We start from the raw sequence: 288,358 nt of genomic DNA on the forward strand, positions 1-288,358 counted from the left end.
GATGTACTGAATATCCCAGTCACTCAGTGGACCATGCCAGGACATTTCACGCTTTATTTTCTTCAGTCCAGCTTAATAAATTCCCTTTCCCTTCCCATGAGTCTTTTCTCTCACCTTCCATCTACAGTGCACTCTCTGTATAAATAGTCACTGTTACTTATACCCAGTCACTCACACTTCACCAATCACCTTGAGCAGGCTGCTCTGCCCCTGAGCAGAATCTGGGGAAAACCCTGGACAACATATTTCAAAGCACTTGGACATGCTTCTTGTCAGCCAGCCCAGAAGTTTCTTCATACAGCACTTTGTTTACTTATGTAAGTCTTGTGTGGAGAGTTCATATATCCAGACTACGCTCCTTCTGGAACAGGACTCCCTCCTGTCCAAACTCTTCTGCTTTGGATAAAGTAATTAAATATTAATTTACATTTTCTTAAACCTGTATCATCAGGCAATGTTCCCAGCCTGTGAGTACATAGCTGTTATCTATGCAGGGAGAGGATTTATCTGTCCACATGTTTTTGTCTACTGACCATCTCAAACGGAGCTCTGCTTTCTGCTGTATTGATGCAGATGCCTAAGAATACATAAAACTAGGATATTCCTACACCAATTGAACTTTTCAAAAATAGCAATTTGTTATCACCTTTTTATTAAAACAGAGACACAAAAAAATCTGCTGAGGGAGTCCTGCCTTAAAGAAGTTTCTTACAGGCTTCAAAATTTGGTGAAACCAAGGGAGGGTCTGGAAAGCTCCATTTATATCCCTAAATAAATATAAGACATCTATAACCACATTGGTAAATTACAGCTGACAGAGCGTGTGTCCCTCAGCCTCATTTGAGCCACAGGTGCTGTGGGTGCGGGGGGAACTCCTCTACTCCCAAATGCCGATGCAATTCATCTGCCATTTACTATTACAGCAGAAATTAAGAAGTCATCAGCCTTCACATACAGATGTGCCCATCAAGCAGACCACCCTGCCGGGAAATGTGGATGTGAGTGTTGCAAGCAAAGAGAGAAGCCTGAGCCAACCGGCAACACCCCCATAGTGCTGCAGAAACACTCCCATGGCCTTTTGGGGGCTTTGGCAGGAAACTGTAGCTCTCTTTACCCTGCAGATGGAGCCCCGTGATCCTCAGGGCTGCAAAATACTAGGGCGGTACTGGTAGGGAGAACATGGAATTCCCTTTGCATATGGCAGATAGCAGATATTTGACTGCTGAATGCAGGAGGAATAAACACAGGTCCTTAGGGCTCACCTCTTCCTTGCCAATACCTAATAAATACTCTCTGATGCCAAGCTATCTATTCCATAGATAATCATTCCTGCCACGTGGTTACTCCCTGACAAACCTACAGGACATAATTACTCATCAACTAATGCGATAGTGTAGAGCAGAGGACAAATATTTGTCATCTGAGTCAGCATAACAGCTCAGTCTCAGGCAGCATAAGGCAGAACTTGCTGACCCCAGGCAGCAACAGGTACAGCTCTCAGAGCTTTATTTAGAAGCTGTAATCCTGTAGCCTTTCACACCAGATATTGTCTTGCTCAAAAAGTCCTGGCACAGAGCAAACCTCTCTGTCCTTCACTGCGCCCACCAAGACCAGTGAGATTGCCAGCTTTTCCCCACTGGTCCTATGCTTCTCTTTTGGGGCTGTTGCTGGCTTTGACAACCAACCTGTGCTCCAATGGCAGCAAAACAGCAATTTGTCACTATAGACACCATGTGGTTTATGATGGTTTATCTGAATGTACTGGGGCATCAAAGTTTAAATGTTTTAAGCATTTCATTGTATTTCACAACCAGTCCCCCTAGGGATCTTGGCCCATAATATACATATTTCAACAGTTCAGTTGCCTGAACTGTTGTTTCTTACCTCTCATCAGTCATCCTCTACTTTAAATCTGCTAACAACTCAAAACCTGAGCAGTCCTCAATGTTCTCAGCACATCCTGTCCTCAGAGCAGTAGTGCCAGGCAGGTAAAATGTCAAACCCAGCAGAAATATGTAAAATAAATTTATATTGCTACAAAGCATCAGAGTTGCCAGGCTCCTCTATATCTCCATTTGTCCATCAAATAACCTCTGAGAGGAAGCAATGGGAAGCACCAAACACCCTTCCCCAAATGTTAGACTGGCTCAGCACAGCCTCTCCCAACTCATACATGATGAGTTTTATGGGGGCACGTGTTTAATTGAAATGAGCAAGTCAGGGAGCAACGGTAGCTCCTCTTTTCCAAATAAAATTAGTCACTAAAGAGTTTCTGGTCCCACAAAGGGTTTGGGGAGCAGATGGGGTTCTCAAGCTGTTCTCTCCTTGCTCCACCAAATTGAGGAGTCTTTGGTTAGGAGAGCAAAGGAAAGTAAGTGTTACATGCCTGCATTTCCACGGTGTAAGTCAGCACTCCATAGTGGTTCAATGGGGAATTCCACTGGGCATCTCTTCCGCCCAGGAGGGTGACCATGAATAACCATCAACACCCCCTCCCCTGTTTACCCTACAAAGGATCCTGACATGGCTCTGACTGCTCTTCAAGATGAATTATGAAAGCTTCCTCCACACCTGGCATAAGGGTCAAAGACACTTTACCATGGGCTTAAATTTAGTGCTGATGTCAGTTTATTCACTTCTTGAATAGTGACACTTTAGACCAGCTAAGAGAGGGTCATCAGTTGCCAAGTTTCTAAATATACTAAACATGCTGCTGTTTGAGTAGGTTAATGTTACCTCCTCTTCCTCCTGGCTGATTTATTGTTCCATTAACTCAGATTCCTGCTCTGTCGAACCTCTGTGTTTGTGTTTTCACAGACCAGCCAGGCAGGCTCCCACCTGCACCTGCAAAACAGCTCAGGGAGTGCTTTGTCCTTTCCTGTGTCCTGCAGGAGATGCCACCAGTAGCATTAGCCCTGGGGACAGCACTGCAGACAGCTTTTCCTGAAGAACATGAGATGCTCTGGTGCACATGTGGCAGCATGAGGCCCTTCCCACCCCAGCCACACTGCCCAGAGTGGCTCCTGCTCCATGCAATGCCCTGCTGCGTCCTTTGGCTTTGCTATCAGTGGCTTTGAGGGGTTCAGCTCCATCATTCACCTTCCTACTCCTTTCCAAGGAAAATCCTGAGCAGCAGTCCATGTGGGAGGGCTATTTGCTCAGTAGCATCTGGGAAGGCTGCAGCAAAATATATCTGTTTAAACCCTCTTCTCTTTCACTGGAGATTATGCCTCCAAACTGGACCCTCCCTCAGATGCTCAGGGAAACTGTCAGAGTGAATTAAAAGCTGTAAAAGGCCAGGGCTATAACTCAGTGCCTTTTAAGTGCCAAGATTTTGTCTGGGACAGAGGGAGGGAAGTAGCCACTAATGTAATTTCCATTAGGAGAACACTCCTCTAATATAATTTGGCCTGGCCGTCCTTTCAAATGCAGCCTTCCCTGGCTGGGCTGGTTCAAGGCCATCCTCCTAAATGCCCTGGTAATTACTGATGCAATGAAAGCATATGTCCAGGCTTTGCTCTGGCCTCTCCAGCAGTGATACCAGCTTTCTGCATAGAGCACATAGCTGTGCATGTAACTGGACATATTCATTTTGTGGGGGTCTGTCACTGACTATGTTCACTGAAGACACAAATGGCTCGTTTGCTCAGGCTTTGTTCCTTTTCTCTCTTTGGTTAAGGCTTGGCAGTGCTCTAATGGTATACAAGGTGTATGGTCTGTTACCAGATTAATAAGAAACAATTACTCTGATCCAAATTCCTGATCCAAATTTTGCATTCACCAGTTGTCTGTCCTTTTGCCAGCTCTTTATGCTGCCTGTAGCAAAGTTCAACAGCCCATTATTCTGTGCTTTCCTTGCAAGGGAATGGTTTCGAGGGAAGGGACCCTTACTTTGCCATATCCATCTCCTTAGACAAAAAACTATCAGAGCAGGAACTTCAAGGTGTTTTAGAAAGTGCTCTCACTGCCTCACCCTTTGTGAATTAAAATGTCATTCTCCCAACCACTCTTTAAACATTTCCTTGCAGCACTGTGTGTGATTGACTTAAATTTCATCAAAGAACCACAGCACAGCACCGATTTCCTTCTCTTGGGCTTATTTTGGTCACCTGTTTAAAATACATCTCCTGATTGTGTGTGGCAGCCAAGTGTATTGAATTGTCCCCAGATGCAGCTAACTGGGGACTTATTACTGTTACTTCTCAGAAACAGCAGGTGATCAAGGACAGTTCTTAGGGACTCACAGTTTAAGGATAACCACCAATCCCTTCTCTTCTTGTACAAATGAGTGGGGCTGAAGTGGAAACACATCCTACAACTTTTAGAAGATAAGGACCATGATCAAGGGGCTTTGCTGTGACATATGGCAGGGCTGTCACAAGCAGAAGATGTTAGAAAAGGGATGGTGTGAGAGAGCTGATGAAACCCAGCAGAGCAGCCAGGGCATTGCAGAGTTTTCAGGAGGCTAGAAAGAATATGAACTTTGGTGTCTTTAGAAGAAATAAGAAGAAAGAAGGAGATGAGGTGCACTGCTAGATTTATGGGCGAAGACAGCCTTGACAGCTATGATTTTGAACAATTTGAAGGAAAGGGCGTAGGCATTTGGGTGCTAGAGCAGTGAGTGTCACAAAAGCTGAGTTCTCAGAAAGGACAGGCTCACTTATTCTCTGTCTGTCAATACACTTCCCTTAGGGGCAAGCAGGACTGCCCCTCTCTGGAACCCCCTGCTATACAGGAAAGCCTCGGGACAACAGACTTGCAGGTTGCTACTGCAAGGCAGGACCCTCTTCTCGAAGCCGGGGTGCCAGTTTCCAGGAGTGTCCAAATCCCTGGTGCCAACATCACCATTCCCATTGTCTATCAGCACCCGAGGCCATTGCTTTCTGTTTCACAGCCTTCAGCTCAGCCTCTTATACAGAGTTACAAAACAGCCAGTAAATACACTGTCCAGTAGCAGGAGGAGATAATCCTCCAAACCACAGCCTTACTAAAAACAAGTACACTTACAGATTCCAATCAGAAATCGATGGAAGTGGAGCTGTTCTGCCCGTGGCGTGTTGCAGGGGTCAGTTGGGGGATGAGGCAGCAGCAAGCCCGGGAGCAGGGATGCGCAGTCACTCTCCCAGGCTGTGCACTCATCACTGTGCCCACACAGAACCAGGTCCCACGGCAGGCAGGGAGAGGCAGCAGGCATGGGAAAAGAAGTGGGTTTTTTTCCCTCCCCAGCATCTTAAACTAGGTAATTATATTTTAAAACTCTGCTGTTAAACCCAAAGTTCAGTAAGTGAAAGTAAGGACGTAGGGGAACTAAGGTAGCATTATTTATTGACATGAGCTGTTCATATATGCAGTAGGTAATTACATGTATTTCATCATATATTAAGTGCAAGCTCGATTTTTTGTGTACATTAATACAGTGCATGGCATAATGCTTTGTACTTGCCTAGAGTTGCATACTAATCATTAGAAAAGTCTCCTGCAAGCATATGCTGCTACAAAAGTCCAATGAACTGAAATATTCCAATTAATTTTTGAACCAGTCTTGGCACAATGTGCTGACTTCCCAAACTCAGAGAAGGAGGGAAGACAATTTGCAGGAGAGCAGGCATCACTCAGCTGAAAACGACCCAGCTAATGATAAATCAGGTATGTCAGAAATGAGGGCAAAAGATTTCTTTTTCAGCATTTTAAATCACATATACTTTAGATCTTCCCAAGTGTCTTTCTCATGTCCTATCGTCTGAGGTGTACAAGACAGTAATGGTAGTACGAAACTTTTTTTGTTTGTTTCCTTATATTTTACATTGCTTTTTCCATTTAAAATCCATGCTTTGCCAGTGTTCCCAGACCGACCAGACTGATAGGCCCCTTTCTGAACATGTGCAGCACAGTGGTTTTACCTGGGTGATCACATCTCCTGTTTATGTATTCTATGATCCATGCACGTACCTTTGTTACACCAACACCCTTTGGAGGTAGGAGCTTTTAATGAAAAACGATCCAACTGAAAACCGAAGTTGAAAAACTACTGGAATTACCAAGCTTCTCGGAGATTCCAGCATTTTGAGGGGTTGAGATGAACTCTTTGGAGAAGGTGAGTAGTTCAGATGAAGTGTCTCCAAGCCCAGGATGGTAACACCAGCAGATGCTGCCAGAGGTTCAGCTGGAGGGATGGCCAGCAGGATGTGCTGCTGGGAGAGTATCTGTCCTCAAGAGCCTCCTGACAACCCGAAACCTGCTCCTTGTGGTGTGATGCTGTTGGAACCTGCTGCTTGCACAAGCACAGGAAATTAAAAAGGCAGCTGTGCTAGTGCCCAGATTTCCAGAGTTTGTGGCAATTTTCTTGTCCCAGTGATTCCTGGACCTTTTATTAAGACCTCAGTTAAGAAAAAAAAAATTTAAACTATTGAACTGGGCTACAAATGCTGGTGACTTGGCTTAATAGCAACATAAATAGCCCAGGTAAGTGACAGTCATGAAGAGTACATTAATTTTCTTTCTTTTTTTTGTTGCTAATTGCTAATTTCCAATATCACTTTTTACATGTGTAGTTAAAGTCTTCTAGATAGGTGGTAAAAGTTGCATGTGTTTCTTGATTGCTTTAATGCATTACTATTATAACACATCATCCACCTTTATTTAACCTCTACAGAAGTACCAATGTCAGTGCAGCTCTTGCAGTGCTGTTACTGGCACAGACAACTCACACATTTCACACAGTCCTGTGCAGCATTTACCACAAAGCAGGAAAGAGGTGCTGTATGAAAATAATGCCTAGTTTTAAGGCCTTTAGTCCTGAATTCTGCACATTCTTGGTTTCATTTTTCTGTCATAGACTCTTTGTCACGTAACATTTAATATGCTTTCCGTGTGAAATTTGCTCTTTACTACTTGCTAATAAATAAGTACATAATTAACCTGACTCCAATCAGGGCTGATAAAGTTGAGAGACCTTCCCAAAAAACCAAAACCCGCATGTACATTACACGGCATGATGAGCATCCATGAACTCCACGGTCTGATTTAGGGCAATACAAAAGTGAGCACACACGCTGGGGTACACCAAGGTGGAAACAGCCCGTGGCAGACGGGGAGGGAGCACAGGAGATAACTGGGAATTGAATGATGATGGTCGGGTGGACAAGGGGTTGCAAATGCAAAGACCTTCCAGTGTGGACACCAGAGAGAAGACAGTCTGTACATGGCCATGGTTTCAGGCAGGAAAATGATGCTGTCCCAGCCCCTTGGGATCAGGCAGAGCACAGCCAGCTCAGCACAGAGGTGAAAAGTACAGAAATATGTTCCTTTTTTATCTTCCCTCCTTGTCTGATTTTCTCCTGGGAGAGAACTTCTTGGCTATTTCACAGTTTATTTGTCCAGTTTGTCCTTTGTGATGTGTTTTGCAGGTCTCCCGTGACTGCTTGTAGTTCACAGACACACACAGAACAAGCCTTCACCTGAAGGTGATGTTAACCAGCTTATTTGGCTGATTTGCTGATTCTGAAAGAGCTTTAACTCCTTTGGCCAATGAAGGAGCATTGGTAACTTTACTGTTGCTGAAGTCATCTCTTGTGGATACAACACTTATTAAGTTCACATTGTAATGAAAGAGAAAGTCCCTCTAAACACTGCATCCAATATATGCTTTGTGTTTATGCAGAAAAGGGTTAAAGACAAAACCCCTGAACAGATTATATTTGCATTTAACAGTGCTAAGTCGAGGTGACATTCCTGGTTAATGAAACTCAGCTTCCAGTAGTTTTATGTTGCTTTTGTGATGGAGAGCAAGTTGCCATCCACATCCACAGCATGGAAGTCTCACTGGCACACACTGATTGACATTTATTTCTCTATTAAGACAGGATGCAGTGGTCCTATTTGTCCCTATCTGACAAATTTATCTAAAAAAAAAAATCTCAAAATGGCCATCAGCAGCTTGATGTGTCTTTGTTTGTTTTCCCAGAGGTGGGTGGGGTGTTTTATTGTCCCAGTCTTTCTAGGATAGGTGATAGTGTAGCACCTAGCACCTGCTACATGTGGGATGCTACCCACCTCCGCTCTCCTCATGTGAAGTACCGACACTGTGTGGAGTCAATGTAACAGTAAGAAGTGCATCGCAATTTTCCGTAAGACCTAGAATAAAGGAGAGTATCTCAGTTTCAAAGCACGGGATAGTTCACTTACATGGTTCCTGGATGTAACTCTCTGTAGGAGTGAAGAACCTCAGAATATGCATATGCAGCAACATATGGGAAACAAAATAGTAGGGCAATTTTCATCAGCGCTCAACACTGTTCTCCTCTGTCAGCAAAACAGAAGTCCAGGACAAACTATGACTGCAGACTTAACTCTCAGTAATGTCAATTAAAAGAAAATAAAATCCCTATTGGCATCAGGACTAGAGCATTTCATGGGGGTGGATGTAAAAGGTCCTGGCGCTCACCCACGGGAGCTGTGGAATGAAATATCTGAGGCTCTAAGTTAGGTGTTTTTCCAGTAACTCCCAATAGCTTCAGCAGGCATGACTGTGCCTGTCCTTTAACTTATTTTTCATGTACTTGAAATAATGAGAGTGACACATTCCCACATTTGAAATAATCTTTGAAAAAAGTAAATTGAAGAGTCCTTACAAAACAAGAAAAAACCAGATTTTTATCTTTTTACTGATATAAAGCAAAACAAGAAAAAACAGAGATTTTGTCTTTCTGCTGACTTAAACTGAGTAATGACTCTACCTACTGAAGACCTGACCAGAGCTGTTAATAAGAATTTAAATTAGTTTTTATTGCTATGGATGTCTAAGTGAATAACCCTTCCACCACATCAATCTGTGGACTAAGCAGCTTTAAAACTACGTCCTGGAATAACCCACATTCTCAGACTAACATAAAATCTGAGGAGAAGGTGTGTGAAACAGGAGGAGGGATCTGTAGGCTGGAAAGAGTAAAAAAATGGAAAAATCAGCTGCAGCAGAGTTCTTGGAGGAAAGGTTACTTCGGGATAAAACTCCCATGGGAGTGTCATACTCACATACTTGGCCCACTTGCTCATGATTCACAGCTTTTTCTTTAGTTTGGCAGATAAATTGCAGACTGTACACAAAAAATAAAAGACCTCACTTGGTCTTCACAACTTGAATATACTTGTAAAGTGGAATTTATAAAATTTTCCTCAAGTTTTTGTAGTGCTATCTTGGGCACCAAATTTCAGACTCTTAGAAGGGAAGAGTTTTCACAGTAGAAAACAACTCCACACTGTCTGAAGATGAGGTCTCTCTAAAATGTTTCAGTTCTGTCTGCATTTTAGTAATCTCTTATAGCAGAAGTGCTCCAACTATTACAGTGGAAGGATTAGCACAACACTAGATTTACAAAGACATCCTGTGGTTTCTTATTCCTGTCAATTAGCACATGATTGTTCCCTGAATGATGAGGGCTCTGCATATAATTTAATTTGTAAATTAAATGTTTCCTGTTAGCCCGTAACAATACCTGACAGCTAAATAGAGGTGCTGCTGCTGGAGGCAAAACGCTGACCAGAGGAACCTGCCTAAACCAAGGCAGAGAAGGCAAGTCAACAGTAAGCAGATGTTTTAAATTAAGGACTTTGCAATGCAGATGCATGACTTTGCATCTGCTGGTGAATTAGTTCCCTGCGCCTTGGAAAAGGTGATAGATGACTGCTTGATTCAGAAGCAAATACACCCATTAATGTACCCATTAATGGGAAGGGCAGCAGGGGGTCAGTACGAGCTTGTGCTTTGGATGTTGTGGATTTTTCCTGCAGCGTGATCATCTTTTCATGGTCTTTCCTACTCTTCTTATGTTATGGCTGGACGTTTATGTGACCAGATGAGGAAATCTTGGCAAGAAATGAGCAAACGTAGGTCTGTGTGACCTTTAATTCATTTTGTACAGTAAGAGGCATGTACTTCATACTGTGAAATGAGATTTAGCCCTGAAGTCAATGATATACAGAAATAATTTCATAGACTTTCTTCCCTGCTACTTGCCAGAGGTCCCAGTGGAACAAGGTTTAAGTGGGTGAGATTCCTCCGTTTTAAAGCTGGCAAAGAGAAAAAAGAAAGGAAAAACACACACACACAAAAACCACAACCCCTCCACAAAAACATAAACCAAAAAAAACCCCACCAAACCAAAGTGAAGACCTCCTCTTACATACCCAGGAAGGTATGTTCGACATGTCAAATATCCAAAATCCATCCCATCGCAGTCTTCAACCCCCTCATGTTTGTAGCCATCTCCACAGTAAGCACGGCGGCACCCTAGTGAAAAATAAAGAGAGAAATGCCTTCCAGGTACCTCATATGTAAAAGAAACAGGTAAAGTAAGTGAACTAGATTTTTAAGGGTTAAGTATAAAGCAAGATATTTTGGGGAAGGCATTCTGTAAGGACTGTCTTAGGAGGAGCAGTGCTCTTCACTACAAAGAATGTGCTTTTTTTAGCCTAATTTCAGTGACCAAGGGAAAGAATGGATAAATACTAAAAATAATTACCAGAGAATCACTAAATCAGAACTTATTCAAAACTTATTATTGTCATAGATAATTACCATCAAAACAAGTTAAGGGAAATATAAAATACAGTTGACATTAATGACTTGGGGAAGTCACAATCTCAAAAAAAAATTAATCTTAGGTCATTAACTGGTTTGAAATTCCCAACCTAGACCTTTACTTAATTCTGTGCAATATCTGTGTTTGCCTCCTGTGAGTTTCCACATATGAACAGAATTATGCAGTCTGTCTATAAAAAAAATAAGGCATATAAAGTTTGCCAAAACCACGTTTTTCCCACTGATGACTCTTACTGACTTGAGCATGAGTGGGACTTGTCACATTTTTTTCATGGTGACTGACATGTAGGCTGCAGTAATTTGTGGGATTGTTTGTCATTTTAGCAACTGGACTTTGATTTTGATTTTGATATCTTCAGCATATTGAGAAGGACTTTCTAAAGTGAACAAATTCATTTAGTTAAAATCTCTTTGACATATTCCAGGAGAATGCATTGGTGTTAAGCAAAGGATTAAACAGATACTCAGGGACAGGGAGTTTATAAGAGGCTAAAGTGGCTTATTTGCAAATAGAAATTATTAATTAATTGCACCAAGGATGTGTTTGTCAGAAATTGATGCTTCTAAGACCAGCAAGCCATTTTTACAATAAAATCCATTTAACATTTTGTTAGCCCTTTCCAGGGGAAGAATGATGATGATGTGCTCATTTCCAAATTTCTCAATGATGGGTCACATCAGTGTCAGAAATCTGTGTATTGCAAGGCTTCCATTGAGGCTTTGCCCTATGCATAGCACAGAGAGCACAATGTGCCCTCAGACACAGTGCACAATTTTGCAGGCACTAGAACTAATGAACATTATCTTCCCTCATGGCTGTTCCCCATGGTTGATTGCAAATTCAAATTTAATTGTTTTCTCATGTCTGGAAACAGGAGAGATCCTACTGTCTCTCTGGAGTACTCTGCAGTCAGGCAAGCTTAGAGGGACTTTTATTCATATGTCTCCCTAGACCTGTTGAGACTGATTGCCTTTGAAATCTCCTTCCTGTTGTCATTGAGAAGTTGGCTGGGATTCCTAAGTTGTAAGGGGAAGGGTGGTGATGGACAGGTGGAAGGAGAAACTTGCATAGGGCATAGCTGTATACACCCTATTTTCAAAGCCAGGCTGAAAAACGGAGGGGTATATGACCAAAAAATTGCATCTTTCAGTGTTGGGTGATACCATTCTGAAATGTGAAGAAGCATCCCCTTGTTGGGAACAAGAGAGCAGCAAACCTACTATGTGGAGATGGTGTAGGACTGTGCTCTGGGGAAGGATTCAAGCTGTAAAAGTAACTCAGAGGGAGAAGTGAAGGTTGCCACAGCTGCTTGAATGCATATATGCTCTTTGCTATCCACAATCAGCAAAATGAAGGAAGATGGAGGAGACATTAATTAAATGTTATATAAACCTAATAGTGAATAGTGGACACCTTCCCCATGCAAGTGAATAACAAAATCCAAAGTGGTGTTTCTGGACTCAGGATCTATTTTACCCTAAAAACCAGCCAGTGTTTATCCCAAGGGCTGTGCTGCAGCTTGTAGACAGAGAGCTGGCAGCCCCCAGGAAAGGTGTGTGTGTAAACCAGCTGCTGGATATAGCTCCTAAATGCAGTGGCTCTGACTCAGCAAGGGTGCATGAGCAGTACTGTTGTCACCTCTGTCCTGTGCTGGTGTGTACCATCCACATGGACGAAAGCCTCAGTTTTCACCCTGTGGCCATTGCACCTCCCTTTCCCTGTGCACTTGACCCACAGACCACACAAGCTCTCCTTGTGTGATCCAGAGAGCAGTGTACCCTGTGGTACAGCTAATGCAATGAGAAGAAGCCACTCCTGCTGCTCTGTCACTTACTTATACAGTCATCAGTCACAACTGCATTGCCGTCGTCGCACTCCTCCCCATCCTGCACGATCCCATCTCCACAGGTACCCCCATCCTCGAAGCGGTAATCCACGGGATACAAAGGGGTGAGCTGACCAGGCAAACACACAGTGGTTACTGAACCAGACCAGCAGCAGCCTGGATAGCAAGCAGAGGTGAAGGGTTCTGGGGGGCAGATCCCACAGCCAGGGTTTGTTGTCTTTGTTATTTGTAGGTCAGAGGGTTTTTACAGCGTCTGATCCAAAATCCAGTAGACACAATAAGGATCCTGCTGTTAATTTCAGTGGGACTCATCTTAGCTCCTTGAAGCAATAAGGAAATATATGAGTTAAGTTTGCAGGGTTTTAGTTCTGCAACTTTGTACCCTGGTGAGTTTTGCCTTATTTTGTATTAAATGAAAACTCACTTTTCATTTTTGACCGTAATTCCCTGAACTCTGCTCCAGTTTGTTCACCAGTGGAACCTGGTTCACAGGGAGGTTAGCAAAACCTGCAACACTGCTGAGTTAATTCCTCAGTAATTAAGACTGCTGTGAACAAAATCCACAGAAGTTGTGTCAGTGCCCAAAAATGAACACTTCCCCCATTTGCTTAATTGATTCTGTATGACACCTGAAGTGTGTTTTGTATTTCCAAATGAAACATACACTCACAAATTTTCTGAGACCACAGTCATATTTTCACCTGGACTGGGAGCCATCCAAAGGTATCCTTGAAATACAAAGATCTCTGATCTCTTCTAAAAGCTAACGCATTTTCAGTGTTTAACCGGTCCAATTCTTCTTGATTATTCACCACAAAAATCTGAGGCACAGAAAAAGAGATGATTTGCAACCTTCTCGAGAAGTTTTTTTGGATTGTCACAGAACATGGTTTGACATATGTATCTTCAAATAGGTAAATAATATACAGAAAAATGGTACCATTGTTTTCAGAAAGAGAGGAAGTGAGAACCTACACTTATGGAAAGACTGGTGTTTCCTGGGCCCCTACTTTGAAATGCACATCCTCAGCTACAAATCATACAAATACTGGTGCACAATCACTGCTAAGAAGAACTTTCTGATGCTCAAATGGTTTGGTGCTGAAACAACTGCAAAATCTAAATGGGCATAAGGGCTTTTTAGGCATGTTTGTGGCTACAAAATAAATAATGCATGGCTCCATACAACCTTCACTTAACTTTTACCACTTTGTGCTTTTTCTTGTTTAATTGGCACTAAAATTCATGTTTCTTTTTATGCATATACTATGGTCTAAAGCCAAGTCTTCAGTTACTCTGAAAAAAAATTAGTTCAAAATGGAAAAGTTAGGACAAGCTGCTTTCTTACCCATTTTTTAATGCCTTGGTCACTGAAATTGGATGTAAGAGGCATTAGGAAATAATCTCTTCCTTCAGCAGCTTAATCAATTTATTTTTTGCAAGATTCAAGTAATATTTAAATTAAGAAAAAGCAAATGGAGTGCTTCTAAGCAAAATGGATTTAGGGATGAGTCTGATTCTCACCAGCATATACAGAATTGGCTCTTTTAAAAACAAGTTACCCTGAAGTTTTTACATAGCAGAATATCCCCATAACCCTGGACAAAAGCCAATTTCCTTAAAGAAGCATTGAATAAAAATGCTTTCAGTTTGAATGAAAGAAAGCCAAGAAACAGGAAGCCAGCACAGAACTGATTCTGTAATTGTGTTCAGGAGCTCAGGGCCCAGCTCCAGAGCTACAATTTCTCTTGAAATCAATAACAGAACTGTGCTGTCTCAAACCATTACATATATGAGCCTATAAAATTGCACAAGATTTAAAAAATAGAATGAATCTAAGCCAGAGACAGAAAACCAGCACTTTTTTTTCCCAGCCTCTGCCCTCCTCTGGAGGAGCAGCTGGGTGCATGGGTGATGGCACTGAGGATGTGCTGCTTTGGCAAACCACAGAGCCAGGGCACAGAGCAGCACCTCTGGATCTTTTCCATGTGCAGCTGCAGAACTCTGACAGGACCTTTCAAGTGGCCCAAGACAGGCTTCAAAGCTACTACATGGGCATCTGAACAGAATAAACAATAGTGATGTTTAAGCTCCTGCTCTTTAGACTCGAGGGAGTAAAACAAATGGGGCAGGCAGGAATACACGGACTGCTGCTCTGGAAGTGCCTCATTTCCACAGCTAAGCCTTTCCTTTCCTCCATCCCACATTCCTGGCAACAAAATGACACTTGGGGGGCTCATAATGATAGCTTATGCTATTTTAGATATTTACACTCTCACTACTGTCTTTTAAGATCTGGTATGAAACTGTGCCTGATGGAGAAGGAAGGTAATAAGGACCTGTACATTATGCAGTGAGCCTTAAAGCTTCTCCTGTGAGTTCTCCAGGCTGCAAAGTACACGATGTTTTTTTTGCATGCAGTGTAGTGTGATATGCACCTTTATTTCTGCACATTCATCTCCCACCATTATGTTTTCAAAACAGCAGGAGGGTTTTTTCTAATGCAACACAGCCAGGGATGAGCAAGCAGCTGACAAGACCTGAAATGCACTCGTGCAGAAGGCTGAGCTCAGTAACCCAGCTGAATGGTGTTGTGAGTGTGTCCCTTCCACACACTGTGACAGCTTTCTGACAGTGTGGCAGGTGGGGCTTTAACAAAGCTGAGTGCTGCTCATTGACTTTCAGAGACAGCCAGACACCATTTCCACTTGCACAGGTAGAACGACTGAGCTATGGTGCCACGCAGCAGCAGGGGAACATCTTCATTACTAAGTGCTAAACTGCACAGAATAATAAGGAAAGCAGAAGGAAAAGTACATAAACTGTAGTCACAAAACCCTAAGAAATCAGTGATGAAAAATTGCTGACTTACAAGTCACCAATGCAATGTCTTGCCCTTTAAAGTATTTTTTCCAGCTTGCTCAGAAAAATGCTTTCAAGGCTAGAGATGGAAATTAGTTATATAAGGTGTATGTCTGCAGACTGGAGCCCAGACACTTGGTTCTCATGGTTTGTGGGAACTGCTGTTGTTGAGGGTCTGTGCTTTGGGAGAAAGCTGTATTGCGTATGTGAAATGCTTGATCCCGATACTCAGTTCTAGAATTACTGTCTTAATAAAGCCCCAAACAAACAAGAAAGAGATGCTTACTTTACTGACCAATCTGAAATGTATTTTGATTTAATGAAAAAAAAGGATAGATTACATATGTACAGGAGTAGATGAAAGAGAGCATCCTTACGTTTGAAAAACATTTCCAAACATGTGCTACCTTACTGATGTTTTGGAACAGATCACACAACAAGTTATGAGACTAAAGTCTTTTGCACTAGCTGGATCTCAGAGGTTTTGGCTTCTAGAAATCACACATTGCACATATATTTTCCTATTAAATAAAAAGTATTAGTGAATACAACAGTTTTTGTAATAGAAGCCCTTATGAACTGCTCACAACCCCTCCCAGGAAACCTGCTTACCGCGGGAACTTTTGGGTAGCTGTGTCCAAACACAGATTCCTCATATGATGGGTTACTCATATGCTGTGGGGTCCTGCAGAGACATCTCCCTGGAGGCCCTGGAAGTCCTCTTTCTCCCTTTGGTCCTATTGCAAATTGCCCTAGGAATCAGAGTACCAGCGTGCCTTGTTATGAAGCTACTACACAACACAGAAACACAGCGTTAGTGGGAAAAGTACAGGTCTGGTGGATATATGCATTTACCCAAGTTTTCAGACAGGCACATCACCCACCAAATCCACTGGGAAATGAAGGGAGGCTTCCAGTACTTCAGGAGAAAGATGCCAGTTTTTTACCACAGTCATATTATTTCAGATTGCCTTTTGAATTTTTCTACCAGTTTCACAGAGGAAGAGAGAGAGATAATTTGCACAGAAAAAAAACGTCAGCCTGTTTGAAGCTACAAAAATTCAGGACAGGATGAACACACAGATCACTCTACAGCACCTATGCAGCAACTTTTGTAGAGTCAGTCTTTGTATATATCCATAACACATTGGACTCATGCCTCTGCACTTGAGCAATGCTGTTTCACAGGTTTCTGTACAGAAAAAAACCCAAATGAAAATACAGGAGCTTTTTAATGTTTTAATTAAACATAAAACCCCCCCTGCTTTTTGACTTTCAAATTTTGGCAAGGATGCACTGCTCTGCAGACTTAGATTATGAGCCACTATGGTCATACTGCAAGCAGCTGCATCATTACAAAAATGTCTTTTAGGACCAGAATTTATATTCTAGAGGAAAAAGATTAATAACCCTGACATATAAACTTTCTGTGTATGGAATAAAGCTTTGAAAAAATAATCTCAAAATCCTGGCTGCCTTCCCATTGGCATGGTGACAATTCTGTTTTCCAGAAGCTTCAATTGAATTTACTCAAGCAAAGGTACTTCTTAATGGGAGACATAAGATATATGAAGAGTCCAAAGCTGTGCTCAGCTTCACAGATGTTCCATTTTCACTCCACTACAAGAAGAGACCTCCTATCCACTAATGCAAGCAAGGGAAGTAAAAGGGAAAGGGACATTGTGTATTGTGGGTCATGTACTGTTCTTCATGTCCATGTCCATGTCCAAGCTGACCAGGGTTCATGTCTATGCACAGCTCTGAGGATGTACAATTATGTTATTAAAAGGTTTTTCTCATGATTTCTACAGCACACACAGTTACAGTGAGCATATATCTCAAACACTTAATTATACAGAGAGTTTTTCTCCACTGCTCTTTTTTCCCCCCCGACTCCTATCCCTTTCCATTCTCTTCCCTTCTTTCCTTAATGACACCATAACTTAAACCTCATCTGTTTTAATCTTGCAGAAGTTCACAGAGTGAACATGTCCTGGCTGATTAGAAATCACAATATTTCACTGTAAGCCAGGGTATCTGGAGAAGCAGACCTTTGATGATGGAGATTACCTAGTCTCTCTAAGGTTGCCAGATGGTTTTTCATTGTCCTCATCTACAAAAATCCTTCAGGGACCACACAGGCTTTAGTTTTGGTTTTAGCTGAAACATCAGAAGCCATAAAGCAGGCTTTAAAGTAAGATGTAGAGTTCTTATAATGGATGAGGACAGCATGACCTGCCTCCAGGAGGAATCCTCTCCTTGTCATAGATGGAGAAGCAAACAAAGCCCTGCAGCACTTTGTGCAGAGGGGCCTTAGTGTGCCTGCTGAGCCAGGAGGGGCTGGGGAGCAGGCACATTTTTGGGGAGGTCACCTCATTTTTGGCTTACCTAATCCTGAGGGTCCAGGGGGGCCAGGCTGGCCAACAGGACCAGGCCTGCCAGGTGGGCCCATGACACCTGCTGGTCCAATGTCTCCCTTGAGTCCCTAGAAGAGAAGAATCCATTCCTTGGCTAAGGTTTTAGTAACAAAAAAACCTCTTCCAGCCAGCACTGGCTTCCCATTTAAGAAAGCCAAGACATTTGCCAGAAGAAGCATGAGCTTCATGGACACCACCCCAGGGAAGAGCAGCTCTCCTCTCCTCTCCTCTCCTCTCCTCTCCTCTCCTCTCCTCTCCTCTCCTCTCCTCTCCTCTCCTCTCCTCTCCTCTCCTCTCCTCTCCTCTCCTCTCCTCTCCTCTCCTCTCCTCTCCTCTCCTCTCCTCTCCTCTCCTCTCCTCTCCTCTCCTCTCCTCTCCTCTCCTCTCCTCTCCTCTCCTCTCCTCAGCAGGACTTCTGATCCCAAATGGGAATGGTCACAAGCATCTGCCTTGTGAGGAGTCAGGAATCGAAGTCAGAAACCTGCTGTGACATCAATCATTTGATAGCCTTTTTTAAGGATGCCTTTTTAACCCCTGTAACTCTCTAGGATTGAGTGCTGCTGAGAAAGAAAGAGGGAAATCACGGAGGAGTTGCCAAGGACTTCCACAGTGACATTTCCCATTCTTAGGTGCAGCCTTTCAGAAGCTCACTAATGACTTTGACACTCACACTATTTTCAGAATGTTTGAGGTGCCTGGATTTCTGCATCTCCTTGGCTTTCACCACGGGAACAGCTATGATAACAACGGGTATATTGTGATAACAAATCATCACAAGCCAGGCAAGGGCTTGGCCTTACAAGTGCAGGTTAATGTTTAGCAACACCATGCTGAGAAATGGTGTCCCTCTGGCAGCCAAAAAAGTAGTAAAGACTGCAAAATTACCTGTGGGAGAGGGGCTTACAAGCAGTCAACATACAATAGCTAATATTCTCTAAAATCAGCCCTAATTTGCCTCATGGGAGCTTGTTTTTGCAACCATATCCTTAGGCATTTGGAAGTTTCAACCTAGAACTGCTTGGCACCTTCTCATTTTTTGCTCCTGAATTTAATATGGTGACACTTATTAAAAATAACTATATTTACCTTCCTGCTCATATACTCTCCAAGGCTTGGATTTCTCAGCTTTATATTTCAGAAGTGTATTACATAGTTTCAATTTTAAATATCCGACTTGATTTTTATGTAACAACAAACATTATTTAGCATAATAAAAATTATGTATACGATGTAAGCTTTCTTTTAATGACAAAGGAGGTTATTTCCTTGAAGATGGTGAATTCCAGGTTAATGTGCATTCAGAATCATACAATGAATGGTTGCATGTCTAATTTAAGAGTAGCAAAGCATATATAGTAATATATGCTGAAATAACTGTTGTTATATAATATGCAACATCCCATAGATATGTTTAAATGTCATTTGTACCATTTCAGCAGAGGAAGGCTGATTTTGCCACGGCCTATAAAGAACTAATTGAATATTTGCTTTGTTTAATCCTATTAGGTAAGCTCTGAGCCATAAAAATATTTCAAGATTTATGTGAATGTCAGTGATACTGATCTCTAATTACTTCTTACATTATGCAACACAGAACTAGCAGACTTTTTGTAGACAGGATTTTGTAGCCCCAAAGAAGATTGTGGGAAATCTCTTTCCCCCACAAAAAAGCAATTTGATAGAGGCAAGGCAGTGCCAGTCGGACATGCACTGGCTGAAAACAAACTATTTTCTGTGTCTCCTGCTTTGGAGGGATGGCTGCTTAATGCTCTCCTGCTTAGCACTGATGGATTAAATAATAATGGCAAGGGTTGATGTTCAATGTTTTTGCCTTGTTTACCTTTCACATGTGTCCATGACATTTGGAGAAGCTTTTCCTATTGACAATATTTGTATTCCTGTCCTTTCTTTCAAAGCAGCATTACCTAAAGCCCTAAGTCATTCCTCCTTCTCAAGACTGAAACTCTATACTTGGGTTTGCCTGGGGCCAGTTCCCAAATTATAAAGCTTTGGGTCAGCAGCCTAAGGCTGTGACTTGTGACTCCCAACTCCTGGCCACCTTTCAGGAAGAGCCTATCCCAGAGCAGGGAGAGTTGAAGATGTCAGCGAGCTAATCAAGACATATCTTGAAATGGAAGTGGAAGTGACACCTGCTTAATTTAGCTGCTTTTATCTAGGCATGTCAGCTGGATCAAGAGGCAGGAAATGGCCCCATGCTGGTGGAAACTATCCTCTCAGCTGAACAGACAGCCAGACAGCTACAGCACTTCAGGGTGGCAGCCAGACCCACAGAGCCTTAAAATGCCACTCCCAATTTTTTCAAAGGATTAGAAAAGAATAAAGGAAATAGCAAGTTCACAAGTTACAGAGAAGGAAACCTTTTTCATGCTGAATTAATGCTAAGATTCCCTTCAGGGCGCCAGAAAGGAATTTGGGTACTGATCCTTGGGACTGGAAACACCAGTCTAGGGCCAGACTATAGTTCTTTTAGTTGCTTTGTTGCTTTAAATTATGACATGATTATGTCACCACATTTTTATTAAGATGCTGTGTAAGGTGACAAAATGTCTAAGGTCAAATAAGGACAGTGATCAAGTTGATCTGCAGGCACTGCATCTTTTCATGCCATATGCTATGGAAAGGTATTCCACAGTACATAGGCAGGACAGATGAATTGAGCTTACAAAAAAAAAAAAACCAACCAAAAAAACACAACAAAACGGTTCAAAACCAACAAGGAGCACTTACCAGCTTTTCAAACCTGGCAAATGTAGGACAGAAAAATATTTCTTGTGGGTCATCTAGCAGAATTGCATTGCCCATAGCTTCCTTACTTGGGGACCTATTATTTCCTCCCTAACACACAACTCTTCTTTTTACCCCACACTGGCTATTTTATCACCTTAGATATTACCTGCTCTCATCAGAACAGGAGTGAAGCAGAGATGTGCTTCTCCTTGCTGTGCTGGCATAATAAGACTGCAAATGAACTACTTCCAGCTAAGCCCTACACTGAAATGATGCATTGGTGGAGTCAGTATCTGATTTACACACAATTTCAAGCCTTTACAATTCACCTGAAACTCTAAAAATACAGCTCTGCAAGCATAATTTTGAGCTCTCTAGCTGTCAGGTGGGGCTGGGACCGTAGCTCTGTGTTGCTTAGGATTCAAAGGAAGCCTTCAAGATCTGCTCAAATTGTATTAAATGAGTTCATTACCCATCCAGGATAAAACCAAATTTTCCCATGTTGCATGGGCAAAGAACTCAATGCTGCAGATAAGACCCCAGCCTTAAAGCTGAGGCTTTAACTCCTGTGTAGCCTGTGCATGCCTGTGAGGTGTTCCAGGGCTTCTGTCCACTCCCTGTGCAACACAGTGCATGGTACAAGAGCTTAAACCACACAATCACACAGATGTCATGAGTCACAGGAAGAGGAAACAACATGGTCCTACTTGTTTGCCTCGTTTTCCAGGTCTTCCTATCGGTCCTCTGTGTCCTGGTACTCCAGACTGTCCCTTGGGGCCCATCTCTCCCTTGGTGGTTGCAGAGGGAAGGAAGCAGGAGGTAAGTACATGGTTATAACTGCCTCGTACAAGACAGATGCAGATTGCAGCAGATGCACATTGCTTTCATTCACATGATTCCTCTGGATAATGCTGGCACCGTTTCTTTTGTAGAAATCCAATATGGTAATAAAATATCTTAAAACAAATGTAAAGTTAAAAAAAAAAAACAAACAACAACACTCATACAATTTACCCACATACCCCTGAAAAATCCTTTCCTAAGGAAGAGGCCAAATGAGTTCAGAAACACACTTAGAGATTTGGACAGGTCAAGGCTGGGAAAGCTCTCTGAACCTTTGCAATACCTTGATTTGCTGTTAAAATGAACATGTGATGAAAATGTTTAGGGAAAGGAAGGTGAATTCACTCATCTTCTATTCTCTCTAGAAGCAACTATTAATTTCTTTTCTAATTTCAGAGATTTGATTTGATTATGTCATAAAATTATCCACCTTTAGGTTTTCTATAAACCAGCACCCGAATTTTGATTGTTTTTCAAGTACAGAATAATGATGACAAAAACTGGCCAGGGTTATCATTGCTATATACAGTAGTGCCATTTTGTTTCAGAGTATTAAGAATGAAATATTTATTAGTTTCAAGTGAATGAAACCCTAGCAATTAGGACAGTTAAACAGGAGGAAGATTATGACTAAACAAACAATCTGAGGAAAAAAGAAACAACACCAAAGAGCTACATCTGAGTTTCTCTTCACCTAAAAAGCCTAAAGAATTTGATCAAGTCCAGGCAGTGCTGGTCACTGAGTCAAGCAAGACCTTCAATATCTTACATCATCCAGGAAGTCCCTGAATGCACTCATTGACCCCATCTCAGCATTTAACACAACTCCCCAACGTATCACACCCACTTACTTTTTGTCCAAGCATTCCAGGGAAGCCTATTTCTCCCTACAGAGTCAAAGGAAAAAAAATAATCAGGAAGTATGTAGTGATCTTTGGCAAAGCAGCACCTTCCTTGGAAGGAAAAAAACAGGTGCCACGTGTGGCTTTGGGTTAAAAGACCCTGCAGTGACTCAGCACTGCAGGTAATGAAGTAGGTGGAGATCTATAAGCAAAATTTTACTATGAAGCTCCTTGTATGGTGCCACTACTCCTCTTACTGATCCTCTGCTACCAGTTTCTGTTTCTCTGGCAAAATCATCCCAATTGTTCTCCTGTCTACAGGCAGCTCTGCTACCTGGACAACTCCCACAGCCTACCTCTGGGAGTGACATTTCTCCATCTGCACCTAAAGCAGTTTATTTTAGTTTTCTTAGTTGAAAGAGCCCCCAAGCCACAAATCTCTTCCCCTCCCAGTATTATCATATTACCGGCTGAAAGCTTTTTGGGAAGCTGCCGTGGTTCTGGGCTGCACAGCCCAGGAGGGGCTGGGGTGACCTCCAGGGAAATCCTCCTGTGATTCACCATTCCCCCTGCACTGGACTGGGGGCACACGGGCATGGAGCTGCTCCAACACCCTCACAGCAGGTGGGACCACTGCTCTCCCTCACCACTCCTGTCCTCCCTGGAAGATGTTTTCAGGCTCCTTTCCTCCATGTCCCTCCTGTTTTTCCCTGTCAGAAGCACATTGATCCTCAGATGCGCATTCAGACATCTGGAAAAGAAAATTACCGGGTCTCCTTTGACTCCTTTGTCACCTCTGTCACCTCTGGATCCCTGAAGAGAGATAAAAGGGGAACAACAGTTTAATTACTATCATTTCATGAAGAAGCAAAATATATTTTTCTTATACAATGAGTTATTGAAGTCAATGGAATACAGCAATATCTTCAGAGTGAGGGATATGCTTCATTACCAATATCGTAACAGAACTGATGCTAAGGACTGTAGGGACCCATTCTCCCCAGATAATTACATTAAATACATGCTTTCCTGGACATAATGCTTGTTTCCAAATGTTAAATTATATATTCTGATATCACACTGACCTTTTCTCCTCTAGTTCCAGGAAAACCCTAAAGGGAATGATAGATATTTTAATGCTTCTCGCTTTCAAGATCACCCAAGAAGCCGGAATTTCAAACTTTGAAGTGAAGAAAAAGAACGAAGCACAAACAATTAATTGCATCAACATGTAAAGGCAAATGAATATTTACAGCTCCTAAAATTGCACTGAAACAGGACTTTGAAATATGAATTAAAGGCAAGACAACTCAGCCCAAAAGCCATTATGAAAAAGCCAGGTAAAGCCAGCAGCTTTGATTATGCTTTGAAATTGAAACAAGTGAAATAAAATGTAACCAATAGTAAATGAAGCATTAGATACCACAATTATTAATCTAAAATAATTATAACAATAATCTTCCTCTTCAGTTTTGTTTGTTTGGTTGTTGATTTTTCCTCCACGGAACACACTTAACTTATACTTAAGAAATTTAGTCTGATCATTTATGCAAAACAGTTTCTCATAAAGAAATGCAGAATAAACAAAGGTGTTCTGGTCTTCTTTCCAATCTTTTATTTAAACAAACTGATTACATAACTTATTTCAACTGTCAGTACGTATATCTGGTTCTAGTAGGGGACCAAAATTATCTCCACAGTCTTATGAGGCAGGTGGAAAATGTTGCAGACATGATTTAATGCTGCAGATATGCTTAAGAACTACATTTCTCTAGTGGGATGCAGTTATATCTGAGCTTGCTTTTAAAATAAATCACAAAAATTTGTACCAAAGCATTTTTATGAAAAGCCAGAAACACAGCCAAGCCCAAACAGACAACATAACCTTGCTTGATGTAGAACATATTTTTTATCTCTATTAGAAACATATATCTTGACAAATGCTTTCCAGAAAATTTGTGAGGGAAGCAGCTGTCAGCAGAGCATTAGAAACCAATGTCTGAAAATGCAGTGTTTGGTTAACAAACCTTGGAGCCCATTGGTCCTCTTGTACCTGGCAATCCCATCACACCCAACTCTCCCTTTTCACCCTAAAGGGGTCAATAAAGAGAGTTATTGAATGTGGCTCTCTGATGAGGTAATACTTGAATGTCTGACAGTTCAGTGGTTCAGGTTTTATGCCAAATAGTTAAGCCTGACCTTGGTGTAGCATTGTGGACAGGGGTCTATATTGCAATTGTATTCTCCCTTAGCCCTCACATGTTATCTTACTCTCCTCTTTGCATTTTCTTGTATGGGTAACTTTTGTTTCAGCTTTCCCAGATGTTATTAAAGGACATGCAAGGAAGCCACCATCAACAGTGCATCCTTTTCTGCATGAAGGTGCATTGTCTCTACCCAGCATCACTTCCACTGAGCAGAAGAAAAGAAAGGCATTTTGCTGCATGCCTCACAGCCTGTGGAGAAACAGTGACTGCTTTTATTGTGGTTCTGAGGCACCCAGTGCTGAACAGCCATTTGGAGCCAGTAAACCATGAAAAGGTTTTACAACCACTTCTCTGGCTGCCATCAGCTAATTATATCTGGTGTGAAATACAGAGTGGACCCCCAGACATGCAGCAGTGCTACCAGCTGAATACATTTGGCTCTTACTCTCCTTTGGCTTTCACTGTCTGAGAAATGGAGAGGATCTTCCTATTGGCTGCTGTCCCTGCAGAAGTTCAGACAAGACTTGAGGGAATGAAGTAGGAGAAATAGGGACTGAAGTACGGCTGTGTCAAAGTGAGAGAAGACAAGAAGACCCAGCTGAAGAAATGGAAAATACCCACAGAGGTAGATATGAGTTAAAAAACCTGGAACAGCAGCTTACTGGAGATTTGCAGCAAGCTAGGGGTGCAGCAAATATCTGTGGTGAAGAAGAATACTGGAAGTTGGTGAAGATCAGAGATAAGGAGAAAGGAAAGAGAGACACAACCCATTGAAGTGACCACAGAGATCTGCACTGTATTCAACTGGAGCCTTCATTGACAGGCAGGAAAATTACATTTATAAGGACCAGAAGAAATGAAACTGTGAACCTACCTAAAGAACAGAGGAGACCAGTATCAGAAGAGACAATAAAAGCAGAAGAATCATAATCAAACAGCAAGTAGGACTTGCAGCTAAAGTACAGGAAAAAGTATTACTACTGAATATGAGGGATGCTTCTAAGAGTGGGATGAAAAAGCATAGCAGTAGACTAATCTAGACTAATTAGACAAAGGAGATTAATCAAAATTAGGAAGACTACATGAATAAAACTAACACCTCTACAAGGATAAGACTGAGTGTATGAGTTTTCTGTCTCCTTTGCTCTCTTCCTTCACTAGGACTATGAAGGAAGGGGTTGAGTGAACCTTTCCTCTGCCCTCACTGCTCCTGCTCTGGGAAATCATAACACACAATGTGTTTGTGGGGGGATCCTTTTCCCATCTCATAGTTCAAAGTGAACATTGATTTCTTTTAAGTACATACTCTTTTGCTGCTTGCCTACATTCCCACACACAATAATACAACATTGTTCATCTAACATGGCTGTGAAGATCTTGGAAGTCTGCTTCCCAGGTGTAGCTTGAATTCACAAGTCACCTCCTAGTATTTTTGCAGTATCAAGAGCTAATGCATCATATCCTCTGGGGTAGGGGCATTAGCCTTCATAGAGCAAATGAAGAGTCAAAGATTTACAGGAAAAAATGAGCTTTAAACTAGGCATTATGTGCAGTCCTTTAGCATCATGCATCATGGATTGGAGAAAAGCAAGTTGTCTCAAAAGTCCCAGTAAGAAGCTCCATAAACCACAGCTCCTATAAAGAGCTGTTTCACCTTTTACATAAGCCAGTACTCACTAAAGAACTATCCTGAAGCTTTTTTAATAACAAATGCAGGTGAAGCAGCCACTTTGCAGTAGCAAAATGTGTCATGTCATTTCTTCTGCTGTCGGTTAATAAAAATAATAAGAATTAGTGTTTGTTTGTATGGGAATGAACTTCAAAGGTGTGATCAGCCATTCTCATGGTTTGTCATCTCCTTCCCTTGATATCAGCCTGGTATTTTCCCTCTGGTCACACAAACTCTCAGTACATCTCCAGGCAGAGGGATCCTCATAAGGAATAATCATAACAATGGCAATCAGTTTAGAAACACTGGTTCATGTGATTGTGAGATACCAGTGAGACATCAGCATATCTTCTCTGTATTAGTTTTCAATTTCCCTTTGACATGTTTAATCCACATAAGAAGTGCTACAGGGTCTGGACTGAAGGTGGACTAACCTAACCCTAGTCTGCAGAGCAGTGTAAGAAAGGGACAAGCACAGAGTGTCCTTGCACTGTACAGCTTCCCAGCCTCCTGCAATTAACTGTTTAGAGATTTCCCAAGGCAACTCTTCTGTTCAGATTGTGATGTTGAACAATTTGTTCCAGGTGCATTTCAGTCTTACCTTTGGTCCCACAGGTCCAGGCCATCCTATTGGTCCTGGCATCCCAGGGACACCCGGGGGACCTGGTCTGCCCTTGAATGGAAAAGATTGATTACAACGATTCATAAAACACTTTTCCTACACAGTAGTGACAGTTCACTACTGCAGACAGGGGATAAAAAGATCTACATGTACTTGTATCCATACAAATCCAATTTATGTTGAGAACAGAACCAAACCTTAAACTATTCCTGTTGCTATGGCCCTTATTCTGAACATTTCCACATTGCTAGCTATAATTGTTCTTTATTAAGGACTATATGACTGGCAATAACTCCATATGTATATACAGTTATTTATTTACTTTAATTGCTGCCTGTAAATCACTCTTTCAATATCTCCTAAAATGCTGCAGATAAATTCTATTCCACTGCATTACAGTGCTTGACAATATGATCTCAGAAATGTCATCATGACATTAAGGGACAAGAGTGAGCTCTCAGGGGCCAGACAGCTTTTAACAAGTGTTGTACAGTTTTATTTCCAACCTAAGTGACTTCTCTTTCAGAACCTACTTGTTTTTGTCAGAAGAGTAAGTGTTCATGTAGTGTGTTTAAAGTTTAGCAGTTTTTGTAGGTTGGTGTGTTACTGTCTCAAAGACATTCTGTTTTGAACCCTGGAATTTATATTAATAATATTTTTGTTTACTGTAGGGCATTTGAAAATAGATTTTAAAAAATTACCTCTTCTGTTTATGTGCTTTATATTTATTTGAATTACTGATCGGTAGTTGGTGTCAAAATCCTTGGTGTATTATTAGAAAGGTGTCAAAATCCTTGGTATATTATTAGAAGGGTACTTCTTTTCCTAGTTAGTGACCACCCCCTGCATATCTCTGATTTCATCCTGCATTTCTGTCTTCTTTAAAGTTAATTACGTTAAATGGATGTACTTAGTGACTGAGATAACATATTCTGTTTCATCACATGTAGGGGCACATATTTTTGACAGTATATCACGTCTCATATGTCACCAAGCATAGGCTTGTAGTCAGCATATTGCATTTGTGCCAAGAGGTCTGGAAGGGTAATTATTAATGGTTGTTCCTCCTTCAGGGGTAGCTGCTGAGCCTTGTTTAGACTTTGAAGGAATAAAAAGTTTGATTTTGCTTTGGGGTTTTTTTTGGTGCACCTTTTGTAATAGCTCCCATAGTCTGCTTCCCCTGTCCACACAGACACTTCAGGTAATGTCCCGCTCTTTGGCTTATCTCTGTGCTTTTACTCAGGCAATTTGTCAAATTCAAGCCAGCTGGGGCAGCTCTCCAGCCCTGCACCTGGAAATCCCTGGCATCCATTCTGGGTGCCAGTGACAGAAGCACAAGAAGGCTAAACTTCCACATTAGCTAAATTTTCTTGAACTCTTGTCTGCATCCCTGTCTGGCAACTGCGATTAAATGTTAGATTAATTTCTGAGACAGCACCTTTGTTCATACCTTTCTTCCAGGCCTGCCAATCTCCCCCTGCCAGAGAAAGGAATATGTCAGTCTTGTAGGCACCACATGAAGCACAGTGGCTCTTAAGGCAATGCATCAAATTAAAAAAAACAAAAAAGCAAGCCCACAACCTCCTCCCCAAATAAGCAAATAAACAAATACCACCAAACAAAGCACTGTGACTATAAGGCTCTTTAGGCATCATTATGGAAAAAAAATCTTTGCACATCTGAAAACATAACATATAGGCTAGCTTCAACACCTGAGCTGCCCCATACAATCCCCACTGCATGGGAGAGCTCTGCTCCTCATATCCTCCCAGAGGGACAGGGAGCTCAAAGGCCTCCAGGTCAGTAAGACTTTTGCACCTGAGATACTTTCTCAAAGCATGCCCTAAAAAGTGGTCACAGCCACAAGAAGTCATAAAATATATTTCAAGACTGAAAATCAAAGCAGAAAGATCAGGTTTTAAATTATAGCTTCAAGCCAATTCATAGCTTTGCATTCAAATTAAAGCTAAACCATCCATTCATAAGGACCACCATTCACTAAACAGACAAAGAAAAGACTGAACACCCTCCCCTGCTTCTTTGCTCCTCAAAACCACAACAAATTCCATAACAACACACACTTACTTTCTCCCCTTTTGGTCCCATTATACCAGGAATTCCTTGTGGACCCTAGGGAGGAACATGAACACAATTATCAAATTGCATTAGTGAGGTGCTTGTCTTGCATCAGCCCTTGAGCACCCTCTATGTGTCTCCTGGGACCTGAGGTGTTGGGTGTTGTGTTTTAATGTGGCCTCTGAACACCAGGTCTGTGGCACTGCTGAAAGGCAGGATGGAGAGTTGGACTGATGTGGGAAGGGCAGGGGCATCTCAAAAAGGAGGAGAACCTGCAAGAAAACCAAGCCTTGGGCAAATAAAAGATGAGACATTATCCTGAAAAATTAGCAACCAGGACATGGAGACACAGTATCAGCTGGTAAAAGAGGTCAGCCCGGGGGGTGGGAAGGGAAGTAACATAAAACATGTGGGATGGGATGGGATGGGATGGGATGGGATGGGATGGGATGGGATGGGATGGGATGGGATGGGATGGGCTCTGCTCTGCAGGATGAGATGGATGTGGAAGATTGCCACCATTTCCGAATTCTCTGTCAAGCAAGGCTGATTCTCCTTTCAGGAGACTTCTTGATCCTGGAAGACCTTGAACTTCTTTCTCAGAAAAAAAATGCCAAAAAATCCAGTTTTATTTCTAGAAGGCTTTGGTTCACAGATCACCTTTACTTTTAAATGACTAAGGAAAAGAATTGCATGGGCCTGCCTCAGAGAAGCATTGGATTCACTGTAAAAATCACTCACTCCAGGTTTGGATCCTGCCTGTCTTATACTGTCCAAAATGTGATCAAATTGTACATGAACAGGAACAAAATATACTCTCAGACACATATTACTCCAACTATTTTAGTCAGTAGAGTTATTTTAGGTTTTCAGTAGTGAAAATCAATGCAGCCTATTAGAGGCAGAACCAAATTTTATCTTATTTATTTCTTTTTACCTTAGGATACACATGGGAGGAATTACACTCAAAATTATACCATTATAAATCTAATTCTCCTTCTTACTGAATTTTATTAAAATTCAGCTATGAGTCAACAGTATGAGCTTTTGCAACTCCTGTGAAAGCCATGCAAGCTACAGAAGAATTCAGAAGTAATTACTAGATGTCTCTTTGTAAAGATAATATTTTGCTGCAGGTGGCCATTGTCACAAAAGCATTTTCCAAAAGACTGCTGGTTCTAACATTGTCCCTGTACAAGGCACAGCCCTGTAATTTGTAATTAAAAATTCCAAAGCCATGTTATACCCATCCTACTGTCTGCTATTATGATAAAACCTGCCAGCCTGCTCTATTTAAAAATATTCTTGGAGTCATCATAGGTCATTTGGTTGCAAGATTAATATTATTTATAGCAATGGACTTTGTAGAACAATAGAATTAAAACTACTTTCTTGCAATTTAAGTCAGAGAGACAATCAAGAGGATTTTTTTTTTTAAAAGACAGTCTAGCAAAGACTGAAATAACAAGTGTTTTATTTCATATGAACAGAAACTATGGATCATGGCCAATCACACTGCAAGGCTGTTTCATAATGCAAAGACTTTTCTCAAGACAGAACCAGGCAAACACCGCACATCACTTCTGACCACGCTTTTCCACTCTCATGAACTAAATGAATTTTCCTTATCTTGCATCTCAGCAAAGACAAAATGGCAAAACAATAAAGACAAAGTTCACGGGGAGTTGGAACTAGATGATCTCTAAGATCTCTTCCAACCCAAACCATCCTATGATTCTACAAAAAGAAGCCTTTGTGGTTTTCACCTTGAAACTTCCAGACTCTCCAACTGTCTTCTGAAGTACTGACTTATAAATAATTAAAGCTAAGCTTTTTGCCACATAACCGAGCCTTTACTTTGATGTGTTGTCCATACATTTTACATAACGTTTGGGTGCTTGTTACCTTCTCAGGCTGTCAAAGCCTCAGTCAGAGCTTTGCTGATCACACATCCCTGAGCCACGTCTGACATTGGCTGTATGGCAATAAACTGGCACCCAGGGGCTGGAGGAAGATCATTGTCCCAAGGCACCAGGCACAGCACATAGATTAGGACTGCCTGTGCCCCAGCAGGAACTGGAAGTGCCTCTCCACAAAAACTCTCCATTTTCTTTGGAGGGAACTGGAATGGAAAGGCAAATGGATGATCCTCTTGACAATACAGAGATGTTCATAAAAAACTTTCCTCTAGAGGTGGTTCATTTCCTCAGAAGAAGAAGGCCAGGTTGGATGGAGCAACCTGGTCTAGTTGTATTGTCTCTGTTCATTGTAGGAAGGTTGTACTTGTTGACATTTAAAGGTCCCTTCCAACTCAAACTGTTATGTGATTCTAAGATTTATGGCCTTCCTCTTAAGATTTCTGAAAAAATAAATTGTAGAAAATGAAGTGTGAGGTCAAAAAGACTGGCCTGTGCTATCCAGCAAGTCAGAGGCAGAGATGTTGCAGGTCAAGCTAGGAGACCCTGCACTTCCTGAATCCCACCCCACTGCCCTGCTGAGCCCCTCCTTGTCTCTGATTTTACTGTAGACATTTGCCTTCTCAGGGGTGTACTCCACTAACATCTCAGTCCATTTCATCCCTTGTGCAGCCACTCTACAGGCTCTTGTCCTCACAAAAAAAGGAGAACGGAGTCTAAAGCAAAGAAAAATCTGACAGGGAGCCTCTGAAGGAAAGGATGACACATCTGTGGTTTTTGATGGGTGCTACCCACTGCAAAACTCCACAAAAATGAAGTGTGAACTTGAAACAGAATGAAGTGTTTAAGGCAGGGATGGGAACATAGGGTAAGAAGCCTACATGATTTATGTAAAGTCATATCAAAATGAAATTAAGCCAGAGATTGGCATGCTTATTGAGTGGCAAAAAGCATTTTCACATGTTTCTCAGCTTTGTAAGGACTTTGGAGCAAGTGAGAGAACTATGTGGTTTCATCACGCATGCATCACTCACCTGGGGGCCAGGAGGCCCTGCAGAACAGTGTGATTCAGGCAGAGAGGAAGCCTGTATTATCTGGAGCTCATGACACAACTCTTCCATATCCAGCTTCTATGAAACATCAAACATATGAGTGAACATGCAGCCACACGTAGCCTGTTGGAGAAACACATAAAAATCCAGCCACCATATACTACACTCAAAAGAGTTTATTTGTTCCCTTTGGGAGAAGTCTGGGTCTTGTCACAATGTTATCTCCATGGATGCTTGAACATCAGCACTTCAACATAGCCTCCTGCCCCATGCTTCCTTCCCCTCCTCCTCTTCCTCCTCCTCTCACAGTGGCACATTGAAGCCAGGCTGCCCCTCTGAGCCAGCGTGGGACCCTGGGCTATTCTTAGACCTGACCCTGCCCTCTCTTCCCACTTTGCCAGCAGCAGCTCCTCTCCAAGAATAGCATCCTTGTTCCAATAATAGAGACTTCACTCAGGGAGGGCACAGGCAGCCTGAACTTCACTCCAGAAGATACTAACCCAGGGGCATTCATTCACTGCAGAGCAGAGCCACTGCCTTAAATGATCAATGAATGTCTGATCTTTTGGCTTCAATATTAAGCTTTCATGAGTGAAATACCTTATTTATGTCCTGTGACAAAAGTGATCTCCCATGGAAACAGATGAACACTGAGCCAGAAACACTGGATTAAAACAACTGATCTTCAACTTCCAAGAGAAAGGCCACTTTCCAGTAAAGCTTTGGCTACAGGCTCCAAAGAGCAAACTGCTCATAGTTTAATTCACATGGCTCCACCCTGCTCATAACTGCTTATTTTCATACCATGTTTTTATGGGGCAATGGTGTGAAGGGTGATTTTAGGCTCAGATTGCTCTCTAAGATGCTTGCAGTAACATCAGGGACCCTGGTCCTGGTCTCATTCTTATTGAAGGAGTACACAACATTCCTAAAGAGATCTTGTTATTGGATTCCCTTTCTGTGGAAATCAAGGCACAGGCAGGGGAAGTGATAAGGAAGGCAAAGGCAAATATATTTAGGTCTGGAGAGAACAGCACCCTGAGCTCAATCCTGATCAATCAGAAGGCAATGGAGGATTTCACACTGTACTTTTTCTTGGGTTACTTCTTGCCTGACATCTTACTAATCATTATTTACAGAACAATAGCAATAATTGCAGTGTTTGTATATGGTGAATAAATATTAAAATTAAGGAATAGGAATTATTGAGCAGGTAGAAAAATTCTTTATGCTGGGATGGAGAATATGTCTTAGTTAGCAGAACCTGAAGTAAGAGTACTTGGGCAAATTGCTGTGTCGTATTCCCATTTTATACTGCACATGCATATGTCAGCATATGTGTATGGACATAAATCACACATGGCAGCTTTGTGCATAGATGGGTGAGTGAAAACTCACATGCATACCAGCATCACAAATACATATGTGTTTCTGCAAAATGAAATGGTGGGGAATCAATGCCACTGGAGGATTTCAGGACCTTCATTTCACCTACTAGGTAATGCCAATGTGATGCAGAACCAGGCACAAACATATACTCTGAAATCACTGTGCAGGATGGAAAATTGTCTTTCTGTCCTTACTGGTTTACTGAATCCTCTGGCTCAGGATTGCCTTACTCTAAGAAGATTTCAAAACAGAATAAGGAAAATACTTTAAGCTAATTGAATTAACTGCAGGAACAAATCTAGCCTCATTTCATTCCTTGATCTATTTGATATTTACTTCAATCCCCAGTCTGGAATGCTGATTGTCCTCACAGAGCCATATCAGCACAGCCAGGCTGGTTTTCTGAGTGACATCATGAAGCACTGCCTGAGAGGATGCTTCATTCTTTGTCATTAAAGCTCATGTAAAAGAAGAAAAAGCCACACTTACAGTGCTCCAGCTGTGCATGAAGTACGGTGGTGGGAACAGGGGTGGTGGAGGAGGGCCAAGAAAGCAGCATGCTCTGCAGTTTAGCTGCTTCTTCTGTTCCAGGCAAGGGAGATCTGTTCAATACAAACACTCATCTGTTGTCTTGAGCAAAACAATCACTTCTTATAGACTAAGAGAAGTTGCCATTTCACAGTAATGTCCTATGTCCTGTATGTATTGATTACAATGCTGTAATCCAAGCAGGGATTTAAGAAACCTCGTGGACCCTTAAGTCTCTAAGTTCCTTCTTGTGCCAAAGGCTATGCAGAATTTAAAGTTCTAAATGTAGCTCTGACACAGGAAGAATCTAGAAAATTCCAGGTAGGTGACATTAGAAAATGAATCAAACATTTATTGTTTTCTCTGCCCTCTGTTCCAAAAGTCTGTTACAAATAGCATCTTCTGGTCCCTGTTGCAGCCGACTTGCCACCAGGAAAGCACTCAGCGCTGTTGGCCACCCCCTCCCCCATGAACTGAATCACTTCAGGCACTTCTGTGATAAGTGAGAAGTGAAAAGCTGTTCCACAACACATTTACTTGTATTTCCTCTGGAACTGCAACCAGGTTGCCATGTTTCTGATTTGTGCATCATCCCTAATAATGAATACCCCACAACCCAAACGTAGTTGATAGCTTTGTCACCAACTGATTCAGGACCTCAGCTGTGTTTTGGTAGTGTATTTAACGATTTCTAAGAGGTAAACTTCCATCAGAATATAAGAAGCTGTGACCAAGGCTCACAGAGTAAGATATTAAGATGGTTCATTTATACACTGTATTTTTTTCTCTTATTAAGCTTATTAACTTCTTGGGAAATACACCTCCGAACAGAGTAAAAGCCTTCTTCAAAGGCTTTGCCAAGGATAACAAATATTTATTTATGCCTGTTGGTTTCTTTCTCTGGATGGTAGCAGCTGGAATGGGTGCCTGTGAACTGAAGGGTGGCAGGGAGCCAGGAAGAAAAGACTATGGTGAAGTATCTGGTATTAATAGAAGAAAATCACTAAATTAAGTTTCTGGGAAGACAAACCTGATGAAATTGCTAGATTTGTGTGCAAATCAATTGCAGGCTGGATATAAGTCACATCTCAAGGTAAGGGAAGAACAGAGTTACTGCTCTTTTTTCCAGTGTCTCAGAAAATCTATTACCTCAGCTCTACCATCCCACATTAATGGAGATGGCAATGCTCTCAGTCCTGATGCCCAGAAAAGAGCTGCCCAGAGGAGTGGGATTCAGCAGCATGCAGGGGTAGTTCATGTCATCCAGATTTTTTTCCCTCTATTATAACACTATTTGTGATGATACCTTTGAGACCTGAGTCAACAGAATTCCAGAAGGGTCCATAATGAAGGCACTTTCTCAGCTTTTCCTGGCAAGTTTGAAACTCAGTCAAAAACTTCAGTTGAAGAGAAAAGCAGATTTATTTTAAAATAGGTGTATTGTTTAATTTAAATCTTTATATATGTACTGAAAATGCCAATGTCCTTTAAAAAGTAACAGAGGTGTGAGTCACCTGTCTCCAGCACTTACAAGTAATAAAATACAAAGATACAAAGTGTTAAGTTTTATACTGACTTAGCCTGAATTCAGTCACTCTTCTGCAGCTGTAAACAAGTTTTCAATTTTTCACACACAGAGTCTGTTGTTGTCTGAGTTTCAGGATTATATTTGAATGTATTGCATTGGAACAAAACAGTGCAGTATTAAGGTAATGGACAGCTTGTAATTTAACGGGGTATAAAGTGTGATCATTATTTTAGGCCACATTCCATTATAATCTTTCTTAGTGTCACCTCATTTCACAGTCTAGACAAAATTTCAGCAGGGTTATTATCATTCAACAAGAATAAGAATATTCTAGCCTGATGTAGCTTAGTTGCTAAGAGATCACTACCAGCAACGCTTTTATCTGCAGAAAAGGGTTTACATTACTGCAGTTGAACTGCTACTTAAAAAAAGTGTTTTCTTTAAATATTTTGCAAATATAAGATTAAATATAGATGTACAGCTATAGTTCTAATAGGTTGCTTATCACATCCTCATGAGTAAATTCCAGTCCTGGGTTATAAAAAAATTTGGATTCTCCTTTTTAGAAGAAAAGCCTGAAAATCTGTGGAACAGCTTTATTGTGAAAAACATTATACCTAACAGAGAGGGTAAAAAAATAGCCCCTGATTTCAGTCTTTATGATCTTGTGCTACTGCAACACAAGTTAGGTTGAAGCCTACTCTGGGTTTGCTGGTATGAACAGTAACAGCATGTACTAATCTCAATGTGGAGACAGGCAAAATCTAACAAGCAGTAACAGTAATAGATACTATTACTACAGATATTATTAGATACTATTACTAATAGATGCTATTACTATAGATAGATACTAAATTCTGATAGACACTATTAGACACTATTATTATATACCAAGTAATTATATACCATTAATAGTAAATGCTATATAGGACAAGTGTCAATTATGTAATGACTTGGGTAGTTAATATTTCAGGAGCTCCATCAGTAACCCTGGCTATACTTTGAAAGGTACATTTATCAAGCAAATATTTAAGAAAAGACTGACTCTAGACCCAAGAACTTTCCCCACTCAGGCATGACAGGTGATATGACAGCAGAGGGAGCAAAAAAATGAGTGATTAATAAAGGGACTGCAGGTAGGACTGCTATAATCTGATTTTACAGAAAGCAGCACATTTCTTTGGTACAGATTTTGTCAGTAACTGCCATAGGTCCAAGATGCACAACATTACAGTATTGCCTTGATTTATATCACAAAATGTTTACCTTGGCAGGCTTACAGGCTTTCTGCAAATGTAATGCATATTTTTAGGCTCCTCCAAGTTAGCTTTGTTTGCTAAACAGAGCTTCAGAATACTCCAGTCTCCATCAGTGGAAAAAATCTCAGCCCAAGAATAGGCTGTCATAGTTTTCTGTGAAATATGAAGACCCTGCCTACACAGAGCATGCGTTTACATATCTCTTATTGAAGCTGCTCTTTCAACAACTTCAGTGCCAAAGAATATATTCAATAAGGGGGGGAAAAAAAATAAAAAAAATAATCCTTTTAGGACTTGTCCAAAAGGCAGTTGTTTTCAAAGAAAATAAAAATTAAAATAGTCCCCTTTGGAATAGAACGTATTTACATTCTCAGGTTATTTTTCTGGTCAAGGCTAAAAGTTAACCCAGTTCAAGAAAGTGACTTTATAAACCTATGGGTATACTGCCAACAGTTGCTTCAGAAAACAGAATACTTTAGATAAAGTGTGATGTTTCCTTTTGCTTCTGCAGGTTTCTTGTGACCATAGCTGGAATTTGGGAACTCTTATTCAAGACAGTACCATGCAGAGTACCATCCTAGAGAAATCTTCAACCCCACAGCTGCAACATAAATACCAGAGATATTCTGCCCTGGATTCAAGTCAGATTAACAGGATTTCATTGAAAAAAAAAATAAATATACCATGAAAGTGACTTTAATCCTAAAATCACAGAGCTGTAGGCTGAACGCCGGGAGGAAAGGACAAGAAAGGAAACATATATTTAGCATGTGTTTCCCTTCCTATTTATGACCACATTGATCCAGCAAGCCCTGATGGAGCTATTATCCAAAGTCTTCTCACCCTGACAGCAGGGCTGGTGGCTCGCCCAGTTTGTGACAGGCAGGGCTCTGCTGGATGGAGCCCTCTGATGGCTGACACCCATCACAGATGCCTCTCCCACTCTGATGGCACTCAGAATTAATAACAAATGAGCTGGGCAGACCAGCCAGTTAATGAATGTGGGCTTGTCCAGCTGAAACTGAGACTTTCATCTGCTTTGTTGCCATTCATTCAGGCTCCTCTCAGCCTCCTTCCAAGGACATCAGAGCACCACAGGCCACAGCCACCAGTCTGTACATCCACTGCAAGAAACTAGGGCACATTTTCCTCTTAAGTTAGGAAAATTTAAGAGCTTGTTAAAGGTGCCTTTATTTAAGAGCAGATGCAGGTATTAAGCTCTCCTTCAAAATGCCAAATAGAGTGCCATCATTACCAATATATGCTTCTTTAAAGTGTGTTTTATGAAACTTTGTGACCCATGTGTGCTTTAAGGATGTATAAACAGAGATGAGAATACAGCTTTTATTTGGAACTGGGTTGAAGAGTCAAATTAGCTAATTGTCTGCATTTCTAAGTACAGTTTTGAACTTGGACCTTATAGTTGATGGCCTAAATATATCCTTTCCTATAAACCAGATTAAATATGCCAAAGAAATATATCAAGCTTAGGTAATCGTGCCTGTGTGGAGGAGGTGATGACCCATGAAATTCCCATGGGAGTTACAAGATGAGACACACAGCTTCAGCTCTCCCCTGCTACTAGTTTCCTTTTGCTTAAGATGGGCTTCAGACTCTTTAAGTCACAGAACAAAGCAGATCAGAAATTATTTCAATTAATTTTAGAAAATAAAGAAATCCAGATGAAACTTCACCAGTTTCTTTTAATAGAATCAAAGCATTCTTTAGGCTGAAAAAGACCAAAAAGTTCTAAAGGTTAACCTAGCACAGACAAGAAAATCTCATAAAAATTTAAAAGTGCTCCATATTTTTATCTCTGAAGAACCACAGGCTGTGGCAGCAGTACTTTACCAGCTGATGCACACCCAGAAACTTTAATCAATGAATGAATGAATAAATAAAAAATAAATAAATTTAAAAATCAGTCAGTGTTTCCAAAGCTTGACAGCAGCATGATCCTTGGCACGCTGCCTGGACGATGGGTCTGGATATTCACCTGGCCACAGGAGCAAGGACACTCTGTCCTCCATCCCCACCTGACATTTAGCCCACATCCCTCAGCAGCTCTGGCAGCCTGGCTGCATCTCTGCGGTCAGCCCTGGAAAACACTGCAGACATGGCAAGGTGTAGGAAAGCAAAGGGGCCTGTGGCATTTTTAAGCAAAGGAAAAGCCTTTTACTCCCTGTATGTAAACATTTTGGACATTTTACCTATTGTATGTGCATGTATGAGGACAACACGTATGCCAAAAGATTATATACTGTTCTCTCAGACTGATTGCAGAAGGAATATTCTGAGATCAGTGCAGGGAGAGAGAGAGGATGATCTGCTTGTGTTGGCTCTGCATTATGTTTCACAAAACAGTGAAAAATCCCAGAAAAATCTGATGGGTATAGTAGGTTATAAAATGGGTTTGTAAAACAAACCTATGTCTTATAAATCCCAATAAACATGACAGGGCTATTCTGTGCAATTTTCCTTCTATTGCCTTTCACTGGCACAGCTCCAGAGCTCCAGACACTGCTAAAAATATTGACTATTCTAAGCACTCCCCATCAGTGGATGAGAAACTGAGGCACAGAGAAGTTAAGCAAGTCCCCCAAGTCCAGGGATAACTCAATTACAGTACCAGAAACAGACTTCCAATCTGCTGAACTACAGTATCTCATCTCAATCATGTTGTGATCCAGATCGTAAAACTCAACTGCTCATCACACCAGAGCAATAGTATAAATACTCTGAATATTAAAGCCTAAGAATTTACCATTATCTGTAGAAGAGCCTGAAGCCCTAAAGATTAAAGTGGGCTGGCTGCTGCATCAGCCCTCAAAGAGTTCTGCGTGTCATTCAGTGCCACACAGGCCTCTCCCACTTTGTGTAAGATCAGTAGCAGAAAAGCTGAGACACCAGTTACACCCTTCTGCAACTGCAAGATCATAATCTGTCAGTGCTGGCATAGATCAAACATGTACTTGACTTTGATGTTGCCCCACCATATGCTCAGACAGCCCCAGACAATCCCTATGAGACTGTGGTGTTGCTGCCTGCTCAAAAAGACTTCAGAGAAAAGCCTCTCAATTCTTCTTTGAAAGTTTGTTGCCATCAACTAGATTAATTCCTCCTGTCTCCCTTGATGAAACAAATTCCCAGGACAGCAGACTTTATTCTTCTGCCTTTGACCAAAAAACCCCGATTTATAACAACTTTGTATTGTAAAGAAATGTTAGTTTCGTAGTTTCAAGAAGCTGGTAAAAATACTCCATAATCACTTCCCTGGGTAGAAGAAAACCGAAATTGTAGCTCTGCCTTTACCTGTGTGCTTTCCCCAGAAGCCTACATCTATCCATACCCTCTTGCTAGCTCCTGAGGAAGATGGTTAAACTCTTTTCCCCACAATGTATCAATTCTTCTCTGTGGTTTTCCAACACCCATCTTATCTTCCCAAACTCCCTTTCACTATCACAGCTCTGTCCCTACAGAAAAAGTCCCCACAATTTCCCTTCCATTCAAGGGGTGATTCCTTGGAGAGGAGAATAAATACAACACCTAACTTGGGGTCTGTAAAAAACAAACAAGCAAAAAAACTGTAGAGTTTTTCCTCTCTTGTTTATTTCTGATCTTCCTCAGACAATTGCCCTGGATTTGAAGGTCTTGCCCTGTTCTTGTCTACCTTCCAAGCTGCAGCACAGGACAGATCTCCCAGCTGTGTCCTGGCTGAGAGCTGTGCTGCACCACAGCTGATTCTGCAGCCACACACCATCCTAGCACCAGGAGTTAAAGACTGCAGGGTCTATTGTGACAACAAATGTCCTCCTGTCTAAACACAACTGATACTTTTCTATAGTTTTAACTAAGATTAGCAGTTTCTTTTGCTGCAGTCACACTGCTGGTGCTTCTGCGCCAATAGCCCACCCAATGGGAAGCCTCAGTGTCTGACAAGAAACAGATTGTCAAATGAAGGAGGCTAAAATGTGAATTCACAGACTGTTTCCCTCCTGTGCAGGGGTTTAGAAATATTGACATACCCACAAATGAACTGTCTGTACTAAAAGCAGAGGCTTAGAAGCACCAAATGTCTGCAGCTACATAGGGACTAAGCTGATTTTGCAGCACTTTGGATAGCTTGTTGGTGGAGCTTCTATCCTTTCAGTAAAAACACCTGATTTTGAAACAGCTTGTTTTGCTGTGCTGGAATTTAAGCCTCGACCTTTCAGTCTGCTCATGACAAAAATCTAGTATTCACCAGCATGTCTAATACCCACGGACTACAGGCAGTGCTGTCCTCATTCATGGCAATGGTACAGCATGGACAAGCTTGGATCAGCTGGATTTCCACGTCAGCTCCAGATCACTTTCAGACGAGGTTCCCATTTGGGAAATGCTGCCTGTCGAAAGCATTCATAGGTTATAGAAAAACCTCCAGATCAGTTCCTGCTTCCTTGGCTGGAAAGCCAAGCAAGCACGGTTTCAGCTCCTGTACTGACCTCTGTCCCTGGCAGCTGGAGGACTTATATAAGCAAGTGCATGTCATTATATTCAACTTCAATAGCATTTCACTGAACCCTTTCCCTTCACCTTCATTATCACTGAACCTCTTTTGACAAGACAAGTACCTTGTCAACCAGTAATGCCATAAACACATCAGAAACCTCTTTCTTCTCCTGCGTGCAAGACCAGGGCCATACCCAAGAAGCTTTGCTGCAGACAAGTTCCATCTTTCTCACTAGAGGCTATGTTCTCTTCTGATTTTTATTTACTGCTGCAAGTCAAATGTCCAGCCTCCTGAACTGCCTCTGATGTCCTTTCCTTGTCCCTTGTCCTTTGTCCCTTACCTGCAGGATCAAGTGGGCTCCCACTCGCAGGTTTACCATGAATTTCAGACCATCTATGGGGGACCTTGGCTACTGTGGATGACATCAGTGCTCCCTTTGCCCTTGCTGTTGAGAAGGTGGATGCAAGCACAGAGTCACGGACAGGCTGTGCACCAGTGTGGCTGCTCTGCTCTCATCTTACACAGCATACACCACCAGAGAGGTCTGTGAGTCCTGTCTTTCTTTTCTGAGTACCATCTACACTGACCTGAGCAGGACACCCGGTTTGGGATTTTCACAGGTCATATCTACCAGGGGAGAATATGCAGATAAAGTCAAATCAGGTAGTTTTTCAAACTCTGCTTATTTAAAGACTCATTTACTTGAAGCAACAGTAACCACATCATACCAAGCTGTTAATTTGCTACCAGTCCAAGCCTTTCCCCAGAGGCTGCCCAGGAGCTGTCTTCTTTATTAGCTGAGAAGGATAGCCACCATGCCTTCCTTCTTTTGGCTTATCTTTCCAGCTACCCACTTGGGATATCAAGTTAAAACAGCCAATCCCAAGGTTATTTTCTTCTCTGAAGTTGAACAGAGAATCTACTGAAAGATTATTTTGAGTCCCTTTCAGGCTCATATGAGTCACAAACAAGACAGAAAACTCTCAAACGTCCTTCCCCAAGACCTTTGGCTACTCAGCTCCAAGCTGGGGGCTTGCTCTCTGATGGCCAAAGATACATTGCTTTCCTTCTTCTAATGAAGCTGTAGCCTTTGCCAGTGGCTCATTTCCATCAAGAATTTTAATCTAACCACAGCTTTCCTGCTTATTTCCTGTTTGTTCCATCAGAAACCCAATAACCAATGGTATCAGGATGGTCAGCACCTCCTGGGCCCATGCTGACTTTACAGAGCAGAGCCAGGCTTCCTTGCCTGGTCTGATATATTTGCTTGCTAGTCACCCTTTGGGCTATTTTACCAGCAGGGTCTGGCTGCTGCCTTTTGAGAATCTTCAAGTTTTTACTTTTCATCTTGTTTTAAATTCATTCTGCAACTTACTTTCTCCTGGGAACACACTGATAAGTCATTTTCTTGTGATTTTACATAAATATTTACAATTACTCCCTTTAGAAACAAAATACATCCACCTGACATCTTTGCTGTCCATTATGACAACAGTTAGGGTTCCTACAGGGAAAAGAAAACCAAACCCTGACGAGGTCAGATATTCCTTTTATAGAAAGACAGTCTTGATCCTAAGTCCCTCAGTGTCAGGAATCATTCCTTGTTGCTGCATCCTTTCTCTCCTGCTGTTTCTCTCACAAATGCACAATGCCCTCTCCCCACAGCACAGCACAGCAGTGGCTCCCAAGGTCTCTTCTCTGTGCTGCCCAGCCACCCACTGCTGTCACCCCCCACAGCTCCTTTTCCCAGCCCACTTTGCCCATCATCACAGCTCCAACAATGTCAGTCCACAAGAAAACCAAATTAGTTTCTGCAGCTGTGCCACATGAAGTCTGGTTGCAAATACTGCACCTTCCTGACTCAAAGAGGATAAACTTATGCCCAGTGAGATATAATTTTCCTTTTCTTCAGGAAAATAATAAGACAAAGGCAAAGAAAGTGTGAGGAATACTGCCAATAGAGCTCTGATATCCCATAGAGTTCTTTCAAACTGATCCACCATAATATTTCCAAAGGATTACGGATCAGTATTGACTGTAGGAGCCAACTGAATCAAGGGATGCATTTGTGGCATGCACAAAAGGCCAGAAGAAGCATGAAGATGCAGTTCTTTTTCTTGGGACGCTTCTGGTAATTTAAATACTGTCCCATCTCTCTGTGAAATGTCGGGCCCAGATGAGCAGTAAAAGGGAGGAGAAGGAATGAGGAGGAGAGGAAGAGAGTCTTTCTACTACCAGAGTTTGGAAGGTGGCTTCCTTCAGGCTGGCTCTTACAAGGTGCAGACTGGTTCATGTAGCCCTACTAAACATGACTACAGAACTCATGCCTTGATCATGTGAGCACAGCAGTTCAGGAACCTCAGTAGGGCAGAGCTCTGAAAAATAGATGTGAATGACACCACAAAGACAAGTGGTGTAAGGGTGGGATGTGACAGGTACCCTGAAAATAACCTGCTGTCTCCAGGGGCTGAGTTATCCATCCCGGGGGTCTTCACTGCCACGTGGAACCACAGCCACATGCTGTTATGTTGTATTATTCCCTGGAACATTTTCTCCAGAAATGACGATTCAGCACCATGAGACTCAACTCTTTGGAGCTGACATGACACTCAAAATACTCCTAGAAACAAAGATGCACTTTTGCTTGAGGCTGATGGGAGTCTAAGGTGGGGTTGGCAGAAAACAAAGATCCAGATTATTCTTCTTTCCCCACTTACTGTACAAACACTTTTCCACCCTGAAGGCTGTTGTTTCCCCTTTGCTTTCTAGTTACTGCTTTGTGACCTGTAAGCGTTTTTAATTGTGACCTGTTGCTATGCAAAGATGTGTGAAGACAGAAATAAAATTACTTGTAGGCCAGAAGTTTTCAGACATACCTAGAAGATACTCGAGTGGCTTTTTCCCAACTACAGGAAAGATAAGTGATCACTTAAGAACATCCTGTCTGCTAAATGGGATTAGTTTCAGAATTTGGAAGTGCATTGCTGAAATTCATTCTTTAAATGTGGAATTTCATCCTGGTGCCAAATACAAATGATTGACTTAGCTGACAGTCAGAGAACATTTGAGAAACCACTAAAATGACTGGAAATGTAAGTGGAATTAATTCACCTTCAGTGTAAATGGAATTAATTCATTTTCTGGGCCCGCTGTCAGATTTCTACCAGAAAAATCAGAATTTACTATTTTTTCCTTAGAAATTTCTTGAAATGCAGATGCAACCAGAGCAGTAAAGTAATCCCTTGTTATATAATTTTTAATAACAAATAGCCCTGATTAACAAGTAATAATGACACACAGGTATGTCTCAATCCAGCCCTGCTGCTGTGGGATTATGACAGAATCTTTGGCCCACTGCTATTTTTTTTCCCATGTATTATCAAGCAAACATTGATAATACATACATGATAGGGGCCTCACTAAGAGCTTTCTGTGCAGCAAGAAGAGCAGAACTTTGGGACTTTGGGACTTTGCCACGGAGCAGATCATGGGGTGGGGATCTGCCCAAGGCAGTCTTTGCAGACAAGACCCCAGGACTGCCCTGTGGGAAATGCTCCACGACAAAGAGCAGGCTCTGGCATTCTCCTTCATGTTTACCTCTTCTACTATGGTTTCAGCAGAGATGACAAGTCTTCCCTCTTCTTAGGGACAGGTTATTTGTTGAACTGTCATTTCTCAACAGGACAGCTCAAATGTCTTCTGTGGACACACAAGTGGGTGCCACAGGAGAAGGCAGTGGAAACATCATATTCTTGTTTGTCTGTGTGGCATCTACAAGCATCAAAGAATCATAAAGTTCTTCAAAACAAATTGTGAGGTCTGATGTTATTGCAAAGCAATTTGGAGTGTATCAGGGAAAATAAATCCTGGTGATTCCTGTACCTCACCATTAACTAACCTCAACAAAATGGAAAAAAACACATACCAATAAAAAATAAATGGCAACAAATTTAAAGGCTCTTTAGCATCTGAGAGAGCTTGAATGTAAACCACCTGGCTCCATGGGTACAGCAGAGGGATTTGAGACCAAAAGGCCGTGTGCCTACAATTCCATGTCTAGGGTTGATTTTATGTACAGACTTAAAATACGCACCCCTTTGATCACTGTGAAAGCTATGGGGAGGATCTATAGGTATAGCAGGCCCTGGGCTGCCAACCTGATTTGAACTATCTCAAATCTGACACTGAAGGAACACAGGACATTAGTTAGAAGCATCTGTATTGATACAGAATAACAGACAGAAGGTGAGAGACAGCAATTTGCCATAAATTGGTGAAAGTTCCTCAAAGAAGATGGAGTCAGAGCTCTCACTGGCTTTCCCCTTCCTTCACACAGAACGTGACTGAAGGAAAGTCTTGCTGCTGAAACTGTAAAATGAATTAAGAGGGATTTCCAGTGCCCCGGCTCAGCTGGCAACTAATTTGTTTTGTCTTTGCCTAGCAGGGATTTTCCATGCAGTGGACTCTTGTTTGCTATGTAAGTCATCCGAGTATTTGTTAGTGTCATAGCCAGAGCCAGATGATGTTTATTCTGCTAACATCCAGTCGGGCTCCAGCAGCACTCATTGAGGTCAGGGCTTTATTTATAGAAGCAGATATACATTGAGATTCATTTTCTTTCCCTTGCTGTATTCTACCTAAACTCATCCAAAGTAGAAAGAATCATGCAGACATGCAAGTAATAAACTAATTGGGCCAGATCCATGCATTAGCACAGCACCACAGAGGCCAATGGAAAAAAAGCATTTTTGAACAGCTGAGGATCTTGCCCATTATTTCTCATGGGGAAGGGAAGGGAGGGGTTTAAAACCAGAAATTATAAAGCAAATAGCAAAACTGACCAAGCAACAAAATGTCCTGGCGTGTGGCAGAACAAGTCCGCAATGCAAAATCCTTCAGCTGAGATCTGCAATTTGAAGGTTTTATTTCCTGCTGTGCTCCCAATCACCAGAAAGTGCAAGAATCGGAGTGCAGAGTGCTCCAAGCAAGGAAAAGTAACGACTTAAAGCAAATTACCTGCTGAAAGTGAGAAGACATTGTCAGCGTACGTGGTCTGAGACAAAGCAAAGCAGGAGAAAAGCAGCAGGTAAGATCCCTGGACAAGAGGGCTGAGGACCAGCATGCTGGCTCTGCCCTGGCAGATCCCAGCTCAGAGGCGCAGGGCTGCTTTGGGGTTCTCTCTCTCTCCCCTCTCTCCCTCTCTGCTTGCCTGCTCTCTGCCTCTGCCCTCACTATGGGATGCGTGTGTGTGTCTGTGTGTGTATGTCTCCCTCTCTCTCTCTCTCTCTCTTCCCCCTCCCTCTCCGTGCCTTTAGGAAGAAAGAATGCCAACCATTTCCCATTAAATCTTCTCCTTACACTAGACACAGTTATATTTAACTCCTGTGCTGGATCAGTTGCCCCTATTGTGGACATTAGCTGCTAAAACTGAGGCATGGGGGATTCTGGTTTTGCTAACAGAAGCAAAAAGGCACTTTGGATAATAATAATGATGAGCAGGGAGAAATTAAGAACTGAACTGTAAACAGAATCCTTCAGTACAGGCAACCAGACGCTGGTGTCGAGATGGATAAAATCCCTGATTGATCATCTTCTACAGGTCACTAACTGCCTTAATGAGAGAGATGAGCAGTGACCTAACATCTGCTTATCCCTGGCAGCTATGAGTGTTGCATTCGTGTAGAGTGCAGCTCAAGGTGAGGGATGCCACAAAGGCTTCAGGAACCGACAAGCACATTATTATTATTTTGGATTTAAGTGAAAATGGCAGTATCACGGACAGTGACAGACACTGCAGGACAGCAGAGTTCACTGATGGAGTGCAACGGGGAAGAAACAATACACAGGCCACGATGGGGTGAATGAAATGCTATCAGCTCTGGGGGTGGAGATGGTCAACACACTACACAGTGCTATGTGAAGAAAACAAACCTCCCACTCCCTGAAAAGCAGCAGGTGCCCTCACTACCTGTACACAAGTTTGGGGTTTCTGTGCCTTACTGCAACATGCAGGGCTTTGCAGATTAATTTGTGCCCTCTGAATAAGTAGCAGAGAGATCTTCCTCTCTGCCTGGAATCCAACAGTGGATTCTTTGAAAATCAGAGGTACATTCTTTGCTGTGGAAAGCATTACTCTCTCCTAGATGGAGATGGTTTTCTTGGCCCACTGTTTATAGTTTATAGAATTACATCTGCCTTATACATTTCTGTCCCTAAAGGACATGCTTAATATAACCATAATGCTTTCTAAAATCTCTTTCCAGTACTGCAATATTTTTGATAACATATTTTCTACTTTAATTTAATCTTATCTACTTTATTCCACTGTCCGTTACTTTTCACTATTTGGCTTTTCTTAGTGAAGATAGTAATTTGGTTTCTTTCTTCTTTGACCAAGATAACCGTGGATTAAGTGAGTGCCATTAGTTCTCCTGGCATGCATCCTTTCTCAGAGGGAAAGGAATAGCTCTTGGGAAGTTTATCATGACAAGCCCTAAGCACGCAAGATAAATGCCCAGCTGCAATCTCCACTTTAGAAGCCTTCATGAAGGCCGGAAAAAATTGCTCAAAAGTTAAAATGTCAAGATTGTATTAAAAGATTCACCTCTGAAAATATTTGACCAACAGAATAGTTAGTCAAAGGAACAAGTGAGTAATTTCAAATCCTGTTGAAATCCTCCTGCAGCCTTTTAGCAATTGAAAATTTGGTAGAAATTTCTAGTACAAAACAAGTTCAATTTGATAAGGAAATAATTCATCCAATAATACTAGAAAGAATTAAGATCATGCAGTAGGACAAATATCTTTCCCCTCCTTCTATGATACTATATCAGAGGTAGCCAGAAGTGGTACAGAAAGCCAGGGCTGGTTCAGAGTTATGAAAAACAGATAAAGTTAGCTTTGCAGTCAATTCTTAAATAGATACTTTTTAATCCACTTATTGCAGTGGAGAACCCTGATTAAAATGGAGGTTTTGTCAATGTTCTCCTTTCTTTCAGCATAGCATCTCCATCACTCTGAGCCTGTTTGACCTGAAATGGCTCTCAGCCAATGTGAGAAGAAAGCTCTGTGGGCACATCCTCTTCTGTGGAAAACACACCATCTTCCACAAAAACTCAAAAGGAGACATTTGAACTTACGTTCATTTTGAAGAAAGCTCTTACATCTTCACAATGTAGTTCTATTCCCTCTTTAGATTTTAGTGGAAAGCTCTCATTGCAGGGAAGCAAGCCAGGCCATGTCAGAGTGCAAGTCCTGTGCTCTGTTTCCTCTAATTTTGAGGTGTTGGCCTTACCAGCTGAGGCTGCTGGCAAGGTTGGTAATGGTTTCACGAGAGAAGAACAAAGTCCATTGGAAATCAAATGGACAGTAGCTGTGGCCTTACTGATTTGACTTAGGCAGGTGACAGCCCATCAGACTGACATTCCATGCTCCAGGCTGGATGACAAGGTTGTACACCTGGTCACACAGCTTCTTTCTGACCTCCGTGGCATCAGTGCCTATGGCAGAGAGAATCTTGAGGAGGGAAAGTGCCATGTAGTAGGGGGAGTCTGGCATGAGAGACTTTACAAACGTGTGCTTTCCAGGCCCTGAGCCCCATGAACTTGCTCAGCCAAACAATGCATTTCTCTACCTATTCCCTTTATATATTTTTTTTTTTTTTGTGGTAGATGCCACAGCAACTAAAAATGCCAAAAGTCAACCACCACATAATGAAAAAAAATAGCCTGAAAAGTTTGTCTGCTCAAGGAGCTGTTGCTTGACCTTTTCAGTCCAAACCTGAGCTCTCAGAAGCACATGGAGGAATCTGCTGATGTACCATGTAAACAGAATTTACGAGTCTTTTTCTATGAGAGAATTATTGAACACTTGTTAAAAAGAAGGCTTCTTCCCAGCCCTGTTCACTTTTTGTTGGCAGGTACTGCATCAATGAGACAAGGTAAAATGAATATAATTAAAATACCATCAATCTCAAAATTATTTCATGAACACAATTCTACTTAGAAGGACAAGGATAATAATGGAATATTTTCGGTCAGATAGGTCATCTAGTCCAATCCCCTGCAAGAAGCAAAGACATTTCAACTAGATCAGGTTGCTCAGAGCCCCATCCAACCTGAACTTGAATGTTTATAGGGAAGGGGCATCCACCATTTCATGGGGCAAACTGTTCCACTGTCTCACCATCCTCACCACAAAGAATTTTTTCCTTTTATCTAGCCTAGATCTGCCCTCTTTTAGTTTAAAACCATTCCCCCTTGTTCTGTTGAGATACTCAATATATAATTGAGAATTTCTAGTTAAAAGTCTGAAAGCTCTTTTACTGAGTGGGGCAAAGGTAAAACAGCCACCCCAAGTTAATGCAGTAATTCAATAACAGCTTGTGTCTGCAAAGTAGCACAGAAGAAACCTGTTCATTCAATTAGAGCAGGAGCTGGAAAATAATCTTTATAATTACATTTTCCTCGTGAGATAGTTATTTAGCAACAATTGTTTTTCACAATGAAAATACATGTTCAGTTTTGCACACTTGAATCAGTTATGTCCAACACTTAGATTTAGTGCTATGACAACATAGCTAATGTCACCTTGGAAGATGATGGTACCTAAAGGCAGTTGCTGAAGCAAAATTATAATAAGTGCAGAAAGCCAGTGAGTGGCTTCACCACTTCCTTGCTGGTGTATTTAAATTTAATTCAGAAGCCCATATAGGAACAGACCCACTAACCGTGCGATGAAGCAAATCCAAGCACTTTCACACTTGAAGCTCTGGCTTACCCCACAGCTCCAGCCGTGCCAGTCACCCAGCTGGACATCAGGACAGGAGCAGGTGGTTGGATAAAGGTAAGCCAGCAGTAGTCAGTCTTCAGATTACCACCCATGGCATGAACAGGGTGGAGGATGGCATTCATGGCGGGACATTCATGACTAGCAGTTTCCAAAAGCATCTCCTTTTTGCAAATTAGCCACTTAATGGATGTTATACATTTCACGACAAGCAGCAGCCTTCTGGCCTCCTCTTTTCTCTGTACTCTATGGTTCACAGATATACAAAACTGACTATGGGAGACAGTTTATCTTTACACTCTTCAGAGCATATTTGTTTACAGAGCCCAGCTCTCATCCCATGTTTAGAAAGCTCACCTAATGTTGCACTTTTAAACTTAATTCAAAGGCTTAGTCCTTCACTTTTTTCACTCCTATGAGTAATCCTCATGCATACATTTCTTTTTCTACTGAAGACTATAGAACAAAAGAGTTAAGGACATGATTAAAATTTATGAGATAATTCAAAGCGACTTCCATCAAAACTACCAAAACCATCCCACTTTTGGCCTTGTATTGTTGGAGGGTACAATTAAGCAGAAGAACTTAAAAACAATCATTCAGGTGCTGACCTTTATAAAAGCACTCTTCCTCTTTTTCACTTCATTTTTCTTGTAAACCTTGTCTTTCAAACTGCAGAACATGCAATGCTTCTTGTATGAGATGCACTCACCATACATGCTCACACATACACTGAGAAAAAAACATATATGCCCAGGATTGCCAGGTTTTTGAAGTCTGGGCAAACATGGAAAACCTCAGAATGATTCACAGAAAAATGTCCTACAGGAAAAAGAAGATGGCCTTGACTGTTGTAGTCCCAGCCAACTGAGGTCTCTTGTCACCAGTATCTAAATATATAAAATGTATTCAACATCCTCGGACAGTGAACCACAAACAAGTCACAGCTATAAGCCCAGTCTGGTCTTGGTATTTGCAACTAGAGGAGATGGAAATAATGTGCAGGGTAATTTTATTCATCTTATTTTCATTTGGATTGTCTACTGCTATTTACTTCTATTAGTAAATGTCTGCAGAATGCTCTGCCTGTACCAGCACTGCTGCCGTGCTGCTGGAGGAACAGAACACAGGAATATCTGGCAGTAATTGGCTCCCACAACTCCTAATTTAAGTGATTTATCATCTAGCTTGCCAAAGAGCCCAATGAATTAAACAACACAAAGGACAATCTTCTTTTTCTCTGTCAACAGGGAAAATCAGTAATTTTTTTCAGAAAAAAATAGTAATGTCATTATTTTAATGCTCACACTAGACTCAGGAATTTTAATTCCAGAGAGCTTCACAGATGCCTGGCAATGTAGCATCCTGCAGTACAGCACATTATACCACTGAGATGCAAACAAACATGGATCCAAACACCAGTGCCTAGGAGAATATATGCCTAGGAAAATGCCCCAAACACAGGGATCCTCTACAGAAGATTTTAGTGCCCTTCAGATGAATGGCCAAAGCACCACTAATTCAGGAAAACACTTAATCATGAGTGTAACCACAGGCCAGCAAGTGAAAGCAATGAAGGTGCTCCTGAAATGAAGCATATGCATAGGTAACTTTGCCAAATCAGGGCCTGAAAAAGCTGCAGATGCCTTGTCTTTTAAATAACATGAAGCCTCCTTTTCCCATGGCTCACTTTTCTCTGTCCTGGAGACCTCTGGGCACTAAATGTTTTGGGATCATGTGACTTACAGAATGCAAAACCAGGAGAAGAGCTGCTAAACCCACTTGGGGAGCAGTGTTAGAAGACAACATCCAAGGGCTTACCCAAAGGCTTGACAGAAGAACCAACATTATAGAGCTGGGGAAATGTAAAGAAATAGGTCACAGTAGAACAGCAAGAAGAAATAGCAGAACGTTTTTGATTTTTAGGATGTTTTAAGCAAATGAATAGTTACAAGTGGTGACCATGACACTACAGCAAGCAGGACTCAATGAGAATCTTCTAGCACCATAGCTGCTGGGCAAGCCACATCCATGGTGGAAAACTGCCCTGTTTTTGTGAGCTGATAATGAATTTCAGGCTGATTTTAAAAGATGCCAGTTCAGGTTAAAGGTGGAGAGGATTTCTCTTTATACAGTGGTTCAAATTTTGAAGTCCAGCTACACTGCTACCATGGCAGCCATAGAAAATGCCTGGGCATTACCTGTTGCCCTGTCATTCTGGGATGCCAAGGTTGTCATCTTCCAAACACAGGGTAACCGAACCTAATCAAATTAAACAAGTGCATTTTCCTAGCACCCTTTGCAGACTCGGGGAACTGTAATTAATGCTGTGTTAGGATTTCCATTATAAAGTCCTACTTTTGAAGCTTCACTAATTTGTATTTAAGACATCCTTACCAAATAGCAATTTGGCACACACAGATGAAAACTTAGAGAAAGAACAGTTTCTGCACCAAAATCATTAATAAGGTCTCACTGATTTCAACTACATAAAATGATACCCAGCATTAGCTGCTTAGGTGGGGTAGATTTAAATTCCTGGCAGGGCTGAAATATTAATTTTACCTAACATACTTTTTACTTATTTTCTGGGCACTTGAATGATACCCCTGTTTTTGCAGAGCAAGCAGGTGTTTTATAGACTGGTTAAGGAAGCTTTCATACCCCAATCCCAGAGCCATGTCTCCTTGCTCTAAGAAGGATGCACTGCTTTGGCTGGAACCTGACGTACGCCTGCACATCCACCAGTTGTGGTATCAGCACATCCTAGCACCAAAGCTTATAAAATGCCATACATGCACATTGTCTTAATGACAATGCCAAGGAGACATAAGACAAATCCTTCAGACACTTAGGAAAGAGCATATTAAAAAAAGTTTTTAATGTGAAGATTTCATCAAAGAGGCACCTACATTGTGGAGCTCTAGCTTGGATCCCTGGGTGTGTGTTGACATCACATCACTTCTAGAGATGCAAGGTGATGCAGAGGTAGGCAAACCCACACAGGAGAACTGGATGGCTTCTCTGTCCAACTGTTTTCTTCTCAGGTAGGCCTGCAGGTTACGACAAGTTTCATGCTGCAACAGCTGCAGGTAGTAACTGCACAAAATTCTTGCCCAAGAACAGCAATTGCTTTCTGGAATGAAGAGCCACAAAAACTTAAGATTGCTGTATAGGCTGGAGATGTAAAAAGGCTTATGTGAGTCTTCCACTGTCTTCCTCATGTGGTAATATTACCAGCACTAAGTACTAGAGGAAATCTCCCATCACTTATGTGCAAAGATGTTCTAAGCTGCTTACATTTATGTGATCTTGGCCATTTATACAATCCTAGATAAGATTCTAATCCATTTCCTCAGCTCTCAAGTACAGCAATTCATATCCCGTCTTCAAAAGCATCCCTTCTCGCTATCCAGTCTAGAATTTGATCATGGTATTATACAAATAATTGCTAGTTAGATTGCTCAGACATTCTATAGCTGACAAAAAGAAAAATAATTCTAGATTAAAATATGCAACATTTTCAGTAGCACACTTTCTTGCTTTTTCTATCACCCACTAGAAAAGACTGATGAAACTTAAAATTTCTTAAGCATATTGATTTTAGCAATAAAAAAAAGTTCATTAACTTTACTTATTTCATCACTACTTCAGGCATGTTACAGGTTCCTGGAAAGAACAGACACTGAAATAACTCATTTATATTAGCACGTGCCATAATTTTCTGGAGGGGTCTGCTTTACTGAGGGCCTTTTTATAGCTTGTCCATCTGGTTTCAATAACCTGATCAAAAGAAACAACAAATGTCTCCTTCAGAATAGCTGTTTCTGACTCATTTCAATATTCAGTTATAAGTAAATCAATCGACAGAAGTCACATTGCCAGTCTGCCATACAGAAGAGCAGCTCTGTCACCTGCTCTGACCTCAGAACATTACTCTCTCCTCTAGGCACAGCCATCAAGCTCTTTAAACAGCCTAAAAAGAGCTGCAGGGGGGATTTTGATTACAACATATAAAATAACAGGTAGTCAGTGCAGAAGACATATTCTTGATAAGATTTTACCACGCTTCCAGCCAGTGTGTGCTTGGTGCCTGTGGATCCGGAGTGGCTGACCTGGAGATGCATTGCTGCTTGTTTTATGTGCACTTTGGCTTTTGAAGGAGTGCTTAAAACCAAATCTGGCCAGACCAAACCTACACCTGACTCCTCATTAAAATGGATATGTGCCATGTGGCCACAACAACTGAAGGCAAGCAGACATGCTGCAAACCCAAACGCTCACAAGGCAGAGCCTATGGAATTCACTGCAGACTGAAGGTGGAACACAATTACTGAGCAGTTTGGAATTATTGCAAAGTAAACCTGTCTGCAAGCTGAGCACACAAGGGGCTGCAAGAACACATACTCAACACTTTATGCTATTTTGTGAGGTGCTGAGACAGTAACAAACCTGACCTCTTACCTCAGGTGGTTGGAGCATGGTGCTAATAATGCCAGGGTTGGGGATTTGATCCCTGTGGACTACCCACTTAAGAGTTGGATTGGATGATCCTTCTGGGTCCTTTCCAACTCAGAATGTTCTGTGATTCCACAGTTCTTATTTCTCATACCTCATTTTCTCATTCAAATTCTCATTCTCATTTTTTTGTGGCTCCTCTTTGTTTCACCTCTGGTCCCACAGTAAAATTACCAGCTGGGTTTTGGACATCTCTGTACTACTTTTCCTGTACCATTTGTTGGACCCATGTTTCAGCCCCTTTCACATCTTTGAAAAAGACCAGTGCTGCTGGACTGAATTTTGGGCTTCCTAATCCCAAGAACTGAGCAGGCCCCTGCTAGAAAAGTTTTCACAGGCACTGGACTAATGATTAATGGAGGGCACCCAGAACATGTACAGCAAGTATTTCAAGTATTCTTGATTGACCTGAAAACCATAAGAGACTCAGAACTGCATCTTATTTAAACACAAACTTCTCCTGACATGCCCCAGTAAATTACACTTGGTATCTCTTTCACTGCATCTTCCCTCAGCTGAGGCCCAGATATTTTCTTCTTGAGTCTGTTCATATCTTTAGTTTCAAGTTCTGACATTGAAGGAAAACTTCCAGTTGGGTAAAGCCACGTGTGTCACAGCATTCTTCAAGCTTACATCATCTGTAATTTTTGAATCCTTTTAATAAAATTAGGACATTTCAGAGACAGCTTGTTTCTGTCTCATCTTTGAAACTGTTCTCTTTCATGCCATTTCATTTGCCTAACCCTCCCCTTAGATTAACTCCATTATATAAAACAATACTAAGCAAGTAAGCTCTATAAACAAAAGCAGCAGACATTTCACTCTCCTAGGTTTTACAATGAAATCGTGCCCTCTCATGTCAAAATCCAAAATCATTACAGCCTAAGAAATTCTGTTATATCATGGTATTATGTGTATTTTAAAGCAATAAGAAATGCAGTGTTAATTCTTTCTTAAGTTTCTTTAAAGCTTAATGAAATCCAAACTGATGTTATCAATTAGGTTACCACTTCCCCACAGTTTCAAATTCTTTGCTTTCCATTTTTCCACATCTTGACTTATTCAAATAAATTGTGCACGTTATTGTAGTTATTCAACAACATTTTGGGAAATCAAATGTAAGCCTATTTACAAGAGATGACACCAAATGCTGACATAATTCAAATACTCTCATTAAAGGAGAAACAGCATGGAAATCACTTTTTATTAATTTTCAAGTATAAAACAGTAATTTCTACATTTGCTTATCCAATGCAAATTATCTCCCCTGTGGTCAGTTCCAGCATTAACTCTTACAGATATTTTACACCATCATAACAGATTGTACTTAATCACCGAAACATATAAAATTAATCTGTGAGACAAGAAGAAGAATGAAACAAAATATCAAGATTCAACACTGTTTCATCTTGCAGAGAGAAAACACAGCAATCCAGCAGCCTTAAATTTTTTTGTGAGCTGTATCCATTCTAGGATTTTATCCTTTTGCACTTCAGATTATTTCAAATATTATTTCTTTCACGTATTATCTCCCTGTACTAGTGTGCAGAGACATTCCTACATTCCTCTGCCTAGCAGTAACCCATTCCCTTGGGTCAGACCCAAACTAAAGTGCCAGACCCAATAAGTCAACCCTTTTGCAACAAACCTGACTGTAGTCCATGATCCCCTGCCAGCCCAGTCCTTCCTCTCCTTAGATCAAGTGCATTCTACTAGATAACTAACACTTACTGACAGTGGAATAATAGAAAATAAAGTAAGCAAAACCCAAATCAGAAACAGAATATTCCTTTTTGTGCATGTAACAAAGAACCTGTGCATTTAAGAACAGATATAAATATAAAGTAATCTGTTTATAGAGTACACTGCATAGTAGCTGCTGTAGGTCATGACAGAAGCATAGACAAAGAGCTACTTAATTTTTAAAGTCTGAATTCTAAGCCAGATTGTCAGGTGCAGCAACAAATTAAAATACAGTAGACAGAATGCCAGGCAAGCCAAATATCTGCTTTAAATGTTACCTCCGCATCACATTGCAGGTGGGACTCCAGGTTTCTATACAGTTACATGAAGAACATTTTTTTCTACAATTAACCAGCCACAGCACAGACACTGCTGGTTGCTTTGTGATGCCAGCCATAATGAGCATTATGCTTCAGTCTGTTTTTACTGTTGTTGTTCTGGTGAGGGATTTTTTAAAATTTTGCTTTCATTTCGGGTTTTTTTTTTTTGGTGGTCTTTGTTGGTGTCACTGAAGATATTTCAGTGGTGGTAATGTTTTGTTTAAGATGCTTCTGATTTACAATCTATTCATACTGGAAATCTCACTAATAAATATGGCCACATTTTCAGTCTACAGACATGGTGGTGTCTGTGAAGAGCTAAGCTTCAAACAAAAATCCAGGATTTTCTTTTCCTACAATCATCATAATTTCCAGTTAGTAAAAACAAATTCAGTAGACAGAAGCTTAGCCCTTGCGTAAGTCTTGCATTTTTAGCACACTACTTCTACATTCAGAAAAAGCTGAAAAATCAATCTGTAAAATTAGGAAGCTACTACCAATGCAATGGGCTTTGATGCATAATTAGGCCAATCAGGAATTATTCACAAGATGCTTTGGTTTGATCCTTAGAGGACAAAGTTTTTAACAAATAGAATGGTGGTGTGGTTGGTTAAAAATCAAGCTACTATAACTGTAGACTGTCAGATGCTTCTATGTTTCAGACAGCATAAAACCCTCACTTTATTCTGTTCAAACTGAACATTCAAGATTTTAATTCACAAATAATGGGTATTACTCTGAGTAAAAGAAAAAGTATATAATTTTATCATCAGTGTTGTGTACAATCTGCTAGAAGGCCTGGTATTGTCACGTGTGCCTTTCTCATTTTACAATTACATAATTTCAGCATTTAAAGATTCCTCTAAAAGCAGTTCTAAAACCCCGCTTTGTTCCAATGGCTTTGCAAAATACAGTTGTATCAGTTCCACTTCCAGAAAACAATTCAGTTTTGTTTAACACGCTGCTGTGCGCCACCATCATCTTCCTCTTCTACTACAGGTTAGAACGAGTCAGCCAGGGAAATTCCTGGAAGCAAAAAAACAAAAAAAACCAACACAAAATAAAAACCACATCAGAATGGGCAAACAGTAAGAGGAACAGTTAACTACCAGAGGGAATCCACAGGATATAAAGACTGCTCAAAAACGTCTCATCTCCTTTGGTCTAGAATGAAAAGGAATAACCTTAAATTCTGGAAACTGTCATTAAGGACACTATACATTAATAACAGCCAGTGGGGAAAAATCCCAAACAAGCAGATAGCAAGGAAAGCAGATGGCATGGTGTGAAAGGACCTATTTTCTCCATCTCCCAAACATAAGAACAATCTTTCTGCCTTGCAAACATCTGTCTCCTCTGTGGTTTAGGTGATAGTCCCTAAGGTTTTCAGAAGCTCACCACCATGAAACTTGCAGAAAAAGAAAGGAAAACACATACGTACCTGTTTCTTTCTCTCAGACTGTGGATCAATCATTACATTTATAAGAGAAGGTGTTTGCTTGTCAGTCACACTTGCTTTCAGAGCATTCTGCAACTCTTCCGGTGTTTTAACAAAATATCCTTTACCTCCAAAGGCAGACATAATTTTCTCATAGTGGGCATTTGGCAGGAGAGAAACAGGAGGTACACTGTAACAGAATGGAAAACATGATTAATGGCATGGGAAAACTGCCAGGCTGACTAATTCAATTACTTTAGCACCAATTTTAAAGTGCAAGATGATTATTGTGCTGGTCTGATGAATTCTTCTGGGCTGAAAGAACTATGGTTCCTGCATCACCTAAGATGTGTTTATAGGGTACCATACTAATTTTTATCTTGTGGGGACATTCCTCAGCAAAGCTTTAGCCTAGTTCTCTTTGTACAGAGATTGCAGCTCAGAAGCAGAAGTCCTGTGTAAACTCAGAACTCAAGTCTCAGGTAATTTTGAAGATTATCAGGATTTTGAACGTTAGTCCACTGTGAACTCTGTCCTGTGTGGGCTGAACTGCTGCAGGAACCTGAGAAAACTAATAGAGAATCATCTCTCTGCTGCACTGTTGTGCAAACAGTAGGCTGGAATAGGCTGTTTGGCTGCTTGCTTTTGGTAACTGGTTCTTACTTACATGAAACTTAACCCAGGGCTAAATTGATTTTATAAAAGTAGTTTTAATCTGGATCACAAAGCATTAAAAATTAAGAGAATTACCATTTTGGTCACTTTTTCCATAGTTAACAGGACATACTTTGAAGATGCTTACCATGTAGCAGGGTCACCAAACTTTAACATCTCCTCCCAGGAATTTGCATCCAAACCAGTGTAAATCCCATTGTTGTTTACTACGATAATCAGGATTGGCAAATTGTATCTAAAAAAAGACACATTTGGAAGAATTCTGAAATACTTGTCTCCTTCTGTAAGTTGTTAAGAGTGCAATTTTCTTTGCAAGCAAAAAGAAAAAGAAACATGTCCATCTGAAATATGATTTAATCATCACTGGTAAAGCAGTAGATCACAACAACATAAAAAATGAGCATGTATGTTTTTTGGCTTGTTTTCATGTGTTTTATGCATACTCCACCTACCAGCAGTTAAAAGTCTTCTAGTTAGAGTGACCCTGAAGAGCATCTTCTCGAGCCAAAAAAAACAAAAAACCACTTACCTGCAGATAGTCTCCACCTCCATCCCAGAAAATCCAAAAGCACTATCCCCTTCTATGCAGACAACTCGCCTTCCAGGTGTGTGGTCTCTGGCTACCATTGCAGCTGCTATGGCAAAACCCAGCCCCACTCCCATGGTTCCAAAAGTGCCTGCATCAAGCCTAAAGAGAGAATACAGAATTACTATCCCTTTATTTCTACTCAATCTTCTCTTCCATTAATCCATGGTGCCTTACTTTCACTTTTAATACTTTGCCATATAGTATTCAAATACTGTTTTATAAAGAATTGGTATAAAGAGATCCCACATGTAGAGATTATTATATTCAGCCAAACATTTCATAAAGCTGCAAATGTTTTAAGTGATAGAAACATATTGGAAATCAAATTAAAATGAAAAACTCTTGCACACTAGTGCTACAATAAAGAACTATTCTCATATGCTTTTAGCTTGCATAGTAACAGTATTTCAAAAACATTCAATTATTGTAGAGACAGACAACATGAAATATTTCTATATTTAATTCACTGGAAATATAACTATTAGTCTGAAAGCCATTGATTAAATACTGCTGTCCAAATTTTAGTCTTCTGTTCAACCACTTGGAATCAAATTGAAAGCTATAATTTAGTTAGATCTTTTCAGTCAGAAGCCCATAATGGATACAAAAGTACATAAAGCACTAGATTATTCTAGGGTTAACTGCTCAAATTTGCTTTCAGATATGTGCAGTGCAGTCTGAAGAGACAACCAGCAACATTACTGTGTCCCCCAGCTGTACTGGAAGTACATGGGTTTTCCTGGTTGCTGGTTTTGGTTTTTTTTGCAAAGCAGTATTTTGAGTACCCGCATCTTAGGCATGCATGAAAGCATGCCCAATATATAATCCAATTATCAAGTTTTCCCCATTTTTAAGCGTTCCACAGAAAAACTCTTCACATGAATTCTTTTCAACATGAGAATCCCAAAGATTGTTTTTATTTTTCATCAATATTTACCACAGATTCAGAACACAGAAACAAACATCTAAGTCAGGGAATTGAACACAATGTTCAACACTCACTTTCCACAAGAGAGAGAATAGCTAGCACCATTCTGCTGCAGAGCATGCAGAGAATTGTTAAAATCTATGATAGGACATCAGTACGCGAGTGGAAAACCTTCCTTAATTCCTCTCTCAACATATTATACTTCTGTTTTCCAAACCATTATTCCTCTTAGCTAAATGAAAACATTTATGCAGCAATGTAACCCGCTGAGTCAGAACAAAAGATACCACACCTTTGACGGGGACAGAAATTTGGAAGCATAGTTCGTCCAATGTCCATGGTATTTGCTCCCTCACTTACTAAAATGCAGTCCTTGGGTATCAGTTCTCTGATGTGATGAAAGACTGTATAATAATTCATAGGCAGAGACTTCTGTAATGCTAATCCCTTAAAAAGAAAATATATTAGTAACTCACATAAATACATTTAAGGTGCAAAACAGAGACACAAATAATAATGATGGAAATGAAAATACACTCTGCTAGGTAAGGCTGGAGTATTTGGTTTTCCACACACTACATCAAAGTCACTCCTTCTGTATCTACCCTGGTGACACAACATTTTTATCAGAGGCTCAACAAGCTCAGCAACCTTTCAATGGTCTATCATTAGCAGAAGATATTAAAACTCAGTTTAACCCAAGAGGCACATGAATTTTTTCTGCACCCAGGTTTGACTATTGACAACCCTAAGTGAGTTGTCATCTGTGTGCTGGGAGGCAATTCAAAAAAGCAATCTGCTAGAACGAATTTATTTTAGATCCCAGTCTTGGGAACATGCATCTGAAGTTGCAGAATATGAGTTACATAAAGTTAGGTTTATACCAAGCATCTGTGGTCTCGGTCCTAACAGCTACTAGCTTTTAGCATAGATTAAACCTAGACCAGCATTGCTGAACTGCACAATTACAAACAATGATTACAATTAGAAGAAAAATAAGAATTTGTCCACTTGGAGTACTTGGAGTATCTGTCCATTGCTTAGAAGTCACTATATATAGTACACTATAATACAGCAGCTCTGGCTGTGGTCTTCTACTAATGGCTTTAAGAATCCAATCCCAAAGTGTAATGATTTCTAGTTTGAATTTGTACAAAACCATGGACTGCTTAACCTCTAAGGTTTACAGTTCCTAAACATAAGAAGAGTAAGCCTATACCAAAATGGTACAAATTTTCAACGTCTGGGTGACTTTACTGAGAAATAATTGATGAGGTTGGATAAAAAACCAGTTAGAAAACTGACAATGCATCCATGCCTGTTACAGCAAGAAACCATTTAATTTCTTTAATGTCATACTACCTTTGATCTTTCCTCATTGTTCTTTATTTTCACCCTTAGTTTCTGCCACCACTCTGAATTAGAAGGGTATTTCCATGATCTTTTGGTGAATTCTTCTAAGAGCTGGAACAATATTGAAATGTTGCAGAGGGGTCTTTCAACATGTTAAAAAGACAACAAAAGCATCAATAACAACATTATCACGAACAATCCCAGCACAACTACAGTAACAATAATGAGAATTTTAAACATATAATTGAGAATAGACTGGATATACAATGTGAATATACTGCCTGAAAATGGTTTTCCTTGAACAGTTGGGTTTTTTTTTCCTTTTCTTTTTAGCTGGCAACTTACTTCACATGAATCAGAGGAAATTGAGGACAAAACCAGAGGACACGGGACATTACGTACCTGCTCAGTCACAGTGTTTATGTCACCTAATAAAGCTGCAGCTGGCCTTACATTATTCCCCAGCTCTTCTGCACAAATGTCAATCTATTTCAAAAATAAGGACAACCATTTACTCAAGGATATTAAGGAAAACTTTTTTTTTTCAGTTCAAGTGAGGAACAAGGCCTAACATACATAGATGTCTTAACACTGTCTTCATACTTTATTTGGCTGCACAGGTAACTTCCCTGGACGTGATATCAGGAAACCCTTTTTACAAAGTAAAACACTATGGTGCATACTTATTTTAATAAAAATTCATATATATCCTTAAAATTCATATTTATCCTTGCTTCTTTCCAGTCCTGCAGATACTGTAGAACTTTGTCACAATATTGTATGAGAGCTAAGAATCTAGGCCCAGGTATACCCATGAAGTCTATACAAAGCAGCAATTTCTTCACTGAGAAAACTGTATGCTACTTGATAGTAAGAATTTAGTTAGCATGAAGAAACTGAAACATAAGTTGCAGCTACTGAAGCAAATCTATCAGTGACGCATGAGCCCTCTAAGGTTACATAAACTGTTACTTTTCACCAGGTCATACAGACTATGAACTAACTTAGTATTTTAATACAAATCTCTGATAGTAAAAAAAAAATTAGATGAAAAGATATTTTCTTTAATTTTTTTTTAGGAAGAGGAAACACAAAATACATATTATTTGCAAAAATAGTATTTGCAATAATAAGGTGTATTTTTAAAAATTTAGCTTAAAAATTAATGCCATTGCAAAGTTTGGAACTTTAGACTATGTTCCAGGTCAGTGTAAGCAGGACAGCCAACATCTTGGATCAACTACTACCATTTGATCACAGACTCTTGGGGAGGTGATTTTAAGGCCACCATTTAAAGACTTCTCTTTCTAAGAGCTGGCAGACTGTCAAATGCATTAATTAGTTAAATAGTCTTTCTTCCTCTTATTTACTTTCCAAGTGAATGAGCTCTTACATTATGACAGGATCTGAAAGCAGTTGTTCTTCAGAAAAATTCAGCCAAGACAGCAGTACGAAAGATTCCACAATTCTAAAGACAGTTTTCTTTCAATAGAAATTTCAGCGCTCCAAAGATCATAACAGTATTGTGAGTCTAACCCTGTATTAGTCAACTGTATGGAAATGTCTGCCCTCCTCATCACAGCAGTACCAAGCTCTTGATACTAGGAACAATATTGTAAACATTCTTAGAAAAAAATTAAGAAGTAAAAACAATAATTAAAGAGATCATAAGTATTTCTGGAGAATTACCATAACTATATGCACCACACAGCACTGACCATATGGCAGTACTTGCCCCATGAAATACATTACCAAAATAATTACAGTAATTGCTCTGGGCAATGTTAGAACACAGAAGACTTCCATTAAGTGATAATAATTTTCCTTCTTACCTGAATAACTTTTACATCCTGTCGATACCTTGGTGGAAGACCAAAATGCAAAATCCAATTCAACCTTGCACCAAGCAAGATTATTACATCAGCAAGCTGTAATGCCCTAATAAAGGGAAATGACAGAACCAGATAAAAAAATCACTATTACATTTAACAGTCTTTGCAAAATTAGAAGCAATCTTACCCACCACAGCAAACCCCAGAATATACATATAATTTGTCTTTCCTCTAAGCTACTTGCTTAGCCCCAAAACCCTGTATCCTTTTATACAGCCAATCACCAAGCCATTCTTGAGTTAAGGAACTTAGAGAAAATTAATTACTATTTTCATATTACACTGTATATAGGAAAGGAATCATTACGAGACCAACAAGATGTTAAAATGATGCTGAGGTTAAAGCAAAAGACTCACTATTGTGACACTGGCAACAGTAGGTGCCAAATTAAGATTGTATGTCTTAGTTTAGGAGATTGTACCTCCTAGGGCCTCTCAGTTTAGTCTCTCATTAATTTACCTTTCAGATAGGCAGACAATTATTTGGTATATTCTTTTATTCTCCATTCTTCCTAGCAGCATGCTTAACAGTGATAAAGCTAAGATGCTCAGCAATGGACAGCATTTTACTTTCAGAGTATATAAATGCTCCATCTGCAAACCAACTCTGGGCATATTCATACATAGTAGAGTTCTTAAGAGTCCATCCACATTAATTTTGCCAAAAGAGAAAAAAAAAAACCCCTGTTAAAAATTACATATTTAAACATAGCCTTTCAGTGTAGTTTGAAATATCTTACTTTTCTTTATAAATAAAGTGCAATTTAGTTATAGGGTATTGTAAACACCACAGAGAGATAACAGCTGGCAAAACTTCTGCTACAACATGGGCAGTTCAAGCTTTTCTTTATGGTGTTAAAGCAAAAAGAAGTAGTTTGTCTAGTGCACAAAGTTAAATGTTTAACATGAACTGTTTGCCAGCTCTGTTTTATGTTACGAAATACACACTAGCAACATTGATACATCTACCTGCCATAGGTTTCATCACTACAGAATATAATATATCTCAGTATCTTCCTGGTCAGCGTTCTAAAGTGATCCACTTAAATTTGTTGTCCCTTTCCCAGCAAGATCATTGGTGCTCTACAGTGAGGCACAAAACGTAGTTGAAAAAATTTTAGTGGTATGAATTTTCTCTTCCCTGGCATCTCTGGACCACCAAAATTCCTAGCTGTTTCTCAGCTGTTAGGATTAGAAGCTTTGCTTTATATTTACGTTGATCTTGCTGCAGCTACACAGTTTGGATGGTTATCAGGAACTACTCCTTTTGCCATTGGTGTAGGCAAAAAAGGCAGTCCACAAAGGTCCACCAACTTTCTGATGTTGTTTTCAGCATGTGAATAAGCAGCACCTGAATGAAATGAAAGACACTGCTTAATACTACAGAAACAAATTGTATTTGTTTGAACTTCAATTAAGCTGATTACATTATGGCAGAAAGAGTACTGTTTCCCATTATGAAAGCTGCCTGTTATTTTTCATTCTGAAGAATTCAAAATTAAAAATGCCAAATCACAGATATCTACGGTTTCATGTATTTTTGACAAAAAGTTTTGTTTCCTTAATGTTTTTGTAATACTTCAGCTGAACTGTTTTATCAATTTTTATGAATCAGGGCAGGAAGAAATAGGAGATCTTGTTTATTTAAAATGACATTTTTTTTAGTGAGTGAAGTTTGGTACTATGGGACAGAGACTTCTGCAGCAGCAACACAAGATGACCTTTACGTTGTGTCATGTCATTTCTTGCTTACCCCATGCATGCTGCTGTACCACATGCTCCATAACAACCTGCCCAAAGACTCTACCATAAGCCTTTAGTGAAAAGAAAGAAGCACAAACAAGTCCTTGCAAATGTGTATGTTTGTGCACACATTTCCTGTGATGCTGCAGCAGTACATGGCTGCTGAATTAAGCTTGCCCAGGCAACACGGAATAATTGCGCAATGGCTTGAATGTGTGAGTCTTAAATCCTGAAGAATATACTTTTGTAAATCTTCCAAAATGCTGCTAAGAACAATATATAGCACAAAGCCCAGGTATATTTGTTAAATATTCTCATTTGCTGACATCGACACAACAGGTGTGAATTTTCCCTTTCAAACAATACCCTTTTCTTCATGTGTATCCAGAGAGAAAAAAAACAACATAGTCTCTTCTGATCTACATTCTGTTTTCAATTTCATTACCTAATCATTCATAAGATCCATCTAATTTCAATCACTGCACTCCCTAATTAAACACAGAGATCATTCCCCACATCTGCAGAAAAACAGCCCGGGTTAAATGAGCTGGTTATTTTAATTCTGTTCCTAGCTGACCTGTAACTTCAACAGAAACACCACTGCTCTGGTTAACACTCCACAAGGAGGCACAAAAGAAATGAACCAGCACAGAGAATAATTACCCTTTATCTCCAGGAACTGATTACACTGGCAGAGTACAATGAAAAGTCTGTAAAACAGCAACAGCAGCAGCACCTGCTGTGTTGTTGTATATCCCCACACAGGTAGGCTGACACTTTGAGCAAGAACCAAAAGAAAAATGACCTTTGGTTACTCTTGATTATTGCTATATATTCCAGAGCATCAGACAGAGAATTAAATTTAATAGAATTTAAATTGTTCAGAATTTTGGAAGTGATCCATTGGTATAGGCTCTTGGATTAAAGACAGCAGTTATCTGATTATTTTCTACATAAACTTGTATTTTATCAATTGATTTTTCTTTAAATTAGATGAGAAATAAACTATTACAGAAAAGAAAAAAAAATTGTAAAACCAGAGCAAATTTTAACATTAAATTCCAAAGAATTTGGTATTTTTACTATTGGCTGGTTTGTTTGTTTGACTAAAAAGAAGATGGATAACACTTCAGGGGAAAAGCAATCACTGTTCTTTTCCTGAACATGCACAGTTCAAAGCTACATCAAAACATTCTACCTTTGCCAATGATGAGCAGAGGCTGCTTGGAAAGAGCAATGATAGAGGCTGCTTTGGATACAGCAGAGTGTTCAGCCATGCTGACAGGAGGTGGCAGGCAGCATTCCATGTACCTGAAGCCAAGCAAAACAAGACAGGCTCTTTAAAAAATTCAAAACAAGAAATGCTGAAAGACAAAACCTATTGTTTAGCATAGAACTGCAGTGGCTACACACCATGTTACAGCATTTATTATAACAGGAAATATTTTTTTCAAAACAGGCTTTGAAGTTTTCCCTCCTTGTTTCTTTAATCTTGTAGGTAGTGTTGCTTCAGAGATTTACAGAGTGAAATCTTTATATTACCATATTAACTCATTCTTTTTTGCACATTTCATTACAAACTGTAATCTGTATCATGTTATGATGGAAAGTTACATTTAGAAGCTGGATTTTCTTGTTTCAGGAAAATAAAATATGAAATTAACCTATAAATTAATTATCTTTTGTTCAGTGACTTGAAAAATAATGAATGTAATCTTTACGCACTTGACAGAGCTCTTATTCACCTGAAGATTCACAAAATCCCCAGGTATGTCAATATAGCAGGAACCTGGACGACCATACATACTGGTTCTTACAGCCTAGAAAACATACAAACACAGTTTTAATCACTGTTTGACAGGATTTTAAAAATATTTATATTAGAAAAAGCAAGAAAACTCTTCTGTAGGCAGACAAGTTTCAGCACAGTCTCACTGTGCTGATTCATCAATAGTGGAAGCTCCCATGGATTGATTTATACCAACAAAATAAAGTTTTGGCAGCTATATATACTTTCTCTTATATACCAGCTGGAGCCTTTCACATGTACAGTATTAGACTCTAAATTCTTTGTTTAATTTGCCGTGAGACAACTGCATTATTAGCTGTTGTATGGAGATACAAAATTAAACATACATGCTGATTTCTACTTAAAGTAGCACAAATAGAGTAAAACCAAGAAAACCAATGTCTCCATTTCCTATTACTTTTGATCCCACTTCTTCTATTGCAGGTAGATGCTCTGCTGAATTTGCACTTCTGGAAACAGTATAACTGTATCCAGAATTTAGGCTGACATGGCTGAAGGGCAGCTACAGCAGTACCAAGAGGCTTTTCTAATCCTCTCTGAAGCACTGAGATAAGGATGTGTTTTCTCTCACCCCCAAAAAAAGCAATTACCAAACTCAAACCCTAAACACAACCATCTCCACTGCCCCCCTGCAAATCTCCTTCACATGACAGTGGAAAAACAGCTGAAGCATTACATTTCTAGTTATTGTATCTCTCCCTAAAAGCATTTATTTCACAAAAATTTTCCAACTCTGTCTGAAGCTAACAAAAACTACAGCAGGGATCTGTAGGCATCAGACTGGACTAGGATCTAGCTCTAGCCTATTCCATAGCATTGTTCATAAGGCAGAACCTCCCCACTTGTTAATTTACTCAATCAACCATCACCTCCTATCTGCCAGAGCAAATTAGTTAGAGTAACAACTATACAAAAATAAGCCCTCAAAACTTCAACAGCAGAGAGTTACCTGATATTCTGTTGTTAATTTTGTATTTTTTCATACCTTTTCAATAACTGCAGGAATAACTTCCAGGCTGCTTGGGCGAACAGAAAGTTTGTTGTACAGCCTGCCAGCTTCAACCTGAAAAAAGGCAAATAACCATTGTATTGATTTATCAAAGTGATTTGCTCATTTCCATCTCAATTCAATATGAATAAAATTAAAGAAATGCCAGATGAAAAGCAACAAGATGGAAACTTCCCCATAGAAAAATGCAGTAGCAGCTGATGAAATCTGTCAAAACCATACTCATTCCCTCGAGTGCTTAAGTTTTTTGGCTACATTTTTTTCCCTCCCCTATAAGCTGGTTTATTTTCTTGGACATTTTTCTTTTGTTCATCTCAGAACAAACAAAGGTAATTTATACTGGCTGAAAACCTAAAACAGAGTAAGAATTTCAACATGAGTAGGAATCCCAGGCAATCTGCTGTATTTACACAATGTCAATTTTAAACCAGTAGATGGAGCAAATCAACAGCATTTTAAGATCTGCAAGGAAATTTTAGTGTTTGGGATTGTTTTTTCTACCAATAATGAAGACACAAGAATTATTTAACTGAAACCTTCCTGTAGAAATCGGTATGTCTGTGTACCTGTGGGAATTCTTGAAAAGCTCCCATGGTCTCCTGATTTCTGTCAGAAGAACCTCCAATAACAATCAAAGGCCTAGAAAAGTATATTAAAAACCAAAAAACCCCCGTAAGTATACACACATCTATACAGCATCCACAGATCTCTACAATAGATACAGAAATGGATTCTAAGTATCAGAGTGTCAGCCAGTAGCCTTCCCAGCAGCTTTTGGGTCACCAGTTTTGGGACAATTTGGCCATATTAAGTGATAGAAGTTCTAAAACCAAATCCCATTGCAGGCAATTTTCACTGAAGCTAGATAACAGGGGTGACACAGCGGTTTGAGGGAATGACAACACCTAGTAAGTTAAAAAGTATTGATTGGTTCAAAAAATATTAAGATGTGTGTTTATGAATGGTATTGTAACAAGCAAAAGCACTAGAACTAAGAAACAAGCTAGGATATAATTTTTCAAAAAGATTGTTTTCTTTGTATACAATTTGGAACAGAGCAGAAGTTAGCTGGCTGAGAGCACAACTCTCTGCATTTTGTTTTTAGTTAAAAATCTCCAAAACCCAAAGAAACAGACAAAAAATTAACATGCCTGCAAGCAGTTCTGAACTTAAATTAGTTCACAGCTATGCAAGAAAGGCAGTATTACTTTAGAATGAGGGTTATACATTCCACAGGAGCACATTTTTATTGTGATTTCCACAAAATATAATTTTCCTACAGTGAATGAAAACCTATCTTTTATTCAAATTGTAGGTCAAGCTCCTTAAAATGCTAAGTGCTGAATCAACAGAATTAAGTTGTTTCAGTAATCTCCTTATTCATCCAGACTATATTGAAATGTTGGGTCTATGGCTTTCCAGGCTTTTTCTCTTAAACAATTCCTCTTAAGACATGGCCTTTCCTTTGACTACATTTATCTATACAATATATCAAACTGAAACATTTGCAGGGTATTCCAATGTATAATCCTAATTTTATCATTCATAAGACTCAGGGATATGTGTATCTAGATCCAAGCTTCATAACCAGGCCATTTCTCTGCCATAAATCAAAAATCTCAGTTAGAATCCCCTGGCACAGTGAAATGAGAACTTCAGGCTGTATCTTACCTTCATGAAAAATTGTTATGGAAAAATGTACTTGGTGACTGATCTACATATTTTATTCTGCTTATTCTCTCCCCTCAGCAAAATGATTATTACTAAGATTGTTTGACAGCAAAAAACCCTATGCTCCTCTCACTTGCCTTTTCCATATTTATTTAAATAGTTTGATGAACAAAGTAACTACTACTTTCCAATAATGAAATACAATTACAAAACTGGTCTAGTATTTAGAAAGCCAACTCCAACAGCTTTATCTTGAAAAGATTTGTTTTGCCCTTGAAGTTTTAAATAATTCTAACTAGAAGGAAGTTTTTTCCAACAGGAAATTACTGTGCTACTGTCACAATATTGCAGACATTTTGAAGAGCAGTGCTTAAAAATCAAGGCAAAAACAACAGTGAGACAGAAAGAACACTTAACTATAATGAAACTAATAATGGGAAATCTTATGGACTTGCAGAAGAACTTCAGGAAACTGAAAAAAAAAAATAACTGCAACTTCAGGGCAAGAGCATGGTACTTCAGCACGCTTGTGTTTACTCCAAATCTTACCAACTATCACACTCTTGTCTTTGGAGTCTACTGTCATAACCAGACTGAAGTACAAAATCTTGCTCAGTATGAGACAGGACAGGAGGCAGCAGCATGGCAGGTAATATTCAGTGTGAACTATCAAGAGGTTCTATCCTTGAAAAAGCAGTTTACCCTCAAAAATGTCTCCTGCAAATCCACAAGTAAATTACATGCACACTTATTTCTTATAACCAAACTCCTGACTGTTCAAAAGCAAGGTTTGCATATAATCTTCCTTTTCTAATCTAACGTCAAATAGTGACAGCAAAACTTTAGTCAATAACTAATTTTTTTAAAAATAATTCAAACATTAGAGGACTTTTTTCAAAATGTCAGACTTGATTTGTTAGTGTTCCCATTATTGAGCTTCCCTTGTCCATCAGCCACTGCTAATTCAGCGTTCCAGATCCCACTGTTCTGGAGCACATTATGTTCTGTGAACACATCTGCTTGGCATTGCCACAGCTTCTTCCCAAAATACCTCAGTACAGCTTTCTGAACAGCTTTCAGTGGCAGACCAGACAAAGCTGTCACATCTCAGTGAAGGCTTATAGGAGTAAATAGTATCCCTCTGTAAATAATTTAATTCAGTACTTAATTACTGCTCTAAATGTCTGTGTGAGGAGCAAATAGGGATTTCAACAATGCAGTTGTCAATTTATTCACATATGAAACACAGTAATTCAAAGGCAGTATGAATTTAAATGTAGGAAACACCTTTAAGATCATCTCCATGATCACAAAAGCATTACAGGCTAACATTGACTTCATTTTCAAACACATCCATACAACCAGTTATACTGGTAGATCTTCTAATATATACACAACAGGGTAGGACAAAGCTAAGAACTTTATCCATGAGCATACAAAAAAAGTAACTAAATTAATTTTAAGGTTGATAAAGGAAGAATTCTTTTCTCATAATCTACATGAAAGGGGAAAAAAGTTAAATATTAAATACTGTGTAGCTTAACATCTGAAACAAGTAACAACACACAATTATTGGAATTTTAAAGGGAAAATGCAGTTAAATTACCAGCAGTTAATGGTTGCATTTGCCATCCCACCAAGGGTGTGCAAGAAACCTGGACCGGACACTGCAAGACACACTCCTGGTCTATACAGAAAATACAAGAAAGAAAAAGGAAGAGAGAAAAGGAAAGTGACCACAGGAAACACACACAAAAATAATCAACAAAAATTAGCAAGGTGCTGAAATATAAAATATTAAAGTTTTACTCATGTCACCAAAACTCATGAATGGCTAGGAATTTGTATGAATGACTAAAGGTAGACATGGAAATCAGAAACTGTGAAGCTGTATCAATCCAACCAGAAAAGCAAGTGAACAATTATATGCCATCCACACAGAAGAGGGCAATACACACAGGCTTATCCTAACACAGCTCCTGAATTCTTCTTATCACATTTGCTCTGCCATCTAATATTTATTTATATTCAATCTGGTAAACTTATGTTTGCAGTTTTCTCAAATGCACTTTATCAGCAGTTACCAATGAAGATAGCTCACACTGGATGAAATGCACCTGACTCAACACAAATTTTACTGAAATTTAATTCAGGCAGAGATACTTGTTATTCCAGGTTATGAGAAATAAAATGGTAATTCTCAACTAGTGAACATTTCTTAATAGATTTGCACACTCTTTACATACCTGCCAGTCAAATATCCAACAGCAGATGCAGCATAACAGGCCTGTTGAAAATACTGGAGTTAACGATACTATTACTATTATTATGTATACATTTAATGACATTTTGTTCACAACTTTCAACAAAAATACTGAAAATAAGCAGGTACAGATTCTTTCCTGACTATAAGAGCTTAAATATAAGTAACAGGTCCATTTCGCCCTTTCCAATATAAGATGTGTCCATGAAGATTAATGTGAAAAAATCTCAAGACTCTTTTCCACTTCTCTCCATATTTGAACCTCCTGTTGTTACAAGATATTACATTAGGATTATTTGCGATTCAAAAAAGAAAAAAAATCAACCAGATTTAAAAAAAAACCAACTAAAACCAGGGAAGAAAAACAAACAGAATGAAACACAAAACTTCTGCTTCCCACTGCCTTCTGGATGAACACAGAAGAAAATTGCAAGAGAAAGACAACAAGCAGAAATGCAGCCATTCTGAATTGTATTTCAGAAATACTGTATTTCAGAAATCAAGCAAAAGGTTGAAATCTCATACTGGAAGGAATAATTAGGTGATTTGAGATTGTCTTTTACAAGCTCAGCTGCTGAAATACTTCTCACTCCACTTCGGTACCACACATTTAAAGAAAAATTGTGTTTTGAATAAAAATCACAAAAGCAACATCTACACCATGTATTAGCATAATTGATCATCAGTTTTATTCGAGTATATTTTTAAGCTATTCCTGCAGTCATATTAAACATTTGGATATAAATTTCACTGGTAAAAAGACCATATCTGATGAAGAAGTTTACAGGTGACAACAGGACTCAAGAATTCACGTGACATTACCCACTCCCTCATATTTTCATACTCCTGTCTTGAAATCAGCAATTTTTAACACTTAATGGAAAAATAACTCATTTTGCAGTATTTTGTAATTTTTTTTAAAGTAAGCTTCTGGCCTTAGAACATGCCTCTTACATTTTTAGATAGAGTGGAGCTTTGATTTGAGTTATAATTGAGTACTCTAGTGATAAGATGCCCACTTGGGTTCCAGCTGTCATTATCAGAGGGCTCCCAAGCCTAATTCCCTTGACAGCTGTACCAACTCCAGCACACTGTATGCTCAAAACTAACTCAGGATACAAATATCAAGAGGTTGCTTTGAATATGTAGTGATAGTTATTCTTAAAGATTAAGAACTAACATGAACGATGTGTGTTGTTAACAAATACCCATACAGTTTTGAAGTTTAAAACTGATCTGGGTTATCAGTCTTTTAAAACAACTGCAGCAATATCTAATTATCCAAGGACAGATCAACAAAACACATGCCCCTGTGACATTGCAACACAGTTTTCACTGCTCAAAGGGCGTATACAGGTCAACTGCTCCTGGTAAACATGCCATGTTACAGGCCACAGCAGACCAGCTCATGAGTATTGGTAGTGCAACTTTCAGCTTCATGCTTTCATCAGGTATTTCTATTCAGCAGTTTAATGAGCTTTAAGGTTAGAATGAATCATTAAAGTTGGAAAAGACCTATATGATCACTGAGTCCCACCTGTGACCAAACACCATCTTGCCAACTGGCACATGGCACTAAGTGACTCCACCACCATCCTGGTGAGATTTTATTGGGTTTTAACTTGTTTATGGGCCCCTATTTCCTATGAACACTACTAATTCAAATTTTACCACTTCTACAGGGAAATCCTTTTGCTGCATCTAGCCTAGAAATAGGCTAGATGAGGTAGAAACTCAACCCCTGAAAAAAAACAACCCTTAGTTTTCCATATATCATATACAGCTGCCTTCACCAATAAAGGAGGCAGCTGTATACACATCCTCCACATCCAGACCACAAAACTGAGGCATTTAAAACTATGGCGTGTATACTGAGTATATCTTGAATATACTATATATAACCTTTCACCCTTTGCCAAGAAATTACTCTATCATTCACTGAGGATAAAGAGCAAACCAAAACTCATTATAAGATGCAACTTCATTCATCCTTTTTTGACTCCCCAAAGAAGAGAAATCCTGACATTTTGATATTAAAATTAGTCTTTGTGCTGTTTTTATTCCACTAAGCAAAAGCAGCTCATCATTTATCAGCAGAATGTTTTTTGTCTCCTTCATCCAGTAAAGAGTAATAAATAGAACAGCATCTCATTTGGCAGTGCAAAGCAATCTTCTCTGTTAATTACACACACATGTGAGGAAATTAATATTAATCATGTCAGTAACCACAGGTAAAACTACAATATTTGCTAGACAGCCTACAGGAATATAAAGATGGTGCTGAATTCCCAGTTCTTCAGAGACTCAAGTACACCTTATAAACATATTTGTATATATTTGCCCCTCTCATATGTTACAGATTTTCCATAGAGACACGCATCCATCTAAATTCTCACATTCCAATATAACAATGTAAGGATTAGACAGCAAAAACACACAGCTCACAACCACCTGATTTAGGAGAACTACTGTAACAACACTTTGTTGAGGACTGGGACAATCCAAAAGGTTATTAACTACATAAATTAAGAAAAGCTGGTAACTGCTGTGGATCAGGTATGGGAAGTTGCTGGTCGCTCTGCCACCAGTTCAGTAGCCAGCTCCCCATCTTGTGCAGCGACCCTTGGCGTATAAACCCAAGGTTATTATTTTCAACCTCAGACCACCCAAGAAACTACTGAGATTAAAGAGTTACTACTGTGGGAAACCAAACAAATGCAGAACTAGCTGCATAGCATCAAAATGCTGAGGAGTTTGGCTCTTAATTTCTGACACCTACACAATAAAGTTGATATATACATAAATAAGAGAGTCTAAGCATATGTTCATGGTTGATTTTGAGCGCTTGGAAGCATTGTTACTTTTTATGGTTTGCTGTTCTGTGAGCTTTTATAACATAGGGAAAAATACCTGCAATTATTTAAATTGTCAGAACAACTTTATCAATCAACAGGAACACTTTCCTCTTTGGGCTCTTAAGAACACCATGTAGATGGGGGCAAAAAAAGTAATGAGGTAGGTAATAAAGTCCTAAAAAGAACTAAAATACTAGCAGTTGGAGTGAGAATGATAATATTGGAAAATGTGTAGAAAGCTACAGAAAAGCCCTGGATGAGCATCTCAAAACCTGGCAGATAATATCTGACAATGTAGCACTTGAAGGAGATAACGTTGATAATTTTTTGTTCTCTATCACATGCTGTCTTTAAATTCCTTTTTTTTTTTTCTATCCTTGCCCCCTTATTGGAGAATGGCATTTTTAAATGGAAGATGATGTTGAGGTTTCTTAACAGAAAAGGAGGGGCCACTTTAAAATGGAAAAACAAGGGCTCAAAGAAATACTCAACCCAATGCACCAATGTTCTCAATTTTTCCAAAATCAGAGTGGATGCTCCTGTGTATGTTTTTTAAAGGAAAATTTAGAGACCACATTCTTTCTAGTAAGAAAACTTAAACTGGGTTTCATTCCATTGTAAAACAGTTAAGGAAAGGGCTGCTCCCACTGCAGATATATACTTACAGCTTGTTCATTTCTCATTCCCACATATTTTATTCCAACAGCCTGGGCTGCAATTGCGATTTCAGTGACTGGAATACCAACAATGCCAAACATGTATTCAATATTCTATAAAGAAAAATGTATGGAAAAGTCAGACTGTTTTTTCCTCAAAAGACAGCTTTAATAAGCACATGACAAACACGGACATGCTATCTACACAGGCAGTCTAAAACTAAAATGTAACATATATAATCACAGAGACACTCACAGGTCAGTGCGGAAACAGAGCTGCCATCAGCTGGTGTCTGCAGCTCAGCCCTCTGTGGTTGTGAAAGCCCTGGATTTTGGGAGTCTACAAGCAGTGGGACAAAGGTTCATGCCTCAGTCAAGGTGTGTTTGGTGCTTTTTGCTGAGCAATCCTTACCTGGGACATCTCTGCTATGTGACTTTGCTGATTCTCAGTGTGTCAGCTTCCTCTATTCAGAAAATGCCTCATGGCACCTTGTGTTTTCACACTTCCACGGAAAATTAACAGCAAAAAGCCTCCCAAAAATGGTTGGGAACGTACCGTGCCACAGAAACACAGAGCTAAAGAAGACTACGCTTATCTGGATTACAACTGAACTACTTTTCTATGTTTCACAGGCCAAACGCAAAGTCTTCTCCCAAGCGCCGTGCCAGGCCTGCAGCATCTCGAGTTCAGAGACAAGACAGAGCTTTCCTCGCTGTGCAGGAGGCGCAGGAGGCACATCCAGCTGGCACGGGGAGAGCTGCAGAGGAACCTCGGCATTGCTTGGTGGTAACGGGGGGGATCGGCTGAGCCGGGAACGGGGCAGGCTCTCCACAAGAAGGGAATCGGCGTCGGCCCGGGGAACGCCTCCCCGGGATCAGCAGCTCACGGCGGCGCCGGGGCCGGGCCGCTTCCAGGGCTGTGCGGCGGAACCTCCCTTCCTTTCCCTCCCTCCCTCCCTCCCACAAAGCGTCGGGGCGAGCCCTCTCCGTCCGGCCGCGGGGGAGCGGCAGCGCCGGTCGGGGTGAGTCCGGCCGCGCACATGCACTCGCTGCAGGCTATCCCGGCGCGCAGGCTGCCGGTCCCCGCCCCGCGTTCTTACTTGCGCCCTGAGGGCCTGGGCGATGATCTGCGCCCCGCTGACCGCCTCGCCCTCCATGTCGGCCCCGCCGCCCGCCTCCAACGGGCCGGGCCGGGCCGGGCGAAGGGCGCGCGCAGTGACTGACAGGCGGCTGGCCCAATCAGGCAACGGGTTCAAGGGACCCATCCCTGACCCTGCCGGCGGGCGGAGACCGGGACAGCTTCCTATTGGTCAGAGCGGGCAGCCAATCAGAGGCCTGGCGCCGGCCCTGCAGCGTGAGGCTCGCGGCGCGCGGGGGGCGGGAGCGGGACCTGGAGCTGGACGGGCCTTCCCGGGTCCGGCCGGGAGCGGAGCGGGAAGGGCGGGATCGCTGCAGGCCCGGCCGCGGCCCCGGTGGCTTCCGTGAGCTCCAGGGCCGCGCGGTACCCGAGGCAGCCGGCCCCGAGCGCTCCGGCTGCGTGGGGCTGGTCAGAGGTGGCGAACACGGGGCGGGCCGAAGTCCAGGGGTTGTGTGAGGTGCCGGTGTCCGCCGCCGGCGCTCACCGGGAGAAGCGCCAGAGGAGTGCGAGACACCCTCCCAAAATCCCAGCTGAAGGATGGCGCATGTCCCTTTGTCCGGCTCGGCCCATCCCGGCGTGTCGCTGAAGTGATGCGGGTGACATCTTGTCCCTGCCCCCGCCCTCGGTTTGTCCTGCCAAGCCACTAACGATAGCAGCGCTTCGTTCGACCACGCTCGCCAAACAACAACAACGAAAAAACATGGATAGCAAAACACAAATGGTTTAGATAAGAAAAAAAACCTTCACAAAACATACATTATAAAATACTGTAATATAATGCAGTAAATAAAAGGAATAGATGGGAGGTATCAGTGGAAAACACTTTGAATTTCACTGTAGTTTATGTATTTTTAAAATACGTTGTATAATAGATTGTAGAATGGCAGCAGCATCACAATCCATGGTTATCATTCAATCTAAAAAAACACTTTGTATTTTCATAGCCAATAGGAATATTTACCTAGTAATCATTGCTGTTTGTTACTGTTATTACTGTTTATGTTGCTATTTATGTTACTATGCTATATGTTAGGCATAGCTTAACGTGCATCTGCTATTAACCACTCAGGAGGACCCAGACTAGTGCTGTGCTGCCTCTGTTATTTCAAGGTCTGTTGGATTCTTCGGAGAAGCGTGAAGAAGGGAGGGCACGTGCTGCTTTTCCCTGTGTATGCATCCAGGTGTGGTGACAGCTGACAGACTTCTAAGTTTCCAAACTTGTTGAAAAGTGAGTGACTGGATGCTTTACTTCACAACACACTGAGATCAGATGGCTCTGAAAAGGTGAATAGGACAACAGCCTGCAGTGTGACTGGGGGGGAAACTTGTCATCCAAACTTGGACACCAGTCTTTTTACCCTTTGTGTGGAACTATAACTGGAATATTTTGACTGCAAGACAGTAATACTGCTATGAAATATTTATATTTGGGCAACATGATCCTGTTGAAGCCTGTCAGGCAAAAGACCACATAAATCACAGGAAAGGGCCATAAGAGGAGGTAAAATTATAAAGCATTTTGGGTAATGAAAATTTAAAGTCATGGCTCAGGTGAGGTGACAGCTCTATAGGTTCTAAGAAAATTAACTTATCTTCAAGGGAAGGATTTATGAGATGGTGTGGCACTTTACAGTAGTAAGAACATCCAGGATGTGTCAGAGACATATTTGGAATCTCAACAGCCTAAGGGCTGAGTAAACCCTGTTGGTATCCTTATTTTGTCTGGAAAGTTTAATATACCCAAGCCCAAACCTGGGGCTTGTCATGGCTCTGGCATGTCACAAGCAATCCATGAGAGAGCAGAGTCCTGTTGTTTAAGTTGTCAGACAGGGGAAAGGCTTTAGGGAGCACTCACACAAGTGCTCGGCCATCATCTGTAGGACTAGCAGTAATCACAACCCAGGGCTGGACTCAGAGGAATTATTTCAGTTATTTAGTTGCCCCAGGTTCAGCCAGATGGGGTTGTGTAGTTGCATGTTCAGTGCTAAACCTGTTGTGCACCTAAATGAGGAAAAGATTCAGATAAGTATGTCTGAGTGTTTCTGACAACCAGGAAATGAAACTTGGTAGAAAAATAAGACCTCTCCAAGCATGTTTGTAAAAATACAACATTTTGTAAAGGCTCATTACCTGTTAATTTTTTTTTCTATTACTGTGTTTGGCTTTTAAAAAAGGCAGTTTTTCTAATGCATAGCAATTCCACCTCGTGATCTGAAACTCTCCAACTTTTTCCATCACTAGTAATGATGAATTCTAATTACATCTTAGTTGACAACTTTATTAAGGAGCAGCTGACTAGAACCCATTCCTGCCCTAAATAGGCATTTGAAGGGGTGACAAGAAATAGAAAATACAGTTTTGTCAGTGAAGTGCAACACAGCTTGTTTATTTTCAGTATGTTCCTTAACTGTGAGAGATTTCTCACCCCTGAACTCCCTCCTCCTGCTACTGCTTTATATCTTCACATATGCTTTGGTATTTCAATTGCAAAGCTGAGCTTCACAGGACAAGGAGGCCCCTCCACTTTTGATAGGCATTGCTAAATCACCCCCTGAAAGCATTGAGTGTTTCCCTCAACATGCAGAATAGCAAGGATAGCTTGTCACACATCACTTTTCAAAACTGTTTATATAAATGCAGTATCTTTAATCCATCTGATTACAGAAAGGCCAAGGTTTTATTCAGTTTTCATCACACTTTAAATAAATTTATCCTTGAAGGCATGTATGTATGGACACATTGGCTAATTAAAGCTCAAGGAAATAGGAATATGTATTTCAGCTTAGCAGCATTGAACAGCTAAGTTACTCCTGTGCCCTTAGAAGTGTTACTATTACATGTTAAGACTTTTTGGTTGAGCAAACAATTCTGCCTACCACAGGCACCAAGGTTATAATTTTGCTACATAATTTTTTCCATTTACTCATTGTTAGGTATTAAGCAGTTGGTGTTTAGGGGAAAGAAAAAAAAAGCAGTGTTGAGGACTGTTATTAGCTGCTTTTCATCCTGGAATTCAAGCAAAGAGATATTTTCAGTTAACATGCCATAGACTTTCTTTTCTGGGGTATAAAACTACATTTAATATAACATGAATAAAAATAAGACTGTGATTAGTTTAGAGTTGATCTTTTATTCCTGCTGGGCTTTAAGAAGTCTCTCCATGCATGTGTCTGTCAGTCTTTATTTGCTTTGGAAAATTTCAGGGAGTTGTAGATCACAAAGACTGAAGAGCACTAAGAGTGTTTGGGATAATTTTTTTTTTTGGATACAAGTTCCCAGAGAGCAAATACAATTAAAAAGTCAGTCACTGAACTTAGAGCTATCAATACATAGCACCAGTAGATCTCTCCTTCATGCTTTTTCAACTTCACTGGTATTTGAGATTTAATTCCTTCATGATACCAGTGACACTGTGGTGACAAATACAGAATTTTCATGTTGTGAGAATAATTCAGAATAAAAAGCATTTCTATAGGCTTTCTGAAGTGTTGCACAACCACTGACTATGTCAGTCCTTGTTCTAAGTCCTTTCCTAACTTGGGAAGTCAAAAGGTTACATGGGGAGCACATATTGCAGAGAATACCTCAGCTTTCCAGACTCAGTAATTCTTAATTTTTTTTCTAAGAAAAGCTAACTAATGCAAATGTTCTCAATTTTGTATAGATTTTTGATTTTTTTTATTACTATGAAAGCATTTTTAACCTTACCTGTCTATATTGCACGGGAGGAATGCAGATCTGATTTGCAGTCAACATTTTTACAAATGTTCAAAAAAGCTGCACTGTAGGAAAAATATTTGCCTACTTCATATGTTGAGTTGAAATACAGTGAATTCACAATCCATTAGGAGAGGTATTTTTATGACAGATAGATGCAGAAGTGGTGTCTAGTGTAATTCTCTTGGCAATTATCTGTTTCAGTATTGATAAAGTGTCCTATTTCTGCTTGACTGCTATATACAGTCTGTAAGTAATTTTAGGAAATGCTACATTTAAATACATCTCCTGTCACCGAATGGAGGAGGAACTGCAAATCTGTGAGTGGCTTTAAATTTTTCTCAAAGATGTTTTGATATATAGTGAAACAATCTATAAATGAATGTTGATTATTAAGGGAAACCAAGAAAGGAGATCATTAGAACTATATATGAAGCTTAAGTGCTTTTGGACACAGTTGTTTAAAGCAACAGTGTAGATGGATTTGTTTAGAAACAGTATGCACATGGTCATTCAGGAACTTAAAAGCACTGCACTGCTGAGAGCCTCAGTAACCATCCACACTAAATTGTAAATTTAAATTCCTGGCATGATATTTTGCTCCATCTCATCCACCCCACTTTTGTCTGGGTTTCTTTTCTCTAGATCTATGGCATTCACCATGGTGGCTCTGAGCTGGAAGCTGCCCATCTGCTTTCTCTTGTATCAAGTGGTCTCAGGAAGAGTGAGGAGGGAGGAGCACTACGTGGCGGCGGTGTACGAGCACGAGTCCATCCTGAGCCCGACCCCGGCGGCGCTGGTGGAGCGACGCTCCGCACTGGAGCTCATGGGCAAGAACCTTGACATCTATGAGCAGCAAGTGCTGGCTGCTGCCAGGCAGGTACGGCCCAGCAGCACTTGCATGTGCCCTGTGTATATATAGAGGAAGTGCTATTCGAAGATAATCTGTCACATTTGTGTTCCCAGGCAACTAAAGCTGTATTTATATCCATAACTATGGTCTGGGTTCTCAGACAATCTGACCTGCCAGCAGCTCTGAAAAAGAATCAGGCCAAGTAGCATCCCGCCTGACTCAGGCTATTCCAAGCTTGGAAAAACACGCCCATCGTTATTTAGTATAGGGAAATTAATTTTCTATTTTGGTCTGAATACCTAGCTCCTGTCTGTCTTCTTAAATGGAAGGGTTTCCTTGAAAATTTGTCTCTCTGGCAGCTGTCTTGGGTTTGGTTTTATTCCAGTGCTCTCAATGGAAATTCCTGAATGTTTCTAAAAGCTAGGGAAGTCAAATTTGGAAATTAATGTTCCACCTTTAACAACTTTGTGGAACTGAAATTTTCCATTCCTTTTTCCGACCCACCATGGAATGGTTCTCAGTCTAAATATATTTAGAGGAGAGAGACTAGTATTGCCAGCTGTTCTTTGCACAGCCTTCTTTCCTCCCCTCCTGAGAAAACCCAAACTGGTTCTAGTGACAGGAAGCAAGTGTTACTGGCCCTGAACAGAGAAGAATTGACTTTCAATTTTCAGAAATTTGTTGTTCTGGGAGAGAATAATTTCTGTTTTTATATGATTTGACAACATGATGGGGATTTTTTAGGGAAGTTCAGATGATTGGGCAGAAGCATAATAGCAATTTTTATGTAGCCCTGCACCCAAGACACATAAATTATCCCAAAGCCAGCGCATAGGTAACACGATTGAGCTGACTTTTGAAGTCTAACAGGAATTTGAGTGAGCGGTGCTGTGTCTGATTTAAGAAGAATTCACCACTTTTTTAGGAACAATTCAAATCTCCCTGAACTTCTGGCAGAGCCTCTGGCATGGCTACATTTCTACCAGACTGTCCACTGCTTCCACGGTGAACTGTTTCTGAAATCAACACTCCCAGTATCCTGTCCAACCCTAAATTACAATGGGACTTAGAGATGTCTCTTCATGCATTGGCATTTGGTTTGGAAAAATTCAGGGAGTTGTAGATCATCCCATACCAGATTAATTAAGTGGTGCTGCACCTTTGTCAAAGTGTATCTGCAAGATAAATGTATGTGTCAGGTTACATAGGTTTTTTTTTGAATACACGCTGTTACATACCTACTACATAGTTTCACCTACTGTGAAGTTGAAGAAAAGACATCTTCAAGCTGCATTTTTGGCAAAACATAATTGGGTTATCCTTAAATTTCTTTAGCTCTTTTTACCCATGAGATCCCCCTTTTCCTTTGCTTTGCCTACAAAACATGTCTTTGTTTTACATACAGGGGGCACAGATCATTGTTTTTCCTGAAGATGGAATCCATGGCTTCAACTTCACCAGAAGCTCCATTTACCCTTACTTAGATTTTGTTCCACATTCACACTCTGGGAAGTGGAATCCCTGCAGAGAGCCCTATTTGTTCAATGACACAGAGGTAAACATGGGGGTGATGCCTGCAGAGGTGGGATAACCTAATGCTCCAAGTGGGAAATAGTTCAAGTTGTTTGCTTAGGGAAGTAAGCAAGAAATTTAACCACTCCTAGTACCAGGTTCTGTTTTCGTGGTTGCCCAAGCTCTGCCCAGTTTCATTCTTAGCAGAGGAGGGTTTAGATCCATAAATGCAAGGAGATCAGTTATGTATGAACCATCTGGATTTTTCATTTTCTCCTCCCAAGCTCTGAAGTGGTAACTGCTCTCTTGTAAGATCCGTTTTATGTGGTTTTAGTTTGAATGACATTTTTTTATACAAAACAACACAGCAGTATCTTCCCTTTTGGTGCATTCTCATTACTCGGCTTTAATGACTTAGTGACATCACAGCATTCTGACTCAGCAATCATTGCCAAAAGATTAGCACAAGTAACAGGACTTACCTGCTACAATGTAATAACAGAAGTCACAGACTGACAGGTAAGATTACATAAGATATGACCTGGATGTTAGAAAAATAGTATTGCCATTGACTGTTCTGGACCTGAACTGAAAATAACCATGCTCAGTAAATACAAGTCTGCTAGCTTCTTTCATTCAGTCTAATGAAAGAAATCATGCCTATAGCTAGTGAGCAGGATTTGTGTGTGAACATGAATCGCAGCTGTAAACAATGATCTTTTTTGGCCTATGAATCTTTGTTACCAATGATCATGGCCAAGCAAGAACTTAGTTTGCCATTCAGATGCTGTTTGTAGATTGCAGTAATGTCAGTCTTTGGTACAGCTCTCCGTGTTATAGAAGAAATATCCCAGTAATACTGTGGTTTACAATGTTTTCTATTTCTTTGCTGTAATATGCAAGGTCTGTCCCTTTCCATCTCTGCTTTTCTTTTTAAAAAATTACAGTAAAAACATCCAGGTGCAGATGATCATTATTAGACATTTGCTGTTCTGAAGGCACACACAGATCAGTTGTGCTGCCTTGGCAAAGCTTTCAGCTGACATACTGAGTATTTTAAAGCCATTGGTGCTTTAAAAAGTTACAAGTTTCTAAAAACTAACACCTTTGGAATAGGTTTATTTACTTCCTTCCTTCTGAGGAAATAAAACTCAGACAAATTTTTTCAGAGCTGTTTTAAAATAAACATCTGAAATACCTTTCTGCCTACAAAGCTACTGGTTCCAGTAGCTCTTGTCACGAAATTATCAGTGCTTTTAAATTTTACAGATATGTCTAAATGTGTTCAATTTTGAATTTCCAAAATAATAATTTGGAAAGTATGAAATAAGTCATAGGTACTTAAGTAAACGAAAGCACTCCTATTTCTCCATACTGTTTTCCAGGTCGTCCAGCGCCTGAGCTGCATGGCTCTGAAGAACAAGATATTCCTCGTGGCCAACTTAGGGACCAAGCAGCCGTGTGAGCGCTCGGATCCTGGGTGCCCGTCGGACGGGAGGTACCAGTTCAACACCAACGTGGCGTTTGCCGCAGACGGAACGCTGCTGGCCACGTACCGCAAACACAATCTGTACTTCGAGTACGCTTTTGACACCCCTCCAGAGCCAGACTATGCATTCTTTGACACCCCTTTTGCTGGCAAGTTTGGCATGTTCACTTGCTTTGACATACTCTTTTTTGAGCCTGCTGTGAACCTTATCAGACAATACAACTTGAAGCAAATTGTCTATCCAACTGCCTGGATGAACCAGCTCCCGCTTTTGTCTGCTGTAGAGTTTCAGCAAGCTTTTGCAACAGCTTTCAATGTCAATATTTTAGCAGCCAACATCCACCACCCTACGTTGGGCATGACAGGGAGTGGCATATATACTCCAGTCAAATCATTCATCTACCACAACATGGAAAGTTATGGTGGCAAGCTCATAGTAGCAGAAATTCCTGTGATTACTGCAGATTATAAAACCAATTCAGAGAGCAATGAAAGATTTAGAGAGAGCTTACATGACTCATGCAAGACTTTTACGAGCACCTCACTGGATGATGACGTTTGCTTTAAGGAGCAAGAAGAGATTGCTGGCAGAGTATCTGAAGGAGGAAAGGAACAGTCACCTCCTTCCTTTTATGCAGAAATGATGTATGACAACTTCACTTTTGTTCCTGTATGGGGGGAAAAAGGAGAGGTCCAGGTTTGTGCCAATACCCTTTGTTGTTATTTAAACTACCAGAGAGCTGTTTTAACTGATGAATTATATGCTCTGGGAGTTTTTGATGGGCTCCATACAGTGCATGGCACATACTATGTCCAGGCCTGTGCCTTGGTGAAGTGTGGTGGTCTCAGTTTTAGCACTTGTGGACAGGAGGTCACAGATGCCACTGCTCTGATAGATTTCCAGCTATGGGGAAATATGAGCACCCCTTACATCTTTCCTTTGCTGCTGACATCTGGTATTACCTTGGACTTTGCTGATCACATGGGCTGGAAAAACAACCACTATTTCCTCAGCAAAAATAGAACATCTTTTGGCCTCCTGACAGCTGCTGTCTATGGACGATGGTATGAAAAGGACTAGCACAGATATCTGACTGAGTCAGAAAACAGCTGCCCCTATGTTCAGAGTATGTGTCTTAACAGAAGTTGAACATCCATATTTCCAAGAGGTTCAGGTGTGTTTGTCCCATCAATGCCTGATTGGGTCCCACATTTGAAATAATGGTTGTAAGCACAGTCTGTACCACTGTCATATCAGGATTTAAAGAACTGCCTTGGAAAGGTAAAGGCTTGATGTGATCTTGTGAGAAGTTTTATACCAGAAAATAACACTTCTCATTTCAACTGAATTTGTTCATTTAATCCTGTTTTTGGGGGTATGGAAATGAATGGAATAGAAAACTACTGCAAAAAACCCCTCAAAAAACAAACAAACAAAAAAAAAGAAAGGGAAGGAAGACACAAATATTGTGCATAACATACACAAACCCATGTAGGTATACATACACAAAGATTTTATGTGCTGAGGTTCTGATTTCTGGTTAGGGTGCCATGACTGTTTTTTTCTTAGAGTAAAAAACTCGCAGCTGAAATCATTACCAGTGACTGGCCACCTGGGTAAAGGTAAACATGTTACACATTTACCTGGGTGTTACAGCTGTAAACATCTACAGAATAGCTAGTCTGGGGAACAGGATATCTATGTGAAGGTGAACAAGGTATCAATGACTGTGAAAACCCAGACTGCAGCAAGACACAATTCACAAGAAATTCTGTTTAAAGAAAACACCAGCACTGAGTATCAGTGGCCACGTTATGTACTGCTTGAGTACTTCATCTTTCCCTGTTTAAAGGAGAAGTCATTTTAAAACTGCTTTAACTTTAAGACATCTTGCACACTGTTCATGAATTTATTCAAGAGGAGTTATGAAAAGCACATAGTAAGATGTGGGACAGCAAGGATTTTGCATCAGTGCTTCATGTGCCAAATGGCAGGTTAGTGTGCTGAGTAAAACACACCATTCTTTCCAGAGCAAGAACTAGATAAAGTGCTATAGCTGTTGTACTGCAGTGAAGAAGCTGGGAAGAGAATATTCAAAGGCTATTAACTTGGCATTTAATTCAGACAAGTTAATATATTCTCAAGCATTATAATTTTATGGGGTCTTATTGGCTATTATGACTTCATATGGGTAATGGCTGTTGAGTAATGGAATAAAAAATAATGTTATATATATGAACATATAAAAAAATATATATAATAAAACAACAATTTCTTTGGTGAGTCCTTGTGTTCCAGCTGCTCTGTTAGTCAGGCTGGAAGGAGCAGAGCACAGGAGAAAGGAAAGCTGGGAGTCTCCCTTTGTTTTGGTGGTCTGAGTTGGTTCAAACTCAAACCACCACAGTTACAAGGTTGAGCCCTGAGACATGCGTAATCAGCTCCTGCTTCAAATGAACTCACTTTCTGGTTTCACAAAGCAAAACAACCAAAACATTGCTGAATTTCTACCTTAGGGTAATTGTGGAAGAAGATCTTGGCCTCTATTAAACGTTCCTCCAGTCTGTATCCCTGTGTGTCTGACCCTCATTGAACACTGCTCTGATACAGCAGCACACCAGGTTTGTTTATCCTGCAGCATATATTGAACAGAAATATAGAGAGGGGAAAGTCTCTGTCTCATTAGGCATAAACTTGCTGCTATAAAAGTAGGCCATTCCACCACAGGGTAATTAAAGATCACTAAGTCTTTGGCACCCGTACCATGTTCTTGCTGAATTGCTGCATGATTCCAGGACGTACAGGGTAGAACAGAAAAGCATTTGCAGTGCTTGTTGGTGCTTCTGCTTCTAGTACCACATGACCAAATCTGAAAGAATGGAACAATGAACAACTGGAGATCTCAGCTCTCAGGACCCTCCACTTTGGAGGCTGAAAAACATGCAGCTTCATGCACTAAAATACTCTTTGGGATTTATTTCCAGAGCAGACCATTATCACAGTAAGTCAAGCTAAACAAATAAATAGCATTACACATATTTGCTGTGCTTAAAGGAAGAAGTGGTATTTATCTGTGAAATACTTACAAAGTGTGTCCCAAAAGCTATTCTAACTCTGGGTACGTTGAAATTGTCAGAACAATACCTTCTAGCCCTACTGGAGTTTGCATGAGTCTACATTCCTGTCTCCTCCCCGAGAAGAGCAGGCATTAAGTATCAGAGAGTGTTCTCATACCTTATTCCCTTCACCCAAAACAGCTGCCTCAAGCAAGGGGACACTGGTAAAGGACAAACAGGCAGTCCTAGACACAATGGATTAGCAGGAAGTATCTGCTCCTGCCTCCCACCCTGATCTTTGAGTAACAGCAGATCTGTCTCTCTGAGCTGGGGTGACCAGCAGTAACCTCCAACAACACCAGACTTTGGTGGCTTCTGGAAGTGTGTGCTGGAGCATCAATTTCAGCACTGCTCTGTTCCCAAACAAGTCTGCAGTTTTGTGAGTGAAGCTACTTACCTCATGCTGAGGAGGTGTGAGAAGCCTTCAGCAAAGGTGGATGCTCACTACTAACACTGTAATGCAGCCCATCATCTAATGAATATGAACAGTTTTATTAAGGCTTCCCGAGTCTTTCCTGTCTGAGAGTGGAACAAAACTAAACCAGGACACAAGGATTTTAAACATAGAAGAAATAGAGCTGAAATCTAGAGCAGCTTTAAACCCATCAGTCTGTGGACCAAAGTGAAACTAGGATTTGGGAATTTGTACTGACACTAAAGAAACTTCCTCTCTGAGACAGCAGGGGATGGTGTCTTTAAAGGACACTGCTCCTTTAGGAGGATGCAGGGAAGGATAACAACCATAGAAACTCTCTGTCCAGGTACATGAGTCAGAGGGGTTTGGAAGGTTCCTCATAAGGGATCTGCTGCCTCAGGATTCACAGTGATTTTTCTAGGTGAATGCTGGGATACTCTCCTTACCATGAGAGAAACACCAGAGAGCACATCAAAGGATCAGCTGGAAAACAGAATCTTGGAGTTGAGCTATCAAGAGGCATGGGAAGAGGCTGAGGTGACACAGTCTGTTCAAATCAGAGACCTTCACAATGCCCAACTGGGCATAAGCTCCTTTAGGCAGATCTCAACCAGTGAAATAAAAACCCCAAATATTCACAGGCTGAACTGAATTATCACTCCATCCAGCTTTTAAAAGTCAACAACAATGAAAATATTAGAGGGAATCACTGTGCTCTCCTTTTTCCCTGCCCTGGGAGAGTATGTGTGGGCAACAGAGATCAGAAATCAGAGACAACAGTGGGACCCACAGCAAATGAAACAAACTCTTGGTAGAAGAGATCAGAAAGGTTGAATTCATTAAGACTTTAATAGGTTGGGAAGATTTTTAGAAAATTTTGCAGACATTTTGAGTAACAAAGTTTGGCAAAGGACAGAAAATACCTGATGGGATACATGAATCACTAGATTTTGCTTTAAAACTTTTTAAGCTATCTAATCTATTCTTTTAACATAGAACACCTGAGATGTCAGACTTAGGTCAGATCCCAGGTACAGAGAAGAAAATCTGCAAATCTGTCCTTTGACAAGGCTTCAAAGCAGGTTTTGTTTTGTTCTGCTGTAAACCTGAATAGCAAGAGTTCTGGCTGCATCTATTGCAATTTTAATTTAAAAAGATTGTAAGGTGTTTTTTTTCCTCTTTAAATATTTAGTGACACCATCAATGTGAAGACAGTTTGAAAGGCTCTTTGGGTTCTCTATTACTCAACTATGTTTACAGTTACATGGGGGAATACTGCAAGATCTCTTTCCCAACCTCGGCTTAAAAATTGCCAAAACAAAGAATGGAGTGAACTAAATTTATCCTAATGAAAAATAACACACAGCACATCAGGGAAGTATGGATAATTTAAATACTGCTTTATTTGAAGACAAATAGTGTGCTAAAGAGACTGGGATACCAGGTTGGAAAGAGTGGCAAGAAATCTTGGAGTCCTTTAAGCAAGGACATTCATCTTTCCCTGTCAGGAAAGTTCAGAGATGAGCTGTAGAATTTGAAAATTTTAGTCATGTTTATAACCTAATCTTCCCCAGGGAAAGGAAACCAAAACAGTCTTGTGATCTTGCTGAGCTCTAGATGCCTCAACAACTGAACATAATGCTCTTTCCAAGGCTGCCATTTCAGACCACTTTTCACTCAGTAGGTCTGAGAGGGAACATAGGTCAGGCTGGGGGCCTGGGTAACATTCACCATTTCCAGCCAGGCATTTCTTCCTCCTGTTAAGCAGTAAAATGAAGGGATTTTGTGATAAGGCTTACGGAATCTCATAAATACAGTAACAGGGGAGAGTCTTAAGAATAGCCAGCTGTTTCATCATTAAAATGAATGCACTTTTCACTTAAAGTTCAAAAACATACAGATGCTACAGTGAGAGAAGGACCCCAGAAAAAGCAAAAAGCCAATGCTATCAGCTAACAAAGAGGCTCGTGCTGTGTCCCTTCTCATTTCATAGGATATGACTGGAGAGAACCCACAAAGATCATTGAAGCCCAACTCCTGGCCTTGCATGTGATCACCCCAAGGCTCCACACTTCCAGGAGCATTTACCACCTCAGGTTTCAGTCTGTAAAGTTTGGAGCCCCATGTTTTATAAATTCTTATCTTGTCCAATTCAGAGTCACCGCTACATATTTATATACAAAAAATGTTTTCCATCCCAATCAGAATTCTACTCCAACTGTCCTGCCAGGTTCTGCAGCATATTAAGGAGGATTATAAGGAAATCATCACAAATCTCTGAGATTACTGCAAGAGGCAGTAACTATTCATCTTGGATTTAAGGATTTGTACGAATTGGCTTGAGGCTTTAAGAATTCAAATTCGTGATATTAATATCAATTTTACCAAGTTTGAATTCAGACCTATGGAAGTTGTGTTAGAATTTTAAAGTACTTCTTAATAAGTTTAAAAAAGGCCCTTCTTTCCAAGGTCTAGTTAGTCTGATTCCAGCAGGACTGGATTATCAGAAATTCCTGTCAGCAGGAATCAATGCTTTTTAACCAAAAGTGTGATGGCATTTCTTTCGTGGATACATACCATCAGCAGAGGCCCAGTGCAAAGTGGGAGATGAGGAAAATCCTCAGGCTGCTCCTGCAGGTGTAGCCAGGGAAGCCCATGGAGCTCCCTCACCCACACTGTGGTACACAGAGCCAAAGAGCACGACCTCCAGTTCTGCAGAACTGCTGTTACCATAAACATTTACCCTTTTTATTTAGGTTTCAGTTTTTTAGGATGCCCTGCAGACATCTAGCACTGTTAAAAACTGTTCCCTGATTGTGACAAACTTTTCACAAGTAATGCTAACCAGTTCTTTGGGCAGTATTCACTGACACTTCCCATCTTTCTACATGCTGATCTCTCACCCAGTTATCACAGGATCAACAACATAAAGGTCACCACACTTCTTTTTTATTCGCAAAAGAGAACATGAGTTACCCAAACACTTGTGTTACCCCCCAACCAACTGCATTTAATGAACATTATCTTAATTTTTTTTTCTAGTGGCTATAAATAGACCACGTTATTCTGGGTTACTACGGTAGTTGTTGTCTTTAAATGGGTACAATCTGGGCAAGACAGAAAGGCTAATTCCTCTCTAGCTAAACCTGAATTAATTGGGTTGGAGAATCTGTAAACATTATCTCATGCTCTTTTTTAGTAATCTTCCCTACAGTTTAGGTAACAGTTCTGGGCTCTTTAGTGCTTCTTTTAACACCTGTGTAGATGTTAAAAGGAGCAAAACTTTGAAGTAATAATTTTTACATATCAACTTCTTTTCCAACCAAACATTTGTTAATTCCTTAGCCTGGTAGCCAAAACCAGAACACAGACAAGTCAGAATTTTAAACAAATTACCAGAAAAGCCCCCCAAACAATTGCAATCAATCTAAGTTTAAAAAGTGCCTAGAATAAAAGTTCTGACTGTTCCACATATATTTATACAATTATTTTGGAGACTTCTAAGCACAGGAAGGTGATAAAAACTTACAAGAGGAAATACAAAGCAGGACAGAGAAGCCAAGATTTTACATGGAATTACATGAAAAATCTCAGTTGGTGTAGGGTGACTCTTAGGGAGAGACAGATTGATTCATCACCTTATCAGCATCCAGCATTTATCCTGCAACATGACACTCTAAGAGTAGTAGCTCAGCCTATGAGGTTAATACTGACATGGCACTTTCTCCTGCAGAACATTTATACTGAGAATGGAAAACCCATAAAACATCCCAGAAGCCACAGTACACAGAAAGATGAGTAGAGCCAGCTGTCCTCATTCCTTAGGTCCATTTTATTTTTTCCCTCCCCCAGGACAAAAAAGGATTTCTTTTATTCTAATATATTGCTTCAGTAGTCCAGCCAAGGCTCACTGCTCTCCCTTGGTGAAAATCCAAGAGATTGTTTGGATAAAGGCTGTTAAGAATAGCTGTGCAATATTCATCTGTAGAAAATCAGGAGGATTTCTTTTAGAAAAATGGAGGTTCCGACATAACTTTCTGGAAATGAATAGAGCTCCAACTGAGGTATGAACATTTTCTTTAAACCCCCACCAAGACATCATCATTTGCTTTTTAGAAACAAGGAACCTGCTGTTCCTTGACCTCTCATTAAAGAAGTGGTCTCTGAGCACAGTGCCACAGTCTTTAAACAAATCACGTTCCATTTTTGGAACTAGACCATATTATAATAATAGTCTTAATTATAACTTACAAGGCACAATTGCTGTCCTACCCATACTTCCAGGTAGTAATAGAGTTTTGGGTTTCATTTTTTTTTAACAAATACATGCAAATTGCAAGGTGCAGGCTCACTGAATAAACTGCAATGATAAGATACATGAGATACACAAATCATGTAACTCTGAATTCCTAAGTGGATTTAAGAATTCATAATTAGAAAAGACATATTTTTAGCTCAAGAACGTTCACAAAACCTAAGTTAAATAATGCCATTTCATGCAGTGAGAAACTTCTACTCAAGAGGTGAGTAGCCACGAAATGAAAGGCACAATTTCTGATTGACATAAGGAAACAAACACGATCAACAGCACTGTTTTCTGCATGTCCCTGTATTCCATATCCAAATCTTCGACTTTTAAACAAACCAATGCCATCTGAGCTTTTCCTCTGTCACCCAGGCACACAGTGGTCATGAACAGCTCAGCTTCTACTGCACTGCAATTTTTCCAGCAGGACAGGAGCGTCCCCTGCTATAGTTTGTGTCCTATGGCTACAGACAACACACAGAGATAACAGGTCATCTCCAAGTCAGACAGAGATCAGCATAGATAATAAAGACCTATTAATATAATCCTTTTACAGTGCTTTTGAATTAACATCTAAGTTTCACAAACAGAAACATGCAGCTGTTACCTTTCAAATAACAGACACACCACTTGGCCTTCTCATCAGGTTTCCCACAAGCATTTGAGGAAAAAATGGGTCCATGCTGCTTCAGCCTTCGAATTTAAATAGTTGCAGTGAATCCCAAGACAGGCCAATGTGGATCCTGTGAGTGCTGACTGAGGCAGAAACATCACTGCCACAGAACCACACATGTGAGATTGAGAGGGAAGACAGCACAGAAATCACAACCTCCCTGAAGTCCTCTAACTCTGCTCAGAGATCAACAATGAACACAGGCACAAGTGGTTAAGAAAGCAATGTTTATAAGGAAACCTAAAGGAATAATCAAGTAATGCAATATTTAAAATTACTTTAAGTAGCTCACCTTCACTTTAGAATTAAAATGCTGGCAAAGCTGTTGTGAAGATTTTATAAACTCCAACAGTTCGACAAGGGACTTTGTCATTAATTCTTAGTACATACAAATAAATTATTCATTACTAGAACTCACATTTGGGTTTTATTATATTCTGTAAAATATACAGGAATCTTGAAGTACTGAAAGAGTGCAGGTAAATACAGTATTCAAGCAGTCACTATTTCTATGTACATGCTCATTAATTCTTCAAAACCCCCACAAAATTATCAAATAGATCAAAATATTGTCCCATGTTTCCACACTATGTTCAGAAAAGCAGCTGTTAATTTACAATATCAAAGATTTCCAGTTTCACAATACAAAAAAAAGGATAAAAATGAAATTGGAATCAGTTTGTAGTAATTTATTTGTACTTTGCCAGGACATGCAAGGATTCCTTGCATGTACATAAACAAATTCACTTGAAAAGTAACAGTTATTGTTAAAGCAAGGCCAAATTAAGCAAATTCAAATTTAACAGACAAAACTTCAGCTTACTTATGTCAGTTTTTCATTCATCAGGCAAATAAAAAAAACACAGTAGTCTGTTATAAATTAAAAAAAAAATAAAATTGGGCGAGTCTGAACTACATTACAGGGACCTGTTTTTGCTGTTTATTTTCTAAATGGAGCACAACAAAGATACACAGCTCTTCCCACAGACCAGACACTGTACTTTTTTCTCTAACAGGGAATTATAGTTTTAAATTCACCTCCCCTCCTCCCTCCCCCTCTGTAAATCTGGGATTTAAAAAAAAAAGTGACAGGGATATACAATTTTAATCTTACATACAAATTTATGATGTAAGGAAGTAGATAAATTACTGAAAAGAACTCTCAGTCACAACAGGGTTATCAAGACATATCAATTAAATTTTTTATGCAGTTTCATAGTTTCCAAGTTACTCATGTATTTTTAAATTAAGAAAACTTCCATCAAAAACCCAAAAGTTAAAAAAAAAAATCTGTAACTGTGCAACAATTAATTCTTTCCTCCCACATCTCCCACCCCTTCCTTCCCTTATTACACTGTACATTTTTCACCCTGACTGCACCTTGTTAGCTGGTTTAATTTTAGTATTATAAAATTTTGACAGATCATTTTCATTTCACCTAAAAGAAAAAGAAAATAAAAATTAAATGCACATCTGCTTTTCTGTCATGGTACATTTAATAGTGTTGGAAGGCTTTCAGATTATTAAAAAAAAATAAAATTCAACATTTAAACCCAAATTTAAGCTTCTTTTCCAGAAGTAGTTAAGGTTTGATTGAAATAACTTCTCAAATAACCTATTCCAGTTTTCACAAAAACATATTTAATTAAAAAAATCTTTAAGTTATTTGGTCCTTTGGCAATTTGCAGCACAAACAATGCCTACTGTACCAAACTCATTTATTGCCTTCAAAATGGTTTTAGGTTTATTGAGAGCATTTGAATCTAGCATCCTTTGTCTTGTACAATAGTGTTGTTCATTTACACCAAGTTGGGTGCCCAGTCTGCAGGAATTACTCCTGGCACCAAAAACAGAATGGTAGAATACAGTTACATAAAACAGTTTTGACATTCTTTTTTTTTTTTTTTGCCATGGATTCCAAGTACTTATTCAAGAATTTATGCTTCTTCTGCAAAATTATGCTCTTAAAAATCTTCCTAGAGTCTCACAGATTTCTTTTTATATGCAACCACAATAAAAAAACATCTTCTCAAAGGTGTGTCCTCCTTCTGTATTCAAACAGCAACAGATTTCTGATAGCATGAGTCTGACCTTTCAGCGTGAGGGTTCACTCAGACCTATAAAAAGTATCTTCTAATAGGTCTCAGAATCTGAGTCATTGAGCTCGTCGTCTTCTGTGTAGGGGTAGCCACCTTCCCTGCCAATGTTGTTGAAAGTACAGTAGGAGCTGTGGTCACTCCTCATGATTGGCAAGGAATCGAAGGTGACAGTTTTTGAGGTGTTGGTGTAATGATTAATGGCATTGAAGGTGAGAGAGGGCAATGTGCTGCTTGATGAAACAGGCATCATGGTGGCCAGGATGAGAGCCAGGCAGTCGGCCACGTCCTTGTTGGGCGCGCAGGCCAAAGCCGGCGTGTAACCTGAAAATCAAGAGAAAACAAAACCTTCATTTAAAATAAAGACAATATACAAATCTCTCCAAGTTCATACAGTCTGTCAGCTGCAAAAGTATTTTACATTGCTTAGTTCCGCACTGTTTAAAAAACAACAGCAAAAAAGAAATAAATGCATTATCAATTAGTATTTTAAACTTCTGGTTACAAAAACAATCTTGAAATTAATGGGCTTTGCAAAAAAAAGGATATAACTGCTTTGTAAAGCACAGCCAAACACTCTAGGCCAGTGAGAAAAGCCCAGGTCTGAAAATGGTGAGGAAGTCACCTGGCTGAGGAGAGACAATTAAAAGCAGCCAACAGGGATAGGTGATGGCATTGACTAAAGAGCTACTGCACAAACTACAGCTCAAATGTTTCTTCATCCAGAATCTCCACCACAGCTGTTCATCACAGACAGTTACTTTGATAACACTGTCATCTCAGTAACAAGCTGGCTAAAGGATCAAGGCCAGTCAATTGAAAAGGCAGAGTATAAATTAACCTATACTTTATTACAATATTCAATAATATAAATTATAAAGCCAATGCCTAATTTTCTTTAAATTAAGAAATCCAGAGAAGTTTGAGGAAATGCCAGCTTCGTTAGCAGGCTAGAACTTGAAGGAAAGCCTCTTGGTTGCCCAACTGGTCCAACCAAACTTCTGCCAGGCATTGGTGCTGTGACAACCCCCAAATGCAGAGGTCTCAGGCTATGGAATGATCTGCAGTCAGGTCATGTGGCTGTGACATATCTTCTGGTTTTCTGTGGCTCTAATAATCCTCCGCCATTGTTCCTTCTGCAGCTTCCCTTCTCTGTGTACTTGCCTCTATTCATTCAATGGCAAGAAAAATGCTTCAAATTCTCCTCACCAGAGATCCATGCATTGCTCCTGTCTCAGGCTTATCCATTCGGATGGCGCCTGAGGGTGAGTTCTGGCACAGGTCTTGGTGCATCTACAGCACCAAGGGACTGCACTTGGTGGTGCCACTGTCAGCTCTAAAAACAGGGCAGTCTCCTAAGTACAGCCACAGATCACAGCTAATTCTGCTGCCAAGAGCAGGACAAGTTCTCCTCCCCTGGCTCCACCCGGCGGCGTGTGCCCAGGTCACCCTGCAGCACCTCTCACTGTGTGGGACAGAAATGCCCACAATGAGCTCCAAAGGAAAACTCATATTCAGGTACATTTGGGAAGTCCCACACTACCCCAAAGTCCACAACTTTAAGGTGTACAACATCCAAGTAAAAAGCACACAAGTAATTTTAAATAATAGATGGCTTTAATGCTAAGTGCATGATAGACTTCTATCCAGACTTTAGGAAGGCAGGGAAAATAAGGCAATGCTCATTCTACCACCAGCAAGTGTTTCAACTACTTTAAAGGAATCATCTTTACTTTAGAAGTACGTCCAGATCAAGTTTTAGGGTAGAGCTGAGGAGCAGTATTGCACAATTGTGCGTAAGTACTAAACCAGTAAGCACATTGTGGAAAATAACTGCAGCTAGAAATTAAGGAAACAACAAAGCAGGGGACAGTCTTGCAGTTGAACTATTTATTATTCACTCAGGACAGACCTTGTGCTTGATGCTTTGAACAGAGCAAGACAAGAGTCCCTGCCCAAAGGAGCACACAATCCAAGGAAACACAGATAAGTCAAGCACAGAACGCACCAGCTGACCATGCGATAGGGCCGTACAGAAGTGCAGCGCAGCGGATGTTTTCATTGTTAGTAAGGTACCACAGCACTTAAACAGCTCAGAGTTAACAGTGACAGTCTGCAGAAGAGATACATTTTGAGAGGATTCAGAAGCAAGGGCCAGAGCTCGCCACACCTGGATCATGACTGCATTTCAGGCATGTAAGGCAGAACAGAAGGCTCAGAACTGATATTCAGATGCACATCATTTAATATCTACAGATGCTGGAGGTTGTATGAAGGTAAGATGACACTCAAAGTAAGTTTATTCAGGCTGGTCATATTCATCACTATTCCTTTCACTAATGTGACGTGATAAAAGTTCAAAGAAGGAAAAAAAGCAGTCACCTGCTGTTTTTAAGAGTTTTGTTTGTTTGTTTGCCCCCTTCCCCCCTCCCCTCTTTTAAAGGCTTCTAGGGTCTTGAATACTCATGTTCCTTCTGAAGCAGAGCATCCCAGTTCATCTTAAAAAGGTCAATCTAAGGATTAAACAAAATAGTTGCTTCTGTTAAAAGTTCTCTGTTCTCTAAGTAATGTGTTTATAATTAATACACAATGGTAGGTCTCGAGCTCCTGGCTTTCATAAGCAGGAATGAAATACCCCAGTTTTATTCTTGCCTTAGACATAGCAAGATGAAGTAACTGCTTACACCACAGAAGACTGACATCTGTGTCCTCCACCATATTAACTTATATCAACTCCACTACATCAAATTCAAATTTATAAGAACAAATTGTAATTTGTCACTTAACAGCAGAGTGATAATTCATAAGTCAGGGAAACAGCAGGTATAATTACTGTATATTTCCTTTAAAGATCATGTTGGCAAATGAACTGACTCCACTGAAATACTCTTACTCAGCTCTCCTGTAGTGGTCCCCATAATCTGCACTTGTACTTACATGAGGCTTCACAGAACAGCAACAACAACAATAACAAAATATTTACTGTCTTAATTTATATATGGGGCAATAGAAGTAGAATGAGTTGGGGCAGCATCCTTGCACAACTAAAACCAAGAGTCTGCATGATGGACACCGACTTATGGTTGGGCTCCCCCTGTCCAAACACAGAACTGCCACCTCCTCCTCCCCTGGGGCTTGAAAGTTGCTACAAATCATCTACAGGAAAATCAGAAGGTTATTAATGTGGTCAGTGCAATGACAGTTCTCAAGATCAACTGAAAGAGGTATTAACACTGGGAAAGAGATGACAGTCTGAGGCAGAAGTCATCTTATAAGCACTTATAGAAAAATTCCTTCCAGAAAACTGGACGTCTCCAACATAAACAAAAGTACAAGTTAGATAGTCAAGGGGAAAAAAAAAACACCACTAAAAAAACCACAAAACACCAAACAAAAAATCCCAAAAACAACAAAAACCCCAAAACAAAACAAAACAAACAAAAAAACCCAAAAAAACCAAAAACAACAAAAAACCCAACAAACAAAAAACAAAAAACCCTGAAAAGTTGGTTGACTGACAAAATAAAACTATATGGTGTCAAATGAAAGAAAAAGCCAGCAATTTCTTTTAAGACAGGCAAATTTGCATTAATATTGTCCAATTCCACAGAATTTTTATAAATAAAGGTGATGGCAGTTTCATCATGACTAGTGCAGAAAATGGGGGGAAAAAAAGAAATTTGAATAAGAACTGATACATAGTTGAGAATGAACCCTCAACATAACTGCTTTAGGGAAGTATACTGGACAGTTAATTTGCTGTTTCAGCTGCATTTAATCTATTAATAACCAAGAGGATTAAATGTTTTTCTACTGACATTAGTTCTTAAACAGAAATGATCTCACCACTTTAAGAGATGCTCTGACGAAAGCAGTGTGACTTCAAATTTAGAGTTTTAAAAATTTTGTAAACTATAAACTGAAATGCAGGTAACTGTAGTGATGCTGTTTTTTTTTCAAAGCTCGTGTTTTTCAATTGTGATCTGTAGCTCAGATATAGCAGCAGAGAATTCAGTTTATACAGCTATAGATACAAATAGAGACTGCTTGCAAAAATTCAATGTAGTTTTTACAGAAAGGGACAAATTCAAAGACAAAAAGTGGATCATCACTCCATAACAGCTGAGGGAGGCTCTGCTGGTTACATGTTCCATGTATTAAGACAGGCTTCCATGTAAGATACTAAAACTTTCTAAAACTAAAACTAAACTCCCATATAATCTAATTCTGTATGAAATGTCAATCTCGTTTGGCAGATCTCTCAACTTATCTGGACTATGCCAGAATGTCAGTGTTGCGATCCAAAATATTCCACTGCCTATTTCTTCAGTCAAAGGCTGCTTGATATATTCTCAAGGGTGCTTAAAATTTTATAAACGTAGAAATTGCTATTAGAAAGAACTACAGTGAGGAAAAATATTAGAGAGCACTCAGACTTACTTTAAAATTTAAAATGTGAGCAGAATTAAAAAGAAGATTTTTAGATCCCCGGGCTGCCAGGGTACTTCGACACAAATGTTTTTCCTCTGTTATGTCAAAGATCTATCCCAACAAGGGACTGGCTGGCTGTACATAAGAAGCCCACAAAAATGAAAATGTCTCCAGTCAGCATACATGTGATGAGAAACAAAAATAAAAAACATATATCTTCCAATCTTTTAATTTTAGGGAGCCTCTTTTAGCGCTTACTCTTGTGCCCTATTTTAGGCAAGGAGCGATCTTTAAGTCACCCATGTCACTTTAAGCAGTGCAATTTGAGAAACACACAGAGAAAGTCACAGTGAACACTGAAAGAGGAAGAACTTTCCAAACTAGAAATATAATCAGAACTATTAATGAGGCATATCACTTTTGTTGTAAAAGCCAACAAACAAATCCAAACAAAGCCAAAAAGCAAATGAGCCATTGACTCACCCCTCCCCAGATCCCAGCTACTGCTTTCATGACATAAGAGACAGAGCCTTACACATTTAAAAGCACAGCTTCAGAGGACCACAGATATCTTACATGAAAATATGTGAATTAGTCAGTAAATCTAATTTTCTTTCATTCTTACAAGATGAAGGATTTATTCCTGTGATAAAGCAGTTACTTCTTATTTCTATGTGCCAAAAAACTCTGAAGAGCCAAAAGCTTGAGAACAGTAACTGTGAGTTGTAAATAATACTAGCTTTTAAAAACTAACACCAATATACCTACTGTGACAAAACGAATAGCAATTCAATCCAGCTTCTTAACAGCTGAAAGTCATATTTTACTTTGAGTATTATGTTTTTCTGACCATTTTTGGTATGCCAAAGCTAGTGCATTTATAGGTGCATCATAAAACTACTTTTATAGTACATCATAAAACTACAAATGCAAACCAAACATTTCTGTGCCGTGACCTGCATTGTTCTGAAAGTTTTCACTCTCCCTACACCTTTTGCTGCTTTGCTAAAATGATCCACCACCAATGCATTTTTTTCTGTGAGGGCAACCTACTGCAAGGCTCATCTGAAGTTTCCAGAATTACTGCTTTTCAGGGAGTTTAGAACCACAGTTCCTTACAGGGAAACAAAGTTAGGTTTTTCTTACCATTTTCATCTACAGCAAGTACACTTGCTCCCTTCCCTAAAAGCTCTTGAACTACAACCGTTAGTCCATTTCGAGCAGCAACATGCAGAGGTCTGTGAAGACAAGCAAACTCATAGATAAACCTTAGAACAAGTCAATAAGTAAGATAGGTAGCTTGCATCTAGTCAAATGTAATACTTATACTTCTATGTTATTTACACATTATATAAATATTGTAAATGTAATGACCAAGGTGGGAAACTCGGCAAATCCCTTTTCTTATTGCAAAGAAACTCTACAATACCAGTTGTGAACTTTCTTCTTTCCATGGCAGCAACACAGTGAGGAAGCAGCTGCTAGTAAATATGTGCCTGCTTACTGACTTTACAATGTTAAAAAGTCAGAAACACTTGGCAACCTACTGTTGATAAATCCCCCACTCCACTGCTGTAACAGATACTGTCACATCTGAGTTACTGCATATCACTGCCATCAGTCACTGGAGTTCTCACAGCACAGTGGCAGTCGTTTGTGCTACATGTAAATGCTCATAAGAGATGCAGAAGCACCTCATCAGTCTGCCTTCTAGAAACCAATATATTCCATTGTGATTAGAGATGAAAAAAAATTTCACAGTATAATGCATGAAGCAAGAAAAGCAGATTACTTCTCAAAACCTCAAACTACTAACCATAAGTCAATTTTGTGTTGACTTGGTCTATAAAGGAAAGTGTAGCTTTATCTCAAATATTCTAATTATATATTTTTCAAATGCAACAGTTTTTCAAAATTGGTTCCCACTGGATTAAATAAAACCTTACTATCACTCAGCAGGAAACAGAATAATCAGCTTACTTCCCTTCTGCTTTATATTGCTCTTCATTCATTCTAAGATTCCTGAAGTTGTTTGAATTAACTGTAAGTTATATTTTGAATTGGAAACAAATGCCTAAAGTAGATATCAGAAATGCAAAAGATACAAACAGGAGCAGTTGTATCTATAGTGCTTACATTAAAATATTAAAAATTCAAGAACAACGACACTCCACAGATATACTGAAAAATGTACTGTAATTAAAATAATTTTAATGTAGAGACCAACAATTTTAATGCTTATCTTGCCACAAAGAAGGAGACTGTTTAAGCTGTTTAGAAAGTCAATTTAGTTATTAAACATTTGCTAAAGCAGTAATATTTTAAACACCTGTTAAAACCTTGCAATTTATATAAACTCTCCATGGAAGTGCAAACATGTACCTATTTTATCCCCTGATATCTCTTGATCAAACTATTTGAGCCAAGGCATGTGGGTAGAATTACATGAGCCTCTGGTAGCATACTTTCCCACATCTGTTCCCATCTCCTTTTTGCTTTTCCTTCCCCCAAGATGTCCTTGCTTAAAGCCAGAAATGAGGCAATCAATCCTTTCCTGCTTTCTGGTTATTTAATGCTGCCAAAGATGCACCATGGTGAGCAGCAAAAGCAAAGGAAGAATTCTTACTGTTTTAACTCCTTAATTAAAGTAGATCTTAGGGAATACTTGGAAGCACTGTATGAGCTTGAATATGTCAAGATTCCAGAAGGGATGTAAGACCAGAATAATATGAGAGTTGCTTACAAGTTACAGCGTAAGGTGCTTTTTGGTTTTGTTTTTTTTCCCCTAAATGGACTGTGATGGCATTACTGAAGCAGTCTAATAATTCATGTGCATAACTCAGCTACACATCTTGTGTCAAGTATTCCTTGTAACACAAATGCATTCTCTAAAAGGAAAAAATGCAGAAGAATCATTTTAGTAGAAGAATCATGCTGATTGGTATGGCATACCATACATTTCTAAGGTTTCCTTCTGATTTAGGCTAACCAAATAGGTATAATTCCACTTCAGAGATGATCTTCAGGAAGGTTTAGAATTATTGTGTTCTCCATGATATTTAACAGAAGCTAATGTTTCATCTTTGAAACAGAAGGCATGCTGAAGAATAAAAGCACACTTCAGGCAGTTATTTTCAGGGGTTTTTTTAAAAGTAGCTATCTTTGAAGACCAAGTCTTAGTTTGCCTCATTTTGTTAAATGAAGTGATTTTTAAAATCTGGATAATTTTAAAAATAGACAAGTCTCAATTCACAGGTAATGTCAGTGAATTGCAGTAAGTCCACACATGGATCATAATTATGTAAGTTTTATTTATCATCCTGCTCATCCACAAGAAAAAAAAAAACATCTAGAGCTTTAAGTATGAGCAAAATACAATTTCAATTCCAAGTTGGTTCCAACTCTTGCCACCTATTAACAGTTAAAATTCAATGAATTAAAAAAACAAATTCTGAAAATTATTCCTCTTTATGAGCAAGATACACACCAAGAACTCATCTTTCAAACACCCTCCCTGCTGATACGTACGTTTGCAAGGCTGCATTGGTGGCATTGATGAGGTTTCTATCCGTAATCTTCTCCAGGATTAACAAGGCACTAGTTTCATGACCCTTAACACAGAACAAACACCTGTCACATAACAAATATTCTTCACAAATTGCTTTTGAAGTTTTTTCAAAGTAGCAATACTTTCAAACAGTGCCTGATAACACAAGGCTCAGCACTGATAAGTCAGACTATGCACACACCTTGCTGCAAGCCAAATGGAGTGCTGTGTTCTTAGAACTGTCTTGCAAAGTCAGATCAGCCTTAGCACTGCTAACCAGCACCTCTGGGGAAATAAAGACTTGCATTAACTAAAAGCATAGTCCTTCAAATATAAACAGCAAAACGGAAACAGAACTTTGACAAAATATATTCACAAGAATGTTGACTGTAAGGCTACTTCACCCACAGTAAGATTAACAAAGCTAAGAGCAGAAATATAAAAAGCTTTCTCTTTACCAACTGTATTCGTCTGTCCATTTTCTGCAGCCATCATTAAAGGTGTTTTCCCAGAAGAATCTACAGCATTTACTTGAGCACTGTGACCAAGCAGAAGCTGTAGACACTCAACGTGATCAGTAAAAGCTGCTGCATGCAGAGGAGTTCTACAACAGATCAAAAGACAATATGGCCATGTTCAGCCATGCTTTCTACTGTACTCAAAGGGACATCCCTGGCTGTGATCCTACAAATAAAAAAAGACTCTGCAGTCTCTCCCACTGATCCTTTGCAATCAGTATTGCTGGAGTTGTGACTGCTGCCTTTAAAAAGTCCCTTTCTAGTTTCAACTAACGCCATCCACACAGTTTATAATAGAGATTCAACTTGATTCAGAAAAAATAAAAGATGCATCATAAAGCTCAATCCACAAAGTGATTAAACTGAAAACATGCTCTAAGTTGCCTGCATAATGAAAAGCCAATTCAACTTAACTGAATCAGAACAGGATTTTAAAAATCTAAAATTTATTTCTAGCACAGAATAAAACAAAAACCTTCAAAGAATAACTCAGGGGAATGAGGAATTAACGTTAAGTAGCAAATACAAAACCCCCAAACAACTGAAGAATTTAGCACAGCCACTGGATAACATTACAAACATTCTTTCTGCATTTACACTCTTACCTTCCTTTTGAATCTGTTGAATTTACAATACCACCACCTAGTGTATCAATTAACATTTCTGCAGCACCTTCATTGTCATTTATCCTACAATGAATTAAACAGACTGTTATTTACAGAATGATAAATCTTTTGTTAAACACAGCAATGAAATTTATGAAGAATAATTTTGCACTTCCTTACACAGCACAATGCAAGGGACTGAAAGAATTTCCTTCCATTTTCTGAAAAACTTCCTGTTCCAGGAGCAGCTCTACACAACTGTCATGACCTAAAGGAAATGTAAGAGTTAGGTAATTGCAAGAAGGGAAAAGGTCTAACTGTAGTTTACAATGAAAATTATGTATCTTAAGTTAGATTAAGCAGTATTGTACTTGAAAATTTCAAAGAAAGACTGGTCATATTCAAAAGGACTACATTTAGGAACCAAGACATTCTTAGAATCCTGAAAAATCAAACTGACATGTAATACTGTAAACTTTATGAGATTTATAAGGTATCTCATGCTTCCAGGCACCTGGAAGAATACCCAGAATGCCTAATTTAATTTTTTACACCTCTGCATTACAAACTCTTCTGTACATTTACCACTCTGTCTCCATGAAAACAACTCCAACATCTGAGGTTTATTTTTGTTCCACATTTAGTTGAAAGTATCACCCAGCTGCATCAGCTCAGTAGTTATTCACTTAATAATAATTGGTGAAATGCAGGTTTCTCTTACTTCTTATCTCTTCTTGATTTTTCTCTATCATGTTGTTCGGAGATGAAATAAAAAACAACCTCTACTGTGCTCTAAATGAACACACAGAATAAAATCTTTAGCAAAGGAGTTGAAAGATTTTCCTGCTTTTTAAGGCCTCCCTCACTCTCAAATTCATGAAAAGTTATCAGTGAAGAAGAAACTAAACTCCTATTGAATCACTTTTATATACTTGAGTTTCTTATGCCTACCATAGTTGATATAAAGCAAGTTTAAAAACAGATATAATCTGAAACCATTCCTCCCTATGAAAGTTATTTTTTGGGATGTGTGGCTCTCCTCTCCTCTCCTCTCCTCTCCTCTCCTCTCCTCTCCTCTCCTCTCCTCTCCTCTCCTCTCCTCTCCTCTCCTCTCCTCTCCTCTCCTCTCCTCTCCTCTCCTCTCCTCTCCTCTCCTCTCCTCTCCTCTCCTCTCCTCTCCTCTCCTCTCCTCTCCTCTCCTCTCCTCTCCTCTCCTCTCCTCTCCTCTCCTCTCCTCTCCTCTCTTCTCTTCTACTAAGATGAATTTCTTTAAAGACTCCTTGAGGCATAAAACTAAGATAATATATGACAAAAATGCAGGACAAAAGTAAACAGCTCATATGTGTTAGATGTTAATACATTCCTCTTCAAGATCTCACGTCTGTCATTTTCTCTCATTCACTGAAAGAGGACAGTCTTTATATGTTGCTTTTCTAAGTATTAATAACCTCTAGCCCAATATAAACAAACAGATTTAGAGCTGCATTTTAATGCATTTTACCATTATAGCAGGCCCAGTGCAGTGATGTATAGCCGTGATTGTCTGCCATTGCAGGTGCTGCATCCACAGAAGAGGCAGACTGCAGGAGAGCTCCCAGCACACCTATATGGCCACATGCAGCTGACAAGTGGATGGGGGTTCGTCCCCTACAGTCTCGTAGCAAGGACTTAGCACCATGTTGTAACAATGCTTCCACACATTCCTCATGACCAGTAACTGCCTGTGAGAGGGAGACAGGAAAGGGCCAGTTCAAAAATATTCATGTATATAAGCCAAGGTGTAGAACTAAAGCAAACAAACCTCAGGCAAATTCTTGCATTTTTAAGGCGTAGCAAAATAAGTTGTTATTTTTATTCCTGAAAACAGCCATTCTGTTGGGAAAATTGCAATGTATTATAATACTTATGACAGAATATTTTCTTGGAATAACACTGAATGAACTACTAATCTCTAGGGCTCATTCAATTGTCTTATTTGGCAGACACTATAAAAACAAAATATTTGGCATGTGGCATGCTTTATGCTTTTCTTCCTCCCATTAACACTATCTTCCCCCCAACAAAAAACTGTACTCTAGGACCTCTCCAGCCAACATATTACAGCAAGATTAGGAGGGTCTAGAAGCCCAAAGGAATTGTAGGTAGTAAACAGGCAGAATCATCTTTTGAATGCAACTAAATACAACTAAAACCTAAAATGGCAGGATAAGAATAATGAGAAATAAATTAACATTACATATAAAGTCTTTATTTGAAATTAGCATATAGGAAACTGGAAATGAAAGAAAGGGAATATTTTCTTACCCCTCTATGTAATGCTGTCCTTCCCCACTTATCTTTGGCATCTACATTTGCTCCTTTGTTAAGGAGTGAATAAACACAGTCAGTGTGCCCATTGAGAACTGACAACATCAGAGGAGTCCTAAGCAGTGACAGAAATAAAGTGGAAACTTACACTTGGAAATTTAACAGACTAGCATTCAGTTCAAGTATAACAACTGCTATCCTAACTCTAATCAACACTGTTAAGATTTACATCATCAGTGACCTTCCACTCATTTGCTTTTTAGATTTGAGAAAATAAAGTAACATGCCCCAGTTCAGAAGTACTGATTAAGTAACTAGAATTCACATTCTCAGCATCAGGGCAGTAAGACACATTTTAGTTTCCTCCCAGCTGAACAAGAACATTTTTCACTCCCAAGTTTTTGTTTGCTGCAATAATTTCCTTTTAAAAGTAAGTTAAAATAACTACTGAAAATTATTTTGCTTCTTCTTCCATGAAATGCAATAACTTGTGCAGAACAGAATGTCCATAATTTAAACTCACTGTCCATTTCCATCTTGAATGTCCACTGCATTCTGTGGCTCTGCATTTCCTATCAATAGCCGCAAACATTCTGAATGACCATTTGTAGCTGTAAAACATTATAAAGATATGGGGTTTACATTAATTGCCTTTGAGTAGAGAGCTCAAACAGAATGGGAACCTACCTGCTCAGACTAAAGCCCATTAGATTGAAAACCCACTGTACAGCTTTACCATTGTTACAACTTAAATTAAAATATGAGCACTAGAAATTAAATTCAGAAGTCAGGTATCCTCAACTGTACAGTGTTAGAAACAACTGTTTCCAACCATCAATTGCAAACAAATTTTTAAAATATATATATAAATGAAGTTGCACATATAAAAGTAATTGGAATAAATGCTTATACAACACACACAAGAAGGAACATTAAAATATAAGAATTAGTACAATTTTTGCTTGTTTTAAGGCACCAGTAAACACATACCTAGCAAATCATAGTCAGATTTTGTTAGCAAGTGTAGTGTGTGCATAGTTATAAAATAATAATGGAAATCACATTTAGAAAAGGGAAGGAAATGTAATGCATAGATGTAATAAACCAAGCAGTTAAAAAAATGGAAAAAGAACAAACAGAAAATGGAGAAATCTCATTTAAATGCAACCCATGAAAGATAAATGATTGCTTCATGGAAGGGAAATTATTTTTGACCTACAGCTGCAGCATTCAGTCCACACAAGCACAGCAACAATTCATGTTTCTGTAGCTGACAGACATGCTAACACAAGCTCAATCAAATAGAATAATGCACCTTGTGCTCATGGACAGCAAATTAAGTGGTTAGAATGACGATGTTTTGTACATAATGCTCTTTTTAACTGCAACACTTCTGTAACACCATTACTATAAATGTCAAATTTAATTAGCCTATTTTTAATGTGAGGAAAAAAATAAGACTATAGTGTGGATTCTAGACTCTGAGAAAGGCAGGCCTAGAAATGTTTTCCAGGAAAGTCAGCAGGAAAATACTGCAAAGGATTGCTGTTATTTTGAAAACGCTCAGGAGTCATTCAGATCCTTGGAAAAAAATCAAAGCAAGTTTTCATGTCTCTTCTCAAACTGCCAAAATTCTCCAAGACTCCAGTCATTTTTAGAAGCATTTTACTGCCAAGACAGGCAATGCAATTTGCCTATCTAAATTTGGGCCTGCAGTTCGGGCTGCGTGAAAGACGAGGAGAGAAGCGGGGACGTGTCCCTGACACCTGTCAGCACACCAGCTGAATGGACAAGGACAATGCACCCTTCCAGAGCGGAGCGTGGGACAGCACTCTTTGGAGTCAACTGCTTTATTGGATTAACACTGGTTCCTCCCTGCAACTCTTTTGCTACATGTTTCTAAGCACCACATATACCTTAAAAGTCATCCTCTGCTCTTAAACATTATTTCTTAGAACATTAACAGAGACTTCTAAACAGATTATCCACTTCAAAAGCCAAAATTTTAGAGGTTAGTGGCTAGCACATACCTGCAGCATGAATTGGGGTCCTCTTTACGACATAATCTTTTACCAAGATTGATGCTCCCTGATTAATGAGCACATCTACACATTCCACATGTCCCTTAAAGGCAGCAAGATCCAGTGGTGTCCTTCCATTGTTATTCCTCACATCAAGGTCCAGCAGTGAGTGTACCAGCACTTCCAGAGCTTGATGGTGGCCATGATAGGCCTACAAGAATAAGAACATTCTTCAGTTTTCCCATCCTTAACATTTTCTCTTTCTTGCCAGAACTACATAAATGAAACTGTAAAGAGACTATTCTTATTTTAGCATGCAGTAGAGCAACTGATGCAGCACATAAGTAGTTACAACAGTTATGACTAATTAAAAGAACCCCACAATTTCAGCAAGAAGGTTGGTGGATTTTTTCTATTTTATCCTTTCAGTCAGCAACTGCAACTACTCTCAGAAAATAATCTGTCTGCAATAAATAACAGCATTTTGACTACTGCATGTTTCATCGCTTTATGCTGTAGTTACATCATTCTCAGATTATTTCAAGTGAGGAACATAAGCAAACTTCAGTAATTCCTTTTAGCTTTTTACATAAATTACTAAAAAAAAGCACCTATAATAAGAATGCAGTACAAATACCTTTCGTTTACCACTATCAAAGACTATTTTTTACTTTGGGCATATATATGTGTATAGATATATATCTGTATTGCATGAGATTTCATGTATTTGCATGAAATACAGTGTAGTTTTTCAATTGCTTTAGATTCAGTGGAAAGATCAAAGCTACACACTGAGCTGGTTACTCTGTATTTTGAATATTTCTGTATAGACAGAATTTCATCTCTGTCCTACAGTGCTCCTTGTGCAAATCTTTCTTAAAAGTATTGAGGACAAACATTTCACATACTAAACAATTAAGAGAGTAAAACAATGTAATGATTAAAAAAGTAATAATTACTTATAGAACAAGTCTTATAAAAGTTTCATTAGCATAAATTTTAATTAGAAGATTCCTCATGAAAGCTTTTCCATGAAGCAAATTTCAAGTGACATGCAAAAATCATCCTGCATACCTCATTCAGGAATATTAGTAGATATATTTGCATTTTATTAACCTATTTTGAAAAAATCCAGAATGAGTAAATACATGCAACAACTGTTTGCTACCAGATGAGCTGTCATCACTAAAGAACTGAGAACTTACAGCTAAATGCAATGGACTTATAGGTGCTCTGTTGTCTGAGTCATTCAGCATGTCAGTACCTGATGTTTCCATCAGCTTAGAGAGAGAAAATCAGAGTGAGTGCAAAAACCCCTCACGTTTGAAAATACTCAGCAATAATTGCTACAGTTTCCCATATACATAGATTGAAAAAGAAAGGAGAAAAAGTAGGAAGAATAGTATAGAATTACAGATGTCCTGATCTTCAACCTTTTAGAGTTTGAATTGAGTGCAACACCTCCCCCATATTCATGTTTCAACCCAAGTAGTTTAATTTTGCATAATAATGCAATAATTCAATAAGAAACTAAATTCAAATTAATACTTCTTCTGAAGTAGCAATATGAAAGATGAATACTAATGGAAGACAAGGACAGGTGACAGCAGCAGCAGGAAATAAAACCCCAAACATCAGCCAAGTAAGCATTTTGATGAAGTGAAAAGTCAGCAAGAAAACAACATGAAAGGCCAAGAAGGCAGGATGGATTTCTCAGAATAGGAAAACATTTCTCAGAGAGAAAACCGGACTCAAAAAAAGTAAAAGCATTATAGGATTGAAATATCTATTTGTATACATTTCTATTTGTGACCGTCAGATGTGTTCTAAAGTTTTACTTCTGGGTCTTTTTCAAGACCATATTAATTAGGTAGATAAGCAGAATTAAAACATTCAAAGTGAAGAACACTGAATACATTCAAATGACATTTTCATTATCACACTTTTATATCATGGTCATCCAACTGTTTAAGCAAAAAACCACATGGCTTAAAAAAAAAAATCTCCCATTTTAAAACTATAAAGTCCAATTAAATCTAAATTGTAATTGAAATGAAATAATACATTCATGTATTGAAGAAATAGTTGAATAAGTCTAAAAAATAAGCATTATTTTTAAAACTACATGTTCCCGTTTGCTCTATAGCAGTACTTAAAAAATGAGAAACAATACACTTACAACATCTAGAGGTGTTTCGCTTGCAATCTGTAATTAAAAACATTCAAAATTCACATTTGAATACATTTGAATATAAAAGTGCAATTTTAATACAAATACTGAAGTCGCATAACACAGCATATCAAATAACATACATATTTTTGCAAAGGGAGCAATAAAAAACTAACTACAGCTTTATTATCTGAAATTCTATTATGTGGTCACTAGTTACTGTAACTGCATGAACTATTTTATAAGGCACCCTTTCTTTACATGTTTTCCCCACATTTTCATTTGCTCCTTTCAAATGACATTTATGAAATTTCTTAGAAGTTCTCAGTGGGATAACTTGTGGTTATTTTATTTCAGCCACCAGCAAAAAAAAAATAAAAAATTGTAGTGTAGTCTAAATTAATAAACAAACCAAAACTAATATCCCACATCTTCAACCAGTTATCTCTTCACCTCAGAATTTTTTGTCTTCTTAAGCCAGTACCTAGCATCCTAGCTCCTCAGCTTGCTTCTCTTATAGGAACACCAAATGCTTAAATATATCTGCACAGAGGCTGAAAAACAGTATTGACTCAGCTGACAGCAAGGTGGAGGAATCTCCTGGCCTCTCCATCACACCCTGAAAGAGCAGCTGTTACACCTTTCATCTAGGATATGTTCTCTTACCAATTCAAGACATAAGCGATGACCATAAGCAGCTGAATAATGAACTGCATTGTATCCTTGTTTGTCTCGGATCCCAGGGTTGGCATCGTTTCTTAGCAAGTATTCCAGGCACCTATTCAAATTGACATATGCAACCATGTATCTAAATGCTGAATTTCAACTTAATGCTAAGTGATAAATTGTTCCAATTCAACTGGAAAATAGAATACAGCACACAGGGACACTGATTTAATGCACGATATTAGCCAGGACTAGAGAAAGCTACCTCATTACATCAAACATGAAGGTCAATCACAAAGCTTCAAAATTTGAAATAATCCTTCCCTGCAGTCATCCTGCATCTTCTAAGTTATCTGACTTGGTTAGAACTAGTATGGATACTTTTATCCTAGCTAACACAGCTGCAGCTACCTTTGCCAATATCAATGATTACTATTTTGTATGCTTTTCTGCATTAATCCCTTCTTTTGCATGTTATATGGAAAGAAGAGAAGCAGTTCTTCATGGTAGCATACAAGAGTAACACACACACACACACACACACTTCCACTACCAGACACTATTTAAAAATTTATTTCTACAGTAAATATTCAGTTATTGTCATATGTATATCTTCCCATTCCTTACTTTCACTAGACAAATTTACAAGGCAGAACATGATTAGCCCAGTTTCAATCACACTCACTGTGGAGGATGGGATTCAAGTCCCCTCACTCTTTTCTCATAACTAATTTTCTGTTTTTAAGAGACTCCCTGTGTGCACACTAAATGATTGCAAGCAATAACCCTGCTGTTTCATACTTTCATGTTGTCTATCATTTCAGCAACATTTTCCAAAGTCATTGTCATGACCTTGCACTTGCAGGTGAAGCCATTCAATATTCTGAAGTGGACAACAGGTCAACATCCCTTCTTCTCTCTGGAATCACTAAATACTTCTTTATCAGAGGTGCACTGTCACTTCCATCATTTTTTGGCCAGCATAAACAAGGACTTAGTATGTAGTGAAAAAGGTAAAATTTCTTGAGTTTAAAGAATAACACATGCAACATAAGATGCAAGTAACTTTAAAACTAGCTCACTATAGCTAATAAAATGCTACTTGTAAAGCATATCTATGTTTTTAGCCAATCAACTCAGGTTATATTTGTCCAGTAAACAAATGCCTGGATTTCATTAATGACAACTGTGGTTTGCATGTTTTTGTTTGAATTAAAATGAGATGAGATTTATGAAAATGCAAAGACAAATCAATTTGTCTCATTAAGTAAGAACTACAGTTCTTACATTTCATTTGTCCAATCATATAACTTTCTTTTTAATTTGGATCAGTAATTCTGTGTTAGCATTCATGGCTCATTAGTAAATGTTACATGTCACTGGCTTTGGCTACCTAAATTTCTACAATACACTAAATACATTGCATGGAGCCAAGTCTACTAAATACCCTTAAGTTCCCAATCTTTCCAGTGCAAACCAGATAATTATTTTTCATGGTTTTTTGCATCCAAGAGAGAGATTACCTTTGCATCTTTTGCACACTTAACTGTCCTCAACAGGTCGCTTAAAGAGATTAATCATACTTTCTGAAAGCCCAGGTAAATTGAATTTTATTTCCCATATATTTATTGGTATATTGTCCATAAGAAAATTGTAAACAGAAACAACATACTATTTTTTTCCTCTAAGATGCTGCTTATTCTACCTCATTCTGAAATCATGCTTTTCTCTCTAGTCTTGGCAAAATGGGGCTTTCTGGTGTTTGTTCCAGATCAAAAGCATTTGTTAAAGATACAAAAGAAATACTTTCAAACAGGAATAAACTGGAAAATAATTTTCAACAAAAACATCCCTGTCTCTAAAATCTGTCTTTAAAGATGTCTGAACAAAGACCATAAAATTTAACATAAATATCTTTGGAATTTTATGTAGATGGTTTCCTGACATGTTTTTTTCCCCAGCCTTATATTCCAACTCCGGTAATATTTTTTAACTTCATTCCTGTTTGGAATGAGCAGAGCAGTACTGGTTTTCCAGCTGTTACTACTCATCTTTGTGCTTCAATATGAAAAGCTTCCCCTCAGGCCATTCAGCTTTGCAGCCTGTCTTCCAGAGAGCCAAATGTTAATCAGAAAGGCAACAGCCTGTGGGTTCCAGAGATGATGCTTTGAGTTACCTCACAAAGCTCTGCAGCGTTGTCATTATCATTCCTGCTCGTGCCTTTTGTAAGACAGATGGCAAAACGATGTCATCTGAAGAACCATTATAGTTTGGAGGTTTTCAGAGCAACTGTGAAGCTAAAATTAATCCTAGCTCAACTTGTAAGAGGGCAATTAAAGTAGAATTATCTCAGCAAGCTGCAGCAGGAATTGAAATTACTTCTAAAAAGCAGCAATTTTAATTTTGAAATCTGGCTTTATATAGAAAAGGCACAGTCTTCATATGTAAGTTAAATGGCCATGAAGGTATTCTTTATTTAGCCTTCAAAACCCAATCTGTAAGTTCTATGCCACCTAATACCTATTGCTGCCTCACCCTTTAAAAGGTGTTGTATTAAAAAACAGATGATTTGGCACGAAGCAGCACTTTTCCAGGGAAGGTGTCACTGTGTGCATGTGGAATGTGCTGCTGCACACCACGACCTGCATATGTGAGTGTGTGCACAAAAAGTGATGCTCTTCTTGTCTCCTCAATATATCCAATGTCTGGAGCTTAAGTAAACTCATCACTTTGGTGCTACCTATATACACTTTGCATATAAGCATTTAACATGTCATTTGTCATTAACAAATGTGTCAAATATGACCTTAGGTTAGAAAATAAGTAGATGAAAGAGATCAGTGGATTTATGAAAGATTCTAGATGCATTTCGTTAAGAAAAGTATAACTGCATCATAAAAATTTACACTATCAAGAGATAGTCATGTTTGGCATTACAACTCTGGTTTACTCAAACTTCAAATAGATAAAGCATCTTATATTGAAATACCAAGTTAATATCCATCCTTCATCACAATCTCATTTTAAGGCAAGATGACCCTACTGCCCACAACTAGCTTAATAGCCCCCACAAAGGATATTTATTCAACTACATAGCAGATGGGATTAAGAACTCTACTCCCAAATAATTCCCGATTTAGGAAATCTGTATTATAGGATATAAAATTTTTACAATACATTTTCCTGTTGTTCATTATTTTCCTCTGAAATACTTTTTTACATAAAATCTTTTATGTACAATGCACAGGCCATTGTCAAGTTTAATGTTTAAAAATACAAGAAATGCATTTGGCAAATCTGAAGGCAGAACACACACAAAATTCACAGCTCAAATGTTCCTAATGAGAAAGGCTTTAGTATAAAGCATGCCACTTACTTCCCATCTGTGTCTGATGCAGCTGCATAGTGCAGAGGTGTACAACCCCTCTCATCAAGGTCATTCACACTAGCTCCAGATCCCACAAGGGCAAACAGGCACTGATAATTACAATTGGCAGCAGCATAATGGAGTGGAGTTCTTTAGTACACATTTAAATAAAAAGTACAATGGTAAATAACAGCAAAATAATATTATAGAGACAGAAAAAGCAAAATAAAGTGAAACGTAAATCCTCCTTACATTTTTAAATAAATATTTGTGATGAAGAACGCATCATTACAGTTCTAAAGAATAAGGTCATTATCTAGAGAACATTTAACAATGCTGAACAATATATAGTAGATTTGTTTGTGAGCCAAAATAAGCAAAAATTTCATATTAAAGGAAGCTTAAAGTGAATTTTCTTGTGTAAACTTGGAAAGTCCAGTTAGAAATACTATCTTCTGTTAAGTAATTTTAAGCCACATGGAAAAATATAGACAAATCAATAACTTCACAACAAATAAATACAGCACAAATAAAATACAGCAAGTGCACAAAAAGACATTTTTATTAAACAAATCACAATTTTGCCTAAGAGAAAAAAACATTATTTATTTTTATCTAAACTAACACAGCAGAGGCACAATAAACCTTGTCTTCTTGTAACAAAACCTTAAAATATTAGTACTGACGTATAATCTCAGAGAAAACTCATCCCAACTTCAAATACATAAACAATCTCTAAATATGCCAGTTTAGCTAAAATTTAAAAAAAACAATATGACTCAGAATTCCATTTTCTATTTTTAAAAAGAGACTGCTGCTATAAATATATTGATTTTTAAGAGATAGGATCTTTCCTCTCCCTTAAAATGTCTTTTTCCTATTTCTCTCCATTTAAAACTAATATTTTCCAGCTTCTGAAAATATTACTCTATACAACATGATCATTAAACCAAAATCCAAACCAAATCAAAAGGAAACCCCAACTTTCAATGACAAAAGTTATGACAGAGTTGTTTCTTTCTCAGGAAATAATGGAAGTGGAATTTAAAACAAAATATAACTTTGGACCTGTAACTTTTCCTTTAAGTCATACTCTTGCTTTCCATATCCCAGAAAATAATATTTTCCATTATGTGATGTGAGATTTTACATGAGTACTGATCCTGCCATCTAAACTTAAATAATCCTATACTAAAAATAGAAATTAATGTCACTCTAAAAGAGTTCAGAGCTCAAAAAGGGAAACAGAAAGGGATGGATACTGTGAAAGGAAAAAGGTGAAGCAGTTATAATAAAATACTGGGTATTTTAATAAAAGAACTTAAAAATAGCCACAGATTTATAGATTTGACTAATACATTATTTGGAAAACATCAGTAATGTCCTTGGATGAGAGTAATTTAAACACATTAGATTCATGTTATAAGGAAAAAAGGTCCACAAAAATTACAGTTGAATGTGAAATTCAACTTCTAGTTGAGTTAAACTTTTAGTTTAAAAACAAGACTAAACACCTACCCAGCAAAACAGGATTATAAAATATGTTTGTGACTTTTGAGAACATAGGCTGAAGCATAGATTATTAGAGACATTGTATCATAAAAAAATTTAAACTGGAACACAGACTTGGACACATATCAATAAGGTGCTACTGCAATACTTTTAACAGCCCTTTCCAATATACAAATCTGGAATGTCTTACCTTCCAAATCTGTCCTTTTTGTTGAAGTCTGCACCAGTATTTAGCAGAAGATTTAGGCACTCCAAATTCCTATTAAATTAATACACTATTACTTGTGATTGCAAACTTTATTTCCTTAATATTGGCCTCTACAAATATCAGAAATGCTACACATGTACATCTCATATGTTAGTTTTAATGGAACTGAACTACAATGTGGAATTTTTGGTATATACATTTCTGTATGTAAAATAGATTCCATAATTTCTGGACCAAACCAATAAAGAATATAAATTATCTCAAGACCACACATATAAATTTAATTGATACCAATGGCATGCATAAAGCACACAAACATGAACCTAATTCAATTAAAAATTCAAATCTTATAAACAAACAAACAATAACATCTGCATGTCACATGCTTGTGCTACCGGGATTCCAGCAAAGAGGCAAGCTTTTACTGCATATTTTTTAAGGCCAAATGTAAGTTGAAACATAGCTATACTATACTGCTTATTGTTTAAACACTATTTTTGGTAGCTTTCCTAAACTGGAGATGACTGAGGGAATGTCTCACAAATTATTTGGTTTTTATATGAAAAGGTAGCATTTTAACCTTTGTCACTTGCAACAAGTATGTATCTAGAAAGTACTTTAGACTTAGAATGATTATTTAACAGTATTAACATTCAAATAGAAAAATGAAAATATCAATATCATGGAGTTCTTGTGTCCCACAAAGTGTATCATGAAATTTATTACCCAATTCTTCCAGGCAATTTTGAGTAGCTGCTATAGAAAACCTACAATACAATAACAATAATCAATATGGATCACAACTCAAGTGATGAGCAAGTAGTTCTGACTACTTCATCCACCTAAAATCTGGAATTTAATTATTGCTTTTAGTTTATTTAGACTGACCTTTTTTTATGAATTTGGTAAAAACAAATTTCTCATAGCTGCTGCTCTCTATCTCATGTCCCACAGTGATCTGAGGTGGGCATGCCATCATGAATGCTGTAAATTCTAAAAATTTTATCATCATCCATGGGAAGTAAAAAGAAAAAAAAAATCAGTTCATCCCCAAACATAAAGCTAAAGTAAGGCTGATGATACTTGGACACTGTACTCCACCAATGACTTATTAATCTGAACAGTTAATTAATGTTTTGTTTGCAGATAGAATCCATCTTGAAATTATTGTTGTGTTTATATAAGTTCCAAGGGAAGAGGGCAGGAAAAATGGAGAGGAGATAATAGGAAAAAAGAACAAGAATGATCAGCAATTGAAATAGAAACACTAAACATGAAAGCATAAATGCTTTTTTACACACCCTCCAGCTGCAGCTGCATGAAGACAAGTCCTGCCAAAGTCATCTGGTGTGTCAATGTCAAAACCTACAAAGCAAATATTTTGTAAAATCAGTATGTAACATCACCTTTCACAAAACTGCTGTCATCTGCTGTTAAGAGAAATGCTTGCTAAGCAAACTTAACAGCTATTTTCAAAAGAGCACTCAAGCATTAAAAATTACTTAATTTGAAACATGTCCTTGCTAGGCATTTAAATTAAACTGTAAGGGGTAAGGTAAAAGAAAAGTAGCTGCACTGAAGCTGTGTTCTTTCTCATTCTATTTACCTGCTAATATTTCAGTGCCACTTACTATTGAATATAAGAGATATGCAGGTTATATGAAAATTTAAGAATAGAATTTATCATTGGTGTACAGAGATTATTAATTTTTGAGGATATCAGTATTACAAAATATAGGAGTTACTAAATTTTATCCTTGAGTTTAGTGATTTAGTCCCAAAGAAAGAACTTTATTGAGTTGCAGTGATGGCTGCAAATAGCAGTTAATTACAAAGGAGCACTTTACACAACACTGTAGTTTTCTCTTTCCAAAAAGGATCAGCTGTGGAACTTCAAATCCAAGGTAACAAACTTTAACTGTATAATTCTATATGTAACCATGTATTTTGACAGAAAGATGACTATTTAAATCAGGTTTCAAAGCTACATTTCTGGTCTGAGAAAACCACTATGCTCTCATGAGTGTTTTGCACTTGTGTAACAAAACTTATTTATTAGATCTCCAGTTGTGGTACACCTGGGAATGCTGGTATTTTATTTTCCTTTTAAGAACTGTTCAACAACAATAGATAATGAATAACACTAGACCTGTTATTCAAGAACACTAATATTTCAATACTGTTTTCCTACTCCATATCCCCTAAACCAGGTTTTGTATGCACCACTATGCTCTTACCCCATTTCAACAGGGAATGCTCTATAACAAATAATTTAGGAGTTTGGTTTGCAGAATAGCCTTTGATGGCTTTCCACATCCCTAAGTTGCTTGTCTACTATCACTAACTACTTGAATGTCATTCAGTACTGGAGCAAAACAGATTTGCGACATTTTGTTAAGGTTTGCACACGAATATTAACAAATTTAAAAATCAGAGATCTTTAATTTACACAAAACAGACATCTCCCAACCCCAAAAGGGAACATACTCTGAACATACCAACCCCCACACCAAGAGCACATCCTAAAATCTCTTAGCAGTATTTAGTCTTTCTAGCCTGAAGGCTGAATATATTCTTCAAGTCCTTATGTGTGCCAGGCTAGGTTTGCATCCAAGTTTTCTCAATTTCTGTAAAAGCCACAGAAACCACTTGCAAGTCCTCCACATTATTTCCTTTGCCATACTGAACCTCCAGTAAGGGCACAGCCAGCACCTCAGCACGTGCAGGAAGAAGAAAGAGCCAGTATCCATCATTCTGAACACATCCAATTGAAATATTGTCAAGTATTGGACAGTCCTTTTCTGAAGTGCATCCTTGCAAGTTTGCCCATGTCAGGACAGTAAATAAAAAGCCTTACCAGTAGGTAGCTTTCATTATAATCCTCTAGTTCTCTTCCCTTCTAGTTCTTTTCCTGTTTGTTAGGCTTCCCTAACAAACAGTAGAAAGCTGGGGAAGCAACTTCTTACTCTTTTCCCTAACTCCCTCCTCCCCACTTATCTTTTCACAAAAACATTAAGTGTCTTCAGATTAATATAGAACCATTTAGTTTATTCTTATTCCTCTTCTGTTCCGGAAGCTTCATTTGGATAAATCGGCTTTCTCAGAATTGCAATAGTTCAAAGAACTCAGAATTCACATAAGATTCTGGCCAACAAGAGCAGTAATGACCTTCCAACATCCACATCTTCAGGGAGGAGTCAAACATCAAAAGAAAAGTGCAGTTTGCATTGCGTTTGATTAACAACATAATACCAATGCAATAATTTCTTAATACAGCAGCCCACAGAGTCTTCAGAGCTATTAGGTGCCCAGTACAGGAATAGACAGCAAAAGAGTGATCTGTATTAAGCTAAAGACATCATGGAATAGAAACTGCATGCTCCATGAAGTAATAAAAGAGACTATCAAACTTTCTCTTTGAAGTTTCATTATGGTCTACACCAGCCATCCCACCTCTGTGGCTAACTTGAAATGCACAAATACAATTAAAGAAACGATAAATGCATTATTAAAATTTGGATGAATTTTTTTAAACTCATGTCTGCAAAAGTTTGTATTCACTTTAACTCTGGACTGCCCATTAAAAAACAAGCATGGGCCCCAAGGTACTAGTAAACTACAAGGATTTCTGTGTATCACTAAATTAATATTTAATTAAAAGCTATTCTGTGAAATAAAAAATCAAGTACAAAGCACCTTGTAAGAATTTAAAAGGGTATCCTACCTGATGAGAGGAGCTTTCTGCAGCAGTCTGAAAATCCACTTAATGCTGCCAAATGGAGAGGAAACATCCCATGTATACCCCGCCTAAGATACACCATAATCAGGTATCACAGTTTCATTACAATAAAAATAAAACAAACATGACTGTGTGCCAAAGTGCACATGCATGGTGGGTTCAGCAAACCACCTAATTAGAATACTGAGCTAACTTCACATCTTAAACAAACACTTCCTTCCAAGCTATCAGCGTGCATTATCAGTGACACAGGTATTAAAACTTTCAGAGCTTTGACTTCAAATATATTACAGAAAACTCTATTTCTCTTTATTTTGGTACAAACTGTGATATTCTGACGAGCTAGTTAAAAGTACAACACAGGATAATAAACAAAGTATTTCCTATTGCAAGTTGATGATATTAAAAGTTGCACTACTTCTGTTAACCTAATAAATACACTTCTAAATTATGTCAGCTTGCATTCATATCAGTAAAGTTACCTACTTTGCAGTGTCAGCACCACTTGTAATCAGAGTGTTGATTAATAGCTCATGGCCATATCTAGCTGCTATGTGCAAAGGGGTATTTCCATTCTTATCTTCACAGTCTATTTCAGCTCCTATAATAAAGAGTAATTATTTAGTAAGGGTATATGTAGGCACAGAAATACTTGCTAGAAAAATAGCACTGATGATCATTCAAGCAATGTTATTGTCAGTGACTGACTAGCTTGGATTTAAAACCTATACAGATTCCAGTAGTAGAGAAAAGCATTTTGCTATGCAACCTTATGGGACAAACTCTCTACAACCTGGGTTATGGAAAACAAATCTACATATATATATATATAAAATATATATTCTCCTGCATTCTGAAAAATAAATGGTTCATCAGTGTAACTTATCAAATTTTATAAACAGATATGCCAGACTCCACCACTATTACTGGACACTGGACGGATGTGTCCAGTATGTTGGAGTCAGCATGTTGTTACCAATACAAGAGGATGAAAACATCCAAACTGGAAAGCTGATGACAAAAATACTCCCACCCCCTTTTTACCATTTTGAATGATGGTTTGGGATCTTGAAAATCTACCATGGATCGCTGTCATGTGCAAAGGTGTTTTCCCATCTTTACTCTGGAAGAGAAAAAAAAAATAAATCCCATGTTTACTTATGGCCAGTAAGAGCAATTAATCAGAACTGACAAAAAAAAATCCCAGCCAACAAAAAGGCCTTTTTTTTTTCTTCTTTTCTCTCCATATTCCATCCTTTAAATCATTTCTATGCACTTTTCCCAGACAGATGCTGGCAATGACAAGTCAGCATGACATGGCAAGCTTTTCACAAGAGCTGCTCTTAGTCACTCTTCCAGCTGCAAGTGACAAGTCAGGGATGCCCACCCACTCACACTCAAGATAACACCCAAGAGGATGATGACAGCACACAATTTCAGCAACAAGCCTGTGTCAAACGCCTTCCCTTCTCAAGGCTAAAATAAAACAATGCTTTAAGCTTGTTTCTTGAAAGTAAGTAGCTGCATTTACTAGAGAGGTTTACACATTATATTAGAAGATAACACATTACAAAGCTCATGTGTTTCCTGAGAATTTCTGTAAAGTGATGGTTGTAAGCAATTTATCATAAACCACAAGTAATCCTAGGGTAGAACTATTAAACCCTACTAGATACCATACATTACTATACATTTGAAATGCACATCTTAAATGTGTACTTAGTAATTCACCCAGTAAAGACATCCTTGAAGCAGGACAACAGTAATGCATAAGGAAACTACAATTTTTAACAGCTCAGTCTCAATGCATTTACAACCCTGTTTTTTCTCTTGCTTTGGAATGATTTTCCAAAGCAAAACTTGTACTTATCACAGGTAATGGGAAAGCTTTACTGCAGAAATAAGCTCCTACATATGCACTCAAAAAATTGCAAACATGACACAGAAAACCAAAGGATCCTTTGATAAAAGCATACCACATCTATGTTCTCAATGATGGCTTTGAAGAGTATGAAAATGTTCACAAAATACAAAGTTAAATTAGACAAAGATGGCAGGGGAATATATGATATAAACATATGTCTTGAAACATCACAAACTGCTGTCATATGCAAAAGTGCCTTCCCATCTTTACTCTCCCTTTGGCACCAAATGGACTTGGTTTGCTCTATGGATGTGATACTGAAAGTCTGCTGGAGACCCTTTTAGGGATGGATATGGAATTTTTCATTGTGGCACTGCCCTGAGCAGTGACATTTTGCATAACAATGCAATTATGTGAAACACTGTCTTCTCAGACCTAAATTGAAAGAAATAAAATACTTGATGAGGAAAGCCAAATTATCTCCAGATCTTCCAGATTTCTTTGACCATAAATAATCCAAAAGACAACATCCACATATCCATAGCAGATGCAAATAAACACAGAAAATGGGGTTGAAATCCTCTTGAGGAATTAGACAATCAATTTTAATTGTGTCACTGGAGGCCATAAGAAAAAGCCAAATAAACACAACATACGTGACAACTTCCCCAGGCAACCTCTATGCTCCAATTTTCTTTCATCTTTCTCCCTGCAGCTAGTTCTCACCTCTTAATCCAATCATTAATAGTCTCTGTGTCCAACTGCTTTAAAACAGCTGTTACACATCTGGTGACTTTTTTCCCCTCACTTTTATCCTTCTTCAGACAGAAGAATTTCAGGGCTCAGATAAAATTAGCCTACATTCTCACTGGCTTAGACCGGATAAATCTGTATCTCAAAGGAAGGCTACTGAAGAGCAAGAAGACGGAGCTGAAAAAACAGAGAACTAATGATGCGCTTTACAAAAGCATAGGAATAACCTAAGGTGACAATATTAGAAACTGAAGAGCACTGTAGTTAAGCGAGAACCCTCACAAGAAAACTTCAGTAAGATCTTGCAAAGAACAGCAAAATAAGCTACAGAATAATTTTCCACTTATAATTGAAAAAAACACAGTATAATCAATAAGAGATGTTTAGATTTACTCTGTTCAAATTTACTTAAAAATGCATTTAACATAGATTTCTAAGACAATGGATTTTATAAAAATGCCGCTCTCATGTCAAACAGTCTCAGGTTCCTTTCCAGCCCAGGAATAACACAACATGCAATTATCTATCAACATATAAACATAGAACAGGTATTAAATTAAATGAAGACATTTCCCATGTTGAAGCTGAACTGTTAAGTATAAGATTGCATTCAGAATTCTCTTCTAAGACACTGTCACTAGAAAAGGATATACAGGACCAGAACCAGTAGCCAAACATTTCTTTAAGCAATGAAATACCAAGGCTCTATAAAGCAAATTGCTATTTCCTGAGATGCCAGGAGATTGAACTGCAGAAGCAGGGAGCTATCTTCTAAACTTTGCTTCCATTTCCCTTTCTTTATGTCTTTAAGGTCTTCTCTCTAAACATCCAGCTAACTACAGTGTGATTTAATGAGATCAGGCAGGATCACAGCACATGATGGGACAGCTATGGGCTAATGCTAACTTTTGTTGTCTTCACTGAAACTCAGCTAAATGTGGTAATAGGAAAGAAATAAACTAAATCTCCTTTATCACTAGACAAAATACAACCACAAAGTACTTAGATCATAGCACATTTGCTATGAACAGTAATTGCTATCAGACAGGAATAATACACAGCACAAGGTGTCTTATTGAGTGATTACTCACATATTAACTGTAGTCAGACTACTGAGCTTCACTAAGGGAGAGGAAATGTGGGTCTATCATGTCACAGCATTCCTCCAAATGAAATCTCCCCCCTAGCAACAATTCTCACATTCTTGTACCATCAATGGAAGTAAAAATCTTTTTCTATTTAGGTCACTGAATTTTCAAGCAGCAATGGAGTCCATAAAACAATTAATACTGTCCCATTATATACTCATTTCAATGTGTTCTTCCATGCATGAAAAACCTGAACAGTGAGGAGGGAGTGCGTCACTAATGAGTAATACTTAGTAAGATTCACTGTTCTACAGTGGACACTGACAAGACTATGAAAACAAACAGGAAATTATGTCCAGAGGTGATAAAAAGCATATAACATATTTCTACTGTGCTATTATCTTCTGCTACATAATCCCTTCTTGAGATGAGGCCAGCACTCACAGATGCACAAGAACTTCCCCTCTATCTGCCATCAAGAGTAAGAGTGTTTTGCCTTTGCTCTCCCCACTAAGTCATCCACAGCAGGAAGCAATTTAATAGGACTGCCTAGTTTGCACCTAGATTACCATCCATATCCACTCTCTTACCTCTAAATTCACAGGAACAGTTGCACATGGGAGGAAATGATTGAATCAGCCTACACAAGCAATATAATTATGAAGTAAAATAGATTTTATAGCCATTTTAAGAACTACTTGGAACTCCAGCCTCAGTATTTGGCAAACGAACAGACTTGGTTTCAATAAATATTTAGTAAGAACATCCCAATTCCATCTCATATTAAATCCACAATTCATTCTTAGTTATACAACATATTCTATTTTCTTTTAGGGATTGCTCTCCTGATTAAATCCAAGGCTTATCTTTATAGGCCTTTCCAGGGAAGTAGAAGCTGACTCAGAGATTATTTTCTTTTGCCTCAGTTCTTGCACTTTTCCACAATGCAAGTGCTAAGTTTTCATATGCAAAGTAAGGCTGTTCACACCTTCAGGTACAAATTTAGGGGCCAAATTGAGTCATACTGGTATAAATCCACAGAAATGCTACTTAACAGAATTACAACAGAAACACCTTGATGAGGAAACCAGGGATAAGTGCTGTTTTCAAGCTACAATTGCTAAAAATCCCTACACAGCCCTACTTGCTTAATTTTGCCCTTAAGAAATTAGATGCGTACAAAATCAACACATTTTAATTACAACCAACCATCACTAAAGGTAATGCTGTTTCTGAAATGGAGCCCTGCCCACTACTTTATTCTACATCAGAAATATGCACAAAATCATGAAACCTTGCAGCCCTGCATTTAGAAGAACAGTAATTCTTGGCTTGTTAATATTTGTCACAGCATCACAGAACAGTTTGGGTTCAAAGGGACCTTAAAGACCATCTGGTTCCAACCCTTCTAGCATGGGTAGAGTTCCACTTGACTAAGTAGCTCAAAGCCCCATCCAACCTGGCATTGAACACTTTCAGGGATGGGGCATCCACAGCTTCTCTGGACAGCCTATTCCAGTACCTCACAGTAAAGAATTCCTTACTAATACCTAATCTAATCCTACCCTCAAAGTCTGAAGCCATTTCCCCATGCCCTGTAACTCCATGCTCTTGCACAAAGCCCCTCTCCATCTCTCTTGTAGGCTCCCTTCAGGTACTGAGAGGTGCTATAAGGTCTTCTTCTTTCTTATTTGTGTGAGCAATACACAAATATAACCATTAGTATATTTAACACTGTAGGATTATTTTCATGGCAGACCACACTTTACTGAAAAATTATGTTTCAAGAATGTAGGACAAAAGTCAGCTAGCCTGCAACACTGAACACTCAGTCATATGCAGCCTGGGACATTATGCAGAGCAGAAAGCTGGCAACAAAAATAAATGGACTGTGACCTGGATATTTTAGGACAAGTTGGCAATAAACCCTGTAACACAGCTCCTGACTTCTGCAGGGCACTTTGGTGATGAATTTTTCCACAACTGAGTTATGTACATTTTCATTAAATGAGCTTCATGTCTAAATATATGTAACAGTGAGCAGGAACATACATTTAGCATTATTCCACATCAAAGAGCTTATTTTTAAACTACTCCCAAATCTTCAGTTGGCTAAGGGCTTTGTACTAACCATAGATAGAAAATTGTATTTTGGAATTAGTTAGCTGTCAGTCAGCTTGAATCACTGTAAAAAAAACACTGCTTACATGAAGTGAACCACAAATTCCAAGATTTTTAACAGACATGCCAGCTACTCTAACATTCACTTCCTGTGCTGAAATTCAAGCATAAGCCTATTAAGCAGATTTCTTTTCCATTCATTTTTTTCAAGAACTTAAACAGATAATTATCTTCATACTACAGTTTAGGCAACCAGACATTTTGCCATAAGGAGCACTTGGACTCTTCATTCCATATACCCATTTCCCACTTCCCTCAGCCTAAAACCTGCCAAGACACCAGATACTGCCACTAAATTTCTGAACAGAATTTTCATTGCTAGAGTAAAAATCAACATAATACAAATCAGAAGGTCTTATCTTTCTCACACATCTCAAGACCTTACCCTACACACTGGAGATGAAAATAGAAGATATAGGTTCTAGTTTCCTTTGAAGCTTGCTTGTTTTAACTTCTACCTACAAGGCTGGATTCTAAGAAAGATTCTGCAGTCAGAGACTTGTGAGCAAACAGATGTAATATGTATATTGACTCTACTTACAATTCTGCAGGAGTAATTAAAACACCAGCTGCTTAAGACTCTCCATTGGCCTGATGTATGTATATTCGTATTTTCAACACACTCTTCCCAAATCTCCCTGACTGATTAGACTCTAAGATCATACATTATCACCTCTCCAACTGCTCCAGCAATTACCCAGATCATACACATTTCCCTGAAATATCCTTGATTTTCCTCACATTACTTATTTATAAGAAAAACATGTACTTTTGCATTTTTTTTTTCAATTTATTTGTTCTTATTTATATGGCTAGACTACGGAAAACAAAGCATAGAGAATTCTGACATTTAAATGTAATTGCGATTGACCAGACAATACTGTCATTTTTCTTCATCCTTTTGGGCTATATAATACATCCCATTGAGATTTCCAGATTCAGATCAAGTTTCTTGAAGTGACATACTGGGTTACTTCTATTAGAGTAGTTTTCAAACAAATACTCCATCTATCAGTGGGAACCTCTCCATGTTATCAAAACAAGTATTTTTGAAAACACTACCTCTGATAAAAAGAAACAGCATTTTCAAGTGTGAATAAATGGCTTTAGATACACCTACCTTTATATTTACATCTGCACCATTGCAGACCAAGAGCTCTAAACACAAGGCTCCATGTGTTGATGCAGCAGCAAAGTGCAAAGGTGTAAACCCCTTCTCATTCACTTGATTGACATTAGCACCACAGTCTATGAGTTCATTCACTACAACATCCTGCCCATTGTAACAAGCTACATGGAGAGGAGTATTTCCATAGGCATTTGGCTCATTCATCTATAAGAGAAAAAAACCCCAAGATTATTTAGTAGGCAAAAGGCTGTACTTAATGCAGCATTTAATTCTAACAAAATAAAAGTCTCATGTCATGAGATTATGTTTTGGAACTCTTCAAAACCAGAAATTAAAAGCAAGTTTTGGATATAGCATTTTGATTGAGATCTGTGTCCTGGGGAAGAGTATGATTGTTTTACAAGCGAGCCAACCTCCTCCAATTGTCTCCACATCAGTTTCCTGTATTCAACTTAAGAGAACCCACACATGCCAAAAATATCAATTGTGGCAATTTGCACAGATGGTACACAAAAAGCAGAGCACAGACCTCTATAAAACAGCATTGCAAATTTTCATTAAAAACAGAGGTCAAAGAGCCTTTTTGTGTGTGTGAGTGCACATACAGAAACAGAATTTCTTGTACACGACACTGAATTCTGATCTACTTCTCAATACAGAGCTTGAGTTGCAATCTCCAGCCTTTCAAGACTAAGATTGTGATTCAGAATGTAGATATCATACACAGTTGCACAGTTTACTGTTAACACACTTTCTACAGGCAGGTACTGTAGAACCTTTTAATTTATTTTGCATTTAAATATTAATATGGCCCCACTTACTGCACTATTGAAGTTTCTCACAATTTTTAGTATTATCTAAAATTTGTATCATGTAGGAAATTCAGTTCCATTTATATTTTACCAACTGAGGCAAAAGCATTTAATTTCGTGCACTTCAAAAATTGTTGTGTGTCAAAGCTAGGATTGGAATTCCTATTTCCTGATTTTCAGTCCAATAAATTAAGAGCAAGAAATATCAAATAAACAAAAAGCCCTACTAAATACATATTTATTTTCAAATTATTGTGCAAAATCTGAAAGGCTCTTAAGGAGGTTTTCTTTTAATGCAGAAATGAAGGTTTATAAACAAAAGAGTAGCGCTTCCAGAGATCCCCCTTTACATACTTTCCCTATATTCTAACCTGTCCCTAAATAAACAGTGCACTACAGCACTAGCAAGAACATTTCAAACAATTAAAAAAATCTTTCCCATTTAATTTTATTTTTCCTTACATCAACTCCAAGATCCAGAAGATATTTGACTACACTAATCATCCCACTAGACGCTGCAGCATGTAAGGGTGTATATGATTTCTTGTCTTTGCATGTCACTTCAGCTGTATGGGTCACGAGTAATTTCACAACTTCAATATGACCTAAATAATAAAGACAAATAAAATTAAGCATCGTATTTTGTTAACCAATACAGGTTCACAAACTTAATTCTACAATTGTTATAACATGATCAAGACATTACTCCTTTGGACCTAACGAGGAAAAGAAAGAATTGTTCTTGTTTTCTAACCTTATCATGAACTATAAAAGCAACATAAAATAACAATCTCTACAAACCCCACCCAACAATCATAGCATTTACACTGTAAAAATAAATTTGTTTACTCAAAACACAAACGTGTGTTCTGCTTAAAAAGAAGGGGGTTTTTTTGAAGACTTGAGAACCAGAGAGGCAAGTAAGTTTGTGATTATTAAATATTTACCACGAATTTACATTAACAACTTGAGAGACAATGAGACTATCAGTCTTCCACTGTCACCCCTTTTAAATCTCAGGCAAAAAAACTTTGAAAAATTGATGCAGACATGAAAAGAAGAAAACATTCTATTTTTACATAAAAACATATCCCCCCAATCCAACTCCCTTTACCCACAAAGCATTTAAAATGTTAAGCCATATCATACAGGATTTAGTAAAGCTGTATTTTCAAGACTGACTCAGATGGTCTTTGAGAAACTGCAGCCTTTTAAAAGAATCAACTGCTCTCTTAAGACAATGGAAGGAGAGTAAGAGTAAGGAGTAAGGAATAAGGAGTAAGGAATAAGGAGTAAGGAATAAGGAGTAAGGAATAAGGAGTAAGGAATAAGGAGTAAGGAATAAGGAGTAAGGAATAAGGAGTAAGAGTTGGGATAACGAGGAAGGCATAACATGGGGGAAGTTCTAGGTGGAAAAGAGAAGAGAGGACAGGGAGCCCACCCTAAAGTGGTGAGCAGTAGCTCTCACTGCCAGCTTTGGACCAGAGACCCCAATACCAACACCCACCCCCGCTGCAAAGGGCAGTGAGATTTCCCCTTCCGTGCCCACTTGCTCCTGCTCTGCTTGTAGGCACCCGTGACACTGTCTGCTAAGAAGCCATGAAAATGGGGTAACCAAATATCTGTCATTCTATTGCTAATTTAACTGCCAAACAACTTATCACTGAAAGCGTGTGGATAGTCATGACAAAGACTGTGGAATAAAGAAATACATGACTTTAACAGACCACAATACACTCACTGCTTTACCCCTGTAACTGACCCATGCAGACACAGGTGGGACTCTATTTTACCTATCAAGTGACACCCTCTCCTTAGTTAAAGAAGTGGTGAGGGGCACACTGAATATTTATGTTTATACTTATCCAGTCAGATATTTAAGTAGAAAGTATCAAATCCAGCTTTCAGTTTAGGTGCTTCACAAAGAGTGAGGGTCTTGGTTTAAAAGCAGAGAATTTGCAAAAGTTTGAATAGGAAGTACCTACCCAAAGGAGTACCGACAAAGCTATTTTTATAAACATTCAGACACTGCAATATTTATTTTATGCTGCATACCCAACAGCACACAAAACATCATTTCATCCAGCTACACAAACTAAAACTGTGAGACTTTACCAGTGCGATGTGAAGTGCTGCAATAATATTTCACTTCTTAATTACCTCAGTATAGTAGGAAAGAAGGGAAAGAGAAATGCAAACACAATACTCATCTTTTAACCCAAATACAATGAGGACAGGAATTAAAACAAGCCCTACTGCAGAGACAGAAGTACAGAAGATATAGAAAGGAGTGAAAGGAATAGAGACAGAGAATAGAAAAGTGGCAGAAAACACTTCAAAGAGAAGATAAAAAGCCAAAAAAACACCCCTGACCTGCACTGAAAAGGCAAGCAGTGATCAGTGGAAGACTCTCAAAAAGAAGAGCAAGGTACTTGATGTGAGAAGTGCTGCAGAGACATCCCGGTGCACCAGTGAGGGCAACACCAGCTCACAGGATTGCAAGTCCATTCCAGCCGCAGCTTTGCAGCTGGACAGCAATGGAGCCGGGTGAAAAGCAGGAAGGAAGCAAAACAATGGATATAACCCTAAAAAGTTATTTATAGTAGAGTGACGAAAAGCATGACTTTTTTTTATTTTATGGTCAGTTTTACACGGTGGAAAAGTTTTTCAGGTTTTTCTCCAAACAATTGAAGCAATGTACAATGGCTCTAAATTGTGAGAGAGATGTCATAATTATTTTTACTTTGATTGAAGACTTTCACAAGCTTTTTCTTCTCTATTCTCTACAATGAAATTTAGGTAGATTGATATCAGTTAAATTACATTTTTCCTGCCCAGACACTGTTCAATAAGAGAGTTCCCTGAAAATAGCATACAAAATAGCACAATTAAAATTGCAATAAATGTAGCTTATCTGCAAAACAGAAGAATTCTCTCATGTAGGCAAGCACAAGACAGAAAGGTGTCTCTGGCCTCTCATTGACACCTGTCAGTTGTCTGAAATTTTATTTCAGTACAAGTTTCATTCAACAAAATTTTGAAGATAACCAAATTCAATAAGGTAGCAGGACAGACTGTCACACACATTGCTTTGCAGATATAAGTACATTAAAAACACTAATGCACAATATTGAAAGAACATTAGATCCATAATGAAGATTGTTCTTTAACTTTCGGGGGTTTAAGTACTGGTATCAATACCTGAAGTGTAATTTCATCCAGCTTCAAATAATAAATTAAGAGCATTATTGCTGTGATGATCACTTTGTAATTGAATGGCTCATTCAATTCTTTTCAAGTCTGGTAAAAGGCAATGAAGAACACTACTCTGACAGTATTGGCAGGGCATTGATCAAGACCATGAGAACAACAATTATCCGCCCCTAGAATAAGAATGGTGAGGCAAGAATTTGTAGTTTCAGAGATGAAATATTCTTTGAAAATACACTCCCCAAGGACGATGATGTAATGATCCTCTGTTTCAGGTGCCCCTATTATTAACTGCTTACTTTTTATTTAGCATTTCTGCAAAATTTTTTACCTGTGACTAGACTTGTTGACTGAAGAACATAGTTCCTCCTTTTTAAAGAACAAAGCTACTTACCTTTTCTTTTTCCAACAAATTGATCTTCCTCACCACAAAATATACATTTACAAGACAATTTGAGCTATACTATTAATGTCTTTTTTAAACAGGCACAGATGACTTTAATTCTTACAATGCAAATATTTTTTCCTAGAAATATGTCAAACCACTAAACATGAGACGATTTCTTTATTTCTACAGTATTAATCAATTGAAATATGTACATACCCATATATGCTGCCCAATGTATAGCTCGTCTGTCTTTCTTGTCAAATGCATTAATATTGGCCCCTCTAGACAACAGTAAGCTGACCATCTGAGATAAAGAAAAAGAACAGAAATCTTCTATTCATAATGGAAAAAACTTTGCTTCAATAGAGAAAGCCATGGAAGAAAACAAAAATGTATATGTTTTCAGAGGACTTAAATGTGTTGGGCTTTGAATATTCTATAAATTTGAAAAAACTGACTGCCACAATGAAGTGACTGTAAGGAACACAAACCTTGATGTCAACAAAAACACTTCTCAATTAAATATTGCAAAGCCATGAAATCTTTTAAATATTCAGGTTATTACTAAGGGACTAATGAGTCAGAGTTTATTGCATATATTTCCTCTAAATTTCATTGACAACATATTCCCTATGTTCACTATTTATTGAACAGAAAAGTATCTTGGCTTTTCCATTTTAAATTTAGCTGTAATTTAACTCAACTCAACAAATTTCCGTCATAAGAAAAGTGAACTTTTAGAGCATAAACTTTCAATTGAATGATGTAACATTTATTTTCCATAACTTTTCTGCAGAGAGATCCATACGGAAAACAAATTCAAATACAAAATAGGGCCTGAGGATTTTTGAGGGAAGGGGGAAAAATGGTTTCAAACTCAAAAATGAAACAACAAAAGCGTGAGGGACGGAATGATGAGTGGAAGACAAGAAAATTAACTTTTACCTCAACGTGTCCACTGAAGGCTGCATGATGCAATGCAGTTCTGCCTGCTCGATCAGACACATTTACATTGCTTAGAAGAGGCACCAAAGCTTCAGCACACTTCACAGCTTTGTTTGCAGCTGCTATGTGTAGGGGTGTCTGCCAGTTTTTATCACGAGCATTGACATCTGCTGAATGCTTTAACAACACCTGAACAGCATCCTGGATGCATTTACAAAAAAAAAAAACAAGCCACTTAGTAAAGATCAGAAATGACAGGCTCAGATTTAAGGACAGTACAGTGCAAAAAAAAACTCTTTACAATTTGTTCCTTTGCAAACATAATCAGTGGGACACACTGGGATTTGTACTTTATCATAAATCCAAACTTGTGGATGTTCTCAAGGATGTGAATAATTTAACCAAATCAACCATTTCCAGGTCTTCTACCCAGCTCCTTAAGCCACATGGAAAATTGCTTTGTCATCACAACTGATTTCCAAAGTTTAATAAACCATCCAAGGATTTCTTCCATTAGTGGAATCCTTAGCCAAGGACTAATGAAGTACTATGAACTTAAAATGAATTTCCATCAATCTGCCAAGCAGAATTTTTCAACTGTCCAAGTCTACAAATGCAAAAGTCGAGATTACTAAATGCACATTTAGAGAACCACAAATAAAACAGTACAAAGTCACAAAAAAGTTTCAACATACACTGTTGCAAAACTCCCGAAAACTGTTTTAAAATATTGCGCTGAATTCCATCTCTCAAAATAATTATTCATTTCCTTTTGTTAGAAGTACAAGATATGAAAATTTGACAAATAAGGCTGTAATTCTTACAGCAAGATAAACAAATCTCATTAAAATACGTGCACACAATTGGAATGCATAAAAATATAAATGTGTTGGCAGTATCAACACTATGATGAATACTGCATTTTGCATCAGCTGTGTGACCTTCCTGCAATTCACTGATTGCTTTTGGTGACTGCCAACTCAGTCACTGAGCACACAAATAAGTGATTACCACTTTGAACTTCAAACATGTTACCACAAATTGTTACAAGAGATTCTGAATTACACTGTGGTCTATGGGCAGAATGCTAAGTCACTATCAAACCTATATATAATAGAATAAATAGTATTTAAAATGCTGAAATTTCTCATACTGTCAATAAAAAAGAAGACAGGAACTAACACAAAAGTGAAAATACTGCACCACAGGCTCATAATTTATTGAGAAAACTGAACAGGTCTTCTCTGAAGCAGATGTAGTACTTTAAAAAACTAATTATATTTTAACTCTTGTCTTTTTTAACCAAAATACTAAGAAATACTATATCAGAACAAGGAAATTTCAGAACAGCTGTTACCCCTTTTGCAGAAGGAAGCATCACAATATTAGTATAAAAATAATGAATCTCATTTTAATGTGCATTTGCATTAATGAATTTCATGACTGAATCTACTTGGGGTTTCTTTTTTTTTAATCTGCAATATACAGCAGGCAGACACAAATAAAAATGTGACTGTCTTGACATGAAGCTGCCTGAACTTGTGCAGCTGATAGCTAAATCCATAACTCCAGCTATTTTTAAAATTTCAGTGTCCTTGTTTAATTGCAGCTTACTTTACTTTAAGAGTCCAGATGTTTTACTGAGATCATTATCCAGTTTTTCATTACAGCTTTTCATCCAGTGCCCCAAACCCATACAGGTCTGTCAGCTAGAAAGCAGTGCCTACACGTATCAGCCCCATATATGGGCTCCCATGACTCTGTGTTTATAAATAGAGAATTTTGACAAATGTCTATCAAGCGTCTGACTGGTTTACTTGTCTTGTTTGCCTTTGATTAATATTTTGTTAAAAAAAAAACAAAACAAAAAACCAAAAAACTATGAGCATGGTTGCATTGCTTGAAGTTATCCTTTAAATCCAGTGTGTTTGCAGCACTCCTCTGCCTCTGCAAGCATTACTAATGTGGAGAGCTTTTATTGTTTCTCAGCTCTGAAGAATGCAGCATTTGGTGCTTTGGTCAGCTCCCAAAGGAGCAGCCTAAAAATATCTCAAGAACAAATAGCATTTGGGAATAAGGCGCCCTTGAAGATTCATTTTCAAACACTGTTTTTTTGAATAACATGATCTCTACATAACTTTGCTATTAATGCTAGTGACAAAATACTGCAATTTATCCAGGGAATTCAAAAGAAAAAACTGAAACAAGGCTTGTCTAGATAGCTCATGGATCAAACACTTGAAGTTCAATGCTTGTCAAAACTAAAATATTCAATTCTATCCTCACAAACAAAAATTTATTAATCAAACTCTTTATTTGAAATGTAGTGAAATGAGCATCAATTTGATTCAGGATCTCAAAGGAGATAGTTTTGCATAAACTCTTCCATATAACAAGCTCAGCATTTCTCTGTTTGTTTTGATCTTCTACAGCATTTAAATTTTTTATTAGGACAACCACCACAGAGAAACAATAACCACGTAATTTCTTGCATTATGATATTCTCACAACTGCATAACTGGTACACTTCAAGAAACAGTCTACATTCCACTTAAAATTTTTAAAGTGATATTCAATACTATTAATTAATCACTTAAAAAAAAAAGACACTGGCAGGGCTTTAATAAAACCATTTATTTCTTCAATGCATGAACACAAAAGCATATAAAAAATACAACGAAATGCAAAGACCATGCTGTAAAAAATCTTAATTCATCTGTACTTTCCTCATGCTGAACCATTCTGGTTACCTTAGGAGAAGTAAACTGGACTTGAGAACACTGCATGCAGAATCCTCTGCTAGGGAAGTCAAAGACAGCAAAGCTGAGAACTCGCAGTTTTAGTTTTCCTCCTTTCTTACTGCTTAAGCAATAGATATACATAAATACATACCCTCAAAAGGCCAAAAAGAACCATTGCAAAATGTTCTGCAATCCCAAGTATTCAGAGTAGCTTCACTTTTTAAAAAAATGAACAAGGGCCAGAAGATAATTTGAGATGTTTTATTTTAACACAAAGTAGCCAAAATGAGCAACATACCTCACTACAAGATGCTACAGCTCTGTGTAAAGGAGTCAACCACTTGCTGTCTTTGGCATTAACTCTAGCTCCTGTAACAAAAAATAAAAACAACAGAAATTTAACAGATATTCAGAGAATGACTGAAATATTTACAAGAACAGAGATAAAACTATTTACTTTTTCTAGTAAAATGAATTTACTTATTCTAGGCACTTCATTGCATTTTTCATGCAAAAGTTAAAAAATAGTATTTTCTCCAGCTGAAGTCAACCCTGTGAGGAAATTCTTTTAACAGTGCACCAACAAGATTCTTCCATATCAAAATATACTCATATTTTTACACTAGGTCATCCTCTATAATCTTTTGCCCTTCCAAAGCCACATAAAAGGCTGCTGTGTAGGAAAGACGAACTCCTTGCCTTCACACAGCCACAAAAATCTCAGTTTCCCATTACAGTTAAAATTCTCCATGAAAATACAGAAAGAAGCTGCATTTACTCCCCACGCCTACATTTTCCTTGTGGTTGCCATGTCTCAGGGACAGGTATATAGAATGAGGATGATTGTTCTACTGGGACTCACTTTGGGAACAAATCTTCAGTACTCCAGCAGGTCACCTAGCCCTCCCCAGGACCTCCTGCTTCTCCCTTCATGAGAGAGACCAACAGCCACACCTCTCTACTTCTGAGAGCATACTCAAGGAACAGCTGTTCCCGACCCCAGGAATTAAAGCTGCACAAACATCTCTAAGGGACACAAGCCTGGGTTTGGATTTTAACTTTTTTCTTACTAATAAAAGGAAAGAAGGATTTGGGAACTTCTTTCCCCTGAAGGAAGCAGGTGAACTACAACTTCCAGTTAACTCCAACAAACAAGAAAACCTAATGATTAAATTTAATAATTTAATCTCTTACTGTTACACACACATATAGAACCTTGTAGGATATTTATACCCTGATTGGAAACTTACCCAAAAACTTATCTTTATTTCGGAACTTCTGAGATTCTACAGAGATAGCATAGACAAAATCTTACATTTTTGAAAAAAAGAGTTCAGAAATACTGTTGGAAAGAATCACACAGTAACATTAATGCTACATGACCAGAGCCAATTAACATCTCAAGCTAAAAATAATATTGGTATGTCAGAACCAGCTGCAGTTTTCTCTATACAAAGAGCAGAACAGGATGAAAGGCCAGTAAGACACAAGATGCCAAAAAAGTGGCTGGTCAAGTCAGGATAGTCAAGTGACAGAATGGGTATTTTGAGCCAAGATCTGCACCAGCCAAGAAGCCTCTTCCAGCCTATCTGATCAAGAAACACAGCAGTTGAGTACAAAATCATGGTTGCATATACTAAGCAACCCAAATATCTGAAGTCAGTTCTCTGGTTTCTAATCAATCCATACCTTTCAGTCATAAGAACAGAACATGGAAGCCGACATAGGATCCAAATTTCCAGTATGATCCTAGGTCTTCCACACACTGGACAGAGACTGAGGTCTGACTGCTGGCTACAATTTCAGGGATTTCCACCTTTACATTTCAGAATAGGATGCCATCCTATTTTCCTAAGAGCAAAAGTTTTTGAAAAACAACTAGGGGAAAGTCCAAGCCCATTTGAAGAAAACCTCCAGAGTCTAACAAAAGTTTAGGAGATACCACAAGTATCTGCTTTTGTCACACACCCTAAGGACCCAGTGGTGATTGGTAAGTGAGAATGTAATCAATATATTTCAAAAGTATCTGCAATTCTTGATTATTTTCCAAGTAATTGTTTGCCACATCTTGTTTTTAGCAGATGAGACAAAAACAAGAGCAAAAATTGTAATCCAAGCTCCACGTGACTTCACATCCCGTCAACAACCAAGGAATAGAGACTTTCATAGTCTGATTTTTATCTCCAACTTTAGGACACAAATGTCTTCAAAGCATTTGAAAGAACATGAGTGAGTTAGCAAGTCATTAATTACTATCCTGATTTTCCTGAGGAAAATGCATTTGCAAGACTTGGGGTCAAGTCAGATCCAAACAGGTAAGGAAGCCCAAGATAGAAACAACAATGTGCCCATCAAAAGAGAAGAAATGCACGATTCCACTCCAAAAAAGCAGCAGTTACCTAAGCTCTAGCTCTAAGTGAAAATGTGCTTAGAGTCCAAGCAATGTTTATGTGTTCAGATTTTACTGACATTTCTCCTACTTCTAACACACAGCCTAAAAAGTACACCAGAAGAGAGAATAAATAAATACAAAAAAGATCCTCTACAAAAGGTTTTCACAATGATAAGTTAATCACACTTGCTAAGACTAAAAGAAAATAATATGTGAAAGTAAGAAAGAAAATCATCATTAGCCAGAGAAATGTCTATGGAAATTTGAAGTAACATCTAAAAGTAACACGGTCCTCATTAAAAGAACAAAAATCAACATAGCAAATGCTTGCCCCCCATTCCATAAGTGGTTTTCCACCCAAAGAAACAAGGAGGCCTATGTCTAGCACATTAAAATAGTGTAAAATAGATACTAAAATAAGTTAACTTTTCAAATACACAGAAAATTGTAGATTCTCTGATACAGGAAAAGCTGAACTTGACTTTTGATAACAAATCTGAATCTCTGATGGACTTAAGAAAGAATCAGCAAGCTTGTTTTTGCTTCCATAACAAAAACTCTTGAAGAAATTGCAAAATTGTTACATTGAAAAAAAAATTTTAACCAATAATCAGGATAAATGTACTTCCAAAAACACATATGCATTATTAATGCGGAGATTGGGAGATCTATAGCTTTAGACAGATTAAACAAAATAACATTTTAAAATTAATGGAGAGATACTTTGCCCTTAAATTTCTCCAAGAAGCCAGGCTTCAGAGAATAATTTAAATTTCATAAAGAAGCTTCTCCAAACAGCCTTGTATCTCAGGACATAATCATCCTCTACATTGTTCTTTACTGCTGATGATTTGGGGAAAACATCACTGTTCTGCCCTGACCCTTCATGGGCTCCTTCAAACCCCTCACAGTCCTACAATTCAACAGTGAGGGCATTTACAACCTTGATCATCTGAGGTAAAGCTCTACTCCAGACCACTGCAAATAAATGTTATAAAAATATATTACACCTCTACTGGATAACTTTTGCTTTAAGATATTGCTTCACAGCTGGCTTAAAGAGAGTCTGAACACGTGTATGCGTATAACAGCCTGCACAGCACTGCCAATGCAATGCTATCCCTGTGAAGCTCAACCTGCTGACATGTTAACCAGGGCATTTCTCACATTTCAAATGCCAGCTATGAGCAGTTTGCTCTTTCAAAGCACACTACAGTGTATCTTAATTCCCTGTGCGCAAAAACAAAAAAAAAAACAAAAAACAACCCTAACAAATCGCTGTTCTCCCCTCTCCCTGCCTCTGTCCCTTGGATCTTCCAGACTTCAAAGGCCCGGTCTTAACATGTTTATTAAAAACTCATTTGTTCACTGTAAAATTTCTTATATTTAAATTCTTTTAAGGCCACAGAGTTTGCAGGAAAAGGATTAGGGCGCTTGTTAGAGCAATCACAATGCTGGAACACAAATACTCAACTCGAACTTAAGAGCCAATCATGTAAATGACCCTCCCCTAAAACAGCACCTTCCAAACAAAGCAAATTATTCTTCCATCTTGGTGCACTAAGCCAAAACATTAAACAAGATCACCCCTCTCATGACTAATTTTCCTAGTGCAGGAAAATTACTAGGTTTACATATCTAGGCAAATACAAAAGCAGAACTTTTGCTCTGCAAAAGGTGGAGTAAGGGGAAGGAATGAGAGAGAAGTATTACATAATTTTCTTCCCTTGTCCCTGAATCTTACATCTCATCTTGCCAAGTTGTACTCACAAGACTGACAATTAGAAAGTCATGTTTTATTTAATAAATAAATTACAGAAGCTACTGAACAGCTCTGTGATGCTTACTTCTAGCAAATTTATGTTTCAAGAGACATATTTTCTAATTGAATACATGCACTAACTTACAGAATGATCCCGGAGGGTTTAATTCTACCAGTCCACATGTGGCACGTGCATATTTAAATGTGCTATTAGCCACCAATTCCTGGACATATGTTTCTGCATACTTCTTGGTGTCCACATCCTTACATTCCAGTAAGAGCTAGCATCTCAACCATCTCTTAGAAAGACAGACAAGGAATGACTGGGCTGGAAATGCTGCAAGGAACAACCACACATCTCTTCCTTCACTCATAAACTGCCACACAACTCTCACACTGCCCTGTCTCACACCACCTCTGTGTTCCTTTCACAAAAGCTCTTGCTGTGACACTCCTCCACAGCTCCTCTGCACCAGAACTCTTCCTATTTGGAAATGTCCTCAGAAGACTAATGAATGCAGTGGCTGAATTACTTATGTGTCACTCGTTGGAAATAGATGAAGAAATACAACAGAACTGACAAGACATTTTCATCTTTGTTCACATACTGGCTTAAGTACTCAATTGCCTTCCACTGTTCTGTCTTCAGTCTGTATTTTTAGACTCTCAAGGATGGTATTTTCCTTTGTTATTGTACAAGATGTGCTAGTGACTGAGCAATATCGTAACATAAGCAAAGAAAGCAAAAGTGTTTTCATTCAATTATGCAGTACAGACACCCAATGTTCCCCATTTGAAGCTCTGAAATGTCTATTTAGGAGTAAAAGATGTAAGTAAGATCTTTATAGAGTGCATTTAAGTAAGTAACAAACCTTGTCTTAAAAACTAGTATACTGAAATAATTTTAGATATCATCTTTGGAGAAATTAGGAAGATCTCAGGTATAAATCACTGAGAGCAACCGCTAGTCCTACTGTAATTAGATTGTACTTAATTATTTACCTAACAGCTAGTAAGAGGTTCAGAAGTTCTTCCTTTTGAATGATCCTTCCTTTTGAACTTTTTTATCTAGCAACAATGACCTCAGAAGCATTTAAACTGGAAAACAGAAATTCTCAGAATATACTGAGGAATAAACAGATAGAGATGAAAACTTTTCCTTAGATAGAAAAATATATGAACAGTCAGGAGGAGATACAGAAGTTTTTAAAGAAGATTTGAGATATGAATTGGAATAATCAATAATAGAAATAGAGTGTAATTTCCTGTTGAAAACTTGGATACTTGGAAAATCATTGCTGCAAAAATAATGAGTAAGGCCTTATGGAGAGAAAGCTTTTTGCTATTTAAAAGCTAAATGCATAGCAGAAGATGTATAGAATAGTGAAAAAAATCCAAGAGGAACAGGTCTGGAATCTTTTGTCCAGACAGAATGAGACTTCAAGAACAGTTTTTGTTTCTTATGAAACAAACAAACAAAACCATTCCCAAACCCCAAAATAATCCCGCAAAACAAATACACATGGAGACACACTGGCCAGAAAAGGGAGGAAAACCTCAATCAAGTCGAAGCCATCCTTCCAGAACTTCACTGATTTGTCAATATAAGCCAATTTCCTTTCATCAATATAAGCCAATTTCCTTTCAGAATTTCAGTTTCTGTTGCATCTCAGCCACCACCCCTTTGAAAGTCAGTGAGCAACATGAGGTTCTCTGACTCAAGCTACTGAACAGTTCTATCTTTTCCTGAGTCAGCTTAACTTTTTCTCTCAAAGAACATCAGAGCTACTTTCTTCACAGCAACTGACTTTCACTGCTGCCAGGGGGAAGTTAGGCCAGCTTGGAAAAGAAAACCATCAGCCAACATCGCTGTCAAAAGAAGAGGAAGCAGCTGAAAGATACAGTCAGTGTCAAAGGGGCCCCTGTGAAACGCCCTCAGAGTGTGGGTACATCTGCAATCCAAACAAAGGGAGCTTCATTGGCCTGGGACTGAGGCAGAAAGAGCCTTTCAACAGCTGAGCTGTGTGACTGTCATGGCATGGATTTCTAATACTCACAGAGAGTCATAATTAGATGAAAGAAACACAGGTAGAGTGGTGTGACACTGAAGGGTCTTCACTATCTTCTAAAATCTATTATTACTACTGTGGCAGTTTTCCAGCATCACTACAGCTCTTAAATTTTCCAGCTGACACAGAGGAAACAAAAACTTGTGGGCTGCCAAACCTTAATGAGATTGAGTTTGACCACACTCATGTAACACTGAGCTTCATGCAGAGAAAATGTTGAGTTAAGCAAACAGCAGTGTGTTAGTATTTACGCATCAATGTAATATAGTAACTAAATCTATCCAAAAGAAAACAACAGACAATTCAGATGTTGATTTTTGTGAATTACACTGATTTCAGTGAAAGCAATAATCATCTCCACAGTACTGTTAGGAAAATAAATGGAAAAAGTTAGTAATCAGAATAATACATTTGGTGATCACACTAATCTGTTCTGTTTTTCACATGACACTTCCTGGCACAGTAGACTGATGGTGTTAAAAATCATAGGACAGCTGGAAAGAATGATTTTTTTATAAAGCAAGAAGCCTCTCCAGAGCAGTTTATACGCCAGACTTAAAGAAGGGTTTGATTTTTTTAATCAGGACTTCTTGGAAAGAACAAAAAGCTGGACATTCAATTAATTAAGACTTAACTATTATACTTTTCTACTTTTCAGTAGTTTGCCATCATTTACACTCTTAAAAGTCAGTGCAATTATGCAAAGTAGACAGATGTATTTGTGCACCAGGATGCAGAGGTGTACAAAGGTCATAAAAATACAACTGTGATGAGTGTTACTACTCTTCCCAGAGTAATACAAAATGGGAAATGCTTCTAAGATTATGATTCTCAAGTGACTAAAATATAAATTTCTGTTCTATCCTTTCTCAATGCTATAAATAATCTTCATACCTCCTCTTGGTCACCCCCCTACACAGAAACTCTAGGAACGCTAATTGCTTATCAAACTACAATCCAGAAGTGAAAGATTACTTGAACATTTAGACTTCCACAAACTACAGTGGTATGAAAAAAACTGTTGGCAAGACATTCACATCCTCAGGGGACAAGTTTATTAGCATTCACTGTCTCAAAATAAAAACCAAAAGGCAGTTTAATGTCCAGGCCCAAAATGGAGTCAGTAAAGCAATTTTCTTTGATGTTTGGAGCCTGTATCCAAACCATCACCTTCAGATTCCTTGTCCAAGTGAAAGACAAGAGGAAAGGTCAAAGAGCAGCCTTAAGATTTTGTCAAAAAATATCTCAAGAATTCAACAACTAAGTAAGAATACTCTTGAGACTGAAAACTTACTCCAAAAAGTCTGCAAAAAGGCTGAATCAGTTATATCTTCAGGTTGTGCAATTTGGGTTACTTAGGTCTGTAGCAAAGTAATATAAGGACATTGTGACTGCAATATGTGATCCACGATGCATATTTGGATCACATTTTGCAATGTGGATCCCCTAGAGCAGGATGAAAAAGACATTCCAGCTAAATTTTAAAAGACCCTATGTGTAAGTAGTTTATAATAATACTTTTAAGAACAGAGAATAAGAAAGAATCAAGTAAGAGCCACAGAATAGTGGAAAGATTAATACTGACTTGAGTAATTTTGAGGTCCAGTTTGAAGAAAGAATAAAAACATCAAAGCAAACATTTGTTTTTCTATTTGAAGAATAGTTTGCACAGCAGGAAAACTGTAAAGTGGTCCCTAGTAACATTCCAGCAAAGCTGTGTTAGAGGAAATTACAAGTTGCAAATACAAGCTTTCACAAGGTGAGAAATGTTAGGTTGAAAGTAGTCTACACTTAATTCAATCCCTTGTGCAGGTATGTTACAACAGGTCAGTTAAAGTCACATACCAAATTTTTACATAGAAATTTTCTGCACAGAGGAAATGGTTGCACAGAAATGCTATTTATTCAACAAACAACTTTCCCTAATTTTAAAAAAGAGGTCTTGCAACACAACAAACAGTTTTCAAGCCTTGCTGTGGTAACAGATGTTCTTTATTTTCTCCCTAATGCTCATCTATTATGACAAAATGTAACATTATACATCTGTCTCAAAGGAGAGATTTGATTTCCAGCTGAAAGACAACAGATGAATTTTTCTTATCTTTATGAAATGGAGAGGATAAATACACTTAACCTCTGTCCCCCACCTTTCAATTAAGAGGGCTAAAAGACAAATCATAGCTTGCACATTTTGAGACATCTAGACCTGATTTCTCTGAGAACCAGCTGGCTCAGCACTTCTGATACAGCTGAGTGCTCATACTTCACCAACCACAAAGATTTCAAATCCAGCATTCATAAATGGAGAAGACTAAATTGGCAAATACTTTTTAAAGATTTAAGAGGCTTGACTAAAACTATTGCTTGCAGGTGGGTAATGTACAGATTTGTGCCCAAGTACAGCACAGCTTGAAAACTGAACAGCCTGAACACTCAGACATAATTTTCACCCTGAAATTGATGCCCCTCTTCACTCACTCACAAATGTGCACCCCTCACTGCACCACCCCAGTTCATTCCCAGGGCAGCCTCTCTCTGGAAATTTGAGGAGGCTGTGCCTCTCTAGCAAGGCACAACATGGTACTGCAGTCCACAGCACAGCATGTGAGCACAGCAAGGTTGGACTGACATTGCCACAGCTTTCAAAGTTTTTCATTTGTAACTATCTAATGCACTGTTTTGTTGTGAGCAAACATTGATTTTCATTAAATAAATGTTATCTGGGACATAGCAATGCCTCACCTGAACCATCTGCAGGCACTGCAGCAGCCACAACCTCTCCTCCATGCAGCTGCTCAGCTTTGGAACTATTTGTACAGTCCTAGTTCTTACCTCCCTTCTTTGTTCTCCATTTTTCCTTATGCTTAACCCCAGGCCCTGTGCCCAAACAGCATAACTATTTCTTCTCGTACCGCTTCCCCCCAAGTCAAGATATTATTTCATTCCCATCTGAACTAAAATTCCCCTCCTTCCATAAGCCCTTCACCCAGGAAAGGGGTATTTTGTTCTATCAAGGTTTGAGTAAATCGACTGTGTTAATCTAAACCAGACAGAAGATTCCCTCTCAGAAGCAGATGACTACAACTTTGCAGTTCGTAACATTGTTAGTTGATGAAAGGGGTCACTACTTATTTTCAAGAGCCACCAGAACTTGCCTTTCTTCTTGATAAGGAAAAATAGCCCCTTTTTCGATTTTCAAACCTTGTACCTTTTCAAAAGTGAACTTTTCTGGACAAAATGTGACTACAGAGTATGTCCATACAATAGATATATTAATTAGTATCACACGTATATTTATGATACGTATATATACTTCTATAGAGAGAGTACAAGTAATACATATAATGAAAATAGTACATCATACTAAAATTGTAACAAATTAAATTATGCCTAGCATATTCAGTTGGAGGTCTGGAAGTGACTCCCATAATCCTAGAAGTGGCATTTCCTTAAAGCAGAATTTGTTAGAAAGGGTTGATGGGGGGTGGTGGTGAAAGTAGCCAGCTTTGCATAGGTAAAGTGTGCAATTAAGCAGACTGAAGATTAAAGAAGTTCTGTGGGACTGCTATGAGTTTTCATCTATGTAAGCTTGAAGCCCCATATTATGAATTCAGCCTCAAGCTACTTGATGGGTAGGTCTCTCTCTAAGATCAAAGACAGTCAATTCACTCCTTCAGTCATGATGTTCTTCAGGCTTTGGTTTAGTTCCTTGGCTTTCTACCCTTAAAAAAAAACAAAAACCAAAAACCAACCCAGAGTACACTGTTTTACAGAACTTGGAATTTTTCTTTGTACAAATAACTAGGAAAACAAAATATGGGATTGTAGCATTTTCAGCTGGTTCTAATTATATTCTGTTCATTTAAGCCAACAGGCAAAGATACTTAAAATAGTACAACCAACTCTGGATGGCATCATTATGTTCAACTGCAATTTTTTTCCTGAAGGGCATTTCAGAATGAAAGCAATGCTGTTAACACCTACCTGTATCATATACACTATTACTTTTTAAAAACTAGTATTGAACTACAAAAAGCTGATCATGCTACAAAGAGAAATAGCTAAAACTAAGAAAGCTTTCTATAAAAAAATACTTTTGAGCAGAACTACAGAATTACACAGTACTGTAACACTAATAAGTCTGGAAACTAAAATTTCAGTACAAGTATCTTTAATTTCTAGTACATTACATATCTCAATAGAAGTTACACAGACTAAGATGTACATAAAATACTTCTTTGGATGTGCATAGAGTTGTTTTCCATTAACAGGAACAGAACATACCAGATAAAATAAGTAGTTCAATAATTTCTGCATCTCCCAGATAGGCAGCAGCATGTAAAGGGGTCCTTTTTTCATTATCCTGTGGTAAGAGGGGGGAAAAAAGGTTTTATTTAAAAGAAAAAAAAGTATGCTTTAGCATTTTGTATATTATGAAAAAACACTGCATAAAAGTTAATCTTCCAAATACTGTACATTATATATTTAAATAAACCATAATTACTCTAAAGGCATCAGTCACATTTATTAAGACAAGCATGTTTTTCCCTAAGGAGCTTTAATCATCTACATAGTCAACTGCAGTTTTCCTGACGCACACAGGATGCTCATCACATCTTCAGATTAACCTACCAGTTATAAATCACCATTCACTTGTCTCCAGAGACAAGAACTGGAGTCTGTCCTACACAGTTAAAAACAGTGTGTTACTGTCATACACAACAATTAGCGACAAAGATTTTCTTTGTGAAGTTTAAAGCAATTTCAGAAGTTATTATTTTAATCAAAAATAGAAAAGAACCTAGAGCGTGTAAGGTCAGAAACAGTGGAATCCAATTTCAACTGTCCCGTTTAGTGTAAATAAGCAAAGAGAAGATACAAGTGAAAATTATTTTGTAAAATCCCACTCTGTACTTTTCATTAGTTCAAGCTGATCTAAGGTCCTTCTGAAGGCACCACTAAAAGATCTTATTTATCCATGCACAATGTATACCAATGAAGACCCTCTATTGAAAGATTAACACAAAGTATTTCATAACTCAGGATCAGTGACAACTTCCCTGCATCAGTTTACTGCACAATCAGAAAAAGACTACATCACAGAGAGCCATAAAAATGAACAAGAACCAACCAGTTTGCTCTCTGAGGGAAGGCTGGTGAGAAGTCAGAAAAGAGACAGATAATCAGTCAGCACCCTGGTTCTGGCCTAAGCTCTACTTGGATATCTAGCTCATTTAAGTAGAGTTTCAAATACACTGGGGGTGAGGGATCAAGATTATTATATGCAGCAAGAAATTTTAAGTGGCAAGACATTTCTATTAATTCAACTGTTGTGTCACGACTATCATAAAATTAGCACACTTTTTTTTTTTGACATTTTATTGTGAAAAGCATTCTTCTCCCTCACTAGAATAACCTTATTTAGTGAATCCTGACTTGAGAGCTAGCATCATGTAAGAATAAAATTAGAGTTCATGGCAGGAAAGATCTTATAGCAAAACTGGAGCTGCAATCCAAGAAGTTTTTCTGAAACATAAAAAACAACTTCAGAATCCAGTTCATTCAAACCACCCCCTCTAAAAAAAGTCACCTACTCCCTGCCTAGTTCCTGCTCAGAAAACGTCAAAGCTACACAGTTCACCATACTAGCAATGCCTCTTAACAAAATTTCTGAATTACACATTTGGAATTACAAAAAATTCCAAATTGAGCAGTGCAAATCTGACACTGATGCACCCTAAGGAATCAATGCTACACTTATCACTAACCCCACATATTACCTCACCAATTTCTTGCCAGGATGTCTCAAATGCAGCTTACACATCTAGGATAAAAAAAGACAGGCCCCTGGCACTAAGGACTTCCTATCTTTAAAAAAAGAAAAACTTAAAAAAAGGGAGGAAAACCAAACACCACCTCCCAAAACAAAAAAAAACCAAAAACCAACAAAACCAAACAAAACCTAAATAAAACAAAAAACAAGCAGAAAGGAAAGGAAAAATACTAGACCCACAAAGGAAAAAGAAAAGCAATACAAATAATAAACTCCCTTCCCCAGCTGAAAGACAGTAAAGACCAACCAGCAATGAAAATCTGTTTTCATTCCTCCAGGATGGAGAACAGAGCTCCTATAGGTAGCTAGCATTGAAGCCTTTTTGATAATGCTAAGGAGCCTATAAACTAGAGATTAGGGAACACAAAAGAATGAGTATTATAGTATACTGTCTGCAATATCATCACAGAATTAGAGAAAATAAGATGGGCCATGAGAACATTCTTCTGCAGAGATAGCATTTACACAGAACATGAGAAAAAAAACTGCATTCCCCACTCAAAGGGCAAAACTTATTATTATAAAAATGTTCATCACACTTGTGTTGTTGGTGACTTTGCTTCATTTTGGGGTTTTTTTAAACACCTCAGTGACAGAAACCATACCAGTAACCAATGTGACAGAATGAATCAGAAATCTTCCAATTAAACAGTGGACAGAAGGGAGGCGTTTATCTAGAACTAATCACCAAGTCACAGATACATTTTCCTGAAGCATCCATGGTCCAAACTTCTGATGAATTTCAGACATACTTCTCAAAAAAAGCCAACCTCTGTTAAAGAAAACGCATCCTGAAACCACCAAGATACAAATGTAAAAGCAGCTTAAACACAAGCAACATTTCCATTCCACCACTCCTGTTTCCAAGCTGTGAGTTTCCAGCCATGCAAATATTTCAGTTTTGCTGCTCTTAAGCTGACAAACTGAAAACACTCAAAGCCCAACTCCCAGTTCTGCAGCAGGGAGCACAAACGGTGAGCATACCTAGGCAGGAGGTTGGAGGTGTCCCTGCTCTCTGTAGCACCAGGGCAGCACTGCTGGGATCCTCCAGGCTTGTCACTTTCTGGGTCAGCTCCAGAGATTGGAATTTCAACAATCCCAAACCCCAGGGTATCTACCAACCACAAATATTCCACATGCTGAGGGTGCTTTTGACAGAAGCCATGGCCTTTCTCTCCCCTCTAGTTTCACAGCTGGCATTTTATTGATGTTTCCAAACTATTTTTTTTAAATTTAACATCTCTGTGCAAAAGTTTTTTGTTTAGTATTTAAAAACCTGATTTTCAGAACCTGTTTAAAAAAAGCAGAAATGCTGCATTCAGCAACCTCCTGTGAAAAAGTTTTTACTTCCACTAAAGGAAAATTCTTATTTGCTCCATCTGAAGACTTACATTGAATGAATGAATTTTAATATATGAAATCTGAATGAAAATAAAGGGAATTCTGTATTTTAAAACTACTAAAGTACTGTTGAACAGATCTATTAATTTTTGTTTTAAAAGTAATAATTTGATGAACAAATTTCATCTGCAAATACAAACTACACATATAAAGTGTTTAAATAACACTAAGAAAGCTTTCAGCCCTAACAAGGAACTTTGGAAGCTGACACCTTGCAGCACTAGTATTGTCATACTAATATAAATATTGGCCCTACTATTCTTCCCTTAATTTCCGAAGTTTAATTGACACTAAAAAAAAAATTCACTAGAGAATGGATTTTATACACAATCGCCACTGTTATACAGAATGTAAAATCTAACACTGTTAATCTAACACTATTTAATTCCAAGTATAGCAGCGTTATAGCACTATTTGACAACACAAAAAAGTAAGTGTTGTGGCACCTTCATTTTCAAATTCAAAAATCTGCAAGGCAAATGGGACTATTACAACCCTAAATGAGGTGTAATGGTAGTAAGGACACAGATCACACTGATTGTACTAACCAGGCTTTACATAGTTGAAAGAGAGCTTTCAACTTTTTAAAACTTGTTTCCACTGGAAACAACAAAGGAATTTATGTTCCAAATTAGAAATTCTCGAGTTTAATTCCAAATATTACTCAGTACTGTCATTAAAGTAAAAAAAGCAATAGAAGAGCTGAGTTCTTTAGGAATCAGTTTTCAGAATGATAGTTCTGCATCATAAAAGCCCCAGTATCATATCTATATGTGCCTTTGGGATGCATTACATGAAAAATATATAATCCTGTCATTCCCAGTACTTACATTTATCAAGTTTCCCAAACATTTCATCTACACAGGAGTTGGCATAAGGCAGCAACATGAGAAATGAGTGGAGGCAGCCTTATGATCCTGTCAAAACCAAATTTGGAATAAAATGGCATTGATAGTGACACTGTGAATTTCTTCATAAACTCTAACCTAGAACAATGGTAATGCCACCTTTGTTTCTTTTGACCTACACCAGCAGCTTTAATTGCTTCATTGTTTATTTCACGGATCAAAACTTCTACAATGGACAAATCTATGCTAATTTAAAGACACAGGTTTCAAACCTCCCTCTTTTTAAAGTATCTTTTGAGTAAGTGTCCTTTGAGATATAACAATTTATTCCTGGTTTGGGTTCTATCTCTGCAATTGATTTAGAGTAACCACACCCACTACAGCGAGTTTTAAGGAGCTAGATGCCTAAAAGGCAAATCTCTTATTTCATGCATATCCAGTAAGATTGCCATAACCAGACTATGATTCCCCCAAGAGTACATTAGAATATGACTTCATTTGCCCTTTAAATAGTTTCAACATCTATTGATCTGGAATCTTTGAATTAAAGCATTTTTAAAATAGCCCGAATGCAACTTTCACCTTCATAAAAACTCCTCTTTAGCTATCTGCTCTTCAAAACCAAATTCTGCAATAACACTTTAATATACTCTCATTATTTTATGGTCACGCTTACAAAATATCATTTAATAGGTGTTTTGTGCTGTATGTCTTGTCATCTGTCTGCTTCTAGTGCCATCTGTTCCTGGTAGAAATCAACCTTAAATACACAATCACAAATCTTGAACAAGTTTCAATTCCAACATACCCTGCAGAAGCTTTAACAAACTTTCATTTTAAGTGAAACTGGGTTTAAATATAACTTAGTGTATTTTTCAGTTGGTTTAGAGAGACAGGACTTTTCAACCAGGATGATGTGCAACTCCTGAGCTCAGGGAAAATGGCTAAGAAATGATTACAAAGTATTTCCAATTCTTTTATAGTGTCCTGTATCTCAGTGTGAAGTCCCAGTGCTACTCTTGGGAACAACAAATTTTAGTTACAAATTTTGCTATAGGTTTTAGAATAATCATTTCCTCAGGTGGAGTAACTGTCTAATCTAACTAAGTTTTTTGTCCCTATATTAAAAAAAAAAAAAAGAAAAGAAGAACACATGTAAATATTTGGCCTTTACATTCCAACTTTAAACTTCTAAGAAATTACTTTAGGTACTTGATTCCAGAAACGAGGACTAACTTCTTGGAAGTAAGTTCAATCACAATAGTGTCTTAAAAACACATAGCTAGCACTTGAAAATTAGTTAACTGAAACTAGAAGAAAAAGATTAAGTACTAGACTTCCAAGACTTGCAGATATGTGAGGAATTAATCCTGTATCCCTATGCTATCTTAACTGTTATTCATCTGTTATTTCTTCGGATTTTTTTCTTGCATTTTTAAGTCAATTCTCAGAACTTTGCATTGCCAAAAATCAACAAATTTCTAACTAATTTTGACATAATTTTTGGAAGAATATCTCTATTTTCTCCCCATATTCCAAAATTAAGATGTATATCCAGCATAGAGAGTGAGCTAATGTTACATTAATGGTCTCCTGCATGCTAAAAATATGAAGAAAGCATGAAAGTAAAACACAAAAAACAATATATACCACATGGCTAATCACAAAGTATCCTTTGAAGCCAGACAATAGATACATCTTAGTAGAAATTATTAGTTTTATCATACTGAGTGGATTAATTTCTTGAACAAATTGTTATGCTCCTATTTGTATGAACCATTGTACTGCATTTGCAAGAAACATTTTTGAAATCCCTGTATTAAACGTTCACTGGTAAGATCTTATCACGTCATTAAATTTCAGGACGTGTCCTTTTCATGCCATGTATTAGGAGGGCAGAGCAAACCTAGGCAATCACAAAAAACCAGGGAGGAATCTTTGCTTTCTTGCTCATTAAGACAGAGTGACCATTGACTTGAGAGACCTTATCTTGTAGGAGAAAAGAAGTGGTTTTAGCAACAAGGGTCACGTCAGCTATAATCAGCCAAACCCCACTGCTGGTTCTAGTTAAGATCTTCAGTACCAGCTTAATAGTGCATGCTCTTTACTTGTTTCTAGCTGATAATAATGATAATAGTAACAACAACAACAACAATATTAAAAACTGGCACATAATGGAATAAACCACAAAATCATTTACTCATGACTACCATTTGAGGCACAGTGAGTTTGTGGAGGCCTTAAAAAAACTGGATAGCAACTTTAGGCTACAATATTAAAAAAAGAAAAAAAAAAAAAAGGTAAGGCTGAAGAGAACTACAAAGTAGCCTGGAAAAATGTCACTGGAGCACCATTTTATGACAAACCAAGAGTCTACCTGAACATAATCATTCTAAACACCTGCACTCCTTGAGAGCACAGGCTCACAGTTTTCTAAATTGTCACAAGGAACAATAATACAAAATCAAATCCCATTATATAATAATTTTGAGTAGATCTACAGTGACTCACAAAACAACCATGAAGCACCATACTTGTAGGATGTTAGAAGAAATGACTACTAGCTATATAATTGCAAAGAGACACTAACTTTCTACTCCAAAATCTCATTTTCCACACATCAAAATTCCTCAACAACTGCAAATGGTCAGATCTTGCATATGGGTATATTTCAGAAACAAGACAGAAGTTCAACTTGAGTCTGGGTGAACACAATGAGCAAAAGGTGGGGAACCCATGCTGAGTGGAATTAAAAACTACAGTAATGAAAAAGTCTGATCTATTCTGATTTCCCTACTTATGGCAGTCATCAATGGCTAAGAAATTTGGCTATAAAAACAATTAAGATATTCACACTTCCATCATGAGAAATGAATGAATTAGAGCAACACAGTGAACCTTGGTCTGGAAACCTCCTTCTGGAAAATAGGTTATCTGTCATGGTTAAAGCCTAAGTGGGGGGGGGGGGGGGGGGGGGGGGAGGGGAGAAGAATATTACTTATGCCAAATTGGAGTTTTAGAGTGCATTAAAAAATGACCAACTGACCAAGTACAATGCATTTCATAATCAAACAACTGCTCTTTCCTTTTCTGACTATTGAAAAATCCCAGGCAATCAAGTTTCTTTCCTAACAAGAAACCTGGGGAATATTTAAAGTTTTACAGGAAAAAAAAAAAGCACCAAACATTTGAGTTTTACCTTTATCTAGATAAGAGAAGAACTACATTATCTGTTTGCACACCATTCTACATTGTGTGCACACAAATGAGAATCCCCACCAAGGAGGCAGGGAAGAATTCACATCGCATGGCTTTGCTGTATGGACATGCTTGGCAGTTCCAAAAGCACCCTTGTTTAGCATGATGCCTCTAGGCATTTTTTAAATGGAAATTTTGTGACTGAATTTAAGCTCAAGTTCACGGAACTGCACTAAGATCCATGGAAAAGAATCTACTTCCCATTCAGCTAATGATTCTAGTCAAATAATCAACCTAAAACTGATAAAAATCCTCTAACCCTACTGAACCACTGCATACAATTCATATATAAAAACTTACAAACAAAAAACACACTGAAGATTTGCACAGAAAAAACATAATTTTATACGTCTATATATGTGCATACATGTGCATATATGTATGATAGTGATATGTTGTATTGGAACATTCACTTACATTCAACTACTTATTAAAAATTCCTTTTTAGAAACATAGTTCATTTAGAAGGATAGCTCATTTGTATCTTTCTAGTAATTTTAAATGACATCAGGAAATATCTTTTATAAAAATTGTACAAAAACCATCGGATGCCAAACTACGGTCTAAAAGACAATCTAGTCTTTAACTTCGGCACAGAGTAGAGCAACTTGACAGAAAGAGGGCAAGAGAAAATTTACTGGCTTAACTTTTACTGAATCCCAAAGTTTGATGTCCATAGAAACTCAGCAAGTGAGATTTTAAATGCAAGTTGATACTACACTACCAAAAAAAGATTGGCAGAAAAGGAACCCGAAGTTCAGAACAATTCATGATGTTAAATAACACTGTTCCAGGCATCTTTCATTAAATAAGTTGACTTCAAATGCTGCCTTACATGACAAAAATTAGGTACAAAACACCATTCAGGTGCAATTGTTTGAAGCCCTGTTCCTCTTGTAAGAGTAGTCCCAAAAGAAAGCCACACAAAAGAAAGTGAGTCACACTTAAAGCAAGGAACAGCTATTAAGCTTCAAACTCTATCTAAGATTATGACTGCCAACAATCATCTTACAGCCAACTAATGTCTCATTCAGAACATGAGAGTAAAAAATTCTCATTTAAATACAGTAAAAAAACCCCAACAAGTTATTTTGATGAAGTTAAGATGTTTAAAAAGTGAAAATCAATACTTGAGCTTGTCTTGCTCACATATGAGAACAGGAGTGCTTGAGGTGTTTTGGTAGACATTGCATCTTTATTTGTCTCAACTAAAGAGGTCCACAGCTTTTGACTTGCTGTCAAGTATTTCAAGAAGCAGATTTTGAAGCAACTAAACATCTCTGTATTTTTCCACTTCCAAGTAATTAAGCTCAAAACCATTTATCTTCAGTTATTCTTTTTTGAAAGTACTGAGTCAGAGTGGTTTTTTAAAATACTCATCTTCTCATACCCTTTAATCTTGATGTTCCATGCAGGTTTTTGTAATATTACTATCATAATTCTGCTGCTCAAGTTTTAGAACTTGTGTACAAGCACAGCTTGTAAGAAAAGCTAAACCCAGGTTTTGACATTTTTAATGATTTGTAGACATTTTTACACAACATATAAATGTTTCTGGCTGAATCGTGAAGGCCAGGATTTCTCATGAGCAAACTCAAGCATTCATTTGAATATTGGATAAGGACCTGAATAACTAAGCAGGTTTTGTAAGCTGCTTCTCCCTTTCACAGAAAAGTTCCAACATCAAGAGCGGGTTCCATTTATCACTAATAAAGGTTACTGAATTCTTGCCCAATACACAGAATGAATAAAGAGCTATTCTGTACCCTTTGGTAAGAGCAACTTGATCTCACAGTACAGCTGAGGCATTTTGGATGTATTTTCCTTCCTTTAACTTGGGAATAAGAAAAGCAACCTTTAGGGCCAAGAGTATTTGTTAGCATGCTAGATCCCTGTGGGGGAAAGAGCAAAAAAATTTCACTAAAACTAAAAAGCACCCATCCATTAACCTCTAGAACATTCAGAGCTCTGCTATTCTAAAAAAAACCCAAAAAAAACCCATACAAAACCCCAACAACAACCACCAAAAAAAAACCACAAAAACCTCCAAACCAATAATGTATCATTGAAAATACTTGCCCTTGGCTTCATCCTTCCCAAATGCCAGTTATATGATTTATAAAGATTTACGTGGTATGTACAGCAGAAGAAAACCCCAGCTTTTAATCAGAATACAGTTGCTGGTAAGAAAAATTATAAATAATTTTGAAACTATTTCTGATTTAAAAAAAGCAATATGAGAAAACAATGGATCTTCCATAACAAGAGTACAAGGCTTGGAGCACGTTATGTAATCCAGCCTGAGCTCACAGAATGGGCTGGAATAGGGGCACTGCCTCATCTTACAGTGTAATCATCTGTAATGTTTGAGGACACAAATAAGAAAACATGCCAAGAGAGAAAACAGTACAATACAGTCTCTGTTTATGCTCCAGTGAAAGATCACACACCACACTAGGTAAGGTATGCACATCTCTACCACAGTTTAAATCCAGCACATTATGTTCAGGCCACTGACACTTTTGTTCAGAAAATCTGGGGTTTCTGCCCTTTTCATTGCAAAGGCAAGTGCTCAAATTACAACCACCGATGTAAAACAGGTATTTATCCCATTAACTGCATCGCTTTGCTGACAGGAAAAGATGTGCTTTTCAGGTTGTATGTTTAATGTTAGCTCCTTTTCTTGGAGCAAGCTAAAACATTTTCCTGGTGTTTGTTAAGTTGAAAAGCTTCATGAGGTAAGGTCACCTAGTTGGAATATGCAAAGCCCTCCTTTTAGGAGACCTGAACTCCAAACAGCATACAACACAATCTATTGTAATTCAAAGGCTAATTGTTGGGCAAGAAAAAATCCTGCAGAACACTTCTATTCTGAAAAACACAAATAAAATGAGAGTAAAAAAACCTTCAACCCAACAGCAGTCTGCAATAGAAAATGAAAAGTTTCCACACTGATCACAGAAGAACCCAACAGAAAGCCTCTGACAGTAAGGATAAAAACACATCTAAACCTGCAGGTTACCTTAGGATCAAAGTATCTTATGTACACTATTTCTTAGGCTAAGTGAACATGGGAAAGCTTAGAAGATAACTGTCATTATAGGAAAAGCCTGCAACAACTAAAGCAAGATATTTGCACTTCTTTGAGACAGCAAGTCAGCACCATGTAATTTATTTATTAGTACTATAATTACACATATACATATGTATATAACTAGTATTTAATGCAAATTCCAACAGAAATTAAATTAATGACCAGGAAGGATGATAATAACAAAGTAGGACTTTAAAAGACTGGAAAGAGAACAGAATTCCACTGGTTTTGGAAACAGAAAGGTACAGGCTGATATCACAGGCCTGAGAAAACAGCCCATTGAACTTCATAATCAAGACATAGTATCTGAACTTTTGGAGCATACTCTTCAGCAAGAACTCATTGCAATGACCTTCCAGTTCCTTTGTCCTAATACCCAACACCAATATGAGCCTTGTCAGGTCCTACTGATAACAGGCAAGAGTCCTCCTCCTTGGGTATTTATGGGATAGCCCCCCCTACATCATATAGCAAACAAACGAGAAACACTTTCTTTTCACTGTTTTTGATGTACACCAATCCTCTATTAAAGAAGATTTAAGGATCTTAAAAGATGCATGTACCTCACGTAGAGGTTGTATACAAGGGCCACACTGGACAAAGGAAATTATGTTTACTGATAGCATATTGGATATCCCACAGTAAGACAGCTTCAACAACTTGCACAGTGGAGAAAAGCATCTTGTTCAAAGGTATGTTACATATGCATAAAGGGTTTTCACCCAGAAAATTACTACAAATGATCAGTAAATTCAAAGACTTCTGAATTGCTTTTCCCAGCAGTGCCCCCTTCAAGGACTGTGTCTATGTTGGAAGCTAATGCACACTAAGACTACTGAACTTTTTTCTCCTCTCTGCTCTTTCAGTGGGGATGTTCTGTTCTAAAATACCAATCCTTTGCATGTCAGGCACAGCAACTGCCAGGAATAACTGCAGTAAGCTCTAACTATTCAAGACCTTGCCTCTAGCATGTTTTGTAAAAGCAGCAAGAAATGCAGAACTTCAATTATGCTTTGAAGGTTACAATCTTAAGCAATAATCACTAAAAGTAAAATGGCAAATTAGACATGATCTACAAAATCATTATCACTAAGAATTATACTGGAGACTCAAACACAAAACCTTTGAAACTTTACAAACTCTTTAAACTTTTAAATTTGAAGTAATTATTCATGGCTGCCTGCAACAATGAGAAATTTTCAATGTTAAAGAAATCACAGTGACTGAAACAAAAGCTGTCCATCAAATTCCCAATTACTGCAAAAGAAATTCAGTGTTTGGCCAATACTGTAAATCACTGCCATGCATACATCCAGGCTTATTTGCCCAATTTAGCAAACAGTAAATCCACATTAGCATAGTACTGGGCAAGTTTACTAGGCCTGATGAGAAGAAGATATATTTGCCTGAGAAGCACACTAATATTAATTCATACTAGAGTCTCTAAAGAATAATTCTCATTTCCTGTTCAAGGCAGCAGCATGCCATCTAATGTTCTTCTCAGTTCTACCCTTTGCAACGGTAACTTTTCAAGACCTACTGCCCATAGACCAGAGTACTGAGTACCACTTTGCTGATGTTGGTTCAGATCATCCTATAACTCTGCTGAAGGTTTGTTTGTACCACTCCAGTAAGAATAATAACTTGATACATCTGAAAATCTCATTTGCAGAGGCTAAAAACAGTGCTATTGACACAAAGCAAAGAACTACTCCTCTCTGGCCCGGCAAGTTTCTCTCACTAAACATTTCAATTCTGAAGGAAAATGCCTAATTATACAGTTTTGTATTTAAAACATCTTGAATCTATTTCTACACCAGAAGAGGAACTCAACACCATTTGGACAGACTTTATATTGAGGCTGAAAAACATGATTCACTCTAAACCACTACAGAGGAACTAAGATATCTAATTAATCATTACAGATGACATGCTTGAAAAACATCCCACACTAATGAACAGGAAATGTTCTACTTTAAAGTTAAGTTACAGTAAATAACTTCTGTATGAGGAATTTAAATAACTTTTGAGTAGCTGGTGGATACTGTTTAAAATATACAGCTGGCAGCAATTTTTCACTATACCTGGGAGAATTAGACTCCAAAGTTCTCCATTTCTGGAATCAGTCAGGCTTCAGATCAATGGATCAAACAACTTAATATCCAATCCTTTAGAAGTAGAATCAGTTTATGTATAGAAATAGCTTCCCTACATTTCCTGCAAAGTTTCTTCTTATCTCTTCAGACGTAAATATAAATATTCATGTATTTAAAAAGGCACTTCATTCTTTACCAAAATAACTCCTGGACATTCCTATATGGTAGTGCTGCAATCCATTCCCTCCTTTAAAAACACCTCACTAAAAATTCATGAGGCTTAGTGACAAGGTGTTTCACAAGCCTTGTCTCTTGTTAAAACAACACCACACACATTGGCCTGTGCTATTCGCAAAATGTCCTTCTAAAAAACAATTTCTAGACTTCCTTATATGCAAGATACTTCAGCACCACATTAAAAGCTGATGCATAGATGCAAGTTCTGAGCAGCCACAACTTTGCCCCTGTTTGCTCCTCACAAACACTCCCTTCAAAACCACAATTCTTCACAGAATCTTCTTGCCATTTTTCAGATGTGAAAAAATTTCAATTAACTGAACACATTATAAAGCAAGAGTCTCATATGACTCATCATTTCATCACACTGGTCACACAGGAAATGGGGGTTCCTGTTTGTGGTAACAACATTTAGAAAGTTTAGTACAGAGGCTATCTAGAAGCAAAAAGCAATACTGTACATTGAGATGCTCAAAAATCCAAACACAGGTTTAAGGAGAAAGAAACATCTAGCTCCCATTAGAAAGCTGTATTTTATTAGAAGTATGTGGGCAAACAAATAGAGAAAATAAGAACTACCATCAACCTCTGAGGTTATACACTATATTTTCCTCACCTATACATTTGAAAAATATATTTACATATACTTTACACAAAATCAAAACATACCAAATGAAAGCCATGAACTATTTTAAATGCCTCTGTCTAATCACAAAAGCTCCCAGTTCTTCTTAGATCAGTCCTTAGTAAAAGATAAGTGCAATTATTGTTACTTAAATGGATAATAAAAATTCTTCCATTAGAAGTCAGCAGTAGAAGGGTCTGAAGGCACACACAGCTTGTTTTGTGATTTATGTCCACCCTGAGTTCACCTGTGCTTTGTGAAATCTCACAGCCCCTCACTTGCCCAATACAAGATCTCTTGGCCTCTGTTCAAGCACCTGAAGCTGGGTTCCAGGCTGAGGATGCCAGGCAGCAGCTGCTGCCCTGAGTTTCTCAGCAGTGTATTTTACTGCAGGAATTCTCTTTACTGGTGTTTGTTTATACAGGAATGTTTTATTTCCTCTCCAACGTCCTGCAGTTATTTCAGAGGACTGTTCTCACTGTCATTTCATTATATGCCCACTGTTGTCAACATCAGGTAAGCGACCATAAAAAAAAAAAAGCTCACATTTTATATTTAACTTGCTTGCCTTTATATACAGACACACACGTATGTGTTCTTTCAATATACAGCTCTTACCTGCAGGGAAACTGAGGAGGAATTACTGCTTGAAAATCCAAAGAATAAAACTGAATAAAAATAACTAGCACCAAGCTCTAAGTTATAACATGTTATTTATAACATATAACTATGTTCTCATCATAGTAAGAAAACTGACAAATACCTGTAATTTTATTCCCCAATTCTGCTACACTCTAAACTGAAGATAAAAACATTAAAAATAATGTTCAGCCAAGCAGAAACCTTTCTAGTGGAGAAGGAAACAGCTTCAAGGTTGAACAGATTTTTAAATAGATAAGTAATACAGGAAATTAGCAAGCAGTTTTAAAACAATTTTTCCTCTAGACTTGATCACTATAATGCGAAGATACAAATATTTAAAGATACAGACCAGCTATAAAAAACACATTACAAAGACAGGAAACTAAATTTATACTTATTCTAACTATATCTGAAAAAAAAAAAAAGAGTTCTCAATATAGCAGAAAACATGCAAATATTTCTATGAACTTTATTAATACCACAAAAGTCACCATTTTAAACTAAATACTCCTTTGCTATGTTTAGACTCAAGGTATTACAACAGTTTTGGAAAGAAGGCCTTAAATTCAAGTTTTATTTTAATAGGTCTAAACTGTGCGTTCCTCCAAAATATTACTGCAGCTACACTTTCACAATGTCAGTCTATATGGTTCAAATTACAATAACTACAGTGTCTCTTTATTAAAAGCTTGCCTGCATTTGGAAATTAGCAAAAGACCCAATTAAAAAACAGAGACTGACACCTTTAGAGAAGAAAAATGCATGACAGATTGAAACTTTTAAGCAATCGGCAAAAACTAAGAAACAAAAAGTGCATAACCTGACCTATTAAAATAGGAACGAAAAATGAAATAAATTATGCTTTTCAGAATATTTTTACAATTTTCTGGGCATCTTTTTAATTCTTCCCTTACATTCAAATGAGCAAATCAAATGTTATGTCTGTCCTGCCAAGGAATACAGTAAGATGCTGCGCCACAGTAACAAATTCTTTAGTGCAAGTTTTTGTTGCCAACTCCAGTTGCCAGTGAAAATGTCCTTCCTGTAAATCATCTGATTTGCCTGCAGGAACCTGAAAAAATAGTTACCAACACTGGGTATGTTGATAAGGCATGTCTGGGACAACAGACTGGTTAGTAAACCCATAATCTCACCTCTTCAGAAACACAACTTGAAGAGCTAAAAACTTTTCACAACTCCTGTTCAGCTTTTGCTACATTATGCTTGTTTTTAACCACTATTTATCTCACCAGTTTAGGTACAAAAACCTGAGGGCAGCTTTGCTGGGACTGCCAGAAACTTTCTCTAGAACCAAGAGGTGCTACAGCTGAACTGGCCTGGAAAACTATTTCCCTGCAAACATACTTTGAGTGCACCAAATCACAAACTGCTATGAACCCCTTTTCCCAATCACTACTGTCAGCAGTCTGAAGTGGAAAGGAGTACTGTTTGGACATGCCCGTCTTCCTATTGCTTTTATCTGGCCTGTACAAATCTCTGCACAAGTGTCAGTCTTCTCCCCCTGTTCTCAAAATTATTTCCACTCCCATTAAAAAAAACCTCTCTGAGTCTTGCCGTCACCAAAAGTACAGAAACACGGCACATCACATCAACCACTACTGCTTAAAGAGCATCACATATTTACCTGCTTTGAGAACTTCCAGTTGTCCCAACCAGCAAATTCTTACGCTAACAGGGACTTTAAATTAAAAAGGCACTGATAACAAAAGGCATAACTCAAACATTTTATGCATATCAATTAATGCAGAAAAGTTTCTAGAAGTGCAGATAAGTCAAACTAAAGTGAATTTACATTTTTAGTCTGCACACGTACTTTTTCTAAAAAACAAACAAATGAGAAAATCCGCATTAGTAATTGTTAAAATAATTAGCTACAGAAAGATCATTAACGCAAAGGTAAGAAAATACCTAATGATTATTTTTACCTTATTACAAATTATGGCTTCCCGTTCATTTGTTTTCAAGCAAGTCCATTATATTTGCTCCTGTAAGGTTCTTTGCACTGATAAATATTTCAATGTAATTGCTGAATTAGAGAGCAATTACAATTTCTCACAAAACAACATATATAAAATTTCTTTTAATATATGAAATAGGCATAGGATTCATTTGTATGATCAGAACATCAAACTTTATTAAATCTTGTAGAATGTTCCATACTGCAGCCAAGCAATTCAGGCTTTCCTGCTCTACACTGCACTCTCAAGTGTACAGAAAAACACCTGTTACTCCAGTAGTTCAAGCAGCAAGGTAAAGTATAAAGAGGAAAGCCAGGTGACCATACACCTATTACCTATGTTTTCTATTTAACCTCTTTTAGAGCTTTGCTGATCATCTCAAAGAATCTTGTTATTTAAACTGTACTGAAATTTTCATTAGTCATTCTTAAATTACTAATATATTTGAGACCCTCAATAATCTAATTCTCCTGCTGTAAAAGGAATCCTAGACTTGTCACTAGACTAAAAAGCCAGTTTTCTTCCTCTTTCTGTATATACAGTGACCTGCAGAGCAGGATAATCTAATATTCTGTCTTACCCTAGGATAACATCTAGCAGCATTCTCCTACTATGCAAAAAAATCAAAGAAGTTATGCAAACCCACATTTGGCAGGACTGGGAATGAAGCCCACACATCTACTGGAACAGTCATCCATGGTGCCACCCTACTACTCAAAATACCAGTCAGACACAACTTCAGCCCACCTGTTTGTAGCCAGCACTTTGGTGCTATAGGATCACGCCCCTTGTCAGTCCCCCCAAACAACATATGGGATTTATGGGCAACATTTCATTGCTATCTAATTTAGGTGTGGGTTAGGGAAAGCAGACAAAAGACCATTTGGTTCCATGTTTTGTTCTGTTTTAACCTTCTTCCCAAATTAGCAGCACAGGTGAATTTTTACTTTGTGGTTACTTACTATACAGAAAAGACATTAATTTAAGAGCCATGCTGGATCAATAATTCATTATAGAAATCATACAGAGAACCCTGACTGCTACAGGGTAACAGTGGCTGTAATGGTACAGTATGAGGAATTTCACTTCCCATTACTGCATTTTATGTTGGGAAAAAATACCAACTCACACATGAAGTAGCCTTAGAACATTTAATAGTTTAAATCTATTTTAATCTCACAAAGCACAATATACAGTAGGATCCAGGAGCTTCATGTTTACGTCCCTTGTCACGTATGTCAATATTATTATTTTATATAGCAACAGTGAGCACTTTTGAGCCCTGTGAGAGATCTGTGTGATTTTGGGAATCCTCCCAAAAAAAGAGCTTGTTTGGCTTTAGTATGAGAAGAGCAAGGGGCACACTGACACCAGTTCCAGAGAGGATCAGATGTTTGTCCCTTTGGCTAAGATCAAGTGCAATGGGGTTATAAAAAAATGCATATTGGGTTACCTGAAGTATCAATTTTCATGGCAAGAAATACTACCCCAATGAGTCTAGGAGGAGGAAAAATTGTTCTGATTTTGAACAATCACTTCAGTAGTCAGATTTGCAACCTTTATCATTTTTGACAGTGAGCTGGCATTCCCTTGAGAGCTTTATATTCTCAACTAATAGCTGAGATTAAATAGTCCATTTTCATGAGCTTTTAATCAAAACATCCATCATACAAGTTTTGATTACAAACAGAAATGGCAGAGTTTACAACAGCAACAGGTCTCCAAATGTTAAAAAAAAAACAAAATCCAAACCAATACTAATTTATAAATACAATGCTGAAATCATTCAGTTAGCTAAAACTAATTGCTGTAAAGTAGAATTCAAACCAGCCACACTAACCTAATCAGCAAGAGCAGGAAATGTTGATGATCTCTATTAACTAATAGATATTAAACGCGGCCATTATCACGCACAATTTTCCTTTCTGCCAAGTCTCAAAAGCTCAGGATGGTACCAAGAAATAATAATAATCTTTTAAACAAACACACACATGCACAGCTTAGCAAAAGCCATGCTTGTAACAGAAACTCTATGCTGTTTGACATATGTGATGTGTGTGAATTAAGCCTGATTAATGAAACAAGCAGCTACAGTTACTCAAGCTTTCTTGGGGAAAGAGGAGTGAGAAGCAACCCCTTCCCCTCTGTTTTTTGGGGCTTTTTTCCATTAATTGTAACCTCAGGAAACTACACCTTTCAAACAATTTATTTGAACAAAGTTCCTATAAATCAGTTTTGTCTATAAAGGGCTGCACATTTCCATCTTGCATAGGGTAAGCCTTTCTGAACCTCAGTTTAAGCAGCTAGGGATACACTCAATTTGTTCTTTCTTCACAAAAGATTACAACAGCAAACAGAATACAATACATACTTTCTAAATCTAAACTGAGTCTGTGACTCAAGAGGCTGGTGTGGCATGAACAGAGAACAATCTTCTTCCCGAAAAAAGCCCATTTGCTATTTGAACATCATCTTACACACAGTAACTCACAATCTAAAAGAATTCATAAAAGTAAGAAGGTAAATGAAGCTGGATGAAACACAAGGAAAAAATAGCCCCATTTGAATGTCACTGTCACAACAAAGATGTACAAAAGCCCTATCTTCACTTCTGGGCAGAATTAACTCACAGAATGCTGCTGGGTCTCCAGTGACAGAGTCCAGCCCATGTGCAGGGGAAGGGAGGATGGAAGGAATCTCAGCTATTAGAATACAAACTGCAAAATAATTAGTTGCTCTTGAGAGAGGGAAATGACTGTGCAGAGGCACTGGAGGGAATGACTCTGGAATTCAAAGAACTGTATTGAAATACTTGGACAGCAAAGTGGAAAAAAATCCAGTGTATACACTGGTCTGATACAATCCACAGTGGTCAAAACAGTTTATCCTGATCCTTCTCTTTTTTAGGAATATAAATAACTACTTCATTTTCTTCGCTCCCCCCCCCCTAAGCCCCCCCCCCTCTTCTGTCCACACCAATTTTTAACGCATAACTCAGGGAGCAACTCTGGATCTAGGCTTATGCAGAGATATATTACCTCCAGCCAAGGACGTCTTGAACAAGAAACACAAGGAAAGGAACAAAATGCACGCAGACACACAGAAAAATGTACTAGGCAGTCTACTTAATTTCTACCAGACAGTGGGAGAATTTACATGCTCATTAAGTCCCAACAAACTTAAGGGATAAATAGAAATCTAATATTAAATACTGCAGTAAGATTAGGATTGCCATGATAATAAACAGTGGTCGTGTGATAAGCATCTCCCTGTGCTGAAGAAGGTGGTTGTGAAAAAATGGCATATTTGTCCTGCATGGACTCCAGCCACACCTTGGGTGTTACTAGGCTAACACCTACTGCACAGATGTTCCATTAAAGGGAGATGTATCCACAGAAAGGAATAAAAAAAATAATATACAAATGTAAAAGCATCTAGATTTTGACTGTTCTATCTACCTATAATATAAATACCTGGCAATCTGAAGTAATTCTCTTTAAAGACAGCAAAAAATTATTAACTTTCCTATTTATGCACATTGGTTGATTCCCATCTTTCTATTTACTTGCAAGCAGTTGACAAAACGTGATAAAAAACAAAACGCAGTACCAAACCACTCCCACATACATATTGAAATACACCAGAGGCTTTGGTAATACATAACAAAAAAAAAAAGCAGAAATATAGTAAACACAACTTTGTTTACAAGCTCTGTAGCTATGAATGCTACACCTGACTTTAACACATGAATGAATACAAAGTAACAACAGAAACTAATTATCTTCTAAAAATAAATATGGCAATGTAACCAGAGCATAGATGCAGACTTGAGAAGGATACAAAACTAATGCTCTCATAACTAAAAAGAATATTAAGTCTTTTGGTATAATTCATCATACAATCTTGCTTAAGGACATACGAAATCCCTGAAAAACAAGTCCAACTTTATCAAAGTTTCAGATTTGATAGAAAAAGTCATTATATACTCAAGCTCTGCAAGACAATAGGAGGGCTCCCTTACACTGAGACTTCTCAGCTGGCATTTCTCAGCTTTAAATTCTGCAAATGGTTTTAAATGACAAAAAGAGACATACTAAACTAAATATTTGCTTTTGGTTTACATCTCTCCAGAAGAAAGTGTAAACAATCATCGTGGTCTTAAATGGACCCCAAGGTAGCAACTACATCTTAGCCTTTGCCTTTTAGCATCATTCTTGTTCTGAGGCATTTGGAGGAGAAACAGCTATATACATTTCTGTAAGATAAGCCCTAAATGGTTTGTGTCAGTTTGCTGTAATAATCAAAGCAATTTCTAATCCATGTAAAGAGTTTATGCTCTATTATCTTTCATAGTGTCAAACACACGTATTAGAATTTTAATAGAAATACACTAATTGCATGCTATTCAAATCTTGAATTTCACCCAACGGAACAAACTTAGTACCATTTCAGTATAATTTTTATGTCTGCAGTGCCTGTGTTTGTAGCACTGCAAAATAAAAACACAGCTTCTCATTCTTACTAATATAATCATTAGGCTTCCCTTTGTAAAATCCACTATTAAATGTACCTACTGAAACCCCAGACTATGTTCTTATAATTGTCTAATGTATACTATATGCTATATTCAATTTAAAAACAATTCAAGCGTACGTAGCATCATGCTAAACCTAGCTTTCTGTACAGTAGTTTGATGTAACTACATAAACAAACTTTGCAGCTACCCAAGCACTGCAGAACTAGCATTTACAAAGAATATAAAATTAGGTCTTTACTATTCACACAAATCTGCAAAGCTATACACCTCATTCACAGTATTAACTGTATGCATAGGCTTTACTTAGCCTAGAGTATAAAGTGTACTGCTCAAGAATCAGCAAAGTTTTAAAGAGATTAGTACAGCAGAAAGATATAACAAAATTAAAATATATTCAAAGATAATTTGAATTGATATTTTATTTTACCTGAAAATTAACATCTTCTTTCTTAAATATTAGTGCTCGAACTTCATCAGGATCTCCATTAAATATAGCTTGAACCAATGGTGGCTAAAATGAAGAAAAAACACATCTTAAAATAAAGCCCCATTTTAGATTTTAGTGATGCACATACAGTTTTTTTTGATACATAAGAAAATCATAAGGTAATGACAAAAAACAAAAAAAAACATTCCAGGCGGTAAAACAAAGAAACCAGCACCTGTATTCAGAATTGAAGAAATTGCAAGTTTTAAAAACCTCAAACATGTGGACATCCTCTAAGTCAATTAAATATATACATGAAAGAAAGAAAAAACTGAGCTGAGAAGTTTATAACAGCTGAAAAGAGAATGCCTTAGAACAAAATTAGGGTTGTCATTACATGCTGCAAATTCTATACAGTATAAGCAAACAATCCCCTTTTACATTAGCAAGTGACTCAAGTTACTGAAAGTCTTTCACCTGTTTACAGAGTGGGAAAGCAAAGTGCATCAGATAAGTATGGTAACAAATTCACACTCACACACATCTATTACTAAATATAGCAGGATTTCTTAGTAAGTAAGAAAAGCTGCTGAGGTATGCTAGCAAGATTTAAGTCAGTCACTTGACAGAATAAAATAATTTAAAGCAATAAAAGTACAGTCCCCAGTGCTGATCATTTTCAGAAAGTGCTAACTTGAGTCTAACAGTTACACCAGGATTGTGACATATGTTAATTTTTATTTTAGCTTAGAATTGCTCTTGTTTGATATAACTACATACTCTACCAGTTCTCAAAATAAACACAGCATATTATTATAATACAATGATCACATCAGCTTCTAAAGTGGTACTGCATAGATGTACTACTGAAGAGTGAGAAGTGGGGCAGGGAAAACCCATATACTTCAAATACATTTCCCCAAGCCTTCTGAAACCCCACTGCTATTACACAAGAATCAAGACCTGTTCTTGCTGCACCACAAATAAGGTTATCCAAAATAGATTGGACCCTTGCAAGCATAAATTCTACCACTAAGCTTCAGCTTTTTCCATCTTTATGACATGCAGATTTTATCACCTTGTCTTATTTCAATGCTGTACATATTAATCCCAATCTTAAGAATACAGGTATTGGTATTTGAGACAGCACTATAAGCAGGAAATACGCCAACAAACAACATGCCTTACCAGCACATTTCCAGAGGGTGATGGATGTACAGATACATTTTCCTGAGGTAAATTGGAAATAAATGTGGGAGAATCATCTTCCTCCTCCTCCAAAACAACAATACAGACTCGACTCATTCGATCCGTTTGAAGAAGCAAAAGCAAACAAGAAAATGCCAGCAATGGTATTTTTGGAAGCAGACTGCAGGTATGGCAATAGTGACCATAAAGGAAATACTTTCACCTGTTTCACATGCCCTGACAAACTTGAGTTACTGCTGGTGATTTAGCATCCAGAAAGGGACAGTCCAATCCCCCCTCACACTTCATTTTCCAGACTTAAACACCACAAGATGTTCAAGACACTGCTGAAAAAAAGTTGTTCTTTATAAAATAAAAAGTCCCTAAGATTTGAAACCACAAAAACAAAAGTGTGGAACAGCTGATAAAAATATCCCAAGATCCAATTCCATTCGAACAGCACTCGGTGTCGCACACAGCTGTCCTTCCACGAGCAAATATGTCTTTGTTAATGTCACAACTTCCACAGCGTCTTTCTACCCCCACAGTGAAGTCATTGTTGCAGAGGACGATTCCGTCCTGCAGAGGACGGAACAAGGAACAATTGCCCCGAGAGAGACGCCGCAGCTATTCCCTCTCCTGCAAGGTCAGTCTCGATCAGCCCTCACAGGCTTTCTGGGGACTGCAAATAAACGTGCCTCCCGATCATCCTGCCATTCTACAGCTTCCTTTCTCAATGTCACAAACACCGCAGACACAAAAACGCATCTTGGTTCGGCAGATGCTCAGGACCTGATCAGAGGAAAAGAATTCTTTCCCGTGCAAGAAAAGAGCTGCAACGTGCAGCACGGCTGCAGCACATTTACATGCGATGAGTCAGACCACAGGACAATGAACTCCTCGAAGAATACTGCCGGCTGAATCCAGCAAAAGCAAAGCAGCCGGTGTTACTCCGTCAGGGACACGAGCAATGCGGAGCGTTCATCTTCCCTTCACCACGCAGTAGCTGTGGCTTCTCCATCAGGAATGCGTTAAGGCAGGAACACTGTTGAGGAGGAATGGTTCGGCAAAACAAACTAGCTACTGCACAAAAAAGCTCAAATTACTGCCTTAGACGATTTCTGTAAAAGCAGTTCATCATTCAAGCGTTTCTTTTGATCACCATGTGAATGCAGTTCCCATGATAGTCTTCATTCAGATTGAGAGGCAGGAAAAAAAAGCGGGGGGAGGGAAAATCAGACTCTGTACATCTTCTCTGAGCCAACTTCTTTATCCCAACATCTGTCACTGCGCCAACCTGGTTCTCCTCTTCAGTAAGAGCTTCTGCTTATCAGGTTTTGTCCTTGACGATTTAAACGACGCGATCAGCAGAGAGCCCCGTAAAGCTCGAAGCGCAGCCTGGCCGTCCGAGGCGGCAGGAGCGGCGCACCAAGCACTGCCACGGCAGCGCTCCCCAGCAGCAGCGACTGCAGCCTGCCAGGGCGAAATGCCTCGTAATGCTCACATGTCACACTTCGCAGAGCACCAGACACCGCTCCCGGGGCAACTTCCTCTGGCACAAAAAAAACCAAAAAAAAAAAAAAAAAAAAAAAAAACCACCACCCCGCCTTTTGCTTTTTTTGGGGGCAGTCTTTGCAGTCTGCGCCAGGTCGGTGACTAACGCAGCTGAAAACGTAAAAATTCTATATCCGAAGAAAGAGCGACTGTTTAATATTTTCCACTAAAAGCCGCAAAGAAATGTGGTGTACTGGCTCTGCTGACTAACTACACTTTAGGCAGTAAACAATTCCAGCACTTTTAACTGCTTTCATATGGCACTGGTCAGAGCAGCAGAACAGCCCTCACTTAACTCACTGAAGACAACAAATGCCCCACATAAATCATCTGAAAATTAAATGAAAAGTAAAACCTCAAAGCAATAGGCTGACTATTAAAAAGCCAGCTATTAATGACCAAACCCGTGGGTTTCTTGTGATTAGTACAGACAAACACAACCTCAACTTGAAAAAAAGATTACCTGTGTAATTTAAAAATAATATTATTAAAATATACCGTAAAAATTAAGTATAATCTGAAGCCCTATAACTTGCTCGATAAATATTTCAGCCTGAATCTGCCTAAATGGTGCTGGCTCGTGGGTGTATTATGTAAATGGCTTCTGTCAAAAGTTGCTGGATAAGCTTCAGTGTTACAGGAACAGAGGGAGGGTTTTTGCTCCTGCTGTGCAGCAGGAAGGCAATTCTGATGTCCTCCAGTGGCAGCTAAGAGCAGAATTTGTCAATGGCGAGTAAGTTTATAGCTCTTCAATAAAGTATTTGCACTCAGGTTTCACACAGGAATCCAGGCAGAGAGAAAGACAGGTTTAAATGATGCGTAAACGGTTTGGATATAAATAGACATACTGAATTCCCACCTTCGGGGGCCACAGGCAGGAGGAAAAACTTACATGAACTCTGTTGCAAAAAATGTATACAGTAGCTTCATTGTAACATAATAAATTGCTTAAACACCTCCCTTTCCCCCTGACACTTAATGCAGGTGAAAGCTTTCTAAGTGCAAAATAGTACTTTGGCCAAAGGCTCCCTGACCTCAAAATCCAGGCCTGGCAGAATATAGCACCAGATTCTGATTCATCATGGCATTCCAGATTAAAATTTCTCAAGACTTAACAAATACCTTTATAAATATATTCTGTTCATTACATAGAATCTGTTTGTTTTGAAATCTCATACTGTTGGTCTTAATTACAAAAAAAAAAAAAAAGCAATGATTCGTACACCACACACTGCTTTGTTCTAGCATTTCAACCAAAAAAGCAAAAAGCAACAACACAGATTCACATAAGTACATATGACAACTCGTGGTCTTCTTGGCCACAGCAGAACTAGTTCTAATATACTGTGGACATCCTCAAAGCTCAGCTGTTGCAACACCCTACTATCTGCTATGGAATGCAGCCACCACAACATAGAAAATAGCTTGCTTTCTATTTGTGGAAAATGCCCTAAGGAACAGACACTGTAGCTTGTTTGCATAACAAAACATACATTAAAAAAATAAAAATTTTAAAAAAATCGGATTTTATGCATAAAAGCAAAATACTGAAAAAATGCATTCTCAAGCTTCATATGATACATACATACTTGCTAGATAATGCTTTTACAGCTAAGCCCATATGTTCAGTGTAAATGAACACTTTTCAAGAGTCACTACATTTATACAGTAAGTAAATGCCAAGGGTTTTATATGCTTTCTTTGGAATTACCAACTAGACATATTGCTAGATAGAGATAACGCCTAATTTAGTTCTAATTATCTGAACCTGGTCCATTTTTTACCTTTGTAATTAATACTTCAAACTCAGCTAGAAATTCAATAGTTACCTTAAAAAGTACACTTTCACACTCAGTTAATTGCAAAAATTCAGAACATTTTAATTTACTCTGATAACTATTCTAGTGATCTTAGATATAATTGTAATACAATTAATATAAACTATTTCCAAAAGCAAGTTAACATATATCTCACCTAACATTGTACATTTTTGAACTGTGACATTACTACAGAGAGTTAAAAGCCAGTACGTCAGTTTGCATTAGAAAGAGAACCAACACAACTGAGTCAATATTATATTGATTTCTACAGCAATCTAAACCATGTAAGTAAGCAAAAACACCCTACTCACTCTAGGACTGTGTGTGCGTAATTGGTTCCATAACCAAAGGGAAACCCAGTTCTGGATATCTAATTTTTGCTCACAATTAACCAGCACTGCCCCCTTACATCCCCTTCAACCAAAAGCTGTGCATTCACTTCAATGCAAACAGCATCTCTAATCACCTCTTCTTTCAGCTTCAAAAAACCATCCAAAGTATCTTCTGGTGTACACAATGCAGCTTCTAATGTTATCTACGAGGTCTTCTAAAAACCAAAAGCTGTTTAGAATTCTACTGTGAGAAACCAAACTAAGGTTTCCATTTTTCAGCATCTTATATAGACTAAGAACTTTCTGTGTAGAAGAGTTAATAGTAACAGAGAAAAAAAGCAGAGGAAATTCAAGATGTTTAATTTAAGCTTCTGTTCCTGATACTAATTTAGGAATCATAACAGAACTTTGCGAAGGTATAAAGAACATTGCATCTCAGTTTGTATTAATTAAACTTAAAATAAGTGAAGACAGCAGGTCATCACCATCCATCTTCTCCAAATGTCATTTATTTCCAATAAGAAAGTTTATGAAATGAGGTGCAGGAAAGAAAGCTCAAAAATGGCCTAAATTTAGAAAACAATGCCATGTTTACAGGGCTTTGAGTAGTGATCTGGTGACCTCCACAAGATCTGTTAGGAAAGTAAGATCTCCACACTTAATTCTCAAATTTTAAGAAGTGCAATGATGATATGCATTTTTGTGAAAATAAAGGCTTTTTTGTTGACATGATAGCTGTAAGAAAAAAAGGCATTGTAATTTTCAAACTACACTTGTCTTTAAGTAAATCAAGTTTCAAGAGTCTTTAATGGTGCATATAAAGAGTATTTTTTTATAACCTGCAGGTTAAGACACAGATGTCTGCCATCTACACTAGACAGAAAAAAAACATTAACTCTGAATCACCTAAAAATAGCAACCTTTTCTATAGATCTACCCTCTTCTCTAGGAACAAATGAGCAGAAGACTGTAGCAGCACTGCTGATGACACCAAAATCCAAAGTACATTCATTATCAAAGAATCTACTCAGATAAAGATTTCTCTCTTGCCAATCAGCATCTAGCAAACTTTTTTTCTGGCCTGAGATTAATCCAACTGATTTCAGGTAATACTTGGCATGATCAAAAGGATCTAGGAAAGAAGAAAACTGTTCTCTCGGGTTCCAGTAAAAATGAAAACACATAGAACCAAGTCATATATCAACTCTGCAAGGCAAATAGCTAATCTGTGTATTTCTTCAGAAGACAAAGATTGCTTTTAACAGCTACAGCTCTAAGTCAACAGGCATGCCCCTGTATCAGTAGAAGTTGATTTTATCACATACAGACAGAGATGAGTGTTCAGCATCACCATGAATATAAGTTACAATACTTCCAGAATACTTCTCATGAGTCACTCATCTGAACTCCTCTGCTGTTTCCTCCCCACTCCTGAGGGAATGAGGTGGAGTCAGGAAAGAGAACAGTCTAAAGCAAGAAATTAGTACCTTTTCTTCCCAGTTTTCTCCTGTCTATTCCAGAGCATCTGCAGACTAGTTTTAACCCCTGCACTCCACAGTTCTGCTTCTAAGGACAAGCAAAATAGCTCTGCTTGCATATTATACCATAGGCAAATCCTACTTTTTCTCATGCAATTATACAGGCTCTGATAATCTCCACATAATCACATATTATCTTTGAACACTTGACAATTAACAAAATCCACTATCTGAAAAGCCATTTCAACTGAAACTGAAACACAAATACAAAGAATAAAAATAATCCAGCATTCATTCTAACTTTTCTCAATTGGAACACCATAAGAAAAAATTATAATAAAAAATGTCTGAAATCCAGACATAAACGTCAGTTGTATACTTAAACACCCTATAAAATGTTAAAAATATCATCTGATCACAGAGCAATAAAGCACCTTGAAAGCGCTAGAAGTCTACTAGGCAATCTTCTGTTTAAGAATTCTCTTTTATATGTCTGAACAATACACCTGCAGACAAACTCTTAGCTGAAGGACCATACAGCCATCATAGTACAAGATAATAAATACCTTAAACAATTATCTCTGACATCCAAAATATGGACTCTAGTAATCAAACTGTGCACAGACCAAAACCCAGAAAAGCAAACACAACTCCTACTTCTCTTAAAGTGAAAATAAGAGGATCCTGCATCTTTCAACATGTCTTCTAGCTAGGATATCACCCAGCACACTTTTCTTTTAGGCTAGATTTAAATTCACTGACAGGAGGAGGCACTTTCCTGTGTACTTTCCCACTGTGCACTTTTAGTGTACAACCCTGTAATCAAAATCAACAATTCATTCTTACATTAACACACAGTACATAAAAGAAGTGCTCCAGTCTGCCTGAATTCATGGTCTCAAGGTACTATGTAGAAAATCTGTGTGCTCAGATTTATCAGCTGCACCCAACAGCAGACTGGTGTCTTTTGAGAAACAGAAGGCAGCTATTACATCCAACAGCTTTTCTACGTAACAACCACACAAGTCTTATAGTAGTATTGTCAGTCTTGTAAAATTGACTAGAAGACAAAACAACTCCTGTTTCAGGGAAGATAGACCACAAAAAGGTGCACCTATCCACATATATTGTTATGAATAGTTAAGGCTTGCATCCATGAAGACAACCAAAGATCTTGACAAATGACTTTAGCTACTGTGGTGTGGATTTTGGACAGAAGAGAGTTTGTTTTTTTTTAAGTAATTTTTCTTTCTGGGAGAAGGTAAGAGAGAGAAGATTACTTCTGTTGGAATATGGAAAAGATATTACATTAAAATATCAGATTAGTCAAAGAGAGAAGCAGGCAAAACACTTGAGCATTTGTTAAACCCACATAAACACAAAATTATTAGCTGTACACTTAAAGTTTTTGCAAGCATGACAGCTTTTAAAAATGTTTTCATAATACAAAAAGCAAGGCCCACAGGTTTGCTAAAAGTATTTCCACCTGTTAGCAGAGCACAGGCTGAAAAGTCACTGATAGGAGCAACTCTTCTGGCCTCCTTAGCTCCTTCCAGCTCAGATCAGGTCCATGGCCAGTTTTGGGTTTTGGCACTGAAAATGGCATCAAATACAATAATACCCACAGCATCCTTCCAGGAATAATTACTGAGGGCAGCAATTTCAGCTGTGCACACCAGCACTAAAAGCAGAATTGATGAAAACAGAACAAAAATTAAAGGCTTAGTCTCAGCAGTCCCCTTTGCTCCTTCATATATCAACCACCCTCTCTCAGCACACCCAGACCATTGCTGGGAGGTGAGGCTGGACAAGAACGTCAACAAGAGCAGAGCAAAAATAACAACCCAGACACACTGGAAGACCAATCCACTGCCACAGCTGGCACGGACAGCCTGATGTTTCAGGGAACAATCCTATTACATTTTCCCAAGGAGAAGAAATAGGTAGCGTGGCTGGAGCAAATTAACAACTGCAGAATTCCTAATCTCAGTTTTATATCATCTATCACCTTGCTTTGAAAGTGTTCATACCAATACTGCACACACTCCTATAAATTAACTAAAATATGATCCTACTAAATTATATTAGGGCAGCTGATAAAGCAACTAAGAGAATTCCCTTTGGGCTTGTGGGCGCATGAGTACACTGAGAAGAATTAGTACATCTCCTTTGATCTACTTTTCTACTGATCTATAGTCATGCTCAAGATGAACAGAGGAAGTGCTGATTTTACATATTTCCCCTTTGAAAATTTCTTCCTGCAATACTGTTCCTGCAGAGAAAAAAAAGAATCAAACCCATTATTCATTACAGAACAACTAGCCCACATTGCAGAAGGTCAACATAACATTGCCTTATTTTTCACCGTGCAATAGGTTTGCTCTTCCCTCTTCAGTAGTAATTAAGGCATTTGTGAATAGCATATGGGATTCAAGGACAGACACTGTAACACACAAAAGCACCACAAGCCTCTCAGAGGTTGCATCCCTGAATATCAGAAATTCCTTGGGATTTTCTAATGTATGGCATAACAGGCTTCTTCTGTCTCTGATGCACTGAAACCAATTCTCTATGTTTGTACCCCAAGGAAAAGAAGCAATTCTCACCTGGCAGCTGCTTACTCAAAAAAAACCTGAGTGTGATCTTTCATTGCTACATTGGAAAAGAACAAGTCCAAATTTCCCTGGATTTGTATGCTTTTCTGATTTGTTCTTGAACAAACTGCTGTTTCTCCAGCAGATTATTAGGAACACATTACATTTGGTCTGTAGGGCTTAGCTTTTCCAGAGAGGCTCATTTATCCTTTGCTCTTTTTCTAACCTTGGTTCTTTAGCTGGAAGACTGGAAACCCCCTTAAAGGCAAGGCAGCAAAATGCAAAACAATCAGATTCAGCACTGGACAGTGCTAGTGTTGAGACTGAAAATGAGGAGGTTCTCACTGTAGCCAAGAAATCTGGCATAAAGTTTATAATTTTTTCGTTAAAACTCTGCTGGGCTGCCATGCTGCCAAGCTTCTGAATAAGAAAATGGTAGTCAGATAGATTTCTAGAAATTAAAAACCTCTGCTACCTATGGTGAGTAACCATTCTGATTCAATCCCAATCTCCACTATATTGATGAAATATAAAACCCTTCATTGCAGAGTGTTTGATGAGCTTGGGATGACAGACAAATCAGTTAGTCCTTTCCAAGTCACAACAAGGTTATCCTCCTAATACCATTCTTTAACACAGATGTGCCCATTCTTTTCCTTTTCCCCTTTTCTTTCCCCTGTAAAATTCATTAGCTAACTGATTTTTTCAGCACCATTTCAGTTAACACTGGAGTATGCATCATTTTTGATGCTGTAAGTTATGTAGAAAGAACAAGGAAACCTGAAATTGGCTAAGAACATATGAAACTACAGAGGAGATGTGGGTTCATAAAAAACAACTCAATTTTGGAAGACAGGAACAGCAGCAAGCAGCCATATAAAAATGTAACACAAATTCTAGCATTCTACAAGACATTCTACACACTTGAAAAGTGATTCTCATGACTGAATTTTTATCCTATACCACTTAACACATTTTAGACAGAAAAGTCAAGTCAGATGTGCCAGTCAGAAGAGGACGTTCAAAGTTTTATGTCACCAACCACATCAATCCTTGTGGGTAAGTTGCCATCGTTACAAAATGTTTGTTTTTATACATTTGTCAGAATTTCCTATGGAATTCCCAAATGACCAAAATCAGCAGTGTTTGGGAGTGCTCCACCAACTTTTAGGAACTTGAGTCAGAAACACATACCACTTCCACTCAGACTATTATTTGGGAAACACTAAAAAAAATGATTCATACCATTTTGAGCCATGGAAGGAGGAAACAAACATCATATTCAACTATTTAAATCCGTCAGTGATGACTCACATCAATTTAGAACATTTCCAGAACCAGTTGCTTTTCTCAAGTAACAAACAGCAGTTGCCTATTCAAAAAAATAAACAACAGTGAAAGACCCACTTTCAACAGAACCATTCAACTATCAGAGAATCAGTAAAAAGGAAGGAGTTGGGGTTTCTCTTTTGCCCCCTCACCTCCTCCCAAAGCACAAAACCCAAGAAGCTCAGTGGATCCATCTCAGCTGGCCAAGGTCAGAAATCTCACTGACTACCAGCTGCTAATTATGCTTATTTAAGTTTGATTTTAGCAGTATTTGCAGGAATCAGCTTTGATATGCTGCTACAGTCACTTCAAAAACAGCAAACAGTCCACTTCAGCAATATCAGCAGCATGTTTTGCTCGGACTCACAGCTGTGTTATTGTAGCAGCAAATACTAACAAAATGTAAATCCAGTCACAGAAGCAAGAAGATACAACCAATTAAGAGTGAGAAGTAATGAACACCCTGTGAAAAACCAAGAACCAGAGCAGTGCAATGCATCCAAAGAAGTGTTAAACAGCACTCACTGGCTTTCAGTGGATAAATGACCAAAAGGGGAAATAACATAGGCTGGACTGAAGAACAAAGACAAAACCTAAATAGGAGCAACTATACAGTACAGGCTGCTTTACCTCTACTAGAAGGGCAGTATCAGGAAGAGAACACTTCCAAATCTGACCATCTTAGGGAAGGAAAGTTCACTCAGCTTCATATGTATGTCTGCTATTCACTCAGTCTGATAAGAACTAAAATGCATTATCTAGAGGAAACTATTTAGAATGAGAGAGTGATAGCAGCATATATTTTATAAGAGGACCACACAATTTCTGCTTTTCAAAACAAAGCTCTGATTTTGTCAAGAAGAAAAGGACTACAAAATCTGCTCCTTCAAAATACCTATTCAATACATTTGTCATTACTGGAACTCTCCTGGTAGAAAGTTGAGGGAGTCTATAATACTGAGGGGAGGAAGAGGCTGAATTATTTCATAGCTCTAAAAGAAAACAGAAAAACTGTGGCCTTTAAAAGTTTCTGTTCAGATTTTCCTACTCATTAGTCATGTGATGGTACAATCTGCCTATCCCCCTCCCTGTTCCACCCAGGGATGAGTGTTGTGGCAGGGACAGAGGAGGCAAAAAGGGGGGCACACTTTAATGGTGAGGATATTTTTCCCAGGATGGGAGTTTGGGAGGGAAATATCCTGTATATATCAAATTTTTTTAGAAGATTTAAATTTTCTTTCAAAGAAAACTTTTTAAAATCAATTTTCGCTTGCAGAAGGAGTTCTAAGAGTTGGAACAAGCTTTTACATAAATATTTAACTATTTTAATACTAAAAATGCATGTAACATTCCTACTAGTGCAACACTTTCAATTAAGTTTTGGGTAGATAGGAATAGATTGTGACCACAGAAGTCACAGTTCAGCTAGCTTGCTCACAGGTGAAATTTTAGTTTCCATACATACCAGGAACTCAAAATACTGTATGTAAGCAAGTAAAATGATTCCCAGTTGCTATGGATACCTCTTTCCCCCCCCCCCCCCTCCCTTCAGTATGTAAACAGTCAGTGTCACTGTACACAAATTATTCTCATTATCTCTAAAATAGTGTGTGTCAATAGCTGCCTCAAGCATCAGGATTTGCTGCTTGGGGAAAGCTAAACTTCCTAGAAGTTTTTAGGAGCCCCTTATACCTCCCTGATGTCCAAGAAAAAGCTCCTTTCTGGCAACTGAAAACCCTCTATAAAACACAGCTGGATAAAATCCCACATATTCACACACACACAGGCACTACTACAAGACGAAAGAGCTCATCTAAAACTTCTGCAGCTGCCAAAATAGATGTGGCTTTTCCCAAACTGAGCAAGGAGAAACACAGCTGCAGACAAAAAGTCTTTCCTGCCTGCTTCAAACCTTCCAAGGAGCACTCCCCACAATGCCCACAAGGGAAGCAGCTCTCAGGAGGGCTCTTACACATCACTACAGAATAAGAACATGTACACAACCTTCACTCCTTAGTTACTTTTCCTATCAATTTTTCAATTCTGTATTTAGAAGATTAAAAAGCACTTTGCTTAAAAAGTCTATTACCAAATGAAATTTCATAAAATGCAACAAAGTATTACTTTAGAATGCTAATTAAATTCTTACCACCCTAGAAATCTGTTTGTTATTTGTAGGTTGGCTTGTGTTTTTTTTAAAGTGACATTTGAAAAAGTGTATTGGTCTGATTTTAACTGCTGGTCATCAGACAGACTCTTCACTCCTCCCTTCCCCACATGATCCTTACACCTTCACATCCCCTTCCTGAGCCAGCACAGGCAACTTGTAGGACCCAACTGCCCCTATTTACTTTTATTTTTTGCTGGTGAACTGTGAGCCAGCTCACCATGGGCCTGCAGAGCAGTGGAAGCATTCAAACTGGTTACTGTGACACTGATGAGATGGCTTTGCAAATCCACACCCATCAACCCAGCTCCCCCCACCAACTATGTACCAGAACTACTCCATTCCTTGTATTTTCCTTAAAATATCTCAAAACAGTTTTCATGACACCCGAACTTTTGCAAACTTGGACACTATTACAACCAAGTACATCACTCCTTAAATTCTTTCCAATTACGCAAAGCCATAGCTATGAAAAGAATTCGAAGTTTCTCCTCCCATGATTCAATATGCAAATTGCTCCTAGTAAATTTCCTTTTTTTAAAAAAAGGATTTTGCAACAGAGAAATTTCACACATTGTGTTAATTAAACTGTCCTTACAGTACTAACAGTATTTATAAAGCATATGGCTTTATAAAGAAAATACTAGAGAATTTTAGGGCTTTATAAAGAAAATACTAGAGAATCTTCAAAAAAAAAAAAAGCAGACAAACCCAATTATGTATCTAGAATCCACAAACAAGCAATTTATGTATTAAATACAAGCACAAGGTAGTTACAACTTTTACCCAATTATCCATACATGATCTAAAACTTGTGAGTTTAGGGGAATTCTGTATTTTTTTCAATTAGGATTATTTTGGGCTTCATACCTTCCAAAATGTTCCTAACACGGGCTTCTATCAGTGATTTATTCAATTAAGACGACACCTAGAGGAGAACTTGCAAAATAAATTTTGGCATTGCTAAGAGCCAGCAAATTGGAGGAATATTATCATACAGAATCAGGAAGATGGTAAAAAACCACAATACATAATACACAAGACACATGAGCTGCATATTACTTATTCAAAATATTAAGAAAATTAACTTCTATAAACTCTTGCCTCTAAAGCTCCTTTAGGATTAGCTATCTTAGAACCTACAAATAACCAAACCTCACTCAGCAAATGAGTGGGTATAAAAAGGGAGAGTATTTGGTCAAGTTTTGTGGCAAAAACAAGACCACAAGGCATCTTGTATGAAATTGTTTTCTACCTCTTCTTGGCAAGAAAACTTTTATTTATAATAGCATTATGATAAACAAATATCAGATTTCTATAAAATATAAATATGTTAGGAAGACTTCAATATTTAGTAACAAGAAGTCAGTAATATGGTTAGGGATAGTCCGATTTGTTTATATCTTACATACCAAGCTGTGGAGTGTCTTCCCCAGAAAACAACTCATGCAACCAGAATCCTCATAAAACAGGGCAATGAATTGAGAACACCACTGAAGTCATGAACTGGTTTGCAAACTAGAGTCTAGAAATACATCAATAAACTTACATATCTTGGTTAAAAACAATGAAAATGCAATCTTTAAGTCATGCAGATACAAATTTTTATAGACTTGACTCAGCTGTTACAACCTTCTCCCCTAGAGATTATTTCAGGCCTCAGGAAACAAAGGCAACCAACTATGTTTTCAGAAGTGTTGATCACCCAAGTTTCTTTTTGGATGTACACTGACACCTCACGGCCATTTAAAAAAATACTTAAAGTCTATGCTTTCTTAGTTCTGTTTTTCACTCTTTTTAAAAAACTCCAACAAATTTCTTTTTCTTTTAATGAAATGTCCTCTTCAGAAATGTCAATCTTTAGATTGCATTGTTTGGTCTATTGCTCATCTTCTTCTAGTAAGAAATTACTTAGCATTACTTTTTGATAAGCAGTGAGAACTCTGCCCCCCACAAACAGTAAATCATGGAAGACAGAAGGACAAAGTACCTCTTCTCTCCAGCTTCAGAGAAGCAACCACAGCCACACTAACTCCTCAAAGAACAGAGAGACCAGGAAGATAAATAGGAATACTGCCATATGAAGAATGAGACTGGAAATGCTCCTCCCCAAACGACAGAAATAGCCTCTGCATAAATTTCTGGCACTAAAAGCCTTTTACTCTTTGAAGTACATGAAAACCCTCAAAGTCACACACATGATTACCTAAGAATATTAATAAAATTCACTACTTTCTCCAGATTCTCATACTGGAAGTAGAAATCTGTTACTTTTCACTCTTTCCAACAGGGCAGCATATATGAAAAAACCCCCAAACCTCTGCCACTTCTTCCTTCTTGATTGAGAACTCTGTGGCATACCTATATAAATAGTCAAGTCACATGCTACATATCTCGAGACGGATAATCTGACAAACTAATCCTTGCTAACTAAAATTATAATCTTCAACTGTGAAAAATAGAGTAATATATATGTAACATGTCTGTAATGTTATTTGCTAGGGTTATTACCAACTCAAAAGTACTGTAGAGCTAATTGAATTAACATTATCCAAGAAACATTAATATCCATGGAAAAAGAGACTCATTCTTTTGAAATATTTCTCTTTACCTAAATATGCAAGACAAAGCCATTTAGAAGATATTGCCAGTTCTTAAAAATGAAAAGCAGCTACATTATATCTTTTCTTTAGAGATGCTACTTTAAATTTTTTAACCTTCTAAGAAAGAACACTTCGATTCTGTTCTCTGAAGTATTTATAGCATTAATGAATACAATATTAATATTTTGGCAAAATCTGCAAAACCTTCAATTTTTAAAAAATCAAATTATTAAAAGCAAATGTAAAAATAAGCCTTCAGTCCATCTCTTTACCAATCCTAAGGGAAGAGGAAAAGATTCTTAAGCATTTACTCTTTACTTAATACAAGCTTTGCTTTACATATTTTGGAGTTCCCATAGCATTAAAACGTGATCAAGAAGGACAAAAAGACTCACTTTCCTTATCAGAGAAACATCCAACCAACTTATTGTCCCACAGAACTCCTGTCTTTAACAGGGATGGAAGAAGCAAACTGCCAGTCAGTATATTTTTATAACATATTCTCTCCTACCCCTGCTAAAAAGCAGCAGCTGATAAATTCCATTCATCATGGAAGGAAACTTATTTTTCAGTCATTATATCACCATCTGGTCAGCAGCAAGGGAAATATCACAAGTATTTAAAAAAAGATTTAAATGAGGTCATCTTGAAGTGCACACTAGAGAAAGAATCCAAGGTAACAGACTTAAAAATAAAACTTATTCTGCTCCCCATTATTTGCATTAAACAGCTACCACAACACCTGCACAAATGCATCCAGCTTTTAAACTCAGCCAAAATTCAGACTCAAATTTCCTGCATCAAGTGCCAGAATCAGTTAAAAATATAGGGAAAATAAAAAAAAATTAAACACAAACAAAAAACCTAAACCAACAATGAACCTCCACCCATCCAGTATTATTAAGATTAGGAGAAAAATAAATTTTATCTTCATCTGTTTAATCCACAAAGTAATTTCAGTTATAGCACCCTAAGAGTTATATAGCAGCACAGTATTTTATAATTGGTACTGAAATTCTGAAAGGTCAGAAAAAGACCATTCTGGTACCCATTACACACAAAAAATGGATATATTAAAGTCTCTTATCTGTACATGACCAACACATGTTTGGATAGCTTGTAGCTGTCTGGTGACCCGGTTTCCTGAATAATTTACCCCAAAAGAACAATTTCCAGGCATAAACAATTCCCATATCATGTATAAAGTGCTCCTGCTATGCATGCTCCACCCAAAAATCAATCATCCATCCCTCAGCAAGTGCATTTTGGAAATACTATGGCTAGCAATGTGCTTCCAGTATTTCTACATAAGGACATGCATCACTATTGTATTGGCACAAGAGAAAACAAGGTTTATTAACTACCATAGCTTTCCGTTTCTAAAGTAAACCACTATAAGCCAACATCCTCACAGCCACTTCAACTCCAGGAAAGATGTAAGGATGAGAGGGGGAAACCAACATTTCTCCCAGGACATTTGTCAGGGCACTTTTCTCCAATAGTATGATTTGTATTAAAGTTTTCTAGTTTGATTCCATGACAGGTCAGTCAAGAAAAACAACCACCAGACATATAGAACGGTAAAAGATCAGATGAGGGGACAGATCTGGACAGATCTTCACACAGGCCCCAAATTATAGGAGGACACCTACACCACGAAGGAGCTTCCAGATTTCTAGCACGTGGTGTTGAGGAACTAAAAGAAGATACAGCCCTTCAAAACTGAAAAAATACAACTAGTACCAGCAGTACAAAACAGAACCCACTTTTTAATTATTATTACCAAAAGACATTTAACAGGATGATTAAAGAGGTATAAAATCCACTTGATCTTTAGTTCAAGATTCTTAGGGCAGCCGGGAGGCTGCACAGCAAGCTCACTACCTCAGACATGAGGAGGGCAGACTTTGGTCTCTTCAAGGGTCCCTTGGTAGAGTGCCATGGGACAGAGTCCTAGAGAGCTGGGTGATATTCAAAGACTGTCTGCTCCAGGCTCAAGAGCAATGTATCTCTACAAAATTCAGGAAATAGTGAACAACACCAGAAGGCCTGCATGGATGAACAAGGAGCTCCTGGACAAAAAAACACAAACAACTTACAGGGGGTGGAAGGAAGGACAGATAGCCTGGGAGGAATACAGATCAATTGTCTGAACAGCCAGGGGATCTGGTAGGAAAGCTGAAGTGCTTGCAGAGGTAAATATATCCAAGGGCATTAAGGGTAAAAAATAAAAATCCTTTAGGTACATCATTAATAAAAGAAAGAGTGGGAAAAACATAGGTCCTCTCAGGAAAGATATGGGAGACCTGGTTACCTAGGACATGTAGAAGGCTGAGGGATTCAGTGACTATTTTGCCTTGGTCTTTCACCAGCAAGTGCTCCAGCCACACTGCCCAATTTTCAGAAGGTGAAAACAGGAACTGGGAAAAAGAAGAACCTCCCTCTACAGGAAAAGATCAAGTCTAAGATCCTCTAAGGAACCTGAAGGTGCACAAGTCCATGGAACCTGGTAAGATACATCCATGGGTCCTGAGATAACTGCCTAAGGAAGTGGCTAAGCTAATCCATCATATTTGAGAAGTCATGGCAGCCTAGTGAAGTTCTGGAAAAGGGGGAACAGAATTCCCATTTTAAAAAAGGGAAATAAGTAAGCAACTACAGGCTGATCAGTCTCACCTTAGTGCCTGGCATGATAACAGAACAGATTCTTCTTTAAATTATGTTAAGGCACATAGAAAATAAAGTGGTGATTGCTGACAGTCAGCAGTGGCTTCACTGAAGGCAAATCATGCCTGAGAAATCTGATGGCTTTCTATGAAGGGGTTACAGCAGTAGTGGATGAGAGAAGGGCAACAGACATCACCTACCTGGACTTGTGAAAAGCATCTGACACTGTCCTCCATGATATTCTTGGCTCTAAACAGGACAAACATGGATTTGATGGCTGGACCACTTAGTGGATAAAATATTTGCCAGATGGCCTCGCTCAAAGAGCTGCAGTCAGCAGCTCAATGACCAAGTGGAGAACAGTGACGAGTGATGTTCCTCAGGGGTCAGTATTGGGGCTGATCCTTTTTAACATTTTTGTCAGTGACATGGACAATGGGGTCAAGAGCACCCTCAGCAAGTTTTCCAGCAATACCAAGATTGGTGTGGTGTGGTGAACACACTGCAGTAAGGGATGCCACCCAGAGGGAGCTTCACAGGTTTGAGAGATGGGGCTGTGTGAACTTCATGTGGTTCAGCAAGGCCAAGTGCAAAGTCCTGCATGTGGGTTGGGGCAATCCCCAGCACAAATACAGATTGGGCTGATTGAGAGTAGCCCTGGCGAGAAGGACCTGAGTGTGTGGGTGGACAAGAAGTTCATTGTAACCCAGCAATGTGTGCTTGCAGCACAGGGAGCCAAATGTGTCCCGGGCTGCATCAAAAGCTGAGTGGCCAGCAGGCCAAGGGAGGTGATTCTCCCCCTCTGCTCTGCTCTAGTCAGATCCCACCTGGAGGGCTGTGCCCAATGTTCTGGGACCCCCAGCACAACAAAGACTTCGACCTGTTAGAAGGAGCTCTGGAGAGAGCCATTAAGTGGATCACACAGGACAGTAGCACCTCTCCTACAAACACAGGCTGAAAGAGCTGGGGCTGCTCAGCCTGGAGAAGAGAAAGCTTCAGGGAGACCTTAGAGCAGCCTTCCAGTACCTAAAGGGAACCTAGAAGAAAGCTGTAAAGTAGCTTTTCATGAGGGTATGGAGTGATAGGACAAAGAGGAATGGCCCTAAAGGAGGGCAGGTTCAGATGAGATATTAAGAAAAAGTTATTTTCTATAAGGGTGGTAAGGTGCAGATTTCCCAGAGAGAAACTCCCCATTCCTGGAGGTGTGAACTCCCCATTCCTGGAGGTGTTCAAGACCTGGCTGGCTGGAGGTCTGAGCAACCTGGTCTAGTGGGAGGTGTCCTGGCCCATGGAAGGGGCATTGGAACTGGATGAACTTTCAGGTCCCTTCCAATTCAAACCACTCTATACAAGGAAAGAGACCAATGGACTCCTCTCCCCTTGGGGAAAATAAGAAAGACTCTTCAGAGCACTTCAACAACACCATGAACAATTTTACTCTTAGAAGCCAGTGAAAATAGAGCCACTTTTCTCCCTGTGAGGACTAAAAGCATACCCCTCAGAAAGGTACAGTGTCACAGCCCCCTGCTGGGCTTCACCACGCAGTGCCAAATCAGGATACAAAGGCTCACTGTACAGACTGATGGGAGCAGGCAGAGGTTCTGCAAACCTCAGCATGATCCCTGCTAAGGGATGCCTACTTTTAATCAAATTACAGTCCTGTATCAGTAAACTGAAGCACCTCTGGGTTTTGGGATTTTTGCTGGTTCTACTTTTTTTGTATGTATTTTTTGTTGGATTTTTTAAAAGTTTCTGCCAGTTGCAGGGCTTTCTAAGCATCAACAAAATTGTTCCAATTTAAGAAAAAAAAAAAAAACAAACCAAATTACTCACACTAGCTGGAAGTTAGGAACATCTCCTATATTCAAGTGTGTATCAGTTACAGCAGTTGCACAGCTTCTCAGTGAAAATTAAGGTTTATGAGGGGATGCAGACAAGAACAAAAAGCCAATACAATGATAATACCCAGCACCCATGCAGATCTTGATGCTTCTTAATCATTAGGCTACTTGACCCCATTTTATATGCAAAGTTTACAACTTTCTGGGGCAAGCAGATGCAAAACAATACACCTTCTTCCTCAGTGACAGCAGAGAAAATTATAACAAATAATTCCTTATAGAAGAAGCTTATGAAATTATCAGTCACAGCCCAAAATAAATAGCTACATAAACTGAACAGGGGAGGTTGTTCTAACCAAGACCTGAAAGTGTTCTGTGCACCATTTCTCTCCTCAGTTTGGCCATCTATTCAGATGAAATTCTGAATATGATTTACCTTGAAACCCTGGAAGGACATAATCATCCTAACCATATGGTAACTATCTCAAACTGAACACCTCCGTGCAAGTCATAGCAACTACAGAAACACTCAGACAAAACAGAAGGAGTATAGTGGAACCATCTGAAGTCCCTACTAGTCTCAAAAGGAATGTGTCTTGGAAAAGAAGGTTTCAAACAAACAGTACCAGTTTTAACAATTTTGCTGCAAATGCTGCAAGTATAGTCAGGAATACCCACAAGCAACACTTATCAATGAAAGACACCACTGAGCTCTGCGAGTTAAGGGTCTTGCAGAACATCACTCACAAGGGAGATGGCTTCCACTGCACCCCAGCTGGAGAGCCCCCAGCAGCCAAACCCAGGCCCTGTATAGACAGGGCCAGAAGTATCCCATTTTCTGGGAACATGGACTGCCAGGCTGTCCAAGGTCCCAACAGAGACCAGCTCAACAGAGACCAGGGTGAGATCAGCTCTGGGTGGGCTGTGAAAAGCAAATTACTATTACTTGCTTCAGTTTTATAAACAGACTTGCCCATATGGAGCTCCAAGACAAATCACAGCTTTGGGTTTGATTTTGAAAGTCGCACGTTTAAGAAGTAGAAATGCATGGAGAAAGAAGTATTATGCTATAAGCATGAAAGGTCTTAATGAACTAAGCAAGGTACACGTTCCACACCATTAAAGCAAAAACTTTAAGTAAATGAAACTACCATTTCATGACAATCCACCTCATCCAGTACAAGAAAGTTGAGACTGGAGAGAGAAGTACTGAAACTACTTCCTCTTACATCCAGCAACAACTCCTCTGCTTAGAAATCCATCATACTATCATGAACTTCTGGAATGTAAAGTTCTACCAAAATTGTCCTAATATCATTGTTACTGGTCCCAGAATCTGGTGCTTTCAAATCAAAATAATAGGAACAATGTGACTTTTCATTACTGGCAAGAAGTATTATGCTGTTTGTCTCTATGTCAAAGTCCACAAGGAGGTGGTATGTGGAACAGGGTAAGTACATGCTAAGTGACAACAGCCTCCAATTTTCTAACCTGATGGCAGCCACACAGGAAAAAAAAAAAAAAACATGTAGGTGCTACTTCTTTCAAAGTAGAGGTCTTCTTCAATACAGAACCAGCACAGTAAAAAAAAAACAAACAACAGCGTATTAATTAGAACTCATGAACATGCAGCCTGTTGGTCAAAACTGGCCTTCTCAGCTTTTATTCAGAAGTAATAATCTGAAATCATGTACACTAGCTTCTCAGGTAAATTTACTTTAGAAGTCAAGCATTTAAAAAATGCAACACTTTTCCAAAAATCCAGAATAGTCTACAAACAACCAATTCTTCCTCAACAGACAAGAAAATGATGGAATTTAAATCTTCTCTAAGCTCTTATGATTTTTTCAGTATGCCAGGTTTACATATCTTTCCCTCCGTGTTTCATCTTAGCAAGAGGAATCAACAAAAAAAGAGTTTAACAGCTTAAAAGCTTTTTAGCCCTCACCAACAGCAAAGCAACTACTTCTTTGAGACCTATACTAAAAAAAAAAAAAACAAAAAAAAAACACAGAAAGCCTGGAAAGAACGATGGTTTTATACCATTTATACCAATTACTAAAACAATTATGCAAGTAAACTCTAATTTAAACTTTTGTCAACTGGGACTACTTTGTTTGGAGAATCTATTGATATTACACTGGCAATAGTAGCATAGGATAATCTCCTCTAGGGAGATTCTAGCCCTAGGGGAGAGCTTGACACTAATGCTCTTTTTACAGTTTCAGAACTACTTCTAAGTGTAGAGTCTTGATCTGTTTTCCCATGCTAGGAGGAAGAAAGGCAGTAGCTGAACTCGTCTAAACCAGAAAGCAATAGACCAGTCAAGAGTCACTGTCACGGTTGAACAGGAAAACATGCTTCAGTTTAAAAAAAAAAAAAATCTGTAATTTCAAATGAAACAATAATGTTTAGTATTGAAACTGAGACATACAAAACAGAGTTCATAATCTGAAGCAAAAAAACCCCAACATATAAGAAATAAGAGCAAATGAAACTTTCAGTAAATGCAAAGCTAAAACATACCCATGGCCCTCAATGAGTAATGGCAGTCTACTTGTATTCTTAAAGGTTTCCATCACCAGTGACCTGCTCCATCAACCTAAACCAATTTTTCTCATGGCCTTCCATAATCCAGATACTATCAAAATAAATACAATTAACAAAAAGAAAGTGCTGCCAGAAATCAGATACTTGTTACATTCAGTTTACTAGTTAAATTACATCCTGACAAGTTTAACTCTTTTTTGCTTATCCGTTTTATTTACATGTTAAAATAGGTACTTACAGTAGTTACCTTTGTGCAAACACATGAAGGACAGAAATACTGCATACAAAACACTATCTCAGGGTACTCAGTGTACTGGTATTGGCTGGGACAGAGGTTCCTTTTTTTTCACAGTACCTGTAATGGGGCTGTGTTTTGTATTTGTGATAAAAACAATATTAATAACAGAAGATTGTTTTAGTTATTGCTGAGCTGTGCTTGCACAGCACCAAAGCCTTTTCTGCTTCTCACAATGCCCAGAAAAAGCCACCAGAAAGCAGGCTGGTGATCTGAAAGCTGGAAGGGACACAGCTGGGACAGCTGACCCCAACTGACCCAAGAGATATCCCATGCCATACGAGATCACACTCAGCATATAGAGATGAGGGAAGGTGGATGAAGAGAGGATTGTTTGGAGTGATGGCATTTGTCGTCCCAAGTCATCGTTATGTGGTAGGGCCCTGCTTTCCTGGAGATGGCTCAATATCTGCCTGCCCATGGGAAGTGGTGAATGAATTCCTTTGGTTGCATGCACAGTTTTTGCTTTCCCTATTGAACTGCCTTTATCTTTCATGACTTTTCTCATGTTTATGTTTCTGATTCTCTTCCCCCACTGCACTGGTGGAGAATGAGCAAGTACCTGCATGGGGCTGAGCTGCCCACCAGGATCAAACCAAGCTAGAATATGGCAGAACTAAGGTAACATACAACCTTGATATATTTACCTTAAACAGAATAAAGACTGTGTTTAATTACACATTGCTACTACTTTGAAAGTTAGGAGGATAAGTGTTTCTTAATTAAGAAGTCTATCCACAATGCCAACTCTAAACACTTTGGATATTCCTTTATAGATTAGTTCTGTTAAGGGGGACAAATGAAACTTACGTCATAGAACACACAGTGGATTTAATTAAAATTACTTATTTTCCTATTTAAATAGATAACACAAGCACTTGAAGAACATTAGGAGAATAAGGACATAACAGGAAACAGAGCATTTAATGAAATTATATGGAAGTGTCTTACCCTGTAAAATGCCATGTGACTGTTGTAGCCTTTACGCATCATGAGACAGGAACACTTACACTGGAGTTGAAATGGCCACAGGCAAAATTAATTCCTAATTTACAGGAAAAAAATTTCAGAACTTAAATCCTCTTTCAGTAGATTTAAATATAACCCAATATATCATATGCTGGATATATTTTACAGGAACAACTACTGTCACCTCAGAAGTAAACCTTTTAAGCATGCTAAAACTGTTGCAATCGTTTACTGAGTTTAACATTTTTCTTTTGCAAAGTAAGAAGCACAGCTGGCATATTGATAGGCCAACACTTCAGGACAGAACTGGCAGCCTAGTCAGCAACACGTGACTATTTCCTGCGCCAGAGAGGAGATCTCTGCAAGCTTCTATGTATTTATATAAACAGTTTTAGTCTTTACTGCTACTAGGTTTTACTGACGGATTTCCTCTCTGTGGACCAAAACAAGTGAATCACTATTTTCCCTCCTCCTTTACACATGATATTTACAAAGAAATCCTAGCTTTCACAGATGCCTCCCTTCCACCTGAGGAGGGGCAAAAGGGAGCAAACCTCAACGGATTCAGCTTTCATAGTTAAGAGGGGGTATAGAATGCAAATGGAAAGGTAACAGCTGTGGCAAGCAGGTACAGAACAATCCAAAATAACTGCATGATTACAACATTGTTTAAATGAGTCTTAATGATAAATTAATTAGTCAGGTCAAAAAAAATCCCCAGTCACCTTTCCAAACTGGGTGGAGTAGTATGTGACATGTTCAGCCACATCAGAGCCAAGAACAAAGAGGGGCTACTGCTGCAGTTACATATCCCCAGTGTTTGCTCTGTGCTGTCACTGCATTTACCTTACTCTTCCATAAGCTGAGCTACAGAGAACAACTGGCAGAAAGCTAAAATTGGTTTTTGCTAATTCAGCCCCCAAACTTGCCTGCTGTAAGATCTGCTGAACACCAGTGCAAGAGAATAGCCAGGAAACTCCCAAGGGAGGGATATAAAGGGATACTACCTCTTCTAGCAAAAGGTTGAAGTTTTAAGTCTTTTTAAACACCACTTAGGATGGATTTACTAATCTGTGCAATGTATCTGAGCTACTGGTCTCATCTACAAATCAGAGATTGAATGATATTCCGAAATAATGCTGTAACTAAAGTCTTAAATGTCTAACTTTCTTAGAAAGAAAGCATAATTTCACTGCTCAGCAATTTTTACAGTGCTCAAGTCTGTAAGAATCAGAAGAGTAGAAACAACCAGAGGCAAGGCATCATCTTTTCTCTAATTTGTGCATCCCACCATCATTCCTGTCCATACACAGTGTGGACCAGCACGTCAGGTAGATAGCACACCTCAGATGTGTGGGCTGCACAGATGTGAGGTTACTGCCAGCACCCCATGACCACCCCACTCCACCTGCAATGCTCTCCCCTTAGACATACCAACATCCTTTATCTTACCAAACAAAGCAATTTCAGCATAGATTAGCACAGGGAAGTATTCTGAGCACTTTTGAGTATTGCTCAGAATATTGGTTTAATATAATGACTATTTTTATAAGACTGTTCATCAAAAGTTACCCTGAAATGTCTAAATGTAGGATTCAAGCATTACTTCTACAATACATTTTGATCTGCCAGATATTGTTTTTTGATCTCAGCATTTTTATACTTGACTTTTATGTTCAGACATGTGTTTACATTGTATTGTTTTGGATTGAAGATTACTTCCAATCATGGATAGGTAAAGCTGGAAGGCAGCACAGGTCTAAACTCCGTGCTCAAGCCAGGTCATCCTAGAGCACATGGCACAGACTGCATGCAAACAATTCTTGAATATCTCCAGTGACAGAAACTGCACAATAATTTACAGAATCCAGAATATCTAAATTGAACAGTGGAACGATGGGGGAGGGAGGGGGGGAAGCTTCGTTTTGATAGTGTTTTTATCCTAGAAATTTTCAGTCAGACTTTGCAAGCAGTCATGTTATTCTGAATAATAATTTGGAACATTGTACGTGAAAGCACCAGAAGTGTAAAGTAATATTCTAACTTTTTCAGTTTGAAATAAAGAAAAGAGAGTGATTCGTGGGAATCACTCTTTAAAAAGCCAAAAAAAAAAAAAAAAAAGGCAGCAATATCAAGCCTTGTCACTTGGTGGCAGCACACCAAAGAAAACCAAAACACTTGAGCCAGAGCACAAAATTCCCTCCCAGCCAGCACATACTACTTTAATATCTCTCCTACAAGTGCCAGAATTCCTGGAAGGCTCTAGTCACATCATATATTTAAGGAAGGCACCTAAATTTTAAATACTACTGACATTACATTCAAGAAGATACTAAAGGCTCAAAATTAAAAGAGCTTGATTTCAGTCTTTTTGACATGTTTACTGGTTCACCTACCTCCACTAAAATTGCCAGAAACATACTAAACCATATTCCCAGACAGGCGCAAGGCTGAGCAAGCAAACAGAAACAATACTTGAAAGACTGACAACAAATCTCAACAGTTCCTACAAACTGAACAAAGTAGTGGACTCTGAGTCAGATGCATCAACTTGGATTGCATGCCATCAGAAAAGGCCTGACAACACACCAGGGTAACTCATTCCAGTCCTACCTCTCTTCCACCAGCAGAAACTCTTGCCAGCATCACACATGAAAGGCAACACCACACACAGTAAGTACTCAACAATGCTGTTGTAGTCAGTGACAATGAATGAGAACTGATAGTCTCTACCCGTTGAAATAATTGATGTTAAGCAAAGGTTAGATTTAATTAAATTAGTAATATTTAATAACAATTAAATAATTTAGAAACACTTTCAAGAAACATTTGAAACTGCTACTACTGAAGCAGGAAAGCGATGCAATGAGAACACAAATATGTGCTGACTTCCTTCTCCTCTGAGCAATGTTGTAGCAAAGGGTCATTTATCAAAGGGGCAACAGGATCGTTATCTTTTTGCTCAAACTGGTCTTCTACACACAGATGTACAAAGACATACAAACTATACAATGTCTTACTTCTGTAAGCACACGATAAACAGCGCTGTGTTGCACTATTTGTAATCTACATGCCAAATTTACTAATAAAAGATTAGCATATGCTACCACACCATTAACACACAAGTTACAAAGTCTTTATAGTACTAAGGGCTTTTTGTACCAAACATAAGATGATGTTATCCAAACAACTGATTTCTGGAATAAAGAATTTGGAGTACTCGTATGCAAGCTTCAGGGAGATAAAGCCGTCAGTTTAAGCCAAGCATTAGGAAGTAAAAATGACTGGTACCACTGAAGAGTGACTGCGATAGTTAAAAACATTAAATAAATTCAAGTAGAGAAGATTAGCTCTCCCTCCTTTCCCCCACCTAACCAAATAGCTTACTGTTGTCTAGTATACATGCAGCCTGGTAGGGCCCTTCAATTTTATCAGCTTCATTAAAACAGCACTTTCAGTGGGACACACATGAAACAACAGCCTAATCCAGCATTGCAGCAAGAAGATAAAATGGAGACCAAGGGAGAGAGATGAAAGTGAACACAGAAAGCAAGAGAAGTGCAGCAGCAGTTTGCCATCAGAGGGAGTACGAGCCTTAAACAAGTGTTCAGCTTCCAGGTGGGAGCAGACACACAGTTCTGTGATTGTGAACACCTACACAGGTTTAAGGGAGGGCTGGACCACCAAATTCTTGTTGAAAAACAGCATAAATGTGAAAGAGCTGTAAGAAAGCAAAGTTTTTGTTGAAAAAAAAGAGCTGCAATACTATTTTTACAAGTAAAAAGACACAGCCATGGGACAATGAAAAACAGCCTCAAAGGTCTGCCGATTTAAACTACTGATATTAAGAAAAAGTTAGGAAAATGTGCTCATGATACTTTTTTCCATAAACTTACTGCCTTCAAAAAAGAAAAAACAAAAAAGCATTCTATATTCTATATCACAATATGGATCTTGATTTTGGGCCTGACTGAAATGAAAATGGAAACACTAAACCAATAAGGCACATGACTATATATCAATCTACACTTTATCCCAAACTCTCAGCTCCACTTCAGTGCTGTTCAGTGCCAAGCATGCCTTGAACACAGTGCATGCTCTTCAATATTACCTGTAAGAACAGATCTTCAGCTGAGGCATGGAGAAAAGAGAGATGAAGGATTCTGTGTAAAAAGAAATAATGTTCCACCACTGCCACCACCACACATAAATTTCTAAGATTTCTTTTTTACCCCTTTTCCTAAAGAGGAAAGATAAACCATTCAGCATATTCAAGACTGCCAGACAAGTTCTAGACAACAATGAAGCACTCTCAGACCCACTCTGTTTCAGAAAGGAAAATGTTTGCCCATTTATCCATGTCCCAAGTTGCAGAATACACTCACTTCCTCATACACCAGGAAAAAACAGTTCTCTGTATTCCAGAGGTACTGAAAAAGTAGCAGAGTAGGTCTACAGTACCTCAGTGTATTATCTACATCCAAACAACGGAGCCATTCATTTGCTCATCCATTTTTCCTATTTAAAAGTGGTCTCAGCAAATTCAGTAGTAGTCTCGCATCTTTTAAAAATAGTGTCAATTGCATTTTAGATAGGGGAAACAAAACAAAAAAAAAAAAGAGAGACTGCTTCCCTAATTTTAAAAGGAAGGTAAACTAAAATCTGATTGAATCATAGAAAAATAACTCTTGTTGGGGTGGGGAGAGGGAAACACTTTTTTTTACAGGAATCAAAGCTGGAGGCACATACTTGGTGTTAAGTATGTCGCCTGCTTAGGACAAGTGTAAATGAGTCATACCATCTGTACTCACATTCAAATGATAGTCTGGCAAGATAGCAGGGATAACACAAAGCAATATGATGCTCTGCTCTTAATGCTGTGGATGCAGTTAAGCTGGGAAATAGAAGGAGACTTAGCAGTTAAACTAAGAACTACCCACAGTGACAGACACTGAACACCTTATTCTCTGAATTTATAATTAGTTGTAGAATGCTACACAGAAACCTATATAGTATAGAGGTACCTACAAACTCACATGTAACAATACTGCAGAGGCTGATTAATGCTGAATTTCACATTAATATTTCTATCTCACAGCATAATGCAGAGACGCTCAAAGTATAAATAGACTGGAGCAAGAAGTTATTGTGGAACATCAATAATTCAGAGAAGCTATTTAAGATAACCATTTGTTAGAGAGACAAGACCAAACGCATTGACTAAAAAATAACAACATGAAAACAACAGGATCAACACTGGCAAGCAGCTTTCTGAAGGAAGTTATGATGAGCAGAAAAAAAGCAATAACCGCATTTGAAAAAACAAGGAGCTCACAAAGACACAGTGTGAGACTAATCTCAGCGAAGGTGGGGGAAGTCTCATCCACAAAGAGGACTCGTGGCAGTATCTGAGCGAGGGCAGACAAAGCCATCACCAGCATCTGGACCAACATGCCACAGAAAGCTGCTATTCCCAAAACAGCTGGGTGGGTGGGGGACTCAAACTCATGGAAGTCATAACCAAGACTTATCATGAAATAAATTACTAATAATGGGAAAATGTGCCAAGTTCAAGTTTCTTCAGTATTCTTTTAAAAAGTCCTGGAAAGTTAAACTACATGGGAGGTTGAGCTTACCAACATTATTTTAGTTGTAATAAAAGCAATATATCTTAAAGTAAAAAACTAAGTTTTACTTTGGATCTCAGGATATGTAGTTTAACATATGTAGCACCAAACCCTCCATCTTTCACATCTGATGAGAGTCAGTGGTACCAAATGATGCTAAAGACTGTTTCAATGTAGCACAGAGTTTATTTATCATACTTACATATAAACTAGAGTACTTACAGGAAGGACAACAAGTTCTTCCCAAGATATTCCTGGATATCTCGGGGGCTGGAAGGAGGAGAATAGACATCCATCTGCTGTTCCAATCCTTGTGATGATTTGTTTATGTTTATACCAAGCTTTGAGGAGAATGAAATGTACAAATAATTTAAAATGGTATCTCACTCTCTGCTCGTTTTCATGCCTTCATCTTTTAATTATATGAGAAAACTGTTTATGATCTTAAAAAAAAAAATCACTGATGCACTTACATTGGTTTACTTACTTGACCCTCTAATTTTTTTGTAGGTTAAAATCAGGCATATTATTTCAGAGCATTCTGGAGGTTATAGTGACAGCATTTACAACTCCCAGCAGGTTTAGCAGCAGCAGAAAATTCACAAGGATACCTGCCCCCAATAATCACAGTTCACAAGTAGGTACACTAACATAAAATCAATACCATTAACATACACATGCAGCTGTGAGCCGAGCTGATTTAAGGGGAAGGAGGAGGATTTGAAGGGGTAGGAGGATGCTATCCCTTACTATTTCCTCAGTGACTACTATTTACCAAGGACAACCACGCGGAGGAGCCTCACAGGCAAACAAAGCAGTAATTCAAGCTCTTTCATTATGAATCAGCAGAACTGTCAGAGATTGGGGCAAAAGTATTAGACCATTTTTAAGTAAAAGTAAATTAAAAAACAGATTTAATAGTTCTCCTGATGTTGAATTCAACTCTGATTTGCTATTCAGATAAAAGCTTTGAGCTTGAACAGTTCCCTGGCATAAAACAAGAGTTGAAATAATGAACTGACAAGCCTGAAGACTTGTGAACCTATGAAGCATCCCAAATGACATAAGTGAAAACACGTGTTGATCCTCTGATGTTCACACCAGTGTTATAAATGAAAAAAGATTAAAGCAGAAGAGGAGTAAAATCCTCTAACAAATCCAAACCCCTTTACCTACGTGCAATTTCAGCATGTGCACGTGCATAATTTCAAACAATAACTACTTATGCAGAAAGCTGTATCAATCACTGAACATTCTTATGATATACTTGGAAATGACACACCTTAAAAAGAAACCACAAACAAACAATTGCAGCTCAGATGCCACTATGGCCTTCACTTTCACTTTTACAATTCTTTTAAGTACTTCAGAAATAATTTCCATTTTAAAAAAATGGGAAGAAGGCAAAGCAAGCAGAAGATGACTTCTGATCAAATTTCACATCAAAAGGACAGACACACAATAGCATTGCTCCTCTCATTGCTTCCTCAGCTTCCAAGCTGAGGGAAGAAATCTTTACATTTCACACATCTTTTAGCAAGGTAATTATCTGGATAAAAGTAAGGTAGCTCGCTATGAGTCACAGCAGTTCATACATAAATCAACCCTTTAAAGAAACTTCACAACCAGGACAGACTTCTTTAGAACCTACAGCTACTCTTCAAAAACACTGTACTTAAGACCAGAAAAGAGTAATGCTTTCCAATCTGAACAGATGTCAGTCACATTCAAAGAGAAATATAAATCAAGAAGTGATGTTCATAGACATTAAATCAGAAGAAAGCACAGGTTTGGAGCTATTTGAGTCTTATGTTTGTCCATAGCAGGTTGCCTCTCCAAGTCTACAGTCTGGCTTCACAGAAACCTCAGTGCTTAAAACACACAAGAGGACTGAAGAGTTAAAAAACCTCAGATTATGACTGTGGAACAGAGACTTTCTAGTATACAGTTGTGACATATTTCAGAACATCTATGGGAAGACTGGAGCTAAAAATGGATATTAGGTAGAGGGAGGAAAGAATTGCATACTTTAGGTATCTGCCAAGACACAAAGATCAGACTTGATCAATAGTATTTATAGGATAGCAGGGTGGCCATTTGTGAGGTAATCTTTTACCAGCACACCACCTTTAAGAAATTGTTTCTTGATTCATGGGTTTTTATAATCACTATTTAATTTTCATGTGTCTGAATTTTAACATTTCCACTCTACCTAATACAAGGATAGGAAAAACAGGAAAATGGGTTAGGAGTATTTTGGAAAATAAACATCCATCAGACAGAATGATAAAACCTAAATACTATTTCAAACAAAAAAAAATAAGTATTTGCAAAATTAAGTTACAGGCATAAAAAAGAATGCCTACTGAAAACATTCAGCTCATGCACTAACTAGAACAAATGATCATAAGTAAAAACTTCCTTGGAGTTGTTTCTCTCTCCCTGAAAAGAGAAGAGTACCTTTAAAAAGAGTATTTTTAGATTAATTTTTGAAAACAAAAACAGAAGTACATCCAAATGGCTTCACTGGATCTTTAATGAGGAAGTGCTATAATACACAGGCAATAACAGTGCATGCAGTCATTTCTCTATTCCCAGGGTCAGCAATGCAAATAGCAATTGTCTTCATAATCCTATTGATTAGGCCTTTTAAGAAAAAGATTGGAAAACACAGCAAAATATATGAAATAATCTTTGAATAGATTTAAGAGTCTGCAATTTCATATAAACACTAGTGCATGTTGTGGTGTTGTCTCATCAGCCTTGAGGCTATTGTAACAGGACAAAAACATGTTTTTAAAATGGGACAAGAGAAGAGTCAGAATTCATTTGGAACAGAGGCAGTCCACACAGGTGTGTCCAAACAAAGCTTTGAGATTTTAACACAGCTGAATGGTACGCAGCTTTCATGCCCCAAAATGCAAAACAGTTAAAGAGAACTGGCCAGTAGACTCAAGAGACACATTTTCACACATGGATTTAGCAGCACTTCACCTTACAAGAGGCAGTCAATTGCAAGTCAAATATTTGAGTGAAAAACAAGATCTGCATTTCCAGTTCACCATAATTCCACAGGAAACACAGAGGGTACTACCACACACTTTAGGACTTTCTTATTCCAGGGAAAAATCCAGTTGCTTAGACCTGTTTGGCCTGTTTGCCATACATCTCCTTTATGTGCACTCTGTCAACTGCTTAAAGTTTAAATCATGACTGCCACTTCCACATAAATGCACGAGGAAAACCGGCATTCTTACCTGCCAAGCACAAGTGCCACAGCAGATTCCACTATATCAATACAGCCGGCAAAGGGAGGAAAATCAGATACCTCTGACTGCCAGAAGTCAGTCACCTTCTCTATCTGACCTGAGAACTGCTGTACATAAGAGCACAATTTTGAAGTTCAGCAGGATCTGGTCATTACATGTATAAAAAAAAAGTTTTTTTTAAAAAATATTATTACATTTCACAGATAGCGGAACACTTCAAGGGATGAGAAAAAAGGCATTACCTGCTACAACTAAGTCTACTTGCACAGTGAATATAGACATTGCCAGGAAAATTAATCCCAACCAAGTAATGCCCTCAATGTAAAGCAGATCACATAAACCAAACTAAGATCTTGCTCAGGTAAAGTACCATTACACTGACTAAATAGAATTCACTTCCAAAGTACATTTGCCTACCTACAATTATCTAGGTGGCATGCTCTTTAAGCAAATAAACAAGTCAGATTTTTTCTTGACAGAGAAGAACCCAATAATTGTGCCACATGAAAATTTCAAGTTTTTCACTTCTTCAGGGAGAAGATAGGGGCCAGATGGGAAAAGATTATGAGAACACATCTCCTCTTACAAGGAGAGACTGTGGGAGCTGGACCCATTAGGTTAGAGAAGACAGAGAGGGGATCTCATCAATACTTATAAATATCTTATAGGTGGGTGCCAAGAGGATGGTGCCAGATTCTTTTCAGTGGTGCCCAGTGATAGGACAAGGAACAGTGTCCATAAATCAAGCCACAAGAAGTTTCACCTCAACACAGGAACAACTTCTTTTCATTGAGGTGGCAGAGCACTGGAACAGGCTGCCCAGACAGGTCGTGGAGCCTCCCTCTCCAGAGACATTTAAAAATCACCTGAGCGTGCTTCTGTGTCACCTGCTCTGTGTGACCCTGCCTTGGGAGGGATTGGACTGATCATCTCCAGAGGTCATTTCCAACCCTACTGATACAAAGACAACCTTCTGAACACAGAACAGCAAAATGATGTGCACTAAACAGGGTGCAATCCAGCACACTAAAACCAGACACAAAAGAAACCCCCTATAAAATTATTATTCTAGCATTTCTCCACAATAGCAATGCAATGTTGTAGTAATATCTCTCAGCCCTGACTGCTTAAATCCCTCCGTAGGGAGAAGACAAGCAAGCTACCACTAAATAAGATCACCAGGTGTAAGACTCTTCAGAACAGACTGCTGATTGCTTTACTAACACTTTTTTAACTAATCTCTAGGTGTGTTCAGAAGGACTGACCTGGGCAAATCAAAGTGAGTTACCCTGGGTTCTATTTTTGCTTTTTGGATGCACTTAAATAGCACATGATAACTTTTATACCTCATTAATTACTTTAATGCACTAATTACTTTACTTTTATTACTTCTGCTATATTTTTTAATTTGTGATTTTATCAGAGTAGCTAACAAAGACAGAAATAAAAGAAATATTTTGCTTTAATTACATGTGCCACTAATTAAAATTTTCTAAAAATGTCTTGAGATAAGTAGTCCACAGTATTTCCTTCATACAACGACAGTTAATGAGCTGAATCAATGACTTGGGGCCAGCCATAAAGTCTGTCAAAATTTTAGGATTAGCACAATTCTGTCAGACTTCATTTCATACAAGACGCTTCCCTTTTTCCCAGCTTCTTCTGGTTTTCAACACTGAACAGACCAATTAAGAGGAGTAATTGTAAAGAAAATACCATTTGGTCCAGAAGGGGCTACTGTCTAATGCAACTTTCAAACAGTGAGCTTTCACAAACTCGTTCCAAGTGCTTAGCTCATGACTTCCGTCCCTGAAGCAGTTTGAATTCAATCCTCTGGCAACAAAAATATATACTACTTAAGTGTTATTTTTTATAATCCTTTGAAAGCAAGTAGATGCTATACTTAAAACTTAGCAAGTCATATTCATATCTTTTCCTAATGTAATTTTTAAATCAAACATTTCCCTGTCCTGTTCTCTTCATACTCAAGCTTGAGCATTCCCTCGAAGTTCCCACAATCCATGCCAACAAACCACACTGAAAATAGATTAACCTTTTGTCTAGTCTTATCACTGAGAACCTTTGTACAACATAATACAAGAAGTGCAACAAAAAGCACTATCTCCTATAAAACAAGGAACATAAAGTACAGAATAAGAGAAATTTACCATAAATGTAATTTAATTTGCAGCACTGTCTCTGATTTTTAAACACTAATAGCTACATAATACAGGTATTCTCAAAACTTTGCATATTTTTAGTAACTTGATTTATTTCAGCACAGCAAAGAAGATTCTGCCATCCTCTCATATTCTGTCCTCTTACTGAGAAAATCTATAATCACATACTTAGGTAAGCTGTTTTAAATATCAAACTATGTTTCTTATTAACACTGTGCACAATAGTTCTTTATTTAATGTTTGTCATTCTTATTCCCTCTCCCCACCCTTCCCCCATTCCTGTGGTCGTTTGTTTATGTTTTACATTTTTATGTCACCCATCTGGATTTTGACACCTACTAGAAGCAGCACAACATTGCCCTCCAGCCCGAAGCAGAGACAGCTAACTTACTCAGAAAAGCAGCTCCCAAACAGCTACCTAAGACTTTCAGGCTAAAATAAAAATAAAAAAAAGTTAAAAAAAAAAAAAATAAAAAAAAAGGTGCTGATGACCAGCTTCAAGAACCACCCCAAAGTAGGGGCTATAACCTAAGTCCTCACAAACATACAGGTGATATGTAGGCATCTGGTTGTTTGGAAACTGTTCAGAACCATTTTATTATATCCTTATTTGCCAAAGAAATTATTCCCAGTGCATTCTCACAGTCAAAAGACATGCCCAATTTGTGCTGTTTCCTTGTAAACAAAGCTTTGTAGTTTTACCATTGCTTATTCCAGGAAAATAAAACCAGTCAGATGGATGAATAGCTGCATCCATAATCCGCTGAATTAAATGTTTTTGCAGCACAGTCAAACTGAGAAATAGAGGAGTAGTCTAAAGGAAGGAATAGTCCACCTTGATAAGGTTTTCATTAATGGCAATTCAAAATGTTATCTCTAGCTGCTGATAAAAATACTTGCACAACCAGTGTGCTTATGTTGTGGTATCATACAACTACATGAGGTGACATGTGGAATATAAAACACTAACTACTATTTTTTGTTTCCATTTCCTATTGAGCTGAGATGAAAAATTTTCTTCTATTCCAGAAGGTTGCAGTTTACTCCTTGACTGACATGCTTCATTTACTATTTGTAGAGTTTATTGCAATTTAGACATTTTTCTTACTAGGTATTTCCCTACCCTAAGCACATATCTCTGTGCAGGGAGATAGAAGGATCACTAGTCACAACAGGCAAGGCTCCAAGCCATCACTGGCTGGTGATAAGTCATCACCGGTGAATTAAAGCTGCACGCATAAGAAGCACAAATGTTGAAGGGTCTTCTATCCATACATGTTTCTATGAGGAAAAAAAGACTGCAGCAAGTTCAAACTGCTTTTGGCGCATGGTTTTCAGGTAACTGGACTATCTGAACATGGTCTTATACTTTCACCTCCTGAGAAGAGATGGAAGGCAAGTGAAAGTGTCATTTTCTGAACTCCACCTGCAAAACTGACTGGTGGAACATGTAATCAACCTAAGAGGGGGAAAAAGCAACTTTAAAATGCTGCAGGAAAACTGACACACTGTTGTCAGATTGGAGATGGGGAAAAGCTGAGGATCTTGACAGGTAGCACATGTGGTAAACAGAGGAACTTTTCTTCTTTCAAAGTTTTCAGTCAATGCAAGTCAACATGGTGTGTTATAATGAGAAGCAGGCTTCTGAAGACCCTAGGTTCTTTCACACTTAAAGAGGAATTCACATCCACACTCAAACCCCAGAACAATCAAGAACCAGACAAGAAAATCAAGCCTGTTGTTGAGTTTCAAAACACATTCTGGGAAGTTTAAGACCAACAGAATGAAAGTTTCTTTCTCAGAGAGAAAGGTCCAAGGCAGACCAGAGTCAAGTTTCTCCACTCACCTCCAGCCCCAGACCAAAGGACACACACAAGACACATCATCTGTGATTATGGGACTTCTGACACAAAGACAGACAGTAGAGTAAGTTTAGCTGATCCAAAACGCTCCTTTCTACTTCCTACTTAGGAAAACTTTCAAGGAACATCTTCACAGTCCTATACAAACCTAAATAATTTGCCTCTTCCCTCCCTTTTCACTATTTTGCAGAAGAAAATAATGAGAGACTGCTTAAACTCAGCTACCACCTAATATCAAACCATAGCCTTAGGCAGGAGATTAAAAGCCAGTGAGTTTCAAACATTATTGTTTGAAACCTTGCAAATAAAAAAAAATAAAACAAAAACCCAAGGAGAAGCCCATCATTAAACTCCATCCTAAAGTTACTGAACTCCAACCTTTCATGAAAATTTACCTACTCCACTGGCTCAAAGAACAGGGCTGATTCAGGCAATTATTCCATTTCTCACACACACTGTCCTACCCTACACCAGAAATACATTTGCATTCAGTAGTTCGTGTGTCTGTATTTCCTTCTCCTATCTGTCAGCTGAAAATGTTGGCCTTCACTGTGGTAGATAATATCCAAGTCATATAATTAGCATAGTTTTGGCTGTTAATTAACCTCCTAAAAGAAAAACAGAATTACAAAAAAAAAAAAATCCTAATGTTTTGGTCAGTATTTAACCTTGCTTGTTACAGGTCATTTTCATTGTTTCCTATCTAGTGAAAAAAATCAAGACAGTGCAAATATACACCAAAGAAGTTGCCACTTCACTTCTGCAGCCATGCCACACAGTGAAAAGTAAGAACTTGGCATTCTGAACAGGCATCCCGTGACAACACAGCACTTCCCAGGCACGCTGCATGTCATTGCACTCCACACAAGAGCAGGTCATGAAACCTCAAGGTCAAATGATGTAATTCCAACAATTCTTCCTCTTTTCTTCAATTATCAATCCTACTTTTACAGGTTACTTTTCCCAAAAACAAGGTGTCAGTGTCAGGCATCATAAAAGAAGCACTAGTGTGTAAGACAGTCATATATGTATGACTATATATAATGTAAAAATAACCCAAAAACAAACACCAGGGCTTTCTGGAAACATCTAAACCACCTGTATGTCAGTAGAGGTAATAAGGGTTGCCACAACATGGAAAGCTGAGCTCCAGCAGACACATCCATCCTGTCTTTGGGTTTAGCTCACCATATCCAACCACTGGCATCAGATCAAGCTTCTGGCCCACAGGTGTTATTTGTGCTTCTGGCCATTTTGTAGGCAAAGAGTGAATTTTCTAAAGAACTTGCTCCAGAATGACAGTTCCCAAATGACTCTGCAACACCTCCAACCAACAGGGAGGAGAGCACTGCTAATACTGCTGTGGCAAACTTCCAGGGACAGGAGCTCAACTTCCCTGACAGCCTCCACAGCACCGCTGGCATTGCTGTCCCTCCCCTCCTTCAGATACTGTTTCTTTGGCTTATGTAATTCCAGCTGAGAGCTTTATAGAAGGAAACATATCTGGCTGCTCCCCCAAGAAAGGGGTGGGATATCAAGACAGGAAACCAGTGTGACACCCTAAATGCATGGGGTATTTTGTTCAGCCATTGCAACAGCAAAAGAGCCTTCCAGATGACAACAAGGCTAAAATGCAAAGATACAATCAACAGTTCTTTAACAGTTATGGCAATTTTTCTGCAAATTTCTTCTAATACTTATCGACACAGACTCACGAACCATGGCACTTCTAGTAATTGTTCTTGAATTACATATGCAGTAAGTTTAATACTTAAATGGTTATGAAAGCAGTTTTAACACATGCAGAGTACTATAGAAATTTTATCAACCTTCAGGTATGAAAACCCCATAAATAATCTGTTCAAATGCAAGCTACATAAAAAAAAAAAATCACACTTTTTAAACAATTATGGCTTGTTAGATGGTGAGAGTCTAAAAAAAAAAAAGGAAGCAAATTCAAGATGTGCAAAGTCAAAGTCCTTTAAAGATAAAAGATATGGCTGCATGTAGCTATATTTGCCCTTCCAAAATAACAAACTTAATATTCTTGATCCGAAAACATTTTTTACATCTCTGGGTGTAGAAAAACAGCAGGAGGCATCCTCTTCCATGTATTATTCACAATGTTAGTTGGAGATTACAGATGCTGTGAAAGTCCCCTTCTCGTGCTGTAAAAAGGTGCAGTAGGTACAAAAAGGAATCAATATCTTCAAGTCATGGCAAACGCAGCTCCACAGGGTAGCTGGATACCTGTTGGGTTATGGATGATCCTTGAAGCTCACCAGAAGAGCACTGCTATCCACTGATGCTGACAAACTGTGACATCCTAACCATTTCTATCCTCCTGGCTCTCTCTGGTGCTTTATAAATCCTCTCTTCACCATTCCTTTTCACTCTCATCATGAAAACACTCCAAAAACTCTCTTGAGCTCAGTTTCTTATAGAGTAGATTAACTTGACTACTTGCATCCCTGATTGCAGTAATTATGATTTGCTAAACTTGGGTAAAAAATAGAGAAATGTCTATGGACAAGTCATAAAATATTCTTTACTTGAAAGGTTTTATGCTAATAGATTTACCATTCTGTAATCTAAGTAGTGTTAGATAATGAATTTTAAATGTTCCTGTACTTGTGGATGGAAAGAAACCACAAACAATGTCAGTGGGTAGGAGTGGAAGAAATAAATGAGCTGGTTGGTTACTATAGGATCAGTACTGTAGCAGGTCAATAATCGCCCTTGCAGCTTTGCAGGTGACAGAAACAAGAAGAGAAAGTGTTCTTCTACAAGTACTCCTTAATACTGAAAATTATCCCCCCAGAAAGAAAGATCACTGTTTAAAAAATAAATAGGTAATAGATACAGCAGAGCTATAAAACAAAATATGGCTCCTGGAACTGAAACAAGGAGCAAAGGAAATAAAAGCCATCAGGCAGTACCATTACAGAGTTCTGATTTGGCAGAGCCTGCACAGCAACACAGTGTTATGCATAAGACCTCTTTCTATTGATCCTCATGTTTTAGCAAACACAGCAAGAATGGAACAAAACTCTGCAGTTACAAAGGGACAGAGGACAGGAGTGGGGAATTCCATTAACAATGCTGTTTCTGAAACATCCTTCTACCATGACTTGGGACATTGCACTAATTTGAAACAATGAGCAATGAAGTAACCAGAAAAACAGTGTTAGCACTTTGTTTTTCTTCCTCTCCTGATTGTATATCCCTCCTTTTAACCTACCAACAATACTTTGTAGGGATACACTGGTGAGTGAATGAAATGTTAGCAGGCACTACACAGAGATCTGAGGCAGGAATGACACATCAAGTGCTTGAGATGAAAAAAAAAGGACTCCCATAGATTACCTGCCCACTCTCATGAGCAACTGAGAGAAGAAGCAGATGACCTGAAGATGGGACAAGGAAGGAGAGAATACCAATCACCCCAAACATGGTACAAAACTTAGTCTTCAGCAATGGATTTAAAGTACTTAATTATTTATTAGTTATAGATTATGTTAGTATATAAATAACTACAGAACCTCCTGAAAATGTTTTTCAGTGCCCCCAGGTGAGCTGTCTAGGACACAAGTAGCTCCTTCATCTAAGATCTGGTCTATTATGCTGCCTGCTGCTGGATGACCAGGTTCCTGATGGAAAGCTCAACTTCCTCCTTTGTCAAGAGGACCAGCATAGATGGCGCTATCAAAATAAAATCAAAAAGGAGAACAAGCAGCAAAATCTTGAAACAGAATGTGGATTCCTCATGATTGCTAGAAGTTCTGTAAGCTCTAAAAAAAGGCTTATTTTGGTCTCAATGCTTTAACTGTAATTTAATATTCATTTTCTCCTGATTGTTCTTGCTTGTTCTCCCTTCTCTTCCTTCATTAAGGCAGTGCTGTATCTTCACTTTGCCAGAGAAAAAGAAAAAGAATCCAGATGTATCCATGCTTTCTTTTCTGCACCAGATGGAAGCAGGTACAGGACTTCAGCACAAAGTGAGAGTGGACCTTGAGTCTAATAGCATGAGTGCAAAATGACCAAGAATGACTTATAGGCAAATGCTCATCATCTTGAATTAGAAAGGTCATCAAGTTCATTGTCTGAGAATATGGAAATATAAAGCATTTAGGATAACTTCACAACAGTTCAAGACACCGTCAGACTTTGACTTAGGTCATGTAAACAGGCAATTACCTAAAACACCTGAACATTCAGGAAGTTCTAATATGAGTCAATTGCAATAACTTGTAAACACTTTCACCCCCATCCCTGTAAATTTAGTTTTGAAGTTTAACAATATAAACTTGAGTTATTTTTTTCCCTTTTTTTAACCACACCCCAAGCATTAGAATAGGCAGACCTCTGCTTCATACTTCCCAAATTTATATACCATTTCAGTAATTTACTAAGAAAAGTATTTGTTCTCAGGCTGCCATAAACAGGTCTACTCTATTAATGTAGAAAACAATCCACTTACATAGTACTGTTCACTCAATTCACATACATACAATTACTGTACAGATAAACAATGAAAATCTCAAATTATATTCAATCCATAGTAAAGAGCATCTATTATTTAAGGACAGAAGTCATCAGCTAAGTCATTAGTGTCAGCTAACAAGCAGTTTCCTAACCTACAAGAATGCTATAAACCAACTATTTTGTCCCTCTTTCATTTGCATATCACTGCTGGTGCTTCCTCTCTCTGCACCCACACAGCTGGCTACAAGTCTCATCTTCCCTTCTCTCCCAGCTACTCAGTCCCATCACTCTTACATTCCACTCTGGTTTCTGTGCTGAAATGGGTCAGTGCTGTATAATTCATCAACAGCAGAATCACAGATGAATTAACAGAGTTAAACTGGTATATTGCCACCCCCTGGGGAGAGTGCTAACGTCTTTATTAAGGAAAGAGTAACATTCCCTGATACTTCAGATCTTAAACATTAGGATTCTTTTCTCATTTGTACAAAGGATAACACTAAGACACCTTATTCCAGATGCATCTTCAAATGGAAGATAAGAACTTGTCCTCCATCCCCCACAATGAAAGGAAAACAAACTTCCCAAAAATCAGCACAGTTAGCATGCTCCCAGTGATGTACTGCTTTGTTTACTTTTTTATTGATGTGAAATTTTCTGTGATTAGTACTGCGATACAGATTATTTAAACACAAACATTATAAATAACTTTGAAACAGTTAGTCACTGTAACTAAGGCAACAAGTCTCCCGTTTAATTTCCAGAAATAGGAGTAAGAAATAGAGGTAAGAACAAAATAAAAAGTTGGTAAGAACAAAATAAAAAGTTGGCAGGAACAAGAAAACAAATCATCAGATACTGGTTTGACTTCAGGATGGCCCATCCATTTAGAGAAAAATACCAGGTATGGCAAATGAGAAACAAACTTGCGCTGACAAAAGATGAAGCAGAGAATATGACGTATATAACAGCAAATACACTTAATTTCAATAATCGTATTTCACAACCAACCCCTTTCAGTTGGTTGCAACAACCATAGGAATTTGGGAAAATAAGGATCCATGTCAGACAGAAGACTGCTAGTTTAGTCTCAACAGCTACTAGTTTCCTACAGGAATCACCTTTTTTTGTGGGTGCTAAAGAGTCACTTCTTCATGGAGACATGCACATTTACCTCATTCTTCCCCTGATACTTGCCTCCAAATAATGGTCAGAAACTTTCGATGCTATCTACATGAATAGACCTTTATATCCTCACAGAAGCCTGCTGAGTTAACAGGATCCGCCTTAAAGATCTGACTGCAGAATCAAGGCTTGCTTTGTTTCTCCCCCACCTTTTTTTTCCCTTTTTCTTTTAAAAGGTTTATTTTCTTGACTGAGAAGAACTGCTTGTTCACAAGTCAAAAGTTCCCAAGTTATCATGGGGCAATCTGATCCCCCCAAACGAACACGTGGTAGAACCAGGTTCTCTCAACACGTTCTAATGGAAGGGCTGGTAATTACTGCGTATAACAAGATAAACAGAGTTCAGGTTACTCAGAGTTGTCCATCAGCTAAAGAAACTTATCTTCTCAGCACATGTAAGTTCTTAGCCTGGGAACAAGAGAACTAACAGTAAGACTTCAGATGTCTTGGTAAGAACTGCAATTTCTTAATTTAATTATCTTGCATGCAGTTTGAAAAGATCAGACGCAAATTTTAGAAAGAACATATGATGGACAACAGAGCACAAAGAGTTGGTTCTTAGCCATTACAAGATACATGAAAGAAATTATTGGGTTTTTTTTAAAAGAAGAGTAACTTTAAAGTAACTTTTACCCAAAAAAAGTCAAAAATAAAACACACATCTCATTAGTCTACATCTGAACAGAATTTGTAGAGCAATACCACATAATTCCATTCCCACCATATCCCTCCCTCATCGAACAGCAGCAGCTCCTTTTCATCACCACAGGAGACCATTCCTCCTCTTAGTGTAATGAGGAACTAGTTGGGACATTTATTCTTGGCATGAATTCTGAAAGAATGAAGTCTAACGCTGGCAGTAATGAAAATAGCAACCATAGCGGCATTCGGAGCGTTCACTATGACACTGCAAACATTTGTTTAACTGCCAATTGAACAAGATCCATCTTAGCTAAGAGAAAGATATAAATGGGCAATAAAGAAGTCAGTGCTCTCACTGTTCAAGGACTTTAAAGATAAGTGGTCATCCTAATATCCTCATGCAGTTGTTCCTACTTAGATCCTTACCACTCATATCTGACTTCAGGAAATAAATGCACTGCCTCAAGCACAGTCTAGCAGTCATACAGGAAAATCCCATAAAAATCCTTTCAAATGCCCATCATTATTAGCCCCAAGACATCTTTCTATTACATATTTGAGATTCTGAGAAAATGGGAAATTCATAATATTAAAACTATGATGCACTGAAAGAAAAAAATAAAGCTTTATCAAATACACTGACACTGTATCCAATGACTTTTGACAGAAATAGTTATATAGCTGCAAAACTAAAGAAAAAAAGAGCCAATTTTGATTAGTTTCCTGCCTTTCAACAAGACTCTGCTGAAATGTAGGCTTATGTGAGCCTAAAAGATGACCTGTAGGTACATACGCAGGTAAGGCTTGTAACAGAAAAGGAAAAAATCCCTGGGCTCTTGGGCAATCCAAATTTTACCTACACACTAAGAAAAACTAAGCTGACAATTACCTCTTAGGTGTAAGACAGACTAACTCACAACCCCTTAAAGTAAGAATTTATCTGTTCTGGGAAACAGTTAATGTACCTAGAAACTATGTTTTTTGCATAACAAAAAACTGAGAATATACTTAGCCTTTCAGTTAGCTATGCAGAGGTGAGAGGGATTTGTCACAGAAGAACAAGGTATACCATTATGGATACCCACAAGCAAGCTACTCCTTTTTTTTGCCCCCACCCCATACCTTCCCTTCCACACACTTCCCCAAAAATGGGGGGAAAAACCCCACATTTTGTGATAAAACATTAGTGACCCTTGATCTAAACTGGACTGTCAGTGCAGCTTCTTACAGCAGTGTAACACAACATTTCAGGGAGAAACAAACTTTTTTCTAGGCTTCGTCCAACTCAGCATTTTTGCACTTAAAGCAGTATCTCATCTCGAAGAGCCTGGTATACAAGCACCAATATATGAAGACAATACAAAAGCAAATGAACTTAAAAGCCCATACCTCAATTATAATGTACATTTACCATATTTTTCATCTCTACATTGAATAGTTTAACATTCAGAATTTACAATTTGCTTCCTTTGTCATTAAACAACAGCTGGACAACACTGCACAAAAACCCAAGAGCAAGGAGAGCAATCCACAGCTTCTAATTTGACACTTGAATGACTACTTTTCTATATCTGAGTTACAGTTTGCTATTGAGCATTACAGGTATCAGCTTTGCCCAACAGAGTTCAATTTAGCTTTAAATGCAATTTCTGCAAACATGGCGTATGAGTTTTTTTGATACCTGATGTACTTTGAAAGCAAACATAAGTAATTTCTGAAAGTGGAGTGTACACCCTCAATTATGTCAAAACTTTGAAATATATTCCTACCTGGTAGGACAGCAAAGCAATAAAGCCCAAGTAGTAACACAAATTTATAGATAATGCACTGCCTGGCTGGTTGTTGAACCCAAGGAAAGGCCTGCTTTTCTCAGTGCATGGAAAACCTGTATTCTGAAGGTTAAACGTGTCAAATCAGCCTCCACAGACAAACAAATATTTGAGCTTCACAAACACATTAAGCATCTGCAGGATCAAAGTTTTGTTTATCAGGTACTAAGTAAATTAAATCAAGCAAGCGGAACTGGGATTTCACCCTCGAAGCTCAACTAAGAGCCTCAGAGTAGAATTTCTCATGTCATTGTAACTTCCCAAGCACTGCTCTTACATCAGACTAGCTTGCAGTAACTTGAAAAACTAAGCAAGTGCAAGAAAACACTAAGCTTCTTGTATGGCATAAATCTGCCTGCCCCCAGCATAATTCTGACATTTAACATAGAGCCCTTCTACGTTACCAAAGAATAAAATCAACAAGCTTATGTTGAATTTGGAAAAACAATCTTGATAATTACATTTAAGTAATACTTCATGTAGTAAAATTTTTGTTTCAGAAATTTGTTGTTATTCTGACAGTTGAAGAAGGAAACTAGCAAATCACTTCCCTTCTTCATACCAGCTGAACAGTACAAACAACAGAACAGCCTTTGCACCTCCCTGTGAAGCACAGCCACCACTGAAGACAGAGTCACTATTGAAGATTACAAATACACAAGACAGCCTGCTTTACTCTAACCAAACACTACAGAGCAAAGCACACGTTTCAAGCAAACAAGAAGCATGTTTCATGAACTCCTGAAGGGGAACACCTCTACTCCCATACAGTTCCACAGGCTGGTTTTCATAGAGCAGGTGGTGCCACACTCTCAGCACAGCATCCTGATCTCAAGTCAAGACAATCTGCAGCATGCTGCAACACTGACCTGCAGGAATGCTCTGTAACTACCAAAGCTGAGGGATTTCATGTTAACATCACTCCTCATGACTTTCTGGCATTCTTACACAGTTATAACAGAATTCAGTTTGAAATAACTGATTTGTCAAGCAACTGACAGTTTAGCAGCAGCAATGCAGCTGCTGCTAAAAATCATTCCCTCTACAAAACACTGTCCAAAACCAGCATTCCCTTCCTTTCCTCCTTCCCTTCCCTAGCACCCACTCTTTTATGTGAAAGACTATTCCCAGAGTATCAATTCACCTTTACAAATCTGTGAAGCCTCTAAAAAATCCACATTGTACTTCTTCTGGATTAAAACTTGCATTATGATGGAAGCTGAAAGCCTCACACGCATTACTCTGTCAAACCAATGGTCCCACACAGTCCAATATTTCACTTCAACATCTGCCAATAGCAGGATCCTTCCCAGAAGAAAAGTTCTGAAATACAGTGCTTTCAAGTTCACATACTGATAACAGGCTTTTTGCTGGCTATTTTACAGTGATTACTTGCAGAACAGTTGTAGTTCTTGGTTTTAACAGAAGAGCTTATTTAATAGAAGAGATAAAAAGTGCTTATTTCTGTGAGAACTCTCCCATAGAAGAACAGCAACAAATCCTGAAAGGAAACCTAACTCAAAGGACACTAAATGTATTTAGGATCCACAGTTGTTGCTGATGCATAGATGAGGTTCTAAAACAACATGAGACTTCATGAAGTTTACATACAACACAGCCCCATATCACCAAATGTGCCTTAGAAAAAAATCCCAAGGGATCATGCAACCTTAAGTGTGAAAACACAGATGCGTATGTAACTAATGAAAGGGCTCGCAGGTAAGGATGGGCTGATACTGATCAGCATAACAAACACAGGATACCAGCTGCCTAACCACCCCCAAGTTTCTACTGGATTTTTTTCCGCGGGGCTTTTTGTTTTGTTTTGTTTTTCGGAAGGGGGTGGGGTCTTAAAGTGTTACAGTTGGTTATCTTCAAGGAAGAGTAACAAGGAGACCCACAGCAGGATGTACGAGCTTTTTACGAGGAATTTGGCCTCACACACATGAAAACAGGAGAAAACACCATTCCTACGAAACATCTTTTCATAGGCGGCAAACTGGCAGCGCAGACCCTCCCACCTTTGTATCCTGACACCGCACAGGAGACAATAGGTAGGACAGGGGAGACACCAGGAAAGGACAGAGCAGCGAAGACAAGTATTTTTCACCAGCTGGGATGGAAACCGACGAGCCTGGCAGACAAAGAAGGGTGTGATGCGACGAGAGCAACAACCCGCTGAAGGCACCAAGAACCTCCTTCGCTTTCAGGAGGGGAGCGCGGGCTCGGGGAAGGTCTGTCAAAACAGCGGGAGGCGAAACACACGGCGGCCGAACAAAAGATTTTAAAGGCCTGGAAGGGAAAGGTGGAGGGACGAGCAGGCGGCTCCCGGGCACGTGAAACCGCGCAGGGCAAGGGCCGGGTCCGGGAGAGCGGCGCCAGCTCCATCTCCATCTCCGGGCACGCCGCCTCCCGCCGGCAGCCTCCGGGTCCAGCCCCTCATACCGGCCGGTCCCTCAGGCCCGGGTACTCCCGTCCAGACACCCCGTCCTTCCCAAAACAGGCGCGGGGCACGGCTGGCCTGGGGGCAGCCCTCAGACCCACCTCCATCACCCCTCCCGGGCTTCCCCTTCGCTCCGGGGCGGGGGCTCGGCAGGGACCCGCCGGCGAGGCGAGGGGCGAGCGGGCCGCCGCGGCCACCTGTTCGGCCCGGTACCTGGGAGGGACGGCGGCCCGCGCCCGCCCCGCGGGGGCACCGGCGCCCGCACCGGGCGCACATGGCGCCTCCCACCCAGCCCGGACCCCGGCGGCGGCGGCAGCAGCCATGCTGCCTCCCGCTGCCCGCCGCCTGTCACCCGCGCACGCACGGCACCCCGCGGCGCCGGAGGGCGCGCCCGGCGGCACCGGGAATGGAGGAGAAGGGTGAGGGAGGCTCGGGAATACCCACCTGCTCGCGGAGTTTCAGGAACACCATGGCGAGCGCGCGCCGCCGCCTCCGCCCGCCGCCAACGACTCCCGGCTCCGCGCGCCGCGCGGCCACGCCCCCCTCGCCGCCACCGCCCGCGCGCCGGCCGCGCCCCCGGCCACGCCCCCCGCGCCTGCCGCCGCGCGCCGGGGCCGCGCGCCCTGCCCTCGTGGGGGCGTGACCTCCTCGTGCCCCGCCCTCCGGCCCCGCCCCACCCCTCGAGCTCCCCAGCAGCTTCCCGAATGAACCCGCCCTCACCACCAAGAGCCTCGCTGATTGGCCCTCGGGAGGCGGGGCAGAGTAAGGGCGGTGCTGATTGGCGGGTGAGGAGCGGCGGGCCCGGCGGGCCCGGCACGGGGCGGTAACGTGGAGTGGGCACGTGGGAGCGGAACGGGAGTAGGCAGCCCTTGGGAATCGCCCTGCTTTCCTCTGGCACGGCCTCGGCAACTCGGAGCGAAAAGCTCCGGGACGGGGGGTACCGGCACAGGAGGTTTGGCCTGACGTGGGATTCCTCCGGCACCAAAGGCAGCTCTGAGTTCCTGATCCAAGGGGAAGGGTCCGGGAAGGAAGGAAGGAAGGAGACCTGGAGGGGGATGATCGTGCTTGGGAGTGTCAGCAGACCGGGTAAACACATAGAGAGGCGCTCTGACAAAATGCTAGACTTAGCAGACATATACAAATAGAATCCAGAAGATAGTTCATCTGAAAAAGAGAAATAGGGTTTTGCAGTGTATTTATTGAGTGTTCGCCTCCTTTGGACCAGCGGAGAAGTCACCTGCAACGCTCTGATACTGTATTTTGACATAATTTACAGGCTTACTGTATGCTGTACATCAAGCACAAAGTGACATATTAGTATAGGTGGGACTTGAAAGGCCTCTTGTGAAAGGAACGAGAAGTGATGTATGTAACCCTGAAATTAGACTATGCTGCTCTTCCATAAAATAATGCTGCAGCCATCCCAGCCCAGCACAGTAACTATGACTGGGAAGAGTTATTTTAACGTGAAATTTCATTGCCCACCCTCCCCCCCCCCCCCCCCCAAAAAAAAAAAGAAAAAAACAGCAGACTGGAGAGACTGAGGCTTTTTGGAGTTGTATATTGCTACAGACAATGCTGATATGAATGTTTCCAGTTTCTTGATTTTCTTGTAGCTTCAAAATAGACCGTGACTTCTTAAAGCTCCACATACCATTACATCTACTTAGATTTTATTATTAACCTAAGAAAAATGAATGTTTAATAAAGCAACAAGTATATTTTGTGTGAACACTCATTTGTGTGGTTTTGCCCTCATTCATCTGCTTGTTATTGATTCCAGTAGGAGCCTGGCACGTGGACATCTTCTTTTGGAGACTGGCAACGTGAGACCAGAAGGGTTTTCTATGGGTGCTAGCTGAGGCAGATATGTTAGTTTTGAATATCAGTGATCTGCTGGGATATGTTTGTTTGGTTTGTTTTATTTAACCGGTAAAGAATTGTAGTCCGATTTTACCAGGCAAAGGGAAAAAATGCAACATTGCCATACTTTCTAAATTAATGTTACTGACATGTGTGTATATCCAGAAATGCTGATTATGATAACTAAATGAATGCTTTAATGAATTTCAAATAACCTTCTAGTTTATTATTTGTGTGCCTGTGGGTTTTTTTTGTTGTTGTTTGCTTGTGAATAGAAGTATTTTGCAAATTGCAAATATGATATAGGTAGATTTTGACACTATGAGAAGCAGTTGAGGACTGTGACAACAATGTGGTAGAGAGACCAATGGTTGTGGAAAATAGAGATAATTTTATCATTGCAGTCAGTGAAGGAGAAAATGACATCAGGAAGCATTGCCTTTGTCTGTCCCCATATTGGACTGCTCCTTTTCAAAATGAAAAGAATGTCTGAGAGCTGATAAAGTTCTTTTTTCCCCTGTGAAGCTTATTAATTTATGGAGTTATTCAGAAAAACATCTACTTTCAGCTCACCTGCTATTTCAAGCAATTTATGTAGACAGTTTATCCTACATGAAAATGTCTCACCTGTCTCAGGAACACCTCGTGCAGATTGGAGCCAGGTACTGGTTCAGTGGGGGAAGGCAAATCTGTACATTACAGGTTTTCCAGCTCCGTGCTCCAGTACTGAGCATACAGCCCGGGACAGGCCTGTTGGCTGTACCATCTGCACTGAAATATATCATCAACCAATGGATCTCTGACCACTGATCTTTTCTTTTTTTCCCCCTCTGGATTATAAGATAATATAGCATGAAAAAATTTTAAGTGGTAAAATGAAGAAGTAAAAACATGGGTCTCGGTAATACCTGCCTGTTTCAGTTTAAGCACGAGAGGTTGTTGAGATGACTTGCATACATGAAGGTGGATAACACAGAAGTGAGGGATTTTCTGAGTGTTGTTTCCCTGATACCAAAGTTGCATGTGAATATTTTTACTTGAGTCACGATATAAATTACTGCCTTATTCTGCAAAAAACAGCCCAGAAGGGCATTAGAACTGAAACAACAACAAAAAAAAAAGTATCACCGGTATCAGTATTGTCTGATCTGCTAGTGTCCAAAAAAATACAGTATTTGACTGCAGAGTGATAGAAATAGAACAGAAATGAAACCACCTCAGAAGTTAGATGTAACAGTGCTGCAAGGAAATGAGCGCTTTTAAATGTTTTGTTAAAGGGTAAGTCACTGTCCAAGTGTCCCTTAGGGGCATTCACAGAATATTTCACACAAGTCTGAGTATTGACATACAAACACAGCAAAACCACAGCATTTCTGATAGTGTTCAGAAGATACTTCTGCAGAAGTTAAAAATTTCCACAACACTTTTTAATTGGACAATTTGTAAATTATTAGCAGCCTGGCTCTCCCGAGGGCACACTTTCAGCAGAGAGCCATAGGCTTTAACTGCACAGTTAATGTTAGTACTAAATCTTCATGCTGTAACTTATCCCACAGCACGTAACACTACCCAGTGTTTTAAAGATAGGACTGTATGTGCTGCACTGAAATACATTACAGGATCTAATTGAAGAGACCATAGAAACCTCATACTGGAGATGTTTTTTGAGCTCATTTGAAACATCCTCGTGGTTTATTTACTTTGCCAGGAATGCCTGTGTTCTTGGCTCTTTCTGACTGAGGGCTTCAATGAAGTAGGTATTCATTCTTTTTACATTGTTCAGTGTGGGTAAACAGGCACAGAGGTCAACAGGCTTACACAAGGTCATGGCATGAGTCACTGTTGTGGCTAGGAATAGAATCCAGGAGTCCTCATTGCCACTGCTCTCCTCCAAACACTGCCCTGTACTCCTAAATTAAAGCAGGGCTAATTTTATTTCTGCACAGAATACAAGGTGTCTGAAATCAATATAAATATTACAGCTTCCAACAGAGGGATGGATGCATTTCTCTTTATGGCCCTGAATCAGCACTACTGGGGAGCTAGATGGAAACCACACTCATTTTCTAATGGTATGCTGGGAGCATCATCATAAAGATTTTTACACATTCTGCGACACATTTCATCCATCAAAATCTAAAACACTTAGGGCTTTGTAGTTCTGTCCCAGAGATTCCATTTTGAATTGTTGGCTGTTCATAGTTACTGATTGTAGTGGAAACATATTAAGTATCATAATGTCTTCATCAATCAAATATCATCAGTTGGCACTTCTAAAGCCCCATTATGCTTATGGTGGCTCATTTGACCAATTTTGTCCCCATCTGGTGCAGACAGGAGGAGAGAGAATTCCCGTGTCCTGCTTATTTAAAGAACAAATTTAATATCCAGAGGAGAGTAGGGCAAACATGAGCATCCTTTGAACAATCAGCAAGGGACAGGGGCCAGAAAAACAGCTGTAAGTTCCTATCAGTCCAGTATTCTAAGGAAAAGTAAAGTAGAAGTGAGAAAACAGAAAATTAAGAATATATAGAATGAGGCAACAATGGCAAGAAATGATGTCACTGGCATTTTGATTGGAAAAAATGTTGCAGGAAGTTTGCAAGTTGTATGCTGCCTATTTTACAGTATTACTGGTAAAAATATACAGTAATAATGGTAAAAAGGGAGATACAAAGGAGGCTTTTACAAAGATAGCAATTTTATCTGGAATTGCATATTAGAAATCTTGCTCACATTTCTTCTTGTTTGAATAATATGCAACTTTTTTTCACCATAAATTAAGTTTATCTTCTTCAGCAGGACAGGGTCTCAAAGAGGCATAAGAAAGGTACAAGGACCTTGGCATCTGGGCTGACACTGAGGAGAATTTTATCTGAAATCTTCTTATGATTATTTTTAATGTCTCCAAACTGTCCAAGCATAGTGAAAAGAAGTTGTATGCTTTTGGGAATGAGATCTTCAAAAACTATTAGTTCTGAATAGCTGTGAAGCCAAAATGAATATAATAAATATTAAAGAAATAAATTGTATCTTTAAAATTACCTGAGATATGGAAAGAGAAAGAAAAACATAATTATCGTGTTTTCTGCTAGCCCACCCCAAGGTGACTCCTTCTTAAAACGCAGTGAATATCAGCACCCTTATACATTCTCACATCAACCTACCTTGAATTAGTGTTTATAGATTAGAATATTTTGTTACATATTTCTTTATATAAACAAAATAGAATATTTTACTTACATTTTATTTATTAATCAAAATACTCTGCTTTGTTTATATAAATAACAGAATGCCTCAAAATGTTTTGGGTTTTTTTTTCAGGCTCATTGTACATCAGAGTGGACAGTATTGACTAACTGGAAACTCCAGTGGGATGTGATTTTGCAGATTACTTTTTCTGGCTTGGCTACTTCTTCAAAGACTAAGGCACAACGTGAAGCACCTAAGCCCAATGAGAGGGAATGAGTTATGGTCAGTCACCTTGGCTAGCTGAAGGCTTTATGCACCACACAAGTCTTGTTGGGAGGTTTCACCTGCTACACAGGGATATTTTGTTGAAACACGACAAGTTCTGTAGCGAATTTGTAAGCAGAAGTAGTAAAACTATTAAAATGGAAATGCTGATTTTCATGTGAGAAGCAAAATAGAGGATCTGACTTCTGAATGAGAAATTTCTGGGCATCCAAACCCCTTACTTTCTGGTGCTAGATGATATAATTCTAATATTGCAACCAGCTGCCTGTTTAGAGAAGAGGATTTCTGCATACATAAATTTCCTTTCCTGATAAAATGAAGATTCCTTATTGACTATGTCCTCTGGTTTTTGCTTTCAGACTGGTTTGGTTTCAGTTGTGGGAAAGTGATTCCAGTGAATAGCTTACATATTTGGCTATGCAGCACTGAAGTGGTCATCAGGGTGGGGGTAGGGAAACAACAGAAAAGATCTTTTTCTACTAGCCAAAATCCAGTGGAAATACGATCTCTGAAAATTAGCTCCATGTAACACAATGTGAGCTCAGAAAGAAGGACAAGTCGGGGTTCTGCTTTCACAAGTTCCCCTTTCACACCCGGGAAATATATAGGAAATACTCCAGGAGTAAGTGCCATTAAAAAGGGAACAGTGTGTATAAGGAAAAGTGAAGATGAAGAGAAGCTTGTATTTCCAATACCACAGTTGCTGCAGTAATGGTCAACTTTCTCAGCTCTCATTCCCCTCAAGACAGCTATATAAACCAAAATGCTGTAGCTATACACACACATATTCTTACCTAGTAATAATGTGTTGCCTGATGCCATCTAATGTAAATGGCTATTACACATCCAAATGTATTAATGTAGCTTCATTACCACATACTGACAACCTCCAACAAAACTTTAAAGTTTGTAAAATACACTTGCATGCTCCTTAATTGCTGCAGCAGAGAGCATTTCACTGTCCAAACACAATAGAAGGATGATCACTGTGCAGCCTTTGTGGAAATAAGATTCTGTCATAAAGAATATCCATTCTTAAAGCTGATTTTTTTCTTGGAAGTACAAATTTTTTGAATACTTTGATGATGTGCGTGAGCTTACAGCTACATAGATATGTATGTAAACTCTTCTCAGAAAAATACTTTTATCATCTAAAGGAATAAAGTGCTAGAGGCAGAAGACAGGAATCTCTGGGAAATACACTACTGCGATGAATACATTTGTCAACCCAGTGCCACAGTGATGAATTTCAGGAAAGATGAAAAGGTGTTTCATGACAGCAAGAAATTTGTAACTCAAAGAAGAGAAAACGAAGCAAACAGTTTGCATTTATCTTTGCATCTTAACAGACAACTTTATTCCTGTTTTCATGATGTTGTCTTAATTCTCATGCTAAAGGATTTCCATTTGTATGAAATATTAAAACGTAATGGAGTCGTACAGGTACGGGTTAGTACCATTGTCAGTCACAGCAGTTCCAGAACTTAATATATGGATATTTTAGTTGAGATTTTTCATTAGTACTGATTTTGGAGCTGCTTTGGAACTGACAGTTGATGTGCACAGAGAAAATGCATTAAAATACCTCCAACTTTATTATTAATTAGGATTTGATAACTTGCTCCTCCTGCCCTCTCCTAGAACACATTCCACAACAAATGAAATCAGAAAGGCATTTCAGCTCTTTGATAGTTGGGTCTGCCACTGCAGTGCTGGAATCAGTGGGGATTTTTTTCTTTAGTAGGTGCAAAATTGAGCCCTGAGCTCCAGCCAGTTGCATATGGTGTGTTTTCTGCTCAGAATCTGTACTGGTGATCTCCTCTCCCTCCTTACCTGGCTCAGCCTGAGTTTCTTAACTTGTAGGGCATGGTGAATAACCTGTGTTTTCATTTTCTAAATAGCAAAGTATGATACTTTCCTTGGAAAAGTGGAGAGAATAACCTCCACATCAGCCAGCACTGGGGTGAAGGCAATTAAAGCTCTTTGACTGAAGACATTAACACCAAATATTCCCTAGAGTACTGACTGTAGAGTACTACATTGCCATGAGGTGAATTTACTAAATTTACATTTACATACACTTAAATAGTGTAATTTAGCAGAAATACTGGAAAAGTTCCATGTAACATACTTGGCAATGGTTCTGTACAGGCGACTGGTCTGTGCAACACAGTGTTGATTTAGGGACTTTGCATTTTGCCCACATGCCCATTAGTAAGTAAACTGGAATGTGTGCATGTATTGAAAGTGCTGCACACACTGTGTAGTTACATTTCTTAACTGCAGGTTTTCCAATTCTGTAAAATAATCTGAAATTTATTTATTATGTTTCTGAGAATTATGTTCTGCAGTCTTACTGTGGAACTGTGTTGCCATCACAGTTGGTTTTAAGTTGAGTGCCCTCCAAAGTAGGAATCGAGGATGAGAATCACTGTTAGACCTGCCATGGATCCAAGGATAAGTAGCATCCTTCCTGCACCATGGCTCAGACACACCCACCCACACCTAACTGTATGTTATACCTATATAAATACATATATTTCCTTACTGCTGTCATTTAGAGCAGGCATTTGGCTGAATGTGGAATTATTCCTATTTACATTACTGTTCCAGCTAAGATTTCCTGCTGTTTATTTCTTTCACCACTTTTTGTAAGCATCAGAGCAACACCCTTTCAGCTACAAAGACATTGTTTTGGTATAAAAAATGCAATTTCTGTCCCAGAGGTCATGCCTCAGGCGGCAGTGGTGCAGGATGCAGGGACGAGGCAGCAGCGGCGGCTGTCAACTCCCAGGTAACCTGACCTGTGTCTGGCACTTGCAGGAGTGGTGATGGGCTGAGGCCGTGAATGGATTGGTTTTCAGTGGAAAAACCACAGGCAGGGCTGCACGACAGCCATGGCAAAGTGGCAAGAATGCCTGAATGGGGGTGGAGGAGGCTTCTGAGGGTCCCTCCTGCTGGGGGTTTATATGGAAGAGGTTGTGGCTATGGCAGTCCCCAGCCAAAGGTCAGAGCTGCTGAGCACCAGGTGGATTTCAGGGGTCTGAGACATTTTTTTGGGGAGCAAATCAATGAAGTCAAGTTGAATGTATCTGGCTATACTTTTAACACTTCTGGAAAATAGTACGCCCATCATAGCATCATGGGACAAAAAGAGTCCTGAATTCATGAATCTCTGACAGCTTTTTGGAGAGAAAAGGAAGACAGGTTGCTGCTCCTTCCCCAGCCTCCCAGAATCGCCAGTGCCAGCCTTGCCCTGCATGTGGGGAGAGCAATGATCAGCTTCACTACATGATAGTATCTGGTGTTAGATATTATTAATAGTTTCACCTGTGGAGACTGGCCAGAATTGTGCTTCTCTTTGTGCCAAACAAATACAAATAAAATGCAGCTCAGAAGTCTTTTTAGTGTCTGATACCTTTGCTTCTCCCCTATGGAAAAATCCAGCATAAACTCCTTCACCTCACATCTGGTAGAGACATTTACATCTTTGAGGCTGAGATCACCGCACCACTGCCCTCCCACCATGGGAACCCAACGATCCCCTCTGCAATGATGTGGCCAGATCCTGCATAAAACAGGCTGTGACTGCTTTGCCTATTGTTCACAGGTACATGTAATGACTCACAGTGCAAAACAGAACTACTGTGCAAGGCAAAGTGGTTTTGGCTGGGAATCACATATTCATCCACCTGAAATCAGTGTTTGTTTTATTTTATCAGGCTTTTGGACAGGCCTGCATGAGGCCAAGCAGTAAGAGGACACACCAGCGGAGAGGGAAGATGAAAGTTGGCACATAAATTATGGTAGTAAAAAACTGCATTTCTCAATGTAAGATCTAGATCTGTGTGTATGTATTGGCAGGTCTGGATGTGCTGATCTGGAGATTTTCACCCAGTGTAATAATTCTTATGATTTCTCTTGGACCATCAGCAGTGCTGAGCTGGAACTGTCTCTTGATAGCCGATTTTCCAACTCTGTCGAAACACTTCAACTGCATAATAAATAATGCATATGGGCATTCTCTGATCACACATAAACCCAAGAGAAGATAATCTGAAACTTTTACTGCTTCATGGGAGGTTTGGATGTTCAGAGGATTTGCCAAATTAAATCAGCAGAGTTCAGGGGAAAAAAAGTATTTCCTTATGACAACTTACTTGGCAGGCTCTGGAGCAGGTCATGACCCAAAATGGTGTGTGTGGCACACCAGCAGGCCCGGGAGCTCACCCACCAGCACTGGGTACCTGCAGGTGTCTGCAGCTCAGGGACCTCACTGCTCACCTGGAGCTGGCAGCAAGGAATCGTGGCCAGCTCCAGGCAGCCTGGTTTAAGTTTTAAGTTATCAGGGTCAGATTCGGTTTTCTGATACTTAAGTGTCAGGTATGCTGGGTAGATAAAGAGCCACCAAGAAAAGGCTGGTTATATTTTCTGAGCAGTATGCAAATCTTGGTTTGTGACTGTATAAATCTAGTCCCTCTGAAAAGTCTAAGAAGATGTATCCAGTATCTCATGTACCCTCAAGGTTAAGACTGCAGCAAGAATTGAAAGAAATACTATCTTTCTTATTTTTAAAGACCTTATGACTTCTGCCAGCCCAACTCAGGATTTCTGAATGCTTGGGGCTGGCACTACCATCATTTCCATTGTCACAATTCCTTTTCCAGCTCCCCTGAACCAGCTTGGTGCTCTTCCTTGTCAAGAAATACCAGGGTGGATAAAGTGAGCTAATAGCACACCCCTCACTCTTTCCTATTCCTCAGTAGAGGAGTTTTGCAGTGAGGCTGTGGTTTCACAGGAGCTGCTGCAAGCACCTGGGGATGTGAGCATCCCTGGATGTGCTGCCAAGAACCTGCTTCTGCCACCTGGGCAGCCAGGCTGAAAAATAACTTTTTTCTTTCTGTTTTTCTTGTTTTATTTTTTATTTTTCTTGAATTATCTTTAACTAAGACGTGTCCACTGAGCCAGCTCATTGCACAGTCACAGAAATAATCCTGCTAAGTATGGTCAAGAATGGCACAGGGCTGGAAGAGAGGGGTGGGAGTAATGGGACTGCTTCCACTGGTTGCTGCCAAATGCACGTGTGAAAGCACGTCCTGTTAGCAAGGCTGGGATGTCTCTGGACACTCACAGCTTGACCTAGAGCCCTTTGTTCCTCGTTAAATGAGATTTCTAATGACTATCATAGATAGAAACTGATTTTTTTTTCCCTGCTGAAACCATGTAAAGAAGCTGTGGGATAGGTGGTGACTGTTCCCATATAAACAGACACTTCTGTGCAGGACACAACAGATTTCCTCTGAAATGTACAGGATAGTGGTATTAATCACCTCATCAATTCCATATGTATTCAGTTCCTCATTTGTGATCCACAGCTATCCTATTTCTGTTCAACTCATTGATTCAAAATATCAGGCTTAAGAAAACTGGAGAGCAAACAGAGAAATCCTCACTGTCCCTTTTGTAATGTAAATCTAGATTTTCTTCTAAAAGGAAAAAAAATAAAAATAAATGTAAGTACTTAGATCAGTTTAATTTAAAAATAACAGAACTATTCTATTTGTATTCCCACTGACATATTAAGTGCTGTTTTAAAATACTCGTATTAAATCTAATCATCCTTCCCAAAATATATTTGCATTTAACAGTGCTTTACAACACCCTACAGCTTACTCTCACTGATATGTCAAAATAAATATGTGATCCTTTCTTTGCTGTCTCCCACAGCGGTCTAAGGAAGAAAATGGAGAAAACAATTTTCTTCTCTGTATCCCAAAGACAGCTTAAGGTCACCTGTGGTCTTTTCTGCAATTATATTTAACATTTACACTCATGTTCTATTCCCCTTTGGTTTAAGAAAAAACAACAAACCTATTAATTTGAAAACATAGTATTCAAATAATTTAATTGCATGGTCAGGGTATGGGAAGTGGTAAATTAACTTGGGATGGTAAGAGACACAGGACTATCTAAAAGACTAGTAGCTCTCCATTATTATCATATCACTCTTCATCTGTAGCACATGACAAATCTAGATGGGATCCTATAGCCACTAAGCCCAGAGACTTCAGGACAGATGCCGAAATTTTTGGGTAATTGAATGGCAGGGACCTGGTGTTGGAGACCTTTCTCCAGAAAGATGTCACAGCTGCCCTCCAGAATGAGGACCTGGGTTCCTACCTGTGAAAGCAAAAGTCAGCACTGGATTAGCTCCTGTCCTTGTAAACTGTCAGTAGGTTGTCAGTGTCCCTAACTGGACAGGGAAGCTGGCAGCCATCAAGTCTCACAGGTTGTGCACAGCTGTAGGTACACATTCTGTAACACAAGCAGAAACATAATTTTTCATAATTTCACTATTCCTTATCGCATAATACACATATTTTATGATGCTAAATTTGTATAGCCCATACATAAGGATATATAATGTATATATAAAAATATATATATATATATAGGTTTAAAAATTTTGTTATATTTATCTAACAAATGAAATGGCTTCCAAAAAAAAAAGACAAACCAAAAAATACTACAAGTCAGGTTTGTCAACCCTCTTCAGTACCCTTGCACTAACCTTCCAGTGCAAAATAATCCTGGAGGATTAAACCCACTTTCTGGCACAGCCGGGGTCAAAGAAGAAATAGAAAGAAATGTAGAATCCTGACAACTTCATGTTGCCCTGCAAGACTGGCTGGAGTAAGAGCTGTGAGGTAGCTGGGACATCCTTGAAACTTGAGCAAGAGCCGAGTACAGGTTGGAGCTCACAGCAGGTGTTGCCATAGTCAGAATTTTTTTGGCTGTTCTAGTCTGTATCCTCAGACTTGGGGACAAGCAAGTGCATGATGCTGTACCCTGCCTGCTGATTTTGCCCAGCTGGCCATGCAGTTGCATTTGGGCATTTGCTTCAAAAAGGAAAAGAAAAAACTCTGAGCACACTCTGATGCTAGCAGACACACACAGTTTAAGGCTGTTAGAATGCTACTACACCTTATTTTCTAGATCACAATGTCAGTGACTACATTTTACATGCAAGTAACAGAAGACACTGAAGTTCAGTTTCTAGGGAAAGAGCAAACCTATTAGATGATCAAGGGAAGCTATAACAGAGAACTGATCAAGATAAATCTAAAAGAACAATGTAAATCCATTAAGCTGGTAATTGCCTATGCGTGACAAATTTCTTTTAGTTACTACACTTTTCTCGTGCAGTAATACTGACACAGCACTATAAAATTTAGGGCTCTTTTTCATGTCTGCTCCATCCCAGTGGGATCTCTGGCTGAAATACTGCTCCAAAGAGTACAGCACATAATCAGTCCCTTTGAAACTGCTTCAGTAATGCTGAATCCATATAAGTGTGGATGCCAATTATGCTAATGAAACTGCAATGGGCCTGTGGTTCTTGCCATCCTCAAATAGTGCTGTAAAACTACTGTCACACTCAGCAACTAAGTTTTTGTAGCATATGACCACACAGAATACTGAAATTTGCTGCATGGTGGAGGTGATGCCTCATGCTCTCCAAAGCTAATCCTACTAAGAACACAAAGAAAGCAAGAGGTAACTGTAGAAAATCTGGAATTATTTTTTTGTTCCCTTTTCTACTTGTCCTACGTTCACATCTGCAGAAGATGCAAGGCTAATGCAAATAATATTTATATTGCCCTCCTTTCTTGCTCTCTGTTTCCCTCCAAGGCAATGCTCCATCCTGAGCATCTGACACTGGGAAACATAGCAGGCTAGCAAAATTTCAAGGTGCCCCTGAGAAAACCTAAGACAGATCCTTAACATCTTTTCTCCATTTCCTCTTTTGGGCTGATAGGCTCTTTCTTGGAAATACTCACTGATGCCTTGGCAGGGCATTTCTTTGGGCTCAGGCAGGACCAGTCACATGTGGTTTCTCTTTTCCTCTCCTGTGTTCTCTGACACAGACCTACTGTGGCAAGGATAACTCTTCTCAGGCGACAAGTGGGGGGTTCAAAGTCTACATGTTGAAATGTCTGCATGTTGAAATGTCTACATCCCCTCCCCTTTGTCTTTACAGCCTGGCAATGTTATAATCATCTCTGCAATATGGCACAGGCCGAGGTACCAATCAGCCTGTGTGAACAACAGCATTAAGGCTACTATAAAATCCCACTGAGGACACTTTCAGGGTGTGGCGGGAGTAGTTAATACAGATCATGAGAAGACACAGACAGGAATATGGATTCATCAGGAGTAATAGCTTTCACACATGATTAGTCAGGACAAAAAAAATGGCAACACAAGACTGACCAGTCTATATTATTGGGCTATTACTTCTTGCTAAATAGAAAGTCCTGCCTTACTGGATTTTTTTCCACGTTAAATCCTATCACACCATTATGGTTCCAGCACTTCTGTGTTTCAACAGCGCTTCATCCCTTCTTCATGCACACTTATTACAAATACTGCAGTCTCAGGGAAACAGCTTCGAAATCACTGTTGCTGCAAGTACATCTGCCTTCAATTCTGTCATCACTTTGTGGACCATGACAATTGCAGTCCATAATATTTTTCTAAAAGCAGTGAAAACCTACAAATTTCAACCTTTTGCTTAGTTTATTGTTTATAAAACAATAATATGCTGTCATGTTTTCCCATCCTCTCATCTGCCTTCAAAGGGACATCTCACTAATGACACAACGTCCATGATAGGTGAGGGATGCTTGGAATTACTGTTGTAGTTAATGGCTGGCAGCTTTTCTGGGGACAGACTTCATTCCTTGGTGTGCCTACAAATCCATGCTAATGCTCCTCCCCAACTTCCCAGGGCACTGGTTGAAGAGCAAAGGCAGACTACGGTGGGGAGCTCCTTCAGCTCACAGGAGTCACCTACTCCACCCCTGCTCCACAGGCTGCAGATGAGTTCATGAAGCAGTTCCCAAACCATTTGCAGCCTGTCATTGAAAATGTAGCTTCACAGGTCCCAACATGAGGTAGAAATACTAATCTCATGTTTCCTGACACTTACTGTGTTTTTTCTTGAGTCAGAGCCCAGAGATGTGTTATGATACTTGATCTTTAGCTGCTCAGATGTAACACAAAGTCATTCCCAAAATTAAGTCTCCTGACACTGACATAGTGACACTGACAATGTTCAGATAACTAGTATTTCTTTCTCTCCAAGGAAAATTATGAAAATATTAAACATAGTTGTTATTTGCTTAACTGATTCTATATTATTATTTATTTCCTACATACAGCTCTATTTTAACTTAATTATGTTTTCCTTCTTCTCAGTACTCTAGGAGAAGAGGACCAAAGATATGACACCCCAACACAACAAGGCACACTCTTCTCTCTGCATTTCTCTGTTGGCTTCAGCATCCTATCCTGAGCCCTGAGCTGGTATTAGATATTATAAGAGCAGTTGCTGCAACCTAGGCTTGGAGGGCAGGCTAGGCAGCAACAGCTAAGAAGTGTTACATTGCTCCTGTGTTTGCGAGGATCATCTGGTTCCTGTGCATGGTCTGAACTGCTCTTTACAAGCGTTCAGATACACACACACACACACACACACACACACACACACACACACACACACTGGGATAAAATGCCCTCAGAAAACACTGATACTCATACTCATACCTGGACTTGCAAAGATGCGCATAAAGAATGCAGAAATATACACCTGGGCATGTGGAAAGTTCAACAGTTCTATGGAATTTGCCCGTATCTTATGCTCATTGAAGTTCGAATATCGATTTCATCATTCCTTCCTTGCTGCTCACTGCTGCCACCAGGTGTTAACCGCAATTTTGGGGTTTTTTTTCTGAAATAATAACGCCCCTTGAAATAGAAACGTGTTCTGCCGTGGGAGAGAAGGACCTGGAATTTGGCAGTACTCAAGAGAAAAGATGTGACGTGGGCAAGCCGTTCCTTGGCAGACTGGACATTGCTGGAAACAGTATAACAAGCTGCAGAGCCCCTTATAAGCAAAACTTCAAATTCTGAATTGAGGATTCATGCTATTTATTACCAGTACAGTTTATGGATGTGTGGTAGGAAGTGCTAGGCTAGTGCTAGTAAGTTCAAGTTCATACACTGACAGTTCCTATCTCTCTCTCTCCCTCAAGCTTTCCTCTTGCACTTGGACCTCTTGCCATGCATTTTGAGGATGAAAAATGCATTAATAATGAACAAAAATTGAATGCAGTCAGGAAAGCACTTTCTTCCTAATTCCCATGATCTGGTAGTGTGCCTGTTCCCTTGGGAATGAAAGGCAGTCTTCCAGTTTGGGCTTCATAGGAGTAACTGTGGATATTTTTACTGTTGGTACAAATGACTAATTAAATCATTATTAACATTTGCTGAGTCTCCATCATGCAAAATATGGGTAAGTTTCACCCATGTCATTACACACTACTAAAAATTAGTGTGGCTTAGAGATAGTAGGACAACAAATTTCTGCAAGCTGAACTTCTCCCAGTGTGGCTTGATTCTTGGCTAAATTTATTTCATCTTAAATAATTTGTGAAGGATGACATTTAAGTGACAATCTGTTGATAGCTAATCACAAGCCTACAGCATATCATTTCAATGGAATGTCTCGATATGCAAGTTAAGGTTAGTGTAACAATTTGCTGGTTTTCGGTTGTGTTAAGGGAAACAGGGAGCATATGCAAGGCTTAGCTGTTCTCTCTTCCCTCTGTCTGGCAAGGTCTAAAAGCACGTGCCTAGGTATAGATGCAGTGTTACCAGTTCTCACGTTGGTTAATGTGTTACCAGCACATACTCCCAGGCCAAGGAATGATTTCAAATATCAGTTTTCATTTAAAACATAAATCCAAGCATGGTTTCCAGCTTTTGTGACTGAGAGATAATGGATGGTTAATCCTAGCTCCAAGGCAAGAATGATACTTAAGATGAGTATGAAGATGTGACATTGTAGCCACTCATGTTTCCGAGAGACTGTTTTTGGGTATGAAAGTTTGTCTTTAGTCATTGGTGCTCTACACAGGTGTCCTTGCAGCTGAGCCCATGTTTGTCACACCTTGCTGGATCAGCATGCTGGGGAAGGATGCGGAGCTAATGCTCAGTCAGGATTGAGAGGAAATGGGAGGCACCCATACGAAGGTCTGATGTTACTGTCGACAAATCATAGCCTATTTAGGATTTACTTCTGCTTTTGCACATCATTTAATTCCAGTGCCTACAAGGAGGTCTTTGAGGAAACTGAACCCCAGTTTTCATGGTGGTGCATGGCAAAGGCATGTGAGAAAACAGGTGTAGCTTGAAAGAGGAGATGCTCTGGCTGGATATAAAGAAACATCATGAGGCAAATTGAGCATGGGAAAGCATTGAGAAGTTGTACAGTCTGTGTCATTGGAGGTTTTAAAGAACCTGACTGTTTAGAGCCCTGAGGACAGGAGCCCTCCAGAGGTGCCTTTCCACTTGGATTACCTCATAAACCAGTAGATGTAATCTTTTTGGACTTCAGCAAAGCTTTTGAAACTGTCTCTTACAGTGTCCTTCTGGACAAAATGTCCAGCACACAGCTGGATAACTCTTACGCAATGGGTGAGCAACTGGCTCATGGGTTGGGCATGAAGAGGTTTAGGGAATGTGGTGACCTCAGACTGGTGTCCTGTCCCTAGGGGGGGTTGACCAGGGCTCCATCTTTGTCCTAGGGTATGCTTGTATCCCCAGTCAACTGTTCTGTTTATGCTGGATATTAAGTTCTGCACCTTTTAGACTGGTTCTGAGAGTGAAGGGGGGAGAAGAAGCACACAGTTTGTTTTCAGAACCTGCACTTGCTCCCCCACGTTCCTCGCTCTCTCTCTCTCGGTGCGTGTTGTCTGCAGCACGGACAGAGGGAGAGAGCTCTCCTTTGTTTTTAGTTAGTTGTTTCAGCTAGCTGAGGCAGAGAAGTTCCATGCACTGTGGATTTTCTTTTTCTTGGAACTGATCAGCCCTGATCTGGACTGAAGACCCAGAAGAACACCAGGAGCTCACACCTGTGGCCCACGGGGCTGGGACTGATAAGAGACGGAATGAACCGTGCTACACCCCACGACAAGGACTTTCTGAATCTGCCATCTCCTCAGAACAGCAAAACATTTTATTGTTTAATATTATCAATTTTTTATGCTTGTGAATACTTTGCTTGTTAAATAAACAGGTTTTTTCCACTTTTTTCCAAGGAAATATTTTCCCAAACCAGTTGGGGGAGGGGCTGCTTGAATCTGCTTTCTAGAGGGATCCTTTTGGAAGTTTCCCCAGATTTGCCCTAAACCAAGACCACTTATCTTCAACATCTTCATTAATGACTTGGACACAAGACCCAAAGTTTGCCGATGACACTAAACTGGGAGAAGCTGTAGACTCCCTCAAAGGCAGAGAGGCTCTGCAGAGACAGCATGACATATTAAGGATGTGGGAAATACCAATCAAATGAAGTTCAGCAAGGAAAATTGCTGTATTTGGTACCTGAGACAGGACAATCCTGGCTGTGTGTATAGACCAGGGAACAAGAGGCCAGAGAGAAGCACTGTGGAAAGGGACCTGAGGGTCCTGGTTGATGGCAAGTTTAATCTGAGGCAGCAGTACCCTGGCAGCCAGGAGGGTAAACCCTTGTCCTGGGGGCATCAGGCACAGCATCGCCAGCCAGGAAAGGGAGGGGATTGCCTTGCTCTGCTCTGCACTGGGGTGACCTCACCTTGAGTGCTGGGGACAACTTTGGGTGCCACATCATAAAAAAGACATCAAACTATTAGAGGGTGTCCCAAGGAAGGCCATGAGTTTGGTGAATCATACAGTAATGGAATATGCAGATTTGGAAGGGGCCCAGTGAGTGGGGAGGTCTTGTAAAGTCACTTGGTCTGTTCAGCCTGGAGAAGAGAAGATTGATGGGAGACCTCATTGGGATCTTCAACATCCTCACAATGGGAAGAGGAGGGGCAGACATTGATCTCTTCACTGTCGTGACAGTGACAGGACTTGAGGAAATGTCATGAAACTGAGTCAGGGGAGGTTTAGGTTGGGTATCAGGAAAAGGTTCTTCACGCAGAGGGTAGTTGGGCACTGGAACAGCTCCACAGAGAAGTGGTCACAGCACCAAGCTGGACAGAGTTCAAGAAGCATTTGGACAGCACTCTCAGGCACGTGGTGTGATTCTTGGTGTCCTGTGCAGGGCCAGGAGTTGGACTGAATGATCCTGATGGGTCTCTTCCAACACAGCATATTCTCTGATTCTGTGGTGCTGTGGTGCTGTGATGCTATGGACTTAAATGACAGCAAGGGCAGACTCCAGCAGTGTTGAAAAGTAACCGTGATGCACTAAATATTAAACACTGTATTTTAATCATGAAGACAGGCTGAAGTAGTTAATCTGTGTTTACAATGATCAATTTTCAAAGAAACATTAAAAACGTGGGACTCCTGTTTATTCTCTGGGACAGGAACACCTTTATTGATGGGAGAAGAGAACAGAAGGAAACTCTGAACTGATTTAGTATCCGTGTAATGCTAGTGTAGGCATCACCTCTGTGATCACCCTCTGTCCTGCTGAGATATTTTTGAAAATACAGGGTCACTTTTGTAACAGGACCTAGATCCCTCAGATGGAATGAAATTCATTATCTTGAGCCCCAATGCTTTCCACTGCCAACCGTTCTCAACATGGCATATAAGCCCTAGTTTTGGGACTGATTGGAGAACCTAACAGTTTGTCTCAGACTGTCCTTGATATGAAACTAATATTCCATTTTCTTCTATTCTTGCTTCTGTTTTCACCTCACCATGAAGTGCCTTGCTACAGCATACTTTCATTTTGTTGTCTGCCCAACTACTGTCCCATAATAAAGCAAGAAGAGAAGGGTGTGTAAATACCAGGAATGTCCTGTCATTAAAAAAAAAAAAAAAGAGAGATTGTATTGGATTTCGCTTTCTAGACCAGAGATGGGAAACCACTACTTCTAAGTGATGGAGCCATGACATTTTCTATTTGAGGCACAAGACAGAGAAGACTTAGGTCTTCAGTTTTTGCTGTTGTCCCTGACTCCTGGTTAAGGTCATTTTATTACAATGATGCTATGATGACATATATTCTTTTTTTGTTTGGCAGAGGATTATGGCTTCAAAAATTTACTTCAAAGGTGGTGTGGATGTCCTGAGTGCTCTATAACCTTGAAACAAACAGTGTTGCCTTGTTTGAGCTATCACTACAGTATTTGACATGAAACAGAAAAGAAAAAGAAAAGTGTGTATTTTGGAGGATGTGAAGGGATTTAAATCAGTTTAGAAGGATAATGTTTCTTTAACAGGGTAATCCGTATGAGACTTTCCTACCTAGTACAAAAGGATCCACATCAGCCACCTCTAGGGCAAGTCTAAAAAAATATTGCAAGTGATTTAGGCAGTGATTAAATATGACCTTTGTTCTTGGCAGCAGCACAAGGAAAGCAAGAAACAATTAAGCAAGTGGCTGTTGAAAGCACTACTGACCAATTTCAACACTGAATTTGTTTTCTGCTGTGAGATGTTGTTGCCTCTTGTAGTTTCTTTTTCCCATGTTGGAAGAAAGACAAAGATGTCATTTTAGTGTCTACAAATCTAGTTATGTTGATTAGGAGTATACATTTAGAATTGGCATCAGTTATTTTCATGCATAGTGCAGCATCCAGCATTACTGTTTACATTTTTATGTTTCTAGGTTATGAATTTTTTAATAATTCTCTGGAATCTGGCAAGTAAGGTATAGCATATTGCTCTGGAAAAAAAAAAAAAAAAAAAAGCAGTTCTGGGCCAAATGCTCCTTCAAGGCATAAGAAATTATTAAGAAAAGTCTTTTGGTCCTTTTCCCCTTCATCTCACTGAGCTGAACCAAAACAGTCTAATTTCTCAAAGAATGGCATTGGACATCTGCCTTTACCACTGACAGGTGCTAAAGAGACTTTCCAAAATGTCCAAGTATTTAGCTACCAAGCTCATCTTGATTCTCATAAAATTAGGTAGCTCAGCACTTGGAAATATCCCACTAGAGTCCAGATTCTTTAGCATTTCTAAGAAGTTGTAGGAAGATTCAGAATCTTTTAACGTAAGAACCCAAATGCATTTTAATTTTAGACATCTACTGAAAAATTGTCTGCTTTTCTCTTACACTAAACACTTGCAGTAGAATGCAATACAGAAAAGCCAACCTAAGGGATTCTGATTGATTCTGTGAGAATACACATGGAAAACCTCTTTTAAGCAAGTATACAACAGGCTAGTTTACCTTAAATATCTTATTTCTCGTCTCAGTTTCAGTGAATGAGATAAAATATTTTTTTACATTAGAAGAACTATAAATTTGAATAGGGTTTGAGTCTTCAGATCTGTTTCAGCAGATCTTCACTGGGATATTACCCTTGGAGGATTATGGCACTATCTGCCCTGACAAAAGGAGAGAAAATGAAAGTTTACAGTTGTCAGAAGCTCCAGGAATTCAAGTACTGAAGTAATAACATATTCTTTCTGTGTAAAAGGTAAAAACTGGACAGAAAGGGGTAGGTTCTACTACAAAGTCAACCAAAAATAGAGGTGTTTTGCGTATAATCACTTCTATTTAATAATTTCCATTGTTCACATATCATAAGAATTGCCATCAACTAATTAACATACACCATTTCTAATTAAAATATGTCACAAACTTAGTAGAAAAGTCAAACTTACTCTTGAGTGGTGGGAGAATAGGATGAGGATGGATCTGGTGGGTGAGAGCAACATATAACCCTATGTTATCAGACACTGTGCTTTATAAACATAGGTTAAAAGAATTTGAATTATTTTGTCAGGCAAGGAGAAGAATTAGAAGGGGGATGTGATGCCTCTTGAAATGTGTAAGTGGTTGGAGAAATGGAATGAAGTACTATTTATCAGAATATTCCCTGTGGAGAGGATGAGACCTAAAGGGCTTCAAATGCAACAAAGAAGACTTAGGTTACACGTTAGAAGAAAAAGAGTTTAACTGTAAAAGCTGGTTAGAGACAGGACAAGGAGGCCTGGACAAGGAGGCCTGGAGGGGCTGTGCACTTATCACCAGAAAGTGGCCTTAGTAACATCTGCTGGATGTGGAAAATGTCTGCCTGGCTCTGCCACAGGGCAAAAGGATGAACTAGATGAGCTCTCAGACTGCTTTCCAGCCTTCATTGCTGTGACTCTGAGATTCATTCTATTGGAAAGCTTTTTCTACAGTTACATTGTCCAGCAGCAGTAATTCCCCTGTCAAAACCACGTTATTCATGGGACACATGAGTATATGGGAATAGAAGTTTTCTGAGGAGTGGAGCACTGCATCCATCATTTTGTTATAATTTTTTTTTCATAGTTATAAAACAGTGGCGTGGTTCAGCTCAAGAAATTTGGGAGTTATCAAAAACCTTGTTATCAGGAACCATCTGTTTTATTTCAATGTTTCAAAGGTTAAAGGCTAGACACCCAGCAGTAGTTTCATTTCTGTAGCCCTAAACAGTCACTGAGAGGCTTGCTTATGCCAAAAAAAAAAAAAAAAAAAAAAGTAGAAAGTGTTTATTACATTAAGAAAGCTATTTTTTCACAAATTTTAAAATATTGTATGAACTTCCTTCTATAATTTCATAAGGTATACCCTTAAATAACATGCTGCTATGCTAGTCACATCACGAAATTAAACTGATCGGAAACAAATTAAGTACCAGATATAGTTTAACTGTCCATGTAAGTAAAATACAAATGGTAAGCAAGTAACTTTAATAGTAATAAAAAGGTCTAATACTAACATTGCATCATAATGAGAACCTAAATTTTAGCACAGATGATGATTTACATAAAGAAGAAGCAGTTTGACAGTAAATACAGCTTTCAAGCCATGCAGAGGAGATAGGAATATGAAGTTGTATTCCCAGATTCCTATGTTATTGTAGAAAATAGTTCCTTATGTGCAAGTGAATGTTTCCCCTGCATTAAACCATGAATACAGACCAGTGGCATGCAAAAGGGAATGCCTGCATATGAACATACTGATCTAGTGCTTTCTTTGGCTCTCAGATACAGGAAAACAAGAACCTCAGATGAAATCTGGGCCTTAGTAGAGCTGATGTTGCTGGTCCCTGACCTCCAAGAACAAGCTGCTTTATCTGAATCCTCATCTTCATGAATTTTCCTTGAAGTATTCTGCCACTCTTAATGGGACTTCAATTTCTTATGCCTCCACCTCCATGAATATATGACAGGTTAAATATCAAAACTGCTGTGTGCATTTCCATATAATTGAAAAAAAGATCTCTCATCTTCCTTCCTACAGAGCACTTTAAATGCCACATCCCAGCTTGTAATTTATTGACAGAAAGAAAGGCTACTACCACAGTTTATCAGGCTTCCCCCTGCTCCTGGAGCAGGCTGAGGATGCAGTGCACCCACCCGAGCAGCCCCTTGCTGTCACTGCATGAAATCCTTGCAGAGAACGGGCACTCAGGTGGGGCTCAGACATCAGTGCGCAAAGAGCCCTTCTCAATCCTCCCAAAAACTTGCCAGCCCCATACTCTCCTTCCTGCAGATACCTTCCTGGGTTGTGCTTTCTAAGAGGACTGGCCCTCTGCTTCCATTCTGTCTCTTGTAATGAACTGTGTTTGGATAATGGCTGCCCCTCCCTCCTCCCACCTACCCAGGCTGCTGGAGTCATTATATCCTGTCTTCCTGCAGTTTTTTATTTCTATACCTCATTAACACTCGTTTTTTTGTCAGTGGTTTGTCTTTGCAGATTGGACTTCCCTCAGCATGTCTAAAGAGCTTGCCAGCCTTGTGGAAGAGATCAGCTTGCAATATAAAAACATCTGATAAAATGCATTATGAAGCCCATTAAACTTCCATCATGGGTTGTCCTTTATCATTAACAAAAATATTACAGCCTCTCTTGTTTGTCATCACACCCTCTTCTTGAAAGTCCTGTCTGAAAGCATTTAACGCCTTTACATCTCATCTCTGATTTTTTTAACCTTATTAACTAGCTCCTCGTTTCTGTTATGCATTGTAGCACAAGAAAAAGGTCCCTATCATGATTTCCCAAAGAAAGAGTGTAAGAATCAAAGTTAGATGTCAAAGTGCATTCACTAATAGCTGTTTAAGGGAGTAAGCAGGGTTAATTAATCTACTAACCGTCGTTTTTTGGTTCTTTGGTTAATGACAGTCCATCAGGTTCTGTGGCTCAGCAAAAGCTATAATCAGAAACAAAATCTAGCTGAGACCATTTCTATTATTTTGCAGTGAGCAAGTTTAATGTCCTGGAGTTAGAAATAACTCACATTTAATTTCTATGGAACTTTCATAGTGTAAAACATTATATTCACTGGGTAGATCAGTAATTAGGTTCTTGTAGTTCTCAGAAGAAAACCCATGAAATCAAATAATGAATAAGGAAGGATAATTCAAGCTATGTTCTTTGTTTCTTACTCCTCTGGCATCCTTCCTTCTACGCTTTTCTGTTCAGCTTAAGTGATTTGACTTCCTGAGCCAATTCTTTAGACAAACTAGTGCTCTAATTTTAGGTTTATCAGATGGCTCACAAGACATTTTCCCTGTGTGATTCTTCAGTGTCCATTTCCATACAGTCATTACTGTGTTGGGGGTCAGAATAAGAAAGAACATTTAGACTCTATTTCTAATTCATCCTGTGCATATTTACAGGGAATTTAGTTCCAAGAAAGCTCTAAATAATAAAATGCATGGCCTCACAACATGCTGCAAAGTGCTCATTATCTGAATACACTATGACTGCTTTTGCAAACAGATGCTTCAAATACTGTTCTTAATTAAATACCAAGGGTTGGATTCAAATGTTGGTCCATGCCAGCAGAAGATAGCACAAATCCTGGCATCGGGCCCCAATCCAACAAAAGGATGGTTGTGAATGCCTGAAACGTTGCAGGCTTCCCTCTATATTGGGCAGACTTGCCAGACTTCAAGATATAATGCAAAGAGTCTGGATTTTGGGGTGTTTCTCAGGTGTCAGGGTGGGAGCACAGTCCTGATGGCTGCTTGACATCAGACTTGTGTATGGATTTGGCATGATGCTCTCCAGTGAGGCTGGAGAGAGCTGCTTCCTCATATTGTCAGCAACCATCACTACAAATTCCTTGAATCTTTGAGGAAGATACAGGAGTCAAAGCTGAATCAGGAGTTGAGGGAAGAACTATGAGCTGAGCATTCATTTAAACAGTCCCTTTTTTTTTCTTACCACCTTATGGGATTTTTTTTCTGCTTAGTAATGGCTGTGCAATAGCTTTTAGAAAGTGATGGAGATGGTAAAAGATTTCTTTTCAGAGTGTGGAGTGACTCTTAGTACTCAGGGTTTTGGTGTTTTATTTTGACAAGGAGAACAGAGGCAAAGAAAGGAAAATGCAGGTAGCAAGGGGATCTTTTCTTCGAGCTGATGATTTTGAGCCACATCAACATTGTGTAACCTGTCTAAAGAAGACTAACTAACCTTGGAGAGGACTATGGCTGTACAACCTTCCTAATCTGGTACCATAAATTTCAAATATTTCCAAAGACAGTATTTCAGATTTCCAAAGATCTAGTATTTACCTGCAGAGGAAGGCTGAAGAGAAGCAAAGACATAGCACAGTCAAATCAGCAATTGCATAATATACACTAATCCCACTGAAGCAAAGTTTTGGTGTTGTTTTTTTGGGTTTTTTTAAAGATAATTTCTATGGGTTCACAGCTGTTTTGGAAAAAGGTTTAATCTTGGACAGCAAGGTTAAACATTTTTCTTAAGTGGCACACAAAAAATAAGGAGAACAGAAAAGGAGCAGGAAGCAAAAATTAAAATGGACAAATAGGTAGAAACATGATGGGTTGCCAGCTGGGTTCCTTTTAGGTCCCCTTCTCTAATAACTGGTCAAGTAAATTCTTTGGCTCAGCTGGGTACCTAGGGCTCCAAGTCGTGGGTATCCTGAGGCAGAGGAGCTCACAGAGCTTGACAGCTTTCCTGGCTGCCTGTTCTCCCAGGCTCTGTGTCAGGGTATCAACTTCCTCAAAAGTCTATTACCTACTTTTCAACAGCAATTTTAGTCGATTAATATGCAATGGTTTGTGTCATTTTAATTTAAAAGCCATAGTGTTACCACTGTGCTTTGATGCATTAAGTATTATTTATTTTTAACGTCGCTGGTTTTTATAAACAAGTTTGCAGAGCAAACCGATTCAAACTTTTCTGTGCTTTGTAGATCTATATGCCCTGATCCACAACTGAGGTATCTCAGTCTACCATCTGTCTTTCCTCAGTGCACACAGACATTGTTAGACCTGGGTGGCGGTCTTCTTCCTTCACCACTGTTACAGGAAAACTGCCAGAAGAAGCCAGACTGAGACGCTAGCTGATGAGAAAAACCAAAGCTTTACAGATTCTTTGAAAATATTTTACTTTTATAATACTCTCTCTCTCTGCTGTGTGTTACCTCTGTAATGATTGCTTTACCTCTTCATCACTCAATCGTCTATCTGTTCTTTTCCCTTTTTTCACCTTTTCTATTTAGTGATCCTCATTTCACAATTTGCTTTCTGTTTATCTGATTTCCTTCAGAAAAGATGGGAAGAACACCGCTGAAGCAAACATCCTAATTTTTGCCATCATTCCAGTGAACCTCATTGCTTATACTATATACCTCTTTCCTCACCCCATTTATATCTGATCTATCTCTATTTCAAGCTGTGTAGTACAGACACTGCCTACAACTTTTTGTTTGTACAAGGATGCTTCATTCATATTTTATTCCTACCTAGCATTGAAATATCTTGTTAATGTTTAACACTGATGCATAGAGGCAAACTAAGCATGGCCAGCACTGTAGGACTTCATGACATTCTAAAGAAAAAGTGCTTATATTCTAATCCCAGTTTTACTTTATTAGATCCTTAGTTTCAGCCACTGGGAAAAATCTTCAGGGACTTATCAACACATCTCATCAATCAGTTTGCTTCCATGCTTAAGTGAGGTTTAAGACTTATGACCCTCATGAAAAAAACATGCCCCTTCTTTGGTGGAGAATTGGATGCTTAGCACAGCAGCAGCAATAAAACTCAGCAAATTGGAATGCACACTCAGGTACGCCTGTAAAACTTGCATTTCTCTTGTTTCCTTAAATGGGAATGGTCACAAAAAAACTTGCAGGTAGTTCTCTGCCTTTTCCTCAACAGATCTGTTGTGTAGAAATCCCTGAAGGTAGTGAAAGGCACAGTGCTTTCCCCCCGCATCTCCACTGGCATTTTTAAGTATTATCCCAGGCTTTTTACCAAGCTCATCTGTTCTTTATGCCACTTCTCTGCAATAATAGAGAACTAGAGGGCTTCTTTGGGAAGGAAAAGCAAAGTACAGTTATTCTCTTACTGTATCCTCTCAATATCTTTCTCTGGGTGCAGTTGACTGCTTGGCAACCTAGTGGGGTTTCACGCTGGGTGTGTATCCAGCAGCCTTCAGGGCTAACACACTGTCCATTAATAACTCCTGATCAGCAAACCCTAACTGTGAGTCAGGAATGGAAGTGACCTATGCTTGGAAGGGTTTTGGCAGCCAAGATACAAGCACACATAGATCTGGCAGATGCTGTGGAGGTGAGAGCTCCAGGAGAGGCTGGGGGCAGTGCTGTCAGTGCATGATACTGCTGAAGGTAGGCTTGGACCCCCAGACTGAAAGAGCTTCTGAGGTCTGAGATAGTCCAGCAGTTGGTGTCCTGTATGTCTTCATCAGGGTGCAAATGCTGAGGAAAGCAATATGAAGAGGGGAAGAAAAGCAGGAAGAATCCAACATGTGTTTATGCAAAATCTAAGGTGTGTCTGCATGTATGTGCTTTCTCATTAAGATGACTTTCACATGATTACAAGAAGCCAACAAGAGATAAATCTGTTGTCATGCAATCAATTTGTCATGTTTTCCTGTTTTGGTTTTGTGCATGTGTATACCTACCTACAGGAAAATCAAGTGAGGAAAAGGGAGCATACAAAATATTATCTATAAAAATTGACTGTATGCCCTCTAACAAAATTCCCCTTTAATATTAAAAAAAAAAATTAGTGTTTGCATGCATCTTATTTCCACCACAGCCAGGTAGCCAGGTAAGAAATCATGTTCCTGCCAAGCATTACAAGACCATTCCAGTCACAGAACTCTTTTACATATCCAGCTTCATGGTGTCTTCTCAGGAAAAAATTGCATTTCCAGCAGGTCAATAAAGAGTTTTCAATGTGCCAGAATCATGAGTCCACTCAGTGAAGAAGCAAAACAAAGATATTCAGTGCAAGCTGCTTTGAAAGGTCAACAATATAATGGTGAGTTTTAAAACTGTGAGGGGTTGTTGTACTCACCTCTACAAAGATAAAGCTGTTTCTCTGTATGTCATTTACTTCTGACCGTGCTTTTCTCTTTCCCTACAATCGGTGTGCATGTCTGGCAGAGAGCAACTAATTGCCTTTATGAGTACAAAGGAGGAAATGAACAATTTTTTTCTTTCTATGCAGAAATGAAGAAAAATATTTATCAATTTGGAATTATGAGGACAAACATGACTGGCAGAAAGTTTTTAAAGAATTGTGATTTTTTTGTGCATCAAAGAGGCAAAGCAGTTACAGAATCTGAGCATAGAGGAAGCATTCTAGGAACTTTGGAAGGACTGAGCCCTTTTGATTCAACCTTTCAGTGCCTGTCCAGATATATTGCAACCCTGCTAAACAGACTCCTGTTTATCTGCAAAAATACATGACAATACAAGCGAGGGTGATAGTACCAAGATAATATTGCAGCCTTAAAGCAGTATTTTCTGCAAGCCTTTTTGTCTTAAAAAAGTAAGATATGATTGATTTAGTGTGCCTCTTTCCCCAGATATATATAGTGCCATTCAGTTGATTCTTTACAGTATAACATACAGAAGACCAAATCCCAGTGAGATAGTGTCAGGAATTTATTACTTATGGCAACATCCATGGTATATTGTAGCAATTAGCAGTGTGCAAGAATAGAATCTCTCTCCTTCAGAGCACCATGGTCATGACAATGCATCAGCTATATGAGGACATTACACACTTTTATAGGCACAATTAAAGGGATTGAGTGTGTTTGCTGAATATAGTCTCCATGTGAGGCAACGCTTAATAGTAATCACTGTATAATGAATGTAGCATGCAAGTTGTCTTGTGTGACCTGATTAGTCATAAATAACTTTTCCAATCTTTGGAATGAGACTGTTATCAGTTTCAATAAAAACAAGCAAGATTACACTTGATGTGAACTGTGGGCTTCTAGCGTAGTCAAATCTGTACATAAAACATTTGAGAGACAAACTGTGAGGAACTGAAATGGAGGTAAAGCAGACAGCTTCACAACTTGATGGCAACAGCAAGGAAGGTATGAGATAACTCATTCTGGGAGAGCCACTAGTAAAACTGCTTCCCCAATTGCTCCTCCAAGAAGCAAGAAGTCCTGATTTTATCTGTACCCTAAATGAGCCCAGCTTCAGCCTGATTTCTTTATTCCTTGTCTAAACAGATCTCTGTAAGGTGTACAACAAGTTATTCTATGAGGAATTTATTAGACTCAAATATGCTTGATGTTCTGACTGTTCACCACCCGCAGGTGCTGCCCTGCCAACCTCTGATCTCAGCTTATGCTTTACTTGGAGTCATCCATACAGGGCAGTTGCTGGAAGATGGAACATTCCTTCTGCTGAGCCTGTGGTGGGCTCCCTCCCCCATCTCTCTCCCTACAGCTGGAGGCCCCACACTTCTCCCACCTGGACTGTGTTTCCTCCCATTTCCCTACTCCCTAATTCCAGAGAAATGCTTCTTTCTGGGAAAAGGCATGTGCTTCAAGGGTCCTCTTGGAAGGGGAGCCAGGTGATAGCAACTACAGCAAAACTCTTATTCTGACTCCTCACATTTGCCTATTTGCTTTTTGTTTGAGGACCTTCTGCTGAGCTTATAAGGAAATACTTCATAGTGAACTTGGTTCCTTCTAGGACTAAATATCTTTCCCAACATTGGTACGCATTATTTTGATGCTGTGTCTCTGATTCTCAAATATGAATGCAGAGATCTCTGGGTCCAGGATCTGGCTGCCTTATCCCCTTCCTTATTTCTCAGTAACTCCTGATCCATGGTGTACAAGTACCTTCTCATCTCAAAGGCTTTATCTAACATTTGTTATTTCTCAGTTCCACAACTTTTCATGCAGTACTGATGGATTTTCATCCAGTTCTCCTCTCACCTCCATGCATTTTTGGGAGTCTCCACAACCACAGTAGTCCAAGCACTGATATCTAGGATACTGGGTATCGCCTACATCACTATAACCAAGACCTTCCTTGTCCTTCCTTGTCTCCACTCTTAGAAATCCCTGCCATGACTTCTCTTGCTCTATCTGCAGGCTAGACAAACAACATCACAGCTTCTCTGCTGTATTTCCTCCTGCTGCTTCTGTAATGCCACTTATGTCTCTGCATATTTTTTGGGGGGAAGGCCAGCTACAATGCCACTTTCTAGAGCTCTTCCTTGCAAGCAGCAGTGTATTATTTGAGTGCAATGGCCTCTAGTATTTCAATGTTTTGGTGAATCAACAGTTCAACAGTTTCAAGAAAGCAAATTGAGTTCCACCATCACAAGCTCATTTTATGCAGGATCCCTTTTCTTCAGGTTGCCGCATCTCTCATGCTGTCAGGATAGTGAGTCCCAAGATGTCACATTGTGCCTACCTGCTTTTCCCACCTTTGTCAGTCTTTATCTTCTATCTCCCAAGTTATCTTTCCTGGCTGGCTTTCAACTATTGCCTTACAATTTTTGGCATCTAGCTGCTGGCAGGTGTTCATACACCACTGCTTTCCTGAGCCCAAGTCCCACATTCACATACTTTTTACTTTTACCCAACTGCTGATCATTTGCTGCTTGAAGGTGACACCAGAGTCATGCCACCTTTCAAAGACTCAGGTCTCTAGTGCAGTCCCTTCTGGTCCTCCTGTCAGTGTTAATAAACTGCTAAAGGAAGAGTCCCCTTTAAAGATATAACTGAATTAAAAACATGCTTACACAGGCATATGCCACAAAAAAAACTAAATTCTCTACCACGTGACAACAGGACACTAATATTTGTTCACCAAATACACAGGGGATTGAATAAATGCAGAAAACAGCCATCAAGAGCTAGTCTTTGAAAGGGCACTGTCCGTCAGTCAGGAAATCCCTCTGCAGCACATTGTTGGTGCCTGTGCAAGTACTTCAGGGAAACATTTTTGTATGGTTTGTATTACTGCCAAAAGTCAAAAACAAGATGCTGAGCCAGCTGGATCTCCGCCTGATCACCTTAGAGTATTTTAATTTTCTGTGTTCTAAGGCTGTATTTACAAGCACTGAATACTTCCAGGAAGTTCTTGGATGTGCTAAGACAGCAAAGATGAAATTTCAAAGGTGTCTCTAATCTAAAAGCTTGAACGACAGAGAGCTGTTGATTACACATGAATAGCAACAGAAGGGGAAGGACCAGAGAAGATTTTAAAAGAAAAACCTGCTAATTTTTGGTCATTGTAAGATAGAAGGTCATGTGGGGTCATTCACTAGAAGTTTCTCTAGTTTTCACTTTCTGTTTTCTGATCTTGAGATCTGAAAATTTTGAAAGTTGCTGTTAGTCTAAAAGCCTGAGCCAATACCATAATAAACCCCAGGAATTACACTGGGAATTTACAGACTTTGCAACTGCCCCTTGCTTGTTTATATTCCTGAGACAAATTCAGGCAGAAATATTAGAAACCTATTTACTGAACAAGCAAAGCTGTGGAGTTGAGCACATCCTGAGCATAAAGGATGTTCATTGTTAACTGGCTGAGGCCGGACAGCACCGGGACATCCCTTTGTTGGGAGGATCTGAAGAGGCAGTTTTAAAGTGCTTGACAGCCTAGCTTGCACAGCTTTGCCAGCTTAATTAACACATTTCTTCCTCTGGGGAGGAGGGAGCTTCTGAACTGATGGAAAGTGCCCCACACTGTTTGTAAAGTCACCCAAGTGCCACCTGCTCAGAGACTTTACCAGAGGACTAGCTAGAAGCACAGGCTGCAGCTTTCCCTTTTTTCCCAATGAGTACCTTGGAGTGGAAAGCAAATCTGTTTCCTGACAAAGAATGACTCACTCAGGCTGCCTGGCTTTCCTTGCTAGGTCGGTGATAGGTCATTTGGCTGTGTCTTCCAGAGTACCTTTTATATACAAAACACCTGATATACATCTGTGATGTGGCTTTGCTTTTGCACAGATGTGGCGAGAGCAAACATAGCAGGCTCAGGTGACTCATGGGGTGTTGCAAGAGCTAATTAAAAGAAACAAACTGGACAGATATGTTCAGGTCTCAAGTTCCTGTCTAAGTGTGACTGTGGCATAACAGCTAAGGAGGGAAACTGGAACTCGGCATTCCCAGATCTTGACCGGAGCAGTGGCAAGTCCCTGAGCTGTGCCTGAGCTCCTAGCAGAGGGCAGAGCAGCAGAGCTCGCTGGCCAGGGAGCCTGGTCAGCCTTCTCTGCCCTCCTGGTGTATGTCAGTTCTCCTGCCGAGCCCCACAGTGCTGGGAAGGGAGAAAGCAACAGGTCTGGAGCTGTCCCACAAACTGGAGAGAGGACTGCTGATGCTGCTTTCCTCAGTGCTGGTACATGTGTCAACATGCTGTCTGCTGTCAACTGTGGTTCTTGAATAAAAGTGATTTTTTTAAAATTGGGTCGGTTTGTTTTTCTGCACAGAGGATGCAAGCGTTCAGTGCTTTACCTAGGGGTAATACAAACAATTCCTGTATTCCTCTGTGAGACAACTTGTTCTGAACAAACTTGCTTTATCACTTTGGTGTGCTCGAGGATGTTGTTTTGTTTTTAATTGCTCTTACTTCAGCAGCACCTCCAAGACCCTACCTAAAGCAGGGCATCATCTTCCTAGCAATACAGAATGTAAAACAGTGCCCTCCACAAACAGGTGGTGATCTCAGTATGTCGTGGAGGCTAAAGGGAGGATGCAATGGAGCAAAGGTGTGATGCAGCAAGGCTTTTCCTCACGGGCATCCCTCAGTTTGATGGCTGAGTGGAGACTGGAGGTCGGGTTTCCTGGCACTGTGGCATGCACCCACTTTTCCAGTCACCCCAAGCATCACATCTGCACATTTGGAATTTGTCTTCTTGCCCATGGCAAACTGTGTGTCTGAGGAGGCTGCCTGAGTAGTTCTTTTCTAAACACATCACATCTCTGTCAGGAGATCACCTCACAAACATTTATATAAGAACCAGTCTGGCACAACCATCAAAGAGAAGGAGCAACTTAAAGCTAGGTCTGACTCCATAACTCTCCCCAGATAAACAAGCCCTGATTTATGACCCTTACAAATCCCAGGCTTGAGTTAATAAAACTAAAAAGATGATGGCTCTAAGTTCAGAAGAATTGGGGATAACTCTGCAGTAAAAATTTCCTTCTACAATAAAACAAAAGTGGGAGAAAAGAGGAAATGTGTGATACAGACAACAGCTATCACTAGCGACATCTCTGCCAACCTCTTCTGCAAAATTTCAGCCTCAAAGGTAAGAAGTGACAGATACTCAGAAAATACTCCTTATATTGTGATTTTTAAAGGAAGTGCTCAAAACACAGTGGTGAGGTACAGCATGACAGGATACCTAGGTTACTTTAGGAAATTAAATACTTTAAAATGAGGAACCACCATGCGAACTAGCAATTGCATCTCAATCAGGATGATGTTATTTATCTATCACCAGAAGCACCCATGGTTGTTAGCAGACAAAAAGAAAAAATAAAAGCCCTCCAGCATGAGTTTGCTAATCAAAATTAGGCTTAATCAGATTGGAAGATACTTCGTCAATTATTTTTGCTTTGTTGTGCTATATTTTTGGAAGGGTCAATTTACTAAAAGGGAGAGATTTTGCAGAGAGACATTTACATAAATAAATTTCCTATGCAACTTTGCTGAAAGAAAACATTCATACAAGGAAATGCTTTAGACATTTCAAAATGAAAACATTTGCATGCGAAATTAACCTAAGCTTTGTGATGATTTCTCCTGTTGCAAACTGTAGAGATCATTGTTTTTTCACTCTGCTTTGTTGCACAACACATCCTATAAACTGCTTATTGATAGAATTTGACTGTGTAGTGCAATGAAGTGTGAAACTTCATTATATCAAGAATGGGGGTCAGGATAGTGCTGGGCATCAGAGACCCACTGAAAGTATCACACAGGCTTAGAAACACAGACAGGTTACAGACTGCACGGGCTGAGAGCGATCCAAGCACAGCAGTACTGAAAGAAACGTCATAGAATTTCTCCTGGAAACAAGCCAAAGGAGCCTCAAGGGCAGGAGAACTGACAGGGCTTAGGGGGAGAGGGGCAGCAGGGGAGCACAGTATGATACAGAGCTATTGCTAAGGAAATGGCTGATGCAGGAAAGGATGTGCTATAAGGAAATGTCAGCATGAATATTTCATATGTTGACCCTTTTTGTAGTTTTAACATCTTAAAAGACAGTGACTGTAATTGACGTTAGACTCCGGGAAGAGAATGCAATTCCTGTCCCAGGAGATTGACGTGTATTACCCCAAAAATGCAGCTCCAGGCTATGTTCTGCAAGGTGACATGCACTGCTACATGTATTCACTGAAGGAGCATCATCATTATCTCCCTGAACCTTAATTTCCCGTGGAATATCACCCTTGTGCTTTTTTCTTTCTAGCTAATGTTGCAGTTTCATATATAAGGGCTCTTGTGGAACAGAAAGGTATAATAATACTCAGTGAATGCGGGTTGAAACCAGACGAGTTCAGACTACAAATTAGCTGAGGCATTTTTGCTTATCACTGAAGGTAAGTAAACATTAACGAGGGCTGTAGTGGATTTTCCACAATTGGAAAGCTTAACATTATAATTGGTTGTTTTTCTAGCACCAAACACTGCTAATGATTTTTGCACAGGAATTAAGAGAGGGGCATTCTTTGGTCTGTGTTATGTTCAAGATCAGACTAGTCCCTTCTGGCCTAAGCTGTTGATTACTATAAAGCAAACTCTTGTGCCTTCAATAAGAAGAAATTTGTGAACTGAAAGCTAACTACAGATGCCTCAGGTTCTAGCAAAGCCCTTTCATTGTGAAAGCTATTTCCCTGGCTCTAGTCTGTATACAACAGCATCCTGTGTAAGGTATACGCATTGGAGCCCTTTAAATGATATATCCTCTTGTAGCTGGTGCAGCATCTAATGGACACATCTAGTGTGGGAATGAAAACAATATGTGATGTGGAAAGCTTTATGCACTGACATTAGTATTGCCTAGCATGGCTTCTTTTCCATGTTTTGACATCACAGTCCCTGCTGCTCTTACCCATGAAATCTTTCAAGCAGAGATCCCATCTGCCTGCTCCCCAGGTTCCAGGGAGGTGCCAGGACGTTGCATTTTCAGAGTGCAGGACTGGTGCTCTTGCTGCTCTCTGCGCTATCTGAGCTCTCTTACTGTTAGAGAAGCCTTTCAGTGAGGAACTATTTCCAAGACTGTCCTTCTGCTCCGTAGCAACAGGGTTTCACTACCAGACATATTCCTTGTGCCACCCCTATAGCATACAAGGAATGCAGACAGGAACTAGCTGGCCTATGGACACACAGCCACCACAGGAGCCAAAAAACCTTCATCAATCACCCCATTTGCCCAAGCAATCCAAGTTGTGTAATTCATAAGCCAAAGGCTTGGAAACTGAGCTCTGCATGCACTGAGAGCACAGACCTCTCTTTGAAGGGGCTGGGCAAAGAGCACCTTCCAGGTGCCCTCGGGGTTTGCCAGGCAGTCTGTGCCATGGAGAAGTGCCTTGTTGACCCGTGAGTGGGGTTCTGAGCCATGCAGCCACCCTGGGAGCTGTGAGTGCAGAACAGGAAAAGAGCACTAAAGGACCTGCAGCCTACTGCTGGTGCTGAAAGTTAGGTACCTACTGAAGTGCTCTGCTGATCAAAGCCAAGTCTAAAGAGACTTTTAGACCAAACAGTGCAATGTCATTATCTTGTGGCACTTCACACCAACCCCTACAGTCAGTTTCTCCCTGGGATATGTAGTAAGAAAGTCAATATGTATCAAGTGGATAGATGGAAGAATAAACCCCAAAGTTGGCCTTCACTTTAGTTTCATCAAAACATCTTTGTTGTCATCAAAGGGAACTTTTTTGTTCCAAGTCAATTTAAACATTAATATAGGCTAAAATCACAGGATAAACCAAAACAAAGAAAACATTTTACTAATCTATAAACTAGACAGAACAAGCTGCCAGCTGGGAATAATGCTAAATGGTCCCTTTAAGCTACTCTGTGGAATGTGAGTTTGATCAATTTAATCCAAGCCACATTAGTATCATAAAAGCTGAGAGCAGTGTTTTCTCCCAAGGGTTTCCTTTGAGGGATATTCCTCTCAGAGGACAATATCACAGAAACAATTAAGGATGATAGCATTTTTTGCATACGCCAAGCAACTGATGAATCAACACTGATCAAGACATACTTTCAAAATTATTTTTTTAAACTGCACTTCCAAGTTCACAGTATAGTCACCAAGCTGACAGAAGCAGTAATGACTAGTGAAAATTACTGTACCATGACCCTGTGAACTATTTTTGACAAGCAAATACTTTCCAAGAAGCTGATAAGGGAAAAAAAAAAAAAGGTGTTCTCATTAACAGTCTGTGCACTTACTCAGGTGGAAGACAAGGTGGGTATGTTATGAGTCTTTCTAGCATCGTTGGCACATTCTTAGTCTTCCCTCTCAGATTAATGGGCATTAAGGTTCCCAGGTCTCAGTGATGGTTGCAAGCTCATTACAGGTGCTGCTTTGCTTGTATATCATTGCTGTCCCACAAGCCTATAATTTATTGCTTAGAAAGGATTTCTGGATATTTTCCCAGATGTAAAATCACAAAGGGTTGTATTTAGTGCTCCAGCTGACGACAACCCTACCTGCATACATTCTCTCTCTCTCTCTCTCTCTCCTTCTCTCTCTCTCACACACACACACACACACACACATACTTGGCTTTGAACTCTGACATTTATTTTATGCCATAAATTCCTTCAATTAAGCAACACAGTGCATTAGTATAATTGTTACTGCCAGCCTGCATTGTCTTTTGAAATGGCTAAGTAGAATTCTAGTGATGTTGCAGTTCATATTGTACACACAGTCTGCTAATAGGCATTTAAGGAGGTATTGGTGAAGCTCTTGCTATGGTAATGCTCTTACTTCAAGGTTATTTATATAAAAAGGTGTCTAGTCTTTGTAAGGAAAAACTCAGCATACCTCTGTGCTTCCTGTACAATAACATGATGCAATACCTTTCCTTCTGAAGTTATCATCTTGGCTTCTCTATATACATTTTCAGCCCATTATGAAAATCCAGGCAGGCCTTAAAACAAATTGAAAATATTAATTCAAAGGTGCCCTTGAAAAGTCAGGGCCATAAAATGGGAACAGAAAAAACCAGCATGATAAAAACTAGTCCAGTTGTAGACTCATTTGTTTAAGTCAGACTTCTCTGTCCTTCATAACAGCAAGATGATCCAATGTTAACGAAAGTTCAGGAAAACCCATGGCATCACTCAGAAACATGTAGTTCAGAGAAGAGTGAAACTCCCCTTCTTTTTTTAACTATGCAGTCCAAGTTTGAAGAGGGAGTTTTTTCCCTGGTGAAATACAAGGGGACACAGAAGGATCTGGGAATGCCATCAAGAACCACTGGATCATCACAAGGTAGTGCTTCCATCAATAACATTGCCTGTCTGTCAGTCCTAAATGGTTTCCTTAAAGTTATATGCCAGCTCCCAGGGCCAGAGCATCCTCACAACTTGTGGATGATGGTAGGGACAAAGTGTGTAGCAATCATTTTGCTTTTTCAACAGGGAACCAAGAAATTGTTTTTCACTGAGTGAAGGTTTTTAACGGCAGCAGAGTCCACATGTCTCCTGTCCCAACACACTGCTAGGAGAGCCTTAGAGCTCTGCAGGACTGCCTGTCTTCACTGTATTGATCCCTGCTGCAGCAAGCACAACAGGGAAACACTTTTAATTGAATAACCACCCACTCTCAAGTCCATCAGTTATTGCTGAATCACAGCTTTCTGACCACTAAAATCGTGTTTTGTCAGATGTTTTCAGCAGTCTTTTCTACACAATCTAGCATTGTTTTGCATAGAAAGGGCAGTGGACTTGCTTGTTTAGAGTGACTTATTACAGACATGGAGAATTCACACCCAGAGCAATAATTAACATGCTTCCAAGATGGCATGGAAAGAGGGAGGTGGGGGTGCTGTGAGGCTTTCCATTGCTCTGGGATAAAAGTCTTTTGTCACACTTTACAGTGCCATGCCTTTTCCACAAATTTACCCGTAGCGAATCATTTGTTTCTGGGGTGATTCATAGCCACGGCTGTTTTCCGTCTTCCTTGGGGCTTTCTGCAGCGTGAGGCTTCTCACAGTCTCAGCAAGACCCACGCTTGAAGAGGAATGTCACCAGCATTCAGTCTGGGTTTCTTTTCTGGCGAGAGCGGGTGATAAGGACAGCAGGCTGAACAATGGATGCTCCTCCACGAGCAGATTAGCCTGGCCCTGCAGAACATCATGTATCTTTTAAGGGATGCTGTCAGGAAGAAAACGGCAGGTCAAATCCTTGGTGGGAGCAAATTAGCCCGGCTGCATCAGCTGCACTACTCCAGCGGATAGGAGCTCAGGAGGTGACCCTGTCTATCCAGGAAAAGCAGTGTGCATCTGGGGCTTGCACAATGCTGGAGAAGGGATTACTGGACTCCAAAGCAGCATTAGCTCTTTGCTCACTTTTCACTACTTATGCTGTTTCCCACACTGTCTGCTAGAGTGCCAACAGGGCCGGGCAGCTCTGGCCTCTGCAATGCATTTCTGGCTTTCAGGGGATTGCAAAATAGCGGCTGTAATGAGGCTTTCTTACTGAGATTAGAAAACGCTGCTAAAGGTTCTCAAGCATACTGAATTTCTATTACATGGAAGGCTGCATCCTACTCCTTCTCCCTTCAAGTGAAGGGGACTCAATACCGAGGAAGAGCAGCAGCAGCATTTGTCCTCTGTGCCACCTGAGCCCACGGGCACCCACCAGGTACCCTCAAAGGATGTGTATCTGCCGCAGCTCTGCTGCAGGGGCAGCAGAGAGAGGAGGGGACAGACCCTCCCATCCCCCTGCAAGGCACAAACGTGATGTTCTCTGCGGGAACATCAAGTGCATTTTGAGGACTGACAGAAATGTCAGAGCGCATCACAAGTGCTTTCATCCCCTCCCCAGAAATAAAGCACATGTCAGGTCACAGAAGGCTGTTTTCACTCTTACCAACAGTGCCGGCTGTTGTCTGGCTGTGAAGGACCTCCCAGCCTCTCCAAAGGCATTTTTATGCCAAGGAAACAAGCATCAACCTAAATGATTCTATGATTTTATCAAAGTATTTTCCTCTCTTTCCTTCTCAGTGGTTTGGTTATTTTTTTGGTCACTCAAGCCTGAAATAAAAAAGTCCAGCTCACTGGAGCCTGTTGGTCCAGATACAGCTTCATTTGCTGAGGTTTTGATATCACTCAAACCAGGATTTACCTAGCTTTCATGGATTGTGGTTAAACTTTTTGAACAGTTTGTCCTTCAGAATTTCCCAGATGTCTCAGCTGACACTTTTCTGGCATATATTTCAGGGGAAGAAAGTTGTAAAGAAACCCTGTCACTCATCTAACTGGAATTTTTTTTTCTTGCTACAGTGCTATAATAGTGTTGATAAATACTGAGAAAAATTGGCTTCAGCTCAACTTTTCTCTCTGTCTGCCAGGACAAGTCCAGCTTCAGTTTTGCTGGGTGATCTGCAAACTTTGTTGGCAGGTGGCCTGTATAGTATTGTCCACAGTTTTGGCCTGCTCTTTTCACACTCATTTTATATCCAGGATTTAGAGGGTTTCCCAGAAGCTATCTTTGATTCTCTGACGTTGTGCAGGCGGCATACTAACAATCAAATTTAATGGTAGGTTTTCAATTAATGCTTTTTATTCAGTGAGCCAAAAGCTGTTTGTTTTATTAATTCTGGGGAAAATCTGCCCCAATCATTTGCCTGAATCTATTCAGTACCTAAACCATGAAATCAATTTTAATAGGCCTTAAGGGATATGCATACAACCCTGAGTGTGTCTGATTCCCAAATGAGATAAATCACGCCCATTACTTTGTGGCTAATATTTTTCTTGATGAAGTAGGTATCATGCATTTATGACTCAGAAAAGCAAAGTGTCTTAAGTTTCTATGTATTCAGTTAACACACAAACTGTTGAGGGCTAAAACAGATCCATGCTTTTGGCAGATCAGCTGGAGGCGTCTGTATCACACTGATGCTGGTTTCTATCAGCTTTCTGACTTCAGATGTGCTTGAACCTAGAGGTATTTGAAGTTTTCCATCCTTCCATGACAAGCAAAGTGGCTTCTCTGAGTTGCCCCATGCATAAACATTCAGGAGACAGCCCAAGAAACTGAGTACCTGACACCTCTAAATTCACTGAAAACCCTACAGGATTGCTTACAGATGGAGAGGCTTGTTCCATGGTATTTGCCAAACATTCTTCTCTAAAGTTCTTCTCTAAACTAAATGCTTGGACCTTTAGTTTCTGGGATTAGTGACCAATTTGCTCCATGTGCAACACTGCCCAGCAGAAACAAGTGTAGGAAGTTTACACACTGGTACTTGGACACTTTCCTATGTGGGTTTTCTTTTATCAGTAGTTTTTGCAGCAATCAGCCACAGTTTTCTAAAAACTGCTTCAAGTAAGAATCAGTTTTCCTATTAGTAATTTGATTTCAAGGTGAGCTCATGGTCATGGCAAGTTCCCAGCACAGTAATTACTTGGGGTGCTTAAGAGCAATGAGAACTCCTGGAGAATTTGATAGAGTACTAATTATATCAGAAAGGTTTTTAATGATTACTTTCTGTATAAAGATGGAGGAACAAAATAAGGCATATATTCTGCATATATCCTGAGTGCTGGCAAATACATTTTCCTTGTGTGAGGGACCTCATGGTTGCTCTAACAAGAAATATCTCAGTGCTCACAGGGGCTCTGACTTACTCAGAGTCAATAAGCAGCTGCACCTCTGTTATGGCACTACTCAAATTCCATACCTCTCTATACCATGTGCTTTTATATAAAAATATCCTCTGGAATCTATGAAGTTTTTAATTATAAACACACCTTATTTATAAATTATTTAATTTATGAGTTTGACACTTCATAAAGTATAATTTCTAGAAAGATGAACACTTTTGAGAGCATCTTCTCTTTGAGGAGAAGTGTAAATAGCCATGTCGATATTACAATACTGAGTCTTTCATTAAAGTAGAATTGGCTGGAATCCAAACACACTGGACCTGAATTTGTTCTGTTCTCCAAAAGGATAAGGAATATAACCCTTGCACAGCAAATAATGCAAAGTCCAGTTCCTAAGCCTCTTTTTATAGTTAATTGACTTCTTTCCTGGCCTGGGGACTTTTGGTGATGAGTGATAATCTAAGTACTACAGAGCTTCATTCCTAAAAAATCAAAACAAAACAAAAAACCACCCACAAAACAAAACCAAAACAAACAAACTTTGCTATACTTACTGGTTTGGGGATTTTTCATAGTATTTGGTAAACACTAAGACTGGAGAGGTCCACACTTGGTCTTTGGTAACTGGGCACCTCAGCCAGTATGAGGTGCCTCATCTGCACAAAAGCTGAGTTCTTTCTCCTGCTGCTAAAGAAGACAGCAGCTCTATTTACTTCAAGAGGAGTTGGAAATATGGAGCATCTACTGGAAGACCAGGCTGCTCATATTCAATGAAAATATGTAAGCTCAGAAATTTTGGCCAGAGTGCCTGACATTTCTTTTGGTCATCCACACCTGATCTCATGCAACTGGTGAGACTGTGCCATAAGGGAGAGGTGCCATTGCACAAACTGACACACATTTGTGCAAGAACAACCATGGGAGGAAACACCTGCATGCCACCACTCTCAGCAAACCATCTTAATACCATCTGTGGAGTTTTTCGGACTACACATTGTCTGTGAATTTTAAGAGAGTTCCTTCTTCCCAGGGCAGGATGTTTGAAACACTGCTGTAGTGCAATACACTGACATGGTCCTTGGTTTCCACAGCAATTTCATGTGTATGGACAATTCTGTCCATATAGTCTTTCAGCAAAATTATGGATGGCAGTTCTAGCACCCCTCCAAAGTGAAGGGAGTGACATGAGCTGCATGTCACAATCACATGAAGCCTGTTCACTGCAAAGCAGAGAGGTCTGGCAAGTAGCACAGAGCAGACCCCACCAAGGAGCCATTTCAGGCACTGGAAAGGAAGGCCCAGTAGATTTGAGACTATCCAGGTAATGTACTCAGGTAAAATACATTGCTCTTCCTTAGTTTAAGACACTGTAATATTATTCAGTGCTTAAGCACTACATCTGTTGTCTCTTCTATCCTCATCTTTAATTATCCTCTCTAAAAACTACAACATTGGAGGCTACTCTTTTTTGCCAATAAGTAAATCTAACATCCATTTAAATATGTTATATACATTCTTACCCAAGAAACTAAGACAGAAAAGTCTCCAGCATCATCCCAGATGAAACCAACATGTTTAGCATGCTAGTCTACATTATTAGCTTCAGCAGTTTTCAGAAGTGATAAAACCAAATTCTCACAAAAATAAAATACTGGCTGTCATTTCTTAGTGACTGGTTTTTCTGATTTAGGAACTAGATTATGTGGAACAGATGGGGCCAAATTTTGCTCTCATTTGCATCAGCGTAAATCAATTTATTTAAATGACAGCAGTTCCTAGCACAGTTATAAGAGACGTCTCTTTTTGGAGCTCTTGGAACATCACAGCTCAACAGCAAAAAAAGCAAAGGAATACTTCCAAAAATCTTTGGTTAAACAACCAGTGAAATGAGATTATTTAAGAAGTATACAGTGCTGTCACTTAAAACATGTTATCACCAGCACTCTATGAAGAGAGGATAATATTAAAACCAAAAGAAATACAGTAAATAATTCAGAGGGTAATAGTAGCGCACAGAAGACCACCAGGAAAAAAAGAATGAAGCCACCAAACAGAAGCAGAAATATCACAGAGTGCAGACCAGGAAGACTTCTTGCTCAACTTCAATATATGTTCTAGTTTTATATAGAGAGCAGCTTCTTTTACCTCTTTAATATGAACACAGAATTTCTATCAATGTGTGTATATGTATGTAGGTGTATAAATATACATGGGAAATGAGTACCACATCTTAAAAATATATCTAGGGTTTTAATACAAATATGGCTTGGTGACCATGTCATGAGACAAATCTATTCATTCTATCAATGTTTATGTGGTTGATTTACAGAGCACAACCTGCACATAGCTGAACAGGTGCATTTTTTTCATGTTCATGTTTGCTGTGGGCTATTTCAGGCTTGTCCATTTCTAAGGACTGACTATCTGAGGAAATCAAAAGCATGGGGTCAGAGGAGGAACACAATGGATTTTAGAGGCTTGGCACAGGAAAGCTGGGAAAATCTGCTTGATTGAGGGTATCTACTGTTCTGGCCTGAAAAAACACACATTTCATGCCCACATGTACATCACATGGCTGCAGTGCAGCTGAGCTCTGCCAGACAGGACTCCCAGAGTGTGTAACACCGACCCACACCCTTCAGGAGGGATTTATCTGGGCATACATGGGAAGTAGTTTCCTGTGGTGCAAACCAGAATCACTGAAAAAAAAGCAGCCAGTTGAAGCAAAACTACATGAAATCTCCCATGATATCCCTTGGAGCAGACCTGAGCCTTCCAGTATGGAAAGCTCACACACATTGCAGGATGTCCAACACCATGGCCTGGGTGGTGGCTCATGAGAGCACCAGCATGGGGACTCACAGGATCACATCAAGGCAGTGCTGGTGGGAACTGCATGTCCCTGCAGCATGGTGGGAAGGATTAACATCCTGAACAGAAGAAGCCGTCACCATTTTCAGCAGAATGAAGCTATTTGGAGAATTGTTTCTAGGGAGAATACACTTCTGTTCAGGCAATATTCCACGTGTGCTGGATTTCACACACAATTTACCAGGCAGGTATCTTAGTTCAGTCCTGCCAGTGCTGTCAACATCTGCTTCACCTCCAGCCAAAAAAACTCTTATTTCCTGCACTCACCTGTCTAGTTAAAAATGATGGTTCCCCTCGGGTACCTGCGTCACTGGCACAGCCCTGTCACTGGCGTGTCCCCCTCCACCTGCCACAAGCTGACAATCAGATCACCTGGTTCAGTGGGTGAGGGATGAGATTCAGCAGAAACAAGCTTCCCCTATTACTCTTGGTTCCCCCTCTGTCAGCCACAGAGGTTTTGAGTTATTCCTGTCCATTGCACCAAAGTGCAGATTATTAGTGCATGTGTCACCCTGTAATTTGTTTCACAATGTCAGCCCACATGCCTGAGTGGTTCTGTTCCCCTTTCTTTCAACAAAGCTAGTCCATCCTTTAATTCAATTACACCCCTTTATAACTGGCTTCCTCACAGATCCCCAGCAAACTATCCTCTTTGCTTTGCAGATGATAAGAGTACTAGCACCCTGGATTCTTGATCTCAATTTTTATGCAAGCTACAAAGATAAAGGGACTGTGTTTTTTTCAATCAACACACCCTGATTCTCTGAGATGAAGAGCTCTTGTCCTGGTCCAGAAAGCCCCCTTTGCTTTAGAGGAAAGAAATGTACCTCAGTGTGTGCTCAGCACTTGCAAGACCCCACAATTAAGTCATTTCCTGAAGACCACTAAGTGAATCAGAAACAGTGCCAAGAACTTAATACGGCTTCCTGAATCCATGCCCTGCTAACCATGAGAACAAAACCATGCTCTGTTTACACAGAAATTAAATGTCACCAAAGTTTTACTATTGCATGATTGCATTCCATTTGTAATTAATTTTTCTCTCAGCTCTCTTTTCCACACTTTTCATCTGGAGCATTAATTTCCCTGTTGAAGCTGCATGTTTTCTAGAGGTCCCAATGGGAGAATTGCAGCTGCTGGCCAGATTCGGGCCCTGAAGGGCTTTGTGTGCCAGCATCCCCCTCTCCTCCAAAAGAGACATCACCTTCTCCAGTCCCCTGTGTCTTTCTCCCAGCCCCTGCACTGGATTTGTCTGGGGTCCTACTTCAGGAGAGAGTAGACTGAAAAGGAAAGAGAACACCCTTCTCCTCACCTCTCTTTGAAATAAGGGTCACCTAAAGACAGGGTCCACAGCCAAAACTAGGGGCTGCTCTCAGGCAAAGTCTCTCCTCTGTCAAAACAAGGGAAGAGAGACATTTTCAACCCAGTCTTCCCTTTGCAGACACTGCTTCCTGGAGAAGCACTAAGATTCAGGGTTGGGGGAAGATTCAACATCTTGCAGTCCAGGAACTGGACAGGAGTGATTTCAGCTATAGTGGTCTAGACCCAAGCAACATAAGGGAATACTGCTGAGCTGCTGTTTATGTCATTTCCACCGCCATCTCTCTAGCATATGGCCTTTTCCTCTCCTATTTGCTATCAGAACTGATACTGGCTATATCAGACTCTCAGAGGGGCTTTTCCTGTCACTGTACTAATTATCTTTTCCCACCTATGGTTGCTCATCCAGTACTGTAAGACCCCTGCTTCTGAAACCACACAAGTCTGCATCCAACTGAAAATGAATCCACATCCCATCAGCTGGCATTTGTTCCACACACTGCTCTGCTGAGACTCCTTTGCCACCCATGGCACGGCTATCATTCCCTTGGGTTTGTTGTCTCTTCCAAGGGACCACAAGCCATGGCAGTACTGGTCCCCAAATGCACAGTGTTGGTTAGGGGTGGGAGTTTGCTCACTCTGTGCAGCTCGTGTTTTTATATAGTCTGTCAGAGTTTCACTTTCTGCCTTGGGTCTGCTGCCACATCTCAGAGAACTGCCTGCTTCTGTGAGCTTCACCACATTTGGGGACTTTCCCCTCAGGCTATGTTTTGATAATCTTGTCAAGGGTTTAGCCTTTTGCTGTACATACTCATTCTAGTCTCCTACCAAGAGTTCAACATTTTCCCAAAATTTCTATGTTGGTTCATTGGGCCAATCACTTACTTGTCTGTGCTCTTGTCATCCTTTTTGTTTGCCACTTACAAATATATTGCCCACATTTCACGGGCTGCCACTGCCACTCAAATGCCCACAATACAGTTTCATATCTAGCTGCATTCTCTTAAATTAAGTGGAAACTTTCACAATCATCAAATGCTTTAGAAAAACAGTGATCAGAAAGCAGACTAGTTTGACTTAACTATCTTTATTTTGGAACCCATTGTTTGCAGTTAGAGAACTGAGTCACTGTTTAAACTCTCTCCAGTAGATCTTTCTCTTCCAGAGAATTTTAGCCCTGGAAGGCAGAAAGCTTTCACACTTCGTTTCAGGGGTATTCTCACTTTCTTTTAATCTTGGTTCCCTGTATTGCTCAGCAATTACTCCAATCCCTGAATTCTGAGCTCCTGGACTACTTCCCTCCCAGTCCTAGCTATAATCAGATGCAGCCTTAAGCCTGGCCCAAGGGGAATCTCTTCAATGTTTGGGCATCAGCTCTGACTGACTCTTGCACAAACCTCTTGGGAGTGCAGTCCCCTCACAAAGGCAAGCCCACAAAAAAGCTCCTTGAAGAGCACTGTTATCAGCCTCAATGAAATAATATGGGACCTTTCATACAGATTAAATTCAGAACTGTGACTAGAAATTAGTACGTTCTGTACAGAGATTTTCTGCTCTCACAAGATGGGAGAGGGGAGTAATTTCCAAGGTGGTTATGTCAGTATTCACAATATCATCTCTGCTTCAGAGATCTTCCTAGATGTCAAGAAATGCACTGATAAGAAGAAATTCAAAGCCAAATATGACAGCTCCAAATCCATAGATTCTCCCCTCCTCCCCCAAGAAAATAAAAAATAGTACACACTGTACACCAATCTGTTTCTTGGAAAACTGGCATATTGCAACACCCAGGGTTGGCTCAGATGCTTCCATAGCAGCCAGACTCTTGCAGACTCGAGCAGTGATTGCTGAGGATAGCACCAGGCTTTTCTCCATGGCAATGCAGACCACTTCTGCTCAGCCATCTGTCTTATCCATCACCTTTTAAATTTCACTGCTGTCCTTGTCCATGCAATTCTGACATTTCATATGCAAGCGTGCTGCATACAAATCCCCAGTGCAGGATTTCTCTGTAAAACTCCAGGTGCTGTTCAGAGATTTTATTCAAATGAAGTAATACATATATTATCATCACAGTGAAGATTATTAGAACTTGCTTTTTTTCCTTTTTTTTTTTTTTACACACTGACTAAGCCAGTTCAATTTTATTTAAGGTTATTTAAGAGATAAAAAATGACAGGCTTGCTTACTGAAATGTATTCTGTTTTTCTTATAGGCATCACTCAGGCTGTTAATTCTGCTCCTGGATGCCAAGGAGTTACATAATGATGATAATTACCTTGCATTTCTATGGTATTTTCATGTCACGAGTGTGTTCTGTGAGCTGAACATGGAAATAATTGGAAATGCCACATTCCTAGGGATTTTACAGCCACTGTGAGTGCTAGATAGATAATAAGGAATGATAACCTATCTAAATGAAATCCTTTGGGCAGGCCTGTTTGGAATGCAGGCAGCTACAGAACTGCTATTTTCACATGAAAATTTTGGGATTTACTTAAAGCTTCTGCTCTTGAAATCATGGGATTACAAAGATTTTACTAGAAATATCTCTCTTTTGATCTGCCATTCAAAAAAGCTTGAACATAGGAAACTCAGAAACTCGAAAACAAATGGAGGCAAGCCTTGCTATATTCAGTTTGAGGCAGTGATATGATTTGAGAAGGAAGGGAAAGCTGCATCTCTGTTTTCAATGCAGGCACAGTTTTTAACATGTTGACTGCAACTTGTCACAAAGACAAGATGCAGCCTATGTTAATTAATAGAGGTCTGGCAATCTTTACTCACAGGGCTTCCAGCGATCTATATTTTCAAACAACAGATTTGACTCTGATCTTTGCTCTAAGTAACAAATCATGGAACACCTGAAACCTGGGAGTGTAAAATACATGGCTCCATTTCTTACAGCCTGGAGCCATATTGTTAAGAATTCTTTGCTTTTACTGATTATTCACATTAAACTTCTCTTCTACTAAATGTATTGGAGAGTCCTTCTGGGCCCTCAAGAAGAAAAATGTTCCCTAGTTCTGCCATAGCAGGGGTTTTTTGGATGTCAGACTATATGGGAAAATCCATCCAAATCTACCAAATATGTAAAATTGTGGAGGATTCAATTATAGAATCATAGAATAGTTTAGGTGGGAAAAGACCTTTGAGGTCAAGTCCAGCTGTTAACCCAGCACTGCCAAATCCACCACAAACCCAGGTCTCTACACGTCACATCTACACATAAATGTGGTTAATGTTTGACCACGTTTAACTCCCATAGGGGTGCTCCTATCTAAACTAGTTCCATTTGATTAAGCTCACTTTCTTTTGGAAATATTGAAATAGAGTCACAGTGCAGCCACTTTAGTTTAGAATGGGATTAGAGCAGGCTCAAGTCAGCTTCTTCCTCTCTCTCTCTGAACCATAGCTCCCAGTGTAATGATTCACACACAGATATCCATGTTCTTCCACAGCTCTTCCTGCAATTTCACTGCATCTTTTTTTTTCCCCCTCCATTCTGGAAAAAATAGTGAATGGACCGGGTAGCCACAAAAGACACAGCACTAGAACACAGAATTCTGATATCTTGCCTGCCTGCACGTCGCTCTCTGACTCGGCAGCCAGAGGGGGAGACCTTTCAGTTCACAGTATTTATTTGTTCACGTCTGGAATGTCCTGTATTTCTTGAGGGAATGTCAGACTGCCCAAGCTTTTTGCAACCTTTAGAGGTGGGCAGAGTCCAAATACCATCACATCTTTTACAGCCCTCCCAACGGGATTAAACCCAGAGGATGTCTCAACCTTTTGCATCTGAGTCCCCTCGAGTTTATAGGCATCACTAACTAAACAGGACAAAGTGAAAGGAAGACAGGAATTGCAGAAATGCTGGCCCATTGTGCAGAACTTGCATATGCTAATCAGGCTTTAGAAAAACGCAGTAAGTTATGGCTGATCCAGCAAAAGAAGAGAAGAAAAATGAAGTTATCAAGCCATGTCTGTCTTCTCTCCAAGCTGTATGTTTTGTTTACTCATATGAGGGCCACTGAGCAAAACAGGTGGAGATTTTGCTGGTTTCTTTCTTTTTTACACTTAGAGGACGACTTGGCAGCAGCGTTTGATTTGAAGAAAGAAATCCAAGTCGATACAATCTGGATGATTAATTCTATTATAAGCAATGATTACTTAAACTGGCAGGTTTAAAAATTTGAAGAGTGTCACTTTATCATTTATAATTATCTAATGTTGCAGTGCCTTTTCCTTTACTCTGCTTGGCACTTGAATTAAACCGGAATCAGAAATTTCAAAGCTAAAGCATTTGAAAGGAATTTTTAGGGGGAAAGGGAAGAAGAGATGAATCTGATTTCTTTTATTTGCAGTCTAATCAAACCCATAAAGGCCCTACTCTGAAATTCCCATTTAAAAGGAACTGACATCCTGAGAGAGCAAGATGCGATAATGTTAATATTTTAAATATGAACTTGAACCACAGCCTTCATTTGACCTTGACTCAAAACATTCAAAGCTCCTTTGCCTCAGCCCATTGCCATGCACTGCACATTCATCCAGTATCTCTCCCAGCACAAGTTCTGGTTCTATGTCCTATTTATTTTGCTTTTCCACCAAATTATCCTTCTTCTTTCCTATCTATAAAAAAAGTCAGAAGGGAGAATTACAGTGCATAGGAAATCAGCATTACTTCATTTTGCATTTGCAGCCAGCTGCCAAGCACAATAAACACATCCAGTGTCAGCTTGCCTCCCTTCCCCTCCTCACCCCTCCCACACCTGGCCAAAGAAAGAAGGAAAACAGCTAAAGGGAAAATATTCTGGAGTTTGGGGGAGGATGCCCGGCTGGGAGCGTGCTGTTTCAGCGCTGAACAGCAGAGGGGAGCAGCAGAACAGTGTCTGTCTGGCGGCACAGGGGCTGCCAGGGCCAGCACCGGGGTCGACCCTGGTACCACTGGCTCCCCAATACGGGGGAGACCCTACATACTGTCATACATTAAAATGTAGCATTAAATAAGTCTCCTAAATGACTGTGAGGTGAATTAATCTCTTTGGCAACAGAGCACACATCTTCAAGAAGGGGCTCTAGGTTTTTCCCACTCTTAACTACGTATTACACCCTTAAGAGAACTGCAGAGGTGTCTAGTACCTAACTCTCACTATTTTGGAATGGTATCCACAGCCCTTTAAAAATGTATCAGCTGGTATTTCCCTAGGATAAATATGTATAGACAAATGACACAGACAACTGCATTCAATCAAATTCAAGCTGGCATATAAGAGACCCTGGAAAAAAGTTGAGATTGAGAAAAATGTGCAGTATTTTTGTAGTTTTGTATAGGAAATATGGGAGCTGACCCACAAAAGAGACCAGAAGCCACTGGAACTGGCTCATATTCAGGTTGGCAGCCAGGCACGTAGGGTATTATGAAGCACTCAGCCTGGGAAAAATTCATGACAAGGGCTTAGATTCACAAAACAAAGGATGGGGAGGCCTTTTAAGAAGGCTGAAGACTGAAAATATAAGCCTCCTCCTGCATTATATAAGCAAAGCCTAGAAAAGATGTTGCCTTGAAAGTCACCTGGTCTTCATATGGTTCAGCACCCAGATGTTTTAGCTACCTCCTGAACACCCTTGGCATGAAACCAAGCTGTCTATGACTTGTAAGGAGATAGTCTGGAAAGTGTCACAGCCTTGCAGGTTACCTCAGGGGCTTGCTATAACAAATGCAGGGTTTGCCACATGATCACATCCACTGCACCTTGTGGTACCCAGATTTGCAATACAGCACATGCCTGGAATTTTGGGGAGTCATGAACACAGAGAACGCGGTGCCAGCACTGTCCTGGAGTGGCACATCAGAAAAGTGGGCTTCTTCAGACACAAGTATTGAGCAGGGTACAGGGAGTGTGTGCCTAAATGAAGCCATCTCTGAAGTTTGTCTGGAAAAACAAAAACCCTGCAGATGTAATAGCAGATATGCATTTGTAGAAGCCCCTAAACCAAAAGCCTAGTTTTAGGCAGAACTGAAAGAAAAGGGACCCTGGTGAATGGCCTTTCCTGGAACAACAAAGAAACCCAAGATCTCAGGATTGTCTTTCTGAAGTTAAACCATGTTCCTGAAGGCAGGGAAAATTTGGAGGTCTAGGGAACTTGTTGGATGACAGGAGCTGAAAAGGCTATTTTGAGTTTCACAGCAAGGCACAATCCATTAGCTGAACTGCTGCTAGGGGTGCACAAGGAGATGTGAGGGCCAAGTCACAGGTATTGGATCACATATTCCAAACTGCTGTTGCACACTTGAACGTGTGTGTGCATCCACACACATGTGTACATTGTGTATCTAGCTCAGCCAGAGGCTGAGATGATGACCAGCCTCTAAGTTTGAGAAGCCTTTGAGGTAAGAAACTGTAGAAGTTCTCATTTCTGTGGTGTGTCTGTGAATTCAAATGCAGAAGTTACTTGGAGGGTCATCATACCCAAAATAACCCTTTAGTACTTCATTCAACTCCTTCAAATATGGTATTCTTGCAACAGCAGCAGAACATTTTATTTAAAAAAAAAATAGATAAAAAAACCCCAAACAAACAAGCAACAGTCCATTTGCACTGGTCTTCATTTTTTTAACCAATATTATCTGTGAGATAATTTGTATAACTGAGGTCCCTACACCAAAATTCCAGCCTGATTTCATTAATTCAAGATTTCCCATATTTCCCCTGCAGTCTTGCTGGTCTGGCTTCCCACACAATGACAATATTAATGTTGACTAAAAACTTTACATGCACGATTTCAAAACACACTTGTGGACCTTGGAAGAAACAAATGGATCTTGCAAGAGTGAAGTGTGGTATCAGCAAACACTAATAGAACCAGACCTGTAGTAACAGTAGCTGTGAAATAAGGGCAGTGCAAGCCACTTGGGCACTAAGACTGTGGCTTTTGTTGTGGATAGGCAGAGCCAATGCGGATTGCATCAACTGGACAAACTGAAGAAATTTATAGAGCAAAGAAATTATGCACTGTTAATTAGTGAAATTAATAGTTCACTGCCTATTTTTCCCCACAGTAATTATCAGAATTAATCCATGTCATCAGGATAAATGTATAGGAGCTGCCAAGTGACATGGTCAGATCTAGGAAGAGGGAAGAAACAGGAAACACTGATGGCCAAACTGGTGGGCATGCACACCGGGCAAAAAGATGTTGTTTCAAAAGCACTTACTACAGCTACAACACAGGGAGGGATTCAGTCATGAAATAATCCTAAAACATTTATCTCTGCTGCAAGAGAAAAGAAGACAATACAGAATCCCTGTGACCCATGCAAGGATCCTGATGGGTGTCCCTCAGCCCAGGGAAACTCAGGCACTGACCAAGAGAACTTCAAGAGGTGTTTCAGCCTCTTGACCCTGCAGCGGGAGAGGGAAGAAGTCTGCAGCACCCAACACCTACATGGAGCCCATGAAGAGGTGTAAGCAGATGTCACTCAGATCCTGAGGATGAAATTTATTTGTCATAGCTGGATAAACTGACCTTATAGTCATGGGGAATTCAGACCTGTAGGGCAGGGCACATGTACTGAGGTGCCAGTCAACATGAATGGAAAAAATGAGGATCAGGGATCAGACACACTGCTGAAAGGAAGGCAATGAAGGTCCCAAAGTCCCTTTATGAAGCTGGGCTGATGAAGAAATGCAAATGGGAGGAAAAGTCCTTCATTTCATATGTGCCTGTTGCTAGCCACTGCTTCTTCCTATCACACCAGTACATTTGCTGGAGGGTTGCTAATGCAGACAAGGGTGGCATAGAACTGTTTTTAAAACAGAAATATTGGATGTACTGGGTATTTTTCACCTGCCACTGCAATGATGGCATTTCTAAAGTCAAAAGTAGCTTGTAATGCTCTCATATTGTCTGTATGCAATGATTTAAAATGAGATCCTGGAAAACAAGTATTGACATTTGATCATGGGAACATTTTAAGGACCCTAAATAGACACAAACTCTGTTTTATAGCTTAGCTAAAAAAAATCTTCATGAAACCAAAGATCTCATAATTTACTTCATAACAATACCTAGAAATGCATGCGTGTTGCTCAGCTTGCTCCCTAATCACTCCCAGCAGAGCCCCAACTCTTACAGTGAATAAAAAAAAAATCACTTGTCTTCTTCCCAGACAGAAAATAAAATTAGCCTGAAAGAGATAAAAAGCTAAATGGAAAAAGGAAAATTGTGAGGTTCAAGGAGAGAGGACAGACAGAAGGGGAGAGAGAAAAATGACTGCTGAGGTATATTTGTCTCTCTTTCTACTATTTCTCTGTGTTAATGGCCCTATTTTGGGCAGCCCTGTAACACAAGTTTCCCAGCCTTTTCCTACTTACTGTAACACTGATGGAACCTGATGGATTTTGTCAAAAAGAAGCTCACTGTTTTGACTTTTGCATTCAGCAGTGGTACACAGTTGTTTTTTCCCTTAGCAGATCTTCAGAATGGGTACATTTTGGCATCACTCATTCCAAAAAAGAGAACGTCCAGTATCCATAACCACACAATAACATCAGGGTGAAGCATAGCCAGCCACAGATTTGGGAATTTATTTCAAGCACAGCAATAGGTTTTCTTTTCTATTTGTTTTTACACTTCAAAATCTTAGAAACAGCTCAGCAGAAAGTCATACAAATAAAACAGTAAGCCCACATGGAGCCCAGAACATATATGAAAGGGGCTGAGATTTTTTAGAATTTGTAATGCAAGAAAAATATTTTCATTACTCATATGTGGGAAGTGGGTGGGGGAGCTTAGTGGGGCTCTGACTTGGGTGATACAGATGGAAAATTTCCAGCAGTTTCCCTGCTGTCAGCATGAGTTTCTCAGAAGGAAGCAGCATGTAGGACTTCAGCATAAGATGAAGAATATGACTGTGTGGGCTGTCCTCATGCAAAGGCACAGCACACAACAGCCATGGCTGCTTGCAGTGAAACAACTCAGCTAGCAGTGGGGATTCTGAAAGAAGAGCAACTGTTATGACTCATGGATTTTCCTCTACACACTCCCTGTAAAATTATGCCTGTGCAGGTGGCAGTGGAGCACAAACCAATAACTTCTGTATTTCCACAGCACAGTCAAGGCTGACTACCTCAAAACACCTTGTTAGGAAAGTCTCCCACATAACCACTTTTCCAGGTTCCTCCTTTGGTAGCTGTCAGTGACATGAATAAGCAGTGTCATGCCAGCTCTGTGTAAGCAGGGTGCCGTCATATCAGGAATTTACCAGTACCCTCCTGGCCGCCTCAATGGACTAAACCCCTGGAAAATGGGCTACAGTGACTAGAAATGTCAGGCCAAACTCAGGTATGCTACATGCAGGCAGAAATAGAGGTTTAGAGGGTGGTGTTCACTCTGCACAAAGGCTGGTTTTGCCCTGGGGCCTGAAAACTAAATGAAGCATTAAATGAAGCAACGCATGATGGCAGATTGAACAGCTACTATGTATGAGTCAGGGATAAATGGAAGAGATTGACTTTTAGGGCTGTCTAGTCTTTCCTTGGTAGCTGAACCATGGAAAGTTGAAAATTCAAACCACCCCAAAAAACCCAGATCCTGTGATTAGAGGATTTTTGGAATGTAGTTTCAGTCAATATTGCTCTCCATGAATTAAGTCTTTCTAGAGGCCACCAGAGCACTGTCAAAAAGATAAGAAATGCCTGCCTTTCCTGGTCCCTTCCTAGATGGCTGTGATACCACAGGGATACTGCAGTCACAGTGTGCCATGAGAGCATGAAATGCACTACGTCTTGCTTTTGGGAGACAACAAACTGGACTGCCATGGAGAACACAGGAGAGCTTGGGCAACTGTGCTTCAGGTAAGCACTGCAACCAAGAAACCTCCTTGTGTTGGAAAAATATTTGAGAGAAGAACCTATTTTGTTGAATCTGTTTTCTGTACTTCAGTATTGTGGGGATTTTTAGTACCAAGAAACACAATAGAGAGCTCTAGCAGGCTTAAGGAGAAGCACAGCCATCTAGTACTCTTATGAAAGCCCTTTGAAGAGTTAATGGGCCTTACCATGGGTACAAAACCAACTTGGAGTGGCTTTGTCTTGTGAATGCAGGGGCACCCAGAGATCAATTTAGCACTGAACCATGATGATACATGCATGAAGACAGTTGTGCTTGTCTTTTGAGGCCTGTGAATTTTTCAACACTGATTCCAGCAAGTCCTTTTTACAAACCAGGTCAGAATTTGAAAAGATTTCTCTTCTTTTCATTGGCTTCTGAGCAAAACCCTTCATGTCTTCCCTGTACTGCAAGTACTTAAGTAATCCACTCCACATCTGGACAATTAAGCTGCCTGGAAATGCTCCAGCTCTGAGCTCTGCAGGAAACACTTTAAATGTTGAAAGAAAACATTGATAAGCCAAAAATAGTCAGATGGGTGATTCTATCAACTTTCATAAATCTAAGATCATGTACATATGTATTTAATTGCAGAGACAGTTTCTGTTCTGCTTTGAATTGCATTAATCTGAAACATTTCTATTGCTCCTCACATTTACACTTTGAGATTCTGCCCTGATGTGCCTTTTTTTTTTTTAAATTAATTGGATTTCAAATTGCTGAGATAACTTTCAAGCAAGATAATTATTGGCCTGTGCCACTACATACCATATTCTATCAGCATATCTTTGAAAAACCTTAATAAGTAGCATGACACTTCATTCACCATGGGAAATGACTGTACCCTGTATTCCCTTCCTGTCCCCTTTTTAAATTGCTCCTTTGGCTTCTTGGATTTGCTGGAGGGTTTGGAGCCCAGTTGTGAGTGCTTGCTGTGGTGAGAATTGAGAATGTTTTTCTACTCTCCTTAGTGTGAAATTCCAGGTACAGTATTATGTCACATCAGATCTCTGTGAAAAAATGTATCTTGGCTCAAAAAGGAAAGATTAATGGAAAAATCATTCTCAACCTGCCAGGAAAATATTTTTTCCCTTTCAGCATGAAAACAAAATGTAGAGTTAGCTGAGAGATCTAAAGATTAAAGGGAAAGTAATGTTCCAAGCTTTTCTTAACCTCCATCCCCCAAATTATATAAAAGCTCTTGCAGAAAGAGGAACAAAATAAAGAAAATCAATTTTGTTTATTCCTGTATAACAAAGTCCCTTACTAGAGCTGTTTTATCTTGATGTAAATGTTAAGGGCTTTTTTGTTGTTTTTTTTTTCTTTTATTTTACCAGCAGTGATATTTTCGGCAATTATTGATAGCAAAGAAGGTTAAACAACAACGAAATATTACAGAACAGCATCTTTGTCTCTGGAGCAGCTCCATCCTTTATCTGTCTATCAGCCACAGAAAGTTTCTAGTGCTAAGTAACAGCAAGGAATTGTAACATATGCAAGCCAGAATCTTTACTGTCATATGTTATTAAACCCGCTACAGTGCATTAAACATCAGAAAAGACAAATAAATGTGGAAGAGAAAGAGGTAAAAAGCAGTGACACAGCAAATTTCAAGTTTTTGCACACTTGGCTAGAAGGGTGTATTCAGCTGAGGGACACAAAGAATGAATTTGTGTAATGCCTGCTCTTCCTGTCAAACTCCTGATGGGCCCTAGGAGAGGCATGTTGTGTCCCAAGGTGAGCACTGCCCTGTGAGGTGATGAACAGTGACCAGGTTTGCCCCAGTCTGGCAGAGAAGAGATGCTGTGCCCTCATCCCACAGCCAAGCTCTGATCAGTTTAGTGGAGAGCAGCTATCCCAGGTTGGAGATAAAATTTCATTAGCTTTCGTTAGTATCTTATTACTGGGATTCTAAAGTAGCTCACTGCTCTTCTGGCCTGTCATGCCAAGATGTGGTTTCATATTGGCAAGCAAAGATTTCTTGGTGCCTCTAGCAGTTTCTCCCCAAAGTGCTCAGTGGCCTTCGTGTGCTGCAGTTCCTTCTCTGCTACACATCCAGAAAGGCAGGGCAGCAATGCCCCCTGTCACTGACCAACGGTTCGGGTACATTTCTGAGACCTTTCCATGCCAAAGGGGCCCAAGGAAAAGCAGGGAGAGCAGGCACCAAGAGAGGGGCAGGCATCTTTCGAAATTCTTCAGAGACAGAAAATTGCAAGGCCCCAGACTAACCTGCTGCCACAAAACAAACAGGGTAATACAGCACAAAAACCTGCTCCAGTGCTTACTGAAATCAACAGGAACCTTAACACTGCCTTGAAGGGGAATTTGATAAATGCCCAATGGGAAGCTGACCAAGGAGAAATGAAGTGTGGCAGCCAGGGTTTTTTCAGTGAAAATGCATTCTACAAAGTGTGGTGTAGAAGCAGCAGACAGTAAGGACTCCGAAGACCAAATAAACAAATGGATTTAGGAAACAACACTACCACCAACTCTTCTCTTTTAAAATGTCCTGATGCTGAGTGGCAGCAATCTGGGGGGACAAGTAGTAGTCAGAAACAAGAAACATTATCCCAAACCTAGCAAAGATTCCCATCTTGGCATGTCTTATGCTCTTGACAAATCCAGCATGCACACACACACGTAAAAATGTTGGCAAAAGGCCTAGCATTTCATTTGGATAAATTACTTCCACATTTAATCAGCCAACACTGAGCTATATTTGTTAGAGAGTGCAAAACTTCTGGCAATTTAAGGCAGCTGTCTATATCATTGTCTTCTTTAGTGCTATTAAAACATTGCTACATTATCCCTATGGAGCCTGGCGAAACATTTGTTGTGTGGAACATGATTCAAAAGACATGAATTTTAACTAAATTTAGACATAAGGAGGACATTTTTGAGAATGGAATGTTTTCTCCAATTGGTCAGGCCAGTTCCATAGGCCAGCCCTTACCATGGTCTCTTCTCAGAGACCAGACAGCCAGAAAAGAGTTGCACAAATAACAGACACTTGGGGCTGATATGTGAACCTTCAAGTCAAAGGTGCTGTTCTAGAGCAACCTGGATCAAGTTTTGACACAGAAATTAATAGCCAAAGGTGGTGTTTCCAGTTGAACAGACTGTTTTGGTCAGTGTGACATGATATGTTTCATTTTGGGAGTACAGGAAGCAGTAGGCTCTTCAAAACATTCTTCAGGTATAAAAGCTAAATTTTGTTTTAAAAGAGCAAATGGATTTCAGCAGGAAATACTGATACTGAACATTTGGATTTCTTTTCTGCCAGTTAAAAAACCTGCTGCTATAAATTGACAAATTCAAAGATTATTTTCTTTGCCTTGAATCTACGTTTTTCACCAAAAAAATACAAAAACATCACCCTTGAACAAGCTCCCCAAATACAATTTAGGTCTAAGTAATCCATCCTCAGTGTGGGAGAAAAAACCCAGACTTCTTTCTCAATTCAGTCATTTGCTTCCATTTTATTTGAACTAGTAACAAATTTTCAAGCTAAATTAAACTTCAGTAATTCAGAAGTTCTACTGTGTAGTGAAGCAATGCTGTAATTGACAGATCAGTCTCCATTTACATTAGCTCCTGGGAGGATTAACTATGTGGGGATTAAATCCTTTCATATCTGACCCAAATCCCACCCCAAATTAATATTAACTCCCAAAGTCAGCTGGTTTAAAATGTACTTTGATCACCTGGGAAACTTCTCTCTCCTTCTCACTGATAGGATTTCTGTCTTGAAAATAAACTCATTGGTCTTCTCTTTGACCTGAACCTGAAAACATGACATGAGCCTTGAAACTTCACAGAAACATAAAGATGTATGCTGCAAATCCACATATTCCATATAATTTGCAAATGAATTCTTACAGTCTTTAATTTTTTTCTTAACTTATATGGAAGCCAAAATACAGGTTTGTGGATTTTGTTGTTTTTTTTGAAAAAAAAAAAAAAGGCAGAAATTCCAGGGTGGTCCTAATCTTCTCATCTTGAATTTGTACTTTTATATGTCAGGGATGGAATATGCAGGCAGAGTGGAATGTCAGACAGCCGGAGTATTAGGAACAGACAGAGTAGCATAAAGCAAGCAACATTCACATAACTAATTTACTATGTGTTAAACTGGATCAAATTCCTACAAATGTGATGTTAAACACTTACGTATGGCAGTATATTTTTACAGAACAGATTAAGAAATGATGTAAATTTCCAAGCATAAAATTTTGGCTAATCAAAATCTTTTGGCAAGTTAGCTGCTTTCATTTTGAATTAACCCTCCACATTACCACTTTGCCTCCAGAAAAGACTGGGTATGTATCTTCATATAGATTCCTTGAAAATTGAATCGAAGATTTATTTTCCTGGCTCAAAGAATTTCCCTGCACCACCATCATCATCCCTATTTATTTCCACATATTTTATTATGTACAAATCAAGTAATTTTTTTGTAGGAACATACCTTCTGTGTGAAATACAAGAACTTAACCAAGTTTCCTTAACTTCTGACCTATTAGCAGCAAAAACCTGTCAAAAAAATCCAGCAGTAGAGGAACATTTCTGTTTAAAGAGGAGCACTGAGAAGATGTGCAGATCTGAGAGGAGGTTATAGCAGTGTATGGAAGATTATAGGAGTTTCTGAAGTTATACATGCAGATTACATCATCATCCAAGTCTCTAATTATGTATTTCAAGACAGTGAAAAATAATAAAAAAAAAGAGCTCTAACTCTGCTGCTCCCTCCTGTCTTCACATGACTCAACCCTCAGCTGCAACAGTGTGACTGGATTTATCCCTTTTGATCTGACCAGATGAAATTCAGGATTTTGTCTATTCAAATCAGAAAAAGAACTGGAGCTGGACTGAGACTTCATCAGAGCAACCACCTCTATGTAAAAACATTTTTAAGACTTTATTTCTTACCCACAGGAAGCCCTGAACCACTCCACTCACAGATCTTTCAGTCTGCTTTTGGACCATAGGCCTCCAGATCCAAATAGCCAAGGCAGGTGTGACACCTCTGGCCAGACCAAGGGCTATAACTCATCATTTGGTGAGATTCTCCTCCTACCCAGCTGTACAGAGCAGCATCCTTGCAGAGTTCAAGGACAGTGGTGCCATCCTGCCCTGCTCCCAGCTGTATCAAAGGCCACACTGTGCCCACATCCATGTGAGGCTGAGCCCAAGCACATCCCTCCCCCACTCTCAGGGTTTTCTCAGGGAAAGAGGTATTCTGTCTTTTTGCAAGAGGTGTTTTTTTTGTTTTTCCACCTGTACACCTTTTCTTATATTTACATGCACAGTCCCATTCTTATTTTTTAATTCTGGCCCAGCTTTCTCATTGATTGCAGGAACAGATTCACCATGGGGCTTTAGGCAATTGAACTTAAACCATTCATTTTTAAACAAATCTCATTTTGAGGAAAACATCAGCTGGGGAGCCTACTCTGGACCATTGCGCCCACCTGAGATAACTAAAAAACATATTCCTCTCCTAGGGTCTTCAGAAGTACTTTTACTCCAACAGAAGCAAATTAAGGCAACTCTTGGTGTAGTTGGCAGAAGAAATCTTGATAATGTCTCAGCTGTGAGGCACAGCTGAGATGGCAGGGTGGGCAAAGGAGGTGACTCAGAATTGGTGCCATCACACTTTTAGCAAGATGTAAATGGAACCACTGCCTTCCTGAAGTACCCTGATCTGCTGTTCCACCTCTTGGGGGCCTTGTAAAGCCCACTGGCAGCAGCAAGTACAAGAACACCTCCAGCTGCTCTTTGTACCGGAAAAAAATTCTGGTATAAAGGTCCCACCAAGCTATTCCATCTCTCAAGTCTGAAATACGAGAATAGCAGGGCAGTGCTGCTTTCTGGAAGCAGGCAGTCCTCCTGGAAATGGTGCTTGGCACAAAACAAGGGAAATTTCTTTGTTTTAGAGGAAGAAGAGGAGAAGGAGTAGGATAGTAGAAAAAAAAGGTGGCTCTAAGAAGAACCATATGAGCAAGAAGGAAGGGATCATTTAGTTTTCTTTGCCATCTAATTAAAAAATCATGTTACAGAACATTTCGGCTATGAAAAGTTCTGTGTCTCTAGGTCTTTATTTTGACTTCTGGGATGCACTTGAGGGTGAAGGATGTACTTAAGGAAAATACTCAGTGACTTAGAGCCCCACTCACCATGTGACCTAAACCAAAATGTCTGAGCACATAGGACACACAGATACTTTGTCAATAAAGCCATCTTGATGGGCAGAGACCACCTGAGAGGGAGATGCTGTGCTGGCAGCTCTTTCATATGAGCCCAGAAATTGGGAAAATTGAGGTGGGTGGATGTGCAGGGGAAAGTTTCTGTGGTGCAGCAGATGTTTTCAGCCTGCTTGGGTGGAGGCTTCTTCCAGTTTACAATCAGGGAGGCCAAGCTGAGGGGACACAGATCAGTTTAGGAGTTCATAGTCCTGTTGACTACTTTTTCTGTTGGGGAAATGTCAGGGTGTGTTTGCTTGCACTTTGGGATATCTTAATTCCCTCCTCTGATGATGATTCCTGTCCTGTAAATGTTTTTACAGTTGCTGGTTAATGAATTCAGTTCAGCCTGGCAACTTATCTGCTAAGGCAGTCTGAGCAGCAGATAGTTGATATTTACCAGGCTGGAGTTAAAAATAATTCACGCGTTATATTTGAATGTTGAATCTGAGGTAACCAGTCAACACAAGAGCATAGTCCATAAGTAAGAACAGATGCAAAATTAATCAGATACATTTTTTCTGTTTCTTTCCCCATGACAATTCTATTTTTCTGCTAAATTCTGAGCGTCCCCATCTTTTCCCTGTTGCAGGGAATAAAACCTGCATGCCAAGCTCACAAACAAAACTGCCTTCGACTGTCTTTCTGCTGATAAACACAGCAAAGCGTCCATCCTTGCTTGCAATCCCAGGAGTCGCTGTAATGACAATGTTATGCACAACCAAAGCAGTGCCAGGAGGTGCAGACCGGAGTGTGATGGAACAGAACGTCCCTAAGCAGCAGCTGGTGGCCAGGAAGCTGGGAGCACATACCCAAGAAATGCCTCTCAGTATCTTTGATTTGCTTACAATGGAAAGACTTTTGTCTGACCTACCATGGTGGTTCCTATAGCTTGTTTGATGCTTTTTCTGTTTTCTTAGCCATCTATTCAGACAGCAATACTGTAAAGGGGGAAAACCCAGAGATTTATATTAACTGGGCTGGATTAAAAAATTCCTTCAAGCACAATGCTGCCCAAAGGCTCGTGGGTGTGCTGCATTGGGAAAGTAGCACAGGAAAGCATCTAAAAATTATCCCAGAGGCACACACCCCCCGCAAGTTCCCCAGACTGGGAGCCTCGGTCATCTGGTGTGGTCTTCACAAGTGGGTCCAAGGACTGAGTGAGGAGTCCTTATGGGCAGCCGGGGTGAATCCTGCCCTCAAGAGGCTTCCCAAAAAGACCACCAGGCTTGACACCTTTGATTTCTCCTGACTAGTGGTACTGGAGAGGTTGGACTCTACAACTCAGAGTCCAACAGCTGTTGATGCTGTTCCTACAACCATTGCTTTTCTAGCCATGCTGTCTCCATTAGGATGGATTTAAAATGTTTTAGGGGCAGGCTATGAATAGGCTTTATTTCTTGTCCTGTAGGGATATTGTAAAGGCAAGTGAGAGACGTGCATTGTGACAAGTTGACTGTGCCTATGTCTGGTCCTATTAGCATGCTGGGAGCAGGCCTGCCATTCTGACAGCAGAAGACTAGGTTTTCACAGGGGAAGGACATAAATCAGCATTAGTTACCTCAGAGACTGTAAATGAACTGCAAAATACAAAATGTGCTTTGCTACAAAGACAACCCACAGGCTACCATCCATACCACATAAATTTTGGGCAGTTGAAAATTGGTGGATCATTATTAGTGGCTGTGGAGACAGGGAGTTTTGTAGGCCACCCTTAATTCTGGCAGTAAGAAGCTGAGCTAGTGCCTGGGGCAGCAAATGGCACTACTGGTGAAGAATTCAACATCCATGTGAATTGGTGAATTGGCCATCCCTGAGCAGGTAACCAGACATAGATTTCCTGGGAGGGGCCAGTGACCCCTTCAGTGCATTCCTGCAGTGACATCACTTGTCTCACACATCTGAGTCACCCCACTACCTCTTCTCTGTGACCCACAGAGATGGGAGGTAGTGGTTCCTGGTCTAATCCTGACACTGAATAATGGGATGAGGGAGGAAAATACACCCTTGCAGGCCAGCCTTTCTCTCTAGTATTTGCAAGAAAGTGTCAAGAGGAATACCTGGTACATCTCCAAGGTGCCATGAAGAGGATGTGTTCTGGAACACCCCAGAGCAGACACTCCACCCTCATAGCTGTGCTGTGGTCACTGCCACTGTCCTTGTGGAAAAGCCCCTTCCCCTCACTCCTGCTCCTGGGATAGTGGAATATTTACAACACACTTGTTTTGAAGCTCAGATCCTTCTCCATTGCACTGGTTGTTTATTGAGTACGGAATTTTAAAGAATTAACTTCAAAAGAAGGATGTGACAGAACTGATGTGTTGTAATCCAGACTTTTAGAGGCTTTCCCTCCATAATTCCAGCATGACATCTCATCTCATCTGATCTCATCTCATCTCATCTGGTTTCACACCACTGTGTCACTGTTTTCCTTCTGTCCTCCTAGGAATCAAGAGCAGAGCAGCCCTAAGAACTATCTCTCTGAAAAAGATACCATGGAGCAGGAGTTTAAGAGTCTCTCTGAGGACTTGTACAGGCTGTACCTGAGGTTGTCTGTCCTGGCATCAGGCACAACTTCTGACAACAATCCTTCAAACTCGGCCAGAACCATGAGGGTCGAGCCAAGCATTTCCTGCAACATGCATTACTGCTGCATGAGTCCTCGGGAAAGTGTTGCCCCTACTTAGAGTCAATCAACTCCAGGATAATTAATTTCTCTCAATAATATGCAAAAGAGGACTTGTTTCTTCCTTTTTGGGAGCATCATCTAGTCAAAACACCTTCTTAGCTCAAAGTGACAAAAAATGCAGGGCAGCTACAGGAAGATTTCTTAGGCCTGTTGTTATAGGCCTATTGCTCATTGTAGGGCTGCAAACACTGCCATATCTTCATCCCTCACAGAAATGCAGGCTGAGAGAAAAGAGAGAGCCAGCAGGGATGCAAAGGTGATATAGAAGGATGCAGCTGGGAGGGTGGTGAGAGCTGCCAGCATCAGAGCTGCCTTGACCCTGAGTAGGGCAATAGCTGTATCTGCCACAGCAAGGACAGGGTAACTTTTTCTCTGGGGGGAAGCTTGTCTCTGCCTTGCTGTACTGTCACTGCATCTGCAGTGGCCTTCAGGAACAGAGTTCATTTTGATCCAAAGATGCCCCTCCACCCTCCCGTCTTGTACTCAGCTCTCTGTCCTCAGCTAGGTTTCTGCACTCCAGAAGAGTGGCTTGACCTGCTCTGTTTGCCTTCTGCAACTGCTGTCATTCAGGAGAGGATAAGAGGAGGTGGCTCCACAATGTCCACAGACAGTTCCAGCAAGTACTTGAAGGAATGTTTGCCTCATTTGCTAGGACATGAATCTGAAAAACACTCACTGGATATTAAAAACAATAAACATTTGTTAGATAATAAATCCCAGACTATGCTTTCTTGATAAACTGGATGATTTTATAAGGAGTCCCCTGTGACCGAAGGCAGATTCTTCCACAGTGTCGTAATTTGTTTTGAGCTTTGCTCTTCATTACCTGGTTTTGCCTACACCCTGCTCTATGAATGAGGAAAACACCTCCAACTGCCTTTTGTGCAATCTTAAGGGAGAAATTCAAGTAACCGGTAAAGTAATAAATCCTTACTACAGATCACCACTCATTTTTCTTATGAATTTATTTTCGAGCTTTTACCACTGGTTGGAGGAGGAGAAAGCAAAAGGTAGAGCAATTTCTCTCCTTTGCTACCACAACAGACTGCAAAAATAAAATTAAAAAAAACCCTCCTCTCTATCCAGCCATTGCACTAGTCCAAGTCTATTCAGTGGGACCGTGAGTCATGTCACCAACAGCTCTGCAAGTACAGAGTTATTTCTACATTCTAACAAAAGCAATTCTGTGGCTCAGGATGACAAATTCATGAAACATCTGTGAAAGGTCAAGAAACAACATGCCACTTTGGGACAAACAGCCTTTCTTCTGACATCCCACATTTCTGAGAAAATCTCTGCTTCTTGGCACATGCTGCCAAAAGTTATATTAAAAACACTATACTATAAAAAAGTTAATATAACACAGTGCTGTTTTATTTATGTTTTTTAGCTAACTCAGAAGGGCAGTTATAATATTTTAAGAAAACAGCAAGCCACCATCCAGGTACTAGCATTCTTCATTCTGTGCAGATCCTTCCCTTCCAGCCAAATCTGTTTTTTAACCCATCTCTGTTGCTCCTTTCCCTCTCTGTATAACCTGTGCAGCCAGAGGCCAAAGGCTGCATAGTTTCCATCTCTCCCTTTTCCATTCCAGAGGCTGCTCCCAAAAAACCAAGACAGCTATAAGGGTGCTTCCAAAGAAAATAGGCTAGTGGGGGTAGAGGTAAGGTGAGGAGCAAGAAAGTTCATTAGGGCAGGACCTGAAATAAGATAGCTCAGGCATCTGTGTGCCACCTTGTAATAGAAAATCTACCCCCTTTGGAGAGCAAAAAAAAGGGATTCTGCCTCTGGGATGAGTTTGGGACAGGTCTGCAGGTAGGTGTGTAGCAGTTTCCAAAAAATCCCCTTCTGTGGGTTTTAACATGGAAGGGGACAATCTAGCCCAGGTTTAAAAAATAAAAATAAAAATCCCCCTAAAACCCTTGGAATGTAGTTTTCCTTTCTGTTTCGTCACTTACAATCATAATTATAGGTGTTGCTACTGCTCCATCCATTGTTACTCCAGGCTAATATTTTCCATCATATTCACTCTTTCCAGTTGCTGGCAACTTTGTCAGACCTTCAGCTTTCAAGATCTAAAATCTTCCATGCTCTTTCTCTGACTGAAGTCGATGAGGAAATATCCATGTTCAGATGCTTTCTTTAACAAAAAATTAGTGACAGAGGCAGGTTTCCCCACCAGCTCTTGAGATGATTGTGAAGGTTCAGCACAGGAAGTTGAAATTTGGCCAAAAGACAACAGTAGAGTTAGAAGGCTGTGTGACATCACCTCGCAGATAGTTATTTTTGAATAAATTGATGTGGACTTGATGAGCAAGGTAGCAACGCCCCTCCCTCCTGCAAGCACAGGGTTTGGTCAGCTCTCTGTTACTCTGTGGCTAAAGCAGAGTGTACCTGGTGGGAGATGAAGCTCCTGCTGAACACGCCACATTGGCAAGCCTGGTACTGTTTGAAAGGACTGTGTGGGCTTCTTATGCCATACAGGAAAGAGAGAATGTGGCATGTTCAAAGCCTTATTTAGACTGATGCCATGATCAGTGCTGCAGTAGCAGAGCAGCCCTGTGCTCCTAAGTCACCAGGCAGACGTGCCTGAACCATCCAACCTGTGCCACTGCCACAACCCTGGCTGTTGGACTGGGGAGGAGGCACACCTCAGTTCCTTCTCAGCTGTGGCGTGGGCACAACATGCTGGTATTTTAAACTGCATTTATGCCAACCCAGCCCTGGTCTTCCCTGGTGCACTGCAGGGCCACAGGCCTTTCACACAGTGGGAATATTTGTGACTGGCTCCTCCAGAGGATTGGCCTTTAGCATGGACTTCCAGGCCTGGCTCCCCTCCCACAAAAAGTATATTGCCACAGTCTGGGTGCACTTTGCAGAGCAAGTCATGCAGTATTAGATATTCCTGAGCAGGGTTTCCATGCTCCTTTTCCCAAATGAACTTGGTTATTAGCGGGTGATCTATTAAGGGATTCGGTACCCATATTTTCTAAACTTCATGTCTAACATTTCTCACAGCAGTCAAGTATGGGATATGCCTTTCATACCTATTCACTGGATGTAAATAGAAAATACAAGCAGGATATAGTGGAGTTTGGAATAGAAACAGAAGGCATCAGGCATTCCTGTTCCACAGACTTGCTTCTTTGAGGAGCTCTCAGCAAAACCACAGGAGCAGAAACAAATCATCTCTGGCTCTCAGTCCCTCCATAATATTGACTGAATCACTTTGACCTGATAAAGGACAGAGTCTGCCAGCAGAGGTATCACCAACACACAACTACAGCATTTCCACCAGATTTCAGATCTGTGGCTGCTGGCATCTAATCTGCCTCCAGCCTGAGGGATGGACCCTAGAGATGAACCTTCCTGATCTCTGCTGCATTCAAGCTGCTTTGTGCCACTGATACTTGGAGGCAGAAGCAAGGCAGAAAAAAAACACTTGGATGAAAGACACTCTTAGTACTCTTCCTCATGTATATTCATTTTTATACCTTATTACATTTTAAATTGCATATAAACAAGCAAAAATAAGAACTCCCATTGCAAATGTCAAAGCTCTACTTTGGGACTACATGGCTCCACTAACTTTCAAAGAAATAAAAGCTCATGAGTGCCAATATTGTTTCTGAAAACAAGATTTAAGTCACTTAGATCTTTCAGTCTTAGACACAGATCTCAGTTATATGCTTGAATCACTAAAGCATGTACAACAATATCATAAATGCATATAAATATCCACATAATAAACACACATGTTCACATGTATTTTATAGTAGCTTTTACACACTATCTGCTTTCTCTGTTTGTGTCTGAGCTAAGACACTGATTTAAAATTTCCTTTTCTTTAGCTTTTTGTAACTTTCTTAGGCTAAATTCTCCTGTTTGCTCACACCTCAAAATTATAGTCTTACTATATATAGAAAAAACTGCAGTTTCAGCCATTTTTTAATAGAATAAAAAAACTTAAAAAATATTCAGATAAAATAAAATGTAATTCTAAAAAAAATTGTTTTCAAAACTAGAATAATTTTTATGAGGAAGAGATCTGTTGAGAAAAGTGTGCTGTATAACATCCAGATAAGCAGATCTGCACTTATGAGTTGCATTGATTTCAAAGGATCTGTTTGGAGTCGCAGGCTTATACAGAAAGGCTGGAACATCCTGTCATACGTGATTTTCTTGCCTCCCAGCACTCACTAGAGGTGCACTTCTGTTTTTCATTCAACAATTGCACTATATTTTATTGAAAAACAGCCCCAAACCAAACAGTAATTCATTATGCGACTTTTAAAGAGAACAGATTCTAAAGTTTTTGGCGCAAGAAGACTTTTTGACTAGTACCAAAAGCACTACAATCCACATCAAAGACTTGGCCTTTATCTTGCAGCTATGCTACAAACAAGCAATAGGATAAACCAAGATATCCTTGAGATGCAGGTATTTGAACAATAAAGAAAAATGTGATTTTTCCAAGGAAGATTCAAATCTCTACACATTTTAAGCCTCCAATTGAATCAATATCTAATGGGCCACACCACTGACCTACACTTTAAATATTGCTCCTGCTTGTGTATTAGACAATTATCATGCCAAGAGAATATTTTGCTTTCATTTTTACTCCTGGCTCTGTCCTTGTTTTTGCAAATTGAATTGATTCAAAAGCCAGTGACCTTGGCTAGTTTGTGGAGGACAATTAACACTAAAGCGTTTCAAAATTCAGCTACTGGTAACTTGTCAAAAGAAAGGACAAAGTTATAAAATGTACATTACAATTGAAAAAGAGAAAAGAAAAAAAAACCAGAGAAAGAAAATGGAGCAATGGGAGGCAAAAGCTGACTTCAAACCTGTGAGGAAAGACCAAGATAAACTGAAGCAGGTATCAAATACACTGAATTCTTAAGTAGTAAATTGGTTTTTTTAAATTGTTACAAACTTACATGGGAATCTGGGAACAAAAAAAACCATAACAAACATTAGTGCACTCTATTTGTGGTCACTTAAAAAATAAAAAAGGCCGTTTATGCAGCAGATGAGACCTTGTAAAATATGTTGTTATTTAGCACTATGATCAATATATTCAAAGTACTGGTGGCATAAGTATATTCTCACTGTTTAACTACAGCAAAACACACACACAAAAAAAGAAGAGAACAAGAGATTCCCCAAATCCACCTCTATTTCTTCTAAGACTTGAATAAAAGGAAGATTTCTTCAACAGAACCATAGCCTAAGCACACCTTCCCACCCCTTTTGGAGATCTAACTTTGAACTTTACTATCTTCATTTTTGGTAAAATTATTCTACATGCTGATTTTGCCTGAACGACTTTATTGGAAATTGCTAAAGAAATTGAGCTGCTTTATGAGCTTGCATATCCTCTCTTTTACATGGGTCTTACAGATCATCTCAGTGGTGAACAGGTGAAGCTCAAATTTCAGCAGGGGATGGGCCAAGGAGGAAAGGGACAACATAAATTATTTATGGCAAAGGACCATAATTTCAGTAATGACTTGGAAGACACTCATTTCACAAACAAATCACTCTGGATGACAAATCATTCATGTAAGTACATTATAGTTAGTCAAAAATCACACCCACTTTGAGAATATAAAAATATTCTGGGGCTGGTTAGGGCTACCTACATATTAACATTGTATATTACAGTTGTTTCAAATGAAGATTTTCAAATTATACCAACAGGATCCCTTTTATGGGTAGCTGTATTGTGCTGGAGACAGACCTTGGAGAGCAGACATTTCAGTGGAGAAGGCTGCTGTGAAGGATGACATCCCTCTTTCTTCTTTTCATTTTTTCTTAGTCAGCAGAACTCTTTAAGCTCATCACATTACACAATTACACCAGGCAAAGCAGAAAGTCTGTTCATTCAGAATGTTCATACAGAAACCAAAGTCTGTGGTTTTCAATGCACCCCCAAATGAAAATGGAGCCCAGCAGTCCCATTTTGTAAACAGTAAGAGGGCAGGGCAGAGAGCAGAGTGACTTTCCCAAAACTGTGCAATGGTTTGTTGACAGATGGAAGCAGAATCCATGTGTCTTTGCAGTACTCTAATGCCTTTCTCCCTGCCTGAACAAGTGGCCAAACTGAAATGCCATGGAGAGCAGCTTACAGGGATCACTACTCGTCATTATCCTGTCCCCTGATAACCATCCATTTCATTTGGAACCCAGAAACAGCAGCAATGGAAAGGGTAAGAACTGCCCTGCGGTTCAGGGACTTTGTGTTGGAAGAAAGTAGAAAAGATGTGGAGGCTGGTTTCAAGCCTCTTTGTGTTGTGTTGCAATATAATCTGAGACTTTGGCAAAAACCTCAGTTTCCAATGAATTGTCATGGACTACAGCTTTATAACCCTGAAGACAAAAGTCACCAACAGCTTTTTGACAAACCTCAAAACCACTGTGTGACCATGACTTACATAAACCTGTTGAGTACCAAACCTGGTCTCCAGCAGTGTTTAAACCACACAGGTCAGAACAGTAAGAATGGGGGAACAACAGAATTAAACATTTTTAGGGGAAAAAAAAGTGAGAGGATATGAGAAAATGTACGTTTTTCTCACACTGCACACTTGCCTCCTCACTTTGCCCTCTTCGGCAGTTCAGCTGAAAGGCTGGAAGTTGTTCTTTTGGCCAGTTAAACTGCTAATTTATTTTCTTCACAGCAAACCTGGCAAAATCTGAATTTTGCAAGAGAAAAAGAAATCAACAAACTGAGACTCTGTATAATCCCAGCATGGAAAAAATATTGGAAGTATTAACATTATTTTCATTTAAACACCTGGGAAAAGCAGTTCCAAATTTTTAATTCAGCTTATGACAGCAACTGCAGAAACAGTAACTGAAATTAAAATTACTCTTATTCTGAATGCTTTCTTATTGTTCAAAACTAACTTTGTCTTACCAAGCACATGATCTAAAAACTTATCTTTTGTAAAACTAGACACAATGCAGTTGACTTCTCTTCCAGTGGGTTGGGATATTCACTCATCAATTTAATAACAAATACAGGCCTAAAGTTCATTTTGAAGCTTTAAGCTTTATCCATGACTTTCTCTGGAAAAATTCTCCATTTCAGTCTCGCTTTTTTGAGTTCCAAAGAACTGAACAAGTTGCAAAAGTGTTTGCTCAAGCTAATAAACCAGTGGGGTGGCACAATTTAAGCACAAAGTCTTGCATTTCTATGCAGCATCTTTAGAAGTCCAATTTGATCACAAGGACAAGAGCAGTCACAGTGCAGTAACTTAGCCCAAAACAGGTAGGCAAATGATGGCTGTACTGTACTGTACACCTCCTAGAGGGTTATTTACATCTACTTAAACAAAACAGGCTTTAATGGAATGCGGACTGATTTCTCAAATATCTATTAGGATCTAGGTGGGACAATTTTCATTTCTGAATGGAAAAGGTCAGATTCTGCAATCCACACACTAACAAGAATTTTGAAGCGCTAAGAACAGAGCAGCATTAAGAACACCTGTATTCACATAATCAAATGAGTCTCCAAAATAAATGCCACAATCACTGTAAAGGCAGATAAGTTATCTAATGTGCTTGTACGTGGGAATGCAGCTCTCCCTGCACTGGCAAGTTTAACACCCAAGTGTGCAGCAGTCAATCCAGGTAAACAAGCTTTCTGCACAATTGGAGTCAGAAAGCTTTATCAAAGCAAAGGTTTTTTTCTTCCTGCAAAGATAATAGACACCACCCTGAAGTGCCAAGCACAGCAGTTTCTGTAATGCAACACATCTGCCTGCCTGTGATCATCACTCCAGGATCTGAAGTCTACATGCTGCCAGCAAACAGCCCCAGCACAGAAAAAGTCTGATTGAAGTATTTTCACTACACAGGGCTGTGCCTGGCCCTGAATCTTCTCCCAGCTCTGGCTCATGCCAGTATTGCAATGAATCTATTAAAAATAGAGGAGTTGCAGCAACATTAGCCTATATTTTCCCTAACTTTGGTGAAGTCATCTGTTAAAACAGAGGTCACCTTCCTCTGCTGGTCACTACTGAGACCAGCAGAAATCCATACATGCCACAGAAATGGAACCAGTACCATTACTGATGGATTTTCAATCAGAAAATTACAGGTGTGGATAAGACAGCTACAGCAGAGACAGACCAGGCACCAAAAGCTTTGTACCCCTTTATATAAAAGTTTTGCATAGAATTATCTTTCTTAGATTTCCCTGTGGGTCTTTTGCTGGACCATTCTGTGTAAATACTTCAGGAGGGCCTTTCTTTAGGATGGTGATATGTGATGAGGTGCAAGGGGTATGGCAGAAGGGGGAGATCCTGGACACAACCAAAGCAATCTAAGACTTTGCTTTTCATTGTTAATTAGGAACTGACCATGAGAATAGTGCTACAGATTTTATCATCAGTGTAGTAAAACTGTTACGAAATAACCAAAGTGCTAAGAAACTGTAAAGTAAATGCCAGTGTACATCAGTCTTAAAAAGAGACACTTTAAAGAATTAGGCAATTAAAATACTGACAAAGCCTTTTTACATATCACTATGTTTTTGCTTCCCTAACAGTATTTTTTTCTGCAGCCAATATGTATCTGTATGAAATATATTCAGCATGTAAAACCTAAAGGTGGGACATATGTGTCTGATAAATAGCCTGTTACAAACTTATTGTATTTCAGGATTGTTCCACTTCAGTTTACAATTTGTTTTATGTTATTTTGAAACTGTTTTGGTAAAACTGGGATTAATTTAACACACATTTTATTAAAATTGTTTTCAGTAGGGTAAGACAAAATTATGAAGTACAGCAGACATTGAAACACTGAGCTGCCTATAGTGTTTAGGACAACTTAAAATAAAGCATGTCAAACTGCAAATTCCACAAATTTCATGATTTCCTGGCACCGGTCACTCTGCCTCAGATGCATACTAGAGTGAAAGGTCTTTTATAAAACTTTAGTTTTTCCTTAGACAATATGATAGGTATATCATTGAATTATTTCCATTCAGCCACTGTGTACGAACAATAAAATTCTCAGTCCAACTCATTTTGTAAATGTGCTAGAGTTGTTCAAGGGTTCTCTGAGCTCATGTGATGGGAGTGATGTCCCTCAATGGTCAAAAGAAAGGAAAATTCTCTGCTGGGATTTTTCCATCTGGTTTACATTGCAGTCCAAACTTTATGGATCAAAGAAAAAGCATTTTCTCTTTCACCGTGTTATCTAACGTGAGCCAAAGTATTTTTGGGTCTGTTCAGTGGAAAAGAAAGAGAGCACCACTTTATGGAAACTATCCCTATTTTTATTAGTTTCAAGTCACTTTTTAAAGTCATAATGTGTATTAATAGACATGGGCATAAGCCACGTGAATGCTGGTACAGAGAGCTGAACAATGAAATCTCTGCTCCATTTTTATTTGGTTCTTGGAAAAGCTGTGACTGCCATTCCTAGAAAGATAATCACATGGCTACGAGTTTAGAGGCAAACATAAGCAAATTTCTGGCTTTATACATCCACAAATCAATAGCAGAGCTACCAAATTCTTTCAGCTGTAAGGCTATCTAGCCTTTAAGTCTTGGACTGAAATATAGGAGTCTAGAAAGAGTTTAGTCATACAGATCTTTGACTTGGAGCTTTCAAAGCCAGACATGCTTTCTTTCCATTCCACAAACTTTCTTCTAACGCTTCTTAGTTATATCAACAACCCCTCTAAGTCATAAGTTCTGATGCTCACCTCTGGTTAGCTAGCACCTAACTTTGCTATCGAGTTAGCAGAGTTGGGGTAAGGATTAAAAAAGAGAGAAGTAAAAACAAACAAACAAAAAACCAGTATACAATAAACATGGACTACTCTGAACTTTCCAGGAATGTAACGAACGAGATTATAGAACCAATTTAGGTTGGAAAAGACCAAGCAATAGGAATAGAGAAAAGGGGAAGAGGCTGATGCACAGGAAGTTCCATCTGAATATGAGGAAGAACTTCTGTACTGTGTGAGTGACCAGGCACTGGAACAGGTCGGCCAGAGAGGTTTTGGAGTCTCCCTCACCAGAGACACTCCAGAACCATCTGGATGTAATCCCGTGCCATGTGCTCTAGGATGATCCTGCTTGAGCAGGGAGGTTGGACCAGGTGACCCACTGTGGTCCCTTCCAACCTAATCCATCCTGTGATGACAAAATTCAACCATAAACCTAAAACTGCCAAGTCCACAACTAAACCATGTCCTTAAGTGACACATCTATAGGCCTTTTAAATACCACCAGGGATGATGACTCCACCCTTCCCTGGACAGTCTGTTCCAGCACTTCATAACTCTTTCAGTGAAGAAGTTTTCCCCAATATCCAATCTAAACATTCCCAGGTACAACCTGAGGCATGTTTCCCTTATCCTGTTGTTACCTAGGAGAAGAGACCAACCCCCATCTCACTATGACCTCCTTTCAGGTAGTTGTAGAGACTGATAAGGCCCCTCCCATAGCCTCCTTTTCTCGAGGCTGAATAATTCCAGCTCCTTCAGTCACTTCCCATATGATTCTTCACCAACTTTGTACTCCTCTGAATGTACTCCAGCACCTCTTTTGTGTAGTTACACAGTTTTTTTGTAACAAGCTACAGAGTACCAAAAAGTCCCCCACTGCCAAACAAAACACCTCAAAACTACACAGAAAAGCACAACGCACACATAGATTTTGTAATTTTTTTTTCCTTAGGCATTAGAGAGACTTTTAGTAGCTATAACTTTCCAGAGAATCAAAGTATGTCAGCTGTGCAGTTAAGCACTTTCTTCTGGACTGCTTACAGTCTTTTAGTCACATCAGTGTTTTAATGGGGATCAGAAATCCAAACTTTTTTAAACTTGCTGGATTGAAACTTGGAAGAAACAAAGATTAATTAGATGTACAGACTGTACCTATCAGATCTTGGTGGGAAGACTCTCACACAGCAAGTAGCACAGGCAACTGAGTGTGCTTATTCTACAAAGTTTGCAGCAGCCCAACCTTGCAGGAGATAAGGAGCACACGTGGGAGGAATGCAGGGTCCAGCTGTTGGGAAAAACTTGTCTGTCTGCAGGAAAACCAGTCATTTTTGCACCAGTCTGTGAAAAGGAAAAAACTATACCCTAAACTAGTCCAAAGTGCATATATTGCAAATAAAGGAAATTTCAGTTAAGGAAAGGAAAAAATATCAGAGTTCAAGAGCTAGCTACTTCCACTGATTGGAATATTATGTTGGATTTAGATGAGATGATTATTACAGGACATGACTACATTGATTAATGTGACATCTGAATCTAAAATATTTTGCAGAGAAAGTCGACTCATGTGGAATACAGATGGGTGAAACCTCAGGCGGACTCCCTGTAAGAGGAAATAAAGTCTTGAGAAATAAAAAAGTTTGCAATTACCTATGGAAATGGAATATCTGATATGTTGAAAACATACCAAAGTGTATATTTCACTTAAATACATTAGAGTGCAGCGGATGAGAAAACCTCGAAAACAGGAACCGTGTCTGTAAGAGGAAGAAAATAGAGCATAGCTGTGCATTAAAGCTGATGTGCTGGTACAATGGGCAACCACCAGAGGAGAAGGCCATCCTTCCATCCTTCCATCCCTCCCCATCTTCCTTCAGGGATGCAGCATCTGCTGTTCTCCCATGCATCATTCCAGCTCCATCAGTTCGGCTTGCTTACCTCCAATAGAACTAGCTGCTGTTGTGGGGGATTTAGTGTGGTGTTGAATTTTTCACTGAACCAGTTGCTGCCTTGACCAGATATTTAGCAGCTGTTTACCATAACTAGAAACGGGAGAGAGAAGAACCACATCTCCTGTTGGCAACCAACAGTTACACCAAGTTCTGCACAATGTAAAACTTGGTGTAAGCAAGAGGACACCAAAGGAAGAGAAACTGCCGGCAAGTAAAGAAGACACTCCATTACTGTCTGCTTTTAGTGTTAGAAAACTTCATTAAATAAACCCATTGCTGAAAACTTTGTTTAAAACAGAAGAGGCATAGTGAAAACAGTCTGAAATTACACACAGTGGTATGTGCAAACAAATGTAAATCCATGGTACAAGCCTGTCCTGGGACTTTTTTGGTGATGTTGGCCACGGGTAGTGATT

General features: G+C 39.3%; 4 protein-coding genes across 8 annotated transcripts; 1 reads left to right on the forward strand and 3 right to left on the reverse strand.

The window, feature by feature from the left end:
• Nucleotides 1-8,063: 8,063 nt before the first annotated feature.
• Nucleotides 8,064-46,016, reverse strand: COLQ (collagen like tail subunit of asymmetric acetylcholinesterase). Its single transcript, XM_062496063.1, has 17 exons — nt 45,911-46,016; nt 33,577-33,689; nt 31,681-31,776; nt 28,740-28,784; nt 28,105-28,131; nt 26,634-26,705; nt 24,184-24,246; nt 23,242-23,268; nt 22,925-22,969; nt 22,166-22,201; nt 21,179-21,259; nt 17,695-17,791; nt 15,919-16,058; nt 13,146-13,265; nt 12,433-12,553; nt 10,183-10,285; nt 8,064-8,133 (listed from the first exon to the last, which is right to left on the reverse strand). The coding sequence occupies exons 1-17, from the start codon at nt 46,014-46,016 to the stop codon at nt 8,064-8,066; spliced, it is 1,362 nt and encodes a 453-aa protein (XP_062352047.1).
• Nucleotides 46,017-55,382: 9,366 nt separating this feature from the next.
• On the reverse strand, nt 55,383-76,319 carry HACL1 (2-hydroxyacyl-CoA lyase 1). 4 transcript variants are annotated; one of them, XM_062496074.1, is made up of 17 exons: nt 76,244-76,319; nt 75,153-75,257; nt 71,616-71,656; nt 70,976-71,056; nt 68,265-68,337; nt 67,675-67,752; nt 66,605-66,699; nt 66,078-66,190; nt 64,352-64,487; nt 63,078-63,183; nt 61,648-61,731; nt 61,255-61,356; nt 60,185-60,339; nt 58,905-59,063; nt 58,503-58,610; nt 57,704-57,890; nt 55,383-57,288 (listed from the first exon to the last, which is right to left on the reverse strand). In XM_062496074.1, exons 1-17 carry the CDS (start codon nt 76,298-76,300, stop codon nt 57,256-57,258), a joined length of 1,713 nt encoding a protein of 570 aa, XP_062352058.1. In that variant the 5' UTR covers nt 76,301-76,319; the 3' UTR covers nt 55,383-57,255. The 4 variants fall into 4 exon arrangements, with proteins under 4 accessions (XP_062352058.1, XP_062352066.1, XP_062352075.1 ...); XM_062496082.1 differs by lacking the exon at nt 70,976-71,056; XM_062496091.1 differs by lacking the exons at nt 61,255-61,356; nt 67,675-67,752.
• A 4,305-nt stretch (nt 76,320-80,624) lies between these two features.
• BTD (biotinidase) lies at nt 80,625-84,933 on the forward strand. Its single transcript, XM_062496114.1, has 3 exons — nt 80,625-80,878; nt 82,257-82,406; nt 83,749-84,933. The coding sequence occupies exons 1-3, from the start codon at nt 80,648-80,650 to the stop codon at nt 84,931-84,933; spliced, it is 1,566 nt and encodes a 521-aa protein (XP_062352098.1). The 5' UTR covers nt 80,625-80,647.
• Nucleotides 84,934-92,672: 7,739 nt separating this feature from the next.
• ANKRD28 (ankyrin repeat domain 28) lies at nt 92,673-167,276 on the reverse strand. Of its 2 annotated transcripts, none has more exons than XM_062508622.1 (28): nt 167,047-167,276; nt 165,859-165,942; nt 145,166-145,244; nt 134,957-135,027; nt 131,918-132,118; nt 131,189-131,276; nt 127,837-127,979; nt 126,554-126,766; nt 120,592-120,670; nt 120,034-120,148; nt 119,533-119,615; nt 117,110-117,173; nt 115,791-115,859; nt 114,098-114,238; nt 110,722-110,833; nt 110,065-110,091; nt 109,091-109,165; nt 107,895-108,096; nt 106,388-106,475; nt 105,862-105,979; nt 105,059-105,278; nt 103,738-103,825; nt 103,558-103,641; nt 102,893-103,038; nt 102,637-102,719; nt 102,416-102,498; nt 100,034-100,125; nt 92,673-94,780 (listed from the first exon to the last, which is right to left on the reverse strand). In XM_062508622.1, exons 1-28 carry the CDS (start codon nt 167,161-167,163, stop codon nt 94,494-94,496), a joined length of 3,252 nt encoding a protein of 1,083 aa, XP_062364606.1. In that variant the 5' UTR covers nt 167,164-167,276; the 3' UTR covers nt 92,673-94,493. The 2 variants fall into 2 exon arrangements, with proteins under 2 accessions (XP_062364606.1, XP_062364616.1); XM_062508632.1 differs by having other exon boundaries at nt 167,038-167,276.
• Between the last annotated feature and the right edge of the window lie 121,082 nt (nt 167,277-288,358).

Source organism: Cinclus cinclus, chromosome 1 (genome assembly GCF_963662255.1).
Source record: "Cinclus cinclus chromosome 1, bCinCin1.1, whole genome shotgun sequence".
Taxonomy (NCBI): Eukaryota; Metazoa; Chordata; class Aves; order Passeriformes; family Cinclidae; genus Cinclus; species Cinclus cinclus.

Coding starts and splice junctions, on each gene's coding strand:
- COLQ (XM_062496063.1), bottom strand. CDS start 46,016: ATGCTGGTCCTCAGCCCTCTTGTCCAGGGATCTTACCTGCTGCTTTTC. Junction 13,266..15,918: donor GCTACCCAAAAGTTCCCGCG/GTAAGCAGGTTT, acceptor TCTGTGCCTCAG/ATTTTTGTGGTGAATAATCA. Junction 12,554..13,145: donor TTGGATGGCTCCCAGTCCAG/GTGAAAATATGA, acceptor TTGCCTGGTCAG/CTCACCCCTTTGTATCCCGT.
- HACL1 (XM_062496074.1), bottom strand. CDS start 76,300: ATGGAGGGCGAGGCGGTCAGCGGGGCGCAGATCATCGCCCAGGCCCTC. Junction 68,338..70,975: donor AATGCAACCATTAACTGCTG/GTAATTTAACTG, acceptor ATACTTTTCTAG/GCCTTTGATTGTTATTGGAG. Junction 64,488..66,077: donor TCTGCTCATCATTGGCAAAG/GTAGAATGTTTT, acceptor CATTTCATTCAG/GTGCTGCTTATTCACATGCT.
- BTD (XM_062496114.1), top strand. CDS start 80,648: ATGGCATTCACCATGGTGGCTCTGAGCTGGAAGCTGCCCATCTGCTTT. Junction 80,879..82,256: donor TGCTGGCTGCTGCCAGGCAG/GTACGGCCCAGC, acceptor TTTTACATACAG/GGGGCACAGATCATTGTTTT. Junction 82,407..83,748: donor ATTTGTTCAATGACACAGAG/GTAAACATGGGG, acceptor ACTGTTTTCCAG/GTCGTCCAGCGCCTGAGCTG.
- ANKRD28 (XM_062508632.1), bottom strand. CDS start 167,163: ATGAGTCGAGTCTGTATTGTTGTTTTGGAGGAGGAGGAAGATGATTCT. Junction 108,097..109,090: donor TAAGTCCATTGCATTTAGCT/GTAAGTTCTCAG, acceptor TTATTCTTGTAG/GCCTATCATGGCCACCATCA. Junction 105,980..106,387: donor ATTCAAGATGGAAATGGACA/GTGAGTTTAAAT, acceptor GTCACTGCTTAG/GACTCCTCTGATGTTGTCAG.